General features: G+C 39.2%; 24 protein-coding genes, 3 long non-coding RNA genes, 1 other non-coding gene and 1 pseudogene across 35 annotated transcripts; 18 read left to right on the forward strand and 11 right to left on the reverse strand.

The window, feature by feature from the left end:
• Positions 1-20,071: 20,071 nt before the first annotated feature.
• Positions 20,072-24,414, forward strand: LOC121763319 (cation/H(+) antiporter 20). Its single transcript, XM_042159316.1, has 5 exons — positions 20,072-20,312; positions 20,384-20,843; positions 21,249-21,817; positions 22,682-23,506; positions 23,915-24,414. Exons 1-5 carry the CDS (start codon positions 20,133-20,135, stop codon positions 24,257-24,259), a joined length of 2,379 nt encoding a protein of 792 aa, XP_042015250.1. The 5' UTR covers positions 20,072-20,132; the 3' UTR covers positions 24,260-24,414.
• Positions 24,415-25,299: 885 nt separating this feature from the next.
• On the reverse strand, positions 25,300-27,421 carry LOC121765616 (probable ADP-ribosylation factor GTPase-activating protein AGD6). The gene is made up of 3 exons (XM_042161819.1): positions 26,427-27,421; positions 26,257-26,346; positions 25,300-25,972 (listed from the first exon to the last, which is right to left on the reverse strand). Exons 1-3 carry the CDS (start codon positions 27,213-27,215, stop codon positions 25,496-25,498), a joined length of 1,356 nt encoding a protein of 451 aa, XP_042017753.1. The 5' UTR covers positions 27,216-27,421; the 3' UTR covers positions 25,300-25,495.
• A 7,113-nt stretch (positions 27,422-34,534) lies between these two features.
• Positions 34,535-36,377, reverse strand: LOC121764657 (actin-depolymerizing factor 1-like). Its single transcript, XM_042160678.1, has 3 exons — positions 36,189-36,377; positions 35,055-35,320; positions 34,535-34,931 (listed from the first exon to the last, which is right to left on the reverse strand). The coding sequence occupies exons 1-3, from the start codon at positions 36,189-36,191 to the stop codon at positions 34,781-34,783; spliced, it is 420 nt and encodes a 139-aa protein (XP_042016612.1). The 5' UTR covers positions 36,192-36,377; the 3' UTR covers positions 34,535-34,780.
• A 27,878-nt stretch (positions 36,378-64,255) lies between these two features.
• Positions 64,256-73,498, forward strand: LOC121763978. The gene is made up of 2 exons (XR_006042534.1): positions 64,256-64,510; positions 73,073-73,498. It is a non-coding gene; the product is annotated as an uncharacterized LOC121763978 (long non-coding RNA).
• A 7,044-nt stretch (positions 73,499-80,542) lies between these two features.
• On the forward strand, positions 80,543-83,133 carry LOC121766008 (adenylate kinase-like). The gene is made up of 4 exons (XM_042162339.1): positions 80,543-80,904; positions 81,248-81,388; positions 82,249-82,521; positions 82,685-83,133. The coding sequence occupies exons 1-4, from the start codon at positions 80,629-80,631 to the stop codon at positions 82,826-82,828; spliced, it is 834 nt and encodes a 277-aa protein (XP_042018273.1). The 5' UTR covers positions 80,543-80,628; the 3' UTR covers positions 82,829-83,133.
• Positions 83,134-93,361: 10,228 nt separating this feature from the next.
• LOC121764027 lies at positions 93,362-94,972 on the reverse strand. The gene is made up of 5 exons (XM_042160119.1): positions 94,819-94,972; positions 94,608-94,728; positions 94,102-94,460; positions 93,916-94,023; positions 93,362-93,799 (listed from the first exon to the last, which is right to left on the reverse strand). Exons 1-5 carry the CDS (start codon positions 94,821-94,823, stop codon positions 93,550-93,552), a joined length of 843 nt encoding a protein of 280 aa, XP_042016053.1. The 5' UTR covers positions 94,824-94,972; the 3' UTR covers positions 93,362-93,549.
• Positions 94,973-100,584: 5,612 nt separating this feature from the next.
• Positions 100,585-101,901, reverse strand: LOC121763359 (annotated as a pseudogene).
• Positions 101,902-102,082: 181 nt separating this feature from the next.
• LOC121763358 (pentatricopeptide repeat-containing protein At2g37310) lies at positions 102,083-106,230 on the reverse strand. 2 transcript variants are annotated; one of them, XR_006042431.1, is made up of 2 exons: positions 103,741-106,230; positions 102,083-102,500 (listed from the first exon to the last, which is right to left on the reverse strand). XR_006042431.1 is itself a non-coding variant. In XM_042159361.1 (1 exon), exon 1 carries the CDS (start codon positions 106,066-106,068, stop codon positions 104,179-104,181), a length of 1,890 nt encoding a protein of 629 aa, XP_042015295.1. In that variant the 5' UTR covers positions 106,069-106,230; the 3' UTR covers positions 103,656-104,178. The 2 variants fall into 2 exon arrangements, 1 of the variants encoding a protein (XP_042015295.1); XM_042159361.1 differs by lacking the exon at positions 102,083-102,500 and having other exon boundaries at positions 103,656-106,230.
• Positions 106,231-109,670: 3,440 nt separating this feature from the next.
• Positions 109,671-110,297, reverse strand: LOC121764365 (disease resistance protein RPP8-like). The gene has a single exon (XM_042160401.1). The coding sequence runs from the start codon at positions 110,295-110,297 to the stop codon at positions 109,671-109,673; it is 627 nt and encodes a 208-aa protein (XP_042016335.1).
• Positions 110,298-110,841: 544 nt separating this feature from the next.
• LOC121765588 (kinesin-like protein KIN-5D) lies at positions 110,842-115,923 on the reverse strand. Of its 2 annotated transcripts, none has more exons than XM_042161788.1 (21): positions 115,503-115,923; positions 115,261-115,390; positions 114,990-115,148; positions 114,452-114,907; positions 114,278-114,375; positions 114,032-114,188; positions 113,878-113,947; positions 113,716-113,792; positions 113,549-113,629; positions 113,353-113,464; positions 113,169-113,255; positions 112,905-113,080; positions 112,654-112,815; positions 112,474-112,581; positions 112,216-112,374; positions 112,047-112,130; positions 111,767-111,972; positions 111,583-111,684; positions 111,390-111,499; positions 111,166-111,317; positions 110,842-111,078 (listed from the first exon to the last, which is right to left on the reverse strand). In XM_042161788.1, the coding sequence occupies exons 1-21, from the start codon at positions 115,655-115,657 to the stop codon at positions 110,959-110,961; spliced, it is 2,961 nt and encodes a 986-aa protein (XP_042017722.1). In that variant the 5' UTR covers positions 115,658-115,923; the 3' UTR covers positions 110,842-110,958. The 2 variants fall into 2 exon arrangements, with proteins under 2 accessions (XP_042017722.1, XP_042017723.1); XM_042161789.1 differs by having other exon boundaries at positions 115,010-115,148; positions 115,503-115,644.
• A 12,168-nt stretch (positions 115,924-128,091) lies between these two features.
• Positions 128,092-129,636, forward strand: LOC121765895 (protein ALUMINUM SENSITIVE 3-like). The gene is made up of 3 exons (XM_042162178.1): positions 128,092-128,506; positions 128,874-129,119; positions 129,202-129,636. Exons 1-3 carry the CDS (start codon positions 128,273-128,275, stop codon positions 129,514-129,516), a joined length of 795 nt encoding a protein of 264 aa, XP_042018112.1. The 5' UTR covers positions 128,092-128,272; the 3' UTR covers positions 129,517-129,636.
• LOC121765896 lies at positions 129,580-131,954 on the reverse strand. Of its 2 annotated transcripts, none has more exons than XM_042162180.1 (5): positions 131,609-131,954; positions 130,952-131,030; positions 130,669-130,756; positions 130,450-130,555; positions 129,580-129,836 (listed from the first exon to the last, which is right to left on the reverse strand). In XM_042162180.1, the coding sequence occupies exons 1-4, from the start codon at positions 131,846-131,848 to the stop codon at positions 130,462-130,464; spliced, it is 501 nt and encodes a 166-aa protein (XP_042018114.1). In that variant the 5' UTR covers positions 131,849-131,954; the 3' UTR covers positions 129,580-129,836; positions 130,450-130,461. The 2 variants fall into 2 exon arrangements, with proteins under 2 accessions (XP_042018114.1, XP_042018113.1); XM_042162179.1 differs by having other exon boundaries at positions 129,580-129,853; positions 131,609-131,934.
• Positions 131,955-132,170: 216 nt separating this feature from the next.
• Positions 132,171-134,293, forward strand: LOC121765909 (50S ribosomal protein L15-like). Its single transcript, XM_042162195.1, has 4 exons — positions 132,171-132,666; positions 133,516-133,599; positions 133,684-133,773; positions 133,870-134,293. The coding sequence occupies exons 1-4, from the start codon at positions 132,292-132,294 to the stop codon at positions 134,143-134,145; spliced, it is 825 nt and encodes a 274-aa protein (XP_042018129.1). The 5' UTR covers positions 132,171-132,291; the 3' UTR covers positions 134,146-134,293.
• A 660-nt stretch (positions 134,294-134,953) lies between these two features.
• On the forward strand, positions 134,954-140,376 carry LOC121765856 (phosphatidate phosphatase PAH1-like). The gene is made up of 10 exons (XM_042162121.1): positions 134,954-135,227; positions 135,545-137,159; positions 137,252-137,918; positions 138,198-138,282; positions 138,746-138,832; positions 139,131-139,203; positions 139,523-139,566; positions 139,659-139,787; positions 139,875-139,973; positions 140,074-140,376. Exons 2-10 carry the CDS (start codon positions 135,698-135,700, stop codon positions 140,131-140,133), a joined length of 2,706 nt encoding a protein of 901 aa, XP_042018055.1. The 5' UTR covers positions 134,954-135,227; positions 135,545-135,697; the 3' UTR covers positions 140,134-140,376.
• A 2,560-nt stretch (positions 140,377-142,936) lies between these two features.
• On the forward strand, positions 142,937-144,171 carry LOC121763992 (probable membrane-associated kinase regulator 4). Its single transcript, XM_042160082.1, has one exon. It carries the CDS (start codon positions 143,193-143,195, stop codon positions 144,003-144,005), a length of 813 nt encoding a protein of 270 aa, XP_042016016.1. The 5' UTR covers positions 142,937-143,192; the 3' UTR covers positions 144,006-144,171.
• A 7,028-nt stretch (positions 144,172-151,199) lies between these two features.
• On the reverse strand, positions 151,200-154,048 carry LOC121765429 (ankyrin repeat-containing protein At5g02620-like). Its single transcript, XM_042161584.1, has 3 exons — positions 153,133-154,048; positions 152,394-152,803; positions 151,200-152,287 (listed from the first exon to the last, which is right to left on the reverse strand). Exons 1-3 carry the CDS (start codon positions 153,455-153,457, stop codon positions 151,418-151,420), a joined length of 1,605 nt encoding a protein of 534 aa, XP_042017518.1. The 5' UTR covers positions 153,458-154,048; the 3' UTR covers positions 151,200-151,417.
• Positions 154,049-173,612: 19,564 nt separating this feature from the next.
• LOC121763407 (probable pectate lyase 4) lies at positions 173,613-178,593 on the forward strand. The gene is made up of 5 exons (XM_042159417.1): positions 173,613-173,928; positions 175,152-175,503; positions 175,582-175,792; positions 175,897-175,968; positions 177,993-178,593. The coding sequence occupies exons 1-5, from the start codon at positions 173,643-173,645 to the stop codon at positions 178,224-178,226; spliced, it is 1,155 nt and encodes a 384-aa protein (XP_042015351.1). The 5' UTR covers positions 173,613-173,642; the 3' UTR covers positions 178,227-178,593.
• Positions 178,594-180,439: 1,846 nt separating this feature from the next.
• Positions 180,440-182,502, reverse strand: LOC121763379 (exocyst complex component EXO70H1-like). The gene has a single exon (XM_042159390.1). The coding sequence runs from the start codon at positions 182,463-182,465 to the stop codon at positions 180,561-180,563; it is 1,905 nt and encodes a 634-aa protein (XP_042015324.1). The 5' UTR covers positions 182,466-182,502; the 3' UTR covers positions 180,440-180,560.
• A 10,570-nt stretch (positions 182,503-193,072) lies between these two features.
• On the forward strand, positions 193,073-193,146 carry TRNAR-UCG. Its single transcript has one exon. It is a non-coding gene; the product is annotated as a tRNA-Arg (tRNA).
• A 2,683-nt stretch (positions 193,147-195,829) lies between these two features.
• On the forward strand, positions 195,830-197,183 carry LOC121764900. Its single transcript, XR_006042652.1, has 3 exons — positions 195,830-196,185; positions 196,310-196,914; positions 197,027-197,183. It is a non-coding gene; the product is annotated as an uncharacterized LOC121764900 (long non-coding RNA).
• A 27,143-nt stretch (positions 197,184-224,326) lies between these two features.
• On the forward strand, positions 224,327-225,679 carry LOC121764889. The gene is made up of 3 exons (XR_006042649.1): positions 224,327-224,681; positions 224,806-225,410; positions 225,523-225,679. It is a non-coding gene; the product is annotated as an uncharacterized LOC121764889 (long non-coding RNA).
• A 3,039-nt stretch (positions 225,680-228,718) lies between these two features.
• On the forward strand, positions 228,719-232,025 carry LOC121765764 (UDP-glucuronic acid decarboxylase 1-like). Its single transcript, XM_042161985.1, has 7 exons — positions 228,719-229,547; positions 229,774-229,921; positions 229,995-230,074; positions 230,454-230,537; positions 230,802-230,876; positions 231,401-231,493; positions 231,587-232,025. Exons 1-7 carry the CDS (start codon positions 228,897-228,899, stop codon positions 231,794-231,796), a joined length of 1,341 nt encoding a protein of 446 aa, XP_042017919.1. The 5' UTR covers positions 228,719-228,896; the 3' UTR covers positions 231,797-232,025.
• A 1,048-nt stretch (positions 232,026-233,073) lies between these two features.
• LOC121763333 (protein SODIUM POTASSIUM ROOT DEFECTIVE 2-like) lies at positions 233,074-234,719 on the forward strand. Its single transcript, XM_042159334.1, has 3 exons — positions 233,074-233,543; positions 233,629-233,710; positions 234,275-234,719. The coding sequence occupies exons 1-3, from the start codon at positions 233,142-233,144 to the stop codon at positions 234,460-234,462; spliced, it is 672 nt and encodes a 223-aa protein (XP_042015268.1). The 5' UTR covers positions 233,074-233,141; the 3' UTR covers positions 234,463-234,719.
• A 2,526-nt stretch (positions 234,720-237,245) lies between these two features.
• On the forward strand, positions 237,246-238,959 carry LOC121765837 (60S ribosomal protein L23a-1-like). Its single transcript, XM_042162092.1, has 4 exons — positions 237,246-237,330; positions 237,411-237,466; positions 238,004-238,367; positions 238,726-238,959. The coding sequence occupies exons 2-4, from the start codon at positions 237,451-237,453 to the stop codon at positions 238,808-238,810; spliced, it is 465 nt and encodes a 154-aa protein (XP_042018026.1). The 5' UTR covers positions 237,246-237,330; positions 237,411-237,450; the 3' UTR covers positions 238,811-238,959.
• A 12,458-nt stretch (positions 238,960-251,417) lies between these two features.
• On the forward strand, positions 251,418-252,807 carry LOC121763395 (LRR receptor-like serine/threonine-protein kinase RPK2). The gene is made up of 2 exons (XM_042159405.1): positions 251,418-251,861; positions 252,099-252,807. Exon 2 carries the CDS (start codon positions 252,176-252,178, stop codon positions 252,668-252,670), a length of 495 nt encoding a protein of 164 aa, XP_042015339.1. The 5' UTR covers positions 251,418-251,861; positions 252,099-252,175; the 3' UTR covers positions 252,671-252,807.
• Positions 252,808-260,016: 7,209 nt separating this feature from the next.
• LOC121763422 (type I inositol polyphosphate 5-phosphatase 8-like) lies at positions 260,017-263,561 on the forward strand. The gene is made up of 11 exons (XM_042159434.1): positions 260,017-260,229; positions 260,702-260,763; positions 260,878-260,965; positions 261,050-261,121; positions 261,389-261,476; positions 261,682-261,786; positions 261,874-262,273; positions 262,351-262,547; positions 262,677-262,785; positions 262,893-263,041; positions 263,135-263,561. Exons 2-11 carry the CDS (start codon positions 260,737-260,739, stop codon positions 263,256-263,258), a joined length of 1,359 nt encoding a protein of 452 aa, XP_042015368.1. The 5' UTR covers positions 260,017-260,229; positions 260,702-260,736; the 3' UTR covers positions 263,259-263,561.
• Positions 263,562-267,526: 3,965 nt separating this feature from the next.
• LOC121766147 (soluble inorganic pyrophosphatase 4-like) lies at positions 267,527-271,571 on the forward strand. 5 transcript variants are annotated; one of them, XM_042162496.1, is made up of 10 exons: positions 267,527-267,632; positions 267,751-267,800; positions 268,823-268,972; positions 269,058-269,086; positions 269,825-269,890; positions 269,961-270,068; positions 270,491-270,556; positions 270,636-270,756; positions 270,881-270,962; positions 271,295-271,571. In XM_042162496.1, exons 3-10 carry the CDS (start codon positions 268,828-268,830, stop codon positions 271,335-271,337), a joined length of 660 nt encoding a protein of 219 aa, XP_042018430.1. In that variant the 5' UTR covers positions 267,527-267,632; positions 267,751-267,800; positions 268,823-268,827; the 3' UTR covers positions 271,338-271,571. The 5 variants fall into 5 exon arrangements, with proteins under 5 accessions (XP_042018430.1, XP_042018432.1, XP_042018433.1 ...); XM_042162498.1 differs by having other exon boundaries at positions 268,844-268,972; XM_042162499.1 differs by lacking the exon at positions 267,527-267,632 and adding an exon at positions 268,171-268,238 and having other exon boundaries at positions 267,639-267,800; positions 268,844-268,972.
• Positions 271,572-272,428: 857 nt separating this feature from the next.
• On the forward strand, positions 272,429-274,646 carry LOC121764006. The gene is made up of 3 exons (XM_042160100.1): positions 272,429-272,663; positions 273,159-273,465; positions 274,064-274,646. Exons 2-3 carry the CDS (start codon positions 273,184-273,186, stop codon positions 274,433-274,435), a joined length of 654 nt encoding a protein of 217 aa, XP_042016034.1. The 5' UTR covers positions 272,429-272,663; positions 273,159-273,183; the 3' UTR covers positions 274,436-274,646.
• Positions 274,647-281,716: 7,070 nt separating this feature from the next.
• On the reverse strand, positions 281,717-282,656 carry LOC121764366 (B3 domain-containing protein REM20-like). Its single transcript, XM_042160402.1, has 3 exons — positions 282,552-282,656; positions 282,214-282,478; positions 281,717-282,150 (listed from the first exon to the last, which is right to left on the reverse strand). The coding sequence occupies exons 1-3, from the start codon at positions 282,654-282,656 to the stop codon at positions 281,717-281,719; spliced, it is 804 nt and encodes a 267-aa protein (XP_042016336.1).
• Positions 282,657-286,564: the final 3,908 nt, after the last annotated feature.

Raw genomic sequence — 286,564 nt, forward strand, 5'->3', positions numbered from 1 at the left:
ATACTAATGTATAATAATTTATTTTTATTAAATTCTAAACTTTCTATGATTGATATGCATGTTTTAGTTTAGACTAAAAACCATTTTTGGTCCCCTACATTTGCTCTTAAAATCTTTTCGTACCCTTATATTAAATTTGTGACCTTTTGGTCTCAAACAATATGTTTTGGTCCAAAGTTAACATTTTCCGTTAAAATTAACGGTCACACGTGTTTGACCAAATTAATGACTTAATTATAATCTAATTAACTTAATTAATTGTTATTCTAAATTAAATGTAAAAAATAGTACTACTTTTACTTTAACGAAAGTAACATTTACGGGCCTTTAAAAATAAAAATAACATTTACGAGACAATACTTTTTTTTTAACCATCCCGAAAATTAACCAATATTCCATGTTATGTTTGGGTGAAGTCTTGTTAAATGTTATTAGATTATAATTAAGTTAATTTTTTATTTTAAGTAAATTTAGAATACTAATTAATTAAGCTAATTAGATTATAATTAAGTTTATTTTTTATTTTAAGTAAATTTATTTTTAATTTATTAATTTTTATTTTAAATTAAAAATATTTTAACAAATTTTAATATTGAATTAATGTTAATTAGTTTATAATTAAATTATTAATTGTCAAACACGTTTGACCGTTAGTTTTAATGGAAAATGTTAACTTTGGACCAAAACATATTGTTTGGGACTAAAATGTCACAAACTTAATGTAAGGGAGCAAAAAGTTTTTTAGGACAAATGTAAGGGACCAAAAATAGACTTTAGTCTTTAATTTAATATCAGTTTTATTATCACAAACAATGTTAGTGTGTTATACAAGTACTCCTCCGTTGGTCATTAGAGTCGCCATTAGGAGTCTCGGTTCACTTTTACTATAAATGGTAGTTTAACTTCACTTTACACTAACTCATTCCACTCACATTCTATTATAAAACTAATAATGAGTCAAACATTCCACTATCTTTTCTCACCCAACATTTCTTAAAACTCGTGATGAACTCAAATAGGACTTCTAATGGCGAACGGAGAGAGTATTATTTTTGTTACATACATAGTGATAAAAGTGAAAAGATATATGAAAATAAATTGACTATCCATCGAAAAAATTGACGTTAAATACTATAAATACATACTCCAAATATTGAAACATAGTGCGTCAAATATGGACATCTTCTTCTTCCTGGTGCCACCCCAAAACCATGGTAGAAGTCTAGAGAGACATAACCCCCGCCACCTCCGATCTTCCTTACAACCGCCGCCCTTACTCACTTGCTTTTCCACTTGCCGCAGATATGAAGAGGTTCCCGGATTAATTTCGTATTACATGGATATTGATTAATTTTAATTTTTCTATCACAGCAATGCGCTGCACAATTAATTTTATTTTATTCGCACTAATTTTAATTTGTTAATTAGATTAAATTAAATAAGTTTTGAAATAAAATAACCCGAACACTCATAATGATTACACTATTGTTGGATTCTCTGTTACAAAGAAAGAATTCATACATAAATAAAAAATGCATTCTATTTTAAAAAATTTAATTAAATTATGCATAAAAATTACCATTATAAGCAATATTTCGATTTTATGTCACTTTTAAAGCTAAGCCACCTGATCTATATAATTTAAATTATGCATAAACGAAATTTGAGTTGCAATATACATATTCCCTTTGTTCCCTAAAAGTATGTACTTTTGATTGGACACGAGTTTAATACATAATTGGTAAAGTACAATAGAGATAGAAAGAAAAAGTAATTCAAATATTCTTATTGAAAAAGGAGTCTCACCTCATTAAAGGGAAAAAATTTTCTAAAATTAGAAAGTACATGCTCTTATTAGACGGACTAAGACCATCCGCAACGTTGTCTCTTATCCGTCTTTTAACCGTCTCATCTTTTAACTATTCATGGGCCCTACTGTACTTTTCACTCCATCTCTTAACTAAGAGACAAAACCTGCAACCCTCAATCTTTTATCTGTAACACCCCTTACTCGTTTCGTAAGTCCAACGAATAAATAGTGTCACCGTTTGATATCAGTAACACTTAAACAAAAGCTTTCCTTTTTCTTTTAATGAGTTACATTTTACCAACACTATTGCATATTTGAACTTTTCTTTAGAACTGGGCTATTAAAAGCTTTATGCATAACCTTTTCAAATACCCAAGGAAGTCTAGTTACAAGCCAACACAAGATTCATTAAAAAAAAAACATTAATGCTTTAAGAGATATCACTATTTTGCATGTACTAACAAAATCAGACAAATCATGGCAGTGTTTTCTAAATCAATTTATTATAAAAACTAAAATTACTTATAAATTTAATTCTAAAGTTCAGAGGGTATCTAGACACTAAATAGAGAAATCAGAGATTTCCTACTCAAGTTTACGTCTAGTTTAATTATTCAGAATAGCTCAAAAGAGACATACAAAAACAGAGCACTTAAAAAAGTATGGCAACTTATAGTTATATTGTTATAACATTTTATACAAAGAGTAAGCGGACTCCAGAATTCTCCACATAACTCAGGGACCGGCAAGACTTATCAAAGTTATTTGGAAAATTATTAAATCAAACTTTAGACTCTTTTGAACATGCTATAAAATTCGAATCAAGTGGCTGAAAAACAGAGGAAATAATCATTTTCCAATCATTTAAATCATGATTTATTACAATTCATGTTTAATCATATAAATCATATATCTAAACTCATTTTACATGAAAAGAATTCTAAGAACCCAAGGTATTCATGTTATGGTATACTTACCATAACATAGTAGAGTTCAAGCTTTCAAATTAATGATCAAAACGTGCTCCATACTATCATATAGTCACATCTTCACTAACAAAATTAGAAATAAATCATCCTTAAATCTCAAACTATGAAAGGAAAAACACTAGGGTTCATAAACTCATGAATTTATGAGTTTATACTCTATTAAAATGTGATAGAAGAGATTAGCTACCTTGATTTAGCTATATTCTGCCGATCACATGCTCGATTTACCAACGAACACACTAAATTGAAGAAGAAAAATGCCAATGAAGGAGGGGATTGTCGTTCCTGCTTCCCCTCGATCCCACACCCCCCAAACATAATTCTTGCCTTATATACACGTTTTATCATCATATCATCAATTATTGGAAATTTAGAATCAAATAATAAAACTTGGAGTTGAGAGAGGAAAAGTGCCGATCTTAGATGATGAAGATTGAGGAAGAATCGTGTTTTTTTTTTTTTTGTATTTAAATGTGTCCTCCAACTATTATATTATTATGTGATATTTTCATTTGCCAAGTGGCACTATTTTATGTGACACATTTGTCTTGATTTCACTAGAACTTTCTACATACTAAGTAAACATTTTCCTTAAATCTATAGGACATAATTTCATTACAACTTTGAAATAACTTGCCACAATGTCATATCGATAACTTACAATTCAAACAATAATTTTTTTATTCATTCTAAGTCATATATACACTTTAAATCAAGGTGCTCACAATATAACAGATATATGAAAATTATCATTCATATTTATTAATTATCATTATTTTAGATATTGTATCATTCACCGCAAGCCCTAATTCTTCAATGACTTATTTAGAATAACAAATTTCTTCTAGGGACATTTTTGGAGCGTTACATTATTCGTCTCTTAACCATCTCATCCTTTAACTATTCATTCAATTTCATTTTTTATTTTTATTTCCAACAAATTCAATTAATAAAAACACACTTCATTAAATAAAATAAAAATTACAACTTAGAATCCTAAAAAAAAATTACATAATTAAATTCGTGGGATAATAAATAAAAAAAGACATAATTTAAAATAAAATTTTATAGAAATTATAAAAACTACTCCGCCGGCGAATCATCCCCCGGAGGCTGTGGAGGCGGAATACCAAGTTGTCCCGCCAGATACACAATGCCGGCATGATGGGCTAGAAATTGGGCATGCGTCATGCGGGAAGTGTCCGCCATCGTGGCGGTGAAGTACATGAATATTAAGGAGGAGGGCGGCCCTTGGGAGCCCGCCTGGCTTGATTCGCCTCGGCCCCTCCTCCCTCTAGCCGCCTTCGCCGCCTTGGTCTCTTGCGGCCGACGGCACCCACGAGAGGACCCCCCTCTGCATCGTCCGTCGTGCCCTCAACCTCTTGCAAGGCAACCTCTTGTGCGGCGCTGCCTGAACCGCCCCCACTAGACGAGTATTGGCCACCCGCCGTGTGCTTCGTGCGCTTCGAGGTCGAGCCCGTGCTGGACTGGACATCGCCAGCCCACCTTGCCTCTTCTTTGACGACCTCCCAAATATCGACTTGTTTGAATTCTTTGCCGGTGTCGTCGAAATACACTCGCAAAGCCGATCTCAGAATGTCGGCTCCCGTGGCTCCGCTTTGGTAATGAGCCGTTTCAGTCTTGTAGATGCCGCAGAATTTTTTGACCTATCTGTCGATTCGGTCAAAGCGAGCGCGGAGCATCTTCAATGTGCGGCGGCGGGACCCCTTCGGTTTAATCTCGTTGTAGGCCTCGGTGACCTTTTCCCAGAAGCACTTCCAGGTTTGTTGATTCCCGACGATGGGATCGTACGAGACGCTGATCCAGGCGTTGTACACAACTATCATGTCCTTGCGGTTGTACGGATGCCGGCCTACATCTTCATCCTCCTCGGCCCCCTCCGCATCTTCCTCCACGGCGTCGAATGCCCTGGAGCTTCCACCGCCTTGACCTCCTTCCGGAGTGGGTTCATCCAGATAATCCTCCCTAATTTGGGATAATCCCTGCGAATACCTCAGGGCGGAGGGACGAGCGTATACATCCACATCAAAATGAGGTGGTTGGTACCCCGCCGGCGTCGACAAGCCTTGAGTGCCCGGCGTCGACGAATCGGAACCCGAACCACCCAATACATTGTGCATGCCCCCCAGTCGCTAAACGCGTTGATGTCAAACCCGCCGGAGCCGCCCTCGTTTCCGTCGCCGCACATTTTGTGATGAAAATTGGAGAGGTTAGATGAAAACTGGAGAGGAAATGGAGATGATTTGGGAAGAATAGATGTGTGTTTGTGTGTGTAATGAGGATGAAATAGGAGTATTTATAGAGTAAAAAAGAAAAAAACGGTCGAAAACGGTAATATTACCGTTTGATTTTTTTATTAAATTCAACTTTTTTTAAAAAAAATGATTTATTGCATCAGCGTGACGAAGCCCACTTGCGGGCCGGCGAGTGGGTGTCACGCGCGGCGAGCTGGCTCGCCATCCCTCTCGGTGGGACGGGCGTCTCGGCGGGATGGTGACGAGACGGGACGCTGCAACGCGTCCCGCGCGGGTCTCGTCTCGGAGGGACGAGATAAGAGACACCCGCGAGATGCGTTGCGGGTGCTCTAAAAATGAAATAGTGCATACTCTTTTGGGACAGAGAAAGTATATTTATGAATTTATTAAACTCAACTATCCAAATCTCAATATTTTTTTATCATCGATCACTACTCTCTTTTAATTTTACATTACAAATAGTCAGAAGTACAATTTCTCTTAATTTACCAATTAATACTCCATCCGTCCCATAAAAATAAGGACATTTTCCTTTTTCGTCCATCGCATAAAAATATCTCATTTTCATTTACAGAATATTCTCCCAAACTCATTACTCATATACATTAATTTATTTATAACCTAAGCTAGGGGTGCTTAATCGGTTCTCCGGTTCTTGGTTAACCGGAACCGAAATCGAAACTGACCGGTTAATTGAGGAACCAGAACAAGAATATCGGTTTTGTTTCCGATACCGGTTCCAAATTTTTGATAAAATCGGTTCCGGTTCTAACCGGTACCGACCGGTTCCTAACCAGGAACCAGATTAAATTTTTTATTTAATTTTTACTTTATATTTTATAATTTCATATTAATATAACTTAATACTACCTATTATTATTGAATAGAACCGGATTAAATATTTTATTTAATTTTTACTTTATATTTTATATTTTCATATTAATATAACTTAATACTACCTATTACTATATTCAAGTTTATTAATCCTATTTTAAAAAATTGACTTATTGAATATTTTTAGATGTTGGACTTGTTTAGGTATTTAATTGTTTACATTTTTAGTTATTGGATGATAAATATTATTGTTTTGTTAATTTTTACTATTTGACTAATATTTATTCGTACTTTTAGGTATTAAGTTCATGAATTTTTATATTTTTAGATGTTGGATTATTAATTTTTTAGGGTATAAAATTATTTATTCATACTTTTAGGTATTAAGTTCATGAATTTTTATATTTTAGATGTTAGATTATTAATTTTTTAGGGTATAGAATTATTTAAAATTTTATTCGAGTAATATTTTGAATTAGAATTAGATGACAAAACGGTTCTTGGGTTCCAAGCCGGAACCAGCCGGTTCTTAACTGATCAGTTCCAAACCGGAACCGGTTGGTTCCGATTCCGGTTCTTGAATTTAGAAAATTTTGTAACCGGTTAACCGGTCCGGTTCTAACTGAAACCGGTCGAATTAGCACTCCTAACCTATACCACTAGTGCCTACCATTAAAATACTAATAATATGGGTCTTACTATGTACTAACACTATTTTAATTATTTTAATTAGAGAACATTTCTCCTCATCTTTTTTACTTTATCATTTAGGCATTAATTCTCGTGCCAGCCTAAATATTTTTATATTTTACGGATAAAAGGAATACTATATTAAAACTGGTATCCAACAAAATGTTCTTATATTTTATTTAGAGACGGAGAGAGATTAGGATACAAGAACCAATGAAAACTAATGAAAACATACCCAGCTTTGCTTCTCTCTTAATCAAAATATTCCATGGCCGTGTCTTTTATAACTTTAAAATTTGATTTCATTGGACATCCATAACTCATTCTTAAATTCATTCTTCTACTACACTACTTATGAGTTTCACTCAAATTTTATCTTTTTTTATTTAAGAAACAACACTCATAATCTACCATTCATCCCCTTATAAATATCCATGGGCCTCAGTTATTTTATCTTATTCCATTTCTTTATTTTTTTTAATAATTTTATTTAATGTAATCAAAATTTGAAATTCGAAAAGTAAATTTTATTGAGGTATTACGAAATAAAACAAATCACTTTTATTATCTTGCACTTTCTGATATTTCGACATGTTTCCAATATTTTGTTGCAGAATAAATGAGAAGTTGACTCATTTGGGTAGGTCGTCAATCCATCAATACAATCTAAGGTCCAAATGCTAAAATTGCTCTATCGACTTTATATTTCATATGGGCATATATTAGTAGTATTAAATATTCTGATTAGACATAATAATATAGTGATCTAATAAAATGCAAACTCTAAATATTATAAAAACTCTAAATTTTAATTTGAATCGTTAGAAAATATTAACAAATGACAAAATAATAGTAATAAAAAATATCAACACAAACTATTGACGCTACCCTAATAATATATTACTAGTAATTTATATTTTCAAGTCATATATTAAAAAATTTAAATAAAAATCACGCATGCAAAATGTTAAAACATGTACGGTTTTTCAAATGCACACCCTAAAGCAATATGCCAATACAATATAACTGGATATGAGTTTAATGTGGAGGGGAGATGGTCAAAGTATAACTAATATTAAATGCATAACTAGAGAACAAATCTCGGTCATTAGATCAAAACGATCTAGTTCATTATATGGGCGTTTTAGTTCACAATATGAATTTGAAAACAAGAATTGAACGAAAAAACCATTACAGTGAAGTATTTACTTCATGAATGATTTAGTTTACTGTAATGGCGTTTTGGTTCACTCCTTCGTGTAGTGAACTAAATCAATCTATAGTAAACTAAATCGCTTTTATATTAAACTAAATTCGTCTTATCTAGTTATGTATTTAAGTAGTGATTTCTCTATATCACTACTCTAATATAGAGTCACCCGATATGTGTTATTGTGAGTTTGTGTGAGATAAATCTGAAAAGAGTTAAGGATAAATTGTCAAGAGTAGGCGCTCATATAATATCTATCTTGACTAATCTCATTCCTATATCCATGCCAATTTCCATTAGGCAATTATTTAATCAAGTAAAAAAGATATCACATGCCATTCTATATTTGGATTTGAGGAGTTATTTTGTCGAATACCTCCAATGGTATTGATTAACTACAGGGAAGGTTTTTGTATAGATACTATGCTTTGTTCGATATCATGGAATTGAGTATGTAGAATTGGAATTTGAACTTTAAATGTTGGAAATATTGCAGCCTTTACACGGGCAACCCTTGCTATTACAAAGAACACAAAAACTGGAAGGCAAATGAAACAAAGTAAATACAATAAAAGGACCAAGATGCAAACTATAGTCTTCTTCAAGTCGAGTCGAGGTGACTCTCTCTCCGCAAGACGAAATACGCCCCGGCTAGTGCTCACGGATTGGCGTAATGTCCCCAAAGATGAAACGACTTTCCTCCTATCGAGTTGAAGCACCTCAAACTCGTAGGCTCCGGCGAACTTGAATTGGAGGCTAGAACCGAGCAATGCAATGCTCCTAAGATGCACACTAGAATGCTTGAGCTAGAGAGAAGAGAGAATGCTTTTTGTTGGTGTGTTCTCTTCTCCTAAATCCCATCTATTTATAGGTGAGGAAAGACCAAGTGAAAAGTCTCACCATCAAGGCACCTCATAAAGTAAATGGAGGATACCTTAAGATGAAAGGCCAAAGGCCTAGCCCTTTCAAAAAACCACAAGTTTTTCCTACAATCCCCCACATTGGTTAGAGCGCTGCAAGCTCAAACCAACACCAGACACAAATGCATGTATGCAGACTCTTTTGTTCAGTTCTCAAGAAACGATACTGTATTTGGAGAGATAACTTATGGTTTTGAACCTTCCATAGTCAACACTATCGGACATACCGGCGGGCTAGTGGACGCGATGCCTTGAACTATTCCTCCTTGGTGTATGCCTAGTCAATAGCATCAACACAATATTGTCTCAACTCCATCAGTTCTCACGTTTGTGTCCGTTTCGGCCGTGGAACACCTCTTTGGAATTCATAAGTGACTCACACACACGAAGCGGCCCCACTTCTCACTTACATAGGTGATTCTTTCATGAGTATCCTGCCATACTGCATCTCCTTGAGATTTCAAGAATCATTAAAAGTCAAAAGACTTAACCTCTTACCACGTGCAGGTTACAACACTCAATGCTTTCTAAAGAATGGGTGAAGATTAAAATCTTCTGAGTGTTACAGCTAGATTTGTATAGCTTCGTTTTCCCATTGAACCAATCCCATGGGATCTCCAATCGTATGGTTGGGTTACCACTATACTCATCTCTTAAGATGTGGTTTTCAGTCCCATTCCTTTTAGCAATTTATGCATTTGATCACGATTTAAACCTTTTGTTAACGGATCCGCTAAGTTATCCACTGACTTTACATAGTCAACTGAGATAATGCCACTTGTGATCAACTGCCTTACGGTATTATGTCGCCGACGAATATGTCGAGACTTGCCATTATAAAAGCCACTTTGTGCTCTACCTATAGCTGCTTTGCTATCACAGTGTATCAATACTGCGGGCACTGGCTTCTTCCAACATGGAATACATTCTAGGAAATTTCTGAGCCACTCGGCTTCTTCCCCTGCTTTATCCAATGCGATAAACTCAGATTCCATGGTGGAACGAGCAATACACGTCTGTTTCGTTGATTTCCACGAGACAGCACCACCCCTCACAGTGAACACATACTTGTCGAAAATGATTCTTTTGAATCAGAGATCCAATTTGCATCACAGTACCCTTCAAGTACTTGGGGATATCTTGTGTAATACAACCCAAAGTTAATTGTATACTTCAAGTATCTCAAAACTCTACATAGAGCTTTCCAATGTTCCTTGCTTGGGTTGCTTGTAAATCGGCTCAACTTGTTTACAGGACAAGCAAGATCAGGTCGAGTACAGTTTGCGATAAACATCAAACTTCCTATGACCTTTGCATACTCTTCTTGAGTAACAGAATCACCCATATTCTTGCTCAGATGGTCATTGAGCTCCGAAGGAATCTTTGCTGGCTTACAATCAAACGAGTTGAATTTCTTAAGCATTTTCTCAACATAATGAGATTGCATTAAGGCAATTCCCTCATTAGTCCTCAATATTTTGATTCCAAGAATCACATCAGCTAGACCCATATCTTTCATATCGAAATTTCTTTTCAACATGTTTTTTGTCTCGTTAATAATGACACTATTGCTGCCCATTATCAACATATCATCAACATACAAACGCACAATAACAAACCCGTTATCTGTGTTCTTAATGTAAACACACTTATCACACTCATTGATAGTGAATCCATTTGCCAACATCACGTTGTCAAATTTCAAATGTCATTGTAATGGTGCTTGCTTCAACCCATATAATGACTTTACCAGTTTGCATACTTTACGCTCTTGCCCAGGCACAACAAACCCTTCGGGTTGTTCCATATATATTTCTTCTTCCAGATCACCATTCAGAAATGCAGTTTTCACATCCATTTGGTGAATCTCAAGATTGTGCAAAGCAGCAATCGCTAGAAGCACTCGAATGGAAGTGATTCTCGTAACAGGTGAATAGGTATCAAAATAATCATACCCTTCTTTCTGCTTAAAGCCTTGGACAACTAGGCGAGCTTTGTACTTATCTATAGTACCATCGGGCTTATATTTCCTTTTCAGAATCCACTTGCACCCTAAAGGCTTACAGCCTTCAGGCAACTCTACTAACACCCAAGTGTTATTTCTCATGATGGATTCAATTTCACTGTTGATAGCTTCTTGCCACCACGCCGCGTCTGGGCCAGACAGAGCTTCCGCCAATGACTTTGGTTTGTCATCCAACATAAAAGTTATGAAGTCAGGACTAAATGTTTTAGCAACTTTAACTCTTTTACCACGTCTTGGTTCAACATCCTCAGGACTTGACCTCGTCCTTTTTGGAAGATTAGAACTAGTGGATTCATCCATCATTCTTTTCACTAGAACGATCCTCTTGCCTCTTGTAAGGGTATACATTCTCAAAGAATATAGCATTCCTTGACTCAATCGTTGTTCCTTCAGCCACGCCAGGCACAGCTGATAGGCACTACTATTAAGTGCATGGCCAATAAAGATGCAATCGACTGTTTTAGGGCCTATTGCAACTTGTTTCGGAGGTGGCACTTCTACCTTCGCTAAACACCCCCACACTTTAAGGTATGAATATGAAGGTTTCTTCCCTTTCCACAACTCATAAGGAGTCACATCCCTATTTTTTAGTGGAATTTTATTCAGGATATGATTCGCTGTTAACACAGCCTCCCCCCACATGTTCCGGGATAACCAGAATTAATCAACAGAGCATTCATCATCTCTTTAAGTGTTCGATTTTTTCGTTCAGCAACTCCATTTGACTGGGGAGAATATGGAGCCGTTGTTTGGTGAATTATACCACTTGCATGACATAATTCTGCAAACGGGGCTACATACTCACCACCTCTATCACTTCGAACACACTTAATTCGACAATTAAGTTGATTTTCGGCTTCATTTTTGAAGTCTTTAAACGCTTCAATTGTCTCATCTTTACTTCTTAATAAGTAAAGGTAACAATACCTTGTGCGATCATCTATAAATGTGATGAAGTACTTTTTACCACCTCTAGTTTGCACAAATTTTAAATCACATACGTCTGTATGGATTAACTCTAGAGGTTTTGTGCTCCGTTCTACCGAGCGAAACGGTAGCTTGGTCATTTTTGCTTCAACACAGACTTCACATTTTTCTTGTGAGTTAAACTTATCTACTTTTAGTAAATTAAGATTTACTAATCTTTTTATAGCATTTAGATTTACAAGTCCCAATCTTTTATGCCATAAATCAAAGCACTCAAGCAAATAAGAGGATCTGTCATCTTCCTTATTTCTTAATCCTTTTCCATGGTGAATGACCGTAACATTCAGCTCAAAAAGCCCATTCACTAGGTGACCTTCACCTATGAACTTTTCATACTTGGTCAATATAACCTTTTCACACTCAAATTCTAGTGAAAATCCATGATTTACTAGAAGTGAGCCTGACACCAAATTATTTCGGATGTCTGGGACATGCAGCACATCCTTGAGGGTAAGAACCTTTCCGGATCCTAATTTTAGGAACACATTACCCACACCAACCACCTCGGAAGAGGCTTGGTTCCCATACGTACTTTTCTACCTCCAACAGATTTGTAAGTAGAAAAAACGCTTCTCTCGGAGCACACATGACATGTGGCACCCGTATCAACAAACCATTCATTTGGATTATTACCATGGTCCACGTCGGAGACCACTGCGATCACCTCGTGATCTTTGTTATTTATAACAACACGTTCAAATAATTTGTACAGTATTGTTTCCAACAATAATACACAATTATATTGAACCAAATGTGCATTGGTATATTCATCAACCCATGCATCCCAATTACTACTACCAAATATAAATTGGTCTTGCTAGTCAAATGACAAACGATAAACATCATTCTCAAGAGAATAGATCTCAAGGAATTAACCACTCCATAGCGCATCGACATTGCGACCGTTCGTTGCTTTATTTCAGCTTTGAATTTCATGTTTCCTCCAGCATCGGTTGACATGATTTCAACAAGAGTACAATATTTCGTCTTGCGAATGTTGGAAATATTGCAGCCTTTACACGGGCAACCCTTGCTATTACAAAGAACACAAAAACTGGAAGGTAAATGAAACAAAGTAAATACAATAAAAGGACCAAGATGCAAACTCTAGTCTTCTTCAAGTCGAGTCGAGGTGACCCTCTCTCCGCAAGACGAAATACGCCCCGGCTAGTGCTCACGGATTGGCGTAATGTCCCCAAAGATGAAACGACTTTCCTCCTATTGAGTTGAAGCACCTCAAACTCGTAGGCTCCGGCGAACTTGAATTGGAGGCGAGAACCGAGTAATGCAATGCTCCTAAGATGCACACTAGAATGCTTGAGCTAGAGAGAAGAGAGAATGTTTTTTTGTTGGTGTGTTCTCTTCTCCTAAATCCCATCTATTTATAGGTGAGGAAAGACCAAGTGAAAAGTCTCACCATCAAGGCACCTCATAAAGTAAATGGAGGATACCTTAAGATGAAAGGCCAAAGGCCTAGCACTTTCAAAAAACCACACGTTTTTCCTACATTAAATTCTATATTCAATATTTGCTATCGCAAAATATGTGTATTTAGAATTGAAGTATAATTCCATAATTTCAATTACATATCAAATCCAAATAGTTACTATAAAACTAGACACTTTCACACACGATACACACACAATGCAGACTACACACATAATGTGCGAGCGCGACACACACACTCCATATCAATTATATCATTTACTAGAAAAAAAGATTTTGAAATTAAATTATAATTCAGTTCCTTCAAATTCAATTTTGTAAAATTCTAATTCTAATTTAATTCCAATTTCGTGCATCGAATAGACCCAAAGGATTAGATTCAAAATGTCCAAAATAATTGTATATAAGAAAGTCGAAAGTAGTACTACTACACAATTGGGATCTAATATCGGATAAAAAAACTGTGATTTGAATTTTTCCACTAAAGCATTTATTTGCCACGCCCACGTATTATTTGTAATTATAATATGCGGGAGCATGACGACATATATAGTGCGGAAATTTGATGCAAATATGCAATATTCAAAAGTACCATAATTTATCAAATATTACTAAAATAATGGAAAAGTAAAATTTGCTTCAAGACTTCCATCAAATATTACGTTATCAACGATAAATGTTCACAATTATGAGGACCTATACTCGTGTATCATTTTTTAATGAGAACTTTTTGCTGTACGTAGATTGGGAAACATCTATACTTTTATAATATAGTTAACTGGAAACTAATGCTCTAATACTTTATTTTAATTTTTATATACATACCATAATATTTTAATGTCAATAGTGTCTTATCAGACTATGCTAGAAAGACTAACTACCATTTCTTATATATGAGAACTTTAAACTGTGCTCTTTTTATGATAACTATTGTACAAAGATTACTATCTAAATTTAATACAACGAAATACCTATAAGATAGGTAATTATATGGTCTATATATGGTATAATAATTTGCATAAAATTTGAATGAATTTGAAAAGTATATACATAAAAAAGCTATATGGTCTATATATCACTAAGCATTTGAGTAATTTTTGTGTCCCGCAATCCCACTTCCACATTCATCACATGTAAAATTCATCATATATGGTCTATATACGTCGTTTTGTGAGTGTGTTATCATAATGTTTATAATAAGTATACATGCATTACAAAGTCTTCAGAACAATGATAAATATGGTGAATGCTAATAGTTGGTGACTACCAAACAAGTCTAAAGGAAATAATAAAATATTAGACTTTCATCCAATCATCACTTATTTTTGTTGTTGCCCCCATCATCACATGGAAGGGTTGTAAAATTGTGTGTGTATGCATGCAGAATTTATCAATAACATATTAGACATTTCATCATTTATTCTGAAGTTACATTAAGAATAATCAACTACTATTAGTTATAATGTTTCATTTATAATTACTCAAGCAAGATATTAGAGGGGGTTACTTTTAAAACATAATATGACTAATTTAGAGCTGAAGTTGCACTGTGTTGTACACATATACACCTCCTATAGCGAATGAGCAATAACAACTTATCCTTATTACTATAACTAAAGTACTCTCTTTGTGCATAATTAAAAGTCTCATTTTTTTCATTTCAGTCTGTCCACCAATAACAATCCCAATTCACTTTTACTGCAGATAGTAAGTAATACTCCACCCGTTTCTAAAAATAGAAACTATTTCATTTTTGGTACGTTTCATAAAATAGAAATTTTCCATTTTGGGAAATGGTCCACTAATACTAATTCCACTACTCTTTCTCTTTCTCTTTCTCTATCTTACTTTACCATTTGTCTTGCTTTATCAATTTTGCATTAATTAAAACCGGCGTCATTTTCAAAGTTCTTATTTTTAGAAAATGGAGGGAGTATATAAAAATGAGACTCATATCGACTAACCATTTTCATTCTCATTCTTTTATAAACTAATACAGTATATAAAAGTGAGGCCCATATCCACTATCTTTTTATATCATTTTTTCTTTATATTTGTTAAAACCTGCATTAAACTTAAATTAAATGGAAATCGTGGATATCTTTTTAAATTAATTTTTCTTTATATTTGTTAAAACCCGCACTAAATTTAAATGAAACTCCTATTCGAGGTGGTAGATAATATGCATGCATTTGTGTATCATTCCAAAGTGAAACGCAATGACTTTATAATGTTGCTGTCGGCGTTCTAAATGTCAATTGGCTTAATTATTATTTATTGGGGTAATGAAAAGAATAGTAGTATCCATGTATATATGTCTCCATATATACTTTTTACACGGCAATATATGTCTCCACATATAGTGCAAGAGTTCCAAACAGCCACAAATACAATTAGTACTTTACAATTGATTGCATGCCACATGATTGAATTGATATCTTGTGAAACTACTAATTAATTGTGGAAAGTGGGGCTACTTGTTTTTCATTTCTTATTTATTTGTAATTGATCGGATCGTCGACCGCAATAAATGTTTGATATTGTCCGTTTTGAGTGCTTGTGGATGTGCGGGTGCTTGATGTATGTGCGGGTACAGGACAATCTTGATTTTGACTTTCATCAAAATATGATAGTGGGACAACTGAGACAGGTGAATTTTGGAAGATCGTGACTTTTGAACTATACCCAAAAGATTGTATTTCTCAGAATTTTGATGTCTACTAAAGACCTTTTATAAACAACACCTCTAAAGACATAGTCAACATTATGTACGCTAGCTACATGCAAGTGACAACTAGCTATATGAGATTATATGATGGTTGTGTGTGTAAAATGTTGTTTGTGATGATAATTTGCTTCAAAATAAAATACTACTACTATAAACAAGACACATTATTTAACGTGGTTCAGAGTAAATCTTGATACGCTACAATCAAGTAGCACTAGATAATCCACTAATTGTGATCTGATCTTGCTTACATGTACAAGACCAGCTAACCTCATACTCCTATTTGATTGATTGTTGCTTTCAATAGGCACAAACGCAACCTTATCTTGACCATGAAGCCCCCGGTCGTAAACAGAACTTTTCTCTTACAAGTGATGAACAATATAGACTAAAAGGCTCATTTTAATCCTTAACATATTGCAATTTTTTTATTTTGGTCAAAAACATTATCTTTTGAATTATTCGGTCCCTCACAAATAAAAACGGGTCACATATGGTCTATTTTGGACGGTTCCGTCAAAAATTTGACGGTCAACGCCAATTAACTTAATTTTGACTGGATTAACAATTTTAACACAATACTGTATTCTACCTATTTGGTCCTCAATATATTGTCTTTGTTCATCCATCATCTCATCCCCTCCATCCCCAAAAAAGGCCTCAATCCACATTGACGTCCAGCAGCAAGGCTGGGGAAGTGGGTGGCGGAGATCCGCGAGCCGCAAAAGCAAACGCGGCTCTGGCTCTGGCTCAACACCTTTTCCACTCCCGAGTATGCAGCCCGCTCCTACAACCTCGTCGGCTACATTCTCGTTGTCGCGGAGCAGACGAATCTGACGTGGTGGCGGCATTTGTGGAACGAATTGATGGAATTCGGCGACGGCTTGGGTTTGTTGGAGACTAGGGAAGAAGTCGGCGTCAGAGGTGGTGGCTGTGAGGGCGAGGTCAGCGACGGCAGGTATGCCTGAGGGGGTAAAGGGGAAAGATGATGTTGGCCTCTAGGGCTCGCTGCCTCCTTCCCTCGGAAAGCTCACATCTCTCCAACTTTGGAGGTCCAAAACAACCAGCTCTCCGGCCCCCTCCCGAGTCTCGCCGGGTTGAACTCGCTGAAAACGCATTCCGTCAACAACAACAAGTTCACCTCCGTCCCTCCCGACTTCTTCGACGGTATGACCTCTCTGCAAGAGGTCTCCATGGATTACAATCACTTAGCTTTGGGTTAATTAGATATTAGACATTAATAAAATATATTTATTAACTTAATACTGTCAAAATGTAATTAAAATTCGTTGACCGTCAAATTTTTTACGGAACCGTCCAAAATGGACCAAATGTGACCCGTTTTTATTTGTGAGGGACCGAATAATTCAAAAGATAATATTTTGGACCAAAATAAAAAAACGCAATATGTTAAGGACTAAAATGGGCCTTTAGTCAACAATATAGTATGTCGCTTACTTGCTTCTTATTTCTAACTTTTAATTAACTCTCACTTTCTCGATGAAGGGTGAGGTTTCAGGTTTTTTCAATTTAATGAGCAAAATCCTATTGTGAAGATATTCAGAGGATTGAGTTTGCTTGATCAAATTAAGCTTAGATATTTATCAAGGTACACACTTTTATGTTGATTCCCCTCTGGTTACTTTGTTGTTATAGTGCTTGTGAGTTTAAACTAACGCAGCAGCAGTTTGGTAATCTTTGAAGGTTGAAAATATTCATATATTTATGGTTTCGATCTGAAATAGTCTTGTTGGAGGCGCATCAATCAAAACTTTGACCTGAGGTTCTTCCTGTTTGAATTTGTATGAGTTGTTGACATGTTATCTGCTCAAATGTAAGAGTACGAAAGATCTCATCTGTAACTTGTAAGGATCATTGTGTATTCAAGTAATACTAATTCTCGATGCATGGACATCAATTTTATTGTGCTATGTCACCAATCTGATGCCGAAAATTGAATTCGGTGACAAACTATGATAAAAGTTTTAAAAAGTAAGTACTCCACAAAATTGATGTTTAACAAAAATTTTAAATTTGGGATATAAACTACAATCAGCTGTATTTATTGATTTGCGCCAAATATGATTGCAGACATCTCAAGAGAAAAAAATGAATGTGCTTAAAAATTTCCCTAATAAACTAACTTTTGTGAATTGTTTACTTGGCGCAAACTCAGCCAGAACCTTAATTTTCTTTTACAAATACTAATAATTATTAAAGGTCCCACCATTATTATGACATGTTCCATTCGAAAGCTGTATATTACTCCATAAAGTTCTAATAGCTTCTGTTTATGGATGATCTGGTTTGCACCGTAAATAGTAACGACTATTAAAGTATTAACTGTACAATTTTGTTCAATTCTCACTTCTGTTATTGTTTGAATATTTAAGGATCTTAACTTATTAATAATCCTAGCTAATTGTTTGAATGTCATGCACTCATGCTACATCCCTTGAGATCATCTGCTACTATGAACACCGGTGAAACCGTGATATTGTTGGCATGTCGTCCGTATTCGTATTTTTTAAATTTTGTATATTCCATTCGTCCATAGAAATATGTTCTATTTTTTTTGTCCGTCCAATAGTAATAGTATATATCCATTTATGGAAACATATCTCATTCTCGTATACTTTATTATTTATGGATCCCACGATCCGCTATAAGATTTCAGCTAATTCTCGGTTACCAGTTACTTAACACATCAAAGCAACTTAATCCAAAATACATCTAAAACAATAGCAAACAGAATATTTTTTTAGTGGTAAAATCACACTAATATTTGTTGCGAACTAGTAATAATTAAGATGATGAACAACGGGGTATTACCAAGAAATGATTGCCAGAGCAATCCAGTAAATATATGACATAAAGTTCCATTGACTTAGGACAACACATAATCCCCCACTTCTTACCAAAGAAATCTCCAATCTTCGAAAAATGAAATATCGAGAAAGTAGGAAAGCCTACACTCTTTAACTTCTAGTTATTTTGCAAAATATAACTAAAAGAATGTAAATCATAGATGCACTGGAAATTTAAAAAACGGTAAACTTGATAACTTAAAATCATTTTTGCATAGAATTCTACTCCATATATATGACACTAAATAAGTTGGTGGTTTTTTATACGCATGTGTTAATTTAGTGGTAGAATGATTAAATACTCGAGGTTAAAAGTTTCAAGTTCAAGTCCATCGTAATGCGACCTTTAAAAATCTGTTTACTTACCAATAAAAAATTAAGTACGTCGATGGTTTGTATCATAAGAGTTGAAAATTCTACTCTCTTTGTCCTCTAATTATTTGGGAGACTAAGAAGAGTAGTATGTTAAATCAAGGTTAGGGACAGGGTCGTAGACGAAGAAGAGTATATTTTTGAGTGATTTGGAGTATTAATACAGGCTTGTGCTTTCTATGTCCGCTCAGGGTAAGAGCATCATTAACCCCATCCTCATTTCAGACCTCAAGTCCCCTCCACGTCATCATTTCCCTACAGTTGCGGCCCAGGCCCCAACTATTATAACCCTGCAGGCCCCAACTAATAAATGACACTATTCACAACTTCAACCTATTTTACTCGTAAATGCAATACGTTGAATAATTCAAACCGGGAAAATTTATTGTTAAGTCGAAAAAAGAAAATTACAAATCCTAGGAAAAAAAATTACAAATCCTAGAAAAAAAAAATTTATTAACCCCTAAAAAATAAAAATTACAAGTCCTAGAAAAAATATTGAAATAATTTAGAGGATAGAAATTGAGAAATTAGTGGAAGAATGTTGAAGAAACGGTATAAATGGGCAAAAAAATAAAAATAAAAAAAGAAAAAAATAAATTTTGGGGGTTTGCGGCCCGTCTCGAACCCTCCAACGCTAGCCCGGGCCGGACCCCGGGACCGGCCCAGGCCGCAACTTCCGCTCGTCCAACGCAATGCCCGGGCCGGGACTCGCTTTTTGCAGCCCGGCCACTAGCGTTATTGATGCCCTAATTGTAGTGCTCAAAAGCTCTTTACCTTCGGCTAATAAATGTTAAGAAATTGTTTGACTTTGCGAAAATAGTAGAAGAGGTTGGGTGTTAATATTTTTGTACAATTAGTCATTTCCATATCTTAAATTAGATCCAAAGTCCAAGAGCTGCAGCATCACTACTATATATACAACCCAACGAAATCAAGATTCTGAATACTAAAAGAAAAAAGGATCCAAAAATAGAATGGCAGTGAATGTAAGGTCAATCAAAACATCATCAAACGGCGTTTGGCAAGGCGACAACCCCTTAGACTTCGCTCTCCCTCTTCTCATTCTCCAAACCACTCTAATCATCGCCGTCTGCCGTTTACTCGCCGTCTTCCTCAAACCTCTCCGTCAGCCCCAAGTCATTGCCGAGATGCTCGTATATACTTCTCTCCCTCTCTCTATATGTAATACTAGTATATATCTAAACCTTATTTTAATATTTTTCAGGGCGGAATTTTGCTAGGGCCGTCGTTATTTGGGCGGAATGAACAATACATGCACCGGATTTTCCCGAAATGGGGCGCGCCGATTCTCGAATCGGTGGCGAGTTTCGGCCTTCTCTTCTTCCTCTTCCTGGTTGGGCTGGAGCTCGACCTCAGCTCCATACGGCGGAGCGGGTGGCGAGCCACGGCCATCGCGGCGGCGGGGATCTTGGCAACCTTCGTGCTCGGCGTCGGGGTGGCGTTCGTATTCCGCAGGGAAATTGATGGCGCCGACGAGGTGGGCTTCGCGACGTACTTGCTCTTCATGGCGGTGGCGCTCTCCATCACGGCCTTCCCTGTCCTCGCACGCGTCCTCGCGGAGCTCAAGCTCCTCACCACGCGCGTCGGGGAGACCGCCATGGCTGCTGCCGCACTCAACGACGTCGCCGCGTGGATTTCTCTCGCCCTCGCCGTCGCTCTCGCCGGTACTGCATGGCCTCATTTTTTAGAATCTCATTTGATTTAATTTCATTAAACCATTTTCCATAAAAACTAGACCTAGCTAGAAACTTAAAAAAAATGGGCACTGGTCTATCATTTTTAATATAAAATCTTATGTACATTGAAAAGTTTAAGATAAAATTAGCTGCGAATATTGGATGGTTTAACAGAAGTGAGCACTTGTCTATCATTTTTTATTATAAAAACCTACGTGCATTAAAAATTAGTGGTTTACATATTATTAATTAAAATAAATCTAATAGAGAAACTTACTATAAACAGTGATAAATTTTGGTGAATATACCAAGAACTGTGTAGCTTGTGCGAATTAATACTGTTTGAATTGTCTTTAAAAATAAAACCATGAGGATTTATCATCCATTCATTAGGTAACGGAGGCGACGGGCCGAAAAAAAGCCCGTTGATCTCAGTATGGGTGCTACTATCCGGCGTCGCTTTCGTCACTTTCATGATGGTAGTGATCAAGCCAGCGATGAAGTGGGTGGAGCGGCGCTCTTCGTCGCGGCGGGGCACGGCCGAGGACGAGGCGTACATCTGCCTAACCCTCGTTGGCGTTCTGGTGGCTGGCCTGATCACCGATCTGATCGGCCTCCACTCGATCTTCGGCGCCTTCGTCTTCGGCTTGACGATTCCGAAAGGCGGAGATCTCGCCGTCCGATTGATGGCGAGGATCGAGGACTTCGTGTCCGGATTGTTGCTGCCGCTCTACTTCGCTTCCAGCGGTTTGAAGACCGACGTGACGAAGATCCAAGGCGTCGAGGCGTGGGGGCTGCTGGCGCTGGTGATCACGGCCGCGTGCGCCGGAAAAATAATCGGGACTTTTGTGGCGGCGAGGATGTGCAAGATTCCGGCGAGGGAGTCGATCACGCTCGGCGTTTTGATGAATACGAAAGGCCTGGTGGAGTTGATTGTTCTTAATATAGGCAAGGAGAAGAAGGTTAGTAGAATTTGCAAACTCAATAGTATATCCAACTTTGATATATTGGAATATTCTCATGGATCATCTACTTTGAATATTCTCTTTTTCTTTCTTTGCACTCATACAGCTTCATATTTTTAGAAACCATATTACTTTAATTAGGCACATATTTAACGTCAAAATCAATAATAACTATGGTGTTAAAATGACTTTGTTTCATTTATATTTCAAACTAAGCAATATGGATTTCATATCAAGCCATATAAGATAAATATATACTCCCTACATTCCCTCATAGTTAAGGTGGAACTTTTCGGCATGAAGTTTAAGAAACTGATGCTTAGTAAGAAAGAGAAAAGAAAAAGAGAAAATCGAAATAAATAAGAAAATAAAGTTACAGAGAGTCAGAGAGTAAAGTAAAAGTGAGAAAACGTGTTAATTTTATATATGGAAATGATTCAACTATAAAGGAACTTCTCAAAATTGAAAAATAATTGAATTATGAGGGAACGGAGGAAGTATTAAAAATATTTTATTCAAGTAGAGTTGGAAAAATTACACATTTTCAAAAGTTTGTGATTTTTAAAACCACTTTCAATGTATGTATAAAATTCAACTAAATTTTACTTTCTCACGTCGTTCATGAAAAATAGTCTCGTTTCAAAATTGGAAACTTAATACCTTATCCGTTTTTTGTCATTCTTTCTTAAATTTTCCCGTTCTCATACTTTACTCATTTTTTATCTTCTCACCCGTACTTGACCTACTTTTTCTCCTGTTACGTCTTCGATTACCAATTTCTCATTAAAACCCATGTCGATGAGATTATCTTTTTGATGACGGCTTATGATTTTTAAGACCAATATCCCTTGAATGAATCAGGTTCTGAACGAGGAGGCGTTTGCCATACTAGTCCTAATGGCGCTGGTGACCACCTTCCTGACCACCCCGGCCGTCATTGCCATCTACCAACCAGGCCATGCCGCCACCGTTCACCGCTGCCTGCAGTCAGCTTCCGCCGCCGAATTACGCATTCTGGCGTGCATCCACAGCCCCGCCAACATCCCCTCTCTCGTGAACCTTACCGAGTCAACTCGGTCCGCCGATAAATCCTCCCGCCTGAAAGTATACGTAATGCATCTTGTCGAACTCACCGAGCGCTCCTCCTCCATCATAATGGTCCGCCGCTTCACCAAAAACGGCTTCCCTCTCATCAATCGCCTCCGCCGCGCCGGAACTCACCTGGCCGACCGAGCCGCCGCCGCTTTCCAGGCCTACAGCAGCCTCGGGCGCGTGAGCATACGTCCGGCGACCGCCGTGTCGGCACTGGCGACGATGCATGAAGACATATGCCACGTGGCGGAGGAGAAGGCGGTGGCGATGATAGTGCTGCCGTTTCACAAGCAGTGGGTGGAAATCGACGGCGATGATGTGGTGGAGACTGTGGGCCACCGGTGGAGCGGCGTCGCTCAGAGGGTTCTCAAGGAGGCGCCGTGCACGGTCGCGGTGCTCGTGGACCGTGGATACGGCGCCGCCGCCACGAATTCCACGGCAGTGCAAAATGTCTGCGTTTTGTTTTTTGGAGGGACTGATGACGTGGAGGCGTTGGAGTTGGGTGGTAGGATGGCGGAGCACCCGGCGGTGAAGGTGGCGGTCATAAGTTTCACCAACATCGGTAGCGGAAACATCATTGCGCCAAAATTTAAGGTAACGTGATCAACGAGTTAGTAATAAAAGTATACTAGTAATAGCTAATATGATTGATGCATATTACTACCTCCGTCCCTGAAAGTTTGTCCCATTTTTCTATTTTCATCCGTCCCACAAAATTTGTCTCATTTTACTTTTTACCATTTTTGGTGGTGGATCTCATATTCCACTAACTCATTTCTACACACATTTTATAATAAAACTAATATATAAAAGTATGACACACATTCTACTAACTTTTTCAATTCACTTTTCATTATATTTCTTAAAACTCGTGTCCGGTCAAAGTGGGACAATATTTAAGGGACATTTGTTATACTAATAGCTAGAAGGTAAGAATATAGTTATAATTATGTTTTCATTTAATGAAATGGATAACTATAATGGAGTACGTATATAATTTAGGAAAATGATGAAGCAGCAGTTGCGAAATTCATACATAGAATGGAAGGGAGAGTGGAACTGATAGAGAAAACAGCTATCAAAATAGTAGATGAAGTAATTGAAATTGGGAGAGATGGTGGCTACGACTTAATAATAGTGGGCAAAGGCGTGCCGTGCTCATCGACCATTGCAGCGGCCGAGCATCCGGAGCTCGGCCCAATCGGAAACATCTTGGCCTCGTCTTACCAAGGCGTTACCGCCTCGGTGCTGGTGGTTCAACGACCTATCACCGAAGAGTTGTCGCTCTCAAAGAGGCCAATGGACGGAGGCGGTGGCGGTCATGTCCAGAAACTCAATTTGGTATGAATAGATTTGTTACTGTACTAGTTAATTAGGAACATAGTTCTTGATTGACTGCAGCTATTTCGGTTTTTTTCTTTATCGCAGACTGTATAATATTTCATGTATGATATGTGCTACTCATTGTTGAATGATAGTAGTATTTTTACTTGTTAGACTCACTTTCTTGACTTCCTAGGAAAAATAATACTTCCTCTGTCAACGAATAAGAGTTTCATTTTTCTATTTTGGTCCATCCATAAATAGGAGTCTCGGCACTTTTACTATAAATGGTATATAGGCTTCACATTCACTAACTCATTCCACTCACGATTCATGGAAGTGGTTGAAATAGAGGACTAGGTATGAAATACTAGTATTTCGTAAAGATAAGGGCAGTCGAGAAAGGGACTAACAACATCGAGAGAGAGAGAGAGAGAGAGTTGTTGTGCATCGCAATAATTCAAGATCACTGTGGTAGGGAAGGTGTGCAAAGAATTCTACCTAAAATTAGGTAGAGAACAAGAATTACAAATAAGAACTCTACATTATTTAACTGGGGGATCAAAGCTCCAAGCAGAATAATTCGATTTAATCAGCAAAAGATCAACAATAATTCGATTTAATCAGTAAAGGAGACAACATGAACTAATCATTATCTGCACTTTCAAGCAAATTAAAATCAACAGCTTTAGAGTTAGCTGTGAAAGCAACTTGCCTAGCTATCGGCAATTCAACTACGTTATCAGTAACCAATCTAGTGGAACACCAAACTCAACCATATAAACATTTCACAGAAAGCTAGCCATTCAACACATCAAAGGGCAAAAGGTAGCCAATAATCTAAAATAGAAACAAGCAATTCAACATTGAAAATAAAGAGCAGGATGCATAGAATCCAATGTAGCCTAGTGTAAGTCATAATTATTACAGAGAATATATTATAAAACCAAGCCATCATAAATGCAAGATGTATAGAATTCAATGTAGCTAGTTACTAGTGTAGATAACAATTAAGTACAGAAAATATATAATCAAAACTCAACTATCATAAATGCAAATCTCAATGCAGTCTAAATAAATCTTATAATGGGAAAAAATTGTCCTCGCAACACAAATAAGTAACCCGTACAGTATCTGCAGGTCCACTACCGGAAGTTTTACAATTGTAGACCACTTTCATCCACAAACCCACCACAAATGGTTTATAGTGAACAATCTGAAAAATCAAATAAACAGGGAGGGGAATGAGATACTCTAACCTCATCTAAACCCACCCTCCGACCAGTTGCTGTCCGTTTTTCCATTATGACCCACTGTCGACTTCTTATCAGGTGCACTCTGATAAAAATCATCGAATCCATCATCTTTACCGTCATCCCCCCACCCTGCCCAGTCATCCCCGTTCTGTAAAGTCGTCCCCTTTGGTGACTTTTCTTTGTTGCTGTCTTTAGCATCCCAATCATCCCATGAAACAGAGTTAAAATGCTGACTCGATGATGATTGCACTCCAACAGAAGAAGAATTGTACCCCTGTACAGAATCCTGATAATAACCATTATTTTCATCCTCATTTCTCGGCGAGCCAGAGCCTTCTTTTGTTAACTCCTCAACCTTCTGGGAGGCCAGAGCCATAACCCCTTTAAACATCCCCCATGTTTTCTGACCTATCTCCGATGTCTTTGCGGTAACAACATTGACAGTTTCATTCACCTTGTGATCATAACCCCCATCTCTTACCTGTCAATAGAGAGATCAATATGCAACTTACTCAAATTTAACCTTAGTCACATTACTCAACTTTGGAACAAGGTAATTACACCTCAAACATTCTAGATTTATGGGGCATTATTTTTCAAGAACAAGCAATTTGTATTACTAGTACTACACAAATGAAATTCTAACTATAGTTAAGATTCTATAACAACGGACATGTGAAAGCTACATACACATCTAATGAGTCAATTCACAAACAATGTTGCATCATTTTCTATCAAAATACAGATAAAACAAAAATGCACTACCTTGGAGGAGATCTCCTTGGTTCCAGCTTGAACAGCGCTAGCGGCCGACTGCGCCGCTGATGCAGCCACCATTGATAGCATACCAAAGCCCTTCATAAGCAAAATGACACCCACCATCACAAGCATATTCATCACAATATAAAACAACTAAAAACTGCTCACAACTAAACCTGAGAAACAACCGAAAGGACATCCCCATCGGCGTTCTTCACAGGAGCAGGCGATGGAGTCGATCCAAACCCCACATACTTGCCACCTTGCGAAGGCGGCAGCCCCTCTGGCCTCGACTGATTCTCCGATATCTTCCTCGCGAAGAAATCCCCCTTATTCGCCGCGGACGCTTCCAACTCAGCCCGCGAATACATGTTCTCCGACGACTTAGACCGCGACGGCGTGTTGCCGCCACTACCACCGCTCCTAAAATCCCCTACCGTATTATTTCTCCTGATATTACTATTTCCGCCGTCGTCGAAGCTATCCCAACTATCCCACTCCGCATCGACACCACCAGAATCGCCATTCCTGCCGCTCAAAGGGGGCTTGCTATTGTAACCATTCTTATTCGAATTCAACGATTCCTTCACAACCGGAGGATCGCGCCAGGGCTTTCCTTCGGCAAGCGCCTGGATGCGATCGCGGTAGACAGCGGCAGCCTTCATGTTGTACTTGGCAACAATGTCGGTTTCCTTGGGGACGCCGTACTGCGAGATGAAATTGTTGAATTTGTCGTTGCCTCCGAGCTCCATCTTCTTCAGCTGGATCTCGGACCACGAATCCATGGTGACCGATCGGACGAAGGAGATGTGGACGCCGAGGCCCCGGTGCTTGCCGGAGCACTCGAGGCACATGAATATGCCGTACGAAACCGACGCCCATTGGGGGTTCTTTTGGGAGCAATCGACGCAGATCTTGTTGCCGGATTGCGATTGGAGCTCCCGGAGCCGCCGTGACGCCGCCATACAATGTCGGATCGGTTCCGGATCCAGGTTGGAATCGGTGAGTGATGCGGATCTACGAAATTGAATCGATGATTGTCGATGCCAGCGCACGCAATCGAGAAAGAGATTGAGAGAAAGGTAAATCGATCCAAGCAATTGAAGGAGGAATGGCTGATGGAAACCGACGAAATAGAGAGAGAAGATGGATTTACAATTACAGCCACTGGCAACTGACAGGAGACGGCTTTGAAAATGAAAAAAGTATTTAAATATTAGCACTACATTATTTATTTTATTTTATTCTTAAACTAAAATATGATGATATGAATCTTGTTAAGATTCCCCAATTTTGTTATAAAAAACGTGAGTTTTTATAGTTTTCCTATAATAGCTTTGAAAAATACTTGCTAATAACTAATGAATAAAAAGGAAAACTATGGTTTCCATTTCCATTTCCATTTCCAATCTAAGTACTAGTATTTGTAATCTGGTTTCGATTAAGAAACAATCTTTGAAATTTTGACCATTATTATAAGCATATATATGGTATTTTTTTAAAACTTGATTTATTTTCTTCTTGTATTAGAGGTTATACACTTTATTTATTGATTTCATAATATTGCGTTACATGATTTTCCTTTATGTCCGAATCAGACGTTATATTTTTAAAAATTTAGTGAACTTTTCCATATAGATTTTACCAGGAAATCATTCATTCGATCGTTTTCATTGATTTTTTGAACTTTTAATAACGTCTAAATTATTCTCAATTCTAAAATTGTTATTCAAACTCTTAATCTTTTTCCACCCCAAAACTTGTCGTCATAAGGTTATTAGATATAGGTATGAATAATTCCCAGACTTGGCCTAGCGGTATTGTCCTCTTCTTCAACAAAGAGCCAAGTTCGAATCCCCTACCATTTGCTCCTTTTCTTTTGTTTATTCAAATATCATCTTTAATATTCTAATAGGACTCCAAAATAGAAACCCATCTAATGCAGATATCTTTATTTTTGTGTTTATTAAATTTTATGCATTTAAAAAAAATATTTTAATGCATTTGAAAGTTGAAACCTACACAATTCACATATATATTTATTTTTTCTGTTTTTTCAAATCTTTTAAAGCATTTTTTTATAACTGCATCATTTTAGCTTTTTAAAAATATTTTAATAAATTTGAAACCTACACAATTAGCACATATATTTATTCTTTCTGTTTTTCAAATCCTTCAAAGAAATTTTTTCATATGTTCATCATTTTAGGTTTTATTTTAAATATTCTAATGTATTTTAATTCCATATATATCAAGTGGTCATAATATATATCTTTCCAATTCTCTTCTGCACATTTTTTAATAATAAACATAAAATGAGAAACAAATTAAAGAAAATAAAAAAGAATTGGTTAGATTTTAAAGTTTCGAAGTGTTGTAATAATTTATCGTACCTCCAAATGAGAAATCCTGGATCCAAAACTACTTCCTATAATATAGTATAGTACATGTGTTAGGTTTATCATTATAACACTAGATTTCTAGAATAATATAGGTACTCACAACTTTTGGTATATAAAATAGAAATGTGACCATACGTTTGGCGTTTTATGAAATTTGGTAATCTCTCTAATATTGGTTCATATTGGTAGTAACAGAAGTTAGGTAAATAACCGGAATTTCCAACTGCCGGTGGTGCAAGTGGAATTGGTTTGGAAATTGAAGATTGTTATACAAGTTATTACTATGAAGCAAAGTAGCAAACCATGCTATTCTTAAATACAACAGCAAAGCTATAGTCGACAGCCGACACCCACCCTAACACTGGATCTCGACTCACTAAAGCCTTCTGTCATGAATTTGTTGTATCATAAAAATATTACTATAATTTAAATCACAATTTTTTTTATTGATTTCTGATAAATCTCATACTCTATCCATCTCATGTTACTTGCACTTTTCAATTTAAGTCGTAAATTTGAGATTGAATTTTTAGTGTAATTAAATTTGTACTATTTTAAATGTAATGAAAGATCACTTAATAAAAGAAGATTTAATTAACTCTAATACATTAAATAGATATCATAATTCTTACTTAAAATAGAAATAGAGTAAGTAGTTTGAGACGAGCCGAAATTGAAAAGTGCTAGTAATAAGGGACGAAGAGAGTACTATTTCAAACACTGCTAATTAAATAATAACTTTATTTTGAATATAATTGTTCCATGAAGCTAATTTTTCAGCGAAGTCATAGTTGAAGCATGATATTCCGACGTAAACAAATATTGATTCTTCAAAATGTTGTCGTCTAGGTAGACTCGAAACCACATCGCGTCCATTATTTTACTCAACTTCAGGGCTTATTTTCTTAATTTGCATTATTGATGTCTAAAAATTAGAGATTTAGATGGTTCGTAGCTCAATTTACGGCAGAGGTTCGCAAATCACCGTGACGTGGAAGCAAAATTGGGTGCACAATTCTCTTAGAACAATTGGAACTTTAGTAAAGTTATATTTTAATTCGCAAAGTCCGAAGTTACGAGATTGACCAAAAATAAAATGAATTTTTTTTCTCCCTCCATCCACTAAAAATAGTCTTCATAGATGAAGGATAAGGGATACAATAGTGTTAATAACATGATACAAACTTTCCATAGACTATTTTTTTTGGACACACCGAAGTGGAAAAATGAGCCTATTTTTCCGTAGACGAAGGAAATACTACAATTTAAACGACAACTTTCAAAAAATAAAAAAATATAGTAAAAATTTACATTTAGCAATAAATCAGACATATTTTGGTTAGTGTGCAATACTGCACTCTGACTTGAATACTCAACTTTTTTTATTGAGAAACAATGCGAGTATTACGTTGAACCCTTTCCAGCTCTGGAATTTTTTTTTACTTGTGATATTCACATGTTATAGATTGAAACTTGTCAGTAGGGATGTCAATGTAACCCGAACCCGCGGGCCTGCCCGAATAACCCGATAAAAATACAGGGTTAGGGTTGTAATTTCGCAGCCCGAATTTAAAATCGGGCCATTCGGGCTGACCCGTTCGGGTTGTCGGGTTAGGCGGGCTGGCCCGTTCGGGTTACGGGTCGGCCCGTCGGCTTGAAGGCTTCTGCACAGCGAGCAGTTTTTGTAACGGTCATAACTTTCTCTACAAAGCTCCGATTGAGGCGTGCAATATATCCACGCGAAGCTCTTTCGAAGAAGAAGAGAATGATATGTATTAGAGGTTTATCGGACTTCAAAATCGCGAGAAACATTGACTCAAACAAGGCTGTTGCACATCCACATATTTTGTGTACATTTTCTAATCCATTTTCTATCATTTCTCAACAAAGATGTAAACATACCAAAATATAGAAATATCAAAATCATCCAAAACAACCCTCTAAAACCATGCAAAATCCAAATACGTCAACCGACTATATAAGATCACGGAAAAAATCACTAAGTGGCTCATGGATTCATAAATACTCGTATATAGAAGCTTTCTTTTAGTATATTTCCAATATAATAGTGCAAAGTGTTTTGACGCCGCTTCGTCATTGAATTATGCGTACTTTTATGATTCTTAAAACAAAGATAAATTATTATTTGACTTATTTACAGCTGGAATAAATTAAATTTGACCAATCATAATTCAAGAAAATTTAGAGTTACTCAAATTAGCTGGCATCTTGATAATTCACTCTTTAACAATTCAAAATATTTTTGTTACATCTACGATGCACCTCTAACGTTATGAAAATTTTATTTAATTTTCTACGAATTGATTTATGTTTGAATTTTGAAACAAAGTGTTGATTTATGTTTTAAATACATAAACATAAACATACTATTGATAGATATTTTGTAAATAATTATGTAATGAATAAGTTATTTAAATTTAAATAATTTAATCTTTTGTAAAAATATTACAGAAAATTAAAAATACGTATTTCATTGTTGAATGATTAATTAAAAATATGTATATAATTAAAGAAAATTTAAAATACGTATTATTTTTTTGAAAATATTAAAAGAATTAAAAATACGCATTGGCCCGAATAACCCGGTGGGTAGCCCGAAACCCGAAGGGTTAGGGTTAGGGTCGAACTTTTATAACCCGAAAAAATCATAACCCGAATAGCCCGTACCCGAATGGCCCGACAACCCGAACGGGTTGGCCCGATTGACATCCCTACTTGTCAGTTGTAAGAGTTGTGGAAATTTCCTATATTCTTGATGGCTACGGTCAGAGGTCAGACCACTTGTATTAACTGAGCTATGCAGGAGGAGAAGGGATTGTTGTGGAAGATTGAATGATAGAAGTAATGTAAGGAAAATGTACCCAGAAGAGAAGATGGCCTAATATGATGTTCAGTAATAGTGGAATTTTATGTGCTGTCTGATGTCAGATAGCATATGGAATTTAAATAGCCTTGATGTAATGCTCATTTTAGTGGTGATATCTCTTTGTCATCAAGGAGAAAATTATCTAAAATTGTCTAACCTGTCTTGTCTTATTCATCACTACTGCGTTGGTGTACCTCTAAAATATGATATCAATGCAAACTCAGTCATCGTCTACATATCATTTTGATTTGGCACGGCAGAATCTTCAAAGGAAATTGCGACTCCCTCAGTTCGTAGTCACTTACACGCTCACTCTTATCTCTTTCAAGCTTGCCGATGACAACAAGATCCTAACTACTGTTCGCGGCCTTGGACTAGAACATTACCTTGTTGGAATCGAAATTCCTATCCAGTTTCTTCAATAATATGCAACAGGACTCTTGAATCCAACTTATCTTGTCTAAAAGAGTCGGCCGCCCCCTCCTAATTAAGAGCATCAGCAATAGCGGACGTCAAAGCGGAATTCCCACCGGCGTGCAGGAATTCCGTGGCGGACGTCCGCCATTGTACGTCCCTTCCACGGATACGGAATTCCGCGAAGGAATTCGCAGTTCCGTGGCATTCTGCGGAATTCCGTGCGGACGTCCGTCATTGCGTTGACGCCCGCGGAATTCCCGTTTAATGCATTAAATGTTTTTTTCCAGTTCCTATATATACATCCCGTTGAACTTCATTTCATTCGCACCACTTGTATTAACAAGTTTCTCTCTCTCTAAATTTCTTTTATATATCCGTAATGGCCGGTAGTGGTAGTGCTAGTGGTGGTGGTGGGCATTATGAACACATGATGCGGATGATACACGCACGTGTGCGGGAGGCCGCAGAGAGGGAGGAACAAACAGCCTCGGCGCCGGCGATGCCTCGACCCATCCATCGTCGCACTATAGTGCCCCGGGATCACCTCGCTGCCCACAGGCGGTTGTACGAGGATTACTTTGCACCGGAGCCACGGTTTGGGGAGAACCTATTCCGGCGACGGTTTAGGATGCATCGGCCGCTCTTTATGCGTATCGTGGGCGCTTTGGAGAGTCGATACGGGTATATTAGGGTGCGGGAGGATGCGGCTGGTAAACCCGGCCACACGTCGATTCAGAAGTGCACTGCCGCAATTAGGCAGTTGGCATACGGAGGTTCGGCCGACATGTTCGATGAGTACCTCCATATCGGCGAGACGGCTGCGCGCGATTGCCTGAAGTATTTTTGTCAGGGCGTTAGAGAGATATTCGGGGATAGGTATCTTCGGAAGCCTACCCCCGAAGATTGTCAGGCTCTGCTGGATATGCACGAGAATCAACACGAGTTTCCAGGGATGTTAGGTAGCATAGATTGTATCCACTGGGAATGGAAGAACTGCCCCGCTGCCTAGAAAGGGATGTACACTACTGGTTTCAAGGCCAAGAATCCCACGATGATTCTTGAAGCGGTAGCTGACTACCGGCTGTGGATTTGGCATGCCTATTTTGGAGTAGCCGGGTCGAACAACGACATCAACGTCCTCCAGTCGTCGCCCCTTTTCAACGACCAGTGCACGGGCGTTGGTCCGGCCGTCAACTTCGTTGCCAACGGCAACCAGACAACATGGGCTATTATTTGGCGGATGGGATATACCCTATGTGGCCCGTCTTTGTGAAGACGATCAGGTGCCCAGCAAATGAAAAGAAGATATATTTTGTGAGTCGCCAGGAGGCAGCGTGCAAGGATGTGGAGCGGGCATTCGGGGTGCTACAGGCTCGATGGGTGGCAGTGAAGGGTCCCGCACGGCTGTGGTATGTTGACAGCATCGCCGACATCATGTACGCATGTGTTATCTTGCACAACATGATTGTCGAAGATGAAGGTCCAGCACTGACTGATTGGACCAACGATGATGCGAATGCTGCGGGTCCAAGCCACGGCGTGGCCACTGGCAATGTCCGCATAGGGATACCCCACGACGATGTCGATCGAGTCCGTGCATTCGCCGACATGCCCCAAAAACAAGCCCATGTTCGACTCCAGAACGATATTATTGAAGAAGTATGGCAGCGGATGGGTCGTCGTTGATGTGGGGGTGGGCATTATTGAAATGTATTTTTTAATTTGGTTAGATGTACTTTTCCTTTTTTTTATTAATGAAATATTTTTCCCTATTTGTGTCGACTATTTAATTCCGTAAATTTCTTACTTCCGGAAATTGTTTAATTTGTGAATTTTTTTTATTGTGGAAATTCCGCGGGTGATTCCGCCACTGTGCAGTGGGAATTCCGTATGACGTGACAGTGCATTGGGAGCTTCGTATGACGTGGCAGGATGTGTTTTTGGGAATTCCGCGGGGAATTCCGCACCACTACTGATGCTCTAAGTCTGCCACTGATTGAGATCATTTCTCTACTAAAAAATACTTTGCCTAAATTTTGAAGTATTAAAGTTTGTGTGTCACTTAGATTTGCAATATTTTCTGAGTGAATGTATTTCACTCCAGGATTCTGACTTAGAAATACTTTTTCGAAGACGTTCTCATCTAACACAGGTAGAAATGATTGCAATCATGTAAAGTACTAAAAGTTGAGCAAAAAATATTAATACAAGCCGGCAAAATTGATTACAAATGTAATCTGAAAAATAATGCTCAGAAAATCAAGAATGGGACATATATAGCTTCAAACATCTAGCACACTATTTACCTAATGCTCAACATATAAACCAAAATCATTTCAAGCTGAATGGAAACACATGGAGAACACCCAACAAAATAAGAACTTCTGCATACACTCATCAAGCAATCAGGAAATCAAACTTTTAGCTAGATAACTGAGTAAAGATGAGATGGCATACATGTGCAAGACACTGAATAAATTATCAAAGAAAGTTTGTTCCGTTCATATCTACAAAAAGAATGAAATGGTAACGCGATGGTGAAAAGAATGTTAGTTAAACTCCGGAATAAAGCCAGGGGTAAAAAATGTAGATATATCATATTATACCAAAACATGCCAGTCTTACACCTCCCAGATTGTTACAATATCAGCTTGTAGATTAAAACTACAACTGCAACACTTGAAAACATCATTTACTAAAACACACATAAATTGCATCAAGTTATAAGAAACAGTATACCAAGTAATTGACGACTACTAATACCCAATTTTACCGCCCAACAATCTGTATGCATTGCATGGAACAACTGCATACAAATGTTCACTTAGATAGCACGACCCTTAATAACATCAAGCCCCATTTCAGTTGGATCGGTTGCTTGCAGTTCAACTTGAATTCCGTCCAGCTCCCTCTTGAATCTTTCCTTCGAACTAGCATAGATCATCTTGCTTCTGATCCTTGAGGAATCAGGAGACCTTACAAAGGAAAAGCAGTCGAGCAAATAAACTGTATTCAGTGAGTGATGCATTTTTTCTCAAAAATGTAGTGCTTCATGATTTGTTAACTAATGGATAAGCTAAATAATATGCTGACATTACCAAGCAATAAAGAAAATCTTGCTTTTCTGGCAATTTTCTGCAGTCACAAAGTCAAAATCGAAGATGCAATAGCGACATTCTTCAGCAGGGACACTGGCGGCAAAGTCCTCATAGGTTTCAGTTGGCTCACCAACTTTTTCAACAACAACCTGCTTCTGTTTCTCCTCTATCTTAAAGATGATGTAGCGGTAAGTCCTTTTCGCCTTCAGTTCCAAGAATCTCAACTTGCAGTCATCATGAACTGCCATTCCAGATGCTGCGTTTGCCTGTAATGTGATCACAAGAACATCATTTCAATAACATATACACCTTTGTAACAGGGGGTAAATCAGAAAAAAATATCATATGCTTACAAGAGAAGCAGCAACTGCAGAAACATGATTTTAACTATCTCGGAGTAAAAAAAACAAAACACTGAGTAACAAAGAAATGTGCAATATCCAACCCCCTCCCCCTTACACACATCACCACTAACCAACAGACCCTGATTCCACCTTCATACAAAATCACAACTCGAGACATTGAAAAACATTACCTATCTATTTTGCCAAATAATGGATCAAACTAGAACATCGCAATACATACCATTGCATTGTTACAGAATAGAGAAAATAATTAGAGGAACCCCCATCCATCAATTAACTGTTCATACAATCGAATCATTTTACAATTTATCTGCTAAAAATTACTCCACTAAGCACTAGGATGGTTTTCATCAATAAGTAATTTCTCATGGACTACAGAAACTTCGAAAACTGGACAGAATCATCCACAATCGAGCAAAACGACAGAAATGGATAGCAATTAATGTCAGATCAATCAAACAACAGGTACCACGCCTCGAGCGCAATTAAGCTGCAATCCTGCTAAGCGAATCGCAAACTTATCTCAATAGCTAAATGAATTTTAATGAACTCGGTACTGAAAAATGAAATCAACTCAAGAGAACATCATCCAACAGAAATCAGATCAATCAGATAGCTCGCCGAAACAAAAACTGATAACTACTTCAAATTAGACGAAAGAACAGAAACGAAAATCAGATCAAGCGAGCAATCGAACCATGCGCATTAATCAGGAGACGCGCAAGCAATGTAACAGGATATTTGGAGAAACAGATGGGCGGAGACTCACCATTTTCGATCGTTCTTAAGTTTGAAGCAGATAACGCGAATGGTGGAGAAAAGAAAAGCAGAGAAAATTTAGAGAGAGGGAGAGAGAGAGAATATGAGAGCAAGCGATAACGTGCGAGCTATCTTTATTGAGCTGGTGCGGTAGGGTTTTTACTTGATTTTACAGCGGGTGAAAAAACGGTTACGTGACGCCGCGTGCGCTTCTCTATGCCGGCGGCGGCAATGGCGGCTCGCAATACTTTTATTTATACTTTTATTGTTACACTTAAATTATTGAAAAGATTTCAACAAAATTCGTCCACTATTTGTAAAATTAAAATAGCTAATATTATCACCTGACATTGTACTTAGATGATCAAATAGGTTTTCTATGAATATAACGGCAATGGCAATGTCATTCTAAAATAGGTATTCTATGAATATAACAGCAATCGAAATGGCATTATCATTGACAGAAGAAAAACGATCTCATTTTAAGCAAGTTGTTTCAAAATCTAGTCATCCACCAAATTTTAGCAAATTGACTATAATCTCAATATACCGAGTACTCCCTCCATTCCTATGTAACGAGTCGTATTCTTTTTTAGATTGTCTTACTGTAACTGAGTCATTGAATCATTTCTTTTTTTGGCAAAAAATATTTTACTCTCTCTTATTTTTATTTTCTTTTCGTCTCTCTACCTTTTTCCTTTCTACTTTATTCTCCTTTTACTTAATTCATTTAAAAAAAATCTCTTAAATCCTGTAATGAAAAGGAACACAACTATTATAGAGGAACGGAGGGAGTAGTACTTTTTACAACGAACTTAAAACGAATATCAATTGACGGACACATCTATTTAGTATATTGTGAAAATGCTTGTGAAACAATAGGAAAGTTTTTTATATGTTAGACGACTATAAACTTAATAATTTCATAAGCTAATCTTTTATTAGTAGTATTATTGAAGAAAGAAATCAATGTAGTTAATGTCGTGGGGAAACAACGGCTTGGCTTGTAAATCAGCCACGACACGAGTCTGCATTTGTGACCTTCATTGCAGATAGGCTTACACAGTTATACTCCTACTAGCTTAAATAGTTTCAAATATCTTAACAAAATAATCTATTGGATGGATAGTAACATGCATTATCTATTATACTCTCGAAATAAAAATGTGTATAATATTTATTTGACTAGAGCAAATAGTGTGTTGAATCACAACGTATGAACAAACTCTTTAATTTAAAAATCATATCTGACGTTTAGTTTTTGACTTTTTTTCCATAAAACTTTAGAAACAGGAATAGAATATGCTCTCGATTGGTGGTTCTTATGTTATTACTTTTTCCCAAAAAAATCAAAATTCAATGCATACTATTCCATACATTTATGAAATCACAGAAAATGATAATAGTAATATAATAATGTTGACGCAAGTCGCCAAGTGGGGTCCACCACAGATTCTCTCTCTACTTTCCTGCGTTAATTCCACGCTAATGAAATGACCTTTCAAATTCTTTTTATAAAAAATGAGAAATAAAATTATACTCCCTCCGTCTCGCACTACTTGCACTTATTTCTTTTCTGGGCATCCCAAGTTATTTGCACTCTTTCCATTTTTAGTAACAATTTAAACCTACAGCCGTAATTGTTGACTTTGTCTATCACTCATTCCTTAATCTCCGTGCCCAAAAGAAAATGTGCGAGTAGTGCGGGACGGAGGGAGTAATATTTTCTTTTCTATTGGTAAAAAGTAGAGCAGTGCCTTAATTAGGAGAAAAAGAAATCGACCTGCTTACTTATGTCTAGATTTTGTGATCTGAACTTACTTTTACTAACAAAATATTGTTAGTTGATCTAAACTTATTTTTCTATATTTTTCGAAAGTAAGAACGTGGAGTCAAGATTTCCTTGGGTGCAACGTGCTGTCGCTAGTGTTGCCCACGGTTCACGAACCGGCGGTTCCGGTTCGGTCGATGGCGGAATCGGAACCGAACCGTGAGGCTATTTCACGGTTCCGGTTCTGGTTCCGGTTCGAAAACCGGCGGTTCCGGTTCCGGTTCGGAACCGCCGGTTTTCCGGCGGTTTTGGCGGTTCCGGTTTTCGAACCGGCGGTTTTGCCGGTTCATTTTTTTTTTTTAAATTTGAAATTTGGCTTTATACAATAAATCGGAACAAGACAATGCATAATTCAAGCACAAATAAGACGAATAAGGAGAAAATGAAATAAATTTTATTGATTTTGAGTTGTAACGGACAACGATACATTACAATTTACAATACATAAGTATACAATACAACAACATACAACAATATAATATAATTTACAAGTGTCGTCGCCTCGTGGGACTCGGAAGGTAAATAAAAAAAACATGAAATGAGGGGGAAAACGGAAAAATTGAAAAGGGCTTGGGATCAACTTAAACTTTCAAAGTTAAACTTTTCAAATTTAAGTTGAGTTGCCTACGTATCCACAATTTTATTGAGGAATCAAAGCCCACGTAGTTCTCTTACCTTAGGATCAACCCTTTTTTCTTGCAAAATGTTGCCCATTTTCTAAGCAAACACATATCAGCACGCCATATACACATTGCTGCATTTCTAATAGGGGCAATTTGATCTTCCAAAGCAATCAATGCATCTCGAACACACATAGTCAGAATATTATTCAAGCATGGAAAAAATTAGCACTAATAGATAGTTTGTTCTGATTTTTTCCATGCTAGATGCTTGAATAATGTTCTGACTATGTGTGTTCGAGATGCATTGATTGCTTTGGAAGATCAAATTGCCCCTATTAGAAATGCAGCAATGTGTATATGGCGTGCTGATATGTGTTTGCTTAGAAAATGGGCAACATTTTGAAAGAAAAAATGGTTGATTCCGAGAAGAATTGTACTTGAAGATCATTAAAATATATTCCTCATTTGATAAATATCTTATTGGTGAAAAAGTGGGTATCTTTGAGGCAGATGGTACTGGAACACAAATTTATATATGGAATCTGGATGAATGAGGATCAGATTATAGTTTAAAATGGGAAGCTGGGTTCATTGGCGGCCAGTTAACCCAGCTTCCCATTTTAAACTATAATCTGATCCCCATTCATCCAGATTTCATATATAAATTTGTGTTCCAGTACCATCTGCCCCAAAGATATCCACTTTTTCACCAATAAGATACTTATCAAATGGGGAATATATTTTAATGATCTTCAAGTACAACTTAGCCGCAACAACGATACATTACAATTACAAATAAAAAAACATGAAATGGGGGGGAAAAAAATAATTGAAAAGGGCTTGAGCTCAACTTAAACTTTCGAAGTTAAACTTTTCAAATTTAAGTTGAGGTGCCTACGTATCCACAATTTTATTGAGGAATCAAAGCCCACGTAATTCTCTTACCTTGCTTACCTTTTTGGTCGGCTGTGCTCGCCGTTCACCGCCCCCCGTCGACTCATTGCTAATGTTGAGTGCTCTCGCTCTCGCTTCTGACCTCGTCATCGCCATCGGAAGAAAATTCTTCACCATCACTCTCTACACGGAAGTCGAAATCCGGCTCTTGTGCTCTCATGTCCGCCTTTGCCCAATCGTCAAGTAACATAGTGGCTTCCATGTTCTTGGCGGAGAGATTGCTCATTTTGTCGTCTAGGACACAACCGCCGACACTAAAAGCTTGTTCAACGGCGACGGTGGAAGCGGGAACGGCGAATATCTCCTTAGCCATGATGGAGAGTATCGGAAACTCTTTGTCATGTGTTCCCCACCAATTAAGGACGTCAATTTGTTGAGTAGGAGGACCTGCATCTTGAAAAATAGAGCGCGATTCCAAATATATATCTAATTCACTAGTCGCTCTAGTCCTATTGGTTGTAGTACCGTATAGATCTTGCAATTGTGATACTACGTCGGGATCGATCATGATATTGGTAAAATCCCCTCCACCAAAATCAAATGTAGACGGACTAGGAGGAGCACGTACCTGGTGAGCGGTGTTATACCGCATTTCATATTCCGCGTAGAGAGAACGAAGTGCACTATCTAACCTTAGTTTGATTTCATCAACATCCGGAATACTTAGTTCGAAGCATTCTCCTCTTGTCAAGCCCATTTCACGGAGTTGAGAAAAATCCAAAGCGTGCAAACAACCATAGTACATGTCTAAAATTTTATAAACACCATGCAACTTCCACTTTGGATCCAAGCATTTTGCAATCAAAAACACATTTGGAATACGTGAAAAATATTTAACCATTTTTCAACCATGTAAAACAAAATAGCCTTCAACTCAATGAATTGAGTATTTTTCACACAAGTTTTAAAACCAATTGCCACATACATGCAATGCTCCAAAACGCGCACAGAAGTAGGATAATAAACACCGGATAACTCAATAGTGGCATTTTTTAAAGCGCGGAATAATCGAAATAAATCCATGATGTGGTCCCAACAAGCGGGTATCAAAATCAAATCAGAAGGAACATGAGGACAACTTCTAAAAAAATCACATAAATACTCAATGTGGTTCAAAGTCGACTCCAACATATCATATGTCGAGTTCCAACGAGTTGAAACATCCAAACGAAAGTTGGTGTACCTGCATTGCTTACTATGACAATATCTCTTCCAAGCTCTACCAATAGGAGCTTTGTTATGAATCAACTTCACAGCAGTTCTAATAGGATCAACATACTTTTGCCACAAATCGATCGCATCTTGAACATACAAATTCAAAATATGGTCAATACATCGCACATGAAAATATTTGCCATCAATAACAGGAGAACATGCACTGATTAGTTCATCTATGCTAGCAGTGTTAGCGCTAGCATTGTCAAAACCAATTGAAAAAATTTTATTGATCAATTGAAATTCATTCAAAACTTGAATGATCAATTGAGCAATTGCTTGTGCAGTGTGTGGTGCGGGAAATTCCCGAAATGCAATCAAACGTTTGTTTAAAGTCCAACTGTGATCAACGAAATGCACAGTGATGCCCATATACGAATTTTTACAAAAACAATCAGTCCACACATCAGAACAAATAGAAACTTTATGCCCTAAGTTAATAATAAACGTACCTAATTGCGCCTTCTTTTCCAAGCATTGTCGAACAACGACCCGAGTCATTGAAGTTCGACTCAATTTTCTTGCAGCAGCATTATAAACTTGCCGCATACTCGACTCAAAAGCATCGTTATCAAAAGCATTGAATGGAAAATGTTTCATAACGGCAAATCTAGACATCACATTAAGAGCATTTTTGTGATCATATTTCAAAAGAGTATTGCTACACGTACCTGATGTTTGTGATGAACCCGTCCCACTCCCGGTCCCGACTCCATGTTGAAAGTTGTGTTGAGTTTGGGTTGGAGCGATACCAAACTCGACCGGATGCGCTTTCTCCATGTGACGGGTAAATGTACCGTATCCTCCACCCCTTCGGAATGTGTATACGTTTTCGCAATAGTTGCAATACACATTATAAGTGTTAGGATCGTTACCATCATGTACCTTCTTGAAATGTTTCACCATGATGTTTGAGATTAAAGACCTTTCAGCTGGTCTAGGAGGTTGAGGAGGTTGTCCACGACCACGACTACCACGCCGACTCCTTGGTGGTGGTGGGGGTGGCATTTCTTGAACCTCTTCTACCTCCTCCCCCTCCTCCTCGTCGTCATCATCATCATCGTCTTCATCAACATTCTCAGGGGTTGGACTTGGACTTGGTTGGGAATAGGCACCGCGACCGGGAGCACCACTACCGGTACCAACATAAGCATCGCCTTGGTATTGAGAGCGAGAGAGAGCAATAGCATGTGCCACATCTTGCTCTTCTCGAGCCTACAAAATAATATTTGTCTTGTAAATACAAAATAAAATTATGAACAATAATGTAATGTAATTCAAAATTAATTAAATTAGTAGATAATAAATATTAACCTGCCACTCATCCATGTTCATTTGAGAAATTTCATCAATAACGGATCTCCGAGATGGCCTCTTGGCCTTTCCCTTTCCCTTATCAACACGACCTTCTCGGGATGAAGACATATTGCTATGTAGAAATGTAGAAATATGGAATAATATTTTTTTTGTTTTAGCAATTGAGAAAGGAAGACAACTTATAGAACTACGGGAACAAGTATAAGTGTATAACAATGCGTAATAAGAGTAGCACTTGCGTAATTAAATGGAAGCACAATAGCACAAATGAGAAATTGGAGACAAAGAGAGAGAATTGGGAGATTGAAGAGAGAAACTCTTATTAACACAAGAGTGGGGTGAATGTAAATGAGGATAGAGGGGGGTATTTATAGATAAAAATGAGGGGGGGGGGGGAAATGGAAGAATTCGAATTTGAAATTTGAAAAAAAAAATTTGAATTTTCGGCAAAACCGGCGGTTTTTGGCGGAAAACCGCCGGTTTCCGGGACAAAACCGCCCGTTCGGTCAACGAAACCGTCTGCAAAAGCTGCGTCATGTCGCCTCGTTTCTCGCGCCGCAACCGGAACCCCCAAAACCGGCGGTTAACCGCCGGTTTTCACGCCGGTTAACCGCCGGTTCACGACCCAAAAACCGCCGGAACCGGCCGGTTTTTCAGCTGAAAAGCTGCCGCCGGTCTGCCCCATCCACACGCCTTGAAATACGCGCCCGAACCGGCGGTTCCGTCGGTTAACCGCCGGTTCCGAACCGTCCGGAACCGCCGGTTCGGTGACGGTTCCGGTTCGAAATATCTTGAACCGGAACCGGACCGCGACCCGAATTCCGACGGTTCTGGATCGGGAAAATGGCCACGGTTCCGGTTCGGCGGTTAACCGCCGGAACCGGTGGGCATGTCTAGCTGTCGCCATTATGTGTCGCCTATTTCATGTTATTTAAAACTAGTAGTAATTGCTAACAAATCATAAACACTCGATTATAATTTTATATACTCCGATAAAAAAAATAGTGTTATTTACAAATTCTATAGATTTAATATATAATTATTAAAATATAAAAATATGAATAAAATATAATAGAAAAAGAAAAAACAATAAAAACATTTATTGAATAAAAATGAGACTAGTCTTAGTAGATAAATCAAAATATTAAAAAATATACTTTTTCCGCTCACCATTATTTGTTTCATTTTACCTGACACTTTTTAAGAAATGTAGAGAAAGACTACGTGAAAAAAATTAATTTTTATATTTAGATTTATAATAAAATATGAATAACGTAACTTAATATGGTGTACAGTTATTATAAAAAATAATAAAAATAAAATGAGATACGAATAATCATATCAATTGGTATGTTTTATTTAATATTATAATATTATAAATTTATTAAAATCGTTACACCTAAAAATGTTCGTTAGTCAAACATGTGACGTGGTTTTTATATTCTTTACTACCGGAATACTATAAGGCCATCCACAACGCTGTTTCTATACCGTTCCTTAAACTACTATTTGCGGGCCCCACTATTCGAAAGTGGAACATAAAACATTCATGGATGTCTCTATAAAATAGAGATAATCAAGAATGAGTTTGTCCCACATCGAAAGTGGAACATAAAATATTCAAGGATGTCTCTATAAAATAGAGACAACCAAGATGAGTTTGTCCCACATCGAAAGTGGAACAAAAAACATTCAAGGATGTCTCTATAAAAGAGAGACAACCAAGAATGAGTTTCATAAATTCGCAAGCCCATCAAATATATATGGGCTAATACGAATTTCTAGTATTCATTTATTTGTAAAAATTGTTTTTAAATATAAAAAACAATTTTTATAAATAAAAATATTTTTTTTAATAAATTCGATTTTTTTTAAAAAAAATCGAATTATTGCGTCACCGTGACGACGCCCACTCGCGGGGCAGCGAGTGGGCGTCACGCGTCGAATGGGAGGCCGCCACGTCGCCTCGGCGCGTGGCGGAACGTGTCGTGCCGCGTCTCGCGGGAACGGCACCCGGCACGACACCGGCACGGAATGGCAACGACACGGGCGGCTGCAACGCGTGCCGCCGCGGTTCCGTTCCTCCGGAACGAAATAAGGCACCGCAACGGCACGCGTTGCGGATGCTCTAAGACATGCTTGAATTTCAATATAGGAAAATTTTCATCACATAATTTGAACTTGTATTTTATTATGAATGACAAAATATATTGAAATGTTATTAAAAATTTATAAAACACACTTAAAACTGAAAAATTGGATCAAGGTTAGTAGATTTGGGTAATTAATTATATTATTTTTATACTTTTGTATTATTAAATAAAATAAAATGTGGAAGGATTTTTGCAATAATAATAATAATAATAAAAGAAATTTTAGATTTTAGTGGCTTGAAACTTGGGTTTGGTCTAATTAGTGGTCACTTTAGTTAATACTATCTTCTTATTTATTTGATTTGAACTCGGAAATGTGATTTAAGCATTAACTTATCGAAAGTAATATTCGGCCCGAATTTGGGCCCATACGTGAATTAAATTATTAATACTAAAAGAGTGAACTGCATCAAAAGTCCATAACGTTTCCATTTATGTCACTGCAGGCCCCTAACAAAAAAAAATATCGTCGGACAACCCTAACCTTAAACATAATCACATATCGTATATTTGTAGCCGTTTTTCGGACCTAAATGCCTAAATGCCTTCAGGGGCATTTTAGTCAACTTACCAAAAACCTGTACACCTACACTGCAGACCTCCTCTGCCTTGCAGACCTACCCTCTGTAATGTCAAGTCATATTTGAAATTTCCCATGATATATACATATTGTAAGGGGTTTAGGGGTATGCTTCATTTTCATTTCTCACACTTCAAATAATTTATCTCACTTGGGGGTTTTGAGTCTGCTCCTGCCGTCGTTTACTCACTCATTCATCCTTATCGCTGAGTTTGACATCGCAATTAGGTAAGTTCCACTGTGACCGGTAAAATGTAGGATGCTTTTTGTGTGTTCCTGCAGCTGATTTTGGTTATGTTCAATTTAGGGTTTATGTGTGTTAGGTTGTGCCGCTCCAATTTTTGGGCTGTGTCATTCCAATTTTTGGGGATTCGTTTGACAAATAATAGCGTATAAGTTATGAAAACATTTTGTTTTAATTTTCAATTCAGGTCATTGTTACAATGTCTTCTTCTAGTTCTCAATCTTACGGGTCAAGTTTTAATTGGAATTGGCCTCGTCAAGAGATTGTGAATTGTAATCATGATCTTGAGGCTGAGCTAGTGATATCTAGGACGGCTGCTAATCCTGGTCGACGTTACTATCGTTGTCCAATATGGAAGGAAGATGATTGCAGATTCTTTTATTGGTTTGATGCGGGTCTATCGGCAAGCCAAGACACTTACTTTCAAAGAATCAAGCTCGAACGAGACTAGTTTGAAGAACAACTCCGATGCAAGAATATTGTGGAAGGTGTTCTTGAAGATAAATTGCGCATGAAAAGTGACGAATGTAAAGACCTGAAGTTAAAATTGAGCATGAAGACTGATGAGTGTGTACGTCTTAATTTATAAATTGTTAAAACCACCAAAATGTCCTGAAATATGAAGATTGTAATATTGTTGTTATGCGTTGTAATTATTCTCCTAATGTAATGGTAAGACTTTTCTTCTTCAATCAATAAGAGGGGATTTTTTAGTACTAAACCTTTGAAGTTCCACTGTAAGTATAAGGGGTAAATAAGTGACACTTTAATTATTGTACACGAATGAAGTTCCCGAATGAAGTTTTATAATCACGAATGAAGTACCTTAAATACAATAGGTACATTAAACTAACACTCTGAAGTTTTATAATCACGAATGAAGTACCCAGCTTTTGGTGAAATACCACCCTACGTACACAAATTTTTGTTGAATAACACCCGACGTACAAAATTTTTTGTGAAATAACACCCTACGTACAAAGTTAAAATACGCAATACTCAATTAATAACACCCGACGTACAAGACTTTTTGTGAAATAATATCCTACGTACAAAGTTAAAATATGCAGTGCTCAATTAATAACATACGTATAGGTAGTTATCAACAAACAAGAAGGGTCTTCCCATAAAGGATACACAAAAGTATAGTCATAAAATACAGACAAAAAATGCAGTTAACTACAACTACATACAAGAGCCTTCCCATAAAGCATAGACAAAAACATAGTCATAATGTTTGACAAAAAAATAGTTAACTACATACAAGGGCCTTCCCATGATGATCCCTAACAAGCATAGTCATAATATAATATCAGCATAATGTTTGACAAAAAAAGGCTTTAAGACACTAACAAAAACCAACACCATTGTTTAGACTTTTCAGGTTCCCAAACTTGATCACCGCGATTATTCAATCCTGATCCCCGCGACGGCCACAACGCTGCGGCTGAGTCCTGGTCCGACGTGTGCTAGCCCTTGGACCAGTGGGATTGGTCTACAACAAACAACAAACCGGTCAAATTGACTGCCAATGGTTAGGAAATGAAAAGTGAAAAATCGATACCGAATACTACCTCTTGGTTTAGCCGCGTAGACCGACGTGTGCTAGGTCATCCCCGACGAGGTAGATTGGTCTGTAACAAACAAACCATTAAAATACAGGCCAACGGGTAGGGAATTCATATAATCGTACTAAATAGTACCTCTTGATTTTGAAACACGTTAGACGACTCAGCCCTGTCGCCGCCAAAGATACCTTCTAATGCACTGTCTCTTGCGCGATATGTCTTCATCCTACCAACTTTCAGCTCGAACTCCTCATCCACACATTGTCGTATAGCTGCCAATGGAATGTGGGGATTCACTTTGATTTTCTCCATGTAACGCTCAGCTAGCCACTTGGACGTGAGCCATCTCTGATCCAACACTTGTGAGCACGTGTGAACATGATCTCTCTGCATATTCATTACCACATAATCGGTATTGTTGTGGGTTTCGATCTTCCTTGCATACACACACCATTCGCATGACTTGCCTTTACAAATGGCACGAAGTCTCTTGCCATCACTTTTGGATACATGTACACGTCATCTGGTCATTATTGCGTACTGGCGAATGACCTGATAGAAGAAATCTCGATCCTTAAAAATATTACCAGGCTTCCAAACTGGAAGCTCGTTGGTCAGCTTGAATGAGGTGTACTTTATACCCTTATTCTTTAACCCCTCCAAATCTTCAAGATCTTGTAGATCTTGTAGCTCATCCACTGTTTCTTGCTCGCATAGTGGGTTTGTATCCGTCGAGTTCCTTTGTTCCACAACAGGGCAACACTTTTGCCGTTTCTTGGACCCTCCACTGCCCTCACCATTCTGCTGTCCAGACCCCTGTTGTTCGGTCTCCGTATCCGCACTCCGCTGGTGTTCCTCTTGTTGTTCCGCTTGTTGCTGACATAAGGATTGGTAATAGGATGTAAATAGCTGATCATCTCGACATATGTTTGCAAATGAGATAAAATGGCCAACCCCATCCTCATCATCATCACTCGTATATCCCTCATTATGAAGATGACATCCGTCCGGAACATACTCGAAAGAAGGACAATAAACATCATCTTGGGCAACTTGTTGGGATACTTTTGCTGCAATTGGTTCGGCTTCTTCTGAAACTACAGCAGTTGGAGCTGACTCTTGCACATGAGTGTCAACTTCGGGCATGAACTGTTCATGGGTAATGTCCTCAAGAACCGGGAAGAATGAACTGTCAACCCGTATGTCCGCTTGTAGTTGACACCCACCGTCCATGACCGGTTGATACACATCTTCTAGTACATTGACACCCACAGTTTCATCTGCAACGCATGACGAACCAATTAAATCCTGCGCAAAACAAAACTAAATCAACACACTGACAAAAGTAAACACAAATGTACTAAATTTATTGGGACCAGTTGGAGGAGACATTGAGACCAGTTAGTGTGGAATGTTCAACACAACAAAACAGAACACAAAAACAAATGAACTAAATCACAAATGGGGTACTAAATCATTTATGGAAATCACAATTGACAAACGGGGTACTAAAATCAATCATGTAAATCACAACTCACAAACGGGGTACTATATCATAATCATTTATTGCAAATCACAACTAATTACCTCTTGCACGTGTGCATGGAAGTCTTTTCCTCCAACTTCTCCAACATCTGCCATAGCTTAAACAACATCTGGTACTGCTTGTGGTATAATTTCAACAACTTCTGGCACTGCTGACTCAACTTATTTTAACACAAGAAATTTCCGCAAGTGTACGTGGCTAGTGTAGCACAAAGCAAGCAAGAGTATCGTATCCCACAGAGACAAATTGTATAAACTCAAGTACCACGGACCGATGTTAACTACTATCTAGACAAATCAAAGGTTTGGTTTTGGTATGTAACTAATAAACATAAACAAAGTAAAACAAGAGACAAAAGAGCAAGTTTCAAATAAGAGAACGAGGTAGAGCCGTGGATCCGACTACAACACCCACAATGTAAACAACTCAACAACTTTGATTACTCATTGAAGTCTCTAGTATTAGTAGGAAAGTGGCTAGTCTAGACTAAGCCCCCTCTCGAGTGCACTCAACCCATTGGTTAACTATTAATATTGAAGTCTCCTTCTAATACTTCACAATTAACTCCTTTAAACAAAAGACCCAAGTCCTCACTCTAGAATTCCTTCTCTCGAATGCAAATTATCTAGGCGTTCATTCTTTTATCAATCCTAAACAGGTATCTCTTGATTACACAAATCTAGGTCAACATATCCAATTGATAGCGAATCAATTGAATTGAAAAGGCATAAGAATGGAACAAAAAAATCTCAAGAGCATCGGTAATCAAAAGCTATTGAATTAATCACAAGTGTTCATTGTAGTCTTCACCAAAACTCTACAAAAGATTTAGCTACTCATATTATACTAAAAAACATAAGAATAATCCATAAACATTGAGTTGAACAGGAAAACTAATGAAAATACTCCCAAGGATGGATTGAACGGCAATTCGTCTTCGTCTTCAACCTTGTTGAGGATTGGGACTCCTTGTCTCTCTAATCCGCTCTCAAACCTTCAAAAGCTGCTTCTGGGCGTGTCTAATGTGTCTGGTGTCGAAAACCTAGGTCCCTTTTATACCCGGGGTGGAAATAAAAGCAATTGTAATGTTCCGCACGAATCGCCCGGCCGGGCGATTTTAGGTCACCAGAACGCCCAGTCGGGCGAAGTTTCTGGACTAGGGCCTTTCTTTGCTCAAAACGCCCGACCGGGCATTTCTCTTAAGCACGAACGCCGGTCGGGCGAAGTTTCTGTACTCCAGCCCCGAACTCCTTTTCAACTCATTTTCACCTGTTTTAACTACAAACACTCGACAAACTCATCAAAACACCTAAATAGTGGATAATGGATGCAAACTCAAGTAATATGGTACAAAACACTGAAAAGTTCACGTTAAACATCCAAAATACTTGCTAAACTACGAGTTTATCAACTGCTTCAACAACATCCGGCACTGCTTCTCCAACTTCTGGCACTGCTTATCCAACGTCTGGCACTGATTCTCCAACTTGTGGCATAACTTCACCTCAGACACTGCTGGTATAGCATCTGTAACTTTTTTCATAGCTTCAACCTCAGAGACTGGGGCTTCGAATGGTACTGCTTCGGATGATACCTCTTCTAAGGCTTTCTCCAAATTTTGACGTGCTACCTCGTCGTCCCTTTTCCACTTAGCACGGACATCTTCTAGACTTAATATAAGAAATTCATCGAACTCAACATCCTTATCATACCACCCAATCATCAAAGGCTGATTCTTTTGCACCACCTCTTGCTCCTGCATCCTCTTCCTTCTCGGTGGACGCTTTGGGACAGTTGGTTGAGCTTCTTCAATCTCTTCAATAATCAATCATACGGATTTTGGCGGCCAAAATTTGAGAACCTCTTGCGCTTCATCTTTCATCTTTTTTAGTATAGCGGCCGCCCGGGTTATCTCCAAAACGTATATGTGAACTAGCTTTGTGCTAGTAGCAGCAACCTTGAGGAATTTGATTAGGTGTGCATCCTCAACAATGGGCATCAAAGGGCCTCCTATTACTTTGTCCTCACAGCCATGACTATACTTTGGATGACAATAATAAAACTCGCATATTGTCTTCCTGTCATACCTCAACTTAAGTACCATACTAGACAAGTCTATCAGCTCGAACTGGTTAATGTCGCAGTCGTCGAAGAAAGTAAAATAACCACCGACATACTTCTTCTCTTCTTTGGTTTCGAAGAACGAACCACCATGATGGAAAGCAATGGAAAACTTCCCAGGAACGTTCTCTGTTAAGATTATTCAAAATCAGACAAAATTAAATAACCTAACTTGTGACAAACTGAGAAATGGAAATATATCAAACCAAGACATGGATCTAAATTTCCAAAATTTAGAAATTTTGGAGCCCTAAATCACAAACTGAGACTATCTATCAGTGAAATTGTAAATTGCGATTTTAAAGCCTAACTTACTGTATTCTTCTTCGGGATAGAAAAAATCCAGTTCAGGATCTCGGACATCCCAGGTTTCTTTATCCACATCGATGACCTCCGGTACGTGTCTAGGTGGTCGCGGTGGCAATGGCGATAGCGATGGCGATGGCGATGGCGGTGGTGCGTGATGTTTTTTACGCCGAGACCCATTTCGCGAGGAGGAAGCACCAGAGGACCCACCTCGCTTCCGTTTTGGCGCCATTCATGCAAGAGACTTCAATGACGAAGAGAGGGTTTACAACAGATACTGAGTAGGGGTGTGAGAGAGAAGTGGTGTGGAGGGAAATATTGTGAAGTGTAGAGTCAAAATTGTGAATAGTTTGAAATGTTTTAAAATTATCGCTCCAAGTGTATATGTGAAGAATACGAAATGGCTGCACAATATGTCCAATTGCCAACCATCACTTGTGTCAGGAACAGTAGAAGTCGCAGCATGCAGGTCGCCACTGTCAGAATGTTCACTGAAATGACCAGAATGCCCTTTTAGAGCTTAAGGGCAATATAGTCAGAAAAAACACGATATGTGATTATATTTAAGGTAAGGGTTGTCTGGCGATATTTTTTTTATTAGGGGCCTGCAGTGACACAAATGGAAACGTTAGGGACTTTTGATGTAGTTCACTCATACTAAAATTTGTTATAAATGGCCCGACTGTAACGTGAGCCCTTATATAGATCTTCTTACCTCATCAAATTGAGTTTCATAATTTCGTTAACAAATTTATCAATAAAAGTGTAAAACATAACAAACCACTTGTTAGCCAGACATTCGCAACGTCATTTCGAAATCACATCCCATCCCGGTCCGAAGAGACAGGACTCATGCGGAGAAGGGAGGGAGCGTGGGCTGTCTCGCCGCTTCCCCTCCACGTGGCGACTTCGGGGACAGGCGGTGCTGCCAATAGGCTTTTTTATAACTACTTCATATTTATTTTTTATTTTTAAATTTATTAATTACTAGCTTAAAAATGAAAATTATTTCCATTTTAGATGTCCCTTAAAAATAAAAACTTTCTATTTGAAGATGATACGGGTCCTTCAATATCAGAACCGACATCACAACCAGAGGAGGATGACGACGACTTAGAGAATGAAGACCTCGCTGCATCAACGTCAAAGTCTCCACCTCGTCGACTAAGAAGAGCTCCTATTCATTTCAATGACTATGTTCGTAGTTAGTTATTTATGGTTACTTTAGTTATTTTATATCATGTATAGAGTAAGGAGTAGAGCATATTATAAGGTCTATCTCGGGTTTTCTTTGTGGTTCTTTTCCGATAGATAGGAGGTCGAACCGCCCTAGGGTCTAGATATAAAAAGGGAACTTGTCAACTCAATTATAATGAATGATAAGATATTTCCCAAATTTGTTGTTTTCTCTTTTTTTTCTAAAAAATCTGACAACTGTCCGACGGAGGAGACCTCTGCGTGCAGCCTAAATTTGATTGCCGAGCTCCCTCGCCGTTGATCCTTGTCTTGATACGATCAATACCGTATCATGTGGCGCTTTCATTGGCGTTCTCATGGCAACACATCCTAACAACATTCCGTTGCCCAGTCGGGAGCAACAAGGATCTACACTACCAGGTGACGTCCGGCGCAACCAAGACACATCAACTATGATCGTTTCAGCCCCGGCAGTGATTTCGTCTACTCATTTGGAGTGGATCATGTCCGCCATTAACAGATTGGAATCTCATTTAGCCGCAACTGATCGCCGACCGACGGACCACCGTGTGCCACCACGACCGGATCCAGACCCTCCATATGCTCTGCCCTTGTCCACAGCGGTTCGTGAAATGCAGTGGCATCAACAGCCGCTTCACTCAGCGGTTAATGAATATCAGATTCCACCACAACCGTTTATGACTCCTACCTCCCATAACTTTCCTTAATATCCAGACATAACTACCCATAACCGGCCACCACTACACGGTTTCATGCCCCTACAACCGCCTCAATCTCTTCACCCTCCACTATGGGATAACTTCGATCCTTCCGGTCAGTCACAGAATTACAACACCAACTTTCACACAGGTAATCATTTGCAGCAGCAGTTCGGTCATCAATTGCCAATGGATTGACCGGCCTATTCTCCTCTCTCCGGTCCCCGTCCTACATCGTGTTGGTATTCCTTCATTTGACCGACAGCCTCGCGGTCATCCATCCCACGAACAACACCGTGGTGTTCGATTGGATCCTCCCCGTTTTGACGGCACCCACACAGCCAATTGGATTTTCAAAATCCAATACTATTTTGATCATATGATGATGCCTGACGCGAATAGACTTCACTATGTTGTGTCGTTATTTGACCCGCCAGCTTCCAAATGGATTATACATTATTGTTCCAATAATGATTTTGTCACTTGGCAGGAATTCTTGAGTGAAGTTCGTTACCGTTTCGATCCAGATTGTTATGAAATCTACACTGAATTGATCTCCAAGTTATGTCAAACATGCAATGTCTCGGAGTATCAATTTGAATTCGAGAAATTGCAGAATAAATTCTCTGGAGTTCCTAATTATATACTTTTTTCGATCTATGTCGCCAGTCTCAAACAACCGCTTCAACGTGAGGTCAAACTTCATCGACCTACCACCTTAGCGGCAGCTTTTGCCTTGGCTAAGGAATTATCAGCATGTCTTCTGGAGCATAAACCATCAACCGCCAATTATAAGCATCAACCGTGGATCCCGCGTGAATCGAGGACGACATACAGTTCCTCTCCTACCCCAAACCCAAATGCAGCTTCTTCTTCCCATGGTCCACGTCCTTCGGGTGGCCGATTCCGAGAGTTCGGAAAAATTGCCCTTGGTTCACTTTTCTGCGTCGGAGAAGGTAGATCGCTCTCGTCGGGGATTATGCTGGTATTGTGAGGACAAGTGGGCCCCAGGTCATGTGTGTAGCCATAATTTTTTGGCTTACATGGGTGTCAATGCTGATGAAGATGACGTAGCTGAGCTTGAGAATGAATTGCCAGAAGACAATATCATTACCGCGGATCTGTCACATTTGGACACCGTCGACGCTTGTAAACGGTCAAGATCTTTTCATATGCATGGTTCAATCCAACATATGGCAGTTACTATTCTCGTTGGCAACGGAAGCTCTAATGACTTCATACATCCTATAATTGCCGAAAAGCTAATTCTTCCTTTGACTCCTATACAACCTTTTCGTGTTTATGTAGGTAATGGGGAGTCATTAATTTGTTCTCATGTAAGCAAGCAGCCCGCACTAGATCTCCAAGGCCATATATTTCACATTTATCTACATATTTTGGCATTCCATGGTCCGGATATCATCTTGGGAATGGAATGGTTGGAATCACTGGGACGTGTCACACATGATTATTTAGCCCGGACTATGTAATTCTTCCGTGATGGTGCTCAAGTTCTCCTTCATGGCCTTTCAATTTCCCCGTGTTGAATATCGGCTACTGCTTTGACTACGCTGATGTCCCATATGGACGAGCTTGATCTTTTTGAGCTTGTCGAAATCCCAACGGATCAGCCTATAGACCAGCCGCGCCTCCGGTTTGAATTTCCACAAGATCTGCATCCTCCTGTCCTTCACGATTTGTCCCAGTTTTTGGAAAATTCGGCGTCGCAGACTGTGGTACCACTTCCTGCAGAGCTTTTCATGTCGCGACCTGTTTAAAAGCCAATAAGATTGCTGGAACGTCGAGTGGTGATACAACACGGCCAGCCGGTGGAACACGGGCTGTTTCAGTGGTCTGATTTGGTCTACACTTCTCCAATTTTTCCTTCAATTATCCTTGAGGACAAGGATGTGCCTATCGGGGGGGGAGGGGGGGTTGATACAAGTCCTTCAATATCAGAACCGACATCACAACCAGAGGAGGATGACGACGACATAGAGAATGAAGACCTCGCTGCATCAACGTCAAAGGCTCCACCTTGTTGACTAAGAAGAGCTCCTGTTCATTTCAAAGACTATGTTCGTAGTTAGTTATTTATGGTTACTTTAGTTATTTTATATCATGTAATAGAGTAAGGAATCGAGCATATTATAAGCTCTATCTCAGGTTTTCTTTGTGGTTCTTTCCCGAGAGATAGAAGGTCGAACCGCCCTAGGGTCTAGATATAACAAGGGAACTTGTCAACTCAATTATAATGAATGATAAGATATTTCCCAAATTTGTTGTTTTCTCTTTTTTCTCTCAAAAATCTGACGAACTGTCCGACAGAGGAGACCTCCGCGTGCAGCCTAAATTTGATCGCCGAGCTCCCTCGCCGTCGATCCTTGTCTATATACGATCAATACCGTATCAGAAGACCTGGATCCCACAATGCCCTACCCTTCCCACAGCCCAGTGTATCCCTCCCATTTATCAAATTAACAAATACGAAGTTAAAAATTGCAAAAAAAAAAGAGAAAGTTCGAACATACTTCAATAAAAAAAACTTCTACTACTATTCAAAAAACATATCTACTACAATTTAAAAAAAAACTTCTTTCTTCAAGCTTCAACACGTGGCCTGACGCACTCGCCGGATTACCCTCCACCATCCCCACCGCCATCCCCATCGGCATCCCCAGCACCTTGCTCGTCGTCATTGATTGGGCTCGGCTGCCGCTCGGCGAGCAATAGGCGCCAAGAAACCGCCTAGCCACCGCCTAGCTCCGGCCGCCCTAGCCCGAGCTTTCGGGCTTTTCTCTCCCCACTTCTTGGCTAGGCTCATGCAATAGGCGCCCAACCAACCACCGAACCGCACGGTGGAGTTTGGGCGGTGGTTGGGTCGCCTATTGCTATTACTCTAAAATATTTTTTTTCTTAAATTACGTGAAAAAAACGTGTTTACTAGAGGACGGAGGGAGTGTTACGTTTGATTATTCGGATCCATCAGTGAATTTCTTATTTAATTGACATCTGCAGCAACAATAGTTAATACTACTTGATAGTATTATCCTCAGGTACTCGGTCCTCCTTACGTTTTAATTACTCGTCTTTATAAACCGACGTATCTTTCATAAAATTTGATATGGTTTCGAAGTTTTATGCTACCAAATATTTTTAACATTAGAAAGATATGATCAATTGCAAACTGCAATTAAACAAGTTAATCACATAAAAACGAAAGAACAGGAAATTGATTAGGTACATTAACCAACTTTCCACTTAAAGAGAGACTAAGTAATCTGAATGCGTTTGACTGTACATTCCAATATAATGACCAAATAATGTATGTAACGGTGAATCGGTGATTTAATTTGTATAATTAATTGATATGTGACACAATTTCTAGAAATCAGGCCATCAACCCAAAGAAAAGAACCCTAATTGTTTATCAAGGTAGTTTTATTTAAGTTCTGTAAATTAATAATCACATACAATTAATAGCCCTTGGAACACGAAGATAAAAATAATAAAAATATCTCTTTCATAAATTTTTAATGTAGACAATCATTGGATTGAAAAATATCTTCACCAGCGACTTACTATAGTCTGTTTAATTTAAAACTATACTGCTCCTAGTATTTATCTCATCATATTCAGATTCAGTCACACAATATTGATTTATTATAGTCTATAAAATCACTCGATATTTGTCCCGACTGGGATACCCCTCCGCTAAACGACAACACAAAAACAAGGAGTATTCATTCCTATCTCAAGAAAAGGCTGCAAAATTATAGCCATTCCTTTTGCAATGACAAAGATTTCATGAGCGACAAGAAATGAGAAAAAAAAAGCAACCACATTATCAAAATCGTTGAATGCTGTTTCTTTCCTGTGTCGGTGAATTGTTTTTCTTCCAAATTTTGAAATTAAATGCTCTCGCTACCTAAATTTTAATCTATAACTATCATTGAGATTTTTGCAACCAATTTTTTTTGAGAAATCACCACCTCCACAACTTTATGGGGTCAAAGTCTCTCCCCTGTCCCCATCATCAAATATCTTCTTTTCTTTTTAGAAACAAAAATTAAAATTAATAATTGCACCCCAAACTGTACTACGAGACATTCAAGTTTTCACGAGCAAACAAGAAATTTTGTTTTTCTTGGTGATAGAATAGAGTAACTGTCTAATCGAGACATACAGAAAACACAAATTTTACGTGGTTCACCAACGTCCTGTTGGCTACGTCCACTGGCAGAAAACGGAAAACAGATTGTATTCAGATTGTTTTCGGATTACGAACAAAAAGGAAATTAATTGAATTGTCTTGTGCATATTCCGATCGCTTGGAAGGAGAAAGCACGTGTATTCAAATCGTTAATGCGCTTCATGAATCATGATTTGTTGAAATTAAAGCTGAAAATTGAGATTCCAATCACAGATCCAAGTGAAAAGGAGGTAAAATCAACAGTAGAGAAGCATTATGAGAAACTGGAATCACAAAATGAAGAGCTTGTAGTCCTACTGAAATATCTGGAGCTTACAGTAATCTCTAACAGCAAAGATCTAGTTTAAAAAAGCAGAAACCTAGAAGAAGAAGCGGCAGCAACTAGTAATTTTATTTTATACCGCGGAAGAAGCTCAACGGATTATCCTCTAATAGAGCGACCGGAAGCCGGCATTTGATCCGCCGGCTTGGGCAACGGATGCGGCTGCAAGTGGACTCCGCCACCGTTTTTCTCCGGCGGTGGATGTGGAGGCTGAGCGGCAGGTGGCGGAGGAGAGATCTCGTCCGGCAGAGGAGCGGTGAGATTTTCCGGAATGACGAAAACGCACTGCGACGGGCGTCGCTGGTGACGGTTAGCTCTCTGCGACATTTTCAGAGTAGAGGACAAAATGTGGAGGAAATGTTGTGAAAAGATATGACTAGAATGGGTTGTTATATAGAGAAGTTAAGCCAGATTATCCATTCACACTGGGATTATGTTGCATTAAATTATTCATAAATCCAAATGAAATTTTGGTAATTGTGAATGCATTTTGTATATTTATGGTATTTTATAAAAATAAATAATACTCCTATTAGAGATGTATGGATAAAGTCTTTATTTCTTTCTAATTTAAATTAATAAGGGAATATAATTACTTCAACTATAATTAATTCATTAGATTTAATTACTTAATTTGTGTTTAATTAAATAAGAAAATTAATTTCTTTTATCTAATTATTTTTGGGGATTTAATTACTTAATTTGTGTTTAATTAAATAAGAAAAATTAATTACTTTTTATCTAATTAAACTTCGGGATTTAATTACTTTGGTCGTAGTATTAAATTAGTAGAAGATTTAATTACTTTGGATCGAGCCAAAATATCATAACTCATTTTTTCTTGTGATCTCGAATAACCTTCATCTCTAACTATTGGATAGTCATGCCCAATGCTAGAAAATACGTTCTTGTCGTTATAAAACAATATGATGTCATATATACTACTCTCTCCGTCCAAAAAAATAGACAATATTGTAAATGACACGAGTTTTAATATAGAATTAATAAAGTAAGAGGGAGCGGAAAAAGTAAGAGAGAAGTAGTGGGTGGAATGTGTGATTTAATTGTGTTAGGTAACAAATGTGGATCCTTTTTCCAAATTTGGTCTATTTTTCGTAAATAACCAAAAATGACAAATGTGGTCTATTTTTCGTTGACGGATGGAGTAGGTAGAATACCAAGATACCACAATTTTTCTATCAACTTTGTTATACACATAATATTTAATAGGACACTGATCAAATTCAAAGGACTTGCCTATCTAATAGAATCGTTCCATGATCTTGAAGCTCCCTTATACCTCTGTTACACATTGTTAGAAAATATAACGCGAAAAATAAAAGACTTATATAAAATGTAAAAAAGGGAAGAACTTTTAAGACTACTTTGTAACATGTTAGCTATATTAATCATAATCATAATCATAATCCTAATCTAATTCTAATCCTATTAGATATTTATACAGAATATATTGATAGGATTGTATTAAGATGACAACCACTTCTAAAATGACAATGTATTACTAATGTGAATCCTTAGATTTAGGAGCAGGTTCAATTTTACATATGTATGTATCGTGGATTGCTTGATTATCTTGATTTCGTATCACATATTGTGCATGTCTTATTATACATGTGCACTGAATGTTGACCGTCTGTTTCTGCAAATCAAGCGCCAGATGTATAGAGCGAGCCATGAGCCCTTGCTCGTTCCAAATGTGGAGTTTGGAATATGTGATGGGACTTCAGTCTTCGAATTCAGTCATGTGATCGGAAACATGGTAGGAGTATATGCTACTGCATTAGGCTGTTTCTTGGCTGTCTTGTTTATGCTCATAAACTCATTACAATTGAGACTCAGAAATAAATGGTTGTAGATGAAGGATGTATGAATAAAGAACCATTGTATTAATTAAGTTATTATAAAGTTAAATATGTCATATCAATATCCGTATCCACTTAGATCATCTACACAAAATTTAGACGTGCAAGAACAGTTCTTTGCCTGCAAAATTACACCAACTCCCCAAAGTTTAAGATATAATTAATTATTTTTAAAATTTATGGAAAAATCGAAAAATGACCAAAGTTGGTGATTTTAACAATTTAAATTCTTGTAGGGAACATGGGCCTCCAAGGCCTATAGTGGCTTGGTCTCCTCTCGCCGTGTTCAACTTCAATTGAAATACAGACTTCTTGAAAGCCAAAAAGTAAAGAATACTAGTACAATATTTTTTTCATTTACAAAGTAATTTGATTAATGACGAGAAGTTGATCCGTGATCACCACTCCTTTCTGTTGGTATTTTGCACTTAAACACAAGTCAAAGTGGAAATTAGGTTTGGGACTTGGAAATTGAGCTGTAATCGTGCTTGACTAAATCATCTGAAATTAGATTTGGAAAAGAAAAGTGGTTGATTAAATCATCACAAATGGCAGCACTGGCCTTGTTTGTATTTTGCATACACTTTTCCATGGAATTAGAAACACAAAAATAATACTCCATCGAACAAACAAACGTGTATTGATCTAATATGTGAATGAAGATAATTTACACATATATATATATATATATATATATATATATATATATATATATATATGTGATGTACACTGAACGTGAAGAGCGTTCTGCAAACCAAGCGTGATTGAGTGCGTCTTTGGCAGTTATCCGATCCTCTTTTTCATACGCCAAAAGCCTCTGGAGCAAGTCAAATCCGACTTTACTCAGCGCCGCCACGGCCAGGTTCGGAGACGCCGCCGCTGCCAATTCCTTCCGGAGGAAACTGAAGAGCGGGTTTATGGTCCATTTGATGCATTGAAGCTGATGGCACTGGGACTCCTCTCGGAAAAGCACCCGGTCGAGCAGGAGCTCCGCCATGGTGGCCCCCACAGACCACATGTCGACCGCACACGGAGGATCTCAGGGGCACACCCCGCCCACCTCCTCCTTCATCGCCACGATCTCTCCGGTTTTCTCGTTCCGAGCTTTGTACACCACACCGTAAGTGCCCTGGCTGATCTACTCTAGGATCACATACTCATCGTCGTTCGCTCGAATACGTGTAGTCCACCAAATAAGCAGTTCCTAATCCAGCCATTACTGCCATGCCAATGAATTCCAATTTCGAAACGCAACATACAAAATCAGATTAATTTTGTGAAATGGCCATCCAGAATGATCGATTGATTACATTACTACAATCAAGCACAAACTATCTAGTTTAGAGTTGTATTATATCCCTCTCCTAGTCCTATTACAACTCATTATGCTCTTAATTAGGGATAAAGCCGCGTGATTGCTTTTGTTGTCAGGTGATCAGATTAGTGGATATAATAAATTAATTCAATTATGGTAAGTAAATTTACGATAAATCTCCAGGGACCCTATATTCACGCTTCATATCTTTCATAAGTAAACATTATAGTAGTAGGAGCATCCGCAATGGACGGACGATGGCACGCCCGATGGCGCGCATCGTCCGCACCATCAATCGTCCGCCCCATTGCGGCTGTCGCGGACGATGGTCATCGTCCGCGCCATCGTCCGCCTCATTGTGGAGGTCGTGGACGATCGACGCGGACGATAGCACGCGGTTTTGATTTTCTATTTAAATCTCGTTTCTCATTCAGTTGTGCATACAAAACATATCGACTATCTCTTTACATATTCTCTCTCTACATCCAACCAAAATGAATATCGGCGACACCAATAGTTCTAGTTCGACTATCTCTTTACATATTCTCTCTCTACATCCAACCAAAATGAATATCGGCGACACCAATAGTTCTAGTTCGTCTGAATCCGGTGGTTCGCTTGACGAAGCATTAGATGTAGCCGTTGAAGAGGCCATGGCGGCATGCTATGCGCAAATGCAGCGCGAGAGGGCGCACGAGTTTCCCGGGATGCTCGGGAGCATCGACTGTATGCACTGGGAGTGGAAGAATTGTCCGACGGCGTGGAGAGGCCAATTCACAAGTGGATACAAGGGCAGCCACCCGACGATGATCCTCGAAGCCGTCGCTGACCATCGGCTCTGAATCTGGCATGCTTACTTCGGCGTAGCCGGGTCGAACAACGACATCAACGTCCTCAACTCGTCCACCCTCTTCACCGACCAATGTAACGACAACGGCCCGACCATCGAGTTCACTGCCAACAGACGCCAATACCAAATGGGGTACTACTTGGCCGATGGCATCTACCCACGGTGGCCAGTTTTCCTAAAGACGGTCAGCTGCCCAATTGGTGAGAAGAGGGTTTTATTTGCGCAAAAGCAGGAGGCGGCGCGGAAGGATGTCGAGCGGGCATTTGGGGTGCTCCAATCACGGTGGGCAATTGTGAAAGGGCAGGCTCGTTTCTGGTACAAGGAAGTCATCGCCGATGTCATATATGCGTGCATAATCATGCACAACATGATAGTCGAGAGTGAAGGCGGAAGCATCACCGACTGGAATGAAGACGACCGTGCATCTAGCTCTTCCGGCACATCGACCGACACACCCGATAGAGGGTTACCGTTAGGCTTCGAAGAGGTTCTATCTAGACATGCCTCAATGCGCAACCAACAGGAGCATGCGCAGCTCATGAGCGACATGATTGAAGAAGTGTGGGCTCGTAACCGCCATCGCTGAGTTTGCGATTTTTTAATTCGCATTGTAATGTATTAATTTTTATTAAATGAAATGAAGTTTTTGAAATTCGTATTTTAATGTATTATTTTTTTTAAAATTCGTATGGATTTTGTAAATATTAAAAAAATGATGACGTGGCGCGCCTTAGGGCGCCCCACTGCAGGTGGGGAGGTAGGAGAATAAAACTGCTGACGTGGCGCGCCTTATGGCGCCCCATTGCTAATGCCCTAATTTGGTCTTTGAAATAAAGCAATTCTCGATATTGTCTCGCTTCTTTCTTTAACTTTCCAAAATTTCATTTTTTAATTTTCACTCTTTTCTCAAAAAAATCTATTTTTTCAAATTGAGATATACTTTGTTTTCTTAAATAATTATAATGATAACTGCAATATCTGATCAGTTAGTTATAAAAAAATTATAAAATAATAATTGTAATATCTTGATTTGTTGTTATGTTGGGTACAAAGAAAAAGTACGGTGTCACATACTTGAGTTCAATTATATTACTAATTAAATTAATATAATATATATTTAAATATACAGTATAGATTATATTTAACTAAGCAATTAACTATCAATCCCTAGCCAGAAGCATAGAAATGAAATTAATCTATACCGTATAAAATTTGAAATTATCACTCCTAAAATATTACTCATTGCATCCCAACTAAGTTAAGTCGTATTTTTTTTGAAATGTCTCAACTAAGTTGAGTCATTTTCTTTTTTAATAAAAAATAAAACATCCGATCACTCTTACTTTATTTCATCATCTACTTTACTCTCTCTGTTTATCTTTCCTACTTTATCTTCTCTTCTACTTTTCAACATAATTTCTTAATCTCCGTACCCAAAAGTTTTGTCTCAACTTAGTCGGGACGGAGGGGGTTTTATTTTATAACATTAGAATATGTCAAACAGAATATCATTCTAACACTCAATCTTTAATTAAACTTGATTGTGGATGCAAGTGTAATGTTACAGGATGTAATGAGACTATGAGAGAACTTCTGTAGTACTTCTCTTAAAAACGTCATTAAATACCACTACAAAAAGGCTCATTTCCAAGCACCAATGTGCTCGGTGTATAAGCAAAAGTGCTCGGTATTCTCCAAGAACACATTGTGCTTGATAACATGTACTCGGTAAAATCTCTTTTTTTTTTTGGCAGTGTCATCTAATCTTACTACTAATTCATTTAGAAAAAATCTAGGATGTCAATGATTTGAATTAAATTGACATTTGGCCTACTTTCATATGTTAAGAGCATCTGTATTGCATGTAATAGGGTCGGACAACAGTTCTTAGGCCCGGTTCAGCCCTGGGAGAAGGTGTGTGCCGCATCTGGTACATGATGCGGGGAGCGGTGTAGGGCCGCGATTGTGTGGCTGTCTTCACCACACATTACCCTCAACTCACAAAGTACAAAGAGAACATGGCATTATCGGAGATGCAATGCTGATCAACAGGTATTCAGCTATGATGCTAGCACGGAATCTATTGTTTGTTACTAAGGAGAAGTGGCAAATGTTAGTTGTTTAGGTTTTTTTATTTAGTTATAAAGTAATAAACTCATTTTCTTATTTTTCCATTTTTTATTTTAATTAAGTTGTGGTGTGATGTTGTTGAAGTTTGAGGAAAATAATGTAAGTAGACTTTTGATGGAATATGGTGAAATTTTTTATTTATTGATGCTCAATAGTTCAATGATAAATTTAAACTATAAAAAAACTCTCACTATAAAATCAATTTATTGATCGGATACTGATAAATGTACATACATAATCGATTTTTTTAACATTTCATATTGAGAATCAATTTATAAATATTAATTGATTTAAAATAAATTTTATACTAATCATTTTGTAACCTTCGAAATTGTTTTGAAATTTTAACTTACTTATATGTATATTTAAGAAAAAAATTATTTTCTTATACTAAATATAGTATAATTAATCTGAATCAAGTTCGAAATCATGTTACGATTTTATGTAAAATTTCTATAGCACATCTAGGGTTCCTCGAACAATGTGATATCTTACACCGGGTAAATCCTTAACCCTCCCCCCTCTTACTAAGACTGAAGAATGTTCTTGTGAATTATGGCCAATACCGGGTATATAAGCAGTGATTTCAAATCCAGAGGTTAATCGTACTCTGGCAACTTTACGTAAGGCAGAGTTTGGTTTTTTGGGGGTGATAGTGGAAAAGTTGACAGATAAGTCACCCTTACTGCCACTCTACAGAACCATACATGAGATTTTCACCTCATACGGCTCCTCGTTCAATTCTTTCGAATTCATTGGATCCTTTTCCGCGCTCGAGAATCCCCTCCCTTCTTTCTTATGGTTACATATAATACCATAAATAACAAAACTAATTTTCAATTAAATTTAAAAATTTAAAGATATTATATACATGTACAATTTATGTATATATATCTTTTCTCTTATTTTGATCCATTTACCGATTATTTATGCATTTTTTTTCCGGGAAAATGATTGTTGTAGTATTCCAACAATAATAACCAACTTAAATCGCACTGTGGCAAAATGCGATTTCCTCAATCAGTCAGTCCACACCAGTTTCAAGCTCATACGTTACTGTATAACCAAAAATAATTCTGCGGCTAAAAATTGCAGAATCCATTGAAGCAGCCATGGATATTCGACTTCGAATCAGAAGCCTTTATTCTCACACATGTCTCAATCTCACATCAAATTCCAAATTTCTGAAACCGCGCTGCGTCAGAGGGCCGCCTTCCCAGCAAAATGACGACAACACTAACAACGGTACACGCACACACACTCATATTAATTTCAGCCGTTTTATTTGAATGATAAATCCTGATTGCTAGGTGTTTGTTCGTTTTTAGAAATAACCGAGGACTTAACGATTTTTTTTGTTTGTGTTTGGGGGTTTGGTGAATTGTTTTGGGGCCTAGCTAGTTTTCGCGCGAACAATTCCGTCGATTTGATGGATTGTTAGGTTTTACTGATTTTTTTGCGCGTGTGCGATGAAATGTCCTTGTTTGATTTGGCTGGGAATAGATTTCGAAATAAGGATTGCAAGGAGCCTCTGTTATGGTGTTGTTGGTCCCTTTGTTCAACCTACTACAAATTACATGGGTTACAAAAACATAGGATGCCTATCAATGTGAATTTGAGAAGCTTAATTGAGCTTGATGCACCTTCAAAATTATTCTAGAATTACTTCGCTCTGTCAGGAAGATTATCCATTGTAGTTTCACAGCCAAATAGGCTTATGTTTTCCAATATTTTCCTTATAAGATGTTGCATTTTTCAGTGTTTGCTTCTCTAGGAACACCAAAGTTCTCAAATGAGTCCTAGTTGAGCATGAAACTTGTTTAAGACGCTCAAACCTTCTCAATTGAGTCCTATACATAGTAACTTTCAATATTGAGTGAACTTATGCAGTGTTGTGAGTCCAGTGACTTGGATCAATAGGTTGTCGTTATAGGCTTTGATGGGGTACGTACTAAACAAGCCCAATAGCAGTGACGGCCCATCAGCCCAAAGCCCAAGGAAGAGTATCAGTTCGGCATTACCAAAGAGTTCGGCCCCAGCCTACAGCTCGGTAAAAGCCGACCAATCAAGCTCTACTCTCAGATCGGCAAAAGCTGCTCGGCAATAGTTCAGCAGTTCGGTCTCAGTATTCGACCGAACTGGGAGATAGTGGACTCATGCAGAACCTCCACGACCTCCACTACACGATCTATTTAGTGGTGTCAACTCATGCAGGATCTCATGCAGGATAGCAGACCAAACAAAGAGATAGTGGACCCATGCAGGATCTCATGACCTCCACGACATCCACAACCTAGTCAGTGGTGATGTAAGCCACGACCTAGTTAGTGGTGATGTAAGCCACGACCTAGTTAGTGGTGATGCAAGCCACGATCTTAGTTCAATGTATAAATAGAACTTAGATCAGATAGACTAGAGAGGAGAAAGAAAGCTCTCTAGACATCAAATATCATATAGCAAGTCTGTATTTGTAAGCTGGTAAACCAGATCAAGCAATACAATCTTGCCCTCCTTTCTTCCCGTGGACGTAGATTTACCTCAGTAAATCGAACCACGTAATTCCTTGTGTCGTGATCTATATTTATTACCTGCATTTACTACCATCAAAAATTCGCCCATCCATCACTGGCGCCGTCTGTGGGAAACAGAGAACCAAATCTGTGATAAAAGCGAGTTTTTGATCCTCTTCCACCAAAAAAAATGCATACCAGATCACATAATACCCGTGCTTCCGTCCGTGATAACCATGAGGAAGCTAGTCCAGCCCGCAGGTCTAGAAAACAGCCTCGGGAGAAATCTACTTCCAGTTCTCACGGAGAAGGAACAAGCCGCTCAAAGACTCATCGCACTGAGTCTTCCCAGCAGCCTGATTTGAACGAGGCTGTCAAGTTGTTTTTGGCCGAGAAGCAGGAAGAGTTCTTAATTTTCCTGCAAAAAGGCCAAAAGCCGGAGACGAAAACGGTGGATTCTCCCTCCTCATCCAGACATGAAAGTCACTACCGCAGTAGTGCCGTGTCTTCCAGGAAGAAGAATCCTCAACCCCGACATGTTCCTGTTCCTCCTCGGTACCGGAATCACAGGAGAACTCCATTTCCTCCATACCGAAGAGATGTCGGGTTCGCCATGTACGGAGCATTGAAGACTCCGTTCTCGGACGATATCACCCGAACTCCCTTGCCACAGAACTACCGAACTCCGTCGATGACTTATGACGGGTTAGTGAATCCTCATGACTTCCTGGGACGCTATCAGTATAACATGGCGAACCAGGGTCTCAATGAGGTCCATATGTGCAAGCTGTTTCCCGAGCTGCTTATCGGGAACGCAAGAAGGTGGTTCGATAGCCTCCCCAAAGGCAGCATTAGATCTTACCGAGATCTAATGGATGCTTTCCACAGGAGGTTCTTTCAGAAAGCGGAAGCCCGAATCACTTCGGCTCAGCTGCTTTCTACACGTCAAGGTCGCGACGAAAAGATCAGCGACTTTATGACGAGGTTCCACAAGGAATGCCTACAAGTAGATGATCTCAATGATCTACTTGTCATTTCGGCATTCCAAAATGGAATCCTGCCCGGAGCTCTCTACAGAAAGCTCGTGGAATGCAGTCCGCAAACAGCTCAAGAGATGTAGGACATTGCGGACCAGTTTTCTCGTGCCGATGAGGCAGACCGTCGAAAACGGTCTTTTGACAGCTCATCTAGAGAAGACAAAAAGAAGCCCGATCATAGCGATCAGAGGCTTCCTCGCCGAACTCCTTCCCCACTAAAGGAGGGATAGCGGTCATCCGAGGTGATAAAAAAAGAGCGAGTGTTTGCAGATTGCGCTTAAAAGTGCCGAGCAATCAGATCGGCACCATCAAGCATAGCAATCACAGCAGCCGGAGTCAGAGGCAGGCGAAATGACCGAAGTCACAACGGAGCCGAACTCGATGGTGTACGGCACTGAAGCCGTGATTCCGGTTGAGATCGGCGTACCCAGTCCCCGAACTCTAAATTTCTCCTCAGAAATGAATGATGACGGACTGAGAGCCGAACTAGATCTGGCCGAAGAAAGAAGAGAATTGGCCTGCATAAAAGCAGCCAAGTACAAGGAGCAAGTAGCCCGGTATTATAACCAAAGGGTGAAAAAGCTGCAATTTCAAGTGGGAGATCTCGTCTTGAGAAACAACGAAGTAAGCCGAGCAGAAAAGCTGGGCAAACTCGAACCCACATGGGAAGGTCCATATCGGGTGTCAGAAGTCCTCGGCAAAGGGTCTTATAAATTGACTCACATGTCAGGAGAACAAGTACCCCGAACATGGTACATTTCCAACCTCAAGAAGTTCCATTTGTAAGAGACAGTCCGGTCAGTCAGTCTTGTGTCTAGTTCGGTCCTAGGGGTATGTGCTTTCTTTGTTTTTTACTTGTTTTTCATGTTTGTCTATGTGCGTTTTGTTTGTCTATGTGCGTTTTGTCTGTCTATGTGCATGTCGTCTCTTACAAATGTTACTGAGGTATCTTGTTCTTCGAAGGCTGATCCCCTTTTTAGAACATATATAAGCCAACGATTGTGAGTCCAAGCTTCTAAGGAGGATACAAGACCACAATTCAGCTTAAGAAACAAGCAGTTCGTCTGAAACGAACTGCAACAAAGGGAAAGTCCGATCCACGCGATAAAACTCGCCGAATTAGGACAAGGGAAAGTCCGATCCACGCGATAAAACTCGCCGAATTAGGACAAGGGAAAGTCCGATCCCCAAATTAGGACAAGGGAAAGTCCGATCCGAGCGATAAAACTCGCCAAATTAGGACACAAGCTTAGCCCGGTCAAAGAAATTTACTTCATAAGACCAAAGACGAGTCCGGTCAAAGAAGTTTACTTCATAAGACCAAAGACGAGTCCGGTCAAAGAAGTTTATTTCATAAGACCAAAGACGAGTCCGGTCAAAGAAGTTTACTTCATAAGACCAAAGACGAGTCCGGTCAAAGAAGTTTATTTCATAAGACCAAAGACGAGTCCGGTCAAAGAAGTTTATTTCATAAGACCGAGGACCAAGTCCGGTCAAAGAAGTTTATTTCATAAGACCGAGGACCAAGTCCGGTCAAAGAAGTTTACTTCATAAGACCAAAGACAAGTCCGGTCAAAGAAATTTACTTCATAAGACCAAAGACGAGTCCGGTCAAAGAAGCTTACTTCATAAGTCCGAGGACGAGTCCGGTCAAAGAAGTTTACTTCATAAGACCGAGGACGAGCACGATGAAATTTTTTCGCTGAGCTGTAAATACGCAGTGATAGAAGCGAAATGAAAATTTCATTTATTAAATCTTGTTCGGCATATAATTCTGCTGCCCTACGAGAAGGTGACGCCATTACAAAGGACTATTCTACTGTCCATGGTTGCTAAAGTTGAGCCATCTATTCACAAAATCCTCGTGAAGCCGAGTTCGGCCATTCCGGGCAGCTGAAGAATAAGCAGGTCGACGAAATGCTCTAATCGACCTACCGCCTCTTCCCTGAGCCCGGGAAGCTCTAGCACCTCGGCGGCGAAGAGTCTCTTCACGAATCATTTGCCGATCTTGCTCACTCATAGTCACCGCTCCTCTGCGAACTTCAGTCCGTCCTCGTCTTGACGTCTCCGGTTGTTCCTGAGTTCGTTGCTGACTTGAAGTAGGGTTTTGAGCAAGTGAATCAGAGGTTTGAGCTGGAGTGCGAGCATCTGTTGGCGGGAAATGCCTAAGGAATCTCTCGATTGAGGGACGCCGGGAAAGAATGATGTCGTACCGAGAAGCCCAGCGCCGCAATGATTTCACGACTTGTTGGCAAGCCGAGCTCTCCAGCGCATTGTTCCTCCGGAGTACATGATATTCCTCCCACAGTTCGTCAACTCGTTCCTGAACTTCAGAGATGGTCATTCCCCCCGCGCCTGCAGATGAAATCCTCATACGCAGTCCTCTCAGCGACGGCAGTATTCAGCTCGGCCTCCAGATCTTTCTTTTCGGACTCTAAGTCCTTATTGTCGGCCTCCAGCTTCACTAAACAAGCCAAGAGTTCGTCATTCTTCATCTGGTCAGCTATGGCTTTTTTCTCAGCTTCGTCTAAAGCGGAAGAGTACAGCCGCTTCCAGTGAAGTACCTCCAGCTCCTTAAGAGTTAAGAATACAAAGCAGCTATGTCAGTTCGGCATTTCATTTTACTGAGCAGGTAGTAAACCACAACAGGAGTAAAAGAGAGTACGAAAAGCTATACGAAGACACAAGTGCAGAAAGAAGAATTTTTTCATTCATAAGAAAAAAATTTTTACACAAGGAGGGCTTCAAGGCCATTTTACAAGAAGGAAGAAACTAAACTAAGAGAAGGGAGACGAAATCATACTCCGCCAGCTTCGTCTCCGGCTCCTCGGTGAGGTTCAGCTTCCTTCTCCTTGTCTGCCTCAGCTTCAGCCTCGGCCTCCTTGCTCCCCCCAGCCTGCTCGGTGCCCCCATCACCGATCAGCAGCACCTCTTGCTCGGCCTGCCTGTCTCCGGTCTGCTGATCAAGCTGCTCGGTCTCACCCTCTCCGTGGAAAATTGGAGCGGGTGAAACTGGCCCTAAGGAGGCGAAGATAGCCTCCATATTCTCGTCCCGGTCAGCTCGGCAACTACGAACTCGGTCAGCAGAAAGCAGGACCGAGGACGAAGCAAGCTCCTCAAGGAGCGGCAGACTCTGGAGACGAGCTGCTATCTCTCGGCCGTACAGCGGCAGGACGACTTCGGGCCCCTGCTCGGCATTATCGGTCATCAGTTTCAGCAAATCACCGACAAAGGCCGAAAATTGATTGCTCAGAAAGAGTTTCTCCGCGAAAGCACGGAGAACCTCCCCTTGGGCAACCACGGCGGCAGCATCCCTCCGTTTCGTCTGCTCTCGCTGGATGACGAGCTGGTTTTTGGCAAACTGGGCTTCATCCTGGGCCGAGATCCTAGCAGCTCTGGCCTTCTCAAAGTCTGCCTTAGCCTGTTCGGCCTGGTGACGAGCAGCCGCCAACTTCCTCTGCATCTCAGCATAATCGTTGGACGCTTTGGAGAGTTCAACGGCGACGAGCTTGGAGAGCATATCGTTCCTCTGAAAATGGAAAAAGGAAAAAGTCAACCGAGGGGCCACAAAAAATACAGGAAAAAAGCAAGGCCAGAAAATCAAGAAGAGAATTCACCTCGGCGAAGTCCGTGGGCCATAAAAAGGGCTCACAGATATGTTCCGAAGGAGGCGCCAAGACCACGTCTTTCTCTGGCGCTCTTGGGGGTTTCTGAATCCTCCCCTTCCCCCTTGCCGAAGTCGACTCCGGCTTCTTTGGATCCGAAGAGGTCTTTTGCCTCTTCGGATTCTTCTCGGCATCAGACGCCGAGCTGGTGGTTTTCGGCCTCTCCGGTTCCTTAGATTCGGAGGATTTGCGACCGAGCTTGTTTAGCAAGTTCACTGCCAAAAAGCAAGAAAACAAGGTTAGTTTTCGTCGTCAAGGCAGTAATGCATAAAAAAGAAATCATCACCCTCAGTCTCTTCGTCCGAAGACGAGGAGTCGAACACGAAGTCGCCCTTGACGAGCTCAGACTCCGAGTACTGCTTCCTAATCATGGGAATCTTATTGAGCTCGGCCTCGAGCTCGTCCAACGGTTCTACCCGAGGATGAGGAATAACGGACTTCGGCCCTCTCCAGGAAAAGTCCGAAGCCGAAGTCCTATTATAAAAAAAGAAGCGATTTTGCCATTTCGGCCATTTGGTTTTACAAAAGGCTCTAAAGGGCTGTAAAGGGATCAAGTAAAACCAAGATCCCTTCCTCTTAAACTGGAAGAAATTAAGGATTGCCCTCAGAGACAGATCCTTATCTAGCCTACGCAGTTCGGCAGCAAAGGCCGATAAGTGCCTCCAAGAGTTCGGAGTCACCTGACCTAAAGGGAGTTGAAAAAAATCTAGCAGCTCTACAAAGGCAGGGGGAAGAGGGAAACGAAGCCCGCATTCCAAGCCGGCTTCATAAACGGTGGCGTAACCCTCCGGCGGCGAGTCAGCCCTATGAAGGTCGTCGGGAATCGCAACCTTCCCCCCAGGAAAAAAATATTTTTCGTGTAGGGATATCACAGTATCCTTACTCAAGATGCTGTGAAAATACTCTACGGTCTTCTCCCCGGATTCTTTCCGGATAGAAGACCCCTTATCCCCTTTCCTACCGCTACCTGACTCAGAAGAAGAAGAAGAAGACATAGTTCTTACTCTTTGAAAGTCTGAAGAAATTCTGAAGAAATTCTTGAAAGCGGAAGGAAATTTTTACGCAAAAGAGAGAGAATGCAGAAGAAGCAATAAGCAAAAGTGTTCAAATGATGAAGAAAGGACGTATTTATCAGATTCGGAGAAGATTTCAAAATCATCGCACCGTTTCGAATCCCACCTTTTCAGGATTCAACGGCCGGATTTTACTGTCGCATTTAATGCAGTCACGCGCAAGGCACGTCCCCTGACGTCAGCCTCCCCCGTACCTTTATCCAGAATGCCGAAGTGACTCGCTTCGCCGAAGTGATTCACTTCGCTTTTCGGGGGGGTAGTGATGGGGTACGTACTAAACAAGCCCAATAGCAGTGACGGCCCATCAGCCCAAAGCCCAAGGAAGAGTATCAGTTCGGCATTACCAAAGAGTTCGGCCCCAGCCTACAGCTCGGTAAAAGCCGACCAATCAAGCTCTACTCTCAGATCGGCAAAAGCTGCTCGGCAATAGTTCAGCAGTTCGGTCTCAGTATTCGACCGAACTGGGAGATAGTGGACTCATGCAGAACCTCCACGACCTCCACTACACGATCTATTTAGTGGTGTCAACTCATGCAGGATCTCATGCAGGATAGCAGACCAAACAAAGAGATAGTGGACCCATGCAGGATCTCATGACCTCCACGACATCCACAACCTAGTCAGTGGTGATGTAAGCCACGACCTAGTTAGTGGTGATGTAAGCCACGACCTAGTTAGTGGTGATGCAAGCCACGATCTTAGTTCAATGTATAAATAGAACTTAGATCAGATAGACTAGAGAGGAGAAAGAAAGCTCTCTAGACATCAAATATCATATAGCAAGTCTGTATTTGTAAGCTGGTAAACCAGATCAAGCAATACAATCTTGCCCTCCTTTCTTCCCGTGGACGTAGATTTACCTCAGTAAATCGAACCACGTAATTCCTTGTGTCGTGATCTATATTTATTACCTGCATTTACTACCATCAAAAATTCGCCCATCCATCAGGCTTCATCACCTTCATGGAAACGAACTTAATTTTATCCGAATGTTAGAATTGTTTTGGACCTAACGTGTTGATGCTAGCGGTTTCTCTTGATACATGTGCATCCGACAAATTTTCTGCGCTTCGGAATACATTCGTCTGGTGTGTTACTCTAAATAAAACATTCATGTGTACCTGTGTCAATTCATAGTTAGGTTGATGTATTTATATGTGCATGTGTTATATTTCCTCCCCAAGGTAATAGGTATGTGAAATTTATGTGTCGTCTGAGTGGAATATAATGGTAATGCATCAGTAACATCAGATTTCTCACAAAGATCACAGCACAAGAAACTGTTGGAAAATGTGAAGGAAGCAGTGCCACTTTGTGAACAAAACATAGAGATACATCTGATTTGCCTTTATTTTTATATGAACCGAAGCCTATCATGTCCATGTAGAGCTTAATGGTCTGGCCAGAACACTTTAAGTTCATTATGTATTGAGCCATCAGTAATGAAACTCACTATCCTAAACCGTGGCTTGCTGAGTAGGACGACAAGATTAGCAAAGTAGTTACTGACATCTTTTTGTAGATGATAAATCCTCAAGAGACTGGGATAAAGCATGGACCAGCTTCAAAAAGAAGGGAAAGAAGACATTGTTCTCAGGTTTCTCACCAAACAAATACGTGAGCTGGAACCCGAGGTGGTCGGAGTATCCGCTGTCGGAGGAGGTGGACCCCATAAAAAGAAGCGAGAGATCGAATCTTATGCTATGGACTAGTCCAAGGTGTACTCTGTTTGGAGCGATTATCATTGTTACTTTTCTTCTTGTCTATACAATTCTTTACCCCCTTAAATGAACCCTTTCATCTTCCAATTCTGTAAATTCCTTCTAATGGAAATATTCTACATTTTGCTACATATATGAGCAAAATGAAAAAAACTCTGGATGATATGATTATTTACTTCAGATTAAAAGGTGACGATTCAATTCAAACATCTTAGATATTGTATCAAGATTGCAAATAAGTGTCATGCTTGTTATTTTCAATTAGCACCACTGACAGACAGAAAAGAAACCAACATCACTTGAAGAATCATCTTCTTACACCATATTTAGCAATATATAGTGTAACAAACTGAACCAGGCACAAGGAAATCACAGCTCCAAGACATCCCAATGGATCAATATAGATATAGGGTTAAAAATGACATGTAAGATTTGTTACATTGTTGAAAGATTCGTTGTAAAAAATTGATACTACTACAATCCATCAAAATTTATGAGAAAAAATCAGAAAATATCCTACATTAACAAAATTAGCGGCTATTTTTTCCTTTGATTTTGATTAGAGTGAAATTATAAATTGTAGAACTTGTCTATATACGAAAGTGTAGTATTTATAAATTGTTATATACGAAATATTACTAATTCTAAAAGTAGAAGGTTATTTGATCCGAAAAAAATGCTTTATCTAAAAACAGAAAATGATTTTTTCTGTAAAAGTGTAGTATTTATAAATTGTTATATACGAAATATTACTAATTCTAAAAGTAGAAGGTTATTTGATCCGAAAAAAAATGTTTTATCTAAAAACAGAAAGAGTGAACTGCATAAAATAACTCTGACCTTTTCAAAAGTTTCACTCCAGACCTCTGACTAAAAAAAATATCGCCACATGCCTCTGACCTAAACCATAATCACAAATGAGGTATTTGTAGCCATTTTTCGGACTAAAAGGCCCTTATGCCTTGAAGGGCATTTCAGTCAATTTCAGTCAATTTGCAGGCCTACTCTACCAATCATGGTCAGTTTTGCAGACAATAGGCTGCAAAAGTGACAACTCAAATGTGATGTGCCACATACTGCGGTGTTCATTATAGTTTGAATGAATTTGAATGAATTTATCTTGTTCACTTCTCCCACTTTATTTCTCTCACTTCATTTCATTCTCTCACATTAGGTCGACATTCACTTCATTTTATTTCGTCTGATTCGTGTTCCGCTTATGTCAGTTCATTTTTCAATTTAAGGGTTATGTGTGTTCGGCTTTGGGGTGCAATTTTTTGTGGAAAGTAATTTCATAAATAATGACATTTTGGTTGGGTTTGAATTTCCAATTCAGGTGGCTATTGAATGTCGTCTTCAAGTTCGCAGTCGTTCGGCTCAAGTTGGAATTGGGAATGGCCTCGTCCACCTGTTGTTCTATGTAGTCACGATGTCGCGGCTGAACTTGTGACGTCAAGGACGACGGCCAATCCTGGCCGGCGTTACTATCGGTGTCCATTCTGGAAGGACGATGATTGTCGTTTCTTCCATTGGTTTGATGCGGGTCTATCGCCAAGCCAAGACTCTTACTTTCAACGAATCAAGCTCGAACGAGACAGGTTTGAAGAACAGCTCCGATGCAAGAGTGTTGCTCATGGTGAGCTTGAAGACAAACTCCGGTTGAAAAGTGACGAATGTGAAGATCTGAAGGGAAAATTGAGGTTGAAGACCGAGGAGTGTGCAGGTCTTCATTTAGAAATTTTTAGAACCAAAAAAACTTCCCGAATGCTGAAAATTGTAATATTGTTTTTATGCTTTGTAATTATTTTTCTAATGTGATGGCAACACTTTTTTCTTCCAATATGATGGGAATTTTTCTAAACATTTGAATTTCTAATGTAAGTATATCCCAACAATAAGTTTCACACAGTCGAATGGGGTTCCCGCCTAGGTAGGTACTAAACATTTGAATATTGTAGCTAAACATTTCAAGTTTTAGTTATAGTTTTAGTTAATCACCAATGAAGTACGCATCTTATGATGAAATACCACAATGCGTACAACACTTTAGTTGAAATAACACACCACGTTGAAAACTTTCTCCGAAATACCACCATACGAACATAGTTGACATATGCAGTACAAGGGCCTTCTCCTTTAGCATATCCCCAAAAAAATCGGTCATAATGTTGGATCCATATATGCATAGCAAATACAAGTGCATTATCACGATGATCTATAGCAACCACCGTAGGTGAAATCTGAGTAATGTTTGACAAAAAAGCCTTGAAGATACCACATGCGTAGCAAATACAAGATACCAGATACCATTGTTTACAAAACACCGACAAAAACCAACACCATTTTCTCCCATTTTAAGGTTCCCAAACTAGACAAGATCGTGTATTCAATCCCGATCCCCTCGACGGCCACAGCGCTGCGGTTGTGTCCTGGTCCGGCGTGTGCTAGGCCTTGAAACAGTCGTATTGGTCTACAACAAACAACAAACAGTTCAAATTGTCTTGATTTTAGGGTTCTAAAAGTGTAAGGTTGCTCTTGAATACTACTTGCAATGTTTATGAAATGAAAAGAGATCTTGACAAATACCTCCATGTTGGACGCCGCAGGCCTGTCACCGCCTTCCGTCGTGGTTGGCGTATTGGTCTCACTGGGCTGTGAACTCTGGCCAACCTCGGTTCGGGCATCCACGCGGGGATCATTAGTGCATGTTCTTCGGTTATGCCCATCTTGTCCGCACCGACGACACCTGACTACATAGATTTGTCTTAGAGACTCTGATCCATTCGCATGTTGACGAACCTGGGGTTCTTCACGCCTCAGTTTCTTTGGCCGTCCACGTTGTCGCTTTGTCCTCGGGGGTGCCAGTTCAAATCCAACATCTGAAGACTTCGGCCAATTACCCATCCCATTGATTGGGTAGAGGACATTCTCGTACAGAAGCGTCATAGTGGACCGTAAATAGTAGCGGGATACATAGTCTGCTACATCCTTCCCATTCTTGTTGATTGTTGCGATGGCGTGAGTGCATGGGATCCCAGTCAGCTGCCATAATCTGCAAGAGCAAGTAAAGTCACGCATGTTGACTACATACTGACCTGACGGTCCCGACACTTGGTACGAAGCCTCTCCGTTCCAAGTTGATCTCCAAGAAGAAGCCCTCGTCAAATACTTATCCACTATCTCTTTGATAACGGGCGGCAGTGGGTGATCGTATGTGTTGATCCATTGGCCTCTAATCTGTATCCTCTCCATCTGACTTGTCCGGATCTCCTCCAGCATGGTGACAACGGCCAACTCCCGAGCAATTGCTATCTTCGAATTAAAGGTTTCACATATATTGTTCAGGATTATATCACAACAAACATGCGGCGAGAAAAAAGCCTTCACCCATTTTTCTTTAGGAGCAACACCGAGTAGGTATTGATGTGCCTGGGGATATATAATCCGCAGTGCATCCATTCGCTCCACATACTCTTCGGGGGTTGTACTCGACGCAAGCTCCCACAGCATCTCCTTTAAATTCTCCCCAATGAATCTCTTCTTGAAGTTGTTGTATATATGCTGTACACAGAAGCGATGCTCACTTTGTGGAAAATCCTCGAGGATTGCTTTTGCAAGACCCTATCAAATGTGGCTTCCCACAAATTAGTACAAGCCCTAGAAAATCGCTTTATCACACTCAAACTACTACTGCATAGGCCAAATCACAACTATAATACTATTACTTTGAAATCACATTTGAAGTATACACGTTTTAATGAAATCACATTAGTCGTACCTTCTGCTGGTCAGACATGAATACAAATCTTGGGGCATTCTCGTGTATTTGGAGGTCATCTGCCAGATAGGTGAGGAACCATTTCCACTGTTCGTAGCTCTCAGCCTCCGTCACAGCCCACGCAATATGCCACCAACCGTTATTTGGATCAATTCCCATAGCCGTCATAAGTTGCCCTCTGTACATGCCTCGCAAGAAACATGCATCCAAGAATATAATTGGACGACAAAAACGCATCCAACCTTTTTTCAGCGGTCCAAGACAACAATAAAATCTCAAGAATCGCGGGCCCACAACTTCAGAATCCCTGAAGTTCTCGTAGTGTATATGCACACTAGAGACAGCGTGTGTCTGTTCCAATTCTGCTTTGTAGTCAAATAGTCTCCAATACTGTAGTCCTGCCTTGCCAAAAATACCTTCCAGTGCACTATCTCTTGCGCGGTACGCCTTCATCCTGCCAACTTTGAGTCCGAATTCCTCATCAACACACTGTCGTATAGCCGCTAACGGGATGTGGGGATTTGCCTTGATTTTCTCCATGTATCGCTCGGCTAGCCACTTGGACGTCAGCCATCTCTGATCCAACACTTGAGAGCATGTGTGAGCATGGTATCTCTGCATATTCACTACCACAAAATCAGTATTGTTGTGGGCTTCGATCTTCCTTGCATAAACATACCACTCACATGACTTTCCCTTACAAATGGCACGAAGCCTTTTGCCATCATTCTTCGCTACGTGTACAGGTCGTCTGGTCATTATCGCGTAATGGCGAATGACTTGATAGAAATAATCTCTATCCTTAAAGAAATCACCGGGCTTCCAATTTGGAACCTCATTTGTCAGCTTGAAGGGGGTGTACTTGATACCTTTTTTACGCAAGCCTTCCAAGTCGTCTAGATCTTGGATATCTTGTAGCTCATCAACTGCATCTGGCTCGTATAGGGGGTTTGTATATGACAAGTTCCCTTTCTCAACAACAGGGGAGAACTTTCGCTTTTTCCTGGACCCCCCGCTACCTTCACCAGACTGCTGGGCAGAGCCGTGTGCTTCGGTGTGTGGCTCTGCACTTTCTTGTTGTTGCTGACATAACGACTCGTAGTATGAAGTAAACATTTGTTCATCACGACACATGTTGGCCAAAGAGATAAAATGGTCAACCTCATCAGCATCATCATCGTCATTAATTCCCTCGTTATGAAGATGGCATCCATCAGGAACATAATCGAACAACGGACAATACACATCGGGTACATCTCCTGCCGCGGGTATGGGTTCTGCACAAGCCTCATCTGGAGCTTGAGCTGGAGCTGGGTCTGGAACCGGATCTGGAGCTGAAGCTGGAGCTGACTCTTGCAATTAGGTGTCGGTGTCAGCGGCGGCCATGAACAATTCATGGGTAATGTCCTCAATGATTGGCATGAAATCATTGTCTACCCGTATGTCTGGCTGTGGCTGACTACCACGGTCCAAAACTGGTCGGTACACATCTTCATTTGCAAATGATCCTGGCCCGGCCGAATCTGGTTGGTGTACTACAGATTCAGCCTCAGTCGTCGGTCCAGCGACATTGACAGTCGGATTGGAAGGGTCAGCAGGTGGAGATCTAACTACATCCTCAGTCTCAGTCGTCGGTTCAGCGACGTCGACAATCGGATTGGAATGGACAGCAGGTGGAGATCTAACTACATCCTGCAAAGTGCATTATCACAAATGCAGGACTAAATTACAAACGACAATAAAAATCACAAACGAGGTACTAAATCATTATGTAAATCACACATGTCAATACCTCTTGTACGTGTGCATAAGAGTCTCCACCTCCAACTTCTGCTTCTCCGACAGAGCCAACTAGACATATTTTTTCTGCAACAAATTCCATGTCGTGTATTGATACTTCTCCAACCTCAGAAACCGGTGCTTCAGGGGATACGGCTTCAAATGCTTTAGCCAAATTTTTCCTAGCTACCTCGTCGGCCATCTTTCTCTGAGCACGATCATCTTCTAAACTTTTCGTCAGATATTCCTCGAACTCAACATCCCTAGAATACCAGCAAATCATTAAAGGCTCATGCCGTTGCCCTTGAAACTGAGACCGTTGCCTCCTCTTCGGTCTAGGCTTTTGCCTTTGCACATTCGGTGTGGCTCCCTCAATCTCTTCAATGATGACTCCGGGGGGTTTACAAGCCCTTAAATTAAGAAGCTCTTGCGCCTCATCCTTCATTTTTTTCAGTATGGCTTGAGCCCGGGTTATCTCCACAACGTAGATGTGAACTAACTTTGTCGTTGTAGACGCCACTTTGAGGAAATCCTGCAGATGTGTTTCCTCGACAATGAGCAACAACGGGCCTCCGATTAAAACCCCTGTGCACTCATGACTGTACTTCGGATCACAGTAATAGAACTCACATATAATCTTCCTATCATACTTCAGCTTTAGTAACATGCTCGAGAGGTCTATAAGCTGGAATTTTTCTATGTTACAGAGATCGAAGTACGTCAAATGCCCACCAACATACTTTTTCGCATCATTCATACTGAAGAATGAACCTCCATGATGGAAAGCAATTGAAAACCTTCCAGGTGCATCCCCTATTAAGGCGGACAATAAGCGCACAGAACAAATCACTCAAAAATAAATACACAACGAAAATACATTTGTGGAGCCTGAATAACAAAATCAGTATCCGGATGATCAAAAATATATTCACACAAAATCAATTTTGTAAGAGTAAATCACAACCAGAGGATTAAAAGTTCACTTACTGTATTCATCCTCTAGGACGAAAAACTCCAGGTCAGGATCTCGGATATCCCAGGTTTCTTCTTCCACATCTATGACCACTGGTGGTGGTCGGCGGTATGGTGGCGATGTCGGGGTGTGGGTTTGCTTCGACGGCGTGACGACGATTCACCGCGCTTCCGTTTAGGCGCCATTCATGCAAGATAGTTTTCACAGCGGGGAGAGTGCAGATACAATGAAGATGAAAATAATGTTGAGAATTGTTGGGTTTCACAATGGTTATAATTTTGTTAGACTTTTAGGCGGGTAGACGATGGAAGGCCGAAAAAATGGTATGTGAAATTTTTGAAACTTATTTCATAATTCACACAGGGTGTCCTGAATACGTGACCGCCATCGTGTGGAATGGTCGTTTGAACTGCCACTGTAGCACCATCATTACTGAGACACATCTAACGTGCGGCCCGTCAAATCAGGCAGTGTGGCTGGTGGGATACAGGGCCGCCAATGCAGACCCATGGTGATATGACAATAAAGCCCTTTTAGGGCTGAAGGGCATTTTGGTCCGAAAATACCTCATTTGTGATTATGGTTTAGGTCAGAAGCATGTGGCGATATTTTTTTTTAGTCAGAGGTCTGGAGTGAAACTTTTGAAAAGGTCAGGGTTATTTTATGCCGTTCACTCAGAAAATACCAAATCTGAAAGGAAATCTCCGCCGTTTACCCATTTTGTACAACATAAAGCCTAGAAAAAAACACATCACATCTCCTTTTCTACTACCCCTCTCGATTCAGCTTGAGCGCCGCCGGCCAAACCCTCATTTCCACCACCACCAATGGCGGCTATGACCCGCCTCTTCAGATCCTCATCGGCGGTTTTCTCAATCCGGAGGTCCCTGTCTTCGGCGGCCGCGACCGAATTCAAACCCCAGCCCTCCCCTCCCCGTGTAGATCCCAAGGCCAGAAATGTCCAGTGGGTGTTCCTTGGCTGCCCCGGCGTCGGAAAAGGCACCTACGCCAGCCGCCTCTCAGTTCTCCTCGGCGTTCCGCACATCGCCACCGGCGATCTCGTCCGCGAAGAGCTCAATTCCTCCGGCCCTATGTCCAAGCAGGTTTGTTGCATTTCCATGTGGTGATGTTTTGGTTTGTGCTTTATTGGATTGATTGGGATCGTGGAATTTGAATGCGTATGTTCTGTGATTTCAATTTTCAATTATGTAGTAGTATCATATTTGGTATCATATTTGGGGAAAATATGTGGAGTTTGAGAAGTGTTAAAAGTAGTAGGAAATAATTGAGACTTTTGGGGAATTGTAATCAACTGTATAATCAAGTTTATGGTTTTAGTGCAAGATTGAATCTCCCATGGCGTGTTGTTTCTGTTTATGTCTTTTGTAAATGATGGGAATTGGTGTTGGTTGAGGTTGCATATCTGAATTGTTGGATCTCTTGTAGCTGGAGGAGATTGTGAACCAGGGGAAACTGGTATCTGATGAGATAATTATTAATTTATTGTCAAAGAGGCTTGAGTCGGGTGAATCCAAGGGAGAATCAGGATTCATACTTGATGGTTTTCCTCGCACAGTTAGACAAGCGGTGAGTTACAATTTTTTTTGTGCAAAGTGAAGTGGTTTTTTATTATGAGGTATGTGAAATCAGATAGTACCTGATGTTATAAAGGTTTTGTGCCAAATGTTAGTGGTGCTAACGGCTTAAACATTGTCCTGCAACACTCTCAATTTAGTTCAGGAATTGTTGCTTCCCTGCATGTTTTTCTTCTGAGTGATTTTCGAACTGGGATTAAATAGGAGATTCCTAGTTATGAAAGATATGATCATCAGTTCTCTGAAAGACTTATTCGTTTACTCCGCGTGAGTGTTTTGCTATCATTTGTGGTGTCTTTTATCCATATAGGAGTGTTAATTAGCATTTTTTTTCATTTCCCTTTTTTATTGGTACTAATTGTGTTGTTTAAGATATTGCATCTCTCACCTGGTAGACTTAAAACTGCATTTAATGTGATTTTTTAATCATTTTTCTATTTATTTATTGGTTCTTCAAAATAATGTTTATAGCTCAGAAGTTCTGAAAACTACAGCCACTGACAAATGGCCAATTTGCCGTTTATCATTAACCGAGGAACATGACAATTTTATGCCTCCCATGCTACACTCAATAGTCATTCAAAATTTACTTGCATATTGTCAAAAAGAATTGAAGTAAAATCATTTTTGTTGGTCCCAAATGCTTTGGCTATGGTGGGTAATCGTCAGAAAGAATGTGCACTCCACAATCATTTCCTTATGCATTGTGTTTTTCTAATGATATACTCCAGCCGTGAATGTTGTTTTTTACTACCAAATGTTCTACCCAAATTGGCAGTTTTTCCTCATTTGTGTACAAATTCGTCAGTCATCTCTTGAAATGCTGAGTAACTAACCATCCCTATTATACAGGAAATATTAAATGATGTAACCGACATTGATCTGGTGGTAAATCTGAAGCTCCCTGAAAGAGTACTAATAGATAAATGCCTGGGAAGAAGAATTTGCAGTCAATGTGGGAAGAACTTCAATGTGGCAACAATCGATGTCAAGGGTGAGAATGGGAATCCAGACATATACATGGACCCCCTTCTCCCTCCTCCCCACTGTGCTTCAAAGCTCATTACTCGTTCTGATGATACCGAAAGTATTGTAAAACAGAGGCTAGCTGTGTACACTGAAAAGGTACTTTTTTTCCCTTCCAATTTCACAAGTAATTCTTGGGTTTAAAAGTTCATCTATTTAGTATAACATGGTAGAGTATCGTTTGATCAGTCTTGTGATCACGGCCGTAGCTTTTACATCTAGTCCATCTTTTACTCAATTCAAGTTCCTTTGGACAATGCAGAGTCAGCCGGTGGAGGACTTCTACCGTCGTCAAGGGAAACTGCTCGAGTTTGTTATTCCTGGTGGTATCCCGGAGTCATTGCCAAAGCTGCTGGAAGCACTGAACCTTGACGAAAACGAGGAGAAAGAGTCAGCGACAGTATAGGTTTTCTTAGCATGTGGAGTTGCATGCTTAAGTTTTGCAGACAACACTAAGTTTTGATATTTTTACACAATACCCTCTATTTCTCGACATGGGAAAAATAACAAGACTATGAGTGCACTGTGCAGTAATGCTGGTGAACGGCCTCTTTTTCGCTTTCCAACTACTATGTTGTAAGATTATTTATCGATTGAGGTTGCGACTACTTTGTTCAATTTTTTTCACCTTTTCAAGTGTAATAATAAAATCACTAACATGTTATAATGGTATATTCGACATCCATTTTTTAATTCACAATGTTTTTGACATGTCCAATTTATTTATTTCTAAATTGCTTTGAGTATGTATAAATGTTAGACCATATGTATGTACGCAACTACACATAAAATGTTAAATTAACGTAAATATTTTGATATATGTTACAATCTGATCAGACGACGTTCTTTTAATACAGTAATACCGCATTGATTGCGAACAACTATACCATTTTCAAACTTCCTTGGCCATGTCTGTTTACTTTGTATCACTAAAATGATGTCGTCTTGCTGATAAAAGGAAAATAAAGTTGATCATCAATAATTTGTTTCAAATTCATATTCCACGTTTTAATTATAAAGTAAGCAATTTTCACTAAAGAAGGTACCTATATTACAAAACTGGTATTTTAATTTTTTGTTCTAAAACGTTATAGTACCATATCTCCAACCAGTAATCTATGTAAATTGTGATCAGAAATGTAAAATCAAAATCTTCAAAAATTCCAGATAACGAACATTGTTTATGACCTCATCAGTGCGTATACAAACTTGAACGATGTCAAAAAACAGCAGTATGCATGAGCGTATCCCTTTCAATTTCATCATTTTCTAGCAACATAAATTTCACTATAATTTTTGTAATTTTCTTCTTTCTATTCTTGCTGATGGCCATTGCTATTGACGGACACATTATTTCCTGTATCGTCTTTCCCCTGTCACGATAGTTTGATTGTTTTCATCTACACTCACATATAAATAACATAACCGGTCTAAGCGGTCTTTTTTGTTGAACTGGGAGAATGGTGCGTGCAACGCATATAAAAATACTGGTGTATGAATATGATATTAGATAAAAAAAAAAATGTATTGAACAGAAGAATAAAATTAAAAGAAAAATCACGGATAATTTATTTGAAGGGTGCTTACTCACTTTGGCAAAGACGAGGCTTTACTTTGCCCAGATTCATACTGCAATGTTGCTTCTAGCATTGTCTCTGCCATAACAACCCGCTTCTCTTTATCATCTAGAGAAGCCATGGCCTTGTCACACTTTTCCTGTGCATACATATATATACATATATCTTTATATTATAACAAAATTATCATATGATTTCGTCGTGAAGAACAATGCAAAATGAACAATCCCAAGGCCATGTTTATTTTGGTGGATAAAAGTGGATTCCTGAAGGTCTTCCATTTTTGTCCTAAAATCTACTCTTCTTCACATAAATCAGGATAAATGGTTTTAATTGACTAAATGTATAATAATATATTAGGAGTAACATAAATCCCCAGTAAAAAGATGTGATACGATTTATGCATCTGCTTTCGTCTTGATGCATATAAAGTACTATGATATAATAATTGATTCTATTGTACCGCCTACTGTTAAAAACAGAGGACTTGATCATTGTTTATAACCTGAAGAGCACGCAATTGTTGTTCAGCAGAACATCGAGTTTCATCGGCTATCCTCTGTTCTTGCTCAACCTTCAATACAACCTAAAACCATATACAAGGAAGATCCCTCATAACTGTGAAGTCTAACAAGATTATTATCAGCTACTGAAGCTATATGTTTGAAAGAGAAGTGGCAAAAAATGACCTCAAGCATTGCTTTCTCTCCTTCTTTCTTATCAGCCAGAACCTGCCGTAGTTCAGCAACCTCATTCTCCAATTTCTCAACCTGCGGGAAAATTTGGATGGTCATATATGTCCTCCAAAAACTCATCTCTGTAATGGTAATAATTAAATCGAACTAAATATACAGCGGATTGAATGAATGCTTCATGATTTTTTTGATGTAGTAGACATACAGTAGTAAAATACCTTTGCAGCTAGTTCCATTTGATTATCTTCTTAAACCATTTCTACGAATGCAGATTCTAATTCTTCACATCTACATTACAACACATTTTTCAGTGATTTCAACGTATGGAAGGAAACAAAACGTTTTAGTTTATCATTGAAAATGACCATCAAATGATTGGAATATTAGTGATTGATCGTTGTTTTTTTGGATATTGTAGAACAGTAAAAATATGGATATAAGCGAAAAAATAAATAGACATAGTAGAGAAAGTAGTAGTGTATTTAGTGTATTTATTACTCAACACAGGACACATATATATAGTACAAGAGATTAAGCTAGGCTATGTCACATCACCGATGTGGGACAAAATACTAATATTCTTAACATTCCCCCTCAAGCTGGAACATCTATATTGTCCAGCTTGGTACAAAGTTCTCAAAAATGTTTTTCCTCAAACATCGGCAGCAATAGTAGTAGCCGAAACTATAGGGCCGTAGTAGTTGCAGCTGTTGCATAAGTAGAGCTGCAAGGCAGAGTAGTAGTAGCAGAAGTAGCAGATGCATAGCACTAGTAGCAACTGTAGCAGATGCATGGTAGTAGCATCATCAGAAGTAATAAGCCAGCAAAAAAGTTCATTGCCTGAAAATGTAATGGCAACGAAGGGAAAAGAGTAAATCTAATAAAAAATTTAGTGTAGTTTGACTTAATTATGCAGATGCAAGAATTCATCTTGCAAACAGAAGTATGTGAAGAATATTACTACAACTTGTATTCTCCCATCTTGTTACAGGTCTTGTATTCTTTTTCAGCTATGCTCTCGTAACACTAACATTTTTCCACAATGTTTCCGATGATATCCAGATTTACTGAAATCATCGGAAGAATTCACTGCAAATAACATCTATCTCACAGTTTCCTAATTTGTAACTTTTCCTTCTACTTTAAAATATATAGATAGCATACACTTGTCTATATGTGCTTATGACTGTAATATTTTTTTATTATAATAGACATAATTTTTCCACTCTGTTCAATTGGTAATGTTATCTTCTAATATGTACATTTAGTAAATCATCTTGCTAGATGATAAGTCACATCTTGCTTCTAATTTCTTCTTCATGTTCTGCTTCACCTCATACCATATAGTAGTATATGTGAAGATTTTTTTTCATCTTTTTTACTTGGTCATTTCACTCCAAATACGATAACACTAAATCATGCACTCACCTGGCAATACCCAACTGAGGGATTATGCAGAGCATATGCTGAGAGCACACGCCGTAATGAGTTCCTGCCATTTTCATTAAATGCAGGATGGCCTGGAAATGTTCGAGGCAGATCCTGAAGCAAACAGACAAGAAGATTATTCTTTTAGAAACAATGTCAAGGCATGATAGAAATAGCCTTTAGTAACAGAATGTTGACTGCAATTTAAAGAGAGAACTAAAATGTTCAACAATGGACGGAATTCTATGCCAAAGTTAACAAAGTTAAAGCATCCGTCTGGCTGGATATTGCAATGGAAGACCATCCTATGAATCCTAAAAGAAGCAGCACCTACGAATCAAAAAGATTGAACGATAAAGTCCAGGAGCCATGCAGCTAACGACCTTCTCAATCTGCTTCTTCAACTTTTCTGGAAATCACATTTCTTCCCTACAGATGCTGATTTATCATGCTCTTTGCCATCACTACTAGCATCACATTCTACAGCAAGCAAATCTTGGTAATATCTATCCACTCGGCGAGTTCTAACACCAACAAATGCTTGCCACACCTGCCCAATTCAGTGCAAAAACATGAAGAAGCTTTAGATCTTGGAAAGTCAATAACATTACATTTAGGGCAAGGGTAAAACTGTGCGTCCCCTCTAAGGTCCTTATGTACTCCTAATTGAACAAGGGATGCTAGTTCTTCTTTCCCAGGGAAACTGGATTCTGGGGGTAGTTTATCGCTGGAACTAGTTTCTACTGTAGGAGCATTTGCACTATTAGTTCTCTCACTGTCGTGTTCAGACCCTCCACTATCTGATTTCACCTCGTCTATTGATGGAAGGTCATTATTTCCGCATCTTATCTTTTCACACTTCATGTTCCCATTTTTCTTTATTCGCAAACTCATCAAATGGTCTAAGGAATTTAATGATGAACTAATATCAGCCCATGTCTTCACCTCACGGGGCTTTGTAGGTTGGTTACTTGGAGCTTCATTGGGAGGTAAAGTTACCTCAGGCCTCTTTTCACTTGAATTTACATCTTCTCGACTCACATTTTCAACAGCAGTGACTTCAGAAATGGCAGCAGATTGTTTGGCTGAACCATCACTTTCCTCAGTAGCTGTTTCACCGAGATCACGTGGCTGCTCTGTAAGTCTGTAACCTCTGAAACAACAGGTTCAGTGTCTTCTTCCTTAGCAAGACTAGCCCTTGTAGACTCTTCTTCCTGCACAAGAAATCCCTTCCATTTCGCCAATCTCTCCTCTTCTTCTTCCTGGAATATTACATGTTATTGTTTTTAGTAGTGTGTGACTCTACTCCCGTTTTCTTGACAGAATTTTCTTACGCTCATCAAACAAATACGATAAATAACAAATAAAATCTACAAAGGCCTGTAATGAGCAAATGTAAGAACTTGAGTACAAGTCTTAGCCACCACAAAACAAAAAGAAAAACTGAGGCATATTGGCATTTCACCAAGAAGATGTACACGGATGGGATTACCTCATAGATACTGGTGTACTCTCGGTGCCTAAGGGCATGTTGAGGTCTCACAGTAAATCCATAGGAATCCCTGCCAACATTTCACACATGCGTATCATAGATACATCCTCATTTAATTGAAATTGTAAAATTAGAGTAGATCTTAAATAAATCAGAAAAGGATCGGACGCAGTGGAAGGAATCGGCCATAAATATACCTGGAATCATCACATAATGTACGCTTGCTCAACAAGGACAGCAACATACTTGACAATAATTCTAATACCACCGCCCATAGCGCTCTACTTTTCAATCAAGCCACCCTCCAATACAAATACCGTCCACCATTCTCTAATTCCACTCCAGATCTCTGCATAAACTCACTAAATCCAACCCTAGAAAATCAAAATTTAACCAATACGGAAGGGAGAAGAATCAGATGCTGATAAATTTATAGTCTGAGTCTCAGACTTCAGAATCCTCTAATAAGCCTATAATACCAAACCAACGCAATCAACATCAACAACTATCCGAATTGGTGATAAGTGTTGAAAGATATGAGTATTATTCATTCAACTTGTTCAAAGATTCAAAGAATTACAATAGATACGCCTCCTTTAAATAGGCCAAGGGTTACATAAAATTGGCAAGATTTGTCATAATACTCGTTCCCTAATTAATTTTTTTTCCTTGCTTACCTATTTTCCTTACTTACATATTTTCCTCCTCGTTGGATTTCCGGAATGGTGGGATGAAAATCAAAGGCTAAAGCTCGATTAGCCATCGGAGTCGAAGATGGAGGCGGATTATTTCTGCAAGGAGCAGGGAATAGGGAGATGACTAACACCCGTGGGAGAGCAGGAGATACCGGTCCTCAACCGGGTGGAGGCGGCAGGCCCGGCGAGGCAGCCTTCGCGGAGAAGAAAGGAGGCGGGTCATATGGAGGTAACGGATTGGGGTTGAGAAACCCCGATCCCCAATTTGATTTTCTGTCATTTGGGTTCCCTGCTCAATCAGCATCCGTGAATCCATGAATCTCTAAATGTCCATGATTCTCGAATAGAATCCCATGGTTCGCTGTCCCTTTCAGATATCGAACAATCCTCAGTGTTGCTTCCTAGTGAGCTACTTGAGGTGCATGCATAAACTGACTAACTACTCCAACTGCATAAGCTATGTCGGGTCTAGTGTGGGATAGGTATATCAATTTCCCAACTAAACGTTGATATCTCGTGCGGTGAGTGGCTTCAGCTCCTTCAACTATCCGCAGACCATGATTTTGAACCATAGGAGTATCTGCTGGCTTACAGTCTAGTAGTCCTGTCTCGGTTAACAAGTCAAGTACATATTTCCTCTGACTGATGAAGATCTCCTTCTTTGACCTTAGCACTTCTATACCCAAAAAGTACTTTAGTAATCCCAAGTCCTTCATTTCAAACTCTGCAAACAAATTCTTCCTTAGCTTGCTTATTTCCTCTTCATCATCTCCCGTGAGAATCATGTCATCTACATAGATGATGAGGCATGTAATCTTTCCTTCTCTTTCTTCAAGAATAATGTATGATCAGAGTTGCTTTGTTCATACCCATACTTCTTCATTGCCTCAGAGAATCTCCCAAACCAAGCTCTAGGTGACTGCTTTAGCCCATATAGTGTTCATTTTAGTTTGCAAATCTTTCCTCCTTCGAAATCTCCAACAAATCCAGATGGTGGCTCCATGTAAATAGGCTTCTTCAGTTCCCCATGTAAGAATGCGTTTGTCACGTCGAACTGATGTAGTGGCCATTCCCTGACTGCCGCTATTGAGAAGAGCACTCGAATAGTACTCATTTTTGCTATCGGTGAGAATGTTTCAGCATAATCAACTCCATAAGTCTGAGTGTATCCTTTGGCCACAAGTCTCGCCTTATACCTTTCAATCGACCCATCTGGCCTCTGTTTGATAGTGAAGACCCATCTGCATCCCACAGTTCGAACTCCATCAGGTTTAAGACATACTTCCCATGTATTGTTCTTCATCAGAGCCCGCATTTCTACTAGCATTGCTTCTCGCCAGTGAGCAATTTTCATAGCCTCCTCGGCCGTATATGGGATTTCTTCTTCGTAAAATGCTGCTTCAAACGCCCTAGCCATCTCTGTTAGATTTGCTTTAGCCAGATTCGCCATAGAATATCGGCTTCTACTAATCCTCTCAGGACTGTATCTCTTAGCCGGGACCCCACGAGTAGTTCTGTTGGGGAGTATATAGCGGCTGGTATCACCATCAATTGCTGCATTCTCATTCTCGTCTACACCAAAAGTGTCAGGAGTAATAATTGTATTATCTGAGCTATAAGGACCAGAAATTAAATTACTCATGCTTTGGGGTTTATTCTGAAAATCAAATTGGGGATCAGGGTTTCTCAACCCCAATCCGTTACCTCCATATGACCCGCCTCCTTTCTTCTCCGCGAAGGCTGCCTCGCCGGGCCTGCCGCCTCCACCCGGTTGAGGACCGGTATCTTCTGCTCTCCCACGGGTGTTAGTCATCTCCCTATTCCATGCTCCTTGCAGAAATAATCCGCCTCCATCTTCGACTCCGATGGCTAATCGAGCTTTAGACTTTTGATTTTCATCCCACCATTCCGGAAATCCAACGAGGAGGAAACATGTATCTCGAGTATGTCTTTGTTTTCCGCAATGAGAGCATCAAAAATTTGATTTGTCGGGTTTGAAACCGCCTTGGCGATTGGGCTGTTGCGCGGTGGTTCGTGGTGGTGGATGTTTTGGTAGCGGTGGTGGCTGGTTTCTGACGGCGAACCCGTGTCCGACTTGGCCCGATGATGATCCATCGTTGATTGTGCCGGTCTGGAGATCGATGTCTGCTGCAGGCATGATTTTCAACCGCGTAGCTTCTCGTTTTACCAGACCGTATGCGGTCTCGGCTGAGGGCAACGGGGTTTCCTTGAGAATATCCCTTCGGATCCCTTCATATCTTGCATTCAAGCCTGTTAGGAATTTGAACAGCCGTCTTGTTGCTACATACGTTCGAAGTTGGCTAATCCCCTTATCGCAGCAATCCACAGGTTGATGTTGGCATCGGTCAATTTCGACCCAGATTCCGTGGAGATGTCGTCAATATGTTTCTAGCCCATGTTCCCCTTGCACGATTCGGCCTGCCTTTTCCTCTAGATCGTACAACAGATATGGATCTGCAGTACTTTCGAATGTAGTTTGTAGGCTCTCCCACAGAGCTTGCGCGGTTTGGTGATGTGCAAAGTCGACAACAATTTCTGTTTCGACGTTGTCAATTATCCATGAGAACACTGTCATATCGGCTACCTCCCATTCTGTGTACCCCTTCATTCCAGGTTCCGGCGGCTGCGGTGTACCGGTGATATACCTGTTTGCTCGTCTTCCCACGATGGCTACTCTCATCAGCCGTTTCCATAGGGGATAATTCATCCGTTGAGTTTAACGGCTAGAGTAACATTCTTACTCATCTTTAATCGTGTCTCCTCCATATTTGGTTTCTCTTCATCGTCTGACATGTTGCAGGTTGAAAATAACCGCCTTCTTGGTCGGGAAAGGTATTAGGCTATGATGATTTTGTTATGAGCCTTTGCTCTGGTACCATGTTGAAAGATATGAGTATTATTCATTCAACTTGTTCAAAGAATTACAATAGGTACGTCTCCTTTAAATAGGCCAAGGGTTACATAAAATTGGCAAGATTTGCCATAATACTCATTCCCTAATTAATTTTTTTTCCTTGCTTACCTATTTTCCTTACATATTTTCCTTTCTAACAATAAGTCTCTCTCTCTCAAAAATGAAGAAATTCCAAAATTTTCGAATCATGAATTCGACGGAAACGCATAACCACGTGTGGAGCTCATAGGTAACAGAAATATCATACCTATAGAGCGTGAGCATATTGCATAGACGCTATACATTGACGTACGCAGAGTGCAGTTTCCGGTAATATCGATTAGATCATCTCTCCCAACAGCTAACTGATTTTCCCTTTCTTTCGCGCGGGGCGCTCTCTTTCTCTCTCCAAATTCGTCAAAATCGATTATTCTATTCTATTTTGGATTACCCAAGTTGAATTGGGTTGGGCCGTCTCTACATTCTCAATATTATGGGGTTGGGTTGGGCCGTCTCTTCTTTCTCAATACTATGGGGTTGGGTTGGGCCGTCTCTTCATTCTCAATACCATCAGTTGAATTATCATTCAAATCTATAATTATTATATGGAATTTGTGAAATTTGAATTCGGTCACGAAATTCCTGCAACTAGCTCATTGCTATCTCTTCAACTTTATTCATATACCCTATTTATGCATATCATATGTGAGCTTGATTGATGGGGTGGAAAACAGGTGAAATCATGTGAAATTATTGAAGGGGGTAAACTTTATTCAATGTAATGAAGAAAAGTTATAATGTTACAACTTATGCTCCACGTGAATGAAAAACTAAACAAAACAAAACAAAACAAAAGTAGTTCAATATTGGTATAAATAGTAATGCTCTTAACTTCTTAAGCTTGATGAGCCACAAAAAAAAGCTTGAGCTACATTACATGTCATTTATGAAACATCGGCCGATTCCCAACTCTTTTCCTGAGAAATTAAATTATAGGTTAATGTAGGGGTGTCGAAAAGGGTAGCGGGTAACGGGTAATCCCGAACCCGACCCGTTACCTGCCGGGTATCGGGTACCCGTTACCCAACGGAATCGGGAAACGGGGGCGGGGTCGGGTATAATAATTTTGAGTTTTGCGGGTATCGGGTATCCCGATACCCGACCGGGTAATCCCGATAGTCCCGAAAATACCCGATATACATATTGATATTTTATAATTTTTTATTTTTTATTTTAATACTTGCTCTTCATGATGTAATTTTTTAAAGATTTTAATATTTTAAAAATCATAATGTAATTTTTTATTAGTAATATATTATAAAATGTATTTTTTAAGTTTTGAAGAATGATTGGTGAAACCGTGTGAAACTTTTATTACTTTAGACTTTTGGTTGAAGTTATTTACTTATTTTATATTTAGACTTTTGATTAAAGTAAGACATTGTTGCTTACTTGGTTAATTGTTTTCATATTTAGATTTTTGAATGGTAATTTGGAGTTTGTATTTTTTGGCATTGTAATTGAATTTGGATTACATATTTACTTTGCAGGTGGTATTTGTGCAGCTCATATGATTATTTAAAGTAGATATTTCAAAGATTACATGGCTTGATCTCAATTCTCAACAAAATTAAATAATAATAAAAAGTTTCAAGTGAGACTATTACATTCATCAAGTAGTATTTTTTTAAAAAGCATCTAAAATATACAAATAATATTTTAAAAAAGAAGATTTTAAAAAAAAATGTTTCGGGTCGGGTACCCGCGGCCTCGGGTGCGGGATACCCGACTCGGGTATCGGGTGATACCCGACTAAATGCGGGACGGGTATTGGGACTAACTTTTCGGCCAAAATCGGGTGCGGGTACCCGCGGGTACCCGTTTCGACACCCCTAGGTTAATGGCACCAAAATTATCGGTTAAGCAGTTATGCCGCAATTTTTTATTTAGATGGTTAGGATGTTTTGCAAAGGCAAAGAGCCAATCGGAGCCATATAAAACTAAAATATTCATATATGAATTGCCTCATTTTAAAATATGAATTGAAATATAACATAATTATACAGTACTACTAGTTAGTAAATCACTCTTTCTATTATCAATTGATTTTGAATGAAACCAAAAACGAACATGCCCGGTAAAAGCCAACAAGCCACACTCTATCTCAAAACCAAAAGAAACCTCATCCTCTCTTGGGGACATGAAATATGATCTTATTCTACAGTTCAACTTTCTCGAACATAAATGAAGATCCAAACTACAGAGACTAGCATTCAAGCATTATCCAACAAGGTTGTTATTCTAGCAATACATGGGCCATTTTATTCTATATGAAAACTGTACTAGTTTTGACAGTAACTCCCATCATCTTCATCCGCCGTCTCACCATGGAGCTCCGAAGTTCCTCCTTTGCTCGCCTCAATGTGTCGAGCACCTCCCTCACCGAAGCATCAAGAGCAACCGGATCAATCCTATGCTTCCTTTGAGGCGTATCAACCACAACTAGAGCCATGGAATCATCTACTTGGCTGTTGGAATCATCAGCACAAGATCTAAAGCTATGACAGCACACACCACTGCAAGAAAACAACTTGTCCAAGTTTAAACTACCAATGTATCACTTCTAAGCTTAAGAGGTATTCAAAGAAGATTACTATTATAGTTCCGAAATCAAGCATGTAATCAAGTTCACCTCTCCTGATCTGTAACTAAACTTGAGTGCTGATCACTAGCAGATGATAAAGAATCCTCAAACAAGCCATTTCTTTGCTTGATGCCCTCATCAGCAGAAGAGCTAACGCTGCAAGAAAACACTAGTACAGTTTCACTATGACTAAAGATGCATTCATTACCTCTAAGCTCAAAGAAGGAAGCTCACCCCCATTGATCCACATTCGAACTCCCTTTTTCGCTAGCAGAGGATAAAGAATCCTCAAATGTGTCATTTCTTTGCTCAGCAATCCTTCCTGTGAATTGAATTGCACAAGAGATTACAACAGTGGAGCTGTCATCACTGAGATTAACTGAACAGTCTTGTGTATCAGTCAAATCCTTTTCCTCTTTCAATTCTTGTTCTTCTTTGGCGATTGAACAAGGATTGGATGAAATGTATTCTGATTCATCTGAGCAATGAGAACTTTTCACGGATTCAAGCTTCTTCATCAGGAATTTCAGCTTCTTCTCAGCTTTGTTCCTTGATTTTGCCTCTTGTTTCAAGAGTTTTTCTAGTTCCATCAACTGTGATTTTTTCGAAATTGAAAAGAACAATAACATTCAGTTGAATTAGGTTGCAAATTTGAGTGAAATGAAACCGCACTAATCAGTTATATTAATCCTCCCAAAAAAATTCCCAAATTTACCAGCTTTCTACATTTGATTAGATACCTTATTTTCCAATTGTAGTTCCTCCTCCTTAGCATTTTTGGAAGCAGCTCTTTCTGCAAGCAGTCTTCCTCTCAAGCAATCCACTGTCCTCACACTATCTTCTCCTTCCATATTTCTCTCACTAAACCAACATCCACATCAATTGGTAGAATGAAAAAAACAAGACAGCACACACACACACACAATGCCATGAAATTCTGTGAGAACTCACCTCATTATTTATCTGCATTGTCTCCTTCAGTCCACATCATCATCAGTTTTTGAACATCTCCATCTCAACAGTTGCTTTCTCTGTTTTTGTTTGCAGAGCAAATGCTTATACAGTTGAAAGTATAGAGGAATTTATAGAATACATAAATAATTCGACTTTTGAAATAAAATATAGTATTGAATTGTAAAAGAGTAATAAAGTAAGTAGGTTACAAAATCATTGGGGCTTTACATGTCAGGAAGCCTTTGGCCTCATCTTACCCACCATAAATGTATATTACTGCTATCTCATCATTTAAAAATATTTTAAACGGCAAGTTACAATCAATTTCTTCAACAAAAATCTATGAATGAGACAGTTGAAATTCCTTTAAACTCATTTCATAATGTTATAATGCACAATAGACTAGTGTGATGGTTTGAACTGGCCAAATTCACACTATACTTACGAAATCTGCACGTAATTAATTCCATCTTATATTATATTATATTAAATTATGAATTGACTAATTCATATCATGAATTTCATAGACATTGCGTGAAGGCAGCTCAAAATAAATTAGAGATCAAAATAATTTTAAGAGTATTTATGTTTTAAGTCAAACCTGAGTCCTGGCTTTATACTACACCACATTAATAATATGAAGATTGTATTTGTGTATTATACTATAATTTATTAGGTATTACTGATCATTTATTGCAGTAATTACTGCCCGGGTTTTGATTTTTGTAAACAACTTTATGCAGATAAGCTTACCGCTTTTTATATTTAAAAATTTAGTCTTGGAAAATAAAAAAGCTTACCGCTTTTTCCTATAGGGGAAGAAGCATTAATGTCAGTTGTATTTTTTTCTTTGGATATTATTACCAAGATTTAAGTTAAAAGGAAAAGGAAGGGAAAAAAAAAGAAGAGATACAGGTGTCGTATTTTGATTTCTGATTCGCAAATAAGTGCCACAGTTTAATATTCCAAATTACAATTATGATATTTTTTTCGATTTTACCCTTCTAAATACTTTTCGTAATTAGTAACTAGTAGTGTATATGCATTTGTCATGGGAACGAGCTAAATAACAACGGTTAAGGCCACCCACAACGCGTCCCGAGGGTGGCTCGTATCTCGTCCAGCCGAGACGAGACGGCGGCGAGACGCGTTGCAGCGCCCCGTCTCGCCCCGGTCTCGCCGAGACGCTCGTCCCACCGAGACGTCTCGCGGGCTGTCTCGCCACCCGCCTGCGCTACGTGGCGCGAGCTGGGGCCACGCTTGACGCCCACTAGCCGGCCCGCGAGTGGGCTTCGTCACGTTGACGCAATAAATCATTTTTTTAAAAAAAAATCAAATTTAATAAAAAAGAAAACAAATTAAAAAAATGAAAACGGTAATATTACGGTTTTTCGACCTTTTTTTTACTCTATAAATACTCCTATTTCATCCTCGTTACACACAAACACACATCTATTCTTCCCAAATCATCTCCATTCCCTCTCCAATTTTCATCTAACCTCTCCAGTTTTCATCACAAAGTGTCCGGCGACGGAAACGAGGGCGGCTCCGGCGGGTTTGACATCAACGCGTTTGGCGACTGGGGGCATGTACAACGGGTTTGACAAGAATCTCTTTATAATTTTCAAACTCTATTTTGCCACGAATTTAATTATGTATTTTTTTTAGGATTTTAGTTGTAATTTTATTTTATGTAATGAAGTGTGTTTTTATTAATTGAATTTGTTGGAAATAAAAATAAAAAATGAAATTAAATGAATAGTTAATGGATGAGATGGTTAAGAGACGGATAAGAGATGAAGGGTTGCATGTTCTGTCTCTTAGTTAAGAGATGAAGTGAAAAAGTATAGTAGGGCCCATGTATAGTTTATAGATGAGACGATTAAGACGGCGTTGCGGATGACCTAATTTCATTATTTTATTGAAATGTGTAATTAAATGCGGGGATACTTTTAAAAGCGTAGGCATCATATAGCCATATTATTTAAGTCCTTATCCTAGATACCCTAAGTTAGTTATTTGTTCTTATCGGGAGACAAGCCATTGCCCCGTTTCATTAAATTTATTAATGAAATACTCAAATATAACTATGTCAATTCAGCAAACTTGCGTTATATTGTTCTACAATTTAAGAATTTATATGTATATACATTCGATCATTTCTCTACTACTATATTGAGAAAAGTAGTTGTGTCAAAAATCCTGAAAAACGAGACACCGATATAAATAAACCAAGAATAATAAATGGGTTAGAACCGAAAATAACTAGCCTAAAATATAAAAAAGTCTAATTGGCTCGATTTGAAAATATTCCAAACACCGGTAGGATTGGCCTAATTAATTGAAACTTTTGTTATTATTTAATTTAAAATTTGATAATATTTTATGATAAAAATTTGTACTTATCTAATTATTACTCATTCACATGAAAAAATTTGTTAGTTAATTTGTAAATTAATGTCAAGAGATATGAAATTAAGCGTTACAATGTTTAAAATCACAATATACTTAGTATTTTTCGTAAATATTAAAATAAAATATTGCTCCCTCCATCCTTAAAATTTTATTACACTTTGACCGGACACGAGTTTTAAGAAATGCAATGGAAAATAAGTTGAAAAATTTAGTGGAGAGTGAGTCCTACTTAAATATGGAGTATTAGTTTTTTAATAAAATGTGAGTGAGAATGAGAGGTCCACTACCAAAAATGGTAAACGTGAAATGTGACAAATTTTGTGGGACGGACGAAAATAAAAAATGTGATGGCGGGGTCCATCACTCATGTTTGTGTGTATGCAGTAGGAGATGGAGTAGGAAAAATCATAGGTGATCATTACTGGCTTAAAACTGAGTGATATAGTGATATGGCTCGATTAAATAGTAGTGCTACTCCCTCCGTCCCACAATAATTGTCACTGTTTTCCATTTCGGTCCGTCCCACAATAATTATCACATTTTATTTTTATGGTAAATAGTAAGTAGGTTTCACATTCCAGTAACTCACTTCACTCACATTTTATTGCTATAAAACTAATATAAAAAAGTGGGTCTCACATTCCATTAATTTTTTCAACTAACTTTTGTTTACATTTTTTTTAAAAATATGTGCACACAATAAGAGTGACAATTATTGTGGAAAAGAATAAGTACTAAATAAGAAGTTAATATTTGAATATAATCAAATGGGGACAGAACAAATAGATAATCTGAGACTAGGTTAAGTCACACGTCGTAGACGGTGCCCCCACCTCTCTTTCACCAGTCGGCCATGCCACATTTCCCTTCCACAAAGTTAACTACAAATGTAAACAAACAAATAAGTATACATAAATACAGTATCTCAAATATCTGTAACTCTTATTCGAGGATTGAGTGATCACAGACTGAGAGTCACAGCATAGACAGTATCACATGATGTGGAAGATTTAGAAATTAATCAGTTTATGATTGCTCAATATACTTGATAACTCAAAATTCTTGATAATGTTCTCCTGTCTAAGTTGTTGTGTGAAACTGTTTTAGAGGTTAGTCTTTTGAAAATAGTAACGTTAGTATTTCAATTCTCACAAGTTAACAAAAACCATCCCAGTATTCAAACTCATTTTATTTCTCATAAGTTGAATAAAAAGTTATGTGTAAAAAATATCATCCCAGTCTATATAAATTAAGTCTAGCAAGATTGTGAAGATAAAAAGTAAGTTTGAATACATATAGTTTTATACTCCCTCGGTCTCATGTTACTCGCACTTTTCATTTTAGGCCGTAAATTTGGGATTGATTTTTTAGTATAATTAAATTAGAATTTTAAGTGTAATGAGATATCACTTAATAAATGAGCTCTTAACTTAAACTAACATATTAATTAAATGCATTAATTCTAACTTAAACTATAAATAGTGTAAGGAGTTTGTGACGAGCCAAAAAACAACAGTGCAAGTAACATGGGACGGAGGGAGTACTACTATTTGATTCTCAAGATAAAGACATCGAATACATTCTAGACCAGACCAAATTAGATTGTAAAATTGATTTTTATAAATATTTAAAACGAAACTATCTCTATGATTGTTTTGCACACACTAGTAGTCTAGTACTAGTTGATGAATGATGATGAAGTATCATGTTTGGCGACGTGGAAGAAAAGGGCATAATTGTACATTGTTATGACTTGGGTAATAACTTTGAGACCTCTGCCTCTAACCTTAGCTCAGAAGCAATGTTTGAATACAATTTCTGGAAAACACACTGACTTGGCCTGCCTGTAATAATTGACCTCATTTCTTTAAAATTAAATTATTATACTCCAAGTTTTAATTATTATACTTCATTTTTTTAACATTTTACTTTGCATAGTTTTAATTAATTATAGGCTTGTCAAAAGTGGATAGATTGCATTGCACTCCAAGTCATATTTACCTATATCACGACTTCCTATCTTCATGAAACCAGATATTTTAAGATATATATAGTGAAAGCCAAAGGTCCACTTTTGTAGTATTAAAATAGGATAATGGTATTTTACATTATAGTAGTACTCCTCATCTCTGAAAATTTATTAATATTTATTTTTAATTTTTCAAATTTGTCACTTATTTCCATTTCACTGAGTATTTTATTAAATCCGTGTAAAATTAAATAGTCCACAAAGCTACATGTGCTGAACTACTATTGGACTTGATTTCTCACAAACACGTTGGTTGGGCTGCATGATTGGATGTTAGTGATAGGCCCAATTACGTGGGCTTAAATTGTTGATTGATTTACATTTTTTTCGTTTATATTAATTATTTTTATTCGTGCATAGACATATTTTACTAAGTTGAAATATTTAATATAGAGGTAAAATAATAAATGGCCCGTTCGGTATTATGCAAATGGAATTGGAATTTATTGAAATGGTATTTTTGGAATATATATTTGAGGCATTCTTCGTAGTTCAATTTATAAATTACAGCGGTTCTCGTTTGAGTTCTTTAATATAGTGGTTCTTGTTTTGATGTAAATTAGTACAATAGTTGGTTCGATGGAGTTGAAAGATTCAGAAAATAATATTTTATAATCATTAGCTATTTATTGATATGCTTGTTTTTCCGCATCACAACTCAAAATGAAACGACATATATCATTGATATAATAATTAATTTAAATCGTCAATTAACACAACAACTCAAAGCCTCAAATGGATAATAAATCAGATTACGGAGCAAAGTTAATGCTAGTTAAAATATTTTCGATAGCTAAGGCTATAAATTGAACTAGGTAGCTGGAAATTCATGTGATAAAATGCGATTAACCCTTTAATTAATTAATACTGTATGTATAAGAAATTTGCAATCAATCAAGTATATATCCGTTTGTCAAACTATAAATTAATAAATAGATAGATATGATGGAAATTATGGAACACATATTATTGTGGTTGACATCACTTCAAAACTAGGAAATATTTTGGACATCACTCTCTCTACCAGCTAACATTGACCTAAACCACAAACTCATGTTTTTATCTACAATGGGTGATGTTCATCCTTCTGCACCTCTTTATTCTCAACCATTCTTTATATGCATTTATTTATGACTTCCATAATATTTTTATAGTTATATATTTTCAATTCTGTCAGATTATTTTTTACATGTGTATGTGTATTTTGACACGTGTGTCATTCACATATGGCCAAACACCAATTTTGTAGGATATTTTTAAGAATATTATACAATGACATATTTAATTTTTCTAAATATGTAACATCAAATCACTAAATATATCTAGAAACTAAAAGTGGTCCGTTGCAATTAATCACGGAATTGGTAAAGTATTAGTGATCATATCATTTGTAAAAAGAAAAACAATCACATGGAGTATAAATCTACACTCTAATTCTAATGATTGCATTGTTACATGATTTACATCATCATCTATAATTCTATACCATAATTACCATTTCATCTAACTGATTTTTCCAATATCTCATCACACATTACATTTAGGAATTAAAAGTCATGTACTCTGACAAGAGGCGATGACGGCGAGCTCCTCCAAGAGGCGGTCGATCTCGCGGCGGAGATCGTCGGTGGGGAGGCGGTGGCGGCAACAAGGGCAAGTATTCCTCTTCTTGAGCCACCACAATATGCAAATCCAATGAAACAAATGGTTGCATGGCAACTCACACACATCTCTCCCTTCCTTCATCTCCTCCCTACATATCACACACTCCTCTCCTCCCTTTACCGCCACCGACGGCAGCGCCACCACCGCCGCCGCCGCCTCCTCCTCCCTCCCCTCCTTCCCCTCCCCGCCACCGCCGCATCCCATCACGCCCACCAAATTCCAGCACCTTCTCACGGACTCAACGAACTGAACCAGCGCCTCTGAGCTGGTGGAGGCAGAGGAGGAGGAGGGCGTCGAGGTCTCTGAGCTTCATGTAGGCGGCGGAGGGGCGGCGGTGGGGTTTCGGATGGCGTGGGTGAGGAGGGTGAGGTTGGAGAGGAGGTGGCGGGCGACGAGGAGGGACTTGTGGTGGAGGGAGAGGGATTGGAGGTGGCGGAGAGTGAGGGTGAAGATGGTGGGATAGGAGAGGAGGGACAAGAGGCGGCAGAGGTGGCGCCGAAAGAGGGCGGAGATGGAGTGGGAGAAGTGAGAGAGATGGGGATGAGGGAGAGTGGAGAGAGCGCCCATGAGTATGGCTTCTGTGGAGTTCATGTAATTTGCCATCTTTGCAAACCATGTGCCTCTCTAGTGTGAAATATGCAGTGACTTTTATATGTAAGGGAACAAAAAGGATGTGTGACTATAACAAGAATATTTTATACTTCTTTTTTTTGCCTCTTTTACATGCTAAAAAAAGAAGATAACTATAAATGCATGGTTAAAATTTTTTACAGTAATTTATAGTAATATTAGTAAATGATTAGTGCAAACAAAACATGTAATGAATAACATAGGCAATTCACAATAGCATATTGCTTGTATTTGACTATGTCAAATTTGATTAATTTGTTTGAAGTACTAAAACCGGTTTTTGGATTATCAAATTGGTTGGTGGAATAAATGCTGGGAAAGTGTAACGGATTCTTGAAGTAGTTAAGTGGCAAAAGATATCAAAAAATATTTTATAGACGAGGAATGTTCTTGAAAGCAAACACCAGATCCAAAGATGTGGATATAATAACCAAAAAAGGGAATGTAAACATGAACCCCACTTCCACAGTCCAGTAAATTTTACAGCCTAACACACTTTCTATTTCATGAATACCATATGGTAGAATTTAACCCCCGTTCGATATGATTATAATTCATGATCAATCGCAAAACAAAAATAAAATCAAATATGAAGTGTCCTAGGGAAACAAAATCAAATACGAAGTCATATATTTTATGGCTAACTCTGAAAAATGAAACATGCAATAAAAGGGGAATCTAAGACAGGTCCCGACACCCCTAATGACTCCGACGTGTCACCGAGCAAGCCCCATGATGGGAATCAAATTGTAGTATTTTCCCCATTAGGTTTGATGAACTTTTTTGTGTTTTTATGGACTTATAACTGTTAGCTCACTTGTGTAGATAGTGGCTCGAGAAAAGATGGAGAAATGACAAAGTTCGGGGCAAGAAAAGAAAGCAAAACAACAAGCGTCGTCGGTTGGAGTTCAAGATGCAAGGGCCATGCAGAAAGTTGCTCCTGAAACAATAATGAGGACACGGACCGTATGGTCAGAAGACGAACCACATGGCACATGCAAGATGCCGAGAATCAATTTATCCCTCAATTTAGTTAATGAGGGAACTAGATCGCCTTTTAGTCTCCGTGTAGGTTCGACCCACATGGACACGAACCGTATGGTCAGAAAACGTTTCATTTTTAATGGGCATAGGGAGTAGTAAAGTTCACAAAAGTTGTGGACATTCGACAAAAAATTCCACATCTACTTTGCATTATTGAGCATGGCAAGTATGATTAACAAATGATGTGAAAAACAAGAAGAAAAAAAGAAATGGGACTTCACAGGTGGTAGAGTAACATGGAAGGGAGTGTCTGGAGATGTTTGATCTTTGTCCTGAACTTTGTGTCCAGTTATACATTTTTCTACTTATCATTCGGATCTGTTTACCAAAACGAAAGGAACAAATAACAAGAAAAAAAAACAAGTTGTCTACTCAATGTTTTTACAGGTCCTACAAAGTGTGTATTAGGAAACCAATAATGCAGATTGCACTACACTAACTAGTTACACCTTTCAGCCCTGAACAGTCGCGTTCCAAGCGATCGAGTTGTGGGGAAATGAAACTAAGGTCATAAAAAATCTCTGTAAGACTATATGTTGGTTGGATTTGGTGGTTGTACGTGAACGATTGCAAATACCATTTTGGTGTATCATTAAAGGTTATGCAACAATTGTTGAGAAAAGACATTAATGAAATGGCTAAGTAGGCTGGTACTGATTCAAGCAAAGGACTAACGTGGGACCAGTACCATCATGACTCGAGGCAAAAAGGAAAAAGTTAAGGGGCATTGAACCACTTCTCTTGTTATTGACCTAATGTAATCAACGGAACGGACAGATATATGTGTTTCCATGAGAATCCTAGGTAAAAAGTCTACAGTTTGGGTTTCAACTATTGAAATGTATCTATATGGAAAGCAGCTAGCTGGAGCAGACACGATTAAAATGAAAATGGTAATCTAACTACAAGTATCTAGCTAGTGTAGTATTCTCACAAGCTAAGCCTTCATTGCTTGAACTTTGATCCTACTGGTTGAAGAGGAGACGATTTCCATCGCTGAAGGCACACAAACTAACAGATTCAACTAGATAATATGCTTACTACTCAGTGGTAATACAGATTCAAACTGCTATTATTGAATTCTTAGAGATTGTTTTCATTAAATATTAATCAAATCAAGAAAATGGACAAGATACCTCATGGATGCACCAATTATCATCAAGTGCAGAAGCCGAGCTCTCAGTCTCAAACTGGACTTTCAGTAGGACTGCTTTCATTTGTTGTTACAGTATCTCCTTTAGAAATCTTGCTAGCGCCTAGTAGACACCATTTCATTTCTTCTACAACCCCCCGATTTGCAACCATCAGTGAGCTGGAAATCTCTATGTCGTACTAACTTCCTTCAAACAATCATCATATATCTTCTTTAGCCATCAACCTTTGTAGCACCTCCAAGTGTGTGAGCCTAGCCCTCGGACTGGGACTTTGAGTTCAGAACTTGGTTTATGTTGTTACAGTGACTCCTGTACAAATCTCAATAGCAAACACCATTACATTTCCAACTCTTGATAACTCCCCTCATTAAATTCATCGATCATCAAATGCCTTCTTTAACCAACAATTTTTGCAAACATTTACCAAATTTTGCCCCTTCTTTCATTCATAGCACTTCCTCTCACGAAGCCACCAGAGGTTTCAATTCGGCTACTGCCAGCAACTTTCTTAAATCCCCTCTTCGCCAATCTCTCTCTTACACTCTCGGCTTCCTCCCACCTACCAGCTTTTGAATATAAATTTGCCATAACAATGTAATTTGTTGGGTTTTCAGGCTCCAATTCGAATAAATGCTCACAGACAAACTCAGCAAGCTCAACCTCACCAGCCTCTGAAGCTCCACTAAGCAGAGCACCCCAGACCTGAGCCGTAGGTTCACTAGGCATTTTCTTTACAAAATCTACTGCTTCAGACAGCTTACCTACTCGGCTCAGGCATGCAACCACACAAGCATAATGATTGGGCAAAGGCTGAATTCCATACTTTGGCAGCAAAGAACCAAATATCTCACGAGCTTCGTCCACTAGCCCAGCATGAGCACAAGCAGCCAAAATGGCAGTAAATGTGATAGCATCAGGATTTATCTTGCTATTTAACATCTCCTCGAATAGACTAAGTGCCGAGCTAGCATCTCCATGAGCTGCATAGGATGAGATTATTGCAGTCCAAACTATCACACTCCTATCCTGTGCAAGATCAAATATTTTCTGTGCTCCCCTCAGAAATCCAAGTTTGGCATATACATCTACCATTGCAGTAAACACATAGATATTCGTATGGTAATTGTTTTTAATAGCATAAGCATGGACTTCTTTTCCCCCTTTCAAATGTGAGACAAATGGAATAGCTGGAAGTATACTCGACAAAGTCACAGCATTAGGCTTGAAACCAGAACCTTGCATTTCACGAACTAGATCTAAAACTCTATCATGCTGATTATTCTGAACACTACCCGAAATAACTGCATTCCAAGCATTCAATCCCGGATTCCACATTCCCCTAAATATGTTCATAGCTTCCTCAACGAACCCATGAACCATGTAGGAAGATATAATTGTTCCATAAGTTATCTCATCCTTCTCACTCATCTCCTCAAAAAGCTGCCTAGCATAATCCAAGCTACCGCATTTAGCATAAACCCCAATGATCGAGTTACAAAGTGAAAGATCCATTTCAACCTCATTTTCAATCAAATACTGATGCACTGCCATCCCTGTTATAAGATCACTCGACTGCGCACACGCCTGCAAAACGCTCACTGCAGTAACCGCATCGGGCCTTACAGCTTCCGAATCCAGCATTCTTTTATACAAACCCTTGCATTCCTCAAAGAACCCACCTTGCGAGTACCCCGAGATCATCGAATTCCAAGAGACCAAGTCCCTCTCGGGCATTTCATTAAACAAGCTCCTCGCCGAAGCCACATCACCACACCTTGAGTAGTAAGTCACCAAACCATTCCCTACGAAAACATCCCAATCAAACCCACATTTAACAACATAACAATGAACCATCCGAGCCGGAAGAGGCCCGTCCAAGGCCACCTCTGACATCGACTTCAACACGCAACTCAATGTAAAACTATCCGGCCTGACATCCGCCAAATCCAAACGATCGTGAGGCCCTTGTCGAGACAACAAGGAGGCAAAGAGATCCAGCGTGTGAGCGTGGTGGTTGTGCACGGTGCAGGCGATGAGAAGGGCGTTGTAGGCGAAGGTGTTCTTCTGCGGAATTTGGTCGAACACATGGCGTGCGCGGGAAATCTGGCGGGTCTTTGAGTAGAAAGCAATGAGCTTGGAGGCGAGGAAGTTGTCGGCGGTGGTGGAGGTGAGGATGAGGCGGGCGTGGAGCTGCTCGGCCTGGCGCGGGAGGCGGAGGTCGGTGCAGCGCTGGATGAGGCGGCCGTAGAGAGTGTAGTTGATGTGGTAGCCATATAGGCGGGGGGATGGCACTGCCACTGTCACTGTCATTCAAATTCTAGTGAATTCAAATTTCCAACCCAATAATATTTCTCTTTCAATTTTCGAAAGGAATTACAGCAATTCAATTTAAATCATCACTCTCAAAATGCCCATGACCAAATAACACAAGAATAAGAGTCAATGGAGCGGACTGCTATACGTATTTTATTTGGCGTGAAATTCACTCAATTAAATTAATTTTTATATTTACCATTGATTTTCAGCATTTCCAATTATCCCAATATCGTTTTTCCCTCCTTTGTCGTGGCAAATTCATCATTGGCTAATTGACGAAAATTTTTAGTACCAAATATGTCATTCCTTAAAAGCAATCACAATAGGCGCGCCAATCGGTGCCCCCATCGGGAGAGCCAAACGGCGGCGAACGGCAGCCGCCGCTACCCCGAGTACCGAACGCCGATCAGCGCCTATTGCGTGTTGAACGGACGCTGATCTCCAATTTCATTTTTTTATTCTTTTAATTAATCATGTGTTGTTTTCTTTATATTTTTTTTCTGAAATTTATTTCGTTTTGTTGTTTTACACTTCCTCCATCCACCAAAAATAGAAACTTCCGAAACGACACAGGTTTTAATGTAAAATTTGTAAAATGACAGAGATTGAAAGAATAGTGTGTTAGTGAAAAATGAGTCTCGTCTCAGAAAGAGAAACTTCCTTAAGTAGAAAGTTTTCATTTTTAAGGGACAGACCTAAAAGAAACTCTTTTCTATTTTAGGCAGCGGACGAAGGGGGCGGCTGTGAGATAAGCTCTCCTTACTGTGAATGGTCTAAACTCCTCAAGGAAAATTTGGATGCATTTTGTGGTTGGTACACCAGCAGTACAACAACTAATCTATCATCCAACGACCTTAAAAAACAATTGTGTGCTTGAACCATAAATCCACAAGCTTAGGAATTAATTTTGGTGATGGAAAAAAAACATTCAACTGAGAGAGCACAACAATCAAATACACAAGTTTGTTGTTTGTATATTATTCATGAATGAAAACAAAAACAAAAACAAAAAACCTCTCTGGCTAATCAACGAACACATTGTGCAGAAGCGAGAAAAAACATATGCTTCAAAATTGTTATTGAAATTTTATATCAACTGAATGATAAGTCCGCTTTAAACCCAAAACTAAGAGGGGTTACATAAAAATAATTTCAAACTCATCATTCACATTGAATTTGGGAATTAAATATATCAAACGAGTGTCTAAAATATAAATAAGTATTGCACAATTATCAATAGTATAAACATAGTATTATCAAACTAACTGTGGACAAGAACATATATTCAAAAGACATGAGTTTTGACTCAAAACTAGGGAGTTATATCCGCAATTAACAGATAGGGTCGGTCAATTTACATAAAAAAATGATCATTCCCACTAAGTATAAACCAAGAAACAAGAGCTAAAGTAAAAGTAATATGTATTGCATAGTCATAAGTAGCATAAACAAGAAAAAGTATTGAAGGCAACACCAATGATAGCTTAGACAGGATCACTCAATTTCAAATTGAGTTTGGAATAAAACATAGTAACGAGCATCCAAAATACAAATAAGTATTGCTCAATCATCAATATCTGCAGCAACATATAGTTCGAAAACTAACAATGAACAAAAAAAATATTCAAAAGATATAACCAGACAGAATAATAATAGCAAATCACACACAACCAGCAAAAGGATGAGCTTCATGTTGCTTCACTTGAAATGGAGTTCAATCTCTGCAAAATCAAAGAATGATTAGGACTAAGAATAAGGGACAGAATCATAGATGTTGTTTCGTACATTATTTCGAATTCATAGCTAAATGAGATAATATGCTAATAACTTTGAATGAGCAAGAAGCATGCCTGATCACAATGGAAGGAACATGTTGAACTTTGTGAAAATCCTCACATCCTTCACTCACTCGTTCTCCTAATTCAGGCGTTCCACTAATTTGCAGATTTGTTAAGGCATTGAGGAATCTGAATCCATCCAGAACCATACCCAATGGAGGGCAGTCATGGATACCAATCTCAGAAACGAGGGGCATGGCTCCTTTCTCCACTTTCCATTCTTCCAAGCTTCTCGAGACGAGGAAACGAAGACGCATGACATGTTATTTCTTCTCCAAAAAGCATGCATCAATCATCGACAGGTCTACTAAAAGGGGAAGTTTTCCCAGTGTCTCCATTGGATCCTCCTCAATTTTACTTCCAGACAAGATCAAGCAAAAAAGATTTGAGGTGATTTTCCAACTCCTTGAACAGATTTTCTATCGGAACAAAAATATACAAATTGTGAAGTTTGAACAATTTCTTGAAAATCATCAAATCTTCCTCTGATGAAATACGACATCCTTGTTTGATTCTAAGTCCACCACATCTACAATCATTCCAGCTTGTACAAAAGGCATTAATGATATCGGACAAGCTTTGGTATTGTGGACTATGCCTTCAAAATGTCGGAGGTTCGTCATTTAGGTTGGGGAGACGAGTTGGTGCACCAAACTATTGAACCCAACAAGTGTCTCCAGTTGCTCAAGACCTTCCAACCTCATTCTATAACCCTCTAAATTCTCAGCATAATATACGGGAAGGAATAAATGTCTTAATCGTAACATTCTATCCAAAACACCATTTCGTATTATAACGTTCCCACTATTCCATAGATCCAGTGTATGCAAGTACACCAAATTTTTCACGGATGATGGTAGCTCGTCAAACAGGCAATCGCGCAAGTGTAAAATCTGAAGGAGGACTAGTTTACTTATCTCCTTTGGCAATTTTCCTCCATCGAAAACAAATATGCATAAAGATAGCGTTTTAAGCACTTTGAATTCCTTTAAACGAACAATTCTATGCGGAAAACGGGTGACTGGTCTTCCCTCCATGTCATTGACGAAAAGTAGAGATCGCACAAGTTTGGCGGTACTTTGGCCACAAGTGATTGCGAGCTCTCTTCTTTCTTATTGTAATTTACTTTTCAAATAAACAATCAAATGGCGGGTTTTGACGCGTGACAATCTATCATAGAAAAAAACCACTAAATGGTCTACCCTCATAATCCAAATTTTGCAAACCATAATCTTCATCTCTTGCCAGTGACAAACACATCTCTCGCACCGCATCATGAAGTTTACACGTTCTAGTCGTTTGTCCACGAGTAGGATCATCACGTGCAATTGACCTAGAAGCCAACTCACTCAAGTAGCCTTGTGCTATGTCCATCAACTTCACTTCATTTGGAGATCATGCCTTGTGCGATCCACATCACACATAGATCGATTGCAAGGATGACCTCGTCTTTCTTGAACATACCCATATAGAGAAAGCATGGCATCAAGTAATATGGCAGGTCTAGAAAACTTAAGTGCAACACTTGCCGAATTTCATCATTCAGATTTTCAACATCGTGAATACGCGTGGTGAGTAAAATCTTGGTTTTGGGTTGGAAGACATTCTTAAGTTGTTCCCAATGGTCAATACTCCAAATGTCATCAATGACAAGCATGCACTTTTTAGCCTCCTGGACTTGAAACAATAGGCGTGCCAACTCTGTGATGCTCGAATTTGAGCTATTGTGGAGTAGACTTAGTTGCTTTAAGACATCCTTTAAAACTGATTTGGTATGCGAAGGAGTCGAAGAAGCTCGGTGGTTGGGTGATTGTGCACTTTTCTGGCAATACTAGTTTTGCGTATACCACCCATCCCCCACAACGAAATGACTCGGTGTGCTTCCTCACTAACTACAAGAGATACAAGTTGCTCCACTTCTTCTTCTTTCCCCACAAAAACTTCAGTCTCAAAGGGGAATTTGAAGATTGTCATCTCTGGAGCAGAGCTAGAGCTGATGCTTCTTATCAAGTGCTGAGAGTTGAAACTTGCCAACTTGGATTCGATATCTTTGATCTCAGAGGCAATCTGGTGGAGAGAGTAGCCCTGCCCCTCTGTAAGGATGCATGAGTATTTGTGGAGCAGGCTTCTGTTGGATGAGACGTTAACGGCTGCATACAGACTAATGGTGTCATCGGCTCTGTAAGCGAGGTCCCTAACACGCGTGAGCCAGCTGCCAATGGTCTCATTGGCGTTGTTAGCGTTAATCAGAAGAGCTATCGATCTCGTTTCCTTAAGAATGATCTCTAGTGCCTTCAATTCGCTGCGCACACCTATTAAGAATTTAGCTTCCTGTAACAGATTGTGAACGGTTTTAAGGGCAATGCTAGCCACTCCTGCGGCCATGTTATATTAAAATCAAAATCCCAAATAACTATACAAACTAAAACTAGTACGTTTTGCTGCTATTGCTTTTATATTCATAAAATAAAATTATTGAAACTTGGTTATTGAAATGTATTCTCTTTATTTGTAAATTCCATATTTACCCTTTTTTTTGTTTCCTAACTAAGTGTCATATTTTTATACTATAATAATAACGCTGTATTATGATAACACGAAAATATTATAATGAACGTGTAAAATAATTGCATTTGCAGTGAAAATCAATTGCCTTAAAAAGAAAAACTATCAGCCCTTTTTAGATGGAACCCAATCTGCATTCTTACAGAAACATCTGTCATATATCTTCAATATCTAATACTGATCGAAAATAATTCACAATTTTTATAATAAATTTTTTTTATTTTAACAAACGAACAAATATAATAATAATATGATGTATGTTATGCGGCATCTGTTATCTTAGTGTAATATATAAAAATAGTAAGTTAAAAGTTGGATTTCATGATGATGATGAAAAAGAGGGAAGAATATTGAGACAATTGAGTAACATGAACTTATCTTTTTAATTTTGGGTATGTGACACCAAATTTGCAATAAATATAAAATTGGGTATACATTTGAATGAACATTTGATGATGAAGTGTGGCTGCTTATATCCAATTTAGGATGCAACTACATTATGAGCTTTGGGTGATTGCAAACTCATCAAACTCTCTATCTCTTCTCTACTTGCCACAACAACGTTTCTCTTCCTCGGACTTTGACATGACCAACTATCCACCTGCCCACATATATACATACATATTATTCAGTTGTTTTTTTCTCACATGGTTTTGATCATTCTAAAAAGATGAAGACATTTCCTTACCAAGTAGTCATCAACAAGTGATTTTCTTGCTCTTCTTGAAACATCAGCTACTTTTTCGGAGTGGATGCTGCTCGTTTCCTTGGTGGAGACGAGGCAACGTGCACTTAGGAGCCCGGCCTTATCTGATGCTTCCTGGTCTAGTCTGAGAGGATCTACACAAGAAAATGTGATATCAAAGGCTATGACAAATACATATACTAATATAGGTAAGTGAAGACCCTTACTCTCAGCAGATAACATTAACTTCTTGGTAGCATCCTGTGTTTCTTCAAGAAACGACGCTGCAATTGATGAAAATCGAGCGTGGATCTTCTCAATAGCTGCTGTTTCATTCCTGCAAATCAAAATGGAAGTATTTGTGTGGTTAGATGGAATGGCCACAAAATAAAATGGCAGCAAATGAGAGAGCTTACTTACTTGATAACAGAATCTTCCGAGTCAAAATTCCTCTTCATCGCATCCAAGAGGGATTCTTCAGACAATCTCTGTTGTTGTGAAACCTCTGCCAAGTCTCTCATGCTGCATCAATTATTGCACTAAAACTACTAAGCATATTCAAAATAAGAAAGCCGGAAGAGGTGTGTCATTTTATCGCGTTTACCAGCATTGAAGGTCATCTTCAAGAGCGCATTTACCGGCTTCCAAAGCAACAGAATCTTCCACATAGTTGCTTTTTGTTGTCTCGATGAAACTATTCCACTTTCCCTCTGCATCTACTGTTAAACTTTGCATGTCTGATAATTCAACATTTAGCTTTTCGCTTCTGTTAGAGGCGCTCTCTAGCACGTCGTCTACTGCTGCTTGTATCTGAAGAACAGAAGCACATTATTATGTATAGGTCATTCAAATTTGGAGATGAGGTTTCATTGAATAACATTTACCATTTTCTTCTTTCTAGAACTCGAATTCGCCAAAAGTTTGGCCATTTCTTCCAACACAAGCTTCTCTTCAGTAGCAGAGATTTCCTACAACAAAGAAATGAAGCAAGATAGTGAGTTACAGGAAATTTCCACATCCAAAATAAATAAATAAAAGAAGCTCCGAGACTACCTCAAACTTCGTTGTGAAGGCGTGCAGCTTCTGTTTGGCCATAGTTTGACAATCCTCTTCAATGAGTGTCAATTTGGATATATAAATCTTCAAGGTCTTGAAAAAATGAACAAGGCTACTGGAAATGGACTTGGATGTATGGTAGGTTCGTGCATGAGCCTGATGTAAAAAGGTTGATTTTCGACATTACTAAGCGCCCGTGTACATGGCCGTGTGCCATTTTGTCGCGTAAAACAAGATACAAGTTTTTTTTCATACCTCCTCCTGCTGCTTCATGAATGCATCCAACCTCAATCCAAGATTGTTCATGTTACTTCTCAAACCATTGTTAATGGCATAAGCATCTGATGATTTTTTTGTCACAAGCTGCGAAGGGGTTACTGGTTAGTTTTATTAACGATGGGGAACCAAAAACTGCGAACAAACATCGATCCTCACATCCATAATGCACGAAGAGTGAGCTGATAACTCGGAGCTCAATCTACTCAAAGCCAGTTGAGACTTCTGATACAGTTCTTCAGCTGAACCATCCAAATTATTGACACCGGATGCATGCAGCTCTTTGAGATTTTCGATCTGTTTGAATAGCTCGTCTATTGCCTACATCAGATGAAAACGCCGTACAAGATTCATACCCCACATGAGAATAATCAAAGAATAGACATTACTCAAAACAGTTTATGAGCTACCTTAGCTTTTGAAGTTAGAAATAATTGTGTATCATCTTGGAATTCCTTCCAGTTCTGTTCTTGGCTCGTTGCTGAGGCCGAAACCCCTTCGTTCAACTCCTGAAGCTGCTGAACTAACTGAGAATAGAAATCCTCCACACGTTGCCTGTTTGTTTCTTCTAAGTTGTTCTTGTGTTCTGTTTGACAAGAAAATCGATACTAGTCACTTATCTGAGACACTTTTAGAAAAAAAAACGATGATATATTTGAAGAAGAAACGCGAACCGATTTTCGCGAACAAGGTAGACGCGTCCAATGCAGCACCCTCAAGGTCTGATCGAAGCTCAAGTGCTTTCTTTGTCAGTTCTTTTCCTGTACATATTTAGCAATATGCATTGTTCAGAAAAAATATGATGCAAAATGAGATTGCATTCGACGCAAAGAAATTATGTGAAAAACACCCTCGTACCAGAAGAAATGAGATTGAATATCACAGTCTCCTTATCTCTACACATGCCTTTTGCTTGTTTACATTGATCTTCAATATTAAGCAAAGATTGTCGAGCCGTTGTCAGTTCTCTCTGGATTCAAACAGAACATGCACCATTTTTATTCGTTTCGGGCTAGAAAAACAGAACAAGTAACAGCAGCTGTATCATATATACCTCAGTGCTCAGTAGTTTATCTTCCAAATCTACTCTTAGCTGTTGCTGATAAATATACAGTTCTTGCAGCTCCATCAGTTGCTGCTCACAACAAAAAAACCTTCTCTTCAGCCGCTCATCTCAATAACAAAAATACTCATAACACAAGTAATACAAGGGCTACACACCTTCCTCAACGCATCAGCACTATGTCGATCACCATGATCACCATAACCACCATTCATTTGCCTCGAAACACCAAGTTCTAATGCGAGAGAATCAAAACATAACTAACTCAGCTACTGCATTTCGCGAGTAGGATATAATTCAGAGACATGAGGAACATCTACCTTGTTTCAGACTATCTATCTGAGTGTAGAGATCTTTGATCAATGTAGATTTCATCAACTTTTGGTTCACCTGAAAATCAAACCGACCTCATCTCATTCCTCATCCAACATTGATTCAAGCCGAAAAACTAACACTAAACAAGAAACCGAAAACCTCAGGTCTGTTCTTGATACATTTAGCACGAAACGCATAGTCAAGAGTGCTGAGTGTCTCTTCTTGAGAGAGAATGGATGGTGAAATCGTTGCTATAATGCACGTTTTCGTCTTACCTCCCAATGAATCCCTCAACAACCTAGTCAACTTGCTGTCCCTGAGATTCAAAAAGGGCTACCCTTACACCTAAATTCTGTCAGACAACACGATGCAGCATCCGTTAAACTTGACAGAAACAAGACATACCTGTACGGAACGTGCGTAGAATTGTCAGCCAATGCATTGATAACCCGCCCGAGTGTAAGCAAACTCTTGTTTATCTCACCAGCTTCCCTTGCTCTCACCTGCATCATCAAAACAAAGTTAAACGAGTTCAAGAATGGAGCAGTAAACTACACAGAGTGCACATTTCTGAAGGACCTCTCGTGCACCAGAACGCAAAATGTTCTCCGAGCCAGCAAGGTCCACAAGATTCAACCTGCCACACCTAATCATCTCTGACCCATCAGTGGTGCTAGGCTCCTTAATATGGACTGTGATGGTGAGAATAGAGTGAGAACGGTTGCTTTGCTTGTTCACAAGCGTCTCAGCCGTGTGCTTCCTAGACGACCCTTTATCCAAAATTGCACAAATCTCATCCACACTACACACAATCTCTTCCTCTAACCCTCTAACAAAGACAGCACCTTTCCCATCTTCCATCAGTATTAATGACTTCTTGGCATTATCCGGTGCCAAGAGATCCGTTATCTCCTCGTTGTAGAGCTCAAGAAACGTCACCTTCATGCTGTAGTCGGCACTATCCCTCTCCAACACGTCGAATATCTGCTGCACGGCTCTTGGGATCACACCGGCATTTTCATGGAACTCGCCATTCTACAACAGAATCCAATGCATCAAACAACATGATAAAGCATGACTGCAGCACATATTTTCCAGATGATATGAAGCAAGAAACCTTGTGTTTTCGTCCTTCACCTTCCATGGTGTAGGTCTTGCCCGTCCCAGTCTGGCCGTAAGCGAAGACAGTCCAGCTGTAGCCTTCGAGAACTTCAGCAATGGCAGGAGCAACGACATCATCGTACACGTCAATCTGCTTCGAATTCGGACCAAACACCTAAACAAGCACAAGAAACAACCCTCGAAAATCCTTAAAAATCAAGTCTTGAAACAACCATTCAGTTCAAAATCAGTCCTGCAATTGCCATCATTTGAGCAAAAAATCAAACCTTATCAAAGGCAAAAACTTTATCATTTTGCTTGCTGCCTGAGTTTTGAGTGGCCATCACTTGATGTTTGGCCTCATCACACGAGATGATTGAGGATGTTTTTGCTCTGATCTCTCCTTCAGAGAGAGGCCTAATGTGAACCCAAAAACACTGCATTATAAAACATATGTCCAAAACAAAAACAACACTATATTTGTGCAAAGAACTTATTTTGATATGATGAGAAGATGAAGAAGGGTCACCTGCATCGTGCAACAACTTGCACATTTACGCCTTTGAGATCATCATTGGATCGAAAATCTTTTGTTGGACTCTCACTGCTACTCCACAGTGTTCTACGCATAGATGAAGGAGTCCAACTCCTTCTTCTTTGATTATTTGTTTTTGAACTATCCATGCTATTCAAAAATCAAGAACCTGGGATTTGCCAATAGTCAATTCAAGAAGAGAAAGAGAAGGGAATAAACATGGAGGAATGTGAAAACTGTTTTGATCCTAGGAAAATCCGACAAGAAAAATGCAACTTTGTCAACATGAACAATGAATTTAGGACATCCGATAAACTAAATATGATGCATAAAATAGTCCCTTTTGGCAAAATTATTGAGTTGATAAACAGAGAGAGTTCTGAAATTTGGAGTGGGAGTCAAACCAAAAACAAAATTAAAATGAAATTAAGAAAATGGTAGGCCGGCTAATCGTAATGCATAGTGAGTGTAGGAAAGAAAAAGGGACCATTGATTAAGCGTTGAAATTTGTAAAATTATGCTAATTTCACTTTAATAAATACTCTTTTTCTAAAAAATTAACCACTCTTTTCCTTTATGAATATTTTGTCTGCATCACCAATGATTATATTTTGGAGGATCAAGAACAGTGAATTTAGGGTATCCTAGATTTTCTCCTATTTTTACTCCAGTGCGAAATCGTGCATATTATTAACCAATACTGGAGGATTAAGGGAATGTAGATTCATAATTTAACCATGTACAAAAAATTAGTGTGAAAAATAAAAAGACAATGAAAAAACCATGTATAATCCAATCGTGTAAATATGCAATTTGACCACGGCACAAGAATCCGATACTCACAATAAGTGAAGAATTTCTTTTAAGTATGATTTTAAGCTTGTTGAATTATTACATCACGAGATTATTTCGGTTACAATTTGTTTTCTTAATTCGAATGGAGCGTTTACTTTCTTGTTATTACTCCCATGAGCGTTAATTACTTGACAATATTAATGCTTAAAATAGTTAATTACTTAACGATATTAATGCTTAAAAAGAAGGCATAACAAAACAGCCATTTTTTGTTTCCTAAATGTTGTAATGATGAAAAGCAACACTTTAAGATAAATAAAAAATAATAGCCGACACCAATATATAGCAAAATTTTGGCAACATATAAGATTATTGATTCGGCCTCTTTAAAGAGAAGAATCGAATGGGCCATTGAGAGTGGCTTAGTATGAGCATCTTAAGATTCGTTCGATTTCCTACCACCCCAACAACCCAATCATATAACATGTAATATTATGACAAATCTAATACTACTATTTTGGCACGATCTACATATCGAAATAAAACATTGCATGAAATAAGTTTAAAGATATTTTTTTTTCTTTGTACCCACCCAATCTACAGAGAATTATTTAGTAAATTGTTGAAATTAGCTGTTCCGGTGCACCTAACTATTGCATTAGACGTGTAGATAACATCAACCTACACAATAATTGGAGATATATATGTAGGGATCAGACTATCCGGATTCACTAATTACCGATACATTTTTGGTCTTGTACAAGATAGTTCAATCAAACTATCACCCACGCGACTGATTTACACAAATACAAATACTAGCTATTACAATGGTAACTAGCTAATGATCTCGGACCATGCAATTATCAACCGAATGCATCCACAAGCCTCCGAGAACCCTGCACACTTGAAAACCCTAGTCAGTAGACAAGGAGAGATCCTCTCGGATCTAAACAAAACATGCAGAAATAAGAGAGAACACAAAGGATTTGAATAGATCTCGTAGCTCTGGCTCAGCCACCCGCTAATAGTACAGATCTGTTCACCAGAAACCAAGATCCAAGGGAGCACAACCGGTTCCTCAAGTGATTAACCTCACACACCGGATACCAACCCCAAAACACTACTCTACACCGGATATAAACCCTCACCGAACACAAACTCAAGAAAACCTCTCAAAACAGAAACCCTAGTTTCTCCATAACACAAGCAACCGAACCAGTTGCTTTCTCCCACACTCACACAACATGAATCACTATAATAACCGTGATAGATCATTGTAAACAACCAGAGATTCATCGGAGAAGAAGAAAGAAGCAAAGGAATCATAGCAGACTCGAGAGAGCAGAGAGAGAAATGAGAGAATGTCGAATGAATGCGGCGAGGGTGAGAGGAGTGGGGGTATATCAGCAGCCAATTGGGCTAGGGCAAGCACAGACCCAATACACATCACTTGGGCCAATTAATTCTCAGGCCCAAATAATAGTCCACCACATAACAACCCAATATAACCAACAATATATATATATATATATATAGAGAGAGAGTAGTGATCTATGGCAAACATCTCTTAACCATATAACTAGAGAACAAATAATAGCCACAAGATCAAAAAAATCAAGGGCTAATATTAATTTTCGAATTTAATGAGATATTAGCTCCCTCAATCACAAATTTACTCCATAATAACAAGTCAGGGGTATTATTGTCATTGCACAAAAAAATTAGATTATGTAAATTTTTACTTCATTTGAAGGTTAACTTCACGGACATGAAGCGAGTGGATCTGATCAAGGAGATCGCGGCGGAGTTCGAGCTGATCGCGAACCGGCTGTCGGAGACGGAGGTGGCGACAGTGGCGTCGGTGGTGGAGCTGGAGCCGCAGCATCTGGCGGAGATCGCGAAGCGCGCGCAGAAGCTGACCGGGCCGAAGAATGTGAAGCTGAAGACGGTGATCGACAAGTCGCTGCTCGCCGGAATCATCATCCGGTATGGGAATTCCGGCTCGAAATTGAGTTTAATTACTCTTAGGTTGCTGAATGTTGTATGTGAATTCAAGAATTATTGAAGAATTCGGAGCTCTGTTCATCAAAGCTAGAATTTGCCCGAGCAAAGGCGGCGATCGGTTTCAGCTATAAATACGGCGAATTGAGCTACGGAAATTCTTGTAATAATAGTAATTGAAGTTCATCCTCTTCTAATTCGGCTAAATTTTCATTCTTAATTATTTATTTGATCAGAGAGAAATTTGTAAATGCTGATGCTAGAAGGTGTTTGATCAATCTGATTTTACTTCACTCTTGTTTAGAAAACGCTTCACTCTTGTTCACAAAACACATCACTCTTATTCTGATTTTACTTCACTCTTGTTCACAAAACACATCACTCTTATTCTGATTTTACTTCACTCTTGTTCACAAAACACATTACTCTTATTCTGATTTTACTTCACTCTTGTTCACAAAACACTTCACTCTTGTTCAGAAAACACTTCACTCTTGTTCACAAAACACATCACTCTTATTCTGATTTTACTTCACTCTTGTTCACAAAACACTTCACTCTTGTTCAGAAAACACTTCACTCTTGTTCACAAAACACATCACTCTTATTCTGATTTTACTTCACTCTTGTTCACAAAACACATCACTCTTATTCTGATTTTACTTCACTCTTGTTCAGAAAACGCTTCACTCTTGTTCACAAAACGCATCACTCTTACCATGATTTTACTTCACTCTTGTTTACAAAACGCATCACTCTTATTATGATTTTACTTCACTCTTGTTCACAAAACACTTCACTCTTGTTCACAGAACACATTACTCTTATCATGATTTTACTTCACTCTTGTTTACAAAACACATCACTCTTGTTTACAAAACGCATCACTCTTAGCATGATTTTACTTCACTCTTGTTTACAAAACACATCACTCTTACCATGATTTTACTTCACTCTTGTTTACAAAACGCATCACTCTTATTATGATTTTACTTCACTCTTGTTCACAAAACATTTCACTCTTGTTCACAGAACACATCACTCTTATTATGATTTTACTTCACTCTTGTTTACAAAACACATCACTCTTGTTTACAAAACGCATCACTCTTAGCATGATTTTACTTCACTCTTGTTTACAAAACACATCACTATTAGAATGATTTTAGTTCATGTTGCCTCCCAAATGATAGACAAATGAGTAGAGAGTATGAGCAAAAATGACAAAATCAATCAGCAGAAAATCACGAACTCAATTCTCCAACGTACAATGGAAAGAAAACAAAAAAGGAATTCGAAATTAGAGAAGGAAAATGGAGTAATTATCATCATATCATTCTCGAATCGTAATTATAGCTAGGGATTGGTAAAAGCCCCTTGTAGAACCCTCTATTTCAAAATCTCCTCCAAATCTCACTAATTTACAAAATGCAATATCGAGAATAAGACGAGAATGCGAAAACAAATAAATGTTGATGGAGTTGAGCAGAAGCGAGTTCCAGTTGCGGCGCTGCTCGGTAATGAGATCGGTTAAGATTCAGCGAGCTGCAAACAGCCCGGCGGAGGACGCCTTCAGTGGAAGAACCGGCGCATGTGCGGCGGCGGCGGAGAGGTCGGCCATGGCGGTGGCTGGAGACAATTCAGATTCAGATTGTATAAATTGCGCAGAAGACAATTCACGCTGATACATTTGAGATATTGAATTCCAAAAACGCCCTTTGGCTATTATTTTTTTATAAAAATCTGCAAGATTATTTAAGCCATAAGATTAATTTGGAGTATAAAGATGTGTGGCTGAGATTTGTTCTCTAGTTATACACTTAAGATTAGTTATACATTGATCACTATCCTATATATATATATATATATATATATGGATGTATTCATTTCATTTTCCCATATTTTCTCCTATTTCCTTCTTGATCTCAGCCGTTGATTTTCTCCATCCTATGGCTGAAAATAAAGCATGATTAATTCAATTTTAATCATTACAAAAATCGAAAAGGGCCTAAATGGTATTCACATTTGAGTTGGTTATGGTAAGTTGCTTAATTCTCTCCATCAAAAGATTGCAGCGGTTATTTTCTAGGATTCCACAAATCTTTCTTCTCTTTCATCATTTATTCTCCTAACATTCTCCATTGAAGACTACCGGTGTTCTACAAATTATTTCAAAAATTCCTTTGGTTTTTTCTCCTTGTACAAAATTGAATTTGTATATATATATATATATATATATATAATATTGAATAGTAAACCAGAAAAGCAAGGAAACGAGGAAAATGAGGTTTCAGTTGAGGGTAGTACTTTATGGAGGTGAGGTAGTACCGCTTTAATTTAAATATGTGTATATATTCTAGTGTTGTTGATGGGTTTAAATTTGAAGGAATTGGAATTTTCTCTATGGTACTAAAGTGGATACTGATGAATTCAATTCACATCAGTTACAGTATTCGTTCGTTATAGAGTAGGTTATGGAAACTCCCTTAATTTCCTCCGGAGAAGATCTGCACGGTTATTGCTTCTGTTCTCACGCTCCAGACATTCCAATAGGGTTTAGATATCTGAGTGGCTAAGGTAGTAGTTTAAACTGATACGAATAATGCACCGAATGTAAACGACAAATGCTTGTTATTGACTATATAATGCACAATATGTGAACTGCAATGTATACGAATAAGATGTGTCGTGTTTCGATGTTTGGCACACGTTTGTTGTTTCCCCTAAGGGTTTAATAAGTCTAGGGGCTAGGGTATAGTACGTACACATTAAGATGTGCCGTGTTTCAATGTTTGGCACACGTTTCTTGTTTCCCATAAGGGTTTAATAAGTGTAGAGGCTAGGGTATAGTACATACACATTAATAAAAACGTATAAACCGATACTAATAATGCACCGAATGGTGACGACTAATGCTTGTTATTGACTATATAATGCACAATATGTGAACTACAATGTATACGAATAAGATGTGTCGTGTTTCGATGTTTGGAACACATTTGTTGTTTCCCCTAAGGGTTTAATAAGTATAGGGGCTAGGGTATAGTACGTACACATTAAGATGTGTTGTGTTTCGATGTTTGGCCCACGTTTGTTGTTTCCCCTAAGAGTTTAATAAGTCTAGGGGCTAGGGTATAGTACGTACACATTAAGATGTGTCGTGTTTCGATATTTGGCACGCATTTGTTGTTTCCCCCAAGGGTTTAATAAGTCTAGGGGCTAGGGTATAGTACGTACACATTAACAACAACGTATAAACCGATATGTATAATGCATATCATTGACTATATAATGCACAATAAGTGAATTGCAATGTATACGAATAAGATGTGCCGTGTTTTGATGTTTGGCACACGTTTGTTGTTTTCCTAAAGGTTTAATAAGTCTAGGGGCTAGGGTATAGTACGTACACATTAATAACAACGTATAAACCGATATGTATAATGCACCGAATGGGAACTATTAATGCATATCATTGACTATATAATGCACAATAAGTGAATTGCAATGTATACGAATAAGATGTGCCGTGTTTCGATGTTTGGCACACGTTGTCTCCCCTAAGGGTTTAATAAGCCTAGGGGCTAGGGTATAGTACGTACACATTAATAACAATGTTTAAAAATAGCTCTTGTTTGAGTTATACATAATTAATGTATTACGTAATGTACATATTATAAATAGTAAAGTTATTCTTAGGTGCATTTAAGTGTCAGAACATGACATGCCATGTATGCATTTGCTGATTCCTTTTTTTTTGTACAGTATTGGTTGTACCTGAATGTTATCCGGAGTTGAAGCCTCTTGGTGGTCGGAAATTTCAAACCTTGGAACTGTCCATTGCTTAAAGAGATGGGGATGGAGAAAGATACGCGGAAGGGTAAAAGGCCAACTTGACTTAGCTTCGATAAACAGAACATCAATGATTTTTTTTATGTCTTAGTCGTATTGTTATTTGAATGGTTTTCATAATTATCCAAGTATCAACTTCTTGTTTCTTTCACTAGATCACATTTTTTGTTCGTTATTGGATTCTATAACACTGAATTACTCTATATAACTGTGTGGTTAACTAATTGAAGTACTCATATGCCCGTTGATAGTTCGTATTCCCTACAACACTCAAAATAATGACAATTTCTCGATAAATAATGTAACGTTTTAATAAAAAAAATGCACATATCTGATGATCACAGTGGTAGTTAACTACTTTAATCTCCTAATTACAAATGTACTTAAGAAACAATAACACACACGCATGATAATTTATATCAAACCAATTCACTCATATACACTATAATTCTAAAAATGCATAATATATTGCAAATAATGACAATTTAATTACACATAATGCACAACTTAAAAAACGTAATGCACATTGTATATTGCTGAATAATGATAATTTCTCGATGAATAATGAAAGGTTTAATTGAAATAATGCACATGTCCATATCCCTTAGCTACATCCACTTTTGACAAACAATGTATCACAGAACATAAATATGCAAAGTGTTGGCTAATCTCCAAATTACGAAATTACCAAAAAAAGTAAACAACAGATCCGTTATCCCTTTTCTGTCGTGGATTCAACTGCTTCAAGTAGTTAATTAAACAACAGATCCGTTATCCCTTGTTGATGTTTCGGCTCCCCCTGATTTTCAGACGTACTAGGGCCTATCTCGGCCAACCTATCCTTGATTTTTTTTGCCAGAGCAACGGGAATAACGTCGTCGAGGGCATCGTCTATGTCGACTCTAAGCTGCTTCTCTGATATGGACCAAACAACATAACACATCAGAAGATTATCACTAAATCAAAAGACAACATGATATGAGCTTTAGAAGGATTAATCCATATTTCAAAACAAATAATGCTAAAGTCATAACAAATAATGCACATAAACTTGACCCATAATGCGTAAGACAAAGCACATAATGCACACAACATTAAATCTCAGCCTCACGATTTTGTCATCTGACGGTTAGATTGATGCCACTTATAAATCTCAGCCCCACGATTTAATCTCAAAACAAAAGGACATCCCCTAGTAAATGTCCCTTTCATATTTATTCAATCTCAAAAGCACATATTTATTTACTAGGGGATGTCCTTTTGTCATCCTTTTTGTATCTTTTGTTCTTTGTTCTTTTTAATCTCAGCCCCACGATTTTGTTATCCGATGATTAGATTGATGCCACGTGTCATTTAATAATGCAGATTTTTAGTTGAATAATGCACACCGACTAATAATGCACCATTATAGTGTAATAATGCAGATTTTCAGTTGAATAATGCACACCGAATAATAATGCACAATTATAGTGTAATAATGCAGATCATCACAACCATCCAATTCAAGGATCCAAGGGATGTGATTAAAAAGAACATTGGACTGAAAAGCTGCGAAGGACCTTAACACACCCCTATATATATATATATATATATATATATATATATAGGATTGTGATCAAGATAGAACCATTCTTAAACGTAGAACTATTCTTAAACGTAGAACAAATGCCAAACGGAGGTCGTTAGATCTTTTAATCCAATGGTGTTGATTTGAACAACAACTTCCCATTACAACCAAAACTATTATTAATGGGTGAATGCAGATAAGTGAAAAAATAAAGCATGCATGGACTCTTCTTCGTTTCATTCATTCTTCCATCAACATGTGAGTTTTTTCACATGTTGAGTCCGGAATGTCGTAAAAACATAGTCTAATATGTATGATTTTTAATCTTGACAGTCATTTTTTCCTCATCCAATGAATAAAATATGTAGAGTTCTAGGTTCTACACTTAAGAATGGTTCTATCTTTAACGCAACCCTATATATATATATATATATATATAGGGTTGTATTATATATCAAACTAGTTTAAAACACTAAACGCCAAACACATTATTATATAATAACGCGGGGTTCATTACAACTTTATTTGTAGTTCATTATAGGGAATTCTGAGATTTAAAAACATTGACATCATCATGCATAGTTTAGAAATCTGAAGTTCATTATAAGTTTGTTATTAGTTCATTATAATAAACTCCAGGTTATCATATAATGATGTTGTTCGGCGTTTAAGGTTTAGGGGTGGTTTGGTATTGATCACAGTCATATATATATATATATATATATATAGGGGAGCGTTATTCTCCTATTCATCCCTTAGATCCTTTATTCTTTTTAATATGGGCCGTTAGATCTCATTCATCAACGGTCCAGATGATCTGCATTATTACACTATAATGGTGCATTATTAGTCGGTGTGCATTATTCAACTGAAAATCTGCATTATTACGCTATAATGGTGCATTATTAGTCGGTGTGCATTATTCAACTGAAAATCTGCATTATTAAATGACATGTGGCATCAATCTAACCGTCGGATGACAAAATCGTGGGGCTGAGATCAAGAAGGAAAAATGAGGAAATATGCAAAAAGTAAAATGAATACATCCATATATAATATATATATATATATATATATATATATATATATATATATATATAAGGTCCTGTTAGGTTGAGATTATTTAGCTAAATTGAGAAATGAGATGCAATATCAGCCACTAATCCACAAGATTAACTAAATGTCAACAGCTATCACATTATGTCAACACGGGGGTATAAGTGTCATTTCGTGTTTTAATGTGTCGGATTGTTGACATGGCTTTTATGTCTAGTTGACATGACTTATAATTGTTGTTGACATGGTTTCTATGTGCAGTTGACATGGTTGTACGTGTAGTTGACATGGCTTGTAACACAGTTGACATGGCTTGTATGTGCAGTTGACACGATATGTACCGTAGTTGACATGACATGTATGTGCCGTTGACACGATATGCACCATAGTTGTCATAGTGTCACCAGCTTATATATCAAAATGTCAACAACTGACAAACACTGTAACAAAAGCAAAATTGATCAATTGCATAATCCTCTCGCATTTAGATCTGCTCGATTCTGGCCGCAGCTCCACCAACATGCAGATCGCGCCGACCTTGATCGCCTTCAGCCTCGACTTCTTCGACGCCTCCAGCATCTGCATCAGCAGCTTCAGCGCGCACGAGCTCGCCTTGTTGCAGATCTCGTCGGAGACGATCTCCAGCAACGATTTGAAGCGTGTCAATGGAAAATTGCTACTAGCCAATCCTCAATCACAACGAATCGAGATTGAACACTACCTCAATACACAGGTAAATCAAAACAACCATTTGTTGCTGTCAAATTGAAGAGAAAACAGAGTAATTAATAATTGCAATTTCGTCAACCGAAACAGAACGACAGATTGAGAATCGCACTATATGAGCGGCGGCGGCGGCAGACGGCGCTCCTGGTGAGGAGTTACGATTTGAAGATCCAGTCTCTACCGAAGCAGAGAGACGACGAGATCTCGAGAGCGGGTGGAGGAAAATGGACCTGGAGGAATGGGTGAGGAGGATGGAGAAGGAGGAAGCTGATGTGGCAGAGATTGGCTCAGGAGAGCGAGGTTATGGCGGCGTCGCTGATGGCGCGGATGAAGGAGGCGGCGACGGAGGACACGACCAAAATTGCCTTCTTATTCGTGGTGATGTCGGCGATTGAGATGGTCTGGAGCTCGTCGGAGGCGTCGAGGTAGGATAGGGTGGCGTCAGGAAGCTTGTCGGCGACGGAGATTGTGGCAGAGATTTTGGGGGCGGCGGAGAAGCGGAGGGGCTGAGATCGAAATCTGCGGCGGGGATTTGGGAAGGAGATGGAGAACACAAGCGGAAGAAACCCAATTTAAACATAAAATTACCATTACGCCCTTTCATAATTAATTAAACTAAAAATATTTTCCATGTGGCAAATTCTGGACCACTCATTTAATATTTAGAGATTATGGAAAGCTATTTACTTTTGTTTAGTTTTTGACAAGAATATTTATGGCTCGAAGAAGATAAATGGCTTCCTAGACCCAAATAACATTGTGCTCTAACAAAAAAACCTTTGTTTCCTCAACATGATTGCATAAGCTTCTTGAATGGAAAACAACTTAGCAGAGTCTATATCTGAACAAAACTACAAAACTGAACCTAAAAGTGAACTATTGAGAACTTGCACTACAAAAATGAACCTAGAAAATGAACTATTTTCCCGCATACTACAATCTGGGCAAATTTAATAATTGGGCTTCCCATCAGCGGTGGCCCAATACCAAACGTGGAAAGTGATCGTGTATGCTAAATAATTGGGCTTCCCATCAGCGGTGGCCCAATAATTGGGCTTTGTATTATTGGTGGTATTAATAAATCAGTAAAACACGTGTACAAATTCATTTACTTTTATTTGTTATGTTAGATGTTTCTATACTATAGATCTTGCATTTTCGTCTTTAACTTACTTCACTGTGTTCTTATTTATCGATTTCATCAGTGGTTAACTTCTTTATATATGAATTTAACAAAATAAAAATATACAAGTACAATAATCTATTGAAACAAAAATATACTAATGTAAGGATAAATTTAAACAAAAAGTACATAACCTCTAATTCTAAATATATTTTGCTTGGTAAATAAAGAGACTGGTAATTTGATATAGGCTGAATAAGACTTGTCTAGTTATGATAACTATCAAGTCCGGTGCTTTCTCTAGTAGTATTTGATAAGCTACTAGTAAATGTCCCTTTCATATTTATTCAATCTCATATTTTTTTATCCCACTTATTTTCTAAATCCAGTTATACCTTTACCCGAAAAGTTAATTTGCATTATGATCTTTTGTGGATCATATAAAAATTTCAACAGCTGCTGATATTTGTCTAATATAACTAATAATTTAGAATGTAAACTGTAATTTTCCCAATTATATTATTCGAACTGCCAATTAAATAGAGCTGTAACATCATGTGATCACATCTGATCTGAGTCGCATTACATGCGATGACTCATCGTCATCATTGAGAATAAGTAGGAAAATATTTTTTTATTTATAATAAAGAAACAAAACAATTCTGTGCATGACCCGTAATCCCGTACCGGTTAATTGCTATATGATATGACTATATCCAAAAGCCAACGCGTCTTTATTATTTCATTCATTTAATTTTTCCTCTTTCTCGCCTTCTATTATTGTTTTAAAATAAAAATAAAAACCTTTGCTTACCAGTAATTTTCTCTAATATTGTATTCATTTGGGATATTTTAAGAAAATAATATGGACGAATATCAAAATTATAGAGTTATAATTGACTGTTTTTAATCTAAAAATTATATCTGAACGACTCATAACTGAATAATCTGATAGGCCTGAACTTGAGTGGTTGGCCCGATAAACATCTCTATTGACCATCAGCGTGTAAGACTATTATCATAGTTGTAAGATCTAGACAAGGTTTTGGTTATGTCTCATATTTTTGGTTTAGACTATCAACACATAATTTTCATTCTAAGTTTTGTTCATAAAACAATACAGAGCTTTGCGTTGATGATATCTAATCTTGGTATGAGTGGATCAGTTTCGAAAAGCGATAGGGATTTATTGATGAATGAGAGAGTATAAAAGTCATCAAATAAAATTAATAGTAAAAAACAAGTCGCACGCAGAAAAATCATAGTATTAGAAAGTTAGAAATGTATTAGTTACAAAGATACAAAACCAAATAAAATAAACTAATCGTTATAAAATAAAAACAAGTGGTACCTATTTGGTATGGGGCCGTACGTACCTTTTCCCCTACATTGCTTTCATCATCAAATTAAAATAATGCCATAAGTAAGATACCAACTCCACCAAGAAAAAATAATAATTCCATTCCATCAGGGGAAGGTTTCTTCAGCACAACCACACACGTACCACAAATTGAAATATGCCACTAGTTGAACCAAAAAAATTAATTAAAATATCCCCATTCATTTCATTAAAATTATAAGATATGGTACCTATATGAGTTGCTTGTAACTGCAAGTTTATTTCGTAGTAATTAGTGTGGTGGGATGGAGTTGGAATGGGCGGTGGAGTTCTTGAAGGGCATGATCAAGCCGGTGGCCGCGTTGGCGGTGGTGGCGATGGCGATAGCGCTGTCGTATTTTCAGAAGCTGGGGCTGGAGTGGGAGATGGCCTACTCCATTTTCAGAGCTTTTCTTCAGCTCTCCATCATTGGCTTTGTTTTGGAGTTCATTTTCAACCAGGAAAATGCTATCTGGATCCTCATGGCTTATCTTTTCATGGTAGTATCTCTTTTCTTTTCATTTTTTTTCATAATTTAGGCTGAGATTTGTCTTATATCATCACCTTATGTCATTTGTATGTACATCTACATAAATAATAGTATATCATCCTAATTAATGTAAAAAAATGTAAATAAAAAAATCAGTGTATTATCGTAATTGATGTTGGTCAACCATTACTATCATATCATGATAACGTGTAATCTCTTTATGAATGTGATTGCATAGAATTGCCAGTTCAAAATGAATTATGGAGATGTGATATATTTGGTGATTGGGAATTAAAAATTACTCTGTTTTGACATAGTAGTAGTATTTCATAAAGAACTAGTTTTGAGTGGGTATGGTTCGTCTTGTGTTTGAATAGGTCTCGGTGGCCGGTTATACGGCCGGAGAGCGCGCGAAGCACGTCCCTCGAGGGAAGTATGTGGCTGGGGCTTCGATTCTGGTTGGCACCGGAATTACCATGTTTGTGCTCGTAGTATTGCAAGTCTTCCCCTTCACCCCGAGGTACATCATCCCAGTAGCTGGGATGATGGTAGGAAACGCCATGACCGTCACCGGAGTTACTATGAAGAAGCTCCGCGACGACATTAGGATCCAAATGAATTTGGTATGGAATTGCTATGCTTCTATGTAGTCACAAATTTTAATTAGAGTTGATTTAGTAAGAGTTGGTTGTGATGTGTATACAGGTGGAGACTGCTCTAGCTTTAGGGGCGACGCCACGACAAGCAACGTTGCAACAGGTGAAACGGTCACTGGTGATAGCCCTATCTCCGGTGCTGGACAATGCGAAGACGGTGGGGCTAATATCGTTACCAGGGGCAATGACGGGGCTGATAATGGGCGGGGCGTCGCCTCTTGAGGCCATCCAGCTCCAAATTGTGGTGATGAACATGTTGGTGGGAGCTTCAACCGTTAGCAGCATAATGTCGACTTACCTCTCTTGGCCTTCATTCTTCACCAAAGCTTATCAACTGGAGACTAACGTCTTCTCCGCCGACTGAAGCAAGAAAATTATTCATTTCTATTGCATCATATCCTGCCTTCTCTAACCCGAAAAATGTACATGACGTTACACCTTGCTTAACCTATTGAATTATGAGCTCCAGTTTACACGAGATCAATTCACATTGATTCCTCATTCTGTGGCACATAGATGATTTGTGCTACAAACTTGCAAAACTCAACACGTGTGTCTCTTGCTTGTTTGAAGGACACGGGATTATATGATTTTCCCTCAGCTCATTGTTGATCAGTATTCCGATTAGCATGGATGCGCCATTGAATAGCAGCCGATCATGTAATAATCTTCAATTAGCTCTTCCTAGCAGAAAACAGGAACTGGGGGATGTTTAGTTTGTGACTAATTTGATCACTGGTCATAGAAAGCATGTCTACTGCTTCTCAAAAAGGAATATACTCCCTTCATCCCATATAAGAGTATCCTCACTCCCTCTTTGCGGACAAGAACGGTTTTAGTGAAAGTTAGGTAATGGTGGTTTTGCCTGGAGAAAGTGTCCCACTTTTTTACAGGCAAACAAGTTGAAAAGACGGAGTAAAAAATATAAGGGAGGTTTTTATAAAAAAAAACGGGGACATTCGTGTCCAGGATGAATCTAATAACAACTTTTTCCAATTTCTTTCACCATAAACCTTTTAATCAAAATTAAGGAAATTTTGGGAAAGAAAACAGAGACTTATTGACTAAAAGATTGGAAAGTAACAAGGTGACTCAACAAGTAAAATGACTGAGCAAAACAACACTGAAAATGAGTGAGAAAAGGGTATTACATTCTTAGAAATCAGAAGACCTCATATGATATGGGGACACAGAGAAGCCAACAGCAACCAAAGAATAGACAATCACTACCAAAGGCATACCGAACACTCACACGAGATATATATCAACTGAGAGGAGAGTTAAATATCAGACATACTTGCAAAATCAATCATTTACGGCTGCTGCTCCATATAGCATTGTTGAACTTTTCCAGTTCTTTTGAATTTGCTCCGTACACAGTTTTAATAGTGTCTGCACAACAACTGAGGGCAAGGTGTGGGTTAGTAGACTCGCTGAAAAACAAGTCCACTACTATGAACAGCTTAAACATGAACAGTTACAATCATTATAAGGGATAAGGACTACAATGGTAAACCTGCAAGCTTCTTTGTTGAATCTCTTATTGTCTATCCCGTATAATGTATCAAAAATCTCTGGCTCAACTCGGCAAAAATATGGACGATCTGAAAAAATCGAAACACTAGAACTGCAGAACTAAATATACGCTCAAATAACAATTTAAAACTTCAAATAGCCCCCTTGCCATTCTGATAAGTCGGTCCGTACCAAACTCTAAGATAGATGCATAGCATTTAGGCCTTTCTAGCAACCAATATTGCAACAGTTATCGATACTTCTCAGGATGAAAATGCACTCACCAGCATAAATGGAACATTTTCTTGAGCTTTTATCGTAGTGGATACACCACCCGTCTTCGCCAACCAAGCTATTGTAGTGCTGAACATATCATATACACATATTCAACATAGTATAATCATAAAAGAACTCTACTTCAAGTAGTTAAAACTCAAAAGTTTGTTTAGTTCACAATCATACATACTACTACATGACTATATCCACGTATTCAATAGAGAATTCTCTTCACAACACAAAAAATCATTTTTTTTTTGCACACTCAGAATTCAAGAGCTGTAAACACCATATCCACAAACTCAACATCAGAAAAGCAACCAAATTGTCTGTCACTTAATGATTGATCTATTGAATTATGAGCTCCGTGCACAATTCATTGCAACCTCAAAATAATTTCTGCAGCTTCTGTTAAAAATATCATCAAATATACACATTATATCCATAATTCCACAAATTCAATATCGTCTTACACATCATATCCACCGTTCAACATCATACAATCAAAATATTCACCACCCAAATACATCTTCGCACGTTTACTTGAAACATCAACAATGGAACCACCAAAATTTGGAACGGACAACAACATAGTGTGCTCCAGAAATCAAGATTAATTCTTTGGAAGTGAACACACACTGAGCAAGAAGGGAGGCGAGATATACCTCGACGTCAGAAGGGTTGTCGAATATTTCTTCAGGGGAAGGGAAAGTGGGGCCCTTGTCGAGTTTGCAACACGCGCCGCACTTCTCCACGCACTGCCATACGGGTGATTTCTTCTCGCGTCCAAACCCATTGGAGGTTTTTGTGGCGGGTTTCTGGCGTTGTCCCTTTCGAGGCGATGATGTCTTGCGGGCGGCCAAACACACCGGTGACGGAGCCATCATCATTAGGGAGTGTAACATTGAAATTCAGCTCAAATCGCCAAAACCAAACTCCAAGTAGATTAGCTTCTTCCATTTGTACTAGTTTGTTTTTTTTCAAAATAATTTAAATAGAGCATATTTTTAAAATATAAACGTCAAATTTAATTACTCCAACAGAATGAATATAAAAATATAAAAATTAAAATAGAGAAAGTAAATATAACGACAATAAAATAGATAAATTAAAAGTATATTAATTTTTGCTAAAAACTTAGGCAATATGACTACTTTATTGCTAAACTTTAATTTAATATATAAAATAAAATAAAATCAAATCAAAGAAAATAATGTCACACTAATAATGAAAAATAGAAAGAAACCCTAAAATCATCACAGAACCGCCGCTCTGCTTCTTGACGAAATTAAAATTTCTTCTTCTTGTTCTTCTTCAAACTGCATTTCATCATTGTTATGTTGAGAAAATGTTGAGAAGTCTTGCTTCAGTGCTACCTAATTTGATACGATCGTGTCCAAAGCCTACTCCAAGGTTTCCCCCTCAACTACAGTATACATCCGCATCCGTTGGTAGCTTCAATCACAGGTATGATTTAGGAAGCGTGAGGGCTTACAGCAGCCTTTTGGCACTGAACGATCTGAGGGATAATCCAGGTTCTCGGCAGCAGAAGACGAGGAAGGGGCGGGGTATCGGGTCGGGTAAGGGAAAGACCGCCGGCCGGGGACACAAGGGTCAAAAGGCCCGCGGCACCTATAAATTCGGATTTGAAGGTGGACAGACGCCGCTTCGTCGCCGCCTCCCCAAACGTGGCTTTAAAAATCCCTTCAGTCTCACATTTCAGGTATCCTCATTTTAATTCCATTCATCACCTCATATACTTACAAATTTAATTCGTTTTTCTGAGATTTAATTTTACTGCAATTTATTAGGAATCCTGCTCTTGTTCCCCAATTCTAGCGTGTGATAGATTTTCTACCAATTACTTTAGCTTACAGTATTATAACATGTACCTGCATTTATGCTGCCTCCTGTTTACATAGAAAGAGTCTCAATCTGATCTGCAGAGCTTATGTGAAGATTCATGGATAAAAGTTGTGAATCAAGCAATATTATCTCAAATTTTAGGAGTTATCATGCGTATTGTGAAATCTCAGAATTCCAATCCATCTATGTAAACAAGGGATTAGCCGATTAGCCACTACTATGTTTATCCGTCTATGTTAATCCTCGAAAGTGAACACCGTCTGATAGATTTGGCTTCTCGACCTACACCCATCTTGGATTCAATATTCATTTCACTATAGAACTACAAATGTAATGTTTGTGTACAGGGTAAATGAAGCTTTGAGGTGTTGTACAGATAAGAGATGGTAACTTTTCATGTGCCCTGGAAATTATCCCATAAGCATTTGTGAATGGAGATATACATTCTAAGAATTTTATGTAAATTCAATGCTGATATCAGTCATCTATTTTTGTATTTGATTGCATTTGAATTAAATCATTGCTGATTCATCTCCATAATGATCCAATTAGGCCAAGGCCTAAAACCTTATTCTCACCTTTTGCTTGCTCCATCTGTTTTTGCATATTAACTCTCTCCCGTATATTTGGCATACATAATAAGTTTTTAAGGTGTGCTATGTCATTAGATTTATGATAAATTTGCTTAGCTATTGGTCCCCTGCAGCCTGTTGGTTTAGGAAAAATCGCAAAGCTGATAAATGCTGGGAAAATAGATTCTTCAGAATTGATCACAATGAAAACTCTCAAGGTGTGTATATTAGTATCTTGTACTATTCTCTCCGGCTCCATGCGCTTATCTGAAAACTTGCACTAATTTTTTTCCTAACAAAAGGATTGTGGAGCTATAGGCAAGCAAATAGAAGACGGTGTTGGACTGATGGGACGTGGAGCTGAACACATTAAATGGCCCATCCATCTAGAGGTAATCCATTTTTATTTTTCCTTGTCATTTCTTCTATATCCTGAATATGTTTTTGCCATCCATTTTTGGCCGTTTCATTAACCTCGAGCTACACAGGTTTCACGGGTGACAGTAAGGGCGAAAGCAACAGTAGAGGCTGCCGGGGGGACCGTGAGACGAGTGTATTACAACAAATTGGGGCTGCGGGCGCTGCTGAAACCGGAGTGGTTCGAAAAGAAGGGCAGGCTACTTCCAAAAGCTGCAAGGCCGCCTCCGAAATTAAAAGAGAAGGTAGACAGTATCGGTCGATTGCCTGCCCCTAGGAAGCCATTACCTTTCACTGCTGAAGAAAAAGAGGCAAAGCCTGCTGCTGCTGCTGCCTCAACTGCTTAATATCATACTATGAGTCTATGAAGGCAAAACAAAATGCTGAATTTTTAGAATTTGCGTTTGTTTTGTTGTTAGCTGTGATGATGTTCTTGTGCCAAGAAAAATAAAATTGAAGCTGATCTTTTGTAATAACATCACGTCTTTTTCCTTAGATTTTCCATGTTGCAAACATGTCTGAATAATATATCTACCCACGCACACACTTGAAAAAAACATGATTTGTTTTATAGTCCTATATAACATGGTAGTACTATGTTTGCTTCGCTTGGCACACTAATGAGTGCGACCAGGCAAGGCATGTGAAGGAGGGTTGTTGGGATTCAATTATTTTAAATGGACCATATTATTCAGTTATAATGTCTTTTATTAAATTATTTTACTATAATTTGGGATTTATACTATTAAATCCTAACAAACGAGACATTCAATGATAGGTCGGGATTTATTATATAATGTCTCCATCAGCAAATCGAATTTTATGCAAAAATTACAATTTTAAACGTAATGAAACAACTTTATCCTTTGTCTATATCCTAATTGAAACTATCTTAAACGAAAACTCATCACCTATTATATAATTACAACTCCGTATTAAACAACTTACAAATCAATTACTGAGGTCGGTGTTGGAAAATACTATTGCTTCTTAGTTGGAAGAGTTACTGCATTTACCAAAATGCCCTACTCCAACTGTAACCTTGCAAAAAGAATTCGTGGGCAATTCGGTAAATCACTGTGAAGAAGATAAAGCTGTTGGATTCAAACACAGCCTATTTTATCTGACTCCACCTTTGGTTTCATCTAGATTTTCTCATAGCATTAATTTATGTTTCAAACTTTCGAAGAAATTTTTCCAAGAAAATAAAATAAATGCCCATTTATTGACAATTGTAATAGAAAGAAAATTCACGAAACAAACCGAAGTTTTGCACACAAAATCACCTATCATTCGGAGAGAGAAATATGGACGACACTTCAAAATATTTTATTTGAATCTTCTTCTGCAAATAACTTCACGCATTCTACTTCATCCGCCACCCAATCTTCAATCTTTCGAGCTCGGATTCGCAAAGTCTTGAATTTGTGTAAGTTTGATGCTTCCTCTTTCTTTTTAATCTCTAGTTTGATTTCGAAGTATTTGATTCAAGTTTATGTTTTTGAATTTTCTATCGCACTGTTGTTGACTCCTTTGTTAAAGTAAATGTTTGATGTGAAATCATGTTGTTAGGGCTTTCGTTGACCAATAATTGAATTGGAGTTGATTTGAATTCGGATCGACTACATTTTAGACTTTGTAAAAAAAAAACCAATCATAATTTTTAATTTTTAGATAAGATTTAATTTTGCAATAGAGTTAAAAGGGATAGAATGATTGCATGATCATTCGATTTGTTGCATGCAGATGTCGGAAATTCCGAGGATTGAAGAGTTTTGACAATTCTCTTATCTTGGTTTATGTTGATTTATTAAGTGTTTAGAGGGTTACAGGCTTTTTTTTGAGAAATAGTAGACTGTAAGGGATTTTTTGGGGGGTGAATTTGTGTAAGTGAGCCAAATGAATGTGGTGGGTAAAGTTGGTAGCTTCATAACACAAGGAGTGTACTCTGTTGCCACACCGTTTCATCCGTTTGGTGGGGCGGTTGACATAATTGCTGTTAAGCAGCACGATGGGACGTTTAGGAGCACGCCTTGGTATGTTCGATTTGGAAAATTCCAAGGCGTTCTCAAAGGGGCGGAGAAGGTTGTCCGGATAGAAGTCAATGGTGTGGAAGCCAATTTTCATATGCATCTTGATAACTCCGGTGAAGCTTATTTCGTTAGAGAGGTTGATGCGGACAAGGATGATCGCGAGGGTATCAAGGACTCGGAGAGTGTTGAAGGCGGGAGGGAGGAAAATAGTAGTGTTTATAGTAATGCAGAGAGTGGTTCTAAAGAAAACGATTTTTTTGGACAAGAGATTGATGACTTTAATAGTGGTGATGTAGAGATGCGAGAGTTACGCACTTCACTTAGTATGAAGAGGTTAGAGAGAGTCGAGTCTGACAGTGAGCGGATTTTCTATGAGTTTCAAGATGAACAATCTTCTTTGGATGGTTCGGTTGAGTTTTCTGACTATGATTCTAGTAGATATGATAATTTAGATAGTGTGGAACATGCACTGGAGGAATCACAAAATTCGAATTCGGAGGTAGTTTTGGTGAGTGTAGATGGGCATATACTAATGGCGCCTATATCATCATCTGCGACAGATGCTGCAAGTGTGCAACTAAGCACCCCTCATCTTCACCTTGGACCAGGTGAAAGGACTCAACAGTTTAACAGGGATGATGATTCGTGGACAACTAATTATATGGATGAGCTTGACTCTGCTACCCATGAAATTACCTCAGGAAAAAATTGCAACGGAAACAAGGACCCTCAATCTTCTGAACACTTGGAATATCGACAAAGTGATGAAGAGCATCTATATCATCTCCAAGAAAGTCCGGCATCGAATCATGACAAGGAACTCAGCGTAGAAAGTGGCTCTGAATTAGGTAGTTTTAGAAGGCGCGATGTATTCAAGAGTTGTTTGGAGTTCATGGAATTGTCTCAGCAATCGACGAATGATAATCAGGAGGATATCAATTCTTCAGGAGACCAGAAATCTCCCATCAGTCCCTGGATGAATGACGAGCCTGTAGAACAGAATCTTGAAATATCAAGAGACAATGGCGAATCGTATTGCCACGAGTCTGGAAATCATAGCAATGTCTCATTGCCAGAGTCACAGGTTGAAGCTTCAGCTCATGAAAAATATGATTCCAATACGGATCCTGATGGTTCTGGTCGCATGGCTGTTCGATTTGATAGTGTTGATCAGGACTCAGGTGAACAAGTGGAAGTTGATCGCACCGTCGGAAAAATGAATGATGGCAGGGAGTCTCCATCTGATGTATGTCAAGAAAGGGACCAGGACCACATAGATCCTCAAACAGCTTCTTCAACTGGATACAAAAATTTAGATATATCGTCAGGTAAGAAATTCATTTAATTCTAACATTGCAATTGCCACCCACTACTTCCTGGTATTGTCTAAAACTGTTACTATCGTATTTTTTCATTGCAGGGTTGGAGATATCCCTTTGCGCGAAGTTGCTACATGCTGGAATGGGTTCGAGTGCAGCACAAGATGCCTTTGACTCTAAGCGCATATCATTGGAGGACTTCAAACTTTCACCTGCATCAGTAGTGAAAAATGAAGACCTGATTATTAAAATTCAGGGGAAGTACTTACCATGGCATAAAGTTGCACATGTCGTTCTCGGCGTCGCTGCTTTTGGCGAGCATATACCGGTTGAGCCAGATGACGCAATCCCGGTCGAACAGGAGAAGCCAAAACTGAAGGAAGATGATCCACAGTTGGTGTCTGCTCAATCTCGCAGTTGGAGACTCTGGCCAATTCCATTTAGGAGGGTCAAGCCACTCGAACATGCCACTAGCTACTCATCTAATGAAGACATCTATGTTGGTTCTGACTCTGGCTCACAGAGCCAACAGGCAGCTACAACTCCCACAGCACGGGCAGCTAGCGAGTCTCCCCGCAAGCAGTTTATAAGAACCAATGCGCCCACTACCGAACAGATAGCATCTTTGAATCTCAAAGAGGGACAAAATATGGTGAGTTTCAAATTCTCTACCAGAGGTCTTGGATCCCAGAAGGTTGAAGCTCATATATACTTGTGGAAGTGGAATACACGAATCGTGATATCGGACGTGGATGGGACTATTACCAAGTGAGTCTTTTATATTTCATTTCCTAATCTGTAGTTTTTTCTTCCAAGATGGCTACTAGGGATGCAGGTATAATGTAGCCATCGAAGCTGCATTGCAGAATTTGTTAGCTGAGATGGTACATATGTTTAAAGTACAGCATTGCTGACTGTTATTGACTGAGCACTCTAGTGTTTTTCATTTCTTGTTCCTCATTTCTAGTAGATTAAAGATAGAGATTTGATAATCAATCCCACAAGCTTTCGTATTTGCCTAAAGAAATCATGTATGCCTGTTTGTAGGTCTGATGTTCTTGGCCAGTTTATGCCGTTGGTAGGAAAAGACTGGACTCATTCTGGGATCGCTCATCTTTTTTCTGCAATAAAGGTAGTCTCTTTAAATGCTTTGTTCTGGTACCTAATTCATCATTAGATGCTGCATAATATTTGCATGTCTTCACTCATGCTAAGCAGATAGTTTTTATTATCCTCCCTTAAAACACTTCTATCCTAAACCACCCAAATACAAAAAAAAATCTGGAACTACTACATATGATTCAAACAATAGCTGTAAATACTTACAGGTAAACCCTAGCATACCATAGCTCTACGGGAGGTGGGATTGGTGAATCTGAATATAGGAACCACAAAACGATAGTAGAAACCACAAACTTCTTGGCATTATGCTGGGATTTTAGAGTCTCCCTAGCTGTGTTAATACTTAATACTGTGTATGTTGAGCTCATTGGATTATTTGAAATATGAAGGCCCACATGATATAAGCTGCATATTTGTTCGTTCTGTTTACGTATACCTTTTCTGTTGTCTCATTATGATTATTTTTGCTACAGGAGAATGGTTACCAACTCTTATTTCTGAGTGCACGGGCTATTGTTCAAGCATACTTAACGAAAAGTTTCCTATTCAATCTCAAGCAGGTATAGTTTATATGAGCCTGAGTCTAACTAGCTCTAGGGAATTTTTGATAGGGATATGTTTGTAGCACCTTTAGGCATCCTATAAAGTTTCTTAATTGGTAAGATGGTCTCAATTTGTTGCAACTTGTAACATTTGGTCCACATAAATCCATGTTACTTCTAACTGGTAACTATGACTTTTACCCTTTCTTGTATGCCATCTATCTCACATCTGTGACATGCAAGATTGTGCATATGTTCTTGTGCTTCTTATAACATTTTGAGACTTGGGATTATTGTTTTGTTTCATTGTGGACAGGATGGTAAAAGCTTGCCGAATGGACCTGTTGTCATTTCCCCTGATGGTTTATTTCCCTCGTTGTACCGAGAAGGTGATATCCCTCTACTTGACTCATATTTTTTCTTGCGTCTTTGGAGATTTAAGTGTCTACACCTGCTTTTTGAATTTTGAAATCTAATCACGAAATTCTGTTGCTCAAAATTTATTGGCATTAAAAGAATTTCAGAAATGATAGAGCCATTCTTGATCAGTTTGATCCATTTCTAGCATTATTTCCCTTCATATGTGGTTGTGAACTATGGACAAGCAAATTTCCGTTTTCTCCATTCTTTTCACTACTGCTGTACTGCAATAGATTTGTAGATGCATCTTTCCCCATCGTATCTGACAGAAATGTTGTGATGTGCCAGTTATACGGCGAGCCCCACACGAATTCAAGATTGCATGTTTGGAGGTAAATGTCAATATCCATCTGGTTATGAAAGATCTGTCAGCCAAAAACCTACACATCTTCTCATATAAGTTTCTGCAATCTTCGATTTACAGGATATTAAGGCTCTGTTTCCTCCCGATTACAATCCATTTTACGCGGGCTTTGGGAACAGAGACACTGACGAGCTCAGCTACCGGAAAATTGGGATTCCAAAGGGAAAAATCTTCATAATCAACCCCAAGGTACAGTCTTTAATGATTTAGTCAAAAAAAGAAAAGAAAAATGAAACGAAACACTTGGTTATCATTTTAATGTTTATTTTGTTGCAGGGGGAGGTGGCCATTAATCGTCGTATTGATGTGAAATCGTACACTTCGCTGCACACGCTGGTGAATGACATGTTCCCACCAACATCACTGATTGAGCAGGTAATGCCAACGCCATAAGGCTTCTTTTTTTCCTCGAATAAATCGTTTTCTCATGCTTGTTGATGCTAAAGTTGTGGTGTATAACTTTGCATCTGCGCAGGAGGATTATAACTCGTGGAATTACTGGAAAATGCCTTTGCCCGATATCGATAACTTGTAGAAGCCCGGTTACGCCGGAATGCAGAACTGTATCTGTGGCTGGAGATGCTGGGACATAATTTTTTTTGGTAACCAGTATTCTTTTCATCAGTTTTTTCTGTTTTTTTTACCTCAGCATATGATTTAGTACTCTCATTACTGTTAAGTGCCAAAAAACTCCATATCTATATGTAAACATAGACTATTCATGTTGTACTAAGTTGATGCTCATCATCTTCTTTAATCAATAAATCTATTCATCTCATCACATTTTTTTTTGTTTTTTATTGTTTGGCGAGAATACCATTTTCCCAAAAACTTATTATATTTATACATGTTATAAATTGAAGATTATTATATCATTAGTATTTGATAATATCCAAGCCCGACCGAAAAGATAATTGGACTATTCTGAGTCTGCCTCGAAATTATTTTATAGGAGTATTTTAATTATATTGCAAAAGTTTGTTTGTTTTTGCCGTTGGTGAACACTGAACAGTACTTATTTGTGGATGAAATACGTCAATAAAAATGAATTAAGGAGAAATATCTTTTTTGATAAGATGAAATAATTAAAGCATTATTAGACGACAATTGACCCTTGATCGCATTAAAACCCAATAATCATCAATACTGAGAGGCGGATTTCAAATGACGCACGCATATCTATGTACTATAATACAATACCATATTGAAATAATTGTCTAATAATTATGCGATTATCGAATTTTGATTGGAAGTGATGCTCAATAATTATTTTATAGTTTGAGTGACTAAATTGTGCATAGGAAGGCACTAAAAAGCCCATTTCTAGGGGTGCAATAACTTTTCTTATCACAATGTTTAAGCTTTAAATAACATTTGTAATCTCCAACCCTACTCTACTCTCACTAGTTATAATAGCACAATGCTTTTCTTGATGCATACCGTAAATATTGGATGGTATGCTTTAGATAAGTGTCTTTATGATACAATTAATCATAAATTACATGAGAAAGGCATGATACATTAAAAAAATAATACTTCGTTCAATTGTCATTACATATCTAACTCATTTAAGTTACTATTATATTATTATAAAACTAATATATGAAAATCGAACGTGCATTTCACTAATTTTTATTCTTTCACATTTCTTAATATCTGTAGTGATCTAAAATAGGATGTTTAATGATGGATGGAGGAAGTAAGTTGTAAGCTTGAATAAATCATACTCCCCCGTCCATGAAAAATATAGCACATTTGTCATTTTTGGTTGTCCGCAAAAAATAGAGCATATTTAAAAAAAAAGTTTTCAACAACTTCTTTCTTACTTTTTTTCTCTTCTCTCTCACTAATAATATGGACCACACATTCCACTAATAATATTTTTTTCTTACGTTTTTCTCTTTTTTCTTACTTTATCAATTCTACATTAAACCTTGTGTCAATCACAATGTGTCCTGTGGACGTGGACAAAGGGAGTATGTAGCGCTAGCGTTTGAATACTTGGGACAAAAGGTCACCCCAAATATTTAATTGTTATCTTATTAATATATCGATGTTCCCAATCACATTGTAAATGTACGCAATGTTACGGATATCATATTTAAAATCAAACTAGTAAAAAATACATGCATTGCACGTCGTATCTCTCGTACTATAATATAAAATGTTTATATAGTTACACATAAATATTGATAACAATGACATAAAATGATGAATATGGATCTACATAGAGCATCTTGGATTCTTGAATAATAAAAGACAAAGTGCCCATAATTTGACCAAAGCAACTGCAAGATTCAAACAACAATACTTCATTTTTCTGGTCACACCATAAATTAATTGTTTTGAGGGGTGCAAAAAACCAGGTTTTGAGGAATGGGCTGTTTCCCCAATTTATTTATTTCTAGTTATGTCTAAATTTTCTATGTATTCATTTCTTTATAGTTGCAGTGAAAGCTGTGGGTGCTGCACTAGGGGATGTATATGTCTGCATTGTTCAAACTCCATTTCTATTTAAATTTGTGATTTTTGGACACATGTAGAAAGATACAAGTCCTATAAAGCCACAGCAGATCCACTAAGATTTGTTAGATTATATTAGTGTGTTATGTTTTCAATTCTAACTTAATTTCTTTGAATTTTTTGTTTTTGTCCCTTTCATAAACCCTTGATTTCGGTAGTGATAAATGTAAAATGTAATATATAATCGAATTTTTTTGCATTTTACATTGAAAATCAATACATAAATATGAATTAACTTAAAATAAACTACATGCTAATTATTCCATAATATATTAGAAAAATATTAGTAAAATTTTAAATTAAATATCAAAAAATTTTTTCAAAAAATTCTATTTTAATTTAATACTCTATTGTATAAGTATTTCGATTCAAGATTGAAATTGTGTGAAAGTTTGTTATAAATTTTCCATATCACTTCTTTTTTAATTGTTATATAATACTAATATAATTAACAACAAAACTTATTTATAATATAGTTCAATTAAATTTAAAATTTAAAAATATTATATATACGTACATTTATCTTTATTTTTTTAGTTATAATATAAAATGTCTTCTTATGCCATCAAGGAATTGTATGCATGTTCAGTCGTACATCAATTATAACATACTACTACTATCATCTATACAAACAAAATGACCTATTTATTTACTGTATCCAGTCAATAATTGTTTGCTTTTTACACACAAGTATTCAAAATGTTTAACTAATTATAATCTGATGCCTACTGCCATCGACATTTATATGATGTGTTCAAGTTCTACATATAATATCGAGATAAACAGCTTTGGTTACAGTTTTTTGCCCCTCATCAATTTCTCCCCCTCAAAAAATAAATTTATTTGGCCCAATTAATCCCTCGATTTACTGGTAGATCAAGATAAAATAATTATTCGTTACAGTTGTTGATTATAAAATCATAGCTTTTCTAATTGTAGCTTAAAAAGACTATCCATATTTAATAAAGAAGGCTTTCTCATCTTCCTTAAGCTCGCCACCCCATAACACACTCTCCCTCTCTCTCAAATTAAATAACACAGAATTTTTTCTTGCTAATTTCGCACACACATATGCACACAGTGAAGGAGAGTAGCAGTTTGAAGAAGATGGGATCCAATTCGGTGGCAGAGGAAGAAGAAGAAGAAGAAGAGTACATAAACATGGAGCTTGCATCTTCCCCCTCCAAATCCCCACAGCTGAAAGAGTTCGAATTCCAATTCTTCTCCGCTCCCACGCCCGACGAATCCGCCGCCGACGAGCTCTTCTACAAAGGAAAACTCCTCCCTCTCCACCTCCCCCCTCGCAGGCAAATGGTCGAACACCTTCTGCGCACCGCCCCCTGCACCAACTCCAACACCCCATCCGATTCCCGCAACATCTCCCCCTCCGAATCTCGCAGAGTCAGCTGCGACCTCACCGCCTTCGAATGGCCTACCGAAATCAACTCCTTCCACAACAATCACCAGCCGATTCGAAGCACCGCCACTTCCTGGTCCAAAAAGCTCAAGATGAAGCGCTCTATCCTCGCTCACAAGCTCAAATCATTCTTCACCAAATCGGATCCCCAAAATTTGTCATCTAAACCCGACCTCGCTGTCAAATACTCCAGATTCGGGAAGAGATTCGCAACATTGATAAAAAGGAACGGAATTGACGACCACCGGAGATCCTTTTCCGGCGCAATCAGCGCGGATTTTTCAACGACGACGACGAATTGCTCGTCTTCGTCGTCGACGGCGTCGTCCTCGTTCAATTTGAGCGGTCTGCATGAGCTGCAGTTTCTCCGGCGGAGCAGCAGCGCCGCGGAGATTGAGGTGTCCATTAATGCAGCTATCGCTCATTGCAAAAAATCGATGATTCATTCCTCTTTGTCATCTTCTTAATATGTGTGATAGATATCGAATTCGATGTTGTAGCATTCAAATTTCCTTGATTTTGTTGAGAAGGTGATGCTGCAGTTTCTTAGATGAATTCATGTTTCTAATTCAAAAATTAGAGTAGTTAATTTTGGTATTGTTATTTTATCGTATAGAAATTACCTTTTTGGTATTTTAATTTGTTGATAAGAAGATCGTAGATTCAAATCTAGTCTTTTTGAGTAGACTAAAATATAAAGGTGAGAAAGTAAAGAGAAAGCAGTCGTCGCTTTTCGTATTTGAAAAGAAGTCAGAAAATGGAAAATATACTGTTTTCACATATAGTTTTAGTTTTCAATTAATCAAGAAATAAATAAGTATATTTATCCTATTTTATTTATATTTTTGTTTTACTATAAAGTTTGAAGTGACGGAAAAACAATAAACTATTTATAGATAATGGTGACGGAAAAATAAAAAACTTTTTATAAATAATGAATGTAATTATCCTATTATATTTATATTTTTGTGATAGTTAGGGCACCCGCAACGCTGTGCCGTTGCGGTTCCTATGCCGTTCCGGCGGAACGGTTCCGCGGCGGCACGCGTTGCGGGGTGCGTTCCGTCGCCGTTCCGTGCCGTCGCCATTCCTATATCGTGCCGCGTTCCGTTCCGGAGGAACGCGGAACGGAACGTTCCGCCACGCGCCGAGGCGAAGTGGCGGCCTCCCATTCGACGCGTGAAGCCCACTCGCTGCCCCGCGAGTGGGCTTCGTCCGGTGACGCAATAATTCATTTTTTTTAATTCGAATTTAATAAAAAAAAATAAAAATTTTGCAACGGTAATGAGACCGTTTTTTTTATATCCATTTTTTATTTTTTTTAAAAATTTTATTTTATTTATTTACTCTATAAATACTCCTATTTCATACTCATTTCAATCACAAACACACATCTATTCCTCTCTATTTCCACCCCAATTTTCATCTCAAATCAACTATATTTTCCTTCTCCCAAATTTAATCAAACTAATGGATCCTTATGAACAAATGCGTCAAATATTGGAACAATCACTTGAAGAAGATCGACGACGGGAGGCGGAAGAAGCCGCGCCGCCCCAACGACGCTCCCGTACGTACATCCATCGTAACCGGGAGGAAGCCGCCGCAAGGTTAGTACGCGACTACTTCTGCGATAACCCGGTTTGGGGAGATACGTACTTCCGTCGCCGTTTCCGCATGGGGAAACCGTTATTTCTCCACATCGCGAATACTTTGGCAGCCCGGGAAGAGTTCTTCCAGGAAGGGTTCGACGCGGTCGGCCGTCCCAGCCACACGACGCTGCAGAAATGTACTGCAGCAATCCGCCAGCTTGCGACTGGACAAACGGCCGACATGTTCGACGAATACCTCCACATCGGAGACAGCACTGGGCAAATGTGCTTGCTCAAATTCTGCCAAGGCGTCCGGGCAGCCTTCATCGACGAATTTCTCCGAAGGCCAAGCACGACCGATTGTCAGTTCCTGCTCAACCTTCACGAAACAGTGCACGGATTCCCCGGGATGCTTGGCAGCGTCGATTGCATGCACTGGCAATGGAAGAATTGCCCGGTGGCGTGGAAGGGGTCCTACACGAGCGGCCACAAAGGCACCCACCCAACCGTTATACTTGAGGCCGTTGCCGACTACCGCCTTTGGATCTGGTACGCGTACTTCGGGGTCCCCGGGTCGAACAACGACGTAAACGTGCTCCACCAGTCCGACCTCTTGACCGAAGTTTTGGATGGTAAAGCGCCGGCCATCAACTTCGTCGCCAACAACCGGCTTTATAAAATGGGGTACTATCTCGCCGATGGCATCTACCCGAAGTGGCCTACCTTCGTGAAGACGTGCAGTGGGTCTGCGAACCCAAAGCAGACTCTTTTTGCGCAGAAGCAGGAGGCTGCTCGCAAGGATGTGGAGAGGGCGTTCGGGGTTCTCCAAGCGCGCTTCAACATCATCAAAGCCCCGGCTCGTACGTGGTTCATGGAAAACATGGTCGACATCATGTATACGTGCATAATCTTGCACAACATGATTGTCCAAGACGAAGGACCCGAGGCGGGAAATTAGTTCGACGACGAATCCCCCGGAAGCTCAACCGCAAGTAGTCCGCCTCGAAGTGGAGCGCATCCGTCTATACAAGAACGGTTATCTATTCGTGCAAGGACACGCGACTCTAGTGCCCACACCCAACTCCAACATGATCTAATTGAGCACATTTGGGCAAATTTTGGCGGATGAAATTATTAAAATTGTGTACTTTTATTTTTTTAGGATTTTAATTGTGTGCTTTTTATTTTTTTACGTTTAAGTTGTAATTTTTTTTAATGTTGTGTGTTTTTTAATAAAGTGTGTTTGTTTTTTAAAGTGTGTTTATTTAAATTGAATTGGGTTGGAAATAAAAAAAAATGAAATTGAATGAATAGTAATTTAAGGAACGGTTAAGGAACGGAGGGTTGCATGTTCCGTTCCTTAGTTAAAGAATGGAGTAAAAAAGTACAGTGGGGCCCTCAAATAGTGGTTTAAGGAACGGTATAGGAACAACGTTGTGGATGGCCTTATACTTTTTCAAATGACCATATTGGATATTGGTGGAGCATGTGAGAGACATCCATCCAGCTTCAACCAAAACCAATGATGTATATATCCCAACTAACAAAGAAAATAAGTATTCTTGGTACTTTTAGGATGTGGGGTGAATGTTTTGTTTTGCAAAATGAAGCTTATGAGGAAAGTGATAAATGTGTACAAACATGATTTCTTTGTCAATACAAAGTAGCAAAAGCTATTGAGGGAGGAATCTTAGGAGCGGAAAAAGGTGACTTGGGTTGGGACCAATAACAAAATCAATTTCTTCATGTATTCTAGATGTATGGTCATAGTGGAGAGTTGGATTGATCAATTATATATGGAAAACGCTTTTAGTTCAATTATTACTCATACTCCATAAAATATCCAGAATTTTTAATCATTTTTTCTATTGGAATATGACTTGAATACTATTATTCATACGACTTGAATTAGTATGCTGGTGTTTGAGGAAATGTTGCACATGTAATTCCTATCCTATATATTTAGACATTTTGTTGATACCCTTTGATAAACGAAAAATACAATGAATTGGCTTTAACATCGAAGGCTCGAATATGTCCTTTTCCGGCGCAATCAGCGCGGATTTTTCAACGACGACGACGAATTGCTCGTCTTCGTCGTCGACGGCGTCGTCCTCGTTCAATTTGAGCGGTCTGCATGAGCTGCAGTTTCTCCGGCGGAGCAGCAGCGCCGCGGAGATTGAGGTGTCCATTAATGCAGCTATCGCTCATTGCAAAAAATCGATGATTCATTCCTCTTTGTCATCTTCTTAATATGTGTGATAGATATCGAATTCGATGTTGTAGCATTCAAATTTCCTTAATTTTGTTGAGAAGGTGATGCTGCAGTTTCTTAGATGAATTCATGTTTCTAATTCAAAAATTAGAGTTGTTAATTTTGGTATTGTTATTTTATCGTATAGAAATTACCTTTTTGGTATTTTAATTTGTTGATAAGAAGATCGTAGATTCAAATCTAGTCTTTTTGAGTAGACTAAAATATAAAGGTGAGAAAGTAAAGAGAAAGTAGTCGTCGCTTTTCGTATTTGAAAAGAAGTCAGAAAAAATGGAAAATATACTGTTTTCACATATAGTTTTAGTTTTCAATTAATCAAGAAATAAATAAGTATATTTATCCTATTTTATTTATATTTTTGTTTTAATATGAAGTTTGAAGTGACGGAAAAACAATAAACTATTTATAGATAATGGTGACGGAAAAATAAAAAACTTTTTATAAATAATGAATGTAATTATCCTATTATATTTATATTTTTGTGATAGTTATAGTTTTTCAAATGACCATATTGGATATTGGTGGAGCATGTGAGAGACATCCATCCAGCTTCAACCAAAACCAATGATGTATATATCCCAACTAACAAAGAAAATAATTATTCTTGGTACTTTTAGGATGTGGGGTGAATGTTTTGTTTTGCAAAATGAAGCTTATGAGGAAAGTGATAAGTGTGTACAAACATGATTTCTTTGTCAATACAAAGTAGCAAAAGCTATTGAGGGAGGAATCTTAGAGCATCCACAACCGTGCTCTTGCCAGCGGCACGGTTGTGGGCCCGGCCTCACTTTTTCTGTCTGTTCTCTGGCAAGAGCACAACACCCACAGCTGTGCTCTTCCGCAAGGACGAGCACAATTAATTTAAAATTCAATTAAACAATAACATTTCAATAATACTAAAATTCATTAAAAAAACCTAAATAATATTACAAATGACAAATAAAATAAAAACGACATAATTAAAATCCTAAAAAATTAAAAATTACATAATTAAAATACTAAAAATTAAAAAAACCACTACGCGTTGCCGAATTTCGCCCACATGTGTTTGATTAGGTCTTCTTGTAGTTGATTGTGGATTCGGGTATCGCGCATTGTGTGCCTTGTCTCGATTCTTTGGCCGACCGTCGTATGCTCGCCTCGGCGAGGGGGAGACCTCGCTGTTGAGCTTCCGGCTTCGTCCTCGTCGTAGAAGCTAGCCGCCCTCGGCCATTCGTCGGCTATAATCATGTTGTGTAAGATAATACACGTGAACATGATGTCGGCGATATTATTCACGTACCATAGCCGAGCCGGGGACTTCACAATGTTGAATCGGGCTTGAAGGACCCGAAAGCTCTTTCGACATCTTTCCGTGCGGACTCTTGACGCTGCGCAAAAAGAACCCGTCTCGGGTCGATGAATTGATAGTTTGTATGAGAATTAAGAATGAGAGATGAATGGGAGATGAATTGATGTGATAAGTGGATGATGAATGTGTGTATTTATAGATGATTTTGGGGCAAAAAAAATAAAAAAAAAATCAAAAAAATTCAGAAAAAACGGGGAAAAAAACGGCCATATTTTTGGGATTTGGAAAATTTTTTTTAATCATTTTATATAATTTAAAAACATTTTTTTAAAAACAATAATAATAATTCAAAGGCAACGGCTATGCCGTTGCCCAATCATAAGCCGCCACGTCGCCTGCTCGCTGGCACGGCGCGAGCGCAGCGGCGGCGGTCCTCGTCCTCGCCGCTGGCACGGACGGCGGCCTTCACTCCCACCACCGTTGTGGATGCTCTAGGAGCGGAAAAAGGTGACTTGGGTTGGGACCAATAACAAAATCAATTTCTTCCTGTATTCTAGATGTATGGTGGTCATAGTGGAGAGTTGGATTGATCAATTATATATGGAAAACGCTTTTAGTTCAATTATTACTCATACTCCATAAAATATCCAGAATTTTTAATCATTTTTTCTATTGGAATATGACTTGAATACTATTATTCATACGACTTGGATTAGTATGCTGGTGTTTGAGGAAATGTTGCACATGTAATTCCTATCCTATATATTTAGACATTTTGTTGATACCCTTTGATAAACGAAAAATACAATGAATTGGCTTTAACATCGAAGGGTCGAATATGTCCTATAATTTGAAAATATCTAACTATTTAGATAATTATCATATTCAATTTTGAGAATAAAATATTCTGCAAAAATATTTCGACGAATGGGATGTCTATATGGAAGTCGAAATTACACGACCCCTATGATGTGTGTTGGAGATTGGTTTGCTTGTAATTATAGTTATACGGAGTATTAATTACTTAAACGCAATATGATGACTGTAAACAATTAAAATCCCCTAATTCATCACGTGTTAATCAATCTAGTTCAGCGATTTGGATTAGTGAAAGATTACTATATTTCTCATTCTAAATAAAGATAGAAGTGAAACAAGGTCCATGATTGTTGGGCCTTTGTTCTTGTCAGCCCGTAATAGAGATTCCTGAATTTATGTTTAGGCGCTTAGCTCCAATTTTGTACTATTTCATTTTTTAGTGTTGCCTAAATCCATTTTTCTGATCATTTTCTTCGTCAATTTTTATTTATCGTGCTTTAGTGGAATAAAAATAAATAAATTATGATAAAAATATATACTCCATCCGTCCCAAAGAAGAAGACCCCTTCCTTGGGCGGTAAATGTTTTTATGCAATTTTAAGTGGAGAGAGTAAAGTAAGAGAGATGAAATTAAGTAGATGTAAAAGTGTTTCTATTTTTAGTAATGAGTCATCTTATTCTTAGTTGGGACAAGCTAAAAAGGAAAATGAGTCATCTTCAGTGGGACGGAGGGAGTACTGCATTTTAGGTTACTTTACACCAAAACAATAAAATGAAGTAAACATTAGCTTCAATGGTATTTCACAACCAATCTCATTTTTAAGTAAAATATACCTATTTTTATGTTTACACTAAAACAAACACAAGAATTTAGTGTAAATAGTTGTAGTAAAATCACTCCAACGTTAATGAGTTATTTACCCGACCAATCCACATGCTTGACATTCTATGCATTTAATTTATTTTTATTTTTCTTGTTAACTATCAATTATTATGATTCTTTCACTTAATATTAAGGTTCTACTTGGAATTGGAGTCTTCAATTTCAAATTCAATGTTTGGTACCGTAAAATATTTGGATTTAGAATTGAATTACAATTCCTCACAATTTCGCAATTTGAATTCTATTTGAAAAGTAGAAAATTGTAATTTCAAATAGTAATAAAATTGGGCACATTTACACACAACACACACTACATAAATAATGCGCTTTCAACACTCACACTTCTTACCAATTACTATCGTTTTTACTAAATAAAAGGATTTAATTTCATATACCAAACAGATGCTAACGGAAGTTCATTATAAGAGTAATAGTACTAATTATTTGTTAGTACTCCATCCGTCCCTAAAGAGTATGAACCTTGAGTTCGACACGCGTTTTAATGCATTATTGGTAATTGGTAACGTAAGAGAGATAGATAGAGAAAGTTTTTTAAGTATTGTCAGAAGAGAATTAGTCCCACTTTATTAGAAAGAAAGAGTTTTCAAAATTGGAATGTTCATACTGTTTGGGAATGGACAAAAAAGGAAATGGTGCATACTCTTCATGGACGGAAGGAGTATTGTATATATCCTTATAATACTGAATCTGGTATGTGTCTATCAGTGGAAGTGTGGAACACAGGTAGAATGTTAACAACACACGATATAACTCACCTCGCATCGGTTAACTAAGTTAATGTTAGAGATTAAACGCGAGAGTTGATTCCAAGAAGTAGACAGTGTGACAAAGTTCAGCCACCTATCTATCGTTGAAGTGTACGAATTAGATAACAAGATCTTGGAGCTACAGCACGCAAGTAAGCAAAAATAAGCCATATACCTATATTCTTATTCCCTGTAGAGAGAGGCAATTGCAAGGCAAGCAATCAGTCATACTAATATATACAGAGTGATGAATCAGAGAGCATAGAGCTTGTTGCAAGCTTCCTCCGCGGCGGCGTCGGAGTCCGACATGACCGAGACCGACCACGACTGCGAGCGGCTATTCCTAGCCGACCTCCTAAGGTTGGAGGCCTCAATCCTATGCATCACCACCCAATAGCACAGCGTCCCCAGCGTGGTCGCCATGATCGAACTCCCTATCACCGTCACCCCCACCGCCAGCCACCTCTCCTCCTCCCCCACTACTATATAACACAGCGCCAGAAACGCCACCGACACGAACGTGCACGCCAGCCACATCAGCTTGTTTATCACCGCCATCATCTGCTTCTTCGCCCGCCTCTCCACCACAACCACCGACGTCTGCACCACCACCACCGCCAGCGATATGAACAGCGCCAGCGAGTCGAATATCAGGAATATCGCGAACTCCACGTTCGGCGCTATGTTCGCCTCCCCAAGCGACAGCCCGGGGGGCACCTTCTTCTCGTTGTCCGCGTACTGCCCCGGGAGGGTGAATATGGCCGCGAATGCCACCGTCGCGATCAGCACCGCCACCACAGTGGTGGAGGTGATGGCGTTGTTGAGTCCCTCCGACTGCATCTTCCCGAGGCGCTTCGCGATTCCGCGCACGCGCCTCCGCGTCTGGCGGGTGTGGTGGAGCTGGTCGTGGACCTCGTGCTTTATGTCGCTCACTGTTTGCTTCAGCTTCCGGGCCGCGGTGCTAGGCGGCGTGAGGGACTTGGCGCTCTTCACGCCCGATTGCTGGAGGAGGCTCACCACGCCCGAGTTCCCTGTTTTCTCGGCCGTGTCCAACGCCGTCTCCCCTGTTTTGTTTATGGCTTCCTTGTTTAGCTGTGTGTATTTCAGGAGAGCCTCCAGAATCTGGAGGTAAAACTCACTCACATTACATTAGTATGATATTGCTAATGTGACACAGCTTTTACAAATTATCTGATGTGGGAAAAGATTAATGAAAGAATTATGATACCTGTAGTCTAGCCTTTCTTGTAGCTATGTGCAATGCGGTGTTGCCCTTGGTATCCTGCACTGATAGGAGAGCAGAATCTGCGGAGATGAGTTGATCAACCACATCAGTGCTGGTGCCCTTGACAGCCATGTGAAGGGCCGTCTGCCCCTTCTTGTCTTGCCACTTTGCGATTCCGGCTTCTTTCCCTAGAATGGCCTTCACCACCTCGGTGTGGCCGTATCTTGCTGAAGAATGCAGTGCTGTTTTCCCATTGTTTCTTGCTATTGTAGCAAGACTGCTGTTACTCTCCAACACCAAATTCACCACCTCAACGTGCCCTTGAGCCGCCGCTGTATGCAACGCCGTCGTGTTCGATTGGTCCACCGTTGCCAGTAGTTGAGGATCCGCCTCCATCAGAACCTTCAACACTCCTGCAACAATTTATCAAATCTAGGAACCACACATTCTATTGAGCGTTAGGGTGCAAATCACATCTCACATCGAAAAATAAATAAATCAAAGTTGTAAGCCCATCCTAACTCCATCCGTATAACGCCTTTTAGGAAGTATCTCAAAAATTAATGCTTGGTGTGAATCTGTGCCCTCTAAATAACTGCTCTCAACCTCAGATATCAAGTGAGTCCAATTTTATAAAATTCAGATTTTCTACACTTATTTGGGGAAAGAAATCATAGCAAAAACCAATCATCATCAAAGACCAATTACAAAAAACTAGCAAAAAATGAAATTGGATGGTTACCTAATTTTCCCAATTTGGCAGCAATATGAAACGCATCAAAACCATTCTTGGCTTTCAAGGTAGCAAAGCCGGCATCATAGTACTTGATCATCTCCTCAACCAGCTCAACGTGGCCGCACTCCGCCGCCGCGTAGAGGGCGGTCTCACCGGACTGGTTCTGCTTCGACAGCAGCTCACTGAGCTCCTCCCCGTCGCCGCCGCAGCCATTGATGATCTCAACCACCACCTCCAGATTCCCCTCTCTCGCAGCGGAATGCAGAGCTGAATCATCCCTTTTCGCGGTTAGCTGCTTCTTTATCTGCTTCTGCGCCTTAGCTTCTTCCATCAAATTCAACAAAAACTCCCCCTTCTATTTTTGTCTTCTTGCGAAAACCAAGATCGAGATTTCAGCGTCGGCGGATGAAATTGCGGCGAGATTTGAGAAACCCCAGATCATGACTTGAGAAAAACATCATCTTGAAGCAAGAAATTCTGTTCACATTCTTACTTACAAGTGATAATCAGATCATATCTTTTCAACGCGGCTGCAGCTCTAAGTCAACACTCTTCAATCATTTTCCCTGTTGAAAAAACAAAGAAAAACTCTGCAGATTTTTGTCCTTCTGCGGCTGGGAACGATGAAGTCAAAGTAAAAGAAATCACAAAAAAACTCAACTCAATGATCCTATAATAGAATAAGGGGAGGGAAAAAAGACAGTTAAAGGAAACGGCGGATGATTAGTATTTCTGCAAAATCATCAACTGAAAATCGAAGAATTTATTCGGATAAGGTAGGTTTTGGGTAGAGAGAGAATGATTGAGAAATACTGCAAGAGAAGAGCTGAAGAGATGGACTGTTGAAGACTTGAAGTAAGAGAGCCAGAAAATGAGTGGCAACAAAAAACCAACACATGGGTTGATACTTGTTTGTTTTTCTGATGAGGCAAAAAATTAAAAATACAAATTTGCAACAGTATTATTCTTATTAGAAAAAGAAGAAAACCTTATCGCGTGGAATGTAAAAAAGAAGAGTAGATCAATCATTAGTTAATTAGCGACATGTGACCGCTTGCTTTACACGAGCAAAAGTTATTCCACGATACTCTCCATCTCCTCAAAGAATATACACTTTGAGATCAACAAGAATTTTAATGTAAAATTGATAAAGTAAGAAAGAGATAAACAGAAAAATTAAATAAAGTATTATTAGTGGAGAATGAGTCTCACCTCGAGAAAAGACTTTCTTAGAAATTCCATATTCTTGTGGGACATAATAAAAAGGAAAGAATGCATATTCTTAAAGGACGGAGTATAACCTTATTTACTGGTAAACAACGTAGTGACATTACTTGCGAACTTTTGTTCCATAACTTTTGAACTTTTTTTAATCATACTATCATTAGTACTCCGTTTGTTACACGATAGATGTTCCTACTTTGATATATAAATTTAATACTATCTCCGTTCTACAATAAGAGTCTATTTTTGTCATTTTAGTCCGTCTCATAATAAGAGTCCACTGTTATTTTTACTATAAATGGTAAGTAGACCTTACATTCCACTAACTCATTCTACACACATTTCATTATAAAACTAATATATAAAGTGGGACCCCTTACTTCACTAACTTTTTAACTCACTTTCCTTTACATTTCTTAAAATTTGTACCGAGTCAAATGTGGACTCTTAATATGGGACGGGGTAGTAATATTTAGTAAATTAAGTTGTAAAAAGTAAACCGCTAAAAAAATATAAAATTTGATAAATTCACATAAATCACACAAACTTGAAAAACTAGTCAATTGTTAAATTTATTTATTTAAAGGAAATTCACATTATTTTACAAATTTATATACATTGATTTTATTATAAAAATTACAGAATACTTATAAGATTAGGCAAAAGTATTTTGGCTTCCACATCATACATAATTTTTTCTCAAATCTAAATCAATGTCATAACTAAGAATTATATATCAAAATTATAATATAATTGAGTTATTTTTTAAAGTTGTGGGGCTGACAAAATTTGAAAATATATTAGTATTATTTTTATAGCAATTTGCCCATTGTAAAGTTAAATTAGAATCAAGTGAACAGACAAGATAATAAATTAGAAGAGAGAAGAAATAAAATATGAGAGAAAATAGTTAATTATCGTAAAAAAATATCACTATGTAGGCAAATTATAATTTAAATTAGAAATTATATAATGACAAAATCATCCAAACGAACTGGAGTCATGTGTCTGCTGTGAGATCTATCTTATATATAGTAGGACTATTTAATTTTTAATTTGTTTCATTTTTAGTAGTTTTTATATTTTCCATTATTGAAGACAAAATCAATTGTGAGGCGTTAATTTTCTATAGTTGCGTATGTGATTATTAGGAACTGATTAATTTTAAAACAAGTTAGTGGACATTATTTTTCCGTTTTGTTATGACGTTGAGCACAAAAACAGTAAGTCAAGGTCAAGCCCGCCTCTTCCAGTAAGGCGCCCCCCGCCCCTCGTGGGGGCGGGTCCCACCACTTATTAAATGTGCCCACTTTTTGACACTAGGTTTGTAGGTTAGTAAAAAAGTCGTCTCTTATGAGTAATGAATTATGACAGCTTTCTACTAATCTAATCTGCACTAACTTTTGTGGTGTCCATCACCATTCAGCAACCGTTCATACTACTCCCTCCGTTCCATAGTAGTTGGGGATTTCTTTTCGGCACGAAGATTAAGAAAGTAGAGAGATGAAGAAAGAATAAAGTAAGAGAGAGTAAAGTAAGTGAGAAGAAATGTGTTAACTTTTACTAAAAAGGAAATGACTCCACTACTATGGAACGTACCAAAATGGCAAAATGACTCCACTACTATGGAACGGAGGGAGTATCAATTTAGCCCCCCAACCATTGGCTGACCCGAATAGCCCGCTAAATTTATAGGATTAGGGCTGAAAATTAGGATTTAGCCTGCCAAATTTATATTAGAGTCAAACAAATAGCCCGCCAAATTTTCAGCCCCATAAAATTACAGCCCGATTAGCCCGCACCCGATTAACCCGCAACCCGTTAGGGCCAGACCCGAAAACCCGATGGGCTGGCCCGGAAACCCTATAAAATTTATATTGTTCTATTTGGTTGACTCTAATTCGACACTTTATTGATTATTTTATAATATAGATTACTGAAAAAATAACTTTCCATTTTATATATTAAATATATAAATTATATATTAAGTTTTTATTAATATAATAATAGATAAATGAATTAGAAACTTCAAATTCACTAAAAATATATATTTACATTTCTAAACATGCTTTAAAATTTCTTGATGTTTATGTTTTATTTTGCATAAATCTCAAATATTAGTATTTGATCATATTTATGTTTGAGTTTAAGCATATATCTCAAATTTATCATAATTAAATCTTTTACATTTTATAAATATAACTAATTTTCACAATTATTTATTGGATTGATCGCATGTTAATTTTATCGGTAGCAACCTGATTAACCCGATGGGCTAGCCCGAAACCCGAACTTTTAGGGTTAGGGATGAACTTTTATAACCTAAAAAAATACAACCCGATTGACCCGCAACCCGAATAGGATTGGCCCGAAACCCGGTGGGGTGGCCCGATTGACATCCCTACTTCATATCATGTTGTTGCTCTCATTATAATTTCAACATTCTTAAATTTATAAACTTTATATACACATCTTTAATTTTTTGTAATGTAAACACATAAATATTTTAATTGCATGACCATTTCATGCACAGTGCCTGACAAGCCGGCTGGGCAGGTACCACTTTGTTTTCTTGAAATAAATTAAAGTAAAAATTTAGTACTAGTAAGTTATTTTATGCATCTCATCAACTCTCTTCTTTGGCCTCAATGGAAGGGTCTATGACTATAGAAATATTATACGATAAGAAAAAATATTTATCTTTATTTAAAAATTTTCAAGTTCTCAAAAAGTATGAGGAACAAGTTGGTTCCTATTCAAGTGGAATAATAGGAGTGAACAAATTAAATGAAATTGCACCTGCTGCAATCCTTGATCAGTTTATTATATGTTACACCTTGCTGACATAAATTCCTCATTCAACCTAAGACGATAAGATAATATATATATGATCATTTTCCTATTTTTCTCTCTTGTCGCATGCTCAAATTTAATCCCAACAAAACCAGCCAGATTCATTGTTGAAGCAACATATGATTCACCGACGCGTTGAAATTTTTCTTCTAGAGAAGAATCAGAGAGTCCAGAACCAATGATCATGGGAATCAAATGACATAAATAGGATTAACTTCATCATCAGTTTCAGTGTGTTTGAATGAGCCTTAACCACTTGTTGAATACTGCTCTCTCTCTTCCTCTCTCTCCTTATCTTCCTCGACTTCAACACGTAGAATTCCAGCAATTGTGACAATGACAAGGATTGCAGCCCATCGATCCTTACCAACAATGATGTAAGATGAGGAGATAAAATTAGCCACTGTGGTGCTCAAACTCTGAGAACTAGTAAATCATCAGAAACCACAAATACAAGAGGGAAAAGCTAAAAGCACACGCAAGAAAGATCGTAAGTCTTTGCCGGAGACTATCTACCAATAGCCCAAGCCTATGGTTGGCACTAAACAGAAACAGAAAATGCCAGAAAAGAAGGGGTTACAGCCAATTTACCAGAGTGAATCCCCACTCGAAGGAGGATTCCACTTGCCCATCTCCTTAAGCGACTCCATGTGCCGAACTAGTCCCCCCGTGGCTCTGATACCACTGTAGGGATCAGCCCAGTCCGGATTCACTAATTACCGAGACCTCTTTGTTCTTGTACAAGTGAGCTCAGCCAAACTCTCAACCACACGGCTGATTTAATCAAGATTACAAGTTTGTTTACAAGTAATATAACCTAGCTATTACAAGTCTTGACAGAAACCCTAGCTAGCTCCTTGATTAATCCCAGCCTGCACACTTAAATAAACAAGTTTGTAATAATCGGCAAGATCCTTTCGGATCTAAGATATTACAACTAGAACAAACAAGAAACACAAAGAAATCCCAATAGATCACAGTGTTTGGCGCAGCCACCCGCCAACAGTTCAGATCTATTCAACCAGAGTCTAGATCCAAAGGAGCACCGTCGAATCCGACCAAAGATTCACCTCTCACCGTCGAGATCAACACTACACAACTCCTTCACACCGGATCTAGAACCAAATAACACAATCTCACACCAAATCCCTCACACATTGATATGGCTAATTTCATGCATAGGTCTAGGGGAAAAATTCGTGAATTTACAGGGTCTAACACTTGTTTTAAGCCAGGTGTGTAGAAGGAATCCGCCAGGTCCAGGAAGGGAAAACGGTAATCACACGCCCGAGGAAACTGGCGGATAAGTGAACAATGTGCGAAAAATTACTTGACGGAGGAAACCTCGGAGTTGAAGGGTAGAATAGAGATTTCTACGAAGACTCTAGAAGGTTATGTCTGCATCTATAAAAGGGAGAAGCATGCACGCTGGAGGGATCTTCTCGGTTGGAGGCTTCGCTAACAGCCTGTAGCTTAGTTCACTTTTCACACACTTGGGTTCTTTTCATGGGGAGATTCAGGGTGACGCACTTTGGGTTCACATCTAGCTTTTTCACGTTTTCGATTGGGTTGTAACACCGTCCTTCTGTGGGGCGAAGAAACAATTTAATTTCCGCTTTCGTACTTTGCTGATTTCGCCGAGCTTCGCTGTTCGAAGCTCGGACCTCTGGTTGTTTTTACCATTTATTCCGTATTTTATGCGAGTTTTATTTTCAGTTATGTCGATGATGTTGATTTCTGGTTTTGCTGCTATGATCTTCTGGAATTTGAGTTAGTTTACTTGTTTTGGATGCGTTTCGCAATTGTTTTCTGAATTTATGCAGGTTGTGGTTGGATCTGGGTGATCGGAGTCTGTTTGTTGATGAATCGGAGAGTTGAGTTCGCTGGTGTTGTGGAGATGTTTGTGATTGTTTGAATTCGGAGTTGATCGGAACAGATCTGTGAAAACCGGAGTTATAGAGTCGATTTTGTCTGTTGTTGGGTTCGGATCGCTTGGATCCGGAGTGGATTAAGCATCCGACATGAATCTGAGCAAGATTGATTAAATTTCATGCCTAGTTTATGTGTTTTCATTTCATTTCGTCTAGTTTACGCAGATCTGATGTATTTTCGGTTCATGGTACGTTTCCAGCATCCAAATCTTTATATTCTGTTCGAATCCAGATATATGCTCTTCTTTCTCCATTTGCGTGCTTGATTTATTTTCTCTCTCTTTTATTTGTAGTTTATGAGCAGAGGCTCAAGATCTACCTACTGGAGCAACTCATCTGGGTGGAAGCACGGCCAGTTTAACTGGCGGGTTAAGGATACAGTCTCTACTGTGACCACCAGATCAGGGTTCACCATGGGAGATCCGTTTCCGAGTGAATTTACTAGTGACGAATCTTGGACGTCGTCAGGACGCGAAGATCCAGAGTCACCACCCGAATCAGAAACAGAGTCAGAAACAGGGGAAGCAGAGGAAGTAGTCATGGCGCAAGTAGTAGATCCATATCCAGAGATCGGTTCGCTCACTGCCCATTTAGATGGAGAACCAGCTCAAGCAATAGTGATGAATCCACGCCAGAGGACTATTGAGATCAAGACAAACGTACTCGGCATCTTGCCAACGTTCTCTGGGCGTAGGAATGAGTGTCCGTATGAGTTCCTAAATGAATTCAGTAAGTTGTGTGGTATTCAGAAGAGGCCGAATGATGCAACAGAGGATGATTATCGCCTACGTGCAATTCCATTTACCTTGAAGGGGGAAGCTAATACGTGGTTATTGATGTTGCCCCCAAATTCTATCCGCACATGGAGGGACTTCAAGTTGGAATTCTTAGATTATTTCTATCCATCCAACAAGACGAATGCACTGAAAAAAGAAATACTAGAGTGTAAGCAGGATTACGATGAATCGTTGAGTCAGTATTGGTCGAGATTCAAGGGGTTGTTGGACGCATGCCCGAACCACCGAATGATAGAGGCAAAGACCTACTCTCTGTTTTACGAAGGGGCAACTCCTGAGTCAAAGGACTTAATGAATTCCTCGAGTGGAGGGAATTTCACAAGAAAAAGAGGAAGTGAGGCAAGAGAAATCTTGGGAAAGTTGATCGACGCTAAAAAAGCATACGATAACCCTAGGAATGCAGTGAGGAGAGGATCGGTGCATGCTGTAAGAGAGCAAGAAGATGACAAAGTAGAAGCAAGAATTGATAGGCTCGAGAAAGCTCTTTTGAACGCGATTGAAAAGACGATTCCACTGGCTTCACAAGGGAAGGAGAAATCTCCTGGTCCAGGAGATAATCAAATTCAACAATATTACGGGACCCAGGAAGGAGATTATCAGGCTCAGGTCAATGCAATGGGAAGTTGGAATCCCGATGGGAGCTGGAATCCAGGAAGACAGGGAGATGCGCCCTGGAGAAACCATCCAAATTTCAGATGGACTGACAATGAGCAGAATCAGCCGGCACCACAACAAAGTCAGCAATTTGCACCTCAGCCCGAAAGACAAGGTAACTAGTCAGGAAGGAATCAAGAGGGGCAGGGCAGCTGAATCAATCGGAACCAAGGAGACCACTCGAGCTGGGGAAACAGAAATCAGAACAGTCAAGGGAACTCTTATGTACCACCGCACCAAAGGAATTTTAAGAACAATTATCAGGGTCAAGGAAATCAATACAACAACTCTTCAGGAGGTCAAGGAAACGCTCGTCAGGGTCAAGTGAGTGGACCGACTCTGAGCATAGGGCCAGGGCCCAGTCAGCCATCGAAATCACCAAAGAGTATCGATGATATGGTGCACGATCTCGTCAGTTCTCAGCAGCATATGCAAAACAACCTGCAATCGAACAATGACGTAGTGCACAAGCTTCAAGATGCTCAACAGGAGCAAAAGGCAGCAATGGATATGCTGGCCAAGCAGTTATCCCAGATAGCCACTTCTTTGAGTGATATGAGGGGAAATGAAGGGAAGATTCCCACCTCCGTAAGGCCACCGGATAGAGCGAATATAAGTCAGATTACCTTGAGATCCGGGAAAGGATATGATGGGCCAGTGGTAAGAACGAAAGAAGCGACAAGCCCCAAGGAAGGCAAGGACAAGGATACAATTCCTAGGCCTAGGAACGTGGAGGGAGGAACTTCCTAGGTCAAGGATGACCTTAAGACAGGGGATTTGGAGAAACCCTTGCCAAGGTCAGCTGAGCCTTTTTTCCTCGATCCAGAGCCGGAGTTGGAGAACGAGGCAGTAAGGGAGGAAACTGGAGAATTCTTAGCTGAAAGCTCTACAGGAGCAGGGAAGCGACTGAAGCCTTTCCCAAGCCGGGGGGAAGCCAAGAAGAAGAAGAAGGAAGAACCGGTGGACTTCATGGATATTTTTGGGAAATTGGAGATTAATCTACCATTTATACTGGCCTTGAAATTGCCGGTGTTTAGCAAGTTCATCAAGGAATTTATAGCTGGGAAGGCTAGACCCAGTGGGAAAATTTTGATAGGCGAGAACGTCTCTGCAGTGATTCAAAAGCGGAGGATGCCTTCGAAATGCAATGATCCAGGTATGTTTACCTTATCCATCTCTATTGGTGATGTAAAAATCGAGCATGCTATGTGCAATTTAGGTGCATCCATAAATGTGTTTCCACTGTCTATATACAAGAAGTTAGTAGGGGTAGGCATGGTGGACACGAAAGTTGTGATCCAATTGGCAGACAGGCCATGCATTTGTCCTGAAGGAGTGCTTGAGAATGTAATAGTAAAGGTACATGACTTCTTGTACCCAGCTGATTTCCATGTGATTAGAATGAGTGATAATGAATCTGCAGAGTCTGGCGGAGTACTTTTAGGGAGACCCTTCCTGCGTACCGCCAAGACTATCATTGATGTTTTTGATGATACCATCTGCCTTGATTATAATGGGGAGAAATATACATTCAGCCTAGATGAATCAATGAAAAAACCTCTTGACGTCGAAAATTTGCATGCTATAGATGTTATTAACTCCTTGGTCCAGGAATACCTTGAGACAGAATTAATGCGGGAACAGATCGAGAATTCCGAGATGAGTCATGCCATTGATAGAGAAGTAGCTAGTTGGTGTCAAGCAATGAACACGAGTGAGTTATCAGATGATGAGCTAGCTGAAGCGATTCTGGAATTCTGTGCGAACCCGAAGCTAGCTAGATCAAGGAAGGCACATTATGTGGCGAGCATGGACAGTTCTACTGAGTCTAAGAAGGGAATCGCAACAGAGTCGACAGAGAAAATCCCTTGCCCCAGGAAAAAGATGTCCTCAAGAAAGAATTGAAAACGCTTCCACCTGGGCTCAAGTATGCGTATCTGGAGGAGAATGAAAATTTCTCGGTAATTATTAACAGCAGCTTGACCGAGGGACAAGAAGAGAAATTGCTGAATGTGATCCGGAGACACAAGAAGGCCATTGGGTGGACACTCTCTGACTTGGTTGGAATCAGTCCAGATATGTGCATGCATCACATTCATCTAGAAGAAGGAGCAAAAGCCTGCAGGGACCCGCAACGCAAGTTGAATCCGAACATGATGGAAGAAGTGCTGAAGGAAGTATTGAAGCTGCTATCCCTAGGAATCATATATTCCATACCAGACAGTGAATGGGTTAGTCCAGTACATATGGTACCAAAGAAGTCAGGAATACAGGTGGTTAAGAATGATAAAAATGAGTTGGTCCCCACTCGACTTGTTACTGGGTGGAGGATGTGTATTGACTACCGGAAGCTGAATGAGGCTACTAAGAAGGATCACTTCTCGTTACCTTTCATTGACCAGATGTTGGAGAGGTTGGCGGGCAAGCAATATTTCTGCTTCCTGGATGGATATAGTGGGTATTTTCAAGTCTATGTGGATCCCGAGGACCAGGAGAAGACAACTTTCATGTGTCCCTTTGGAACGTATGCTTGCCGTTTGGTCTGTGCAATGCGCCAGGCACCGTTCAGCGGTGTATGATGAGTATCTTCTCGGATCTCCTGGAGGATTGCATCGAGATTTTTATGGTTGACTTCACTGTGTACGGGAATTCATTTGACTCGTGTTTGGCAAGTTTGGATGTAGTGCTGAGGAGGTGTCAGGAGAAGCACAATGCCACTTTATGGTCCCCGAGGGAATTGTCCTAGGGCATGTGGTATCAGAAAGAGGCATACATGTAGATCAAGAAAAAATCGATGTTATCTCAAAACCGCCTTACCCAACGAATCAGAAAGAGGTGAGAGGATTCCTAGGGCATGCGGGATTTTATAGGAGGTTTATAAAGGATTTTGCGAGAATTGCTCAACCACACACTCACTTATTGCATAACGATGTGGAGTTTGTTTTCGATGAGGAGTGCAAAAAAGCTTTTCAGTTGTTGAAGGATAGGTTAGTTTCTGCTCCCATTATTAGAGCGCCCGACTGGAATCTACCCTTTGAGATCATGTGCGACGCAAGCGACTACGCCGTGGGAGCGGTGCTAGGTCAAAGAGTTGATGAGAAAAGCTACGTGATTTTTTATGCATCCAAGACACTGAATCAAGCTCAGAAGAATTATGACACCACTGAAAAGGAGATGCTGGCTGTTGTATACTCATTCGAGAAGTTTGCCCGTACTTGCTGGGGTCGAAGGTGATCGTTTTCACAGACCACGCGGCTATTAAGTACCTGCTGGCGAAGAAGGAGTCCAAACCAAGATTAATACGTTGGGTGTTAATTTTACAAGAATTTGATTGGGAGGTCAAGGATAAGAAAGGAACTGAGAACAAGGTGGCTGACCACTTGAGTCGTATTTTTCAAGGGGAGACCGAGGAAGCAATTCCAGATACATCCCCGAGGAACATCTGTACTATTTAGGAGAACTTCCTAGACCCGTCAATTGGGAAAAGATCATTGACTCAACTTTATTTTACCCAAATAATACCCGCAAGTGTACGGGGTTATCGTAGCAAATAGCAAGCAAGAGTATATCGTATCCCACAGAGACAATTAAGTGTAAACCTAAGTACCACGAACAAACTTCAACTACTATCCAGACAATCAGGAATTTTGGTTTTGAAACTAACAACTAATGAAAACATGTAAATGCAAAGATTAAAATAGAACACTTAAACAAGAAAGCAAGGAAGCAAGTTGTGTAAGATGATGGAGAAATATGCAGAATTCAAGGATCCGATGCACAACTCATAGCCTAACCCAATTAAAACCAATTTACCATTTAAAGTCTCTAGAATTGTTGAATCAATCACAAAGGTAGATTAAACCCCCTCCCGAAGTGAGAAATCTGTAGATTAGGTGTAATAAGTGAAGTCCCCTTCTAAATCTTAGACCTAACTCCCAAATATTTGATTAGATTAAAGATCTCACTCATAATCTCAACTCTCCCGAGTTTTATTGAATTAAGGTGTGAATTATTCTTCTTTCAAGATTAATTAATTCATCTCCCGATTACTCTAAGAAATCCTAACACTCCCAATTGGTGATCAAGCAATTGATAGGAAAAAGCACAAGAATAATTCAAACAATTACAAGAGCAAGATAAAAACGAACTTAATTGGATTAAAACTATGAATCAATGCATCTTCACCAAGAATTCCACATAAAGGGTTTAGCTACTCATGTTCAAAGTAGAAAACAAACAAAAACTAAATAAAACAATAGAATTCATGATACGGATTACAATTGGCGGAGGAATCGAAGCTTGAATCTTCAATCTTCTTCCAAGAGTTCTTGATAGAGAGAGAGTGTGTGTTTTTGCGGCTTGTAGAGAATGATTTTTCGTTGCCCTAGCTTCTCTCTTTTATTTTTCCTTCAAAAAAATCACGTTTGGGCTAAAAATCGTCAGTCAGACGGACCCGGCCGGGTGGAATTATTGCACATAAAATCCACCCGGTCGGGTAGAAGTCTCTGGAATCTTTATGAACAAAATTGGCCACCCGGCCGGGTGGAATTATTGCACATAAAATTCACCCGGCCGGGTATCTCTCGGTAGTCCGCGCGGCTTTCGTAGATCGGTCATATCTCTCTCATCCGAACTCCGATTGGGGCGTGTGAGGTACCCACGCGAAGCTCTTTCGATGATGAAGACAATGGTACTCTCAAAATAGGATTTGGACCCCATCTTGATAGGAAGATTAACGTTTGAAGTAGACCCCAGTCACGGCTTGGCTCATTTTGACCCTTTTTTACCTATTTTAACTTCACACACTGGATAAACTCATCAAATCACCTTTGTAGTGAAATATGGACGTAAACTCAAGTAATATGCATTTAAACACCAATTATCATCACGTTTAACTCCCAATAAAACAGTTAAAATACGAGTTTATCAATCATGGCGTTAACAGATCCAGGAGATTCTGAGAGAGGAAAATGTCGTCTAAACGATGAGCCATGGTTCGCAGACTTGGCAAACTACTTGGTCACTGGAGAGGTGCCCAGTTCGCAGGAAATTTCCCGGGCCCAGAGGATGAAGCTCAAAAGTGAGGCCAAGTATTATTTCTGGGACGACCCGTATTTGTGGAAAATGGGAGCTGACCAAGTGATTAGAAGATGCATACCAGAATGGGAACAAAGGGATGTGCTGAACCATTGCCATGCCCTAGCTTGTGGAGGTCACTTTGGACCTAGGAAGACTGCAAGGAAGGTGTTAGATAGTGGTTTTTACTGGCCTACATTGCATAAGGATGCTTTCGAGTTTTGTCAGAACTGTGAGAGGTGTCAACAGACAGGGGGAATCTACAGGAGGGACGAAATGCCACAAGTTCCAGTGATTGTGTGTGAGATCTTGATGTATGGGGAATGGATTTCATGGGTCCATTTCCGTCTTCATACGGGAACGCATACATACTTGTGGCAGTTGATTATGTTTCAAAGTGGATAGAGGCCAAGGCGACCACATCGTGTGAAGCCAAAGAGGTAGCGAAATTTCTTAGAGCTAACATCTTTACGGAGTGCCCAGAGCTATAATATCTGATAATGGGACGCATTTCCGTAACCGGACTATTGAAACTCTAATGAGAAAGTATGGAGTTCACCATCGCCTTTCCACACCATATCATCCTCAATCAAATGGGCAAGCTGAAATATCAAACAGGGAAATCAAAGCGATTCTGGAAAAGACGGTTAATCCGTCAAGGAAGGACTGGAGTAAGAGACTTGATGACGCACTATGGGCATACAGAACAGCATATAAAACGCCCATTGGAATGTCTCTTTACAGGTTAGTATTCGGCAAGATGTGTCACTTGCCGGTGGGAATTGAGCATAGGGCGTACTGGGCAGTCAAGGAGATTAATATGAATCCTCAAGCCTGTGAGGGAGAGAGGAAACTGCAGCTCCAGGAGTTGGAAGAATTGAGGCTTGAGTCTTACGAATCAGCGATGTGGTACAAAGAAAAGACCAAGCTTTGGCATGATAAGAATCTCCGGACCAAGGAAATGCAAGTTGGGCAGAAAGTTCTCCTGTTCCAATCCCGGCTCAAGTTAATGCCTGGTAAGCTGAAGTCCAAATGGACTGGACCATACACTATTGTGAGTCTTCGTTCAAATGGAGCAGTAGAGATCCAAGGAAGTGCTTCAAACTCAACTCCTTTTCTTGTCAACGGTCATCGTGTGAAGGTATTTAGGGATAACTCGGAGCTGTGTGTAGTGGACGAAATGCCACTACGCGCACTCCCTGATATCGCCTGATCGGTCAAGGAAGTAAGTGTTCTTAAGGATTTCCTAGGTCCAGTATCCAAGAAGTTTTACCATGACCTGACCTAGGAATCGTGAGAACACTTGAACACAATTTGTAAATATTTAATTGTTTTCCTTAAATCAAGAAAACCCAAACAAATCAGAAAAAAAAATAATCTTCCAAAAATATTTTCGAAATACCAGACTCCTTGGGAATGTTTTTGATATTGTCATATCCTAGACCTGGGGGGTCTGGCGTTTCATTTTTTTAGTTTGATTTTTTTTATGTGTAGTTCTGCAGAGAGTATCTACTGGGGCAGGGAGTTGAGGAGCAAAACATTGGAGGGAATTGGCACCGGTTCGGATTTCAAAAAAACTAAAGGGGCACCTTTATGAGGAGACGTACGGTCGCTAGCGTCATGCCTGCAAAACCGTCCTCGTCCATACCCATCAGCTAATAACCGTGTGCTGCTTTTTATTTTTCATTACTCACTCTCTCTCTACATTCTAAAATCCCCAAAATTTCTCTTTAGGTTTTCTTTCTCTAACCCTAATCGAGAAAATTCCGTCCGAGTTTCTGTGAAAATTTTGCAGCATTCTTCATGGACAACAAATAGGGTGCCGGAAGTACTTCAGGACCCGCCGATTCTAATACGGTGGCGTTCATGGCTGACCTCCTACAAAAATTTGGGGGGCCAGAAAAGGCGATGGAGGCATTTGCTATGTTCGCGGCTGTGATGGGGAAATCTGTGCCGGCCATTTCAACATCTGTCGTACTACCCCCACCGGAAACTTCAGGGGTTTCAACATCCCAACCGGAAGCCGTCGCAGAACCTGACACTGCCGTCCCGGAGACAGTCGCCGCAGAAAAGCACGAAGAAGAAGCAGATCTGGCGGCAGGGCTGGGATTATTGGTTGTAAGTGAACCCAGGTTAGATTCCGTCGCTGAGAGGGAATCCCCTGTTTTAAATGATGAAGTAGTTGGAGTTCCTGAGGGGGTGAACCCTGTGTTTTCCACCGTGGATTTTGTGGAGAAAGAAACCCTACCAGAATCTGTGGGTGTGGATCTTTCTGTTGTTGCTGATAGTCGTACAGAGGGGGAATCCCCTGTTTTGGAAAAGTTTGGAGGGGGAAACCCTAGTTGTTGGTAGTGATGTTCCAGAGGGCGACGAAGCCCTAAATTCTGATAGAAAATTAGCGGGGGAAACCCCAGAAGTGGTTGAGGGCGCCGAAGCCCTAACTGTTGAGGAAAATGTCAAAGAGGGGGAAACCCCTGAGAAGTCCGTGGGTATTGAAGCCCACGTTGACAAGAGTTGGTTGGGGTAGAGTCCCCTGTTTATCTCAAGGGGGCGACCCCTTTTATGTTTGACAAGGGAGAAGCCCTCGTTGCTGATGCTGAACAAGAACCTGGCGGCGACGGGATGACTTTGATGGTAGATCTGACTGATGTCCCCTTTGGGACCGATTCACCAGTTAACGCACGGGAAGCAAGGAGGCAAGCTCGTCGAGGTTTACGTGATGAAATAGAGGAACACGTCCCGCGGACAGAAGCAGGGTCGCTGGATCTAGAGCCTGCAGCTCCTGACCAGGTAAACTCTCTTAGACCTACTGATGGGGAGAGCGACAAGGAGGAGCGCCGACACGCGGTCGAGAGGAAGAGGAAAGGAAAACAAATTGCTCCTTCCTCGACCAAGAAAGCAAAAGGGAAGTCCGTTGAACCCTCTCTCCCTCCACCTGCTAAGGTACCGTACGCTGCTGAGTCCGGAAGCCCTGATGGGTCCAGTGACTCCGAAGAAGAACAAGAGGTGGAGCTCAACTTTGAGCCGAAAGAAATCTGGATTACTAAAGAGCTGCTGAACGAGATGAGGAAGTTCGCGGACCCAAAACGCACAGCAATATACACGGAGAAGAGTGGTTTAGGAAAGGTTGCTAAGTCCGGGAAGATGTATAACTCGGCGGAACTAAAGGAGATCTCGAGCAACGATGAATTTCGGGGGTATATAGAGGCAATCGGCTTTGACTGGTTGCTAAAGCATAGCACCCTTGAGGTTCCGATAGACTTGGCCCGGGAATTTTTCTCGACTTTTCGGTTTAAATCTACCACCGACTTAGATGCCGATTCCATTAACTTCCGGCTCTTCACCGAAGAACATGTGATGAGCATCCGTGAGTGGACCTTACGGATGGGTCTGCTGACGCGTACAGAAGATGACGAAGGATTATGGAACGAGAGAATGGTCGGCCCACCAAAGTTCACGCCAGGTTTCAAAGCGCAGAGCGCATGAGAGTTCTTGACCCACCCGAGGGTGGGTCAATTTAAAACTAGTTTTTCGAAGGCCCACCATATCGAGAACAGGATCCTGAGGTTCACCCAAACCTTCATTAGCTATAATCTGATGGGCACAGCTAACAACGCATTGACGACTCCCGACTTATACTTTACCTGGTGCATGGCCACGGGTGTACGTGTCCACTTGGGCTACTGGTTAGCCCAAGCCTGCCACCAAGTAACTGCCAACCCTTCCCGGCATCTATACACATGCCATCTTCTCGGGGCTTATCTACAGCGGAATGTAATCATGAAGATCCACAAGTCCTGCCGAGAAGTGAAGATGTGTCTACCCCCAGAGGTTTTCAACATGGATTACTTCTTCAACAAGGGGCTGCTAATCACGCACGGGAGGGATGTCTGTTTTTATGAAGTTGGTAAGTCGGAAGCCCAGATCAAACAGGAGCAAGAGGTGGCGGGGGTGACAGAAATTGCTGATGTGGATGCAGCCAGAGAGTCAGTCGTGGAAATGGAATTGATGAGGAAGGAAGTCGGATGGATGAGATCCGAAATTCAAAAGGTGAGGGAAGAGATCGTGGCCCTACGGGGTAAAGGGAAGGACAGTGTTGGGGCTGAGGGAGTCCGGAAAGAAGTTGTCGGAGTAAGAACGGAGATCGACGAAATGAAAACGGAAGTCAGGAAGGTTAGGGAGGAAATGGTGGCCCTCAAGGGGCGCATTTCTGATCTGGTGGAGACATCATCCAGATGTACCAAGAGGATGACGGAAGGTGTCGCATTAATAATGACGATGATGAAGTGGTTGCGCGAGAAATTTCCGGACTCACCAAAGTCATTTCCTGGATCCAGTGGCGGAACCACGACGCCAAGTCCAGGAAGTTTATCTATCCAGAAGCCGCCACAAGTCACCTAGCCTCTGACCATCCTGTCTTCTACTAGACCCGTGACTTTAAAGAAGACCGTACCAAGACAGACAGAAGAGAGGACAGAGAAGCCGGAATCGCCGGCAAGAAAGAAGGCTAAAGTGACCCAACAGGCCGTGCCGCCCAAGTCTGGCTCCCAAAGGGGCCAGACCTCGAATTAATTCCCCCCAACCCAAGTAACTTTTACTTTTCATCTTTATTGCTTTCTGTTTTTGTTTTTCCTGTGCCAGTATGCTTGTTCTGTACTTATGTGTTGCAATTTCTCACACTTAGCTCATTCTTTGGTCTAAGTGTGAGAAGGGGTTGTGCCGTTTTTGCATGTTTGGTTTTAGTTGTTGAACTTTCTCCCACTTAGCCCGGTGTACGGTCTAAGTGTGAGAAGTTTGTTTTGTTTTTAGCATGTTGTTTGTTCGTTTTGTGGTCTGTTTTGTGTTGTTCATACTTCCCTGTTTCCCCCCTTCACTAGGATAGCTTGGGGACAAGCTTGAGTGAAGTGGGAGGGGGAGGGAATAGGTGCAGTATGTAAATAAGAGTCTTAGAGTCTTCAGTTTTTTTTATTTTATTTTTGCGTGTTGCATGAGCTAGTGGATACAATAAGGCAAAAATTCCCTTAGTAAGAGCAATTGAAGAAAGGATACACGTCAACTTTGATGCCCTTTTCCTTAATAAACCAAAAGCGGTTTGGATAAAGTGAGGACGATAGAGGATGCTTTAGATAACCTAGCTGTGCAGCCCTACTATAAAAGTGAGTTATAAGCCTAAACACTTTGAGCTAACATGTAAAAAATGGGCAGCCACTTGATGCTTAGGGAGTAGAGTACAAAGGAGGAAAAATGGGTTATGGAGGAATAAGCTGGACGAAGTCCAGAACTGCTGGTATAAGCTGGACGAAGTCCATGAAAAGGAGGTATAAGCTGGACGAAGTCCAGGGGATGAGAAAATTGAAAAAAAGGGGGAGGTATAAGCAAGACGAAGTCCAGGGAAAAAAAAGAGATGATAGAAAGGAGAAACTCTCGTAACCCAACACATCAGTGGTGTAACTTTAACTTTGGAGCGTTTTGGTCCTAACATCCCTGGTGAGGAATGAGCGATCGAGCGAACCTAACCGCTAGGAAATCAATAGGCTTCTTGACAAACTGACGGACCGTTTAGGTCGACGAAGGAAGAGGGAGGATTTGAAGACTGTAGACAATCAGAGAGAACTTAAGCTTGTGGGGACCGTTGCCTAAAAGTTGAAACTAGTGCATGCTTATTTGTTGTGTTTTGTGTTCTTTGTGTGTTATTTTTCTTTTCTGAATCTGTAGTTGTCTAGGTCTAGGAGTCTGTTTTGTGTTAGTGTCTTGTTTATAGAGTCGTTCTTGGGAACCGTGCATTGAAATTCGTCTTATTTCTTTTTTTCTTGTCTTTCATACTTGAGGACAAGCATGGTTTAAGTGTGAGCAGTTTAATAAGGCTAATTTCATGCATAGGTCTAGGGGGAAAATTCGTGAATTTACAGGGTCTAACACTTGTTTTAAGCCAGGTGTGTAGAAGGAATCCGCCAGGTCCAGGAAGGGAAGACGGTAATCACACGCCCGAGGAAACTGGCGGATAAGTGAACAATGTGCGAAAAATTGTTTGACGGAGGAAACCTCGGAGTTGAAGGGTAGAATAGAGATTTCTACGAAGACTCTAGAAGGTTATGTCCACATCTATAAAAGGGAGAAGCATGCACGCTAGAGGGATCTTCTCAGTTGGAGGCCTCGCTAACAGCCTGTAGCTTAGTTCACTTTTCACACACTTGGGTTCTTTTCGTGTGGAGATTCAGGGTGACGCACTTTGGGTTCACATCTAGCTTTTTCACGTTTTCGATTGGGTTGTAACACCGTCCTTCTGTGGGGCGAAGAAACAATTTAATTTCCGCTTTCGTACTTTGCTGATTTCGCCGAGCTTCGCTGTTCGAAGCTTGGACCTCTGGTTGTTTTTACCATTTATTCCGTATTTTATGCGAGTTTTATTTTCAGTTATGTCGATGATGTTGATTTCTGGTTTTGCTGCTATGATCTTCTGGAATTTGAGTTAGTTTACTTGTTTTGGATGCGTTTCGCCATTGTTTTCTGAATTTATGCAGGTTGTGGTTGGATCTGGGTGATCGGAGTCTGTTTGTTGATGAATCGGAGAGTTGAGTTCGCTGGTGTTGTGGAGATGTTTGTGATTGTTTGAATTCGGAGTTGATCGGAACAAATCTGTGAAAACCGGAGTTATAGAATCGATTTTGTCTGTTGTTGGGTTCGGATCGCTTGGATCCGGAGTGGATTAAGCATCCGACGTGAATCTGAGCAAGATTGATTAAATTTCATGCCTAGTTTACGTGTTTTCATTTCATTTCGTCTAGTTTACGCAGATCTGATGTATTTCCGGTTCATGGTACGTTTCCAGCATCCAAATCTTTATATTCTGTTCGAATCCAGATATATGCTCTTCTTTCTTCATTTGCGTGCTTGATAGGAAATTTCATGTCATTGTTAGTTGGAGCATAAGTTTGTTATTTGCAGCTTTGGCCGTACTTACTATATTTGGAGTCATGGTCCCCGCCGTTTTATTCTCTCTGTCTAGTCTTAATTAGTTAGGCGTTTACTCAATCTAGGAAGTAAAATGTGTCTCTCAGTATTGAAGTCTGATTCTATTTTCCTTTCCGTGTCCTAGGTCTAGCATTTACATTTCGTGCCTAGGTCTAAAGGTAGTTAAAATTCTCAACCCTTTTGCGTGGCAGCAGCCGCTTGTTTCCAGAGTCTCTAAGCACTACTTCACGAATCCATCTTCGTGGGATCGACCCCGCTTCTCTATACTAATTTATAGTATTCGGGTTGAGGGATTTATTTTTGAAGGGGAGTCGAGTGTGTCCAACGACAAAAACACTGTTGTTCTCTTGAGTTTCTGGACCTGGTGATCAGGTGGATTTAAGGAGCGTGGTGTCTTGACCGAGCACTTGCTTTAGTTTTCTCTGTGCACACTTGACTTACTTACTATCACTGCTTACAGAGCAACCACCTTCACACACTAAACCCTAGATCTCACACACTTACCGGCAACCGAAGTAGTTCCTTCACCGGCTGCACTACCGTCAATCTCACCGAGGAACAGCGAAGGACTCAAGAGAAACCACCGGAGAAGTCATCGGAGAAGAAGAGAGAAGTGAGAGAGAAGAGAGAAGTCACTGATTCGAGTGAGTAGAGAGAAAGAGAAGTGTAAAGTGAGAAAACACAAACCGTCATTCATCTCACATACCTAACATAGCCCCACATCCAACGGTATATGATCCAGATCCGGGTGAATGCCAGACGTGGCAGTAATCAAGCGGTGGAGAGGAAGGGTCGCCGGGCTAAAGGGCTCACAACTTGGGCCTAGCCCAATAATTCTGCTTTGGGCCATGTTTAATTCATAGCCAAGATACAAAGTCCACCAACAATATTCAACAGATTTTAATTATTAGTATAAGATATTTTTTTAAAATATATCAAAATACACAAATTCATTAAATTGAGATTATTAATGGAGAGTTGAAATAGAGAAAATGTCGAAATTGGGCAAATGTCAGTTACAGATCCGAGTATTAAAGTATTTGAACAATCTGGAATGGGAAATCATCATGGGCGTCACTCATTCTCCGGCCACCGCAAGAACAATCATCCTCCTCCGTATAATTACGGACCAAATCCAGCTCCCACAACCATCGTGAATCCGAACATGGGTCTGCGTCTGCCCTACGGCCACGTCGACTCCAGCCTGCGGGCGCTAGCTGGAAAAGCCGAGGGCTTCGGCCGCTTCGCCGTCGGCGGCCTAAACGGCGCCGTTTACCGCGTCACCACCCTCGCTGGTATGCAATTATCACAACTTCTTTTTCCCCCTTTTAACATATAGTACTCGTTTTGATGAAAAATGATTTTAGTTGGTAGTGTAGTCAGTGTTGAGACCGGATTGAGCTGATCACGAAATTAGAATCCCTAAGTCTGCTCTTGCTGCTTTTTATCGTGTTTTCATCTACTCCTATTTATGCGTTCAAATGGGATTCTTGCAAATGTTAGTTTTATGGTGAATTCAGCAGCCTTTAGGTATGGGTTAAGTGGATGAAACTGTTACTTATCACCCAGATGTCCCCTTTGTACGTTACAAGCAGTATTTGTCTACTTCATTTCCTGTGAGGTAAAATGTAGCTATAAGTATCTCTTGGAGTTAGTCACTTCTGCTTAAAGCAAGCAGAGAGCCACTGAATAACTTGTATATGTCTTCCAACAGCTGCGAATATACTAACAACTGATGTTGTAACATGTGTCCTTAGAAACCTTAGCTTTTTGTACATAAAGACAGACATGGCATGATTTTTTAATGAAACTAAGTAAACTATCTTCACATGAATCACCTAATAGTGATGAATGTGATAGTTTCTGCTCTAGTTTCCAATGGATTTGTTAAGTCCATTGCAAGGATAGACTTGCAAATGTTTCATTCTCGAGGGACTTCTCTGCAATTAATTCTAGAGTTGGTTAAAGTTGTTAAAGAGAGAAATGCAGCAGTTTCTGCTACTTGACTTCGTTGACAGGGAATATTCAAGAGAGAGATACCAGATAGAGAGTTCATCTTCAAACTTCAAGCTAGAGAGTCTTGAGAGTTCACTTGATCATTCATCTATCGTAACATTGTATCAAATCTTGTTTGGCCGTTTGATTTCGAATAAAGGATTTTGGTTTCTGTCCGTGGATGTAGATCATCTTGATCAAACCACGTAAAATCATTGTTATCATTCTGTGTTGGTTTTATTTCGTTGATCGTCTAACATCCATTTTTCCTTATTCTCACCATTTGCTGGTAGTGATTTTGTGTCTTGTCATAAGTTCCATTTTCTATGGATTTCTTCTTTGGAGAATTGATGTTATGTCTTCGTTGAAGAATTTATACTGGTGTTTGCATATGGAAAGCATTACTATTGTGCCATCATCATTGTTATGTTGTAAGCTGAAAAGTGAGCAAGCTAGAAACTGACTCTTTTGTCAAATTTCTCATGGTATGCAATTGGCCAATCCTCTTTTATGCATATTGCAGATGATGGACCAGGTTCACTACGTGATGGATGCCGTAAAAAAGAGCCTTTATGGATCATCTTTGAAGTTTCGGGAACCATTGAACTCTCGTCTTATTGTAGTGTGTCCTCTTATAAAACTGTTGATGGGCGTGGTCAAAGAGTTAAACTCACTGGAAAAGGGTTGAGGTTGAAGGACTGTGAACATGTAATCATCTGCAATCTACTATTTGAAGGGGGTAGGGGGCATGATGTTGATGGGATTCAAATAAAACCTAATTCAAAGCATATCTGGATAGATCGTTGCAGTCTCAGTGATTATGATGATGGACTGATTGATATCACTCGACAAAGCACAGATATTACTGTTTCTAGGTCTGCTATGTCTTTCAAAAACATGATCTTAATTATCTCGTGTCTGTATATCCTTGACTTTCTTAAAATTGTGTGCAGGTGTTACTTTACAAATCATGACAAAACCATGCTCATTGGTGCCGATCCATCTCACACGGATGACAGATGCATACGTGTTACCATTCACCATTGCTTCTTCGATGGGACGCGACAGCGGCAGCCACGTGTCAGATTTGGGAAAGTACATTTATATAATAATTATACCAGAAACTGGGGAATTTATGCTGTCTGTGCCAGTGTAGAGTCACAGGTAATACGTCTGGTTTTTTGGTTGCGTGGAGCATGCATTGCTTCAATAAAAGCTTTATTTTCTTTGCATTTGTCTAAGATGGTCACATAATTTTTCACATATAGGTCTACTCACAGTGCAACTTTTACGAGGCTGGCCAGCAAAACAAGGTGGCCTTTAAATATTACACTGAGAAGGTATAATGTGTTTTCTATGTGCTCGCACTTGATTTTTGCATTGTTTGCTTTCTGTTACTCTAATTATGATACATCACCCAAATCTAAACACAAAATATTATATACTGGAAATCCTGAGTTCCACATATTTGTGGGAAAAACGAGTTGAACCTTGGCCGTTTTTGTGGTTTATTCATCAATCTGTGGGAGAATGACATGCAGCTCTGAGATGTATCATTTTTTTTATTGTAATTTCCATTTCCTTCCACTCATCTATGGCCCAGTGTTGTCAAAATGTCGTTCGGGTCGCTCGGGTCGCTCAGGTCGCCTGGGTCGAGACCATCACCGCCCCAACATGGGTGGGTTGATCGAGATACAGGGTCGCTGCCGGGTCGCCCTAAACACATGCTATCTCTGATTTCTCAAATCTCTCACATGTTTTCTGACTCTCTCAATCACAATTCTCTATATATATGCATGCACCACATCAAACTTTTCAAACCTACTTTCTACACTTTAGAATTCGGCCTCTTCACTCCTAAACAAATAAACAATTCAAAGATCTTTTGCTGCCACCCTTCATATATTCCTTTGTTTTGATATTTTCAGACAATGGTTTCAATTATTTATTGTGTTATGACTTATCAATTGTTTTGATATTTTGATCATTTCTATTTTCCATTTTATCTCTATTCACATGAATTGCGTCTACATTTATATTATTTGATATATTATAAACATTAGAGCAATATATTTATTTTATTTAATATTAAAAGGCAAAAAAATTAACCTAGCTTTGTGGGTCTCTCGACCCCATCGACTCGTCGACCCGCGACCCGAATTTTCACCTCATCGACCCGGTGCGCCCCTCGACCCTAACAACACTGCTATGGCCTATGCTGATCTTATAATAATTTCCGAAGTTTCTGTGCAGGGTGATTAATAGTAGTGCTTTTTAATCTAGTGCTAGGAAATATACTAAAAATTCTCTTTCTTCCTTTGTTAATACCATTTCACTGAATCAGTATAGCTTTTTAGATTTGTTTTTATTACTTTGCAGAAAATTGTTTCCTTTTTCTACTTCTTAGGTATCATAGATGGACACATTTGAACAAACCAAAATATGAATCTTAAGTTTGCAAATTAATGTCATTTGGAACAAAACAGACTATCAGAATTGTCCTTCTCCTAGTCCATATAATGGCATGCCTTTTGCCTTGATTTTTATTTGCTTAGATATTCCATCATACCGATGGTTTGGAAGATATACCCTGTTCTATAGTAAGTGCACTTTACATGATTAATTGGGAAGAGTAACTCTTGCAGATGATGACAAAGACCAGGTTTCAACCTTTTTGTTTTCTTGTTTGTGTTTGGCTATGGTTACGATAGGATGCCAACTTTGACATTTTGTATACGATACTGGTAATTTATATTCTCCAATAGCTATTTTTCTCTACAGTGTACTTTTTCTATTAGATAAAATGGATTAGTAAACAAGACAAAATGTTATTTTGGTAGATAAAATACTTTATTTGTTATGAAATTGAAATGCTACCAGTATCCGGTGTGAAATAAGCTAATGAGTATACTGTTTGGATGAATGTGACTGCATATCTCTTCACTATGCTTGAGAATTTCCGAAATGTGGAATATGACTGATAGTGATTAGGTTAGTGGTAAATATGACTTCGGACTTTCTATCGCAAAGTATGAACCTCTTTTAGATATGTCCTAATCACGGTGAATAACACATTAATACCCGAAATTGTCTTCGTTTCCAAATCTAGGACGGAGCTACTTTTTCCGTACACGAAAAATGTGCAAAACTGCAAATGCCTTTTATTGAGTACAATATCCACAGATTTCCGGTTTCCAACATGACTTTTTGGTACTGAAAAAGTGAGTTCGTCCTAGATTTGAAAACAAGCCAATTTATTGGGTACTAATCTGTCATTATGAGTATGGTGGAAAAGCTTGGTTTAGAAAGTGACATTTACACTTAGGCATGTCAAATAACTTAATAGAAGTCTTCAACACTGTAGGCAGCTGACAAGAACGTGGAATGCACTGGCTGCATCAGATCCGAAGGTGATATATTCATTGGCAGAACACCGCCGGGTTTGACACCCCTCCCAAGTGAGACCTGCGTTTTCCATCCTTCCGAGTTCTATGATTCATGGACAGTGGAACCACCAACTGACGAACTGAAACATTTTCTCCAACACTGCACGGGATGGCAAGGTACCGCTCGCCCTGCTGATCTTCCAACCTCTTAATTCCACTTACTACGCATATGTTGCATTTTCTTGTGGTGTGCCATTATGTAGTAGTAGGCCCTACTTGTTGCTAAACTCAATGTGCCCTGTCGAGACTTCTCTTCCCGTGGTCCTTTGAACATCTCGTTCCCATTCTTGGTCTCAATAACGCAGTGCGAATGTGAACACTGATCTCACTATCTCATTGTGGCGTTCTTGCATTGAAATTTGGCAGTCTTGGTTGTTATTGACTTGTGAAGTAAACTGAGTAGTTGGATTATATAATGCATATGTACATCCCAATTGTATAACATAATAATGTATTCTGACTGGAAAATGACTTCTCTAGAAATAAATTAAATGATGCAATTAATTCAGCCTCAGAAAATTAAATGTTGATGGACTTTTCAAGATATACTATTTACTTATGATTTTCCTTTGGAGTAAATAGTGCAGGGAGTAACTGGGGGAGATCTAGTTATGCCAGTTTTGTTGAAACATTCTTAAACGCGGTATTTGTCTATATAAATATTTGATTTGATTTTCAATTGCAAGTTGATATAACTATACATTTAAAAATTAAAACTGATGAGTTAGATTGACCTTATTTATGATATTAGACTGGATGAAAAAATGGTGCCGCTGCATGGAAATGATTGGATTTTGAATGCTCGTTCCAAGTCTATTAGTTGTAATCGTATTTCAAAGATAATTGTCATTTGAATTTTGATTTTACGATTTAATTGCAATTTTTTAGAAGAAGCAAACAAGTGTTCATCGTTCAATCTTGTGTAAAAAAAAGTCGCCAACTTCTTTTCCATTCAAGCACTAATAGAGGAAATAAAGGCCAATTTAAGATTCGGTGTCAAAAAAATTGTCCTTAGCAAATGCAAAACATTAATTCCATGACCTAAAAGGTTCGTCTCCTTGAATTTGACCAAGCTTGGCATTTGATCAGGCTAATCAGCTTGTCTTGAAAGGTACTCCTATTTTTTTGAAGATTGAGTCGTTTTAGAGTCATTTGAAAGGTATACCAAGATTGAGTGCCTTATATATCTAAATTGTGTCTAAATTCGAGATTTTAATTTTGGATTTACCGATAATTGTTTTTTGGCCAATCAATAGAAACTTGTGTAAGTTGACAAAGTAGTAAACCTTTTGAACTTCACCAAATCAATAGCTCCAATGCGTGAATATTTCTACCAATAAAAACTTGTTAAGTACGGATTTAAGTAAAATTCATGCACATATATCAAATAAAAAAAGAGATAAAAATCCAATAAATTAACTAAAGAAAAGGAAAAGTTTTAATGCGGAAATTACAGATTAAAAAATAATTCTCAATTAAATTATTTAAACCACAAAAATGAGAGTATCGTTGAGGCGTCTTATAGATTCATCTAATAACGAAACAATAGTCTTATGGAAGTTTGTATGAGAATGACAAGGGTGTAGTGTAGCACTAACTCAAAAGGTAAACATCAGTAATTAAAAATTCCATATTAAACATACATAATGGTGAATTTTGAATGAAATGGATGTAAGCAACCGTTGTTTGAGTTAGACCGGCAACCATTTATGTGAAGGAGACGGAGAAGAAGCTTCACGTGAATAATTCACTTTTTCAATATTCTGACCATTATACCAAATCTCTGCCGCAATAGTTTTTTCAAACTCGCCATTTTTATAACACAACATATTTGTCCCATTTTTGTGGCTCTCTCAATCACTGCAAACAAACTTTTCTTACCTTTTTTTTTCGAGATATCTTATGTTTCTAGTATTCATACTCGCGCGTGATCGGTGAAAAAAATATCCCTTTCTAGAAGCAGCTTCTCTTGTTGAAATGAGAAACGTGATTTCGATTATTTATCGACCCATAACACTAATAACATCCAAAGTCATCATCCCTTCACTTATTTATTTATGAATCCCATTTTTTTTATTTTATTCATTCTTTATTTCAACTTAAATTTAATAAACTTATATAGAATGAACTGAAAATTTTCTCTTAATTTCAAAATCAAGTATTCCCTAATATTGCTACTCATTTTGGGAGCCTTTGTATTCAAATTTAATATTGTTATATGTTGTAGATTATTTAATTCGCACATGCATAACTCCTAGTCTGTCACAGCTCCTTTTGAATTGAAAGAGATGGATATATCATATACTTTATTACTTAAAATATCACTGTGAATATCAAAATTCGATCAACACCAAATACACTTGAATAAAATTCACTTGAAATATACAATCATCAATGTCTATATACTCACATACAGTAGTACTAGTATTTAAGTGCCGAGAGATATATATTCATCTCTACGGCTACAAAATCCAATTTATCTTTTCTCAGCGAGATCTCGGGCTCCGAGAATCAGAAGGCGACGACTCAAATGACGATGAACTCCCTGCCCCAAAAAACAAATCGGACAGACGATGCCCTACATCCTCAGGGGCATATCTGACCACAGTCGCCGAATATCTCTCTCCCGCTATTTTATTGCGGTTCGCGTTGTAAAACTCGCGATACAATCTCACCATCTTTCTCGCGATCGAGACTTTTATGTGGTCGCGGAGCTTTTGATCGTGTACGACGCAGAGCACCTGCTTCCTGTGCGCTTGATCGAACTCCGAGTTGAACTTCTTAAAAATCTCAGCGACCTTCTCCGGAGCCACGGCCGTCGGATCCGTCGGGAGCGAGTCGATGACGTGGCCCCATCCCAGCCGTTGGTAATTTGCCGCGAACTGCTTCACATTTCCCTCGTGCTTCGTTAGCCATTCGTCGCCGAGGAGATACTTCAGATTCGAGGTCTGCACCTTTACGACGACGTATTGGAGGTTGTTGGCGAGGAATAGGTACGCTAGCGCCGCGTCTTTGTAGTACTTCGCTTTCGTGTCGATCTTGCAGAGAAGGACGAGGATCAGCCACGCCATTTTCACGGTTATCGCCGGCGCCGGCGATTCCTCAGAGTCGGAGAAGCCGAAGTAAGTTTCTGGCAGATTTTTCTTCGGCGCCGGCGGAGAATCGCCTAGGATATCCGCTAGGACGTTGCTGTAATCGGCCAGGTTGGAGAGGTAATCCATCGCTTCGATCGTCAGAAAGTGAGTTCCGGCGCCGGCGACCGGAGATTTCGAGGAGTCCTTCTGGATCGCCGCCTCGAACTCGTTCAGTGCGGCACGGACGAACTCGCCGAGTTTGACAAGCGACGTCAGCGCCTGCGATTTGATGGCGGCGGTAGATTCGAATGAGAAGATCGACTCGATTTCCGGCCAGTGGTTGGCGATTCCGGTATACATATCGAGTATTCGAAAAACTTTGTCCGGCGATTTTTTGCTGTGCTTGGCCACATTCTCCGGAAATGCGAAGAGGAGCACGGCGCCTTCCTTGGCGATTTCATGGAAGCACGATTCTCGGATGGAATCCGAAGAGGCGAAGACCTCATCGCAGAGAATTCTCTCGCCGTTGAAGAGCGTCTGCACGGCGGTGCGCACCGCGCTCAGCCAGTTCTTAATCCTCAGATCCAGAACCTCCCAATCCATTTTATGAATCTGCGAGGAACTCAATTTCTCCACGCCGAGCTTGTAGATGCCTTCGTCGACGATCGATTTCCGTATAATTTTGTAAATCTTCAGGCACTCCTTGGCGTAGCCGGAGGAGATCATACACTCGGCGATCAATCTCAAATCCGACATCGCCGCCATGGAAGCATCTTCAACCTCAGAAATCGATCCATCCGCAGCTTCACCTTCTTCTTCAGCTTCTTCATCGTCATCGTCGTTGTAGGAAGAGCTGGAAGCAATGGAGGTGCGCGATGACCGAGTCGAGACAGACTCGGGGTCGAGGTGAGCCCGGTTCATCGAGAGGATCTGGTAGAACTCCTTCTGCAGCCGCTTCATCGCGATCTGCATCAAATTCTGCGCGCGAACTAACTTTTCCGAGCTCGAATTCTCCATGACGAGGAAGTGCATGGCCTTCTGCAAATTATAGACGGTTTTGATGAAATCCTTAGCCTCGCGGCGGTTCTCATAGAAGAGAGAGGTGACTCGGGCGAAGGTGGTGGTTTCGGGGTTCCATTTATTGATAACCGGATCGGCCAGGTCGAGCGTCCGGTCCATCACCGAGTCGGAGAAACTCGGCCGCGAAGGCGAGAAGCCGAACCGGGACGGAGAAGGAGAGTGGGAGAATGTGGAGGTGGAGGAGGAGGACGAATGCTTAGGGGAAAAGCATAAGCTCCTCATTCCTTTTCTTGGCATATCTCGAATTGTTTTAAATTTATTTAGTCGAAATATGTTGAACTAAAATTTGAAAGTGAAGAGTTGAGCTTCACACATGACATATATATAAGCGCGGGCGGGGTCTAAAAATGTATGGACTTTTTGCAGTGAAAAAGCAATCAATAGAGACACGATTGTGGTGATGAAAGAGGGAGACACGTGGCGGAACTACAAGAGCTCACTCGATTTTCCGTATAAGGTCGCGTTTGATGGTTGTTTGATGTTTCCTACCTCGCAACCTTTTTATTGTTTTGTAGAAATTAGGGTTTTAGATTTGTTGATTTCATTTTCTAATCACACTTAGTGGCTAATTACGTGAAAAATCTGAATATTCTTAAATTTGTGAGTCCACACGCTGCTCCAAATGCATAGGTAGTCTAATACTCTCCCTCCGCAAGCTAGCTAACACACTTCTTTTTATAGTTATTTTGAAAAATTGTTAATAAATAGTTGAATTGAAGAAAAAATAAAATAAGAATGAATAATATAGAGAAAATTTTAAAAAATAATAGAGTAAGAAAACTGGATTATCACTTTTACTTTTTTGAAGTACTCCTAAAAGGTGTACTGGACTTTTTTTGGTTCCGGCTTTGGGAGAGATCATGCGTCTCCTTTTAATGAAACGCATGACGAAGATGCGTTTTATACAAAGACGCATGACGCTCATGCGTCATCCAATTTTTCAATTTTTTTAAAGAAAGACGCATCTCCGTTCCCTTTTAAATTTCTTTATCTCTTCCAATTGGGCCTTTTAAATTGCGTGATTGATCGATTCCCTTTTCCTTTTCGGTTTCTGGGATTAGTGCTATCAAGCTTAATTAGCGTTGGTTTGCTTAAGGATTGTGGATTTCTACCGACAATTTTTCCTGTTGTTGGCCTCAATTTCCAGCAATTGAATCTCAACTTTCTCAATTCAGCTTTGGGTTTCTGGAGCTTCGATTTCTGTGAGTGTGGAGCAAGGTTGATTTTTTCGTGATTGTGGTTGGCTGATTTGGGAAATTTGTGCATAATTTAGCGGGGAGAGAAGAGAATCAAAAATGCATGAGATGACTTGTGGTTTGATAACTTGCCTGGAGAACTATCTACTATTTAAATTATCTTGCTTCATTGTATCATGGTCATGTTATCGTACTCATTTATGTGAAAATAGGCCAACAGGCTCTGGTTTATGCCTGTGCCACCTTTTGTAACATGTCATTGCATTGCAGTGTTCATCTCTCTCTGCCCTCATGTACACACATCAAGAATACAAATTTTGCTCTTAATTTTGCTCAATACAGACAGAGCAGTACTGCAGAATTGAAAATTTGGTGTAAATTGAATTTATAAAGTGACGCATGACGGAGATGCGTCTCTCCCTAAGACGCATTAGCGTCATGCGTCTTTAAAAAAAAATTGAAAAATTGGACGACGCATGAGCGTCATGCATCTTTGTGTAAAACACATCTTCGTCATGCGTTTCATTAAAAGGAGACGCATGATCCTCATGCGTCTCTCCCAAAGCCGGAAGTCCGGAACAAAAAAAAGTCCAGTACACTTATGAAATGTTAATTATACTCTAGAACAACAAAAGAATTGCCCCTCCTAAAAGAGAGTTGAAAAGATTAGGTTGTTTTTATTACGGCACATACAAATACTTGGTACCAACATATAGTATAAATCAACCTCACTGCAGTATCTCACAAAATTGAATAAAATATAAACAAAGTGTTTACTTAGGTGGTAAATATAGGACTATTATAACGTGTGTAGTGTGTACTTAATTATGAACGTGTGTTGAAAAATAAAAGAGATTGTTCTTTCAAATTATCAGTTGAATGCCAGATTTCCTTCCCTATGAAGGCGTGTTAGTATGATACTCCATAAATACTTGTCCAAAAAGAAAGAAGCCGGATTTATATAATTAATTAAAACGGGTTTGAAAAGTTTTATACATTAATTTTTCAATAACTCGGAGTACTACTTTTCAAAAATAATACTTTGCCAATAAGATATGTGAACATTAGGTTTGGTTTAAAATTGTAATTCAGGTATAGTCAAGTACCTAAGGTCCTCTTAGTGTTGACAATTTGAAGGAATAAAGGTATTGTGTTAATATTCATGACCTATTTAGGTGATACGTCAGCATATATGTACATATTTAGATAAATAGCTTTTCTTTAACAAGTTGGATCAGCTTTCATCTCCAATTTCACCGCCAAATATGACTTTGTCATTTTGTAATTAAAAAAGTTATTATAAGTATAATACGGTATCGTTTAATCAATGTATACTGAGGTAACAAAAGTATATGTCTGCCCCTGACGACTGACGTAGATGTTTTGAAAAACTTTTTCCTTTCCACGTTTATAAGAGTATGAAAATGATGGCCCAAACGTAACCTTAGTCATTAATGGCAATTGGTGCTAACATTTATTTGCTTTATACAAATTAACTATCACTTCGTTCTTCAAATACTTTTGGTTTAGTTAGATTACTTTTTATGTAAATGATATATATTAAATTGTTAGTCTTCATAGTAAATTCAGCCACTTAGAAATGATGGAGTCAAACAAATGAATTATTGTTTTAAGTTATGCAAAAACTTGTGTATTCAACGAAACCTCACCAACTCAACTTAACAAAATTTTGAACAAGTTTTATTTTTCATCAAATCATATAAATGTAAAATGTACGTCGAAATTCCTCATGCCTTCAAAAATTGATGGCAAAAATGTAAAATACATATTTAAAAGTCTTCAAGTCCCCATTTTTAAAGTCCATTTTATTGGTCGCTATATATACATGAAATTAACCAAATTTAACTCAATTTTCTTTTCATTTATTGGTCGTATAGAAGAATCATTAATATCCCGTTTCTCTGTAAGGTATGAAGACTTTTCCATATCATAGAGACTTTTTTAGATTTTTTGTAGACACACTTTGATATGTTTTTAAATTTAAAATGTATGAGTATAAGGATTTTGCAAGGAAAATTAGCTGTAAGATAAAAGTTCATGACTTTTCCGATCCATCCATGTTTTTGTTCACGAATAATATCAGTATTCAGCAGCTAACTTTGTGATTTTAGGCTTTAGCTATTATCTTTTTTATAATATTAAACTAGTGATTGGGACATAATTTTGTCAGAACATATGATGAGTTATGAATTGATCACATATCTGGACTTTACAATTAGTTTGGACATTTCGAATAAAAAATAAAAAGTGGCAAAACAATACCTTAAATTTGCGCCCATGCATATGGAGGGACATGGACTTATTTTCCTGTCCTGTGAATGTTCAATATCTATTTGCTTTTCTAATATAGGGAGTAGTAAATGTTACTCCATAAATCAAGTTACACAAATATAACATTAAGGCAATATTTAATTTTTAAAATAAATGACATGAATGTTTTTGCTACAAAATATCCAAATTTAGGATGAGAGAATAATTTTTTTGCAATTTTTCCTAGAATAATTAAATATTTATGAGGAAGGGTGAGTATGTGTGATCATATTCATATAATTTTAAATTAAATACTTGCACAACATTATTTTGCTTATAAGTTTGTTTATTAGGCTTTTTATTGGTATATGGAGTATATTAGTATATGTGTACACGTGAAAAATATCCTAAAACGACTAATGTGAAAGTGTCTTCGATATTAATTACCCAATCGGAAGTCAATAAGTTTTGTCTGATTATAAGTTATTTTATTATACTCATATACACACATATATATTATTGAGGTGTTTCATTATTTTAGAATTTCTAATGATATCCTTGATTAACTGTCGGGCAGGCCAAGTCTAAAGACAATGCAGAAAACTTTGAAAACATGTTAGAATTATATATGTATGATATTGTTAATATATATGATTGGAAAATACCTAAAGAATGAAAAAAATGTGACATGACTGCCATCAGATTATTTTGCATGGTAGTGGGGTATAGTAAAGTTGAGACTGCATGGTCCAAACTAGGAGTATGAGATTACTCTAATTATGATTTTGTTAAATTCGAATTGCAAATTACTCATATTAAATATATATAGTTTTTTAATTAACTCCATAAATATTATCTAGCTATACTCTAATAGTACAAAGTTATTAATTAAAATTCCATCCGTCTCCAATCAAGTCTCCAATTTTTCCATTTACGTCTTTCCCACATTAAGTGTCTATTTTCACATAAACCATAAATAATAAGTAGGTCATGCATTCCACTAGATGTGACCATAAAGGGTGTGTTCCCTTTTCCTTTAATGTGCTCTGAAATTTCTACGACTTTAATAATGAAATGTAATTCTAGGATCCTTTTCTCTGTATTTGACCAAATGGGGTTGGGATATTCTAATTGTGTTCAAACTTTCTGAGGATTTTTTTCGAAACTGGGATATTATAAAAGTATCGGTTTCATATTTAAATAAAACCTTATGTATGATAAAATTTATGATTTATTTTACTTGTCTGTTGGATCAAGCTTTTATATAATATAGTCAGTAGACAATCGTAATGATTAAGTTGAGTATATATCGTAAATGAAGAAGAATGAATTTTGAGGTGATCAGCTATCAAAGGTTAATAACGAAATTAGATGAAAAATGAAATTACGAATTATTTTGAAAAGGTTATAAATAATTTAAATGATATATTTAGAATAGGAACACAAATAAATTGTTGAAAATATAACTATAGAATGAGAGAACTTCAAAAAGAAAATGATTCTCTTTGTCAACACGCACGCGTCTTATTGCGTTTCTTTTAACTATTTTGAATTATATCTATGAAACTTCATCTAAGTTTCATATAATCCCATCCAAATTACTGTAATTAACTAAAACCTTAAAAAATACCATATATAAATTTATATCAGCAAGCAAAATCTTCTAATCCACTTATTATCATTTATCACTAATGCAGTTATTTTCGAAATTGCATGCAAGTCTGTAGAGGTGAGCAAAATGATTGAAAACAAAATATCCGACCCCGAAATAAAGTGAAATTTAAATTCGCTTTAATTTTTTGAGTTTTTCGGTTTGGATTGAAAAAAATTGAAAAATCAATTTCTTTTCAATATTATATGAATAATACATTATGCTACATGAAAACAAACTCAATTTTTTTGTATTTGTATTTATAAATGTGGAAATATTTCTATTTTATAAAGTTTGTAATTGTTTGAATATGTTAATTAGTTTTTATATATTGGATATGGATTTGGATTTTTCAGATTCGGTTTTTTTGATAATTCATTTCGGTTCTCATTTAAATTTTTTTTTACTATTCTTTTGGTTTGATTCGGAACCTAAAACCGAAAACTCATCGTATGTAACAATCTAATGTGCAATTTCAGATATTTTTTCCACCTATTGCATGGTGATGTAACATCTTGACTTGCCCACGGAATTGAATCCAGCCCATCCACTGCAGCGGTTGAGAATTCAGAGTATCAAGTTGTGCCCACATACGAAGACGTATACGTTTCATGTTTTCGTCGCTTTTTTCTTTCTACCGATATTTTATTTTTGATGATTTATGGAAGAGTGAACTTCAAAAATGGTCCTGAACTATGAGTTTATCTCGCTCATAGTCTCTGGACTTTAAAAATATCGACAGACATCCCTGGACTAAGGGTTTATCTCGAAATTGGTCATTTTGCCATTTTTTTATACGAAAATACCCTTTTGAGGGTTTGGCCAATTTGGACTTTTTACACTATTAACATTTTAAATCTGATAGTATTATTTTAGTTATGTACTAAATCTGATATTATTTTAAAATTATCATTTTTCTTCCATTTTGTCATCCTTCACTTTGTTTCTTTAATTCAATATTAGATTTAATTTTATAAAATTAAATTTTAAATTTAGATTTTTAAATATCAATAAATTTTTATTAATTATTAAAATTATTAAATAACAAAAATTAATAGTTTTAATCAATATTTGATAGTGTCTAATATTTAATCAATAAGGTATGTCGACGCCAACTTACTTTTAGTCAATATTTAATAGTTTTAATCATAAATAGATCACATAACACGATTATTCTGAAATAAATATGCAACTAATGTAACACTAATATAATTTTTATTTATTTATTTGAAAACAATCAAAATTAACTAGAAAATTTAAATAAAATCTCCTATATAAAACTTTTAGTAGTATCAAATTTTTAGTCAACTTCATAATATATAATCACAAACAATTATAACAATCGAACGAAGGCTAAGTAGAATAGCTCTTATTTTTCCATCGTGATTAATATTATTTTTTGTACTTCTTCGATTCAACTGAATATTATATTAAATAATAAAAATTAATAGTTTAAATCAATATTTATAGTGTCCATGAATTAATATTTTTAATTAATAAAAAATTATTGATATTTAAAAATCTAAATTTAAAATTTAATTTTATAAAATTAAATATAATATTTAAATAAAGAAACAAAGTGAAGGATGACAAAAGGGAAGAAGAATGAAAATTTTGAAATAATATCAGATTTAGTACATCACTAAAATAATATCAGATTTAAAATGTTAAAAGTGTAAAAAGACCAAATTGTCCAAACCCTCAAAAGGGTATTTTTCGTATCAAAAAATGGCAAAAGGACCAATTTCGAGATAAACTCTCAGTCCAGGGATGTCTGACGATATTTTTAAAGTCCATGAACTATGGGCGAGATAAACTCATAGTCTAGGGACATTTTTGAAGTTCACTCTTTACGGAATAGTATTTTAATGTTGACATCCAAATTTCTAATTCCTGTTTTTACATTTAGAATTAATTATATCGTTATTATATTTTCAAAAATACTAATCAAATATTTTAATTAATTTAAATAAGGGTTCACTAATCTTCAATTGAGTTATATACCTTTACTGCTATACACTATGTATAACCCGTCGAAATTCAATTGAGAGCCATTTTATATTGTAATTTATATTCATTTTAAAGCTGTTATAGTCATAATATATATTGTCCACGTCAAGGGAATATACTAATTTATATAATATTTTATTCATTTTTAATTTCGATCACGATTTTAATATTTCAAACTATAAACGAGATATATTAAAAAGTCTTATAAAATTAAGATGAGATGATACTTAAATAAAATAAGTTATTCTTAAATTGATATCTTATATGTACATTAAGAAAATTATTAAAAACAGTAATTAACAACAAATGTGATGTATCAATCCCCAATCATTTCCCATGCCGAAATATTTTTTTCTTGCTATCATTGTAAAAATTTCAATTTCACATTCATTTTTTTATAAAACGTTCTGTAACTTTATAATTTGGTCATATAAAATTATACACTATGTGATGTGAGTACTTTGTTTCTTTCCTTTCTTAGCTTCTTGGGTTTGTTGATTGTATTGTTTTGTGAGGTTAGATCAAGGGGTGATTTTTTGTTGTCGTGCTGCTCTTGGTGTGCGTAGCCTATTTTTTGGTTACTAATAAAAAAATTACTAATCATAAAACTAAAAAATTAATTTGATTCTTAAAAAAATAAATATTTTGAAAATAAAATTATAAAATAACTAGTCCTAACCGTCACAGATTATAAATCATCAAATATATAAAGAGGAAGAAAATAGCTCATAAAAATATCATACTAATGTGGAGTTCGGGTGTGCACCATCGATCCCCAACAAAAATAATTCAAAGACGATATTAATAAATTGCAAATTGGCTAATGATGCTTTGTTATTTGACAGAAGACAACAAACCCTTGACTTATATTCTAGTGACAAATTTTCGTTCCGTTGTAAACAATTTCTACTATAATTTTCTATAAGTTCCACATTCGAATGAGTATCAATCGATCGAGTGCAACGTCACAATTAGCGACTCTCCCATCTCTTTCTTTGCATCCCTATCAATTTTCTCTTGTACGGAGTATAGATTTTAGCACCACACAGCATATTAATTTAAGTAATGTTTTAGCATTATTAAATAAGTAGTAGTAATATTTATCATGGATTTTTTAGATTTTTGTTTTAATGAAATCTTAATAAAATGGGTTTTCAACACGAAACACTTACTTGGCATCCAATGCATATATTCTATATTTCTACACTCTTGGTTTATATGGTCCTCAAATCAGTACAAGTGAAAATTTTGAATTTCAACTCTCAATTAATTTCGACAGACTAATTTGTTACAACTAGTTTTTGTGTGAATGCACTAAACTTATATGCATTATTTTAGGATTTTTTTTTATTTTAAAAATGAATTTGTACATTAATTTACCTCATATAGGCATATATTTTAAAGATTTATAATTAAACCCATTCAACCATAGAATCAATTCAAATATCGAGTGTGATGCGTAAAAAAAGTTGAATTCCTCTTGTATCCCATTATTCAGTAGCATTTGTACATGTATGCATTCATGGTATATAGAGACATCCCAATTCAATCTAGAAGTAGAAAGCATGTGTTGAGGATTTGTTCATTTCTTTATTTATACTAGTATCATTTATTCTTTAATTCAAATTCAACATGTTGCAATTTTCTTTTAAATACTAGTTATTTTTATAAATTCGGCGAATGTTTCAACCCTACATTTTCTCTACCTAGAAAGGCAGTTGGCATTATTTTGTTGATTAATTCGGGGCTTAATCGCCACATACTATTATCTTAGGATTTTTTTCAATGTTATCGAGCTGAATATCAATATTTAAGTAAAAAAGTAAGTTTACAAGCTAGTACTCCTATCTTCTGCTAATGCCTTCACAATATTAAAACTTACTGTATAAGATAGCTTTTGAGAAGTTTATAAGTTATTTTCCAAAATTTGTAAGCTCACTCTCGAAATGGTGTATATGGGATGCGTATGTCGCCACCTAAGTTTTGTGATAAATTATATAATTAATAGTCATCCTTTTCCTTTAAATGAATAATCATCTTATAATGTATATAATTAATAGTCATCCTTTAAATGAATAATCATCTTAATCTAGCTAATTAATGTTAACTTAACTATTTGGAATGCTGACACCACGAGGGCTTGGTTCAATAATATAGCTAGACATATTTTGTTCGAGAGCAAGTTTAACTAATCATAAATTTATAAAATAAAATACAAGTAATAACTTTATTATGGAAATTTTATTGGGGAGTGGAAATTAAGACTCCCTACTTCTAACGTTGCTTGCGATTTCCCCTACAAGTTGCAAATAACAACTAGTGGTATTTTAATTTGTTTTCAATCAACTACCAATTTTAGTCTTTAATACCGTCTGTTAATTAAGGAGGATAATTTCGAGAGATAGAGGCGAGTCCTTATCATATTAGGTGGATTGTTCTAAGTCCTTTGATCAACTCGTCTACTATATATTAATTACTCCATAAATCAAGGGATTGAAATAATCTAAAAAACCATAAAGATCCCCTCACCCCTTAAAAGGTAACTATTCGTGGCATTATGATGACATAGTTTGATTGCAACTTATTAAAAATGGACCACTCACTCCTTAAAAGGTCTTGTAAGGGGAGAGTTATCCACACTTATATAGATAAGTTAGGATAATACACCAAGTCAATGTGGGAGAAGATTTAAGAGTTTTAACACGCCCCCTCACATGTGGGCCGGAAAGACACATCGGACTTCTATCACGTGGGTAGGCAAGAGAAGAGATAAAGAGATAAAATCCATTATTGACTTGGACCCGCTCTGATACCATATTATAAATGTGTCACTCACCCCTTAAAAGGCCTTGTAAGAGGGAGGGTTATCCATACTTATATAGACAAACTAGAATCATCATCAAGTCGACGTGGGACAAGATTTAAGAGTTTTAACATGCCCCCTCACGTGTGGGCCAGAATGACACATCGGACTTCCATCACTTGGGTAGGCAAGAGAAGAGATAAAGAGATAAATCCATCATCGACTTGGGCCCTGCTCTGATACCATATTAGAATTGGGCCACTCACCCCTTAAAAGGCCTTGTAAGGGGAGGGTTATCCTCACTTATATAGAGGAGCTAGGATTATCATCTCTTCTCTTGCCTACCCACGTGATGGAAGTCGGATGTGTCATTCCGGCCCACACGTGAGGGGGCATGTTAAAACCCTTAAATCTTCTCACATATCGACTTGGCGTATGATCCTAGTTCATCTATATAAGTATGGATAACTCTTCCCCTTACAAGACCTTTTAAGGGGTGAGTGACTCAATTCTAATACAGCTTGCTCGGATTATTGAAGTCGAGAGTGATAATCAAGCTATAAGCTTTGATCAAGTTAGATAGAGGGTATGAAAGTTGCTTCATTCTCAAAAATATTTGGGATATATGAGAAGAAAATGTTGTGTTATACTGTTAACTAATTCTTAAATTGCTAATTACAAGTAAATGATATGTATTGGATTATTAAATAAATGTATAAGATCATTTAGCCACAAATATCAATACAATGTAAATAAATGTCAATCAGAAGTATTAATATCAATTAATAAAAAAATTTATCTGATGATGGGACACGTGTAACGTGAATGTGATGTGTGTATTTGGTGTTCGGAATCTGGACCTTTCAGGTGAAACTATGTAAATTATAAATATATAAAGATGAAGAACAAAAATGACCGCATAGCGCAGTGGATTAGCGCGTCTGACTTCGGATCAGAAGGTCGTGGGTTCGACTCCCACTGTGGTCGTTTTTTTCATTTTTAATTTTAGTAATGGGCTGTTTTGTGATTTTACATTCTTAGTTTTGGGCCACGGTGTGGGCTACCTCTATATTTTAAACCCGAATGTAATTTTATTTTCAATTGTGATTGGTTTTATAGTTTTGTTATTTTTTTTGTATTGTTATTTCCAGACTTATTTTATAGGTTCAAATATTCAAAATTGGTTAGTTAGATCGCATTATTTATTGCTTATATCTGGTTAGTTAGATCTCATTATTATTGCTTATCTCTAAAAGGACGATACATACTAATCAAAGTGATGTGATCACATTATACTAACTTCCTTGTTTTATATGCGACAAAATACTGTTGTACATATGATATCTCCCGTGTGGATGTTGATATAATCAATCAATACCCTTGAATAAGACCTTTGTATTCACAATCTCCACTTATATATCCACGCATATTGTATATTTAGGACTTAAGAGGCTGCACTTTTCATTAATAAATGTTCTACATATTTATTTATCATCAATTTTACGTCACGTCACACCTATTTATTTGTAAATATTTTCCCCTATTATATCGATAGAATGCGATCGCCTAAGCGTTGCTCAAGAATATTATTTCATCAATTCATTGCAATAATGTATAAGATGTTGTAACATATAAGGTGACTAAATGGGAAAATTTAATGGCTCTACAATATTTACCAGTATATGCACATCATGTGTAATTTACTAAATTTTACCATGAAATTACACTCACACCAACTAGCAATAATTAATCCTTTTACCATAAAATTACACCCACACCAACTAGCAATAATTATATGGATCTCCATTTGGACCATATCCAATCATATCTCTATTTCTAATTCAATGAAAGTTTATTCACCTTAGTTAATGAAGATTACGTACATAATAATAACGTACTGAAAACGTATTAATTACAACCCAACTTGTTAAGTTGTAAGAAAACTTCTTAATAAACTTGTCAATAGTATAAATATTGAGAATTTGAAATAAATCAAAATTCAGATCCGGATCCAATGAGATCAAAGATCCGGACCCATATCCATAAAAGGGTAGGCCCAAAGAGGAAAGAAGTGAGCCCACTGGTTTTAACAGTAAAAAATCAAATGTTTCTCTCTTTTTTTTTGAGAACACCTTCATGGTGGAGGATTCATGGGCCCCTGTCACGACCGCAGTTAGCTAAGGATAGCATAACTCGGGGAAACGTGACTAGGGGGATTAAAAGAAGCGGGGATAGAATTTAGGGGAAAAAGAAAAGAAAAAATAAATAATAATAATAAGGCCAAGCGGAACGAGACACACAAATTAACGTCAAAATAGAGAAATACTTATAACAAAATACACTTGATCATGCAAGATCGAGTGGTTGTTCATACAAGTTCTGATTATCAGAGTCAAACATAAAGTAGGCACTGCCTCTTAACCGACACAGCGGAAGCAAAAGAACGCGGTCCATGTGTGGAGACATGAACCTCCGAGAGTTTTATTCTTAATTAGCTACTAGCTTGCACTCCACAGCACTCGTTCCTCCCCCTTTTCACGACTCAACCTGCACATTTAGAAACATATGCAGGGCTGAGTACAAAAGTACTCAGTGAACACAATGCCGAAAATTACACATATACATTGAAAATATTGTCAAGCCATTGTCACAGTAACACTCAGGGGTTTTATTGAAAAGTCCCGAGCTTACTAAAAATATTCACATTGGACTGCAGTCCCGTTTTCCTGTACTTTGCCATATCTGATCACATTGTGCCGTCGAGATGGTGTTCTCGCACGGTCACCTTCTCTGCCCATCATATCAGAGGTTTCCATGTGCCGGGAAGGTGGCCACCTTCCACGGTCACCTTCTCTGCCATTCACGGTTAGAGGATTCCCGTGTACACTAGTCCGAGCGGGGACACCACCCTCACTGGGACCCGAATTCGACTTATATCACCATTCATAATTCACTTGGCCTTAGCCAAACAGATAGGCATCATACAAAACATTTATGGCAAGACAACATCATTAAAATCACGAACATGTGTTCGTGTTTTCACAAAATACAATTTGTATTTTTAGTACAAGAAAGCTCACCTCGTTCGCTTAGTTCCCTCAACTTGATTCTTTCGTTCCGACTTTACTTGCGAACGTACCCTTTTTAAAACATCACAATAGGAAAAGTACTAATTTAGTTTTAAACTAACTAATTAAATGAGAAATAAAAAAAAAAACTCAAGGTTTAACTTTATTATTAAAGTTATTATTATTATTATTATTATTATTATTATTATTATTATTATTATTATTATTATTATTAGAAATTTCCCCAAAATTTACACCATCTATTGCTACTTCGTTTGCTAATTCGGTTCCAACTAAAATTGGCGTTCTATACTTTATTCATTATTCTTACAAAAATATAGCACTTGGGCCACAACTAATTATTTTAGCTAACCTAATCATTTCATTCTTAAGCCCAAAATTTAATTTATTTGAAAATTGGGCCATTCATATTTATTTCCAGCTGCACCAACTATCCACAAGTAATTGGGCTCAATCATTTATTTTGAAGGTGGCCCAACTAATTAAATTTGGAGCCCAAAAGAAAAGGAAACCCATTTCAAGGAAGAAAACCTAACTCTATCTTCCTCCCTCATTTCAAACACTACACAGCAGCTTCTCTCTTCTCTCTCTCTCGCCTGGACTCCGCCGCAGCCGCCAGCTTCTCCGCCGCCGATCGGCGACGGCCCTCTCCTCCCCCGCGTCTCTCTCTCTTTCCTTCCTTCTCTCCTCACAGTCACGCCGCCGTCGCTCTTCCGTTCCAGTTTCGCCGCCGCCGCCACTGTGCATGCACAGGCGGCGGCTTCACTGTCCTCTTCCCGGGAGTTCACCGTCTGCATGCGGTCTCTCTCCCTCGGTCGGTCTGTCTCTCGGTTCGCCGCGCCGCCGCCGCCGCCGCGGATCCGCCGCCGCGCTGGTCCGCCTCAGCCGTCGTTGCCGCAGGTCCTGCGGATCCGCCGTCGCCGCGAACTCCCGGAAGGTAAGGGTGTGGGAAGTTCGATCCTTCATCCCCTTCTCTTTCCCCCTTTTTTTTTGGCTAAAGATTATATTTTTAATGCATTCTTTTGATAAAACTTTGGTAATCATATTCCAAATTTTTCCAGATTCAAGGAATGATAAAAAGGGCAGATGTGGTTTTAGAGCGTGGACTGCCATCGGTGTCGACGGAGTGCCGAGCTCGTTACCGGGAGTTCTTTGACAGATTCATATATCATTTCAAGCTAAGTTCATATTATCCTTTGAGAATTTGCTATTCTTATGTTCTTGGAATGCTATGGATACTATGTCCTTGCTAAGTTGTTCATATGAAATACCTATAAATGCTAAATTGGTGTTCTATAATAATGGGTACTAAGTTCATATGTTGGCAAAGACAGGCTTGGCAATATGTTGCAATATGTGAAGAAAAAGTGAGGTGTTAGATGGTACTTACTTTTGTGGTGTGAAGAAGAGAATAAGTGGTTGCTTTTAGACTTTGTCCTCTATGAGGTGGACGTCCGGTGGAGGGATTCTTGCTGCCTTTGGAGATGAGATAATTTTGGTATGAGGTGGGGCAAGTGAAAGGGATGGATCATGGATGATATTTAGGATGAGGAAACAAGTTGCAGACAAAAATCATATCTTACAAAATTCTCCTGATACTTGAAGATATGGTTGCAAGATACACATTAAATGCTGCATTAAATGCAGCCGTAAAAGAAACGATCTGGTAGGATATTGCTAGGATTTGTATTAGCTGTTCAAATCTGCTTTGTTTTTCCATCTTGCCTTATTTACTTATAAAAAAAAACATTTGCTTACTATTGTTTTATTTGGTGTAGGAAAGAACCCGTTTCAAGCTCGCAGCTGACCGCGTAGTAGTTCCCGATCTTCTTTAGAACGAAAGATGTATTAAATTTTGTTGAAATTTTATGGGTGTATCGGACATTATTATTATTTTGATTTTTGGGCTCTTATTTATTTATTTAAATTAATATTCTTATAGGTGTAATATATTTACGTTTACTAACGTTAAACAAACAACAACGACAATTCATCGTGGTTCAGATTTAATCACATAAGAGTTACTTATTTAGATAATCGAGCTACTAATATAGTCTCTAAATAATACCGGCTTAGCGGGTCGTTACATACTACCCCTCTTAAAAGAAATTTCGTCCCGAAATTTAGGAAGTATTTAGACAAAAAGCTCAGGATATCTCTATTTCATTTTCTCTTCTAGCTCCCACGTTGCTTCTTCCTGTCCGTGGTTCTTCCACAAAACCTTCACTGTAGTAATCGACTTGCTCCGAAGCTGCTGCACCTTCCGGTCTAGTATTTCTACCGGCTTTTCTTCATAACTCAGGTCGGGTTCTAAAGTGATTTCTTCGTGACGAATCACATGTTTCGGGTCGAACACGTACCTCCGAAGTTGGGAGACGTGAAATACGTTGTGCACATTCCCAAAGTTGGGGGGTAATGCCAAACGATATGCCACCGGGCCCACTTCTTCCAGAATTTCATAGGGTCCAATAAATCGTGGTTTCAGCTTTCCTCTGAGTCCAAATCTGGTTATTCCTTTGGAAGGAGATACTTTCAAAAAGACTTTGTCCCCGATGTTAAATTTCAATTCCGTTCGACGCTCATCGGCGTAGGATTTTTGCCGGTCTCGCGCTTCCTTGATTCGATTCCGAATTTGTCTCACGATTTCGATCATCTCCGCCACGGATTCTGGACCTAAAACTCTTCTCTCCCCTACTTCATCCCAATAGAGTGGAGATCGACATTTTCTTCCATATAGCGCCTCGTAAGGTGCCATGTCGATGGTGGCTTGATAGCTATTATTATAGGCAAACTCTACCAGGTGCAAGATGGATTCCCAGCTTTCTCCTCTATCGAGTACGACGACCCTTAGCATATCTTCCAGGGTTTGAATTGTCCTTTCGGATTGCCCGTCAGTCTGGGGGATGGAATGCGGTGCTGAAGTTTAATCTCGTACCCAATTCCCTCTGCATGCTTTGCCAGAATCTGGATGTAAACTTCGAGTCTCGGTCTGACGTGATAGATACATGTACTCCATGCAGACGCACGATTTCCCGTACATATAACTGTGCTAGTTTCTCGGACCCGTACGTGATGGGAATAGGGATAAAATGAGCACTTTTCGTGAGTCGATCAACGATTACCCAAATGGCAGTATTTCCGCGCTTGGATCTGGGCAGGCCTGTAACGAAATCCATGGCGATGTGTTCCCATTTCCACTCGGGAATCTCCAAGGGTTGTAATTTCCCATATGGTCGTTGGTGTAATGCCTTGACTTGTTGGCAAGTTAGACATCTCTCGACAAACACTGCAATGCTTCTTTTCATGCCGTCCCACCAAAATTTTCTTTTTAGATCCTGGTACATTTTCGTGCTTCCGGGGTGTGCGGTATACGGGGTGTCGTGTGCCTCAGTCAATATTTCGTTTCTTAGGTCTGGGTTGGCGGGTACATATAGTCTTCCCTCAAAAGTGAGGGCATTGTCCGCCTCTTCTCTATAGTTTCCTTGCTCACCGGTCCGCACCTTCATTCGTATTTTCTCTAGCGCTTCGTCATGTCTTTGGGCGTCAATTATTCGTTCTCTCAAGTCAGGTTGCAGCAACAAAGTTGCGATTTTTGCTTTCACTGTTTCCGGGGCTTGTACTATTTCTATTTTCATCTTGGTGAATTCCTGTATCAGTGCTTCCTCCCGGGTGGCCAGACAAGCTAGTTGTTGAGACTTTCGACTCAGTGCGTCAGCTACTACATTTGCCTTGCCAGGGTGGTAGTTTATGCTGCAATCGTAATCCTTCACTAACTCCAGCCATCTCCTCTGCCGCATGTTTAGATCCTTCTGTTCGAAGAAGTACTTTAGACTCTTGTGGTCGGTGTAAATCTCACATTTAACCCCATATAGATGGTGTCTCCAAATTTTCAGTGCATGCACTACAGCTGCTAATTCCAGATCGTGGGTGGGGTAGTTTAGTTCGTGGGGTCGGAGTTGCCTCGACGCATAAGCTATCACCTTCCCGTTCTGCATTAGAACGCACCCGAGTCCATTTTTCGAAGCGTCTGTGTAGACCACGTAATTTGTGCCTGGTTCTGGCACGGCTAAAACGGGGGCGGTAGTTAGTTTCTCTTTCAGTAGTTGGAAGCTAGTTTCACATTCAGGAGTCCATACAAACTTGATGCCCTTTTTGAGTTGTTGCGTCATTGGCTTGGCAATCTTTGAGAATCCTTCGATGAATCTTCTGTAATAGCCCGCCAGTCCTAGGAAACTCCGAATTTCGTTCGGGCTGGTTGGGGATTTCCAATTTTGTACCGCCTCTACCTTCGCTGGATCCACCCGAATTCCTTCTGCCGTCACAATGTGTCCAAGAAAGTTAACCTCTTTTAGCCAGAATTCGCACTTGCTGAATTTAGCATAGAGCTTCTCGGTCCTCAACGTTTCGAGGGTAGTTCTTAGATGCTCAGCGTGTTCCGCTCTATTTTTCGAGTAGATGAGGACGTCGTCTATGAAGACCAGGATGAATTTGTCGAGATACGGGTGGAATATGTGATTCATCAGATCCATGAACACCGCAGGGGCATTGGTCAATCCAAATGGCATTACAACAAACTCGTAATGACCGTACCTAGTGCGAAAAGCTGTCTTGGGTACATCTTCAGACCGGATCTTCAGTTGGTGGTACCCGGATCTTAAGTCAATCTTGGAAAATACACTGGCTCCCTTAAGCTGGTCAAACAAATCATCTATCCTTGGCAGTGGGTATTTATTCTTGAGTGTCACCTTGTTCAATTCTCGGTAGTCTATGCACATCCTCAAGGTTCCATCCTTCTTTTTGACAAAGAGTACAGGAGCTCCCCATGGTGACACACTGGGTCTGATGAAACCCAAGTCTAAAAGTTCTTGCAGCTGTAACTTGAGTTCTCCCAATTCCTTTGGGGCCATTCGGTACGGCGCTTTTGAGATTGGCGCAGCTCCTGGTTCTAAGTCAATAGTGAATTCCAGTTGTCTGTCTGGGGGTAGTCCGGGTAGTGTGTCAGGAAACACGTCTGGAAATTCACGTACCATCTCCACATCCTCAATCTTCCTTTCTTCCTTCTGTTCTTCACTTAAGTAGACGAGGTAGGCGGGACATCCTTTTCTCACAAGTGTAGCAGCTTGTAGGGCCAAAATTATGGATTTGCGCTTGTTCATCGTGATTCCATAGAATTCAACTCGTCCTTCTCCTGGAGTTTGAAAAGAAATCTGTCTTTCGCTGCACTTGATGGTGGCGTGGTTTTTGGCCAACCATTCCATCCCGAGTATAATATCGACATCTTCCATGTTCATGACCCCCAAGTTATTAGCAATAACCTTATGTTTTCCGAGTGTAATCTCTAGGTTCGAGCATTTTTGTGTGATTTCTATAACTCCTCCTACTGGTGAGGACACCGTTATTCTAGGTTCTGCTGGTTCTGGTGTGAGTTCTAAAGTGTTTACACACGAAGTGGATATGAAGGAGTGTGAAGCACCAGTATCAAACAATAGGACAATAGGTATGTTCAGTAGGGTGCCCATACCTGCCAGATTCCCTTGGTTGTTTCTCTGCTGGTTTCGTCCCAATGCATATGCCCTGGCTTGTGTTGGAAGACTCGGTCGTTGTGGATGCGGGGCCTGGTAGTCCTGAGTGTCTGCCTGCAGAGCTCGCAGTTGTTGACGTTGTGCGGGCTGGTTAGTTGGTGCATTCCATCCTTGGGGTCCATTTCGACAGTTCTTGGCGATGTGGCCATTTTTCCCACAAGTGTAACAAGTCATCTCTCTGGCCCGGCATATCCCGCCGTGGGGCTTGTTACATTTGGGGCAAAGGGGACTCCTTGGCTGAGTGTTCCCTGGAGGGTTGAAGGTAGGCTGTCTTGCAAAGTTCTGTGGACGGGGTGGGGGTGGTCCATGCCATGGTTTCTTTTGTCCCCACTGGTTTTGATTTCCTTCCCATTTCTTCTTCTCTCTTGGGATTTGAGACGAGGCCTGCGGTGGAATATTTGTGAGGTTGGGTGCGGGTTTTTCTTTAGGCAATGCAGCCTCAATGTCCAAAGCTAGTTTCAAAGTTTCAGAATATGGTAGTCCGCCACGACTGGCCAATGCTACTCTTATCTCGTGCCTCAAGCCAGCACAAAATTTCTCAGACTTCTTTTCATCCGTGTCCACTTGATCAGCACCGTATCTGGACAGATCAAAGAAAACGCGATCATATTCCGTCACTGACATTCGCCCCTGTCTCAAGTTGTAGAACTCCGTTTCTTTTTGCTTTTTATAGCTCTTGGGGATGTACTTGTCGTAGATGCCTGTCTTGAACTGATCCCAAGTTAGGCCCTACAGCTGATGCGGGGTCATTGTCTTCTTGCGGGCCTCCCACAAATAATCTGCAGACCCTGTCAGTTGGAGTGAGGCACAAACCAAACGTTCCTCGTCTGTGCATTGCAGTAGGTCAAACAGGCGTTCGAGCGCACGTATCCATGATTCTGCTTCAGCAGGGTCGCCTCTTCCGTCAAAAGTTGGAGGCTTCTTTTTCAAAAAGGTGTTTATGATTGTCCTATCCACTGTAGGGGCAGGTGGAGGCGAAGGTGATCGAGGTGGAGATGGTGGCGGAGGGTTTACGTATTGTTCCTCGGGCTCGGGTTGTGGTCCTCTACCACGTCCCCTTCCTCTCCCTCGGGGTCGCCCGGCTATCCTTGGCGGCATTTTCTATTGATAAAACATTTCCCGGTAAGTTATTATTGTTGGAAAGATTAGACGATTCAGAAAATAGTGAACTTAAATTTTACACAACCACCAATCACACATATCACTAAAGACTGGAAAATAAAACATGTAGATTTTCATATAAAAGTTTATGTACAGGGAAAAATTGCCTCCACCGAGGACTTTCGTACTACCATTCTTGGTGTCGCAAAATAATGTCACGTCTGTTACTATACAGATGCTAGTCAAAAAGTCAAGCCACGGAACACTCGCACGAATGTTTCCGAGATGTCAAAATACTGTAGCTAGTCAGAACATAAACCAGAACGGTCTCATAACGGATTCGTTTCTGGGGTACAAACATATATACATAGGCATCACATCACTATCACAAGGTCTAAATAGTGCTCTCTGCTGTCCCGGGATCCTCCTCCTCGGGTACCTCCTCATCTGAGCTCTCGTCAATGTGAAATGCCGAGTCAATGTGAGGTCCTCGAGTGATGACTCCCCAGTGGCGCCTAGCCCATGCACGTGGCCTACGCTCCCGGGGAGTGGGCTCCTGGCGGATGGTGGGAGTCATCTTTCCCAGCGGTGACTCTGTAAAGACCGATAGCGGCTGTAGGCGGCCGGTACCAATAACAAACTTCGGCTCGTCAGAGCTCTCCGTCCCTGAAGAATGAACGGGGGCCTTGCCCCTCCTTCTCTCCTCCGCAGTGGCTGCATGCAGCTCCCTAGCCTCCGAATCGGCCGTCCCTACCCCGGCCAAGCTCGGTGTCGAGGAGAGGTCAACGAAGCCGAAGTCATCCCCATCCATATGGGGACGGGATGGCCCAGCCTCGAATTCCCCACGAGTCCGACGTCCTAGAAGAGAAGGCGACGGGAACGGGTAAGGCTCATCGGGCTGCGGGGGAGCTGGCTGTGGGACGACTGGCTCAACTGGTGGTGCTGGCTGTAGCAGAACTTCAGCAGATCCTACCGCGGCTAGATCGCCCGGGCGTATGTATGGCCCTCGCGGCGCCTGCCCGTGCAGGATGAAGCACAAATGGATCTCTCCGATAAACTCGGGAAAGTTCCCTACAGTGTCGAAAAATGGATGCACAGAAAATATGTAATGACGAGTCAGATCGAGAGCAAAACCTACCCAGTCAGAGGGCAGGATCCGGATAAGTCGCTGTATCCCGTCAATGTGCGTGACCCCAACCGAGTAGGCCCTCTCCCAGAGCCAGCGAAACTGCGCCAAGCATAGGCCGAGATCGGTACCCTCCAATATCACAAACGTAAAATACTCAAAAAGGATGTCTGACACTGTCGGATACACCATCTACAAGAAGACATGTCGATCAGACCCTAGTATCCCCATACATAAATATACGTATAAAGCGTAAGGAAGTAACGTGATATGATGCAATGCTCGGTCATTCCTACGAGTCATATCCAAACTATGTTATATTTGGCCACTAGAAGCAGTCCTAAAAGTCACTTCTATGCCACATAATACATGTTCACTATCTTTCGGAACTACTCGTTATGAGGTTTGTGGTATTGTTGCCTAGCTCAGGAAAGCGTTGGCGAATTCACTATTCTTGTTCTGCCAAGGTCACGTATAAGAGTTCAGTACATAATTCGGTAAGCAGAAGACGCACATTTGCTTTTAAAACCGAAAATAACTTACCGTTGCTTTGGTTGAGCGTGTTGGGGTGAGTGCGGGAAGACGGCTCTGATACCACTCTGTCACGACCGCAGTTAGCTAAGGATAGCATAACTCGGGGAAACGTGACTAGGGGGATTAAAAGAAGCGGGGATAGAATTTAGGGGAAAAAGAAAAAAAAAGAAAAAAAATAATAATAATAAGGCCAAGCGGAGCGAGACACACAAATTAACGTCAAAATAGAGAAATACTTATAACAAAATACATTTGATCATGCAAGATCGAGTGGTTGTTCATACAAGTTCTGATTATCAGAGTCAAACATAAAATAGGCACTGCCTCTTAACCGACACAGCGGAAGCAAAAGAACGCGGTCCATGTGTGGAGACATGAACCTCCGAGAGTTTTATTCTTAATTAGCTACTAGCTTGCACTCCACAGCACTCGTTCCTCCCCCTTTTCACGACTCAACCTGCACATTTAGAAACATATGTAGGGCTGAGTACAAAAGTACTCAGTGAACACAATGCCGAAAATTACACATATACATTTGAAAATATTGTCAAGCCATTGTCACAGTAACACTCAGGGGTTTTATTGAAAAGTCCCGAGTTTACTAAAAATATTCACATTGGACTGCAGTCCCGTTTTCCTGTACTTTGCCATATCTGATCACATTGTGCCGTCGAGATGGTGTTCTCGCACGGTCACCTTCTCTGCCCATCATATCAGAGGTTTCCATGTGCCGGGAAGGTGGCCACCTTCCACGGTCACCTTCTCTGCCATTCACGGTCAGAGGATTCCCGTGTACACTAGTCCGAGCGGGGACACCACCCTCACTGGGACCCGAATTCGACTTATATCATCATTCATAATTCACTTGGCCTTAGCCAAACAGATAGGCATCATACAAAACATTTATGGCAAGACAACATCATTAAAATCACGAACATGTGTTCAGTTTTCACAAAATACAATTTGTATTTTTAGTACAAGAAAGCTCACCTCGTTCGCTTAGTTCCCTCAACTTGATTCTTTCGTTCCGACTTTACTTGCGAACGTACCCTTTTTAAAACATCACAATAGGAAAAGTACTAATTTAGTTTTAAACTAACTAATTAAATGAGAAATTAAAAAAAAACACTCAAGTGACAAACTCATATTTTCATAGGTGCAATTGGTATGTTGAAGTGCTAAATGTTAATTTTATCACTCGATATTGTCTTCATCTAACCGATTATTATACCTTTGGAGTTCTATGTGTTTTGTTGAGTGTTCTAGGAAAGATAGGTGAAAAGAAGAGAAAATGGAGCATAAAGTGTTCAGAGGCAGCAGGGGCACGAGAAGAAGGACCCGGCCGGGTCGAATTTACAGTGCAAAAATATAACCCGGCCGGGTAGGGCCTGAGTCCAGCAACGACCCTAAAATGGGGACCCGGCCGGGTTGAATTTCCAGTTCAAAAATACAACCCGGCCGGGTAGGAGTGTCTGACTCGTCTGAAGCTGAAAACGCGATTTTTGAAGTGAATGAAATAGAGAAAATGCCTAGGGTTCGAAACACATTCTACCTACCGCCTACCACACGCACTCACACCCTCAAGAACACCTTTGAGAGAAAGATTTGAAGATTGGAGACTCTATATCGGAAGATTGAAGCTTCATTCCATAGATTGATCTCACAGGAGTACTTAGTATCTATATTTCATGTATTTGTTGAATTTCTTTGTGTTGAATATGATTTTCTTCATAAACATGAGTAGCTAAACATCTCTTGTAGAATTCTTGGTGATGATGCACTAATTTCATAGTTTTTATCCGATTGATTTTGTTCTTGCCTTGCTCTTGTAGTTATTTGATTATTCTTGGGTTTATTCCTTTCAATTGCTTGATCACCACTTGATTGTGTAGGATTAATTAGATTAATCGGGAGATGAAATAGTTAATCCGGAAAGAAGAATAATTCACACCTTAATACAATAGAACTCGGGAGAGTTGAGGTTTTGAGTGAGGTCATTAACCTAATCAAACTTTTGGGAGTTAGAGGTTTTAGGATTAGAAGGGGACTTCAATTCTAGCATCTAATCTACAGGTTTCTCACCTAGGGAGGGGGTTTAATCTATAATCGTGGTTGACTTAGTAACTCTAGAGACACCAAAAGGTAGGGCGAGTCAATTGGATAAGAGCTTGGAATTGTGCATCGGATCCTTGAGTTCTACAATTTCTCCATATTATCTTTCATTATCACGCCGTGTTTTCTTGTTCTTAATTGTTACTTGCTTATTATATGTTTTTATTAGTTGTTAGAACAAACCAAACTGCACTTGATTGTCTAGATAGTAGTTGATCTTTGTTCGTGGTAGTTAAGTTGATACAAAATTGTCTCTGTGGGATACGATACTCTTGCTTACTGATTGCTACACTAGCCCCGTACACTTGCGGGTATTACTTGTGTTAAAATAAGTTGAGTCAAGTTTTTGGCGCCGTTGCCGGGGACAATTGTGTGTCATTATAGCTTAATATCGTGATAATAATTGAGATTACTAATCTAGATTTTACTTGCTTTATTATTAATTTTTATTTTTGAGTTCTCTAATAGATGTGTTTCCTTGTTCAGGGTGTATGCACACGCGTTCTAAAGGTCCACCTCTAGAGCCTATCGATCTCGAGATCGAAGCATCCAACAGAAGGAGGAACGCGCAGAGAAGGTTAAACCAAAGGATTCGGGTTTCTTCACCCGCGCACAGGCGTCTACCTTCTCCTATCCAGAGAACTCCATCACCCAGTCCATCTCCACCTCCGTCACCTATCCAGTACGAGCCTCATTCTCCAATTCTAATGGAGAACGGCGGGGAGAACAACAATGAGGATCCTGTCATTCGTGAACTCCGTCTACAACTGGCTAACATGCAGAGGCAACTGAATGAGCAGAACGCGAGGCCAGAGCCCGTACAGAATCAGTTTGCCTACAGACAGATCACTAATCCACCAGTCAACAATGCGGGGATAGCGGCCAACAGCTTTGAATTGAGACCGGGGTTGATAGACAGAGCAGAAGCAAACGCATTTGGTGGGACAGGTTCAGAAGATGCCAACAAGCACCTCACCAAGTTCATACAGATCAGCAACACAGTAAAGGCGAATGGGGTCACAGATGAGCAAGTCCGCCTCCGATTATTTCCTTTCTCTTTGAAAGACGAGGCGAGGGACTGGTATGACAGCATGGGTCCTAATTCTGTGCCCACATGGGATGCAATGATGGAGCTGTTCTTGGAGAAATACTATCCACCTAGCGAGGCACTCAAACGCCAAGCTGATGTCATTCAATACAAGATGCACCCTCAGGAGAATATCATGGAGGCTTGGAAAAGGTTCAAGCAGCTGATGAGAAGATGCCCCAATCACGGGCTAACTCCGGGACAACAGATCTTAACCTTCTACAGGGGAGGCACGCTGGAAGCAATGCGTGAACTAAACATGAGCGCCGGAGGATCTCTCTTGAAATTGGGGGAAGCTGAAGCACTTGAAGTGATTGAGAGGGTGGCTTCAAATGATGATGGATGGAGAAATGACAGAAGCAAATCTTATAGGGTGGCATCCACCTCCGATAATGATAGGATGGATGCAATATCCAAGCAGCTGGAATTCATAACTGACAAGCTTGGGCATATGGGAACGAGTCAGGTTGGGACTGAGATGCAACAAGGAGTCGAAGATGTGAACTACGTTCATCAGGGTGGCAACAACAGAAATTTCAACAATTACCGCCCCAACCAAGAAGGAGGCAATTACAACCACTATGGGAACAAGGTGCATCCCAACTTGTCCTACGGGAACCCGAATAGTGCCCTGCAACCACCACCCGGATTCCAGGTATCAAATGGCCAAATCGTAGAGCCGAAGAAGGATGAGCTGAAAGATGTGCTAATGGCCTTTATGAAGCAAACGGGAGAGTGCATGAAGGACTCCAACAAACGGCTAGTGCAGGTTGAAGCTAATGTGAATGACCTGAATATTCACATGAAGAGCATCGATAACCAAATGAGCCAGATTTCACAGGCCGTGGGTATTCAGCATCAACCGGGCCAATTTCCGTCACAAACGGTTGTAAATCCTAAAGACTTTAAGGATTGCAAAGCCATCAATCTTAGGAGTGGAAAGAGCTATGAAGGCCCAACCATGCCTACAGAGAATGAGGGGATCTCTAAAGAAGAGACAGTTGTACAAGAGGTGGTGGAAGAAGAAGAAGCAGTGGAAGAGGTGCTGCCTCCTAAGGCGAGTACCGTGATACCTGCACCCCCTGCTGAGGTCAAGATCCCTTTTCCACAGCGCGTGCAGAAGAAGAAACTAGATGATCAATTCTCTAGGTTTCTTGACATATTCAGGAAGGTGCACATCAACATTCCGTTGGTAGAGGCGTTACAGCAAATGCCTAGCTATGCAAAATTTTTGAAGGAAGTGATCTCCAAGAAGCGGAGGTGGGTGGAGTCAACCTGACAGAGAGCTGCAATGCTATTATCCAGAAGAAGCTGCCCGCTAAGATGAAAGACCCTGGAAGCTTCACTATATCATGCATCGTGGGGGATAGCCAAGTGGGCAAGGCTCTATGTGATTTGGGAGCGAGCATTAACCTTATGCCTTTCTCATTCTTTCAGAAGTTGAAGATTGGGACACTGAGGCCCACTACCATCACACTCCAGATGGCCGACCGATCTGTGTCGTATCCTAGGGGGATTGTTGAAGATATACTCGTCAAAGTCAATGACTTCATATTCCCCGCGGATTTTGTGGTACTTGATATGGAGGAAGACCGGAATGTTCCTCTTATCCTGGGAAGACCTTTCCTCGCTACAGGGAAGGCAATGATTGATGTGCAGAAGGGAGAGCTCACGCTCCGACTTAATGATGAAAGCGTCACATTCTCTATCTATAAGGCGATGCAAAGACATGATGACGAGGATGCAAGGAGAGTGGAGCACTGCAACATGGTTGAAGTGGTCGATGACTGTGTGAGAGGGATGGCCCGAGCCATCTCCCCACAAGATCAATTGGAGCGATGCCTATCGCAATCTATCTTTTCTCCTTATTATACTGATGTTATTAAGCCTAATGATGATTTATTGAATTTTGTAGGGGCTCTTAACTCGGCGGAGGAAGTCCCAAAGTTTCGACAGAAATTCCAGCCATTAAGGGATCCGAATGAGGAGGAGAAGAAAGAAGAGAAGAAAGAGGAGCTTAAGCCGTTGCCTTCACACCTTAAGTATGCATTTCTCGGGGAGAATGCTACTTATCCGGTAATTGTATCATCCTCACTCAATACTAATGAACTTGATAAATTGCTGAGAGTGCTTAGGAAGCATAGGGGTGCAATTGGGTGGTCTATCTCGGACCTTAAGGGGATAAGTCCTACTGTTTGTATGCATAGAATTCTCTTAGAAGAGGGGTCTAAACCCAAGGCTCAAAACCAAAGGAGACTTAACCCCATAATGCAAGATGTTGTTAGGAAGGAGGTGTTGAAGTGGTTAGATGCCGGGATTGTTTATGCAATATCTGACAGTGATTGGGTAAGTCCTACCCAAGTGGTAGCTAAGAAAGGGGGAATGACAGTAGTGAAAGGGGAAGATGATGAAATGATAGCCACTAGGTTGGTGACCGGGTGGAGAGTATGCATAGATTATAGGGCCCTCAATGCTGCGACTAGGAAAGACCATTTTCCCCTCCCATTCATTGACCAGATGTTAGATAGGTTGGCGGGGTATGAGTATTATTGCTTTCTAGATGGCTACTCAGGATATAATCAGATCTTGATTGCCCCAGAGGATCAGTATAAATCTGCTTTTATTTGTCCTTATGGTGTTTATGCTTTCAGGAGAATGTCATTTGGCCTTTGCAATGCCCCATCCACCTTCCAAAGGTGCATGATGTCCATCTTCCACGACATGGTGGAAGATATTATGGAAGTATTTATGGACGACTTCTCCGTCTATGGTAGCTCATTTGATCATTGTTTGGAAAATCTAACCCGTGTTTTGCAGAGGTGTGAAGAGACTGTCACGCCCGCATTTCCTAAGGATAGGAAGTACGGTGGACCGCGACTAGGGGAGGAGTAAAGAAGCGGGGAAGAAAGGGGGAACGAGAATATTTGACCCGAAAACATTTAGTAAAAGGAAATTCAATTCAAAACAAAGTACTGTGACGACATTCTTGAGTTAAAGTATTCAGAGTGTTAAATGAAAACATCGTGACGGTTTACAAGCAGCGGAAAAGACCAAAAGACAGATGATGCCGGGTATGACGACACGACACCATCCAAAAGATAAAAACACCCTTTGGCTTTAACTGCTCAACATCCATCCTCCCCATCGCCGCTCAACCTGCACATTAAGAAAACAACATGCAGGGCTGAGTACTTATTGCACTCAGTGGACACACGCCAAAAACATAGTTTGTCATGCCATAACAGTGTAACATTGGGGTTTTGAGTATAATGAAAATAACCCAAGTACACAAAATACATTTCATAAATTCGACTGCGCAGTCATTTTCCGATATTGCCACCCTTATTCCCTCAATCATACACTATCTGATCCAAACCAGGACAAGGGGCGTGGCCACACCCCAGGTCATCTAGACCGGCCAACTTGCTCTCAGATGGCACCCAGTCTCGTGTACACTAGCCTGAGGGTTCGCAGCCCAACAGACCCGAATTCGATTAAACATATGTGGTAAACCACTTCAGATAGGTTTCAAAACAAAATATTGGCAAGACAAACAGTTCACCTCCATAAACATTTCCGGAACAAAGTCCGTATTTAAAGATAACCCACTTAAAAGTAGGGTAGAAAAGCCCACCTCAATTGCTTAGCTTTTAAAACAGTTCTCTTCAACCACACTTTCCTTGTAAACGATCACCCTTTTGAAAGATAAATAATATCGTGATTAGAGTCAGAAGAGACGAGACTTTAAACGACAATGCATGAATCCTACGTGGACGACTTCAACATCTAGCACGTTACACGTACATACACTTAACAACATATTACAAAGCAACACACAACGTCACACGTTCGAAACACACCCCGCATGCAAACGACGTACCCAAAACGCGCACACGACACACGAACACAGCACTCCAAGTCCTGGCATACCCTTACTGTGCAAACGGCTCACTTGGCTCGGAAAAGGTTCGGAAAAAGCTCGGAAAAAGGATCGGCGTCTCGGCCTGGCTCGGTGTCTCGGCCGCCTGGCTCGGCACCTCGGCCGACCGTCTCGGCCGACTGGCTCGGCACCTCGGCCGACCATCTCGGCCGCCTGGCTCGGCACCTCGGCCGCCTGGCTCGGCACCTCGGCCGACCGTCTCGGCCGCCTGGCTCGGCACCTCGGCCGACCGTCTCGGCCGCCTGGCTCGGCACCTCGGCCGCCTGTCTCGGCACAGCTCGGCACCTGTCTCGGCACAGCTCGGCACTTGTCTCGGCATAGCTCGGCACCTGTCTCGGCAACAGCTCGGCACCTGTCTCGGCTCAGCTCGGCACCTGTCTCGGCACAGCTCGGCACCTCGGCCGACCATCTCGGCCGTCCGGCTCGGCACCTCGGCCGACCGTCTCGGCCGCCTGTTCGGCACCTCGGCCGACCATCTCGGCCGTCCGGCTCGGCACCTCGACCGACCGTCTCGGCCGCCTGCTCGGCACCTCGGCATCTTATGCTCGGCACCTCGGCCGTCTGTTCGGCACCTCGGCCATCTGTTCGGCACCTCGGCCGCTGGTTCCGTGTACACTCACTTTCCTTCAACTTCCGATTCTCAAACCCTATACGACATTCCCACCACGCATTCTACGTCCCAAAACACACCCAAACACCTGGGATCATCCCTTCAAAATTTCCCACCAGCCTGCCCTAGGCCGGACCCTAGATCTCTCGGCCAACCCACACAAAACCCTTGAGCCAAACACAGATTTCTCCGAGCCATCTCTTGGCCAAACACACCCACATTCAACACAAAAACATAACACTCAGAAACCCAACCATTGCACATGAAAACATCACCCAGAACACACCACACGCAGAACTGCGCAGTTTACTTGCAAAAATCATAATAAATTCATACGACATCCAAAGAGGCTGAAAATTACACACCACACAGAAGACACACCAAAGTTTAAACAGTTAAAAGATCGTACCAAAAGGAGGTCGTTTGCTCAGTCAAAAAGGGGTCGGAACCCACTGTCAGTTATCACCGAAAACATGTTCAACACAAGCACATAGCCACAAATCCTACTCAACATCTAACCCAACCAAAAACGTCCTATATGCATGAGTTTTCGAATTAAACAAGGGTTAGGGGTTACCTTCCCCGGATGGTTCAAACGAAACGCAAAGCTTTACTTCCTTTTCCGACTCCGATTCACGACGAAGGAGGGTATCACCTTGAGGAATTCAAGACGATGATGAGAGGGAGTGAATGAAAAAGATGAGAACCGAGAGGGAGAAGGAGAGAGGGAGCTTACCGGTGTTGAGAGCAATTGCAAGAGAGAAAAGAGAGAAAACGATGTGGGGAGAGATTGGAAAGGGAATGATGTATCGGTTAAGAGGGAGTGGGGGAGGTTGAGAAATTAGTGGGGAGGGGGTGAGAAACCGAGAGAGAGAGAGAGAGAGAGAGAGAGATTTAATTTTAATTAGGATTTTAAAAACATGGCTTAATTAATTATTTAATTACATTTAATTTGCCTAGGTAGAAAATACCACATCCACAACAAAAGTGTAAAGCAATTAATATTTCCACACCATATTAAGCACAACACATAAGACATTCATTAAATTAAAGAACCAAAAACCACAAAATCTCGGATATTACATTCCTCCCACCTTAACAAAATTTCGTCCCGAAATTTGTTAGATCACTCAAACAGCTCTGGAAACCTCTCTCTCATCTTATCTTCTGATTCCCATGTTGCTTCTTCGATTCCATGATTCCTCCACCGTACTTTCACCGAAGCAATTGACTTATTCCTCAATTCTTGCACTCTTCGATCCAAAATGGCCTCGGGCTTCTCTTCATAGCTTAGATCAGGATTTAGGACCATCATTTCTTCTTGGTGAACGATGTGTGTGGGGTCAAACACGTACTTCCTCAATTGTGACACATGGAAGACGTTGTGCACATTTCCGAAGCTTGGTGGCAGGGCCAATCTGTATGCTACCACGCCGACTCTATCCAAAATCTCGTATGGACCGATAAATCGGGGTCTCAGCTTTCCCCTCACTCCAAAACGAGTTATTCCCTTAGAAGGGGAAACTTTCAGAAAGACCTTTTCCCCGACCTCGAACTGTAACTCGGTCCTTCGAACATCCGCATAAGATTTCTGTCGATCTTGTGCCTCCTTGATCCTCCCACGGATTTGTCGGACAATCTCTATCATTTCTTCTACAGAGTCTGGTCCGAGAATTCTTCTCTCACCCACTTCATCCCAATAAAGTGGCGATCTACACTTCTTTCCATACAAGGCCTCATATGGGGCCATCTTGATAGTCGCCTGGTAACTATTATTGTAAGCGAACTCTACCAAGGGCAACACTTCTTCCCAACCCACGCCTCGATCTAGCACCACGGCTCGTAGCATGTCCTCCAAAGCTTGTATCGTTCTCTCCGACTGCCCGTCGGTTTGCGGGTGGAACGCTGTACTGAAATTCAACTTAGTCCCCAACTCGCGCTGCAGGCTTGTCCAAAATTTAGAAGTGAATTTAGCATCACGATCAGATGTGATTGTCGCTGGAACTCCATGCAAGCGTATAATTTCCCGTACATATACCTTAGCCAACTGATCGGATCCATAAGTGGCACGAACCGGCACAAAGTGGGCAGATTTGGTGAGGCGATCTATAATCACCCAAATCACCGTGTTCCCTCGCTGGGATTTTGGCAGTCCTATCACAAAGTCCATTGCAATATGTTCCCACTTCCATTCCGGAATCTCGAGGGGTTGCAATTTCCCATAGGGCCGTTGGTGTAGCGCCTTTACTTGTTGACATGCTAGGCATCTCTCCACAAACGCCGCAACATGCTTTTTCATACCGTTCCACCAAAACTGTCTTTTCAAGTCTTGATACATTTTGGTGCTCCCTGGATGAGCAGCGTATGGGGTTTCATGTGCTTCTCTCATGATTTCCATCCTCAGGCCTTCATCCTTAGGCACACACAACCTTCCCTTGTATGTGAGACCATTATCCGCTGCCTCACGAAAATTTCCGAGTTCACCCGTCCTCACTTCTGAGCGAATCTTCTCTAGTAACGTATCTCGCCGTTGAGCTTCTACAATTCTGGCTCTTAAGTCGGGTTCCATCACCAACGTGGCTACTATTCCTTCCACAGTCTCGGGCATTCTCACTACTTCCAACCGCATCTTACTGAACTCTTGGATTAAACTCTCCTCGATAGTAAGAAAGGTGGCCAGCTGAGATTGAGACTTCCTACTAAGAGCATCGGCCACTACGTTTGCTTTTCCCGGATGGTAATTTATACCACAATCGTAGTCCTTTACCAACTCGAGCCACCTACGTTGGCGCATGTTCAACTCCTTTTGCTCAAAGAAGTACTTTAGACTCTTATGGTCCGTGTATATCTCACAACGGACTCCATAAAGATGATGTCTCCAGATCTTCAAAGCATGTACCACAGCTGCCAGTTCCAAGTCATGCGTCGGATAATTCAGTTCATGGGGCTTCAATTGTCTCGATGCATATGCAATCACTTTCCCCTTCTGCATAAGCACACATCCCAGTCCCACCTTCGACGCATCCGTATATACCGCATAGTCAGTCTCTGGCTCCGGCACAGCTAGGATTGGTGCGGTGGTCAATTTCTCCTTCAACAACTGAAAGCTCGCCTCACATTCTGGCGTCCAAATCATCTTGACTCCCTTTTTCAGTTGTTGCGTCATTGGCCTTGCTATCTTCGAGAATCCCTCGATGAATCTTCGATAATAGCCCGCCAGTCCTAAAAAGCTTCGGATTTCGTTTTGTGTAGAGGGTGACTTCCACTCCTGCACCGCTTCTACCTTGGCCGGATCTACACGAATTCCATCTGAAGTTACTACATGTCCAAGAAAATTTACTTCCTTGAGCCAAAACTCGCATTTACTGAACTTGGCATATAGTTTCTCGTCCCTTAGAGTTGCTAGGACGGTTCTCAAGTGCTCTTTGTGCTCCTCCTCGTTCTTTGAGTAAACAAGCACGTCATCGATGAAAACCAGGACAAACCGATCCAGAAATGGATGGAACACGCGGTTCATAAGGTCCATGAACACTGCCGGGGCGTTCGTCAGTCCAAAAGGCATTACAACGAACTCATAATGACCATATCTTGTTCGAAAAGCTGTCTTGGGTACATCTTCTCGCCGAACCCTCAGCTGATGGTACCCAGACCTCAAATCCATCTTAGAGAAGACTCCTGCCCCTCGAAGTTGGTCAAACAAGTCGTCTATCCTTGGTAGTGGATACTTGTTCTTCAGCGTTAGTTTGTTTAGCTCCCGATAGTCGATGCACATCCTCATCGTTCCATCCTTCTTCTTTACAAACAACACTGGTGCTCCCCATGGTGACACGCTAGGTCTAATGAATCCCAATTCCAGTAGCTCTTGCAGTTGCACCTTAAGCTCCTCCAACTCTTTTGGCGCCATTCTATAAGGTGCTTTTGATATTGGTGCCGATCCGGGCTCCAGATCGATCGTGAATTCTACTTGCCTGTCGGGTGGGGGTCCTGGCAACGCATCGGGGAAGACATCGGGATATTCACTCACTATCGCCACATCTTCTATCTTCCTGTCTTTCTTCTCCTCCCCATTCAAAAAAACAAGGTACGCTGGACATCCCTTCCTCATCATCGTAGTGGCTTGCAGCGCAGAGATAATGGACTTGCGTCGGCTCATTGGGACTCCGTGAAACTTCATCGGTTCTTTTCCGGGGGTTTCAAACGAAATTTCCCTTTCTCTACAATGAAGGGTAACGTGGTTCTCCGCTAACCAATCCATACCCAAGATTATGTCTACGCTACCCATCGTCATTACTTGCAAAAATCATAATAAATTCATACGACATCCAAAGAGGCTGAAAATTACACACCACACAGAAGACACACCAAAGTTTAAACAGTTAAAAGATCGTACCAAAAGGAGGTCGTTTGCTCAGTCAAAAAGGGGTCGGAACCCACTGTCAGTTATCACCGAAAACATGTTCAACACAAGCACATAGCCACAAATCCTACTCAACATCTAACCCAACCAAAAACGTCCTATATGCATGAGTTTTCGAATTAAACAAGGGTTAGGGGTTACCTTCCCCGGATGGTTCAAACGAAACGCAAAAGCTTTACTTCCTTTTCCGACTCCGATTCACGACGAAGGAGGGTATCACCTTGAGGAATTCAAGACGATGATGAGAGGGAGTGAATGAAAAAGATGAGAACCGAGAGGGAGAAGGAGAGAGGGAGCTTACCGGTGTTGAGAGCAATTGCAAGAGAGAAAAGAGAGAAAACGATGTGGGGAGAGATTGGAAAGGGAATGATGTATCGGTTAAGAGGGAGTGGGGGAGGTTGAGAAATTAGTGGGGAGGGGGTGAGAAACCGAGAGAGAGAGAGAGAGAGAGAGATTTAATTTTAATTAGGATTTTTAAAAACATGGCTTAATTAATTATTTAATTACATTTAATTTGCCTAGGTAGAAAATACCACATCCACAACAAAAGTGTAAAGCAATTAATATTTCCACACCATATTAAGCACAACACATAAGACATTCATTAAATTAAAGAACCAAAAACCACAAAATCTCGGATATTACAGAGACGAACTTGGTGCTCAATTGGGAGAAATGTCACTTTATGGTGTGAGATGGTATTGTGTTTGGGCACAAGATATCTGCAGGAGGACTCGAGGTGGACAGGGCTAAGATCGTGGCGATTGAGCAGTTGCCACCACCATCCAATGAGAAGGCTGTGAGGAGTTTCCTTGGACACGCCGGGTTTTACAGGCGTTTTATTAAGGATTTCTCTAAGATAGCAAGGCCTTTATGTCATTTACTTGCGAAGGATGTTAAGTTTGAATTTTCTCTTGAATGTTTGCAGGCATTCGAGACATTGAAGAAGGCGCTTGTGAGTGCACCCGTGCTCATCTCACCGGATTGGTCACAGCCGTTCGAGATAATGTGTGATGCAAGTGATATAGCCGTGGGATCGGCTTTGGGGCAAAAAAGAGACAAGATATTTAGGGTGATCTACTATGCAAGCCGGACACTGGATCCGGCACAGACAAATTATACTACTACAGAAAGGAGATGTTGGCGGTTGTATACTCGTTCGACAAGTTCCGTCCCTACCTCATCGGGGCGAAGACTATTGTGTTCACAGACCATGCCGCCATCCGCCACCTCTTTGCCAAGGTGGATGCCAAGCCGAGGTTGATAAGATGGGTCCTTCTACTGCAAGAATTTGATTTAGAGATCCGGGACCGGAAGGGATGCGAGAATGTGGTGGCTGGCCACTTATCAAGATTGGAGCACTGTTTTGAAGGTGAAAATCTGAAGATGCCCATCAATGAAGAATTCCCCGATGAGCATCTTTTCTTTGCTCAAGGCTCATTTCCGTGGTACTCCGATATTGTGAACTTTTTGGTGGCAAGAGTCATCCCTGAAGAGTACAAGGCATATCAAAAGAAGAAGTTCTTTCACGACGTCAAGTTCTACTTTTGGGACGAGCCGTTCTTGTTTAGGCGATGTGCCGACATGGTGATAAGAAGATGCATTCCCGAAGATGAATGTGAACTTGTGATGAGGAAGTGCCACTCTAGTCCTAGTGGAGGACATTTTGGAGCCAACCGAACGGAGATGAAAGTGCTTCAATGCGGTCTTTATTGGCCGAGTATCTATGGGGATTGTCAAACATTTGTGCTTCATTGCAATGAATGTCAAAGGACCGGGGGAGTTTCAAAGAAGAAAGAGATGCCTATGACTACTATTGTGGAGGTGGAGCTTTTTGATGTATGGGGGATCGACTTTATGGGTCCCTTTCCACCTTCATCCGGGCATCAATACATACTCTTGGCGATTGACTATGTCTCAAGGTGGGTAGAGGCTATCCCCACCCACGCCAATTCCTCCAAGGTCGTGATTAGCTTTGTGCAAAAGAACATATTCACAAGATTCGGGGCTCCAAGAGCTTTGATTAGTGATGGGGGGACCCACTTCAAGAATAGATGGCTCGAGCTCGTGTTGCAAAAATTTGGTGTCAAGCATCGAATTACTACCCCCTATCATCCTCAAGCAAATGGTCAAACGGAGCTAGCTAATAGAGAGATAAAGGGGATACTTGAGAAGACGGTGAATGCTAATAGGAAAGATTGGTCTATGAAGCTCGATGATGCTCTTTGGGCATATAGAACGGCGTACAAGACGCCGATTGGCATGTCACCATATCAATTGGTGTTTGGCAAATCTTGCCATCTTCCCGTGGAGCTAGAACATAAGTCTTATTGGGCGGTGAAGCAATTCAATGCCGACTACTACAAGGCGGGGAAGGAGAGACAACTCCACCTTAACCTTCTCGACGAGTTTAGAAATGAGGCATTTGAGAACTCTTCCATCTATAAGGAGCGTCTCAAAAACTATCATGACAAGATGATCGAGAAGAGGGAGTTCTTCCCGGGGGATTCAGTGCTACTCTTCAATGCACGAATGAAGCTCTTTCCCGGAAAACTCAAGTCCAAGTGGTCCGGACCGTTCAAGGTGAAAACGGTGATGAAGAATGGAGCCATAGAGCTTCAAGGAGATGATGGAAGAGTTTTCACGGCCAATGGCCAAAACCTGAAGAAGTTCCACAGCTATGAGCAAAAGGAGGAGGTGTTCGTGCTCACCTTGGAACACTCCCAATGAGCTTGCAAAACGTCGAGCATGCGACGTTAAAAAGTTGCGCTATAGGGGAGGCAACCCCTAGTAGGTAATTTTATTGCTTTTGTGTGTGTTTGTGGTTTATTGTTTTTGGCTTGTTTCATTTTTCTTCCTTTTTCTTTGGTGTGTTTGTTTCCTCCTTCATCTGGTGTTAAATCTTTCTAACTCTCAGTCGTAGTGGCTTCCTTTTGGTATTTTGGAATTGGGACTTTTGGTGTTTGAGTTTGGTGCAGGGATTGGAAGGGAAAAGATACATTAGGCGACAGAAACTACCCAAAATTTGCTACCCGGCCGGGTTAATTGTCAGTTCAAATATTTGACCCGGCCGGGTCCGGTTTGCAAGTCGATGAATTCCAGGAAGGGGTCAAAATATGCAACCCGGCCGGGTTAATTTTCAGTCCAAAAATCCAACCCGGCCGGGTAGGATGAAGCGCCAGAGAAAGGTCAAAATATGAAACCCGGCCGGGTTAATTTTCAGTTCAAAAATCTGACCCGACCGGGTCCGTATGCGCGATCCCTTGGTATTTTTAAGGTACGAATTTTTTTTTTCTTTTCTCATTCCTCTTCAACCAGCCGCTGCTCTCTCTCTCAAAGGTACGAAACTCCCTCTCAATCTCCTCTCATACCACGATTTTTCTCTCAAAACCCACCCACAATTTCCTCCACCCATCCCTTATACTTGTGATTTGGAAGAATTTCACCAATTGATTTGCGGATTTTGGCCAATAGCACAAGAATTTCAACTTTTTTTTCTACTTCTAAACAATTAAGGTATGTTTTCTCTCTTCCACCTTCCTAGTTCATGGAATTATTGCTAGAAATTGAGATGGGTTTGAAGATTATGGAACATTTGAGTTGAATTTGAGAAGTATGGTGCTTGAGATGTGAAATATGCCTATAATTGTTGAATTGCTTGTGGGTATAGCCTCCAATTAGGAATGGGTATAGTTCAATAGTTGAATTGTTGAATTGCTTGAGCTATAATTTGTTGAAATATGCCAATATGCTTGGTTTTGAGTTATAATTTGATTATGTGAGCTTGGGCGTAGGGATTGAGTCTATCTCCCGTGTTAATTGTTTTATTTGAGTTTTAGAAATTGAGTCTATCTTTCTAAAGTTCATCTGATTGTTTGCCCTATATGATTGAGATATCAATGCAATTGAGATTGGAAATTGGTTTGTTGGGTGCTTTGATGAAAGGTGTAGAGATTGAGTCTATCTCCCTAAGTTGATTTATAGCTTTTGATCTTAGGAATTGAGTCTATCTTCCTAATTTCACCTTGTTTTGTCTATAAATCTTTGATTGTGGACTAAAGTTTGGGGGAGTTGGCTCCTTGTTGTGGTTGATTTCAGGTACATTTCAGATGGCCAACTTTGCTAACCCCCGAGCTTTGAATGTGACCTTAAGAAGCAGAGATGAGAAGAACAGATGGGCAGCTTTGGCACTTTTGGATAGTATGCCGTCCCGGTACCCGGTGGATGACTTACTCACCGATATGGGCATTCAGGCCTCTTGGGAAATGCTCAGGGACGCGGGCCACCTTAACTTTCTCTTTGCAAACCGCTATGGATCGTACAAGGCCCTAACCTTGGAATTCCTATCCACTCTCCAAGTGAATTACATCGACAGAGTATTGGTCTCCATCACTTTTCGCTTGGACAATGTCGCCCACACTCTCACTTTGGCGGAGTTCAACTCTATCTTTGAGCTACTCGATGACAATGAAGAAGGGTATATTGAAGAGCCTCAGGATTATAACAGGCACGACTTCTGGGGTCGCATTACATTAGATGAGGCTACGTCTAGCCAAGGCCCTACTTTTACCCCATCCCGTGCCAAAATCAACTCCATTCGGAACCCGGTGTTGAGGTACATGGCCAAGGCGTTGGTTTGTTTCCCGTTAGCACATAAGGAACTGGGAAGCATTTCCGAAGTTATACTCTTCATGCTATGGGGCATGTTGGCCCATCGAAGGATCAATACTGGATACTATATGATCAAACATTTGGAGAGACATGCGAAGAAGAAAAGTGGCAAATTATGCTGTGGAGGTGTGATCACCCGCTAGGCCCTCCATTTTGGGGTTGACATAGAGGAACGTCACCCAGATTCGGGGAGCATGTCAATCGATTGGGACATTCTGAAGAAATCAGGCATGATCACTGTGGACAGCAGGGGCGCCGGGTACTTTGTTATAGACACGAATACGTTCTTCAGATTCCCCTCCCCTCAACTAACCGCGGTTGGAGGGTGGACTTATCAGGCCAACTGGAGGATGAACTCCGAGGATCATATGGCGAGAATAGCAAGTGACCCCCCACAAGGCGAAGGATTTACAGGTCAACGGCCAATGCGTGTGGGCCCACGCCAATTCCCACAACCAGAGATACCCGACGAGCCCCTACCCATTCAGGATGATGATCCAAACACGGAAGAAGACGAGGAGGAAGCCGAGTCCAGCCAGCCAAAGAGGAGACGTCCGGTTGGCCGACCATCTAGGGACAGCCAATTGGCAGAGATAGTTGAAGGGATTCGAGGCATACGTCTTGAACAACAAAGGCTGCGTGAGGAGAACCAAATCTGGAGGACCCAGCAGGAGTCCCGACTAGATTCCTTTGGGGAGCGGATAGACCACCTACAAGCTCAAGGTGACGCTAGGTGGGCGGAGGAGCAGGCCTTCTACCGTGCTTACTACGCGAGATTTCCTCCACCTTCCGACTAGAGGTATCCCACCCCATCCACTTCTTTTCAAACTTATTCAGTCCTTCGTATTGAATAAGTTTGGGGGAGTCTGACGTGGATTGGTGGTGCTCCCCTTCCTTCCCCGTTATCTCCGTGGATTTGTTGAACTCTTTTGTGCTTTAGTTTTTTTCTATTTGATTTGTGTACGTCTCTCCTGTGGGACTTGAATATGGGCATGTACTGATCGCATAATTATTCATACTATGAGGTGTTTATTTTGGGCGCTTATGACGATTTCTTGTGAAAATGCTTTGTGAAAATGGTGGGGATAAGCTTTATTGGTTATGATTTGCTTGTGAGTGAATTGCTTGTTTGCTTGTTCAATGCCGATACCCAGTGAGATTTGAGCCGAACCTTTATTTCAGTGTGATATTATCAAATGCTTGTTGTTGTTTCTAGAACTTGCTCCCGATCATATTAAGTCTACATAGTGAATGTGAGTTTAGGAGATGACGTTAGGCCATCCTTCTTAAGCCACGTTATACATCCAAATCTATGACCTTATTCAAAATATTTCTCCCTAGCTAGCCACTTTGAGCCTTTTAAGCCTTTTTCTTTGGAAGCTAAAAAAGAAAAAAAAAAAAAGGGGATATCCATACACTCTTGGTGAATTCTAATTTATATCTTGTGAAAAGAGTTGGAGAGATAAGGTAGAAGGAAAATTAGTGTGCTTACTTGTGAAAAGTGCATAATCATGATAATAGGGTGTGCATAAAAAAAAATAATAAAAATAAAAATAAAAAATTGGAGGTATAAGCTAGACGAAGTCTAGAGGGTCATTGGTTGGGTTTCTAAATAAATGGGGACAGGATGGTAGGAAGAAGTTTGACACTAGTCCTACTTTTCTGAGATACGTTTTGGGGAATTGTTTTTTTGTTGATAATTGTAAGTTGTGGGGTACTTGTGCTTCCTATTCTTTCAGTCACTTAAGCCAAAATATTCCCTGCCGTCCAAAGAGCCACGTTACAACCTCAATAAAGTCCTTTCTGATCTTAAATTCACATTCACAATCTAGTAGAGGAGATGCTTGATTTTGAGCAAGCCTATGGTAAACACTGCTTGTATTTTGATTTGAGAGATTATTGTTGAAATTCCTATACACTTGAGAGTGAGTGAGACATAAAAAAAAATATTACACTTCATAAACCTGCGAGGGCATTGAAACCAAGTGATACACGAGACAGTAGCTCAAAGTAATGTTTGATTGATTTTGCAGGATTCCATGCCGTTGTTTTAAATATGAATCTGAAGCAAAGCCCAATTTCACCTCTTGTATGAGTTTATTCTTCTTGCGATATTCTTCTTGATTATTTGAGGACAAATAAGGTTTTAAGTTTGGGGGAGTTGACAAACTCATATTTTCATAGGTGCAATTGGTATGTTGAAGTGCTAAATGTTAATTTTATCACTCGATATTGTCTTCATCTAACCGATTATTATACCTTTGGAGTTCTATGTGTTTTGTTGAGTGTTCTAGGAAAGATAGGTGAAAAGAAGAGAAAATGGAGCATAAAGTGTTCAGAGGAAGCATGGGCACGAGAAGAAGGACCCGGCCGGGTCGAATTTACAGTGCAAAAATATAACCCGGCCGGGTAGGGCCTGAGTCCAGCAACGACCCTAAAATGGGGACCCGGCCGGGTTGAATTTCCAGTTCAAAAATACAACCCGGCCGGGTAGGAGTGTCTGACGCGTCTGAAGCTGAAAACGCGATTTTTGAAGTGAATGAAATAGAGAAAATGCCTAGGGTTCGAAACACATTCTACCTACCGCCTACCACACACACTCACACCCTCAAGAACACCTTTGAGAGAAAGATTTGAAGATTGGAGACTCTATATCGGAAGATTGAAGCTTCATTCCATAGATTGATCTCACAGGAGTACTTAGTATCTATATTTCATGTATTTGTTGAATTTCTTTGTGTTGAATATGATTTTCTTCATAAACATGAGTAGCTAAACATCTCTTGTAGAATTCTTGGTGATGATGCACTAATTTCATAGTTTTTATCCGATTGATTTTGTTCTTGCCTTGCTCTTGTAGTTATTTGATTATTCTTGGGTTTATTCCTTTCAATTGCTTGATCACCACTTGATTGTGTAGGATTAATTAGATTAATCGGGAGATGAAATAGTTAATCCGGAAAGAAGAATAATTCACACCTTAATACAATAGAACTCGGGAGAGTTGAGGTTTTGAGTGAGGTCATTAACCTAATCAAACTTTTGGGAGTTAGAGGTTTTAGGATTAGAAGGGGACTTCAATTCTAGCATCTAATCTACAGGTTTCTCACCTCGGGAGGGGGTTTAATCTATAATCGTGGTTGACTTAGTAACTCTAGAGACACCAAAAGGTAGGGCGAGTCAATTGGATAAGAGCTTGGAATTGTGCATCGGATCCTTGAGTTCTACAATTTCTTCATATTATCTTTCATTATCACACCGTGTTTTCTTGTTCTTAATTGTTACTTGCTTATTATATGTTTTTATTAGTTGTTAGAACAAACCAAACTGCACTTGATTGTCTAGATAGTAGTTGATCTTTGTTCGTGGTAGTTAAGTTGATACAAAATTGTCTCTGTGGGATACGATACTCTTGCTTACTGATTGCTACACTAGCCCCGTACACTTGCAGGTATTACTTGTGTTAAAATAAGTTGAGTCATCAAGGTTTAACTTTATTATTAAAGTTGTTATTATTATTATTATTATTATTATTATTATTATTATTAGAAATTTCCCCAAAATTTACACCATCTATTGCTACTTCGTTTGCTAATTCGGTTCCAACTAAAATTGGCGTTCTATACTTTATTCATTATTCTTACAAAAATATAGCACTTGGGCCACAACTAATTATTTTAGCTAACCTAATCATTTCATTCTTAAGCCCAAAATTTAATTTATTTGAAAATTGGGCCATTCATATATTTATTTCCAGCTGCACCAACTATCCACAAGTAGTTGGGCTCAATCATTTATTTTGAAGGTGGCCCAACTAATTAAATTTGGATCCCAAAAGAAAAGGAAACCCATTTCAAGGAAGAAAACCTAACTCTATCTTCCTCCCTCATTTCAAACACTACACAGCAGCTTCTCTCTTCTCTCTCTCTCGCCTGGACTCCGCCGCCGCCGCCAGCTTCTCCGCCGCCGATCGGCGGCGGCCCTCTCCTCCCCCGCGTCTCTCTCTCTCTCCTTCCTTCTCTCCTCACAGTCACGCCGCCGTCGCTCTTCCGTTCCAGTTTCGCCGCTGCCGCCACTGTGCATGCACAGGCGGCGGCTTCACTGTCCTCTTCCCGGGAGTTCACCGTCTGCATGCGGTCTCTCTCCCTCGGTCGGTCTCTCTCTCGGTTCGCCGCGCCGCCGCCGCCGCCGCCGCGCTGGTCCGCCGTTGCCGCAGGTCCTGCGGATCCGCCGTCGCCGCGAACTCCCGGAAGGTAAGGGTGTGGGAAGTTCGATCCTTCATCCCCTTCTCTTTCCCCCCTTTTTTTTGGCTAAAGATTATATTTTTAATGCATTCTTTTGATAAAACTTTGGTAATCATATTCCAAATTTTTCCAGATTCAAGGAATGATAAAAAGGGCAGATGTGGTTTTAGAGCGTGGACTGCCATCGGTGTCGACGGAGTGCCGAGCTCGTTACCGGGAGTTCTTTGACAGATTCATATATCATTTCAAGCTAAGTTCATATTATCCTTTGAGAATTTGCTATTCTTATGTTCTTGGAATGCTATGGATACTATGTCCTTGCTAAGTTGTTCATATGAAATACCTATAAATGCTAAATTGGTGTTCTATAATAATGGGTACTAAGTTCATATGTTGGCAGAGACAGGCTTGGCAATATGTTGCACTATGTGAAGAAAAAGTGAGGTGTTAGATGGTACTTACTTTTGTGGTGTGAAGAAGAGAATAAGTGGTTGCTTTTAGACTTTGTCCTCTATGAGGTGGACGTCCGGTGGAGGGATTCTTGCTGCCTTTGGAGAGGAGATAATTTTGGTATGAGGTGGGGCAAGTGAAAGGGATGGATCATGGATGATATTTAGGATGAGGAAACAAGTTGCAGACAAAAATCATATCTTACAAAATTCTCCTGATACTTGAAGATATGGTTGCAAGATACACATTAAATGCTGCATTAAATGCAGCCGTAAAAGAAACGATCTGGTAGGATATTGCTAGGATTTGTATTAGCTGTTCAAATCTGCTTTGTTTTTCCATCTTGCCTTATTTACTTATAAAAAAAAACATTTGCTTACTATTGTTTTATTTGGTGTAGGAAAGAACCCGTTTCAAGTTCGCAGCTGACCGCGTAGTAGTTCCCGATCTTCTTTAGAACGAAAGATGTATTAAATTTTGTTGAAATTTTATGGGTGTATCGGACATTATTATTATTTTGATTTTTGGGCTCTTATTTATTTATTTAAATTAATATTCTTATAGGTGTAATATATTTACGTTTACTAACGTTAAACAAACAACAACGACAATTCATCGTGGTTCAGATTTAATCACATAAGAGTTACTTATTTAGATAATCGAGCTACTAATATAGTCTCTAAATAATACCGGCTTAGCGGATCGTTACAGCCTCCCATCCCTATATATCACCAAGTCCGTCAACTACAAGCAAAAGCCATGCCCAAAAGTGACATGCTCAGCATTAATAAAGAGAGTAACTTGGAGTCCAAGTCCCAACAATGGACACGACACCAGTCTACTCTCATCCTATGTTAAGATAAAACAGCAAGGTTACAGTCACGACTCAGTAAACAGACTCCCTTATGTTATCCTGCGAAAGACCATCGTTCGGCAAATGTGGTTCAAGCGGCCCATAGCCTTGACTAACTGTGTTGCTGTGGGTTGGCCCTGAGAAAAGTGCCCGAGCGAGTCTTGCAGTCACTCACGGAACACGAAATTTGGAAGACCCAACTAATCCATTCTGATCATGGCGTCATCTGTGGTGCGCTCTCTTGTTCGAACACTTTATGAGCCCTTTCTTTACTCTCCTTCAAAGCTAGCGATGCCGTTGCTTTGTTGCCTTGGGATAGTATATGTGTGATTTTCACGTCCACTTGCTTCAACATGTTGCAAATATCAGTGACTTGGTGCCGCATGGCTGCTGCACCGAATTTCTTATTTTGCAGCATCTTCACCACTTCCAAATTGTCTAGTTCAACCCAGATCTTCCTTCCCTGGTCTCTTGCGATGGCTAGGCCCTTCATGAGTGTTTGAAGTTGCGCCTCCAAGACCGAAACTGAGGTAGCCTTTCCAAGGAAGCCTTGGATGAGGCTGTCTTTCTCGTCCTGTATGACCCCTCCCATTCCCGATTCTGCTTTCCAAACTCCAGCGATGTTCAGTTTTACCCAACCAGCCTCCGGTGGGATCCATCTTACCAGCCTGCTCTGTTTCCTCGGTCTTTCTTTCCACGCGAGTGTGTTGAAAACCTCTGTATTACCACACCCTCTCCATTGTTCTCTGCTCATTTTCTTGCCTGCAATCAGTTGTTGGAGATATGTAAACACGCGATCTAAGACACTATCAACACTAAATCTTGTGTTCCTATGGATATTGCCATTTCGTTCGGACCATATGAACCATAGGACAAGGCAAGGGATCAGTGCGCTCGCATGTGGTTTTTCTGTGCTACCCAAGTGTCGGTGCCAGAATCTAATTTGATTCTCAAGATCCCTCTCTCTGAAGTTCCATTTTAGAAGGCTAGGGAACCAATTCGCATATTTTTCATCAACATAAAACTCACTTTTTTCCATGTTTATTTTCTGCCCGGAAACTGTGGCATAATGTCTCAAGCATTCCACAAGACCCTCAAGAGATGTTTGTTTTGCTTGAGTGAAGACGATTACATCATCTGCATACGCTAGGTGTGAAGCCTCAAGATTGTTTCTTGCCGTGGTGAAACGCATTTTTCTTCTTCTTAGGATCAGCATATCCAAGCACTTTGATAGATATTCCGCTGCAATGATAAAAAGAGATGGTGATAGAGGGTCACCTTGCCTGAGCCCCCTCGATGATTTAAAAAACCCAGCCGGAGTGCCATTGATGAGTACCGAAAACCAGCATGAATTAATGCATCGTTCAATCAGACCAATCCATTTCTCCGAGAATTTCATATGTCGTAGAACTTTGAACAGAAAACCCCATTGGACTCGGTCATATGCTTTTGCCATGTCCAGTTTGATCGCAACATTCGGTGTAGGAGAGCAGTTAGCAAGGTCTCGGATCAGTTCTTGTGCCAACAAAACATTGTCGTTCAAGAGTCTCCCTTGGATGAAGCCACTTTGGTTAGGAGCCGTGAGTGTAGGTAGGAGATGAGCTAGCCTTGCTGCGATGATTTTGGAGAAGATTTTGTTTGTGACATTGCACAAACTGATTGGACGGAAGTCTGCCCATGTACTCAGATTCTCCTTTTTGGGAGGAGAACGATCATTGTGGACGTAAAGCTTCTTGGCATGTATGCTCCTGCGAAAAACGCTTCCACCGCTGCAACAACATCACCCCCAACGATTTCCCAGCATGATTGGAAAAAAAAGTGAGGAGAAACCATCCGAGCCGGATGCACTATCCGCTGCGATTCCGAAAACTGCTTGTTTCACTTCTTCCGAGCTCAGGGTGGTACACATGCTTTCCTTGTCTAGGCTATCCGATAATGTTTGAATGCCCTCAAGCAACGGTTCTTCAAGGTATGCGACGTCAGAAGTGAGTAGGTTTTGAAAGAAGGTTGCTGCAGATTGCCTAATTCCCTCCTCATCCGAGATGCTTTCATCCCCCACGTGGACTTCATGGATGCGTGCTTTCACTCTTTTCTGGCGTACCCATCCTTGATAAAATTTTGAATTTCGTTCACCTTCGACCACCCAACGCATACTAGCCTTTTGTCGCCAATAATCTTCCTCCATCCGCAAATATAGGAGGTATTTCGCTGTTCGTCTATGGTGTTCCTCCCTGTTCTGTGGGGATGGTTCATTTTCATAGTTTTTTTGTGCCTCCGCCGCTTCTTTTCTGCATTGCTGAGTCTATTGAAGATATTACCAAAGACTTCCTTATTCCATCGTTTCAGTTCACCCTTGATCTTGTTGAGTTTGAATTGCAAGTTTCTCATCCCCTGCTCCGCTGTTTCAATATTCCAGATTTTCTCCACCACTTCGAGGAAGCCATGGTGCCTTATCCACATGTTCTGAAACCGGAATGGGGCTCGTTTCCTCATCTCTGATTCGATGCATCTCATAACCAAGGGGCTGTGATCTGACACCATTTTCTGTATTGACCAAGTTTCTACCGTCCAGCTTCGTTCCTCAAAGATCCAAAATTTTATTGTTGACGTTGCTACCTTTGTACTCCAATTTAATTAGCCTGCAAATCTCCAGCCTAGTACGCATTAGTGGCTCAATAATAGCAACAAAAGACCATCTATAGCTTATAATCAAATGTTTCTCTCTCTCTCAACAGTCGCATACAAATCTGAATCAGTATAACAACACTCCATCTTCAAATCTCCAATATTGAACAAACACCTGAAATGAGATGCCCCCATCCCACCCGCCACATTTTCTTCACTTCAACAATCTCAATCTAACGCCATAAACGCGCCCCCCCCCCCCCAATTTGATCCAATTCCTCACAATTTCGCCAGAAATGAAGCAATTGCACAAGCAATCCACCAGCTTCCGCAAAGATGAAGAGATGCCCTTCTCCCAAACCCCTCCCTACTCCCCCAAATCCCTCAAGCACCCGCGATCTCTACCTAGATCGCTCAATTACATACTCAAGGAGCAGCGCCTCCTCTTCATCCTCGTCGGAATTCTGATCGGCTCCACCTTCTTCATCTTCCAGCCCTCCTTCTCGGTCCTCTCCCCGCCCGATCCGTGGGGACGGATTTCAGCTGGAGAACGCGATTCCGTGGTCGGATACCGCGATCGCGCCGATTTCTCCAATAAGTATGCGAATCATGCCGCTGGTGGTAATTATAATAAGTTCGCGAATGGGGTGGGAAGAGTGCCGGTGGGGATTGGGAGTAAGAGGAAGAGGATTGTCGTCACCGGTGGCGCCGGTTTTGTCGGGAGTCATTTGGTGGATAAGCTTGTCGCCAGAGGTGATGATGTGATCGTCATTGATAATTTCTTTACGGGCAGGAAGGAGAATGTGGTGCATTTGTTTGGGAATCCGAGGTTTGAGCTCATTAGGCATGACGTTGTCGAGCCGATTTTGCTGGAGGTGGATCAGATCTACCATTTGGCGTGCCCTGCATCGCCGGTGCATTATAAGTATAACCCTGTCAAGACCATCATATCCTCTCTCACTGTCTTTTCGGATACTAAATTTTAGATCTTTGATTTTTATGGCAGCTTAGATCATTGATTACTGTGAAAATTATGTGCGACTTCATGCATTTGTTCGTTCGATTTGTTTTGAATTGATGAGTTGAGATTTCTATGTTTTTCTTTTAGCATGCTTTTAGTTTGATTGAATAGATTGTGTTCGGAATTGGTTGAGATCCTTGACATGTGACTACAAGACAAATGTGATGGGAACCCTTAATATGTTGGGTCTTGCAAAGAGGATAGGTGCGAGGTTTCTGCTCACTAGCACAAGTGAGGTTTATGGTGATCCTCTTGAGCATCCACAGAAGGAGACATATTGGGGGCATGTGAACCCAATTGGTAAGTGACAATTCTTGTTTCTCGCCAATCGTTGTTTTTTAGGTTGCATTGATCTGATTTGATGATTAATCAGGTGTGAGAAGTTGCTATGACGAAGGGAAACGGACAGCTGAAACCTTAGCGATGGACTATCACAGAGGTGCTGGTGTTGAGGTAATATGCACGATAACATTCTGAATCTTGATATTTTCAATTTGTCTGACACTAATATGTTGTTTTTTATGAGTTCTGTTGTTACCATATTCCTCATTAGTCATCATTAGTTTTGTTAGGTACATAGGATTGAGGTTATTGTTTCCAAATCACATAGCAACTAGGACATATTTAGAGATACAAGCAGTTATTATGAGAGTTTAAAGATTGAGAAATGGGCTCAATCCTGAAGGGAATTATTTATTATTACAAGTGTTCTGTAAGGAGAGATATTTCTTTGCAGCGACCATGATTCTTTTAAGTATGCCCATGTAAAGATTTGAATTTTTCCAGATTTGACATTGTGCAACTCTGTCTAATAATCTTTATGTTGTTACAGGTGCGCATTGCACGTATTTTTAATACATATGGGCCTCGGATGTGTCTGGATGATGGTCGTGTTGTCAGCAACTTTGTTTCACAGGTTCGTCTAGATAAACAATATTCTGTGTGGTTGTGGGAAAGAGACTACCTGTTAGTTGTAATCAACTTTAGTCCAGACATAATCCATTAGAAGCAATTTTTGGCGGAAAAACGTATGAATCTAAAAAAACTTTAGTCCAAACATAATACATTAGAAGTTACTTTTGGCAGAAAACATATAAGCATGATAGTGTGGAGAGCAAAATATGTCTTTATCCTTTCAATATTGATGGCAGATTCTGATGACCATAGCTGTCTTATGCAGGCTATACGGAAACAACCAATGACAATCTATGGGGACGGGAAGCAAACACGAAGCTTCCAATTTGTGTCAGACTTGGTATGTAATTTCTCTATTTGGCACCACCCTTACTGATTGGTCTTTCAGCATAGCTAGTCAAAAAATTTCAAGATATGCAGCACATTAGATTAGATTGGTTCAGTCTCATCCAGAAATTCTAGTGGTTTCAAGTTGCTACAAAATCTTAAATCATATTTAAAGGTAGACACGTTCTTTTATGAGTTTAAAGCTAGAGATCGTAAGGTACTGATTTGTTTATTCTCCTGTCCATTATTAACACATCTTTCCTATTCTATGAAAAAACCTCTAGCAATCCAGTCGGACAAATATACAGCAATATACTGAACCTTCATCTCTTCCTTTAAACAGCTCTTTATATTCGTAGTATAAGCGACCCTCGTATATATTGAATTTTGTTTTAAAGAGCCTGAACCATCATCAAGATGGTTTACATAATGTGGCAAGGAAGATTATGGAGATGAAGTAAACCATGTATTTGCTCAGTGTGCTGTAAAACTCAGATCCATGTATATATGATGTATGCATCCGTTTTTGAATGTCAGGTTGATGGATTGGTGGCTTTGATGGAAGGTGAGCATGTCGGCCCATTCAATTTGGGTAATCCAGGAGAGTTTACCATGTTAGAGCTAGCTGAGGTCTGTCTTTATCCTCTATAGATACATTTCTTTATATTTGATGCAAGGTTTTTAGACTTCTGCAAAGTTGAGTTATTTGTGAAATTTTTACAGGTTGTGAAAGAAACCATCGATCCTAGTGCCTCCATTGAATTCAGACCAAACACTGCTGATGATCCGCACAAGAGGAAACCAGATATAAGCAAAGCAAAGGATCTTCTTAACTGGGAGCCCAAAGTTTCATTACGAGATGGATTGCCTCGAATGGTTGATGATTTTAGAAACCGCATCTTGAATGAGGATGAAGGAAAGGGAAACAAGTGAGAATGGTATGATGTATAGAACTGAACCACATTGTATTGATATTTACATCGATTGTCCACTGAGCAGCTCCATATTTAGCAATACGTCACGTTTGAAGTTCCCATTATTTCTGAATTTTGAAATTTCTTGTAATATCTGCTGGAATTTTGAGTACCCCTTTCTTACCCTCATTTATGTGGTGTACATGACTTCAATACACTGCTTATATAGGATATATATTCTTTTGCAATAGTCCCTCTTTCTCTCTCTGCATAGCAAAGAACAATTTAAGATCTATGAGAGTGAACTGAGAAACTGTGTTTCTAGTGGCCAATGCCAATAACATGACTTCTGTATGACAAAACTTTATGCAACTCTTTTTGACATATCAATAGACCTGTAATGAAGATTCTCATGAATTAAACATATGAGGATGTCTGGTATTATGTTTGAACTATTTGTCATACTATTTGTATGATGGTTTGATTTTATAATATTATTATAGTGGGTTCATCAAAGATGTCAAACTTGCTTCAATTTAAAAGGCACCTGAGTTCTCAATGTGTAAATTTCATGAACTTTGCAAGTATAGATTATGCACCCGAAACAAATAGTGAAGAAACATTGTTCTAGTTAGAATACAGTAATAATCTCTCTGTCACACTTGCATTTTATAAATTAGAAACTACAATCTCTCTAATTTATCGACTCTTTGATTAACATAATGAACACAACATAAAATCTTGTGTTGAAAAGAAATACGGAGTAATTTATTTTGATTGAGAGAGAGTGAGTAGTATTATTTTGTATGCTTATTTAACGCATGCTAAGAACAAAAATGTGAAATTTGAAATAAAGGTGGAAACATCAAACATGGAAGGTAAGAAATATAGAAGAAGGGGGGCAGTGTTGAGCAGAGTTTTAGCCGTTGCTTTTGTCCGTTTATCCTCTCTATTTTTCACCTTCACTAATTGCATTTGTCAGTCTCTTTCTGTTGTAGCTCAGCTCACTGTTCAGTTTTGAATTCAGTGAAAAATAAAAACAAAAAGGGACCATTGATTTGATGAATAGATAAGATGTACATTATCTATACATTCTTACTTTGTTCGTTTTAATTTTAATTACTTGTTATCTTATCTTTTTTTCCATAAAAAACACTACTCATCAAAATTCAACGTCGGTTATAATAATGTACTTTACAAACACACACACATTAAATTCAAATTTCATGTCATTCAATAAATATTTTACTACTATTCAGAAAAATAATACTAGTATCACACTATATAATAGTAGAAGATTCCTCTCTCTCAGTCTCACTACTCTCTCTCTCTCTCCATTATCTCAGAAAGAAAGAAAGAGAGAGATGAAGGGAGTAGACATATTCTGCGCATCACAAGCTGCAACATCAATATGCCTAAGCATGGAGCCTAACTCCACAGCCTCTCCTTCCACCACCACCCTCCTCGGCGGCAGAATCATCGACCGCCACAACCCAATCATCAAAGACGCCAAAAGAGCTCCCAAAAAGACCAAGAATCCCAAAACCCCTCCGAATGAAAACGAAAACCACCCCAACAAAATCATCGATTCCGCCGCCGCCGCCGCAGTGAAGAGGAGCTGGAGCTGCACCAAGCCCGGCGACTTCCTCTCTCCTCCTGGCTCCACCAGGTATTTGTTGGGAGAGAAAGTGTGCCACAATCCATCAAATCTCTCCACTGAGGAAACCTCAAACAAGGACTCTACTCTATCTCATTCTCCACAACAGGTTTATTTTATTTTATTTTATTTTATTAAAAATCATTTGTTTCACTAACATAGAAATAATATCAATATGCATTGTTTGTTCGCAGGTTGTTGTTGTTGTGCTGAGAGTGTCTTTGCACTGCAGAGGATGTGTCAAAAAGCTCAGGAAACATCTCTCTAAGATGGAAGGTATTTTTTTTATTACTATGAATTGGTTTAATGTTACAATGAAATTGAATTAATTGCAAGTTACAAAAGTAGTACCAACAAAACAAACCCATTTCAATAAATGGAGTGTATGTATTGTAGGTGGTTTGTTATGCATAGCGACACGTTGATATAAAGGTTGATTGGTTAAGTGTAATAAATTTCTCAACAACCATTTATTTTGTATTCCCCACATTATGCAAGTTGTTAAAAATAACAGAGACAGATAGCTGCACCAATAATTGCACCACCGATACTGAAATTTTTCACGAGATTATAGTGTTATATGTAAGTAGTAAATTACTATTTTTTACTGAAAATACACACATTTGACTAGTCGAAGTAGCTCTATATATAGATTACCAAAATACTTAGGCTTTAAAATTTTATTTTTACCATTGGTTATCAATTTATAGTCGATTGCTCATCATAAATTTTATTTTCAAAATAATAGTACATTTAAATTAGGTTAATAGCACAAGCTGTCCTAGTATTTCACTAATATTGAAGGACAAAACAGTAACATTAATCTATGTGAATTTTCAGGAGTGAAATCTTTCGACATAGATTTTCTGGCGAAGAAGGTGACGGTGACCGGAAATGTGATGGCGTCGGATGTTGTTGCGAGCATATCTAAGGTCAAGAATGCGCAATTATGGCCTCCTTCGATTGCGTCTTCCAATCCAACGTCGGAATTAATCAAGAGCGATGATAGCAGCACAGATGCTCCATAAATATAATTTCAAGCAGTTTTATATTAGTTTTAAACTGATCTTTTATCTTCGTATTTCACTGCCCGAGACCACAATGTCAAACAAAATAAATACGAGATGAATATACATCACTGTTTAGCTTGGGGAATTTGAATTGTGGAGAAGTTACAGTTCCGTTTGATTTATTGAATTTTTTCTATTTTTAATTAGAATTTGAAATGTACATGTTAGTTTATGTATGGTACGTTGTTTGTAATCGCGGGGGATTAATTTTTGGAGTTGAATGGTGCAACTGAAACACAACCTCTGACAAATGAAATGGACTAAGCCTAACACTGAAATATTTATCTCACAATCGGATCATTAAATATTTTATACCTATTTAATTTATTAAGAACACAAATACTAAATGTAAATAGCTTATGAATTCATTATGTTGCTTATGCATCATGTTAGGCCATGACTCAAGCTCACAGATACATACGCCTTTTTTTTCTTATATGGTGTCAAAAAAATAATACTATATGATCAATGCAAGCAAAACGAGTTCATAATCTATGTTTAGGACTTACATTTATTAGATGAGCAAACTTGTACAACCAGTTATAAGTTTATTATTGGAGAGAAGGAAACCAGCAATGAAACTATTGGCAAACCCAAAATTCAAACAACATTTTAGGACATGAATAACCCCCATTTCCAGCCCCAAGTCCCCTCCACGTCATCATTCCTCTACAGTTGCGGCTCATGCCCCAACTGCTCTAACCCTGCAGGCCGCAACTCGGGCCGCAACTAATAAATGACACTATTCACAACTTCAACATATTTAACTCGTAAACGCAATTCGTTGAACAATTGAAACCGGGAAAATGCATTGTTCATTAGAAATTAACATTACATTACTAGACGAAGCAAATTTAAAATACTAGAAACCCGAGCCACGACTACTACTTCTTCATTTGGGCGCGAAGGTAGGCGATCATCTCACGGTGCAACTCGAGCTCGTCGTCCATCTTCGATGTATCCCTCGATGTCAACTCCGTCAGCTGGCTCATCCGCCATGTAATACTCATCTCCGACAAAGTGTCAGACATCTTATCCAGAGACGGATTGGTCGGCGGTGGCACCATAGCGGAGTTGCTCGCAGTTGCCTTTCCCTTTGCTTTCCTCTTGGCCGCCTTTGTTCCCGTCGGGCGGCTTTGAATGCTAGGAGAGGAGCCGAAGACGTCGTCGTCCGTCACGTTGAGGTCGATCGCTGGACCTCCTTCGCTCGAAGAGTAGTTTCCGGAGGCGGAAACTTTGGTTCTCTTCGCCGCCCCAGTTGCCGCCGGCTCGGCACCGCTGGTGTGCTTCGGGCTCTTCTCGATGAGCTTCCAGACCTCGAAGTACTAGAAGGCATTCTTCCCGTCAGTGAAGAACGCATCCTTCGCCTTCTCGACGAGGTCCGCCTCGCTGTGCCCGCTCGGCCACATCCGGACTACGTTGGCCCACTTTCCGTTCCACTTGCTCATATCCGCCTAGACCCGGCCCCAATGCTTGCGCAACTTCACGTAGCTACGCTCGATCGACCCTTTAGGACGGCCAGCGTTATACTTCTGAGCAATCCACTCCCAGAAAGCCTTGTCGGTCTGCTGGTTGCCGATGATAGGATCTTCGGTGACGTCGATGTAGTTCCTCGCAAGCCACATTGTCTCTTGCGGACCGTACTTCTTCGGCCCATCCTCCTCGCCGACCTTCTCCTTGCCCCGCTCTTGAGCGGGCTCCATCTCACTGAGCTCGAACTCTTCGGTGTTGACCGGCGATGTTACGTTGACGTTGCTACCGACTCCCGGACTAGGTTGTGGCTGCGATGGTTGCGACCCCGGTATGTACCAATTGTTCGAGTTAACGAACTCCTCCATATCACGTTCATCGTTGTTGAACCAATCCATTGACACCGAAATAAAGGGTATAATAGAGATTGAAATGGAATGCACGTAAGATTGATGCACAAATGGAATGCTCGTATTTATAGACACAAAATCAAAAAAAAAAATAAATTGGATTTGCGGCCCGGCCCGAGAAGCGTGTAACGCTGGGCCGGGACTCGCGGATGCGGCCCGTCCCCCGAATAACGCCGTCCCAGGCCGGGCCACGGGACGGGCACCAGGCCGGGATCGCGGCACGGAGACCGGCCCAGGCCGTGCCGCCTCCTCCTCCAACGCGCGGGGCGGGCCGGGACTCGCGATTTGCGGCCCGGCTCCGCGTTATTCATGCTCTTAGGGTGGCCCAGGCAGCAAATAGTTATCAGTTTTTACTCACATCTTCACCAATTTAAGTAGGGCTATATTTCGACCTATTCTAGACCAAGCAGCAGAGAGAATATTGATAGATGTGGATAAATGTTGCATATTTCATTAAAATATAGAACAAGATTTAATATCAATAAAAGCAGCTACATTCATATGGAACAAGATCGTATTTGTATGATAAATATAGATATGCATAAATGAAAAAATAAATGGCCCAACCCAAGCCCATGACAAGGATAGTGACTAGGTTAGATAATATCATGAAATATCTTATTTTCTTAGTATTATATTTTCATTTTTCTAGTTCTTTAAGAAAAGGCTTTTGTTACTATAAACAAATTGATTATTATTTAGTTTTACTAGGTTTTTAATGTTTGTCGAGGTTTATCGATTATATTTTTGGTCAAGTCGAATATTTAATCTCAACAGCTGAGGAAAAATTGGGCTATCAAAGATAAGAAAATAGAGCGGCCCAAAATCAATACAATTAAATTATGAATTTGGGTTTAATTAGTGCTATTGAACGGCCCAATTCGTAATCTATAATAAAAACGTCATCTTCCACCTCCAAACCTAGCGCCGGCGTATCTCTGCCCAGGTTATCTCTCTCTCGCTCTTCCCTATTTCATGCGGTTGATGTTTTATAATCTTACATTATTAGATTGGTTGAATTTTCAGGTTAGTTTTTGCAAGCTAGCAGAGGTTGCTTCATTTCGGAATGGCTCCAGCTAAAGGTTTGCGTATCTTCTTTTAATCGTGGAATTTCTTCTCGGTTTTGTTTTTCAAGTTTGGCATTTAGCTATGGTATTGCGCATATCTAAAACATGTATTTGAATGGAAACCGTAATTCGTTGTTTAATCTTTCTTCTCACTAGAGATTATACAGCTTCTGATTTGATCTTATTCGATACTTGATGCTACCACAACTGAAATTAGTTTCAAAATTTAAAAATGTAAATTTTAAAATGAGAAATCAAAATAGTGCTGTTGTTTGCTAAGATGTTGAATAATTTGATACCGGCAATATTAGTTGTTGTTGAATGCTGTTTCATACGTATCCATAAGACTTTTGCACTATATTTGTGAAAAGCTCTTGATTATGGTCACTGACTTATTTGAAACATAGCTTTAATAGTTTTCAATGTCATATTTACTGTATTTTGTGATTGATGTAATGTAATTTTTTCACACCTAATCGTATTTGTTATCATAATTCTAGGAAAGAAGTTATGTGCAAAGTTTTCATCATCTTTGTTTTCCACTTTTTGCAGCTGATGCTTCTAAGAAATCTGATGCTAAGGCACAGGCCTTGAAGGCTGCTAAGGCAGTAAAATCATCGGGCACCTTCAAGAAGAAGGCCAAGAAGATCCGCACTAAAGTTACTTTCTATCGACCAAAAACATTGACAAAGGAGAGAAATCCAAAATATCCGAGAATCAGTGCAGCCCCTCGCAATAAACTCGATCATTACCAGATACTTAAATATCCGTTAACCACGGAAAGCGCCATGAAGAAGATCGAAGACAACAATACATTGGTCTTTATTGTCGACATTCGTGCCGACAAGAAGAAGATCAAGGCTGCTGTCAAGAAGATGTACGATATCCAGACCAAGAAGGTTAACACCCTTATCAGGTATACCATTTCCTCTCTATTTTGGTTACTAGCTGTAAATGTTTATATCTTGTCGACATCATGCTTTGTTCTCTATGATGCATGTAGCCTAGTCTGATGTGCAACTGTGGCGGACATTTAGATTGAACGATTGAATGTCCATCTTTACTTGACTTTTTGATTATTTGATGTTTTGAAGTAATTATAGCTGCAAATAGTTTGTCAATCATGTTTCTTCCAGTGTTAATGATTTCATCAGTCAATACAAAAGATTACTGATATGAATGATGGAGATAGATATCACATGGTTGAATTTCACTTTGCATTTCATCATTCCACATTTTATGCCTGTTGAATCTTACAAGCTTACTCTTTTCAGGCCGGATGGTACCAAGAAGGCATACGTGAGGTTGACACCAGACTATGACGCTTTGGATGTTGCTAACAAAATTGGAATCATCTAAGTTGGCCTCCGCATTGCTGTTCTTTGTTTTGGTTGCTATTTGACTTGACACACCCAGTTTGTAAACTCGATGAGTAAACCGCATTCTATGTTTTAGCTACAGCTCTAGTGTTATTAAACCTTCTATAAAGTTCAGATTTTTGTTCTTCATCGACTGCTTGCATGGAAAATGCACAGTTTTCACTCCCGTCGTTTATGTTGAGTTTTGCTGAGTTTTGCCTTCTAACTTCATGAACGTGTTCGCAATGGCCTTGTATTGTTGAAGTTGCTCCGTTCTAAAGGCTTCTAATTGTTATGCTTGTTCAGAAAAAAGATCAGATTAGTTACTGACAGAACTGATAACATTAAAGAACCCTCAGTTTTCGAACAATATGTTATGGTCTCAAAGATGGAACTGAAACTAAGAAAGAGTTGCCTTTTATTTCGTGCTCAGAATAAAGGGATATGCGATAAGAGTTCTTCCTTTTGAATTATTCGTATCAGAATGCTAACCTTGCACTGCGATCTTCTAGTTTTTCACACTTTCACTCGTTTATTTCTATTGAACTAAAATGACAGGTTGTAGACTGAAATCAATAGAATAGCTCTTGGATGCCTGAGGTTGGCTTCTGATATTTTTTGTTACAGATGTGTGGTCATGGGTCAGAATCTTTGCCAAATTGTCATGGGAATAAAAGGTTTATACTTTCTCTAGTATCCTCACTGTGGTACAGTGTCATGCAATGTATGCTCTATTTAGAACTCTTTACTCCTATGGAGTATCAATGAGCTAATCTGGTTATTTCGTTATCTGCTGCTTCTACTTCCTCTCGGCACCTCTTGCATTCTCATACCATCTTTCTTCCACGCAGAGATTCACTGTCGGTTTACCCTGCAGGGCCTTTGGTGATTGAGTGGAGAGACAGCGACGATCACATCTACACGCGGTCCTGCAGAATTAGTATTTTGCTGATCTGTTCGCCTTTGATGGTTTGCTTTCGTCGTCAATGGTACGTGCCAACTCTACAATAATTTTGCATATTTGATGTCCTCCATTTATATGGGATGATAAGTTCCAGGAATGTGAGTTAGAGCCCTCTGTAACATTTGAAACTTTAAAATTGTCTTGAAATAGATTCTTATGAGAAAAGTTGGCATTATGTTTTGAAATTTAGTAGATTAGACATGTAACTTTTAATACAATTATTAGGTACGAAAGGATCCACCTTAAAAAGCGGATGAGGTATGCACCTAAACTAAATCTTGACCAAAAGTAGATCAAGATTATTTGCATTTATTAATCCTAAAAATGGTGAAGTTCGTGAATATATTTATGTTAAGATTAGCGAGTTATTGGTAGGAATCCTTCATTGTCGAAAAGAAGACTTTGAAAATGTTAGATGATAAAGTTTAAGAAGAAAGCTTACTTACTTCTAACTATACAGCTGCATTCCATAATCCATTTGTCTGATATAATTTGTTTGGTAATTTTGATTCATTAAATTTGTCATCATTGTAAAATTTTATTGAATGCTAGTCCTAAACCAAGCAAAACCTTCTACATTTATTATGACAAAAATACAAAGTTAGACGCAAGTTTCTTTCACACTTTTAAATATGATGTTTTAATGTTGTTTATTAAAGCGTTTCCTTTTTTTCATGGAAATAGTAACACCACTATTTTTGTAAATTGGTTATTATTATCAGTGATTGGACCGGCAATATTGCTATGTCGATTCTAGTGTTTTGTTAGTCAAACCAATATTAAACTCAGTGTTTATCCATTGATTACAATTATTGAAAGGTTGAGGCTTAAGAAGATTTTTGAGCTCATTCAAGCTTAAATTATTAACTCTAGATTTAGTTGTACTTCCACAACCACAACAAACAATGTCCTAGGGATGTCTAGATCTTCTCTTATAATAAATAATCTCGACATTGCCCTCTGAACTTTTGTATAGTTATATTCTAATTTATTCAACAAAGTGATGGATCTATCAAAGATCTTGATATAATGAGATCTGAAAATCGTTCATACAGTTTTTATTTATAAAGATGGTTCCATACATTAATTACTCCTTTCATCCCATCGAATATAATTTTTTTGAGCACATGTTATAAGAAATCTAGTGTTGTTTCTATAGTAAGTGGCGAAATAGTTAATTTTAGTTAATTGTTTATGTTATGACCGGAGAAATGGTTTCACTCTAAGGATATGTGTAAAATAATTGTTAGTAAATTGTGATAGTATGGACTATGGATCTTGTTTTACCACATAAAATTACATAAATCTGTTTTTTTTTCTAAACAGCCATACATAAATTACCTTACATGAAATGAAGCACGATAAATAAAAAAAATAAACCCCGCAGATATTAGATAGCATTTTCCAAAAAAATCAACCATTTGGCTGATTTGCAACCACAAATGACATCTTCGTTAATTCCATAATTCGATCTATTTATTAAGTAAACTTTGGTTTCAACCCTTAAAATTGTTGAAAAAACAGATATGTGAGCGGTTCTTATTTCCTTGACTTTTTTTAAAATCAGCGAAGTCGAAATAAAGTCAACACCACATCCATTAAATTTCAATAAAGTTGAAAATATTAACCATATTCATAGGTATAAATTATAATATCATTATTAAATACTTAACTAATATTTTTAGCCGTCCTTTCATTCTCACAGTTCTATGTATTTTTTTCCCTTTTTTTACATTTTTATTTTCTTACATTCATCTACAAAATGACATCGTTCTTATTCTAAGTTTTGCAGATTATTAGTTTTATAGTATTACTTTGATGTAACATATTTTTTGTTATTGTTGAATTTGTAGACTAGTCATTAATTGTTTAATAAGGATATGAGAAAATATTACTATTTCCCTTTTTATCGAAATTGTTTGTTGTGAGGAAGCAAGATGATAAGAGCATATATAATAAATAATATCAAATTTCAATCTTGAAAAAGATTTGATATCCAGATTACAATCTCATTTTTACAAAACTATACTCTCTCCATCCCATGTTACTTGAGTACTTGAGTCATTTTTTTTTTGCTAAAAATAAAACATCTAATCACATATACTTTATTCTTTCTTTTACTTTACTCTCTTATTTCTCTTACTTTATTCCATCATCTGCCTTATTTAACTTATTAAACACAACTTTCTTAAATCTCGTGCCGAAAAGAAACGCCTCAAGTAACGTGGGACGGAGGGAGTATTATTTATCGTTTACAACATATAGTATATTTTTTTTAAATAAAGAGTCAATCAAATAGTTCCATTCCATCGAAGGGAAATCACTCTTTGCTACTACCTGTGGCTTTGTGGCGGAACAAACGACCACAAGATTAAAATAATAAATTCGAATTGCATATCACATGAAACGACAAAGAAAATCATTTTTTGTTAGAGCATCCACAATGGTGGCGAGCGGACCGGCTAGCCGAAAGAAAATCGGCTAGCCGGTCCGCTCGCCGAACCATTGCAGCCAGCAGGCGGCAAATCGGCGAGAAAAATGGCGAGCGCACGCCGATTTTCGGGCGCTGGCCGATGCGCTCGCCGATCGGCTGGCCGCCATTGCAGGCTCCCGATCGGCGAGCGATCGGCCAACCGAATATTTTTTTTATTTTAATTGTCGAAACACTATATATACGCGATTTGCACGTCATTTTCATTCGCACCACTTGTTTTAACGAGTTTTCTCTCTATCTTAATGTAATTTTTTTTAATTAATGTACTTTTTATAAATTTAAATGTTATTATTGATTTTTTTATATTAATTTATATATTTTTTTAATTAATGTACTTTTTAACTTTTAAATATTATTATTGAATTTTCTCGTATCTATGTCGTAAATTTAATTCCGTATTTTGTGTGATTGTTAATTATTTGTTTTTTATAATTTTGTTTATTGTGGCTAGCCTATTGCTTGTCCAGTTGTTTATCTTGGTGATGTGGCAGGAGGAGTTTTTAGTGCTGATGATGTGGCAGGAAGAGTTGTGGCTGGCCTAGGCATGCACAAACCGACCCGGCCCGGCGGTTAACCGGCGGTTCGGAACCGCCGGTTCATGAACCGGAACCGTGCCCGGAACCGGCGGGTTGAACCGGCAGAAGGGTCGCAGGGTCGGAAGGGCCGGTTCAGGTTCGGCAATATATTGAACCTGAACCGGCGGTTCGGCGGTTCGAACCGCCGGTTCAAAGGGTCGAACGGCATAGGGTTCGTAGGGGTTCGTAGGGGTTCAAAGTAGGGATTGGTATGAACCGGCGGTTCGCCGGTTTTGGGCGAAAACCGCCGGTTTTGGAAGAAAACCGCCGGTTCCGGAAGCTTTTCAGGCGTAGGGGCTAGGTGAGGTCAGAAACCGGCGGTTTGTGTCGGAAAACCGTGGACCAACCCGCCGGTTTTGTGGAAAAACGCCGGTTTTGTGGTTGAACCGCCGGTTCAGGCGGTAAACCGGCGGTTCGGCCGAAAATTTGAAAATTTGAAATTTGAATTTTTTTTTATTTCTTCCAATTTTACTCCTATAAATACCCCACTTCTCCTTCATATTTCCTTACCCCATTCTTGTGTTAACAAGGATTTCATTCTCAATCTCCATTTCTCTATTCTCTCCTCATTCTCTCTAATTGCGCAAGTTTAATTCTACACTTTCTGCTCACTACTATATTTGTTGTGCTCATAATTTACCACTTCTTTTATACTTTATACATATTTCATTCCAAGTCAATATTACTTTTCATTTATCAATATATTCAATATGTCTTCTTCTCGTGGTGGATCGGGACGTGGTGATCGGGGCAAGGGAATAGCCCAAGATCAAAGCACTACGCGTCCCTCAAAATCTCGACGACCTAGTCGTTGAGATGTTATGGAAGAGGTTTCCCGATTGGCAGCCGAACGCATGCAAGTAAGTAATGAAAAATTTGTTTTCCAATTCACATGCACAAAATTTCATTAATTTTTTTTTTGCGTTCATACTTTTAACTTCTACTTACATAATATTTGTAGATGGAAGAAGATCATAGGACCGCCATGCTACTTGCTGAAATGCAACAAGGTGGGGGTAGGGGAGGTCGTTCCCAACAAGATGAGGAGTTCGACGTTACTATATCGTCGGACTCGGACAACAACGAGGATAGATCGCATTCTCGTATTCCTTCTAGCACCGACGGAAATGAGGAGATGCCTCCCCCTGCACCCACTAACACGGCAAAAGCTTTGAAATCGGACATTTTTATCAAACACTACAAGAAGGTGGCGGTGGTGATTCCAAGTTCTCACGATCCGAACTCTCAAGAAGAGACTTCGGACTTTCATGTTTACTGCAACTATTGCGATAAAGTGTACAAATGGTCCGCCGGTGGTGGATATGGCACCCTCCGTCGCCATTTAGTGGCAAAGCATCCGGTAGAATGCGGCACTGCCTCTACCCAAAGCCAACTAAACTTCCAACCCGCCGGCTCGGGTTCGTCAGGTGCGCCTCTATTTAAATATGATAAAAAGAATTTTGATGATACAATGACTAGATGGGCGGCTATGAAGCATATGCCCTTTAATGTTTTTGATGACAAAAGTTTTGAGGTTACTATGCAAAGTGGGTTGAATGTAGCAATCAAAAGAATAGGTCGAATGACCGTGCAACGATCTACCGTTCGGCAGTGCTTGGAGAAAAAGGTAGAATTATCACGTTATTTAGTTAACATGGGCCACAGGGTGAACATTTGCTCAGATGTTTGGACGGATTGTTTTAACCGTCATTCATACATGGGTATTACGGTTCACTTTGTGGACAACAGTTGGACTTTGAACAAGCGTTTAATTGGTTTTAGAGAATTTGAAAGTCCACACACTGCACCTGAAATTGCTTCTTTGATTATACAAGTGTTGAATGAGTTTCAGTTATGCAACAAGATATTTTCTATTGGTTTTGATAATGCAACTGCCAACACCGCAAGTATTGCCGATTTGATTGCGGCTTGTACACCGGTAATTGGAGGTAAGTATTTTCATCAAAGATGCATTTGCCATATTTTAAATTTATGTGTACAGGATGCGCTTGAATTATGGCAAAAGCATGTCTCTCCTATTAGAAATGCAGTTAGATTAATCCATCAAAAGCCAGCTATTGGCAAAGCATGGAAGAAATATTGCCATCAAAAGAATGTCAGGTACACGAATTTTACTATGGATGTGTCTCATAGATGGAATTCGACATATGATTGTCTGAATTCTACCTTGACACATAAAGATGCTTTATGTGATTTTTATAGAACTAACCCCTACCGTGATTTATATCTTTCGCATAGTTGTTGGGATAACAGTTTGGCTTTATTTAAATTGTTCAAATATTTCAAAAATGCTACTGTTGAATTGTCGGGTGTTTATTATTGCACTGCTGTTCGTGTTTTGGAGCATTGCATGTACATATCCCTTGGTTTTAAAACTGCAATGAAAAATGCTTCCTCTTCTCCCGAGTTAATGTGCGTTTTGTATTATATGATTGAAAAATGGCTCAAGTATTTCAGTGAGATTCCTAACGTGTTTTTGATTGCAAAGGTATTGGATCCAAAATGGAAATTAGCAGGTACCTCTAGAATTTTAGATTTTTATTATAACAATTTGAGTTCAATTGATCTTGGTCCCCTTCAAGCAATCCAATCGGATACCAGTGACGAATTTGGAGTCGACCTCTCAGAAACCTTTCAAATAAACCTCCCGGACCGGTCAGTTGTGCAACAAAACCTCGAGTATAACTTGCGCTCTCTCTACACCGAATATGAAACCAAGTATAACACCACTCACCAAGTCAGAAGACCACCTCCTCCACAACATAACTATGGCTTTGCATTTCAAGCCGATTATGATGACCCCGACGCGCAATCCCAACTAGCCGACCTATACAACTACAGCACCGGCGGAAGGTCCTCAGGTATGGTCAGTGAATTAGATTTATATTTTGAATCACTCTTTTCCTTTGGTGATGAAGGTCCTACTCCTCCCGCCCAAATCGACGTCCTCGATTGGTGGGGAACCCACGACAAAGATTTTCCCATCCTTGCTTCAATGGCCAAGGAGATTTTTTCTGTTCCGGCTTCCACCGTCACCGTCGAGTCCGCTTTTAGTGTTGGCTCGCGCGTTTTGGATGAATCACGAAGTAAGCTCTCGGCGAAAAATATGGAAGCCGTGATGTTACTTGATGATTGGGCCAAAGCTGACGTCCGAGAACAAGAAAATGATTGGAATGATCGTCAAGAGGGATCACAAGATAAATTCACAGGGATGAAGATTAGGCCAACCGTCAACCGCCGCCGGCCAAGCCAAAGAGGTAAGTAAGGTAAGAGAACTACGTGGACTTTGATTCCCTAATGCAAATGAGCAATTGGGATACGTAGGCACCTCAACTTAAATTTTTTAATTTAAGTTGAGCTCAAGTCCTTTTTCTTTTATTTCTTTTTTTTCCCATTAATTCCTACTTTAAAAATATGCAAATACAATTACATAATTGTATTTGTATATACTCTAGTCGATGAAGTATATTTCTCTATACGGCTAAATGAGGGAAACTTTTGACAATTCTACTATAATTGTTGATTGTTAGACGAAACTCAACATTTAAAGTTGAATTGCTAAAGGTGTCCTTAATTTAGTTATGTAGAAAGATCTTCTTCGCCGGTTAAGAGTATATATATAATACACTTATACGTTTAAGAACTTCAACGTCATTTCTTGTCATTTGTAATTAGTTCTTCACTAGTAGTCTCATTTGTATTTAAATTTTGTTTAAGACTTCAAGACCGTCATATGTTTTCAATTTGTAATTGTTGTAACTTGTCACGTGTAATTTGTAAACATGCAATTTAAATAAAATTGCAACTTTAGCCGTATTTTTTTCAATTTTATTTACTCACATTGCATACAAAAACAAACTTGAAAAGTGTAAATTAATTTGATTAAAATTGAAAAGTTGAAAAATGCAAAAAAAAAAAAACTTGAAAAAGTTGAAAAATGCAAAAAAATTGAAAAGTTCCGAACCGGACCGGAACCGGCGGTTCAAGCCGAAAACCGGCGGTTTTGAACCGCCGCGTAACCCGCCGGTTTTTTGAACCTGAACCGGAACCGCCGGGAGCTAGGCGGGCCGGTTCAGGTTCGGCATTTTCTCGACCCTTGAACCGCCGGTTCGGGCCCGGAACCGGCGGTTTACGACCCTTGTGCATGCCTGGGCTGGCCTATGGCTGACCTATTTACCATCATACATGAGTAGCAGTTATCATCGAAAAAAGATTAAAAAAAGTTATCCTTAGACCAAAAATAAGATATCAAATTTGTATATTAACAAGAAGTTAAACTTAGAGGAGAAAACTATATAGTAAAATCCAATAATTTAAATACGTAATTAGTCTCTTTCCTCAATTATTTATTTATTGCGAACTTGTGTCCCCAATAGATAAAAAATTGTACTACAAACTTTTGTTGCTTCGTTATTGCCTGAAACATGTTTCCAGTGAGGAAGAAAAACGATGAAGTATCATTTACTTATGCCCCCCTCAATTTGTGCTTTTTGTTGTCACGTTATAAATTAATGATACAAAATATATTAAATATTATTCTTTGGTTCTCAATCAAAATTAGATATACATGTTAATTTTAGTTTTGTAAACATTATTTTAATATAATATAATTTCGCTTGATCAATCAAATTGAATATGAGAGAATTGAACTGTGTGTACGTCGGTACGTACGTATATAACCCGTGCATTTAATTCTTGATCTTAATTTAATTTCTGATTACAAAAATTATAAATTTTGATTGAAATTAGTATTTGAAATGCTTTATTTTCCGAACTTTTCTAAATGGAATGTGAGATTAGTCAAGCAAACGAAACGAATATTAAAAAAAAAACTAAAGCAAAGCAAAAAAGGATTGATGAAATATACCGAATTGGAATCCGACCCCGAATTTTAATTGTTAGAGAATTTTGAACAAATAATTTTAGATGGCATTGCAATTAAACATAAAGATCAAAATAGAAGTTCATTAATCACCATGAATACCCTTATCTTATGGGACCATATTTAGGTCTTCAACAATTTTTGCAATAGTCTCATTTGTTTGTGTTTGGAGGAAATAGTGTATGACGTGGAGGCCGAAATCTGTACTTTTAGTTTCAAATTTGTATATCACTCACAAAAGTCATTGACTCTAATATAAAAAAATATAGTAAGATTAGACTAATGTATTTTCCTTCAAATCTAAAATAGTGGTACGATTAAAAAAATATCAAAATTATAATATACTTGTTCGGTTTCCAAGATAACATAATATAATGTATACTCTAAAATTGAGTTGTGAGATTATTTTAATCATAGAGATTAGCTATGACTAATTATCCCATGATTATCCTTTATCTATCTATGATTGAATTGTATGATTGAATCTCATGAACCAAACACACTACAAATTTAATCCCGGATACAATCTTGCAAACCAAACACCTCATTAATTGACTAGTACTACTATTTTTAAAAGTTGTTGAATTATCAGAATTTAGCCAAATTTTATAATTTATAGCAATATACCCTAAAAATAACTATTACTAAGTACTAATTACAAATTAATTTAATTTAGCATATGATATCGATCATTTACCATTTTCTTGGTCACTTTATCACTCGCACATGCGATTTGTATATTATATTAGCGAAATATCAATTGCCAACTACATCAGAAACTAAATTACTTTTTACACTGTCGAAGACCTAAATATGGTCCCATAAGATAAGTACGACCTAGGTCCAAAATGCAGCACATAAAGTTCTCTATATTTAATTTTCTAATTTTCCACATAATGATGTTTTAACAATAGTATTTGACTTAAAAGAGGAGAGGATTATGGATTAGTTAATATTAGGCAGGAGCATCCTCATCCATGCTCTTGCCAAAGAGCATGGATGTAGGCTCGCCTCACATTTATTAATTTTTTACTCTCTGCTCTTTCCCAAGAGCACAACACTCACATCCATGCTCTTCTGCAAGGACATGCTCAAAAGTCCCACCATTCCATTATTTAATTTAAATACTTCAATTACTAAAAACATTTCTACAATATAAAAATACATTAAAAATACTCGAACTACTATTACAGATTAAAAAATAATAAAAATTACATACTTAAATCCTAAAAAATAAATATTATATGCTTAAAATTGTAAAAAATAAAATTACATAATTAAAATTCTACAAATTAAAAATTACATGCTTAAAATCCTAAAAAATAAAAATTACATAATTAAAATCCTATAAATTAAAAATTACATACTTAAAATACCTTCGTGGAAGACTATTCTATCCCCCAATGTTTTTCGGAGACCTCGTATCATTGCATAATGTGCATCAAGTTGCTCGGGAGACATGTGCGACGTATTGGCCATACTCGTTGGCCGCCGGCCGCAAGGAAGGAAGGAACAGGCGCGACGTCGGTTGGCCGCCGCCTGTTTCCTTCCTTGCGGCCGGCGTTTGAAACTACTCGGGCCGGCGTCGGGGCTGCCCAAGTTAGCTGCGGCAAGCTGGCTAGCCATATCATCCGAGCCGACGTCGGATAACGACCTCGACCATTTGTTGGATGAGCTGGAGGAGAATGATAAGCCTCCCCTATACTTCGAATGAGTACGCATATCCTGCCAAGCGTTGAGGTACTTGAATGCTTTGTAATAACAAGACTGGTAGGTCGCCATGGAGGCACTGATGATGTCGAGCTCGCTCTTGCCGCTCCCCGCCGACTCCTGTTCCTGGAGGTAAATCCCCTAGAACTTTTGGATTTCTTCATTGGCTCTGAAGATGGCATTGCGCACCATACTCTCATTGCGCTCGATGGTTCCTCCGGTCGGGTGGCATTGTACCGGCGAGAGACGCAAAATCAAAACCTATCCCCGGTTTGGTTCGTGCCAACCTCCGGATCATCGAAGATTTCCAAATAGGCTTTGAATATCATATTCATCTCCCTCGGAGTGTACGAGGTGCGGACGTGAGGATCGCCGCCACGACCCATGACACGAGTGCTACGAGGAGGAGGAATAGGAAGAGTTTGGGAGCCGCCGCTCCCTCCCGATTCTTGTTCAGGTGCCCACCCGTATCGCCCATCGGGGGCATCTTGCTCGTCCACCGGGTAAGGACGGTAGCCACCCGGAATTTGAGAACGGTTAGAGGAGGGGGCGAGAATTCCGTTTCCGGACTAGGGAACCATTCGTGGTTCCAACCACGGGAGCCGGAGGGTTGATCGCCGGAGCCAGACATTTTGTTTTACAAGAGTGAAGTGAAAGATTGAGAATTGATAAGAGAATTTAGATGAGAATTGTATAGTGTGGTGTAAAATTTTTTGTGTGGAAATGAGGGTATTTATAGATGAAAAATGTGAATTTTGGGAAAAAAATTGAAAATTTTTTTATAAGTGATGAGAAAATGGATATAATTTATTGGGAAGTGGGAATATATATATATATATATATATATATATATATATATATATTAAATGATTTTTAAATTAAAATTTGATTTTTTTATAAAAAATGAAAATGCCAACGGCTTATTGTGTGCTGCCACGTCGCCTTGCTCAGCAGCACGAATGTGCTCGATGTATCGAGCAGCGTCGTGCCGTCGGCAAGAGTGCAGCGGCGCGCAGCAGGGTGTCGCGCCGTCGGCACAGACGCGGTCCTTCAGCAAGAGTACCGTTGGGGATGCTCTTAAGAGAGACCGGGCACTCCACCATTCAAAAGATAGTTATAGTAATATGTAGTGGTGGATGAACTATTTGGGTCTACTCGGGCAGTTTGAGTATCTACTTATAAAAATCGGGCACTCGATCCGTTTTAACACAGAACTAATTATACGGTCCGAACTGTTTTAGATTGGAAAATTTAGAAAGTTGATCACAATTGCAAATATATGTATAAGATAAGTATAATGTTCATATATTCATCTGGCAGCGTATTAGTACCAATAAAACAAATGCCAAATTAAAATAATAGGAGTACAACTTAAAGCAAATAATGCAGTAGTCTATTAAACTATATTTAAGGAATTAATCTTGAACTGTAATCCCACTTAGTAGAAATCTATATTCTTTGTTGTGTCAAATCATTGCAAATTGTGCCAAATCAATGAGCTTTAAAGGGTGGGCAAGATTCTTGAAGCACTTTCAGCATTATATCATCTAATCTAAATTTTGAGTAATTTTCCACATAAGTATTAAATATTATGGTCAAATAATTTTGTTTGACAGTTCCACTGGTAATAGTAATCTTGACTACATAAAAAGGTTTGAGGTTTCTTTCTTTCGTCCTTTTTATTATTTTTTAAATGAGTTGCAACTTTAAACTCGTAAGGATCCGTATCCCCAATTGCAATAAAAATATGGTGTCTTTCATTAATTATGACTTAGATTAAACAAATTAAAACTTTTAGAATTTGTCCAGGTGGTTAGATTTAATAGTTCAAATGTTCAAAGATAATCGGATAATATTATATTTTTTTAAATTTAGGTGAAAGAGTGAATAATAAAAATAATCATTGGATATTAAGGGCCCGTTTGTTACCCATGTTAGGCATAGATAGGCCTCCCTATCTACCCTAATTTCTTTGTTTGGTTGCCATGTTAGCTATCTACCTGACCCGGTTCTTCCATCCCAGAACCCGACTCTCGCGAAGATATGGGATGCCAAAACAGAGATAACTCTGTCTCTGGTGAAACATGCGATAGGGATGAAGAAACGCATTGAAGCTTTCGCATTTCACCCAATTGACTTGAATACCCCTTGATTTACTCCATCTCCATCTACTTTACTCCACAATCAACCACCAATTGCTCTTGTTGTTGTCAATTGCCGGTGTTGTTTACGCCCTGGTTAATTACGATTCCGATAAATCTGCGCTTCTCGAGTTCAAGGCCTCAATTTCAGACCCCTACAGAGTGCTTAGCAGCTGGGGTTCCAACAATCCGAATCACTGCTCATGGGCCGGCGTTTCGTGCGGGTCGGGTTCGCGGGTCGCTGCGCTGAATATAACCGGCGGAGGTAATTCTTTATCTTGTGCTCGAATTGCTCAGTTTCCGCTCTATGGGTTTGGGATTAGGAGGAATTGTTTGGGTGGAAATCGTAAAATTTTGGGTAAATTGTCTGCTGCTGTTGCTAAGCTTAGTGAACTCAAGATTCTATCACTGCCTTTTAATGAATTGAGTGGTGAAATTCCTGCTGAAATTTAGTGTATGGGAAAGCTTCAAGTGCTTGATCTTGAAGGGAATTTGATCTCAGGTGCTTTGCCCTCTCAATTTAGTGGGTTGAGGAAATTGAAAGTTCTTAACTTGGGATTCAATAAAATCTTTGGAGGGATGCCGAGCTCTTTGTCAAATTGTACGGGCCTTCAAGTTCTGAGTTTAGCTGGGAATCAGTTGAATGGATCAATTCCGGGGTTTGTGGGCGGGTTTATGGATTTAAGCGGGCTTCACTTGTCGTTTAATCTGCTTAGTGGATCTATTCCAGTTGAGATTGGTGATAATTGTGGGAAGATGGAGCATTTGGAGCTCTCCGGGAATTACTTGACTGGTGGTATTCCAAGAGAAATTGCTAAATGCAGTGGGCTAAAGACCCTTCTCTTGTACTCTAATCTGTTGGAGGAGGTTCTTCCTAGTGAGCTTGGTCAGTTGAGTCAGCTTCAAGTGATGGATGTTTCGAGGAACAATTTTGGGGGCCCGATTCCACCTCAGATTAGTAACTGTACAAGTCTTTCAATCCTTGTATTGGCAAACTCATGGAATCCTCTTCCAAATGTTTCGATTTTAGGTGGTAGTTATTCGATGGAGAAGCTGGCATTGCCTGTTGATTAGTACAATTTGTACGAGGGTACACTCCCTGATGAAACAAAGGCCACACAAGATATTGTCATTCATGGGATTGATTGTATTTGTTGTAGTTTACTTGTAGAATTCATAAACTGGTGGAACAACTTGCTGATTTTGATGGACATGTGTTGATCCAAATCCAATCCAATCCAATCCAAATATAGCACTCGCTTTGCTGTTGTGTATCAATAAATGAACTTTGTTTCATGTTTCTGCACTCATTAAGATGAAATTTGTTTCATGTTTCATTTTTCATTAAGATGGACTAATTCAGATTACACAAATTTGTTCATAATGGGGAATGAGGACAATCTGAGAATTATGAAAAATTAATGAGGATAAATTCGTGAATTCATGTGTGTATCTACAGTTTGGCTACCTCATACCAAACAGAGTGTTTACAAACGTGAGATATGTATCTGTACAAACAAACAAATGTATGTGATTACTAACTCCAACCCTAAACATGAGATTGGAGTTTACAATCTTGTAACATATGTTACACCGTCATAGAAAACAAACGAGCCCTAAGATTCTACCTTTTGTTCAAGAAAATCATTGGATAATAGTTCACTCTTATTTCATTTATTTTGTTCTTCTTTCCTTTTTTCCTTCCCATAACTACTCACTGCTGCTTTAATGAAAACTTGAGAGGCCTTCAAATTCAATTTTAGTGACATTATACTTTAATAGTCTAGTAACATATTTATGTTAGATAATTCGCAGTAAAATTTATAAAAAAAAGGTAAAACAAAATATAAATAAAATTCTATCACGTTTTATACTTTACATTTTAGGTAATAAAGTTATTAAAATTAAGTTATCAGAAATTTAACACATCATAATTATAAGTGTATGCAAACTAATTATCAGATGTTCTGTGATTTAAGTTTGGGTGTTTAAAATAAAATATAGTATCAATTTTAGCATTTTATAATGAACACTTTTTACCCTCTATTAAGCATATATACATATGCATATTAAAAAAAATTTAAAAGGAGAAAATATACTAATCACTGATGGAACCAGCGTAGGCTCTCCCGACGCCGGCCTCAGTTCTCCGCCATGGCAGCCCAGAAATGTGTGTCTGTGAGAAGGAATGTCTATGTGAGGATGAAGAGAGAAGAAGGGAAGGTTTACCGATGCGAAAGAAAATTTTATAAAGTAAAGTAGGTAGAGATATAGCTAGGGACCTATAAGTTAATAATCAATTTTTTTAATCTAACAAATTTTCTTTATTTTTTAATTCAATTAATATTCATTTAATTACCCCAATTACATTCAAATCTTATTAAATATGTTGTGATTTTCTAATTAAATAAAATATATATGCTGATTTTAATTTAACTATAACTAATTGCTTAGAGATAGTAAATTGCAGCGGCGCTTTATTTTATTTGTTTGATTAAGAATTGCATTTTTATGAATTATGATTGTAATTTGGGAAATACTATAATTTAATTTATTAAATTTTGTAACTAAATAGTTATAAATTTAGGTTTTAATTTGTAATTTATGAATATAGGGAATATGAGAAAGGAGATTTAATGATTTTTATTTATTTATTTATTATTATTATTATTATTATTGTTATCTAAATATCCTATCAATTTTAAATATATTATATAGTAAAATTAAATATCCAATCTTAATATTAATACTCCCTCCATCCTTGAAAAATAGATAAATTTTTAGGACAACGTAAGTTTTAATGCATAATTGGTCAAGTAAGAGATATAGAAAGAAAAAAGTGTATTTGGACCCACATTTTTAGAGAGAAAAAAATTTCCTTAAGCAGAATTGGTCTATTTCTAAGGTCATCCCAAAATAATAAATGTGGTATATTTTTAAGATAATGAGGAAGTATAATTTTAAATTTCACCACCGGCTTGTTTAAGTTTCTGATTCCGTCACTGATACTAAGAGCACCCACAATCGTAATCTTGCCAGCGAGCACAGTTGTGGGCCCGACCCCACTTTTTCTGCCTGCTCTCTGGCAAGAGCACAACACCCACAGCTGCGCTCTTCCGGAAAGACGAGCACAATTCAATTTAAAATTTAATTAAATAAAACATTTCCATAAAATTAAAATCATTAAAAAACCACAATAAATATTACAAATTACAAATAAAATAAAAAAGACATAATTAAAATCCTAAAAATTTAAAAATTGCATAATTAAAATACTAAAAATAAAAAATTACATAATTAAACTCCTAAAAATTAAAAATTACATAATTAAAAGCTAAAAATACCCCGTGGACGACTACTCAACCGGCGACACTACCCCCAATTGTCTTTGGAGGCCCAATATCATGGTCTCGTGCGATCGAAGTTGCGAGGGGGTCATAGTGGACCTATCGGCCATATTGAGTAGGGCCAAAAGCTGCCACAACGAGTTGGTGGGGGTGGAGGTGGTGCATATGGAACGGGAACGGGAGCGGGAACTGGAGCATCGGCGGTTGCAGTCGCGGCTCGACGGCGGTTGGCCGCCGCCTTCTTCCTTTCTTGCGGTCGGCGTTGGGAACCGCTTGGGCCGGCGTCGGGGCTACCCTAGTTAGCTCCGGCGAGTTGGCTAGCCACTTCTTCGGAGCCGGCGTCGAATAGGGATACCGACATTGACAGTTTGGAGGAGCCGCTAGAGGAGGATGTTACGCCTCCCATATACTTCGGGTGCGTCCGCATCTCCTGCCAAACTTTGAGGTACTTGAACGACTTATAGTTCATGGATTGGTAAGTGCTCAACGCGGCAGTGATGATGTCGACCTCGCTCCGGCTGCTCCCCGCATTCCGCTCTTCCTGGAGGAAATAACCATTGAACTTGCCAATTTCATCGTTGGCTCTGTAGATGGCGTTGCGCACCATACTCTCATTGCGCTCGATTGTTCCCGGCAGCCGGTTTTCATTGTACCGGCGAGCGATGCGCTACCAAAAGTGATCGCCGGATTAGTTCGTGCCAACCACCGGATCTTCAGAGATTTCCAAGTACGCCGTGAACAATTTATCCATCTCTGCCGGAGTGTACGGTGTGCGGACACCGCGAGTAGGAGGAGTCGGAGTTTGGGAGGGAGCGGTCGGCCTAGGCTCCGGTGTCCACCCGTATCGCCCTTCGGGGGCACCTTGATCGTCGATTGGGTATGGCCGGTAGCCACCCGGAACGCCCGAACTTTGGGTTTGAGGAGGGGCAGAATATTCTATTTCCGAACTAGGAAACGGTTGTGAACCGAACCATTTGGGGTTCCAACCGTGGGAGGGCGGGGGGTCATCGCCTTGGCCGGACATTGTTATGTTGTAGGAGTGGAAGAAAGATTGAGAATGGATACGAGAGAATGAAGATGAGAATGAGAATGAGAATGAAGATGAGAATGAGAATGAGAATGAAGATGAGAATGAGAATGAGAATTGTGTAGTGTGAGGTGAATTTTTGGGTGTGAAAGTGGGGTATTTATAGATAAAAATGTGTATTTTTGGGGGAAAAAAATTAATTTTTTTTAAAAATGACGGAAAACGGTAAAAAAACGGATATATTTTTTTTGGGAGCTGGAATTTTTTTTTAATTTTTAATCTATTTTTTAAATTAAAAACCGATTTTTAATTAAAAAAATAAATTCAAAGGCAACGGCTATGCCGTTGCCCAATCGCGTGCCGCCATGTCAGCTGCTCGCTGGCACGGACGTGTTCGATGCATCGAGCAGTGCCGTGCCAGCAGCGCGAGCGCAGCGGCGGTGGAGCTCGTCCTTGCCAGCGGCACGGACGGACGGACGCCGTCCGTCCACCGTTGCAGATGCTCTAATGTTCATGCTAATTTTTTTGCAGACAAATAAATGTTAGATCAAATTCTCATAAGCTTGACGAACATATCAATTTTTGCAATTTCGGCAGTGGCTAATAATCTATAGTAACATAGAGATTGATTAGTATTTCAATAAAAAATTTATTAATATTTAATTAATTTTCATTAAGTTTGGAGAATATTGTTCTAGTGGTGAACATTGTTCATGAATTATCAAAAATGAAAGTGTCTATATTTATTGGGCAGAAAAAGTATAAAATACTGCAAAAATATCTTAAATGTGATTATTTTATGTCCAAAGATTATCCAGTACTAATAAATTTCACTGTGGAACAAAGGAAAATAGAACCTTAATATCCGTGAATTTTGTTCGCAATTCAAACTATATATTATAATTAAACATAATCGTCATCAGCGGTTCGCAATTCGGATAGGCCAAATGCAATGCAATTCACTTGGCCCTCTTGTATCTGAAAAGTTAAGTTTCATGTATCTAATTAAATTATTTGAATATTTTCTTTTAGGATTTAGCAAATAATCTCAATTGTCAGTTTCAACTAATCTATAGACATATAAAATATTTTAGGAAGTCCATTCCCGCAGTAATAATTGTTAATATATTTCTGGTTGAAAATATTTTAACACTTGCAACCAAAAGTAATATGTAGTAGCGAAGCCAGAATTTTAATGTTGGACGGCCAACCTACCTTCAAAGTTGTGAGATATTTTTGTTTTGTCATCGCCAAAAACTGATACGAGTCATGCGACCTAAGCTGGGACTACGACAAAGATGGATAATGCGAAATAACTTAAAAATTGAATTTACTACAGAGTATCTCATGAATTTTATGGAACAAAAACTAAGGATAAAGTGTACTTTGTGAAGCTAAAACAATAATAAATATAAAAAATACTAAACATTGCAGCCTATAGGACTCGCTGTAAAAAAGGCAGAGTAAACATCGAAATTGGTGGGGGGACCATGGACCACCCTGGCCATCATGTAGCTTCATCATTGTGGATAATTATGACATAAGATAATGTAATCAACAAATAAGGTTTTATTGGCAAACATGCATGTCGTAATTATTAACTTATAATTCACATCAATTATTTAGAATCACGTTAATGCATTGTACAATAATGTCCTTCATCTAGTTAATGTATTTGCCATATAATGAAAATATTTTCCGTTGTAAGAAAAAAATAAAAATATCTCAGTCGACAACAGATTGATGAATCTAACTCTACTCTTGCGTCCAAAACCCAAATTAAGTTAAATTATCTAAAATATTTTATCATTTAGTTGAAAAGCGCTCAGCATAAACTATAGTATATAAATTACAAAGTAAAGATAAGAAAAATATTAGACACGTGGCTGATAAAGCTTGATGTCCAAATACAGTAACTTTTTTCCCGTATAAAGAAACAATATCTCTTCCCGTGATGATATATGCTGCCAAATTGCAAGATTAATTGATGTCTTTTTACGTATTCAATAAGAAAATTAAATCAAACAGCTTTTGAAAAACTCACATAAAACTTAAACTCAAACTATTCCACATTTGCTCTATGAAATTTTATTAACACTTTTATAAGGCTAATTTCGAAAAATATGGCATATAGTATATTTTTTCAAATGCTTAAACAATTCTAATTAAGATACATAGACCCAAGAGTTTAATGCTCCGTATGTTTCAAGCAGTTTACCACTTTATAATTTAATATTCTACGTAGTATTGAATTATATAAATTATTTCCTGGAAACAAACTTTCAACCGCACAATTATCATTATTATATTATTAATATTTATAGGTGAACGACAAATTATTGAAATGAAATAATATTTAGCCACGTCAATACTATTTCAAATATGCGACGCAATTTTTTGCCCAAGATGGCAAAATTTGAAGGCTCCAAGTCTCATATTTGCTTCGTTATTTATACCCCAATAAAATATTTTTGTAGTGTTTCAGTTCTTGGGGTAAAAAAGATAACGACTACAAAAGGGGAAAAAGTAACACTTGTTGTGCACTAAAATATTTGGCTTAACCGTGCGCTAATTAAGATAACTTTGTGCTTAGTCATTGATTACAATTAATTCCCAAATTGAAAGTTTTTTAACAACCTGCCACGTTCGAGCAATTAGGGTTTTATTTTAAGATTTAATGCGATTTTTTCTTGATTTGCTTTGCTCACTTCTGAGGTAAAAAAATTAATATAGGAAAAAGGGTAAAACGACAGGTGGCTTATCTTAGTAGTTGATTTTGGATTAGTGATGGCTAATACACCATCATCATTTCATGTTGGTTGAGAGAAAACATTTCAATTTTAATCTTTGGGGATGACATCTGTTCCCCATTTTTTTTAATTTTTAATATGACTTGAACGAGTTTATTCAGAATTTATTTTCGAAACATGGGTGAAATGGACTTTTAAATATATTACTCCCTTCGTCCCATCTCATGTGATGGATTTCTTTTCGGCATGAGAATTAAGAAAATGATATGTATTGAGTTAAAGTGGAGAGAGTAAAGTATGAGAGAGGAAAAAGTAAGAGAGAATAAAATAAGAAAGAGAGAATAAAGTAACAGAGAGGGGATAAGGTTAGAGATGACTGAAGTTTTGTTTTTAGCTAAAAAATGAAATCAATCACTTGAGATGAGACAATCCAAAATGGAAAGTTGATCAACTGAGGTGAGACGGATGAAGTATTAATTTCTGAGTCTCATGCATATGTTACTCCCATAAGATTTTATGACCTTTCATTTACGATATTTAATCCACTCCAAAATAAACACTGATCTAACTATACTTAAAATTTAGTGCAGTACTAAGGTCGTGACTAACTTATTTTAATTGTTTTGTTAATATTAATTGTGTCGACGCAAATCATACTACTATACATCGACTTTTATAGTTGAAAATTAAAAATGACTTTTTATCAAGCCGAATTTATAGCACCACATTTTGATTTTATGCAAATTAAATATAAACATATTAAGCGATCCTCCGCCGTATATATTAAACTATATAAACTAGGTGTGGGCGATTTTCTTTTCAACTAGAGCTCATATTTCTGCCCAAAATATTTGGCACATATTAATCCGATAATCGAAAATTTGTTTTTATTAGAAAATAGTTCTCGCTATGTAAACATAATAAGTACACCTCCGTCAATTTATTCATGCATATTTATAATTTTTACAACTCTTTCTCTCTAATATATACGTGTGCTAATAGAAATGTACTTATAAATAACTAATTGATCCAATTTTCCCTTAACTAATGCATGAATTTCAATTCGAGAAAAGAAAATAGAAAAACTACAGTATCCAGGAAACCAATTACACGTTCACACGTCATCATGAAAACCACTTCCATTAACGCTTTTGCGTTGACATTGACCATAATACCCTCCAATCATTTCTTGTGTACCACATTGTCCTCTACAGAAATGGACACTTGTTTGTACGTGAACTCTCTCTCTCTCTCTCACTCTCTCTCTCTCTCTCTCACTTTTCGACAGAGACTCAATTGTTGATCTCTGTATAAATCCTTAACCAAACTGCCGCTATTTGCTTCTCCCTCAAAAATCAAAACCCCCTCTCTATCTCTCTTTATAACAAATTCGAAGCATTTATGTACTTTAAATTCCCTCATCTTCTCTCTTTCTCTGCAACACAAGCGCTTTGTGAAAGGAAATAACGCACCTCCAATCCCTCTCTCTCTCTCTCTTCACTTTATCATGTAAGTATCACCAGATTTTTATGATTCTGGGTGTAAATTTCACCTTTGTTGTTATATTTAGTCTCTGTAAAAAATGGATGACTAGATTATAACATGAATTGATGAGAACTTAATTAACTTTATTGTTGACCTTTTAATTATATGCATGTAGCTTCATATTATATGCTGTCTCCATTTCTCCTGCAACTAGCTTCTTTTTTTATTCCACCTTGATTACTCAATAAAACACTTGTTTTATGCCACAAGTCTAAACAATTCAGTGTTTGACATCATTCCAAACTAATTAACCTATAAATTTGTCAATCTTCACTCTTTTATAATGCAATAACATTAACAACTAATATGCTCAGACTCCCAAACCCCACTTGTTTGCTTCAATCGACTTTCATCCACACCAATCAAATCCTATGCATATAAATATTGTTTTTTCAAAATATCTTCTCATTTATATATCTATATTTCTTGTCTTCAGAAACTAGCCCCATTTGGTTTTGCTCCATTCCAGCAATGAGGCAAGAAGAAAAATTTCTCAAGGTAATTAATTATCTTCCTATAACAAGTCTATATATTTATGAACATTATCCTTCAAAAAAATTGATCTATTTTTAGTTTCGAGAATTTGCTTCATTAACAAATATTTTCTTGCAGTCCAATTCGTGGCCGAAAACGGTGGCCAGAAAATGGTTGAATATAAAGGGTGGATCGGATGAGTTTGACTCTGATTGTGACACAAAAGGTACAAGATTCTAACTATATAAATTATTTTAAATTAAAAAAAAAATTGGAATAATATTAACAAAATATTGGTGAAATTTTTCAGATTTTCTGAAGAGGAGTTTGAAGAGTTGCTCCGATGATGGGTCATCCGCCGTCGTGCCGGAGGATTTGTCAGGTAATTTCCGGCTTCCGGTCAACTTATTCGTATATTTTATTTTTATCTTTTTTGGTAGAAAGTTGATTTACTTTTAAGATATGATTAGTATACCACGATCTAAATAAAAAAAAACATGGGGGTTGCTATTAAGCTGTGATTAGGTTGGACGGATGTGATTATTTTGAAGAGTAGATATTAATCAGATGATAGATAGTGGGTCTTTTTTGGGTGTCTAGCTTAATTAGTCGTTAATCACGTAATTAATTAAGGTTTTGTGTTTTATAGAGGAGTGGTTGATGGAAACGAGCAACAAAATTGAACGGCCTGGATTTGACCATCTTGTGCCACCTGTCTCTCCTGATCTAGACCTCAGGTAAGGGATAGCATCAGATTAGATATCTTTCTTCCACTATTGGTTTCCTTGTTTTTATTGATTTTGTAATTAAATAGTGCTAGTCTATTTTATTTAATTTTTTGTATTTTCTTTGAGGGAAATATAATTAGAAGAATGTTTTTTTAGTGAAAAAATATTGGTGTTTAAGTTTATAGATTTAAACGATGTAAGTTGGATTTTGTAGGATGTTTGTTGGGACATGGAATGTAGGAGGCAAGACTCCAGAAGATGATTTAAATCTAAATGATTGGTTAAAGACCAAAACATCGGCTGATATTTATGTACTCGGGTATGTCTAAAATTTCATTCAGATCATCCTATATAAAACAAGAGATGAACCTTAACTCATCTTGTTATACTATTTGTTTTGGTTTAGGTTCCAAGAGATCGTACCTTTAAATGCCGGTAACGTACTAGGCCAAGAGGACTATAGTCCGGCTGCAAAGTGGCTTTCCCTAATCCGCCACTCTCTGAATGGTGATTCTATCGATCATAAGCATCAACAATCAAGAATCAGCTCCTTTGATTCTTCACTGCTTCATGATGATTATTTTGGAGACATTTTGAGCTTGAGTTCAAGTTCAAATTTAAGTTCGAGTGTAGACGATTCATCTAGTCCAATTAGTGGAACACAAAATAAGTATTGTTTGGCAGCGAGCAAGCAGATGGTTGGCCTGCTTTTGTGCGTGTGGGTTCGTGAAGAGTTGTATCACCACATTACTAGTCTGAAGGTTTCATGCGTTGGGACCGGCATCATGGGATACCTAGGAAATAAGGTATATATAATTTGTTTTAAGTAAGCCATTTTGTTCTCAATAATTTAGTGTGTTGATTGCATTCATATCGTATCTAGGGCTCAATATCTATCAGTATGACGATGCAACAAAAGACATTTTGCTTCGTGTGTACTCATCTTGCATCCGGACAGAAAGAGGGAGCTGAAACTAGAAGAAATTTGGATGTTGTGGAGATTTTGAAGAGAACGAGATTCTCACATTCGGGAAGAAGCCCAAGACGACCATTTACCTCTTATAACATTTTAGATCACGAGTGAGTACAAATATCTGTTTCATCAACGCATGTCACATGTATAAAATCGCATCACATATACTATATATGTGAGTAAAATTGATACGATTGATAAACACTTAATAAATAATGTGTTTTCTGTTTATGCAGTAAGATAATTTGGCTGGGGGACTTGAATTATCGGCTTGCATCTATATGTGGTGAAACATACGAACAACTCGAAAGAAATGACTGGCAAGCACTTCTTGAGAAAGATCAGGTACTATTCAATTTTATCTCTATATATAAAATCTAGTGTACTATCACGATTGTTGATTAAAATGATTTAAGATGTATATATAATATGGTTGGTGACGTGTATTGCAGTTGAGATTAGAACAAAAGGCGGGACGAGTATTTCAAGGGTGGGAAGAAGGGGACATATATTTTGGTCCAACCTATAAGTATATCACAAATTCAGACATTTACGCTTACAAAACCTCTTCCACCAAAGAGAAGCGTCGAACCCCTGCCTGGTAACTCATCTATTTCATCTCAAACAATTGAAAATCAGGTTATGGAAAACAATTGTACTGTATTAATCTGGAGTTAATTATTTTAAATGACAGGTGTGATAGAATATTGTGGAAAGGCAAAGGCCTCAAACAAGAGTGCTATTTTAGGAGAGAATCAAGATTTTCAGACCACAGGCCAGTCTACTCGGTGTTCACTGTCACAGCTAGCAACCAATAGCATTTCTGGCATACGGGCACATGGAGCTGCGGTGTTTGATGTTCATACACGGCGGAGAGATGTATCATAGGACACTGCTTACTCCGCTCCTGCAGTGTGGTTATTGCTAGGAGAGGTGCCATTGGTGTTTTTTTGGGTTATTTATTTCCCTTGATAAAAATGAGAAGAAAGGAATGTAATTTTTGTAAGAAAAATGATGTGTAGAGATTTTTTTAACTGCGGTAAACTGCTCTCCCTTGTTTTTGAGGAATGTAATCTTTGTAAATAGTGAGCATTTACATCAGTCATGCTTTTGTTACGGTATTCTAAATTTTGAACCTCCCGTCCTTATATTTTGCCACACTTCAATACATATTTATTCAAATAAAAAGTTAATAATGAATGTCAATCAAATTTTATTGGCCATTAAGGATGTCATATGCTTGTGCTATACATATTATTCGGATTTACAATGAGAAACTACTTACCAGGATAAGAAAAATCATGAGAAATACTATATCATCCAATAAATGTAAATAGAACACAATTGTTTAGCATCTAATATAATTATAGATAGGGGTGACATTATACAAGGAATTTGGATATCGTCAAAGCAAAGGCTATCTCCTGGCCAAAAAGGTCATTTTTAAGGGGTGATGTATCTGGCCATCCATTCTTTAGAGGCATGTTTAACCACAACAAGCTGATTTTTGAGCAGCCTGGCAGCCGCACCTGCCTGGTCTGGCTAGGTAATTTTTATGGTCTAATGCTGCACTCAAACAGAATACGTCTCAATATCGTTAAGCAAAATATACAGAAGTAAGCTGATGTCTATACCTCGGCCTTTGAGTCTGTCTTAGAAAGTCTTTGCTTAATAAGTCCCGAGCTACGAAGAAGAATACCTCGGCCTTTGAGTCTGTCTTAGAAAGTCTTTGCTTAATAAGTCCCGAGCTACGAAGAAGAATACCTCCTCCACATTCATGTTCGTCTTGCCACTATGTTCAACAACGCGCTCTTTGTCCCATAGTTTCACAATAGTATGCTGCAAAAGAAATAGTTTCTCTAGAAATATACTCCCTCCGTCCTGCGTTACTTGAACGTTTCCTTTTCGGCACGGAGATTAAGGAATGAGTGATAGACAAAATCAAATATTACGGCTGTAGGTGATAATTTTTACTAAAAATGGAAAGAGTGCAAATAACTTGAGACGCCCAGAAAGGAAATACGTGCAAGTAACACGGGACGGAGGGAGTACAATGTTTTTGCCCATCTAAAAAGCAACGCACTGATAGTGATGTGGAGAATATGGCAACAAGCAACCTCAAAAAACTCTTTAGTCAAACAAAACAAGAACACCAAGGGATAACTAAACAACATGAAATATAATTGCTAAAAAGGGTGCTTCTCTAGGACTCCACTAATCTTCCTCTCAGTAGCTAATTACAGAAAAGCTCAATATAATTAACAAGCACTTTTACGTAGGTCATTCAACTTTATAATGGTGAGGAATACCACTAAGCTATGAGGCTTATGATGGCAATCAAGAATCAGAGGCAACTTTAGTCGACACAGTTCTCACCGCAGATTTAAGAATGTGCAATTTTTATGGCACAGATTAATCTAGTGATTCATATGCCACTACTCCTATAAGCATAATCAATTAAGAAGAATATGAAGTCTTTAACCTAACATGGATCTTGTCTAAGGAGAAATATGAACAAAACATAATTTCCAATTTCATAAGCCAAAAGTTAAAACTCTGATTTTTCATTCTAATGTTCATTTGTTTGCCTTAAAATATAAAAGGTTACTTTCATAAGACTATTTTGTGTTTAGTTTTAGTTCAAAAACAACAAATGATAAAAAAGGTCAGCAAATTTTTGACATGTGGAGAATAAACTAGCAAGAAATATGTAAGGCCATCCACAACGCTGTCTCTATACCGTCTCTTAAACCGTCTCTTAACTACTATTTGAGCACTATTTGAGGGCCCCACTGTCCTTTTTGCCTCCATCTCTTAACTAAGAGACGGAACCTGCAACGCTCCGTCTCTTAACCGTCTCTATACCGTCTCTTAATTACTATTCATTCAATTTAATTTATAATTTTTTTAAAACCCAATTCAATTTAAACAAACACACTTTATTAAAATTAAAACAAAATAAAAAAACACACAAAATAAAAAAACACACAAAATAAAAAAACACTGCCTCGGCCGATGCCCGGCCGGTTGTACACTGCCTCGGCCACCTTCACCGCCTCGCCCACTTCCACCGCCTCGCCCACTTCCACCGCCTCGGCCGATGCCCGGCGTGGGATCAACTGGAAAATCCTCCCGGATCTGGGATAATCCCTGCGAAAACCGCGGGACGTTGGGACGAACATATGCATCAAGGTCAAAATTGGGTGGTTGGTACCCCCCCGGCGTCGCCGAACCCTGCGTCCCCGGCATTGACGAACCTCCACCGCCCAATGTGTTGATCATGTTCTCCCAATCGCCGAACGAGTTGAGATCCCACCCGCCGGAGCCGGAGCCGGAGCCGCCATAGTTGCCCTCGCCGTCGCCGGACATCTTGAGTTGGGTTATGAAAATTTCAGTGAAAATTTGAGAGAAAATTTAGATGATAGGAAGAATAGATGTGTAGTTGTGTGTAAATGAGGATGAGTTTAGGAGTATTTATAGAGTAAAAAATTTAATAAAAAACAAAAAAATTATAAAAAAAACAAAAAAATGGTAATAATACCGTTACAATTTTTTTTAATTTAAATTCGATTTTTTTTTAAAAAAATATTTATTGCGTCAGCACGTGACGACGCCCACTCGCGGGCCGGCGAGTGGGCGTCACGCACGACGCCGGGCTGCGCCACGTCGCCTAGGCGCGTGGCGAGACAGCTCGTCTCGTGGCTCGCCGAGACGAGATGCGGGACGAGACGCGGGAAGAGACGGAGGCTGCAACGCGTCTCGCCGGGGTCTCGTCTCGCCGGGACGAGACGCGAGACGCCGGCGAGACCCGTTGTGGATGGTCTAAGCACATTACCAATAATGATAGTACGGAACCGCTCTTGACCGGTAGTATCCCAAATTTGTAGCTTCATTCTTTTGCCATCAAGCTCTACCATCCTTATCTTTAAATCAATCCTGCATGGGAAAAACACACAATAATAATTTAAAGAAATTTATAATTTGAGCTAAGAAACACAGACCACTGTCACTGATCAATTGGAGTTTTATGAGGTAATCATAATCAGCTCGAGCTCTGGGGTTGGAGCAGCCATTTGATTAGGTCATCCACTACGCTATCTTTATACCGTCCCTTAACTATAATTTGACCACTATTTGAGGGCCCCGCTGTCCTTTTTTCCTCCATCCCTTAACTAAGGGACAGAACCTGCAACGCTCCGTCCCTTAACCGTCCCTTATTCCGCGCTTAATTACTATTCATTCAATTTCATTTTTTTTCCAACCCAATTCAATTTAAACAAACACAATTCATTAAAATTAAAACAACATTACAACTTAAACTTAAAAAAAAAGAAAAAAAGACATAATTAAAATTCTAAAAAAATAAAAATGACATAATTTAATCTTCTCCGCCAAAGTTTTCCCAAATGTGCTCAATTAGATGTGTGTTTGTGTTTGAAATGAGTATGATTTAGGATTATTTATAGAGTAAAAAAAATTTAAAAAAGGAAAATAAAAAATTAACGGTAATATTACAGTTTGAAAATTAATTTTTTTAATTAAAATTCGAAATAAAAAAAAAAGAATTATTGCGTCATCCGTGAGGACGCCCACTCGCGGGCCAGCGAGTGGGCGTCACGCAAGCATCGGGCGCGCGACACGTCTCCCGGCCGCGTGGCGGGACGGCGCGTCCCGTGTCTCGCGTCTACAGGCTACGGGACGAGACGAGCGCGGGCTCGGGACGGGATGATCGTTGCAACGGGTCCCGCGGAGGACCCGTCCCTCCCGGAAGAAACGCGAGCCCGGCGCGGGACGCGTAGTCGATGGTCTTAGCTTCATGTTTTTTTCACTTTTATTTTTAACCAAATTTGTTCACTAATATAGATACAACTTTATTAGTAATTTTCTTGTATTATTGATTATTGATAAAGATTAAAAGCAGCTCACTATAGCACCAACAAAAACTCAACACGTGTTATTGGCCCCACAAAAGAGAAAGCAGTCAACTATCAGTCCAACAGAAAATCTACACGTGTTCTGGGCCCCACGTGCTCATCCAAAATGGTGAAAGGAGAAAAAGCGCATAAATTTGTCGTATTTTTATGCTCCATGTTTCAACGGCAAACAAGCCTAGCACGAGTCGAAAATAAAGCGGGAAGCAGAAGTTGAGTGGAAGCTTGCATTTACTCAGCTCCTCTTTGTCTCTCTCTAGGGTTTTTATCTCTCTAAAACTATTTCCTCGTGCATAAATAACTAACGCTTGCCTTCATTTTCACGCTGAGTATCATTCGTACTTCGCACGGAGATCTGAGCCTTTTCGTTCCATTGCAGGCACCTTTCTTCCCCTGTGCTCTCTGTCTCACCTCTGTTCGTCGTTTCAGGTAAAAATGCCTTCCGCCATATGACTCATTTGCAGATCCGTTTGTTTTTTACAGTGTTTTTGTATTATTCTTATTCATTTTGGTTTTTTATGTGCTTCAGTTGATTATACGGTTTTAAGCGTGTTCACTTGATTTGATTCGTGTATGTTGTTTGATCGTTCGGTATAGAGCGTCGATTGCTTGAGTTTTTAGGAGTAAATTTTATGCGAATAACTATGTCTATAATGCTCACGGTTCTCGCCGTTGTTTTTTTGGTCCGTGCTGCGTAAGATAAAACAGCACATACCTGTAAACCTTTTTGTTGATGGATATTATGCTCTGTGATCCCCAACTCTAATCATAAAAACGCCGGATATTCATATGCTTTCAGAAGCGTTAAGGAGAGCCACCATTCTTTTGTTGCGTGCGATCGACCTGTTTTGCCTTATTAAGAAACTGGTAGTACTATATTTTAGTTATGCTATAATCTGTATTGTCTTTTTATTTTCATTGTTTCAGTGTTCACGAGTTTGTGAATTGTCTCGCAGCATGTGTTAATAAAGCAAGTGTAGGATTGTTATGTATTAGCTTTTTGTGATTTATATATCGACAATAATGCTAAGATATTAACATATTCTGTTGTTTCACGTAAGGCTGTCTTGTCTATACGTCGGGAACATTTAATCATATACCTCATCCTCTAACTAGCATGAAGCTAGTTTGCATTCATGTTGTTCTGGCTTGTTTAGGATTTTATACCTTGTAAACTATATACAGTTAGTTATTGGATGAAGTGAGAATGTTTAAAGTCACAAAACCCTGTTGCACTGGTTGAAACATATCAGTGGCTCAGCTGCATTAATGGTCACATGTATATTTTGATTTATAAAACCCTGGATTCATGAAATCTTTTGATTCTGAGTGCACATAAAATTATTGTTTTTTTACCTATGTTAACCATAATGTTTGTCCCTGTATAGCCAAATATTCATAGCTTCATCTGTATTGGGGATTATGTGAGATAAGCTTATATCTGTTGATAGCCTGAATGCATCTTCCTGCAGTTATGGCACATCCTACAGAGCAGTCAGAAAAAATCCCTGCTGTCCAGAAGCCGCCTCTTAATGAAAGGATACTCTCTTCCATGACTAGAAAAAATGATGCTGCTCATCCTTGGCATGATCTTGAGATAGGCATGTGTCTTTTACATCGATCCTATCTAATTTATATCATATGACACAAAAAGCATGTAATGTTGTTGCGTACTTGTCAATGCAGGACCTGGAGCACCCAAGATCTTCAACTGTGTATGTATATTAGTATATACAGTTTTTTTGCACTTTCATATTCTAGTAACAATCTTGGACTAATTTGAGGTATCAGAATGAATACTACGTGTCAATCATTTTATTTTTCAACCAAGTATTGACATATTAATATCAAATGAATCATCCTAGAAACTTATATCTGTAACAACTATCGACCAGACGTAAAATGCTTAAAAGTCCTTTCAGTTATGCCTCTATTTATTGTTTCCATGTTTTGATGTACAAATTGTCCAGGCAACAATTCAGATGCTTACACTTAGCTTCAAAAAGCCAAGTTATCCTTACTTTTAGTGGCTGTTTCAACATATAGACACTAATTTCCCATCAGCACTTTCCACTTCTACTACTGGCATACTTCAGTTTTCCAGTAATCTAGATTAGTTTGGTTTCTTGTACCTAACTTCCCTGACATATACCTCTGGATTTTCAGCCTAAACTATCAATCCCAGATTTTTACACATTTGTGCTGTTTCCATATTGAATGAGTACCCGTCAAATGATCTCTTTGCTTATTTTCTAAAACTGAACAGGTATTTGATAGCATCTTCCGAAGTTCATCCTTCGCCTGCCTGCTAATTATTGTGTTGTTCCTTATAGCATGTTATTTCAATTAAACTGAAATTTGAATTACATTCATGGGATTCACCAGATTGAATACCCTGTTTTTATGGCTAAATGATTGGTTATCCTTTACTCCAACTTTCTTAATTTCTGCAGGTGGTCGAAATAAGTAAGGGCAGTAAAGTGAAATACGAGCTTGACAAGAAAACTGGTCTAATCAAGGTAAATACTAAACTGATGTGCAGAACAATTGTAATTGATACAAAATTATTTATTATGATTGCACATGCAGGTTGATCGAGTTCTTTACTCATCTGTTGTATACCCTCATAACTATGGCTTCATACCCCGCACACTCTGTGAAGACAGTGACCCAATGGATGTGTTGGTCATTATGCAGGTAAAATGCTTGTCTAGAAATTTTACCAAATATTTATAATACAACCAAACTAAAAAGTTCTAGCCTTATAATATGTGTTTTGGTATATTGAACTACGCTACATGATTCAGGAAATTAGCTATGAGACTATCCATACATGCATTGTTGCTTTTTACTGAATTTACTCTGAAATCTAAGGCTATTAGCATGCATTGTAAATATATTCAGGGATTTCTACTGCTTTTCTTCATTTTTGATCCTTGTCTGGGTGTTCTGCCAAGTTCATCAATTTAAGTGAGGCAATTGTTGATATTCACGGAACCATATATAATTGTCTGTTGAAACTCATAGAAGTCTGCTTGGGTGTAACCTATTTTGGATATTATATTTAAGAGTTCTCTATGCTTTGAAGACAATAATACTATCTTCACTATCGTTATCAGGAGCCAGTTCTTCCAGGATGCTTTCTAAGGGCTAAAGCTATCGGCCTCATGCCTATGATTGATCAGGTACCCTTCATTCAGCTTAAACCACCTCCGTCTTAAATAAATGGAGAAGAGAATAGCTGACTTATCTTGGGGAGAACAGGGTGAGAAAGATGACAAGATAATTGCTGTCTGTGCTGACGATCCTGAATACCGTGATTATACGGACATTAAAGAGCTTCCGCCCCATCGCTTGGCTGAAATCCGCCGTTTTTTTGAAGACTGTATCCTTAGTTGTAGATTTAATGAATGTCGGCTCTTTATTTTTGTTGCTCAACAAAAATGTTCCATTTTCACCCGTTTGGAATTTGAGAATTAACCGTGTATTTCACCTTAATAATAAAACAGACAAGAAAAATGAGAACAAGGATGTTGCTGTTGATGAATTTCTGCCAGCCACCAATGCTTATGACGCTATACAGCTCTCCATGTAAGTTACCCCTTCTTTATGGGAATAGCATTTCTCTGTATTCTGTTAGAACATAAGCTACCAACTATTTTTTTTTTCTTCCTATGCATAGACCAAAACAACAATGGTATTTCTCCAATGTAAACCTAAAGTTATAAGAGCAGTCATTCAGTACAAAATGAACTTGTGCTGGTTTGGGTGTGTAGTGATATTTATTGTAGTTGTAATTGGTGTGTGATATGAGGCATCCCTGTGGCTGATATTCCTTCCTCGTATTCATGTGGTTGGCTGAAGACGTGCATTTCCTTTTCTCTCATAATGTTTGAGCATATATTTGCTTTATTCCTGTGCAGGGACTTGTATGCAAACTATATTGTGGAGAGTCTGAGGCGCTAATCGGACAATCGATGTGGTTAGATATTTTCTGCACGGTTTGTTGACCTATGCGTAATATTCAAAAACTGATCCATATATAGTAGTATAGTACTTTGATGAAGACAAACTATCGTAATAGACCGACAGGTCTAAATCAAAGGTGATGGTGAAAACCAAATTTATACCTCCCCATGTAAAAAATTTACTGCAATGTTACTGCAGCTGTGCAGCAGATCTCAATTTTTCTTCGGTGCATTTAGGTGTTCATTTTTTGTTGTGCGTTCTTCCTTTTGTTAAGTCGTATCATTGTTAAATTTCGGTTGATTATTAGTTACCTTTCGCTGCATTCGTTGAAATGGTCATTACTTTGTCATTCTCAAAGCTTCATTACCCCACAAAATATGACTTCTTATTTTTCTTTATTTACAATCCAACCATGCATTGGCCAAAAGTTTCTCTATATCTACAAAGTTTATGTATCCATAATTAATTAGGGCAAAAATAACTTCTGTTTTAACTTAAATTATATCCAAAAAACAAGACATACCAAACATCAATAGTAGCATATTTATAATTGAGGATATGTTAATTATATTTTGTTCCTTAACTACTTGCTTGTACACTGAATATTTAGAACATTTTTTTATCCCATTCATTGTGTTGAACGCCAATGATCGTGAAAAAACGACAAGATATTTCATTCAATTCTAACAAGGAACAAACTAACGAGATGGTAGCTTTCCTTCCTACATAACCAACAACAATTAAAAATTACATACAAAGAACAAAAACGATGGCATTCAAGCCCATCCTTGGGAACAGCATCGCCAGCATCAAGCCTTCTTGGGAGACTTGGTCCCCTTCGATGGAGATTTAGGTGACTTCTCCGCAGCCTTCTCAGACTTCTTAGGTAGAAGAACTGGATTGATGTTTGGTAGAACTCCACCATGAGCAATGGTAACTCCGGCAAGAAGCTTTCCGAGCTCCTCATCGTTCCTCACAGCTAGCAACACATGCCGCAGAATAATCCTGTTTTTCTTGTTGTCCCTAGCAGCATTGCCCGCCAATTCCAACACCTGCACACATTCCATAATTTTGCTATTGATGTATTAACAAATTTACAAAAGCTACACATTTACCAAATTCTCATCATCCATCATATATGCACACACACGCGCCTCTTTTACGCATACAATCAAAATTCAATCCAAATCGTTATAGCTTGGAACCATTTCGTGATACTACCAGTGGTGGATCTAATTTTGTTGGCAAACGAGCTGTCTCGAATTGACAATCTTCTGTTTTTTCCGTGGATTGGATCTCGTTTTGGAGATACTTTTAATCAAGGTATTTTCTGAATGAGGATTTTGTTATGCTTTTTTATTCTTAGGAATTAACCATTTGTCGCGCATCTCTGAGATTTTAGTTAGTTTATATTCGATTTTCAATCGACATATTTGGTGAAATTGTGTTGCCATCACAATGTAGTTCCAAATCTTCAGAGTTTGATAGTATGTTTTAGATCCAGTTCATCCACAAACTTTTGGGAGTGCTAATAGCTATAAATTTTGAATGTAGCACCTAGTAAAGTAAGCCTTGGGGTAATATGTGGATTATTATTATAAATTGATTGAACTAAGTGAATTATTATAAATTGATTTTACTCAGTGTTATTCTGCTAGTTTGTAGAGCTAATATGTGGATTGAATGAATACCATATACTTCGTACTGTTAATACTTTCATCTTCAAATTTCGGAGGCTGTTAGCTTAATGTTTCCTGAACATTGTCTCCTATGCACTCATTTGCAATCAATCAACTTTGAATTCTGCCTTTTTTGCAGTTCTTCTATTCAGCCTGAGTTGTGGATGGAAGGTTCCGTTCCTAGTGATACGCTGGCTTATCAAGACTTGAGGAGCAGCAGTGAGTCTGTGACGACTCCCAATATCCAAACCCAATACAGTTCAGGAGATCTTTCTATGAATGATCTGAAAATGTGTTTGAATGAGTTTGTAAGTGTTGAAGAAGTTGGAGTATCAAGTGGTGGCTTATTGGATGGAAACAATAGCAAATGTGATTTAGTGATGGAAGATGATTGCAAGGACTCAGCTGAATCCGGTGACAATCTACCTGATTCCACATCATCTGCTGTAAGTTATTTTTCAACCTCTTTGCAATACTTATCAGTTTTTGTAACTTCTCAAATATATCATGTGATTGAATTGAATTATGTTCTACCAAGTTCACATTGTATGCTGAATTTTGTCAGGCTATTTATTGTAGTCTACCAAAAGCTGTTTAATTGTGCATTAGAGCAATTACCAGTGCTGTAAATCCAATGCATTCACTAGTTCTTCCATTTGATTTCTGACTCCTGGAAGCAATTGACGTATTCAAAGAAATTTCCATAAACTTTTATTTCACGTGCTCATGTTAATTCACGAGGTTTTACTTTGATGTTTTGGATCCTTTTCCTTATCCCCATTTTCTGGGAGAATAATATGTTTTTCTGTGACTTTCTTGACACTCTTTGTGCATGGTGCAGGCAAGCATAGTAGTTCTTATCTTTCTTTTTTGAGTTATTGAATGTTCTTGCTTACCTTATATCTTCGAGAGGCAGTAGAAAAAGCACTGGATTCTAAATAATTCAGCCAAGGCGTGTGTTTATATAAATATTGAAGGCTTATTCTTGGAAATATATTGTTAACAGTTATGTTTCTCTCTTCTTTTGATGTTACCCTTTAACAGACTCGTTATAAGCTTGCATCTGCCGTGAAAGGTAGCCGTGAAAAGCAGGGTATACCGCTTATGAAGCAGTATAAACACATGATGGCAGTGGCAGGAAATCTGGAAAGAACAAGCAGAAAGGTGGTGGGAAATCCTCGCGAGGGGGCAAAGGCAAAGGCAAAGGCAAGAAGCAAGCTCGGAAGAATGGTGGCACCACCACCGAATTCAAGCCAGTACATGATGACAGTTTGGCTAGCTTCTCTGAGCCTGAGGCAGGCACCATCGATTTCAACGTTATCAACACAGATCCATTATGTGGAAGCAGCTTTCTCAAGGAATCAGCCCAGAATTTGCACTTCCCCGTTGCGGAGGCCACATGATGATGTGCATTGATAGGGTTGCCTTGCATGTTTTCTCTCTTCCAGGAGTTAGGAATTTTGAGAAAGGGCATATCACCTAACATGGAATTAGGTACAACTCTTTTACTAGGAATTTTGTGTGTGAAGTATTTCGAATTTATGTAGATATATTTCAATCATAATCTCGCGTATTCATTTTTTGTGCCGAATCTAGGCTGTTCTACTAAAGCCGACGACACATTATAAAGGTTCTGTGTTCTTGCAAACGTTGTTATCTGCAACCATTTAGCCTAATCCAAGCATCCACTTTTTCAATATTTAATTAATTTATATCTCATCCACATCATATTCCACATTATTAATATTCATTCAACCCAACCACAACATTTTTTATGATTTATCAATGACCATCCAACCATATCATTATATATATTTATTTTTTATACTATTATTTTTCAGATATAATAATTATTATTACATGAAATATCTATTATTACATAATAAAATTGATTAAAGAAAACATAACTAATGACAAACTCAATATTGTAAAATCAAACAAATAAAAAAACGTAAATTATAATAATTGAAATAGGAAATTGAAAATACATAATTGGTGCTCAAAACATAAGATGAAAATTAAGCATTCAGTTGCGATTGCCGAATTTTGTCTTGGCTTGAATGTTGGTTTTAAAATGAACTTTGAAATTGACCAGAATTTGGAAAATCCTCAAAGTCGGGGAAATAATCTTAGGAAGGATTAAAATTTTGAGAAGAATAGAAATTTGGGGAACCGGAGAATATATTATTCTCATCATCCTCCATAGTTAGCAACAAATGAAACTAAAAAATATAAAATTGTATGAAAGAAGAAAATTATAGGAAAATAAAAGATGATATTTTTTTGTATGTAAAACTATATTAATAATTGTAGTCTCCTATTTATAGAGCATGAAAAATTATAAATTTTACTATAACTTTTATAGTTTATTAATTTAATTTATTAGAGATATATAAATATTTTAAACATGGTACCTCAAGATACCGATAAACATGGTCTAAAGTTCAAATCTGTATCGTACATTAAAAGTTTTATGATGGAGTATCATAAACTTATGACATACAAAATAGATTGAATTGTATCATTAGTGGCTAACCTTTAGGGCGTGTTCGCTGATCCATAATTGGGCTCAAATCTTGTTCATTTCGTCAATTTCCCAGCATTCGGTGTTCACTAGTAATAACTGCACGACCCTCGAAAAAAACAGGGCCCACACTGAGACTTTCTCCTCTATTAGAGCATCCACAATAGCGCCTAGCGCACCGCCTAGCCGAGCGCCGGCGCTAGGCGGTGCGCTAGGCGAACTATTGCAGCCGCCTAGCCGATTTCGCGGAAAAAAACCGCCTAGCGCTCGGCGGTTCCGCGGCGCTAGGCGGTGCGCTAGGCGATCCGCTAGGCGCTATTGCAACGTCCGGATCGCCTAGCGTACCGCCTAGCGCGAATTTTTAATTTTTTTTATTCCGAAACACTATATATACGCGACTTGCCTGTCATTTTCATTCGCACCACTTGTATTAACGAGTACTCTCTCTATCTAAATTTCTGTACAAGATCAACAACGGTAAATGGATCTCAACAACGAGCCTACTTCAGGGAGTAGCGGATCTCAAACTCCCCCGATCCTCGTGGGAGGTGGATGGAGTCAGATGCACCCGAGTCAGATGCACCCGAGTCAGATGCACCCATACTACAACATGTACCCGTGGCAGCAGATGATGCTCGGGATACCAGCGCGGAGGAGTCCGCCGGGGGCGTTTCCGGCGATGTCGGGGTGGGCACCCAGTGTCCAGATGCCGGGGTGGGCACCCGGAATGCAGATGATGCCCGGCGGGGTACCGGCGACACAGGGGACGCCGGGGGACGTCTATCGCCCCAGTGTTGATTTTTCGACTGGTTCGTCGCACACATCGACGCCAACGGAGGCTGCGCCTCCGGCCCAGTTTGACACTTTCTCCTTCGATGACTTGGGGACAGATCTTTCCGGTATTCCGGATGCTCCCGTTCAAATGGGGGTGCAGGGCAGGGTTGGGGCGCCCCAAAGAAGAAAGGCAAGGGGAAAAGGGTCGGCGAGTCCTCGCAGCCGGGTGAGGACGACAACGCGGTACGGAGGAGGTGGACGGACGCGGAGAACGTCGCGCTGTCCAAGGCGTGGGTGAGTGTTTGCGACGATCCTCTCGTTTCGAACAACCAGAGGATCGTCAACTTGTGGGGCAAGATAGCAGCAGCCTGCCAGAGGTTTTGCCCGGAGGGGAGGCCACGCAATGGGGAAGATTGCCGGAAGGCGTGGGACCGAATCAGGGTTGCGGTCTCCCGATTTTTGGGCTTGTACACCAACGCCCTCCGCATGATGAGCAGTGGGCAAACTGAGGACGACTGCAGGAGGATAGCGGAGAAAGCCTTCCCCCTGAAGGGGGTGTACAAGGACTTCACCTACTTGAATTGCTATCTTGTGCTGAACGACTCTGAGAAGTTCCGAGTAGGTGTCGACTCTGGCTGGCCGAAGAAGCAACGGCTGAACTATTCCGGTGATTTCAGCGGCAGTAGCGGTGGTTCCCACGAGGTCCAGTCGGCATCCCCCCTTGGCCAATCCACAGCGGATCTCAAATTCTTCGCACGTCAACAAACGCGCGCTCAGATGGTCAAGACGATGGCCGAATGGCGGGCGGCGGTGGACCCCGTGGAGAAGAGTTTGCTTCAAACATTGCTCCTGAGCATGCAGGAGGATTTGGAGGCGGCACGGAGGGAAGCTGGCGGGAGTAGAGGCGACGACGACGGAGGCGGAGGCGATGGTGGCGACAGCGACGGAGGAGACGACGACGGCGACGAGGAGTGAATTATTGTACTTTTTTTTAATTATTGTACTTTTTTTTAATTATTGTAATATTTTTAAATTATTGTACTTTTTAAATTTTTAATAGTATTATTAATGTTTCCCGTATATGTCTCGTAAATTAAATTCCGTATATTGTGTGATTGTTAATTATGTCATTTTATATAATTGTTATTAGTGATGTGACTATTGATGTGGCTGGGCTATTTATGATGTGGCTATGCTATGGCTGGGCTATTTATGATGTGGCAAGAGGATTTTTAGTGCTGATGATGTGGCAGTGGCTAGGCTATGGCTGGGCTATTGCTGGGCTATTCATATTGGGGATGGCCTAATTCACGGTGCGGAGTCAATATTTGAATTATGGTCCGCTGCAGTGTTCCAGAATTGAGATCAAAATTACTGGTTTACCCCTAAAAAATTCGAATTCCCCCCAACCCCTCACGTCGTTGTCATTTCTTCTTCTCAGTCTTTGTCTTCTTTCTCACTCTAACACCCACTTCCATCCATACTAGGGCATAGAGAGAGTGGCGAAGCGTGAAAAAAGCACCTACAACCTCATCTCCGACGCACCCAGGTTATTCAATCGGGTGATTCATTGCTTGAATACGTGTTTTTGCCTTCGATCTGATCTCAAATTTCTTTTTTCTAGTTGAATCTTGTTTTATCTGTGACTAGTATTCTCCGACCAGTTTCGACAGCACCCGTCGTCGTCGGAAGCACTTCGGGAGGACTATCGGTAAAAGGTAAGCCGATTATGGCGATGTCGGGTTTTGGTGTGTTGAGACTGTGAATGTATGTGAATATTGTTGTGTATTTTTTGTTCAAATAGATGGGAAACGTCGGTATATCCTACCAACGGATCTTCTTGATGTTAGAGGATTTGGTGCATCTGCTTCGCGTTGAAACCACAACCCTAGTCCATAGTTATTTGTCCTGTAAGACCCGCCGTAGGAGATGCGCTATTCTAGAGAACGCTTGGCGCTATAGTGTTATTAAAAAAATGCCTATGCAAGTCAAGCATCTAGATCGGCTGGTAAAGGTCACCGACTATGATTGCATTGCTAATCTAAGGATGGACCGGAATACATTGGCCGTCTTTGCCATGTTTTGTCAAGCCATTGCGGTTTGACAACAGGGAAGTATGTTGGTGGGGAAGAACAAGTGGCGATGTTTGTCTCTGTGTTGGCACATCATCACAAAAATCGCGTTGTGAAGTTCCAGTTCTGGAGGTCAGCATCCACTGTGTCGCATTATGTCAATAAAGTATTGGCCGTTGTACTGAGTGTATACGGGGTATTGTTGTCCAAACCGGATCCGGTAGCGGCCGATTGTGGGGACTACCATTGGAAGTGGTTCAAGCTAGGTTCTGTGCTTGGTACCATCGGGCATTGTCGGTCTGTGGGTTTTTATTATTGTCCATGTCCCAACTAAGAATTGTTTAACTTGATGTGCTAGGGCTGTCTAGGGGCACCTAACGGTACACATATAAACGTGTTGATTAGCAGTACGGACAAGCCACGGCACCGAACACGTAAGGGACAGATTGCAACCAATACATTGGCGGTTTGCGATAGGAATATGCAGTTTGTGTTTGTATTTCCTGGTTGGGAGGGTTCGTCCGGTGATTCCCGGGTGTTACGTGATGCACTATTTATTAGCACTAAAAATATCTGCAAGCATACATGGTAGATCTAGTATAGCTAAAGGTCAGTACCGGATATCGAACACAGGGAATAAGATTGCAACTGACTACCATATACCAAGCGTCATATACTATCTAGAGACACGTGATTTTTGGGTTGATTAATTAAACTAGACTGAAAGAAATAAACAAAAAAAATGAAAACATAAAAAGAAATAATACAAAGCAGGCTTAAGAATGTAGAATTTTAGGATCCAAAAACATAATCGACTTCCTTGAATTACGGTCTCCAGAGCTATTAAGTCGATCACAATTATAGATTAAACCCCCTCCCGAGGTGAGAAACCTGTAGATTAGGTGATAGGATTGAAGTCCCCTTTTAACCCTTAAACCCCTAACTCCTAAAAGCATATAAGATCAAAGACCTCACTCAAAACCTCAACTCTCCCGAGTTCTATTGAATTAAGGTGTGAATTATCCCTTTTTCCAAGTCAATTATTTCGTCTCCCGAGTACTCTAATCAACTCTAACATGTATTCAAGAGGTAGCTAATCAATTGAACATAGAAAGCACCAGATAAATCAAATAACTGCAAGAGCTAATAAGGAAAATCAATCGAATATCTATACCAAAAATTCTACAAAAGATGTTCTACTCATAGACAAGTAAAAACTACAATTAAAGTACGAGACATGAAAGAAATTGATAAAACCCAAGGTTGAATCTTCAATCTTCAGTCTTCTCTTGCCTGGATCTGCAGAGCTCCGCTCCAATGGAAGATGGATGAATTATGTGTGTATTATGGAATGGAAAGAGGTGTAGAGATGGAGAAAGATTGGAGGCTCTAAGATAAAGATTATGAATTAGGTTCAGAGGTATTTATAGGCTGGAAAAAGGTTTATTTTTGATAAATTTCGTGCCCTACAAGAAATAGGAGAGATTTGGCTTCACAATATAATAATTTCTTTTCTTCCGTGAATTTCCGCCTAATTTCTGCCAGATTTTGACTGCACTGCGCGATGTTTGTAAAATGGCCATAACTTTCTCCACAGAACTCCGATTTAGATGTTTAAGGTATCCACGCGAAGGTCTTTTGAAGACGAAGAGACTGGTATCTAGTAGGAACTGATTGGACTTCAAAATCGCTTCCAGAATGGGATCGAACAGAGGCTGCTGCACTTTGGCCTTTTTTCACCTTTTTCTATCTTTTTCTATCATTTATCAACAAACACGTCAAAAATACCAAATGTATAACATATGCAATTTAAGAACATAATTTGCATGATTGACATTTAAAACAAGTCAAATCTAGTCCTTAAAAACATGCAAAATCTGTGTTTGTCATTACGCGATGCCGTAACACAAGAAGAAGGGTTAAAGGTCCCCCAGGGTTGGTAACTACATCCTTCATTACCAACGATTCCAAAAATTGGCTGTTGTCCCGTACATATGTTAACTAAACAATGTAATCCTCGCAGGATTTCATTACCTATGTGACAATGGGTACGCAAATAGTAATGGGTTTTTGTCGTCGTACAAGGGTGTACGTTATCACTTGAAAGAGTGGGGTCCGGGTAACGCCGCTCCTCAGAACCCAAAAGAGCTATTTAACATGCGCCACACCAAAGCTAGGAATGTCATCGAGCGTGCGTTTGCTGTGTTGAAGATTCGGTGGGGCATCCTTCGTGTGCTTCTTACTATCCGATCAAAACTCAGATACATTTAATAATGGCGTGTTTCCTCCTGCATAATTTTATAAGACGAGAAATGCCTAACGACCCTGTCAAAGCCCAACTTGATATGAACGTTGACTACAACTTAAACCATGGCGACGCTAACAGGGCGGAGTTTGTTGACCATGTAGAACCCTCAACTGAGTGGACAACGTTTAGGGATGATTTGGCGAATGTTATGTGGGAACAATTTGACCGTGCTTGATGTTAGGATTAACTAGTTTAGTCATTGTTGTCGATTATGTAAAATCGATATTCTGTTTTATGCTTACCGGACATAAGACATTCGCGCGGTATTTGGTAATTCACGTTTTCGTCAATTACTGTTTGCAGTTTGTCATTCAAAGAACCACAATGACTCTTGGAGGGTATACACCGATATGTAGGTGTGGCCATGTAGGTGCGGCCACAGCAAGATGCGATTGTGTCGTGCGGGTGAAACAACCAAGTATCCGAGAAGGTACTACTACAAATGCCCGGTTAAAGGGGATCACCCCAGATCTTTCCAGTGGTATGACGAGCAAAGTAGAGTCGAAGAACATCTCAAACCTGGAGTACCACCTATTATTGTTAGCCCTTTGCATTATCAACATAGACCACATGATGATACCACTAATCAAGGCTGATGCGATCAATGTTTTACTCGTGGAAATGCAACTCATACCGTCCCTGCAACGGTGCAACTTGGTTTCATGTCTCTGGTGTTAGTTCTCCTTGGATTTATCATTGGAAAGTTAGTTTGAGTAAGCCGCATGAGGCCTGCACAATTTGTATTTTATAACAACACAATGACTATGTAATGAACCAACTGCGAAACTCATAATATTGAAATGCATCGGGGTCTTCTTTATATCAAGAAACATAACGACGGTTCAGTGAACTAAACACACAATCCATATGTGAAACATACCATTAAACGACAACTAAACATAGTACACATTACCTACTCCAAACAAACCCGAAAATAACGTTGACACCATAATACATAACAACTGCAGACCCTTACCAAATGAACCGACTACGTAAACACACCAAATTATGCAATGCACTTAAGCTTTCTCAACCCACACATAGAAGGTGACCTCAAGAGGATTAACAAGTGTGAAATGAAGACGATCCCCGACCACTAGCCCATTGTCATGCCTGAACTGCTTCCACCCATTCTTGACCCAAATTTTGGAGTCCTTGTGCATGAGTGACAATATCCACGTATTCTCGGTCGTGAGAAAGTACACGGGCGCTTGCAGTGCCCCCATTAGGATATGTCGTCGCCAAAAACCGAACGGTATCTCGAACGTGCGTGTGAAGTGGAAAGTCGTGATCGCGACATCAAACGTAGGCCGACCATCCAAGTCCAGAGCATCGTTATCGTCCTCATAGCTCGAATCATCAGTAGAATCCATGTCACAATCAGATGGCTCGTAACCGTCAGTGGTGTCGACGTCGTCGACGAGATATTCCTCATCCGGAACGTCCCCAATATCTAGACACGTTTGACGTTTTTTAAATGAAGTGAAAAATGTAATTCATCGGGTTTAGGAATCACCTTCACTGTCGGTTAACGGAGGAACGCCGGTGCGCACGTCGTATCTCTTGACGTGGAAAATGCCAACATCGGCTAGGGTGGATGTGAGAAAGTCACCGTGCTTCAATAGATTATCGTGAACAAACTCCGGCCAACCGTCACGGAAGCGCGATCCAGACCCTAGCCTAAAGAGTTGTAATGTCCACCCAATACCGTTTGGCCTTACTAATCTACACTCCAGTGGAAGTCTTGGGCTATACAACGCGTCAAAATCAGCCGGTATCCGCTAAGCGATAAATAAATTGCGACGTTAAATTAACGACATAAACAACAAACAACAAAACGTAACAATAACCTACCAATTCCACCATGTTGTTCAAGCGGGAGAAAACCTTAAGAAAGGACGTACGACGTAGGTATGGGAGGCCCCCGTTTGGCATCGGTTGCATTCCGGCTCGGGCCATTGTAAAGTGTAGACTTGAATGACTTACAACACATATGTGCATGTAATGTTATATAGTGACAAAACTGAATCACCTCGAGTATGACGAAAGGCTATTTGGCGTGGTCAACGAAGCCAAGATTAATTGCAAGCAACCATTTCTCTTCTTTTCATGTTGTTTGGTCAATCATACTTGTCAATCGAACTATTTACCCTTATTTATTTACCCACTTGTGAAATGTTGTAGCCACCACACCTTCATCCCACACTTGTCTCCCAACAACACGACCTAAGGATAATGGATCCGATCATGCCGCGCTCGCAATACGTCTATCTGTACTCCGATGGGTGGGAACCGGAAGACGACCACCGACTACTGCAGTTCATGATCCAAGAGAAGAATAGAGCGGCACGTTTGGGCCCGCGGGAAACATTCGGTGCGCCGTTCATCACGCACGCACATGATCTGCTGGCCGATGACTTCTCGTTGCTGCAAGACCCGGATGAAATTGAAGAGCGCATCGCGTTCTTTCGAAAAAGGTACGACACATTTAGATTTGTGAAAACTTCAAGGGGGCAGTTTGGCTCTCGGGCGAGGAGTACGTCAAGGCGAAGGATGTCGTTTGGACTCAAATGATGCAGGTAAGTACCGTAATTTTGTTTATACATAGGTGTTCGACTATACAATGTTTAACCGAGTATGGCCACGATCCGCAGGTAAACGAGTTCACCATTGCCTACTAACTCCAAGACGAGCAAGAATACTACAATTTAGAGCGTGTGTTTGCACCTCCCGATGCGCCTGCCGAGGACGACATGGGCGAGGTGGTAGGTCCATCAAGCCCACAAGAATGAAGCCATGTGATGCATGTTGACGCCCAACACTAAATTAGGGTTTACTTGATGTTTTGTGAACGACTTGTGTTATGTTTTGATGTGCTTGTGTTTAAGAGATTATGCTTTAGTATTGTGTTTGCAGTGGTTGTGCTTAAGTTACTTTGGGTTTTGTTAAAACAATGGGTGTAGCATGGTTTTTTGAATGAATTATGGTGTTTTAGTGTTGGTTTAATTTGTGAAGCTTACGTTCCATTACGTGCAATATGGTCATCCATATTATTACTACAAAGCTGGAACACAACACCATCCGAAAAAGTAATGCGAATTAGATCAAGCGCACCACAACGAACGATGTACTCGAAAATGGCAACAACTCCGGGCACAGCTCGAAGTTGATACAACAAACAAATTTGCATTAATACACACCTAAATGAGTAGTCATTAATCACAAGTACTTTTGCTTCCCAATGCAAATTGTATGCAAGTGTATGCATCCAATGTTGGATGACCTTGGGGGTAGTGTACAAATAGTCGAGACATATAAGATGTCATGTAAGCATTGTGAGTTAAGTAGAATTGAAAAACCGTGTTCGGCTAGATACCCAATGCTGATTTAGACAATCTTCCTCAAAACCCTATTATTGGAAAGATTGATGTGTAGTGTAGTAATTGTGGTGTTCGAATCCTTTATTCAATGAAGATTTGCATATCTAAAAAAGGTGGGGAGAGGAGGGAAAAAAGGCGTGTGTTGACTATAGAGTGCTAGAGTACACCATGTGATGATGGTTTTGGGTGATTAGAGGTCATTCTTAAAGTAAATGCTAATCTCTTTCGGTATGCATATATACATTTACATTCGTTGAGTCAATATTCATTCATATACCATCCAAAGCATGCTTCCATACACCCCAATCACCCCATTCATAACTGTCCTCAACATTCCATTGCAATCTCACTACCTATACAACGGGTTCTGTACGTCCAACGTTGATGTCGTACTTATCAAAAGATTTCCAACATACTTCATGTCATGTGCATCCCGAGAGATCCACGATCGGTGTGGTCTGGCGATCACCGAAGCAGCAATATCCATTCGCGTGCGACTTCTAGCACTGCGACGTCAAACGTTCGACGATATCATGCATGCCGCGGACACCGTGTGGGTAATGCTCATGGAGGTGCAACACTATCAATCCTAAAAACCAATGTCGTATTTTATGGTATTCATTTGTGTTACGATTAGTTGTTGAACCTCTAACCAAAACTTTTTGTTGCATTGTAGAATAACCCAAAATAATGGGGATGTCAACAGCTTTTCGAGTTTTGGGTTTGAATGCGTAGTAAGGGCAGGGTGATGTGTTCATCAGTAGGTACATTTGGGTTTTGGTTGCTTGCTAGCTTGCTAGTGGTTGTTGGATATTTAAGCTTTGTGTCGTAGTTGTGTTGGTCCGAATATTGGGTCGTCCGTAGTAAGTCTTCCGTAGTAGGTACAACAAGTTGGTGTTCATGGTATTTTGTCTTATGTTAAAACCTAACGAAGTGTTATTGAAGGGATTTGTGTGCATTTAAAACCTAACGAAGTGTTATTGAAGGGATTTGTGTGCATTTAAAATGGTCAAGTGTACAAAATCGAAAGTCGGTCGTACATTTTAACCTTGCACACTCACTGAGTATGCGATTTCAATTACCAAAATTAGGAAATGTGCATTGTTACATAATACAAACAGAAACATGACTAGGTTGTTCAACAAAAACAACCCCTACTAGACACGATATTACACAGACATGAACCAAGCATAGTAAAACACAAGTACGACAAGCAATATATAAGCGTTGTGTGCTGATTCCTAAGTAACTCATTCCTCCTCTAAAAGCGACAGAAGATAACCAAGCTTAGCGGGTCTCAGCATTCCAATAAAAACCTCAAGCCGTTGCGTTTTATCACCCCGAATGTTGCATAGGCGATATTTCTGAGCTATCGTAATCCCCTCCACATCGCCCAACTTGTCGAACACCGCTTGGCGGGCCTGCCCAAGATCAAAGTCGTACCCAATTCTTGACGATATGACTTCCAACCTTGAGTTAGTTGCATGATGTAACTTGGCCAGAAAATCCATAAGCAAGACGTCTGGATGAACGGCTTTACGCTTCTCTCAGCCGGATTTGGTTGTCGTAGTCTGTTTCTCGGTATTCCCATAGATCATCTGATCAGCATTTGGTTCCTCTTCTGGAACTGTAGTGTCATGCACCGGGACGGCGACATATGGCACTTGAGAGTCACTTTAGTCACACTCGCTTGCACCACCCCTAGAATCGCGAAGCCGAGCAGCTGCTACCGATATATTTTCCGCTCCCGCACTTGTAGCTCGGTCCTTCCCGAAAATGCATTTCAAAGTGTCCCAAAGAGTCCATGACTAGTGACACATGAATTTCACTTTTGGGTCAACCTGTCACACACAAAAAATCTATTGTAACACAATGTCATCAACAAAAATATATTTCACAGTTGTAGTCGACATGGAGTTCACCTTAACAACATGCTCCCACTGATCGTCATCTATATCAATCTTGTAATCACCGTTAGAGCTAAACCCAACTCCAGTCCGATCCAAAATATTGCGCAGGCTTGTAAAGCTTGTTTTCTACTAAGTGATTTTGGAAACGATGTGAGGCGTACCTTTGATGTCGGAAGTCGGAAATTCTTGACGGATGGAGTCCTCACACTTTTGTAGATAACCTAGAAACCGTTATCTGATTTTCATCCCAAAGCCACCAGTTCAACCAACGTCGCGGCCAAAATCTCTTTCTCTCTTTGAGACCACAGACGACGAGTTCGATCACCCTTCTTAAATTTACGAATGGGTTTCGTAGTGACACCTGCGGAATATGCTCATACGCCTTTTGGTAAAATAAAATTGTATGCAAACACAAATACACAAAACAACTACACGTACCAGATGATCCGCCACCTGCAGAGGGTGCGGTACCCAACCCGACAGACGCATTTGACGCCATCGACATGCACAGTACGCCGACAAACGCACGAACGTAAATGAAGAAGGGAGAATCTAACAAGCAAACCACTTGAGAGGG

The sequence above is a fragment of the Salvia splendens genome, chromosome 14 (assembly GCF_004379255.2).
Source record: "Salvia splendens isolate huo1 chromosome 14, SspV2, whole genome shotgun sequence".
Classification (NCBI taxonomy): domain Eukaryota; kingdom Viridiplantae; phylum Streptophyta; class Magnoliopsida; order Lamiales; family Lamiaceae; genus Salvia; species Salvia splendens.

What these genes read in the sequence shown, in the direction of transcription:
- LOC121763319 (XM_042159316.1), top strand. Translation starts at nt 20,133, where the DNA reads ATGGCAGTGAATGTAAGGTCAATCAAAACATCATCAAACGGCGTTTGG. An exon ending in AAGTCATTGCCGAGATGCTC is followed by an intron (nt 20,313 to 20,383) that starts GTATATACTTCT and finishes AATATTTTTCAG; the next exon opens with GGCGGAATTTTGCTAGGGCC. An exon ending in TCATTGCGCCAAAATTTAAG is followed by an intron (nt 23,507 to 23,914) that starts GTAACGTGATCA and finishes TATATAATTTAG; the next exon opens with GAAAATGATGAAGCAGCAGT.
- LOC121765616 (XM_042161819.1), bottom strand. Translation starts at nt 27,215, where the DNA reads ATGGCGGCGTCACGGCGGCTCCGGGAGCTCCAATCGCAATCCGGCAAC. An exon ending in TCCTTTCGGTTGTTTCTCAG is followed by an intron (nt 26,347 to 26,426) that starts GTTTAGTTGTGA and finishes TTGCTTATGAAG; the next exon opens with GGCTTTGGTATGCTATCAAT. An exon ending in CCAAGGAGATCTCCTCCAAG is followed by an intron (nt 25,973 to 26,256) that starts GTAGTGCATTTT and finishes CTCTATTGACAG; the next exon opens with GTAAGAGATGGGGGTTATGA.
- LOC121764657 (XM_042160678.1), bottom strand. An exon ending in AAGATTTTCTTTATTGCTTG is followed by an intron (nt 34,932 to 35,054) that starts GTAATGTCAGCA and finishes TTCCTTTGTAAG; the next exon opens with GTCTCCTGATTCCTCAAGGA.
- LOC121766008 (XM_042162339.1), top strand. Translation starts at nt 80,629, where the DNA reads ATGGCGGCTATGACCCGCCTCTTCAGATCCTCATCGGCGGTTTTCTCA. An exon ending in CCGGCCCTATGTCCAAGCAG is followed by an intron (nt 80,905 to 81,247) that starts GTTTGTTGCATT and finishes GATCTCTTGTAG; the next exon opens with CTGGAGGAGATTGTGAACCA. An exon ending in CTCGCACAGTTAGACAAGCG is followed by an intron (nt 81,389 to 82,248) that starts GTGAGTTACAAT and finishes CCTATTATACAG; the next exon opens with GAAATATTAAATGATGTAAC.
- LOC121764027 (XM_042160119.1), bottom strand. An exon ending in AACTACAATTGGAAAATAAG is followed by an intron (nt 94,461 to 94,607) that starts GTATCTAATCAA and finishes AAAAAATCACAG; the next exon opens with TTGATGGAACTAGAAAAACT. An exon ending in TCGAATGTGGATCAATGGGG is followed by an intron (nt 94,024 to 94,101) that starts GTGAGCTTCCTT and finishes GTTTTCTTGCAG; the next exon opens with CGTTAGCTCTTCTGCTGATG.
- LOC121763358 (XM_042159361.1), bottom strand. Translation starts at nt 106,068, where the DNA reads ATGACAGTGACAGTGGCAGTGCCATCCCCCCGCCTATATGGCTACCAC.
- LOC121764365 (XM_042160401.1), bottom strand. Translation starts at nt 110,297, where the DNA reads ATGGCCGCAGGAGTGGCTAGCATTGCCCTTAAAACCGTTCACAATCTG.
- LOC121765588 (XM_042161788.1), bottom strand. Translation starts at nt 115,657, where the DNA reads ATGGATAGTTCAAAAACAAATAATCAAAGAAGAAGGAGTTGGACTCCT. An exon ending in TGCGTTCTGGTGCACGAGAG is followed by an intron (nt 114,376 to 114,451) that starts GTCCTTCAGAAA and finishes TTGATGATGCAG; the next exon opens with GTGAGAGCAAGGGAAGCTGG. An exon ending in GTTCTAGAAAGAAGAAAATG is followed by an intron (nt 111,973 to 112,046) that starts GTAAATGTTATT and finishes TCTGTTCTTCAG; the next exon opens with ATACAAGCAGCAGTAGACGA.
- LOC121765895 (XM_042162178.1), top strand. Translation starts at nt 128,273, where the DNA reads ATGGAGTTGGAATGGGCGGTGGAGTTCTTGAAGGGCATGATCAAGCCG. An exon ending in TCATGGCTTATCTTTTCATG is followed by an intron (nt 128,507 to 128,873) that starts GTAGTATCTCTT and finishes GTGTTTGAATAG; the next exon opens with GTCTCGGTGGCCGGTTATAC. An exon ending in TTAGGATCCAAATGAATTTG is followed by an intron (nt 129,120 to 129,201) that starts GTATGGAATTGC and finishes ATGTGTATACAG; the next exon opens with GTGGAGACTGCTCTAGCTTT.
- LOC121765896 (XM_042162180.1), bottom strand. Translation starts at nt 131,848, where the DNA reads ATGTTACACTCCCTAATGATGATGGCTCCGTCACCGGTGTGTTTGGCC. An exon ending in AAAATGTTCCATTTATGCTG is followed by an intron (nt 130,757 to 130,951) that starts GTGAGTGCATTT and finishes CGATTTTTTCAG; the next exon opens with ATCGTCCATATTTTTGCCGA. An exon ending in TTCAACAAAGAAGCTTGCAG is followed by an intron (nt 130,556 to 130,668) that starts GTTTACCATTGT and finishes CCTTGCCCTCAG; the next exon opens with TTGTTGTGCAGACACTATTA.
- LOC121765909 (XM_042162195.1), top strand. Translation starts at nt 132,292, where the DNA reads ATGTTGAGAAGTCTTGCTTCAGTGCTACCTAATTTGATACGATCGTGT. An exon ending in CCTTCAGTCTCACATTTCAG is followed by an intron (nt 132,667 to 133,515) that starts GTATCCTCATTT and finishes GGTCCCCTGCAG; the next exon opens with CCTGTTGGTTTAGGAAAAAT. An exon ending in TCACAATGAAAACTCTCAAG is followed by an intron (nt 133,600 to 133,683) that starts GTGTGTATATTA and finishes TCCTAACAAAAG; the next exon opens with GATTGTGGAGCTATAGGCAA.
- LOC121765856 (XM_042162121.1), top strand. Translation starts at nt 135,698, where the DNA reads ATGAATGTGGTGGGTAAAGTTGGTAGCTTCATAACACAAGGAGTGTAC. An exon ending in TCAAGATTGCATGTTTGGAG is followed by an intron (nt 139,567 to 139,658) that starts GTAAATGTCAAT and finishes TTCGATTTACAG; the next exon opens with GATATTAAGGCTCTGTTTCC. An exon ending in CAACATCACTGATTGAGCAG is followed by an intron (nt 139,974 to 140,073) that starts GTAATGCCAACG and finishes GCATCTGCGCAG; the next exon opens with GAGGATTATAACTCGTGGAA.
- LOC121763992 (XM_042160082.1), top strand. Translation starts at nt 143,193, where the DNA reads ATGCACACAGTGAAGGAGAGTAGCAGTTTGAAGAAGATGGGATCCAAT.
- LOC121765429 (XM_042161584.1), bottom strand. Translation starts at nt 153,457, where the DNA reads ATGGAAGAAGCTAAGGCGCAGAAGCAGATAAAGAAGCAGCTAACCGCG. An exon ending in TGCCAAATTGGGAAAATTAG is followed by an intron (nt 152,804 to 153,132) that starts GTAACCATCCAA and finishes AAATTGTTGCAG; the next exon opens with GAGTGTTGAAGGTTCTGATG. An exon ending in CAAGAAAGGCTAGACTACAG is followed by an intron (nt 152,288 to 152,393) that starts GTATCATAATTC and finishes TTTTACCTCCAG; the next exon opens with ATTCTGGAGGCTCTCCTGAA.
- LOC121763407 (XM_042159417.1), top strand. Translation starts at nt 173,643, where the DNA reads ATGTCAGTTACAGATCCGAGTATTAAAGTATTTGAACAATCTGGAATG. An exon ending in CCGCGTCACCACCCTCGCTG is followed by an intron (nt 173,929 to 175,151) that starts GTATGCAATTAT and finishes TGCATATTGCAG; the next exon opens with ATGATGGACCAGGTTCACTA. An exon ending in TTAAATATTACACTGAGAAG is followed by an intron (nt 175,969 to 177,992) that starts GTATAATGTGTT and finishes TCAACACTGTAG; the next exon opens with GCAGCTGACAAGAACGTGGA.
- LOC121763379 (XM_042159390.1), bottom strand. Translation starts at nt 182,465, where the DNA reads ATGCCAAGAAAAGGAATGAGGAGCTTATGCTTTTCCCCTAAGCATTCG.
- LOC121765764 (XM_042161985.1), top strand. Translation starts at nt 228,897, where the DNA reads ATGAAGCAATTGCACAAGCAATCCACCAGCTTCCGCAAAGATGAAGAG. An exon ending in ATAACCCTGTCAAGACCATC is followed by an intron (nt 229,548 to 229,773) that starts ATATCCTCTCTC and finishes ACATGTGACTAC; the next exon opens with AAGACAAATGTGATGGGAAC. An exon ending in ACAGAGGTGCTGGTGTTGAG is followed by an intron (nt 230,075 to 230,453) that starts GTAATATGCACG and finishes ATGTTGTTACAG; the next exon opens with GTGCGCATTGCACGTATTTT.
- LOC121763333 (XM_042159334.1), top strand. Translation starts at nt 233,142, where the DNA reads ATGAAGGGAGTAGACATATTCTGCGCATCACAAGCTGCAACATCAATA. An exon ending in TATCTCATTCTCCACAACAG is followed by an intron (nt 233,544 to 233,628) that starts GTTTATTTTATT and finishes GTTTGTTCGCAG; the next exon opens with GTTGTTGTTGTTGTGCTGAG. An exon ending in ACATCTCTCTAAGATGGAAG is followed by an intron (nt 233,711 to 234,274) that starts GTATTTTTTTTA and finishes GTGAATTTTCAG; the next exon opens with GAGTGAAATCTTTCGACATA.
- LOC121765837 (XM_042162092.1), top strand. An exon ending in AAGGTTAACACCCTTATCAG is followed by an intron (nt 238,368 to 238,725) that starts GTATACCATTTC and finishes TACTCTTTTCAG; the next exon opens with GCCGGATGGTACCAAGAAGG.
- LOC121763395 (XM_042159405.1), top strand. Translation starts at nt 252,176, where the DNA reads ATGCCGAGCTCTTTGTCAAATTGTACGGGCCTTCAAGTTCTGAGTTTA.
- LOC121763422 (XM_042159434.1), top strand. Translation starts at nt 260,737, where the DNA reads ATGAGGCAAGAAGAAAAATTTCTCAAG. An exon ending in CTCTGATTGTGACACAAAAG is followed by an intron (nt 260,966 to 261,049) that starts GTACAAGATTCT and finishes GAAATTTTTCAG; the next exon opens with ATTTTCTGAAGAGGAGTTTG. An exon ending in AAGCGTCGAACCCCTGCCTG is followed by an intron (nt 263,042 to 263,134) that starts GTAACTCATCTA and finishes TTTAAATGACAG; the next exon opens with GTGTGATAGAATATTGTGGA.
- LOC121766147 (XM_042162496.1), top strand. Translation starts at nt 268,828, where the DNA reads ATGCATCTTCCTGCAGTTATGGCACATCCTACAGAGCAGTCAGAAAAA. An exon ending in TCATGCCTATGATTGATCAG is followed by an intron (nt 270,557 to 270,635) that starts GTACCCTTCATT and finishes TGGGGAGAACAG; the next exon opens with GGTGAGAAAGATGACAAGAT. An exon ending in GACGCTATACAGCTCTCCAT is followed by an intron (nt 270,963 to 271,294) that starts GTAAGTTACCCC and finishes ATTCCTGTGCAG; the next exon opens with GGACTTGTATGCAAACTATA.
- LOC121764006 (XM_042160100.1), top strand. Translation starts at nt 273,184, where the DNA reads ATGGAAGGTTCCGTTCCTAGTGATACGCTGGCTTATCAAGACTTGAGG. An exon ending in CTGATTCCACATCATCTGCT is followed by an intron (nt 273,466 to 274,063) that starts GTAAGTTATTTT and finishes ACCCTTTAACAG; the next exon opens with ACTCGTTATAAGCTTGCATC.
- LOC121764366 (XM_042160402.1), bottom strand. Translation starts at nt 282,656, where the DNA reads ATGGCCCGAGCCGGAATGCAACCGATGCCAAACGGGGGCCTCCCATAC. An exon ending in TGAACAACATGGTGGAATTG is followed by an intron (nt 282,479 to 282,551) that starts GTAGGTTATTGT and finishes TTTATCGCTTAG; the next exon opens with CGGATACCGGCTGATTTTGA. An exon ending in TCCGTTAACCGACAGTGAAG is followed by an intron (nt 282,151 to 282,213) that starts GTGATTCCTAAA and finishes AAACGTGTCTAG; the next exon opens with ATATTGGGGACGTTCCGGAT.